The sequence below is a fragment of the Falco peregrinus genome, chromosome 5 (genome assembly GCF_023634155.1).
Source record: "Falco peregrinus isolate bFalPer1 chromosome 5, bFalPer1.pri, whole genome shotgun sequence".
Classification (NCBI taxonomy): domain Eukaryota; kingdom Metazoa; phylum Chordata; class Aves; order Falconiformes; family Falconidae; genus Falco; species Falco peregrinus.
This window is the reverse complement of record NC_073725.1, coordinates 95,257,058-95,545,415: the sequence shown is the minus strand read 5'-3', so window position 1 is coordinate 95,545,415 and position 288,358 is coordinate 95,257,058. Positions and strand designations below refer to the sequence as shown.

The window sequence follows — 288,358 nt, the reverse complement described above, 5'->3', positions numbered from 1 at the left end:
AGGAAAAAAAAAAAAGAAGGTTTGTAAGGAGGACTGGTAGGTTTGGGTCAGAGAGGAGTGGTGAAGGAATCCTTCAGGAATGTATACATTTGCTCCGCTCGGCTCTGCATTTTGTTTTCAGAATTGTTTCTGGCAGAAACCTAAAGAAAAATATGAACCAGATGTACAAGGAAATAGTTTCTTCATCAGAAAGAGAAGAATAGCTCTCTGTCTGCCAAGAGATTTTTAGCCTTTACGTTTTACCAAGGTGATGTTAAAAATACCTTTGTGTGATGGCTTCTCCTTCAGCGGCACCAGGGGCAGCCTGGCCGTGGGGAGAGCATCTCTGGGCACAGGGATGCCTGAGGAGAGCGATCGTCCATGGGGGTGGTCTGCAACACCCAGGTGCCTTCAGGTCTGGAGCAAGCGATGGCAGGCCCCTGCCGCACCGGTGCAGCCCATCTGCCGGCAGCGACCCCCCGATATGGGCGCTGCCGGACGGGCAGCCAGGGCGCCGGGCAGGGTACCTGGCAGGCAGCTGCAGCAGTTGCATTAGGGTTTTTCCAGCCGCTCCCAATGATTTAAAGTGCCAGGGGCTCAATCCTGAGCCACGGCCTCATGGCACTGGGTGCTGCATACAGCCCAGCTTTCCTAAAGGGTTTAGGGACTGACCAGCCGGGGACACCCTGTGGTTCTGGCAGGCAGAGGGACCCCCAGCCCAGTGCTGTCCTGTGCTGCGGCCATGGGTCTGGTGGGGAGAGGGCAGGTGGCTTGGCAAGGGACTACGGCAAGCTGTCCCCTACCTAGGGCAGCCAGGAGGGAAACTGGAAAGAGCAGCTGGGAAGTCTTATCCGAGAGCAGCCCTTGACAGAAGGGAGATGGGGAGAGCCCAGGAGTGCCCTGCCTGCTCCTCTGCAGGAGGGATGGGTGTTTAGCTGATTTCTTTTTCATTGCCCCTCTCTTTCATTTGCCACATGAAGCAAATCCCCTCCAACAAGAGAATGCTGCTCCTTTCTCCTCCGCCCCAGGGCTGCCGGCGCTGCCTGTGCTGGTGTCAGGCAGGGTGACGGCTGCTCCCCCAGCCCTGGCATGGCTCCCCACGGGGAGCTGCCCTGTGCCGCTGGGGCTCCCCGTGCCCACCCCCCCGGGCATCTGCACCACGCGGGGTGGAAACATCTCTGTTGAGAGATCTTCCTCTAGCTATGCTGGAAGACGTGGGGAAGGTCCCAGAAACGGGTCAGCAGCTTCACCACATCATCTTAATAGAGGAATGGGGAGGGGAGGAACTGAAGACCAGGTGATGGGGAGAAGAAATAAAACCAAATTATTCCCTCTGCTCCAAACCACTGACTTCTGACAAAACTAGCGACAGGCAAGAGGGCAAGTACTTCAGAGCTGAAGTGCCTCCCTACCTTACCCCGGGGCCGGGGCTGCCCGAAGCCCTCCTCCCCTCCAAGGCTGGGTGCTGCGTGTCCCTGGGGCGCCGCGGGGTTCTGCTGGGAGAAAGGGGCCCCCCCACACCAGGTGACCTACCTGCAGACACCCTGCGGTCCCACACTGTCACCCGTGGGTGCTGCAGGGGTGCAGCCACCTGTCCAGCACAGCAGGGCTCCCACAGGCATCCCTGGTGCCTCCAGCGAGGTCAGCGGCTTGGGAGGGAAGTTCAAGTGGAAGTTAATTAGGACAAGGAGAGACCAAGAGAGAGTGACTAGGGAACTTTAATCTCATTAAATATACCTCAAGGCTCAAAGTAGCCCTACCTGCTTATTAGTAATTTTGCCAAGAGGAGTCTTTTTCTCTCCTTTAGCCTTCCTCCAGCCTCCCTGCACCAGGATCAGGCTTCGTGGGGGCTTGTCCTCTGCTTCAGGCAGGTCAGAAACCACTCCGATCCCTCCGATGTGCTAGATTTGAAAGGGGGGGGGGAGGGGGGGAAGTATGTCATGAGCACTGATCTAGTGAAACTGTCTTATTTGAGGGGAACCGGAGCAGCCCCAAAGAACAGGCTTTCTGACGAGGATCTCCAGCGGCAGCAGGCGGTGGGTCTTCTGTAGGTGTTTGTTGTTCGGAGCAGATGAATTTCTGTCTCTCAACAGTTTTTAATTCCAGCAAAAAATTTCCCAAGGTTTTGTAATTAAAGGTAAGGAAACCCAAGGCCTCACTACAGTAGTATTATAGGATCTTTGTTTTCTGGCCAGCTCTACTTAAAAGCAAACAAATGCTGCAAGCTCTGAAGTTGGCTCAGCAAATTGGCTTAGTCCTCATAGGCGCTAGCTAATACAAAGAGCAAGAAGTTCAGTTTTCTGCACTGAAAAAGGACAGTTTCATCTGTTTGAAAGCCAGCAAGCATCAGCTTCCTAGGTCTATCACAACTCCCTATAAATTTAAAAAGCTCAGATGTATTTCACAAAGCATCTAAAGCAGCCGAGATTCCACATGGGACACCCAGAAGAGAAGTTTAACAGTGCATGTTTCATGGTGATTGGCAAATTATCAGGTCATTTCTCCAACTTCCACAAACATCATCAGCCAACAGCAATAAAAATACAGGTTTTGGTCTCAGGAGCCTTCAAACTATTTTCCAGAGTTCAACTTCATGACAAGATGCTCACTACGACACTACAGAAGCACTGAGCTGCTTAATTAGAATAACACAGATGCAGTTTAGTTTTTAAGTCAATCAGAACAATAAATATAGAACCACCAGATTTTTGCAAGAATTACACAAACTTTTTGCTTGCTTTGTGTTTTAAATGCAATTTTTCTATCTTTTCAGTAAGAAACCCTGAAGAATCACATTTCTTCTTAGGCAGAGTGGCATAGCTGTAGATGGCCGCTCTTCAGCTTACCGGGGATTTGTCTTATTCAATGGTTTCAGCACTAGGAAAAAGACTCCAGCATCCCCATTTGTTTCGGCTCCCTCATCTGACAGGGGAGCCAGCATACGTACAGGGTGGTTATCTCCAACCTCAACATTTCCCTGAAGACGATATCAAGACAAAAAAAACTCCAGGGGTTTTGTTAATAGAGAAAAACTTCAAACACCCTTTATTCCTGGATTTAAGCAGGCTGTAATCCTGTAGGGTTGATTTTTCTCTCGCTGGTGAGAACAGATACCAACGAGTGGTTTCCTGAAACACTCACAACTGCTACTGATGCTTTTTTTTTCCCCCTTGCTTGAAAAACTTTGAGTTCATCAGAATAACCATGCACCAGGCACTCCCACTCATTTCTCACCCAGCTTTGGGGCGGCTGCTGCCCACACTGGAGGCGATGGGGCACAAACCTGCCCCATGTCCCCTGATCCTGCAGGGGCTGGGGCTCACCCTGCCCCGCCCATCTGCACTCCCCAGTCAGCGATGGACAGTGTTTTGCCCCAAAATGCACAGCTCAGTGCAGCCCACCTGCTAGAGGAGCCTTCAGATTCAAAGCATCCTCCTTTCCGGGCTCAGCGGTTTGTACTCGCGCCTCCGGCTCATGCACTCCTGGCCTGAACCAGGGCTCTGCCCTGCCTGCTCCTGCCCTGCTGCCCACGCTGCCTGGCTCTCCTGGGGCTGAGCAGCACTGCCAAGGCGATACGGGGTTGTGATTAGGTACTGCAATTCCCTGCTCATGTGGGCTGGCAGAAAATTACCGCTCAACCAGAGAGGAAAATAACATCTTATTTACTGTCTCTCCTGGGACTTGTCTGAGGTTTGAGCAAGTGCTGGCTCACAGGCTGCAGAGAGGTGCTGAAATGCAAAATCCAGCTGTGAGCATCCTCACACACTCCTCACCTTGCCTTTGCCAGAGCCCCCCACTGGTACCCACACCCGCATCGGCATCAGCTGTCCATCCTGGCGCTCTCCCAGGGCAGGCTGGCAGAGGAGAGGGATCTCCTGCCTCTGGCCGCTGTAGGCAGATGAAGGCGGTTTGCTGGGGGCAGCGGGTGGCTGCCCCTCCGCAGGCAGCAGGCGTGGGCGCTGGCTGAGCAAACACCCTTGGGGAGCTGGGGTGCGCTGGCCGGGGGCGGCAGGGGCAGGCGATGAGCCTCTGCACGCTTCTGCCCCACAGCACTGCCAAGAGAGCCAGGAGTTTTAGAAAAGGACCCTGCCTTCCCATTTAACTTTCCTGCTGAAAACATCTGGTCTGCTTGGCACCTATGCCGCAGCAAATATAGCAGAGCATCTTGCTCACGGGCACAGTGCCACCGCGACAGATGGGTACGAGCGCAGGCGGCCAAGAGACCTTGTATCAGCATCAAGTGTGTTTGCTAAGGGCAGGATTCGCAGCCAGAAATGTCAAAATGGCTGAGGTTCCATGCCTGTAGATATGAGGGAGGCGAGACTGTGCTGAACCGGCTCTGGGCAGGATTAACTCTGAAATGGGGGGGTAGAGGGGGGAAAAGCTAATTTCTGCGGCTACGGAGCATAAGTTTCTGGTCGCGTGGAGCTGGATTAGCTACTGGCTCGGGAATGTTCCTGCTGCCTCATCCCATTTCCAGGCGAGAGAGCCTACAGATCGTCCTGGAGCGGGTGGGACACCAGCAAGGAGAGAAACCCATGATACCACAGCCAGGAGGGACATGGGCAATTAATTTATCTTTGCAAAATGGGTTAAGAGACCTGCTCTTGATTAATCCCAGGTCAGCTTGGCGGGCACGGGGAGGTGCCAGCACATAGTTTCCACCACAAACACCCTGGCAGCCCCGGGCAGAGCTATGCCTGGCTTCTGTGGGACAACCGCTGCCTTCATTTTTCCATCAGGGAAAGGGCAAAGGACTAATTGCACTAATTAGTATTGCCCTCATTTCACAGCAATTTCAGGGGCTAGGCAGAGCGCTGAGCCCCGTGGTGGTTCAGGAAGCGAGGAGGGAGCGGGGAGGTGCAGCAGAAGAGACACGGGACAGACTCCCCAGCCTTGGCTGCCATCACCCCGGGTGGCACGTGTCCTCGGAGCAGCCACTGGGACCAGGCCCCCGCAATGCCAGCAACAGACGCAATGGGAGCACGGCCAAGCATCCTCCATCCCCGCAGCTGCTGCTGCCTGGGGGTCACCCCACACCACAGGGGCTCAGCTGGGGACACCCCGCCAGCCACCATGACCCATCTTCCACCGGCATTGGGCAAAAGAATGGAGCAGCGCGGGGGCGAAGAAAGAGCGAGCTGCCCGTGCCACGCACCCCACTGCGCACAGCCCGCCCTCCGCCGCCTGGCCCCTTGTCCCTGCTGGCTGTAATGAGCCCTCTCTGACAAGTGATTGACTCGGCCATTATATTCCTGGGTGATCAGAGAAACAAACACACTCCATATAAAAATCTCAGCTTTCTAATCCCAAAGGCGCTTCCTGTGGGAAAATTTGGCTGGTTGCTCAGAGCAGGACAGAGCGGCATGGGATGAGCTATTCAGAGAGGCTGGGCAGAAACGAGGAGTACGGCAGTGATGTGTTTTCTCCCCGCATTGTTGTAGCCTGCCTCGCTCTTCCTTCAGCTGGTACTTTAAGAAAAAAATAATACAACACACACCCTGCATGGCAAAGGAAGGAGAATTGGCAGGAACCAGCATGTCTGCACTTGGTTTAAATTTTTATATTTATTAAAATACTCTTGAAGTCTCTTACATTCCAGCAGCCTTTGGAACAGCACTGAAATAAGTTACATACTGGGAAATGCTTGTTTTCCAGCAGCTCCAGACAAACTCGTCTCCTGAAGAGACCAGCAAGGATGGGCACAGGAGTAAGTTATCCATGCTTAACCCCATCTGTGAAATGTCCATATTCTCCAATTTGAGCCCTTCTTACAGAAGCAGGAGCCAGCCTCAAGCTGGCCTCAAGTCTAACCATGAGGGTGCTGGGACTAGGGTATTTAAAGATCATTTTTTAATTATTTTTAAAAAGATTTAACGTTGAGCACTTGTGCAATGCTGCACTTACACAGATGCCCTTTCCTCCTCTTCCATGAGCTGGGCAAGTTGCATCTTCCCCAGTGTGAGCAGCTTTTCCAGACCCAAACCCCAGTGCCTGTCCCGCGGCAGGAGGGCTTAGGAGGCACGGCTGTGCCAGGCAGGGGGAGGGGAGGGCACTTGGAAGAGGAGGGCTCTGCTGGGCTGCATCCAGACGCCAGTGGAGTCAGTCAGAGTCTTTCCATGTCAGGCCAAATCCAAAGCTCTATTGAAGCTGATGGGAGTCTTTCTGTGGGGTTTTATGGAGTATTTTGGTCCCAGGCAAGCTGTTTCACTAAACTTAAATGAGGCTTGGTACCGGTGCCTATTGCTGCTTTCTGTCAGCCCTCCTAAAACACTTCAGCCTTCACTGCCTCATCATCCTCTGCCTTCACAATCCAGGGCTGGCAGAGTATGGAAAAAAAAAAATATATATATATTACTTTAATGCAGGATATTAAACCTCCAGGTTCTGAGCTTGCAGTGAGAAGGAGGATTTATGGTCTCTTGCAGTCGCCTTCCTAACTCCTAAGACGCAGCTATGTCTGCCAGGGAGACAGCCCTACCTGAAATGCTGGGTACCCAGGACTGCAGTGACCACCCTGCTACTGGACCCCATTTCCAGCCAGGGGCAAGCAGACAGCTAACAGGCACTTGGATCGGCATCCACAAAGCATCCACCACCTCCAGTTGCTCCGACAACCTCCAGCAACCAGTTGATCTCGGAAAGATCATGAAGAAAGTAGTTAAATACTAAAAGACCACCAAAAAGAGAAGAGCTGGCAACTGCTAGCAGTGCCCTTGTACCCTCTCAGCTGGTGCCAAGAAATAGCCCAGACCACAGCAAACCCTGGTGAGGAAGACGAATGCTGCCCAGACAGACCAGTTTTAGAAAAAAAGGGCCACCAGCTTCTAAATCTGCCTATGAGCGGGACACCAGGGAGGCATAGAAGAGATCTTTAACAGATCAGGAGCAAGCGTGTTGCCCAGCACCCATCTTCAGCCACTGTCTCTGATGCTTTAGGGAAAAGCAGAACAAAATCTTTCTAAACTAAAAGCCAAGGGAGGACAAAATGCATCTCTCCTTTCTTCCGGTAAGCCGCAAAGGATGCAAACTCCAGAATGCCAATGCAGTGCAAACCACCAGCCCCGCCCCCATCACATTTCAAGTCCCCCCAAAAGGTGTTTCAGAGCATCCGCTGCCCAAGTGCACTACTACTGGGGACCGTGGCAGGCATCATGCATCTTGCCCCATGCAGGAGGGTACCTGGGGGAGTGCAGCCACATCCAGCGCTGCTGCCAGTGGCACAGTCTTGAGTGGGATTTGCTCACCAGTCACAGCAACCCATATGAGCAAGCGTGGGGTTTTCCTTGGAGAGGAGGTAAGGGGACACACCAGGGATCTTCATTTCATCCCATCCTCCAAAACTTTTCTGTACGCTCACACATTGTTGTTGGCCTTGCACTGAACCCATTTCCAGGTAGAAGGGAGGTCTGGGCATGGTTTTAAAGCTCAACTAAGCATCTCCAGCCCCCAGTGCTGGAAGAGGCAACGGGGCAAGCATTGTACTTCCTCATGCCCCTCTGGGCTGGGTGTGTGGCTGGCTCGTCTCTTGTATGTTCATTGTGGGTACCAAAGGAAAGTCATGGAAGGAGCACAGCTTCCCTAGTCCTTCCCAGAAAATGCAATGACTTCTGTCAGCATCCCTCTTTGGAGGCTGAACTCTGCCTTGGAAAGGGGTAGGGAGCGGAAATCTGCTTGTGTTTTAAATAAAGGAGATTTAGAGTGGGGATTGTAGATGAAAATGAACATTTTAAAAAGAAAAAGTTTCATTAAGGCCTAAATGTTCTTCTCCCTCCTCTTCCCCATATGAAAAGGGCTTGGCTAAAAGTCACCAGCCAGCTCAGGGACTCAAGGACAAGGGACACAAGCACTGGTGACTCCCTCCACCCACTGACGCTTCAGGAGCCCATCCTCCCTGCCAGGGCGCAGGCTGCTCCCTTCATCCCTTGAACTTTCTAGCCTCGAACCTTCAAAATACAGTGATGTTTCCCCCCCAGCAGCTTGGAAACTGCCCAGTGCTGCAGCTGGTGGCACAGATTGCTGCTGGCTGGAGTGGGCAGAGCCAAGGCTGGCACCATCGCCAGAGGAGCTGGCTTTGGCCCCTGCCTGCAGCTGCACAAGGGGCGAGCGGGACCGGCTGGGACATAGAAATATTTCTTTTCAATTATGCTGAATGGGACCGGTGGGTGGCCAAGCACGCGTGAGGAAATCAGCTTGAGATCAAAGCAATGCAACGATGTGAAATCCACTGTGAAAATAACCCCCTCCAAAAAAGAGGTTTGTAGGAGGAAATCCAAAGTGGACCCAAGGGAAGGAGCGAAGGTACATGTGGGAAAAAAAGAAATAAAAGAGCAGAAACTCACTTAGGCAGGCAAGGAGAAGAGAACGGGTGGGGATATGAAGTCTGTGCAAATACTGAATGAGGAAGGACTATTTTACACAGGAACAGGGTAAAATGGTCCATACCTGAGAGATATGGTTGCTCAAGACCTTCTGATTTGCCATAATCAGATTTAAAACAAACATCTGCTATCTGGAATGTAAATCCAATGCTAATTTTTAAAGGACCTGGCAGCTTTAGAGACAAAAGCAAACAAAAGAGCCTGGCTGCAGGTACAGGGGGAAATGCACCTTTCACCTTTCATATCAGGGAAAAAATGCAGGCGTCCAGAGAACTGAATTCCCTAAACACACACAGCTGGTTTATATACACCCTGCAGCTCCAGCTGACTGCCAAAACACACTCTGATTATCATGAAGTGTCATAAAATATAGAAAGCATGTATCCAATAACTCTGTCCTACAATGAGGACACAGACATCCTTTATCCCCCTGCAATTACCTTCACATGGCTCTGTCTTATTCAGCAGCTCTGTACTCTCCAGACTTTGGAGATTTACCTTTTACATTTACTTTTTTCTTTTTATCAGTTGTGAATATTACAGCTTCTGAGATAAAAAGAGGCTGGGAAGAAAGAGAACTCTTTACCTGGGAGGAATGAACAAGAGGAATAAGAGAGCACAAAAAAAGCAGAGTTTCTCTGCATACCTTTTTTGCATCCTCTCTTTTCCTCGAGATGCGATGAAAGTGGGAAACCAAAAAACCCTGGTCCAGGACATACTTCCACACAGCATCAAAAAAAGCCTGTGGTGCTCATAGACCCAGAAAATTAGGAGCATCCAGCAAAGACCTAGAGTTTATTGATGGTTACCAGAATAGACCCAAACATGCTACTGTTAAAAAGCTAAAGAAATAGAGACTTGGAAGGAGCTATAATCCCTCCAGCTCATTGGAGAAGGAATCTAACTCAGCTTCCTTCTGGTGCCAATAATTAGAAGGACTTCTGAGGCCTGAGGGGGAGATTAGGTTGTTTACAGTTTTGCCTTTATCAAATAAATTAAGGTCTATCTGAAGCCAGCGGAGATTTCCCAAGAGGAACTTGCCTCCTGCTGCACAGGTTCTCTGTGCTCTCCGTGGCAGCAAGAGTGCCCCCTAGACGGATACAGAAAACAGCTTTAAAAGGATAAAAAATGGGAAACAGACTGAATTAGCCCGAGTGAAAAGATCAATATCTGTATAACAGCACTGAAAGTCTATACCAAAGCCATGCCTGCAAAAGAGAGGGGGGCTGGAGCATCGTTCCTGCGTCTGCAATGGGACCTTACCATGGATGAAATGATAACGGTGCCCCTGGTCTGCTAACGGCCTTTCCAAGCTGGAAAGAGGGAGGGGTAGAAACAGAATTATCCGTTTCAGTTCTCCCCTCCTGGTTCTGAAGGTCTGTACTGTTTTGTCCTAAATGATGCAATGTGGGGCTTTGATAAGACAGATCTTAGGTGAGCTTTTCCCTGAAGGTGACAATTAATGCCATCTGAAGGGCTGCCCAAAAAGGGTGCTCCTGTCTCCAGCTAACCTCTCCTCCATTTTAGTACTTCAAAATCTGAAATTTTGAAGCCAATTTTCCTTTTACTGGAGCTTTAATGAAAGAAGCAAATTATTTATAATGGCAGTTGTTATTCTGGGAAGAGGCAAACGAAGCTCTTAGGACTTCTGCCCTGGACCTCACGTCACTCTTTTGCACTGCAACAGGCACACGCTCACATTTTTTACTCCAGTGGACAATTTATTCCACGCAAATTAACATAAAACCTCATTACAGACTGGTGGGTCACCTTGGTGAACAGGAGGGTCTTGCACAGCTCCGGATGGTCTGCAAACATCAGGTCTGTGACCTGGCCAAGGGTGGCCCTTGAGAGCAGGCACCCATCAGCCCCAGTCCCATCAGGTTTTGCCTTCTTGTTGTCACCAAGCCCTGCTGTAGCGCTGCCTCATTCCCTGATGCAGGGCACTTCTTCTGGGTGCCAAGCACCATCCTGCTCCATCCAACAGTCCAGGCGCCTAATGCAGCTGGTAGCAGAGTGAGAGCCTTTGCAGCGCTGGACCCCGGGCTGCCCAAAGGGACTCATTTAATCCATTATCAGCTCCTAAAATGAAGGCATTCAGGGACAGGAGCAGCTGAGAGCAGAACACCCATTGCTTGTGCATGGGAAGGTGGCAAATGGTGCTGAGTTCACCCAGGGGAAGGCTCTGAGCCTCTGGAGGTGTACGGTAAGCCTACAAAAGTTTCAGCTACCGTGAAAAGTTGGATTATTATTATTTTTTAAAGTAGCTCTGTTGAAGCACTGCTCAGGTCCCAAGATGGGTGGCCAGGACATAAGCATTCATCTTCTCTCCTGGTAATTACATGCAACAGCATGAGACCCCTAGCAAAAAACAGACAGTAAAGGAACCCAAAATGGTAACATTTTTAACTTCTGACCTTCATAACAAACTGTTTATTTTATAAGCTGAGAACTGACAGTAGGGTAAATATTATTTGGGTTGACTTAAATATATAGGTGAAAAAAAATCCAGTGACGTAGGAGAGGGGGTCTGAGAAGGGAGAGGCGCTGAGGTGGGAAATGACTTACTGCTTTGCAATAAAGCTTTTAAAGAGAAGAGAAAGGCATGGGGGGAGAAGGAAGGGAAAGAAAAGAGCAGCAGGAGGCCATCTAACAAAGCATATTCTGCCCAAATTGCCATTGAGGGGCCCACAAGTCGGGAGGGGGGCTCACGATGAGGGGAGAAAAAAAGCTCCAACAGCCCTAGGGATGTTGTGAGAGCTGGACAAAGCCCTTTGCAAAGCGGGAACAGCCTTCCCTATTGCTGGGGTCCTTTCTTCATTTCCTCAGCTCTGCAAATCACTACCTAGATGTTATTTTGCAAAGGCAGCCCTTGCCTGGTGGGTCAGGCTGCTGCTGTCCCCAGCAGCCAGTGTCATACGGGGTCTGCATCCCCTTCTGCTCTGAAATAACTCCAGGGCAGCTGCACTCCCGGTTGCCCTCCGTGGTTTTCCCGTCAGACCCTGTGATACCAAACAAATCCTCAGGACATAGACAGCATCTTGTCTGAACACCGCATCCTTTTTATGAATAAGACTTTGACGAAGCCAATGAACAAATGCTTCTTGAAAAATCCCACAAGTTGCTCCTCACTCAGTGCAAACCAGCAAGTCGCTTCAAAGCTCGTTCCATAACCTGCTGCATCCTCCGCACTTGCAGCCAGCACGCAGCTATTGCTGCAACAGATCTATTACCCTACAAGTGTGTTAAATAACTTGTCACTTTCTTGAGCAGTGCCTCAATTTACCAGCCAGTCAAAACTGGCAGTAGAAGCTGACCTATAAATTCCCCGTTTCTCACCAGTGGCTGAAAATCACTGCGACTCAATGCTGAGCACTTTGGCACTATCAGAAGCTGCAGCACCCACAAAAGAGAACTCCTGGCCAGGACCAGCCTCTGCGGGGCAGCGCTGCAAGCGGAGACTTTGAAGTCAAGTCCATTCTTCTCTTTCAAGGAGCGATTTATAGCGGCGCTCCCCTCCACGAGATTGATGGACAAAAGGGCTGGATCAGCTACTGTATAGTCAGGAGGTGAAAGCCTGGATCCATCAAGGTCAGTGGCAAAACTTTAATTGACTTCAATGGGGGCAGGATTTTAGCCTTGTTCTGCGCTTCACTGGAAGCACTTTCACAGGAAAACCTCGCCTTGCAGCGAGATGGATGTTAACTTCAGCTTCTCCTTCAGCACGTGTACTAGGGTGACCCACTAAACAAGGTGCTTCAGATCATCTGGGCTTGGAGTCCACATGCAAACACACACCCCCTTTTCCAAAGGATTTTAAATCTTGCAGAGCTGCAGGAAAACACAGTACATGAAAAGAAAGGAGCATAAATTATCCCAGCCTTGGGGCAGCAGTGACTTGCCATCCTGCCAACAAGCTCTGTAGGTTTTATGTGTTAGTTTACTCTGGTGATTAATAAAACATTCGGTACTTAATAGGACTTGTCAACCTCTGTATCCAGGAAAGCACACATCTCTTGGAAAACAGCAGCGATATTCTTAATTATAAGGCTGGTGCCTGAGCAGGCACTCAGGACTTTGTGCAAGGCTCTGTATGCACATTGCCGAAGGAGGATCACCCTCGCACCTTAGGTCATAGGTATGAGACATTGAGAGCACCAGCCACTGATGTGAAGCCAGGCGAGGTTTGAATGTGCTGTGGGTACTAGAAGCACCCTGGTCACAGGACAGATGGCTCAGCCCAGGCTGGCATAGCTGGACGGTGCCTGTCACCCAGCCCTGGGAGACGTCCCCACACCGAGGGCAGAGCAGTGAAATCTCAGTGGGGACTTTGCTGGAGAAGTACCTGCTCGCAATGCTATCTGCCTGTACTTTTTCATTGACCATGTGGTTTCCAGCCACATTTCCCCCGTACAAGCATTCATCAGCCCCACACTTATCTGCATCCTGGCTCGTGCTGACTTGGCATTTTAAAGATGTCAGTGGAAGAAACATCACACACATGTGCTTTACCATCATCGTGTGTCAGAAACTCAAGGTCCACAAATACGTTTCCTCCTCTCTCCTGCATTTTTTATGCATTTCACCAAGTAAGCAGTTTTCCACTTAAATTTTCCTTCACAAACACTTCTCTTTGAGCTAATCTTAACACTTAGGAGAGATGCACAGCAGACAGCACGGGAAAGTGAAATTTTCTACTTCCAGAGGAGATAGCGTGCTCCACACCAGCAGGCATGCTGGTTAGATGCCCCTGTGATAATTGCCGCGGAGAAGCCTCCCAGAGATAGCCTGCAGGGCAGCGAGCAGTTTTTTCTCTCACTGTCCCACTAAGCCCACGCTCAGGGAAGTAATTCTCCTTCACCATTCCCACTCCCTCTGAGCCATCTCTGTGTGGACAGAAACCTCGAGTTCAGGTTTTACAGGATGCCCAGGGCAGCAGCGAGAGCAGCACCAGTGCATGGAAGCAGGTCCAGTTCCTCACCAGTGGGGAGGAAGGCAGGAGGGGGCAAGAAGCCAGTGAAGAAGAAACACACTGGATTTTAAAGACTTTCAGGACTCCCTAGATCCCTCAAGCTGGACCCTGCAGCTGTGCTTTCTGGCTATGCCAAACCAACAGTCCAGTCCCCCTTTTCTGCAAAGCACCCGCAGCCCTTTGGCACCCCAGGAACTGGCCAAGCTGTGCCCACTGGCAGCAAAGCCCTTTTCAGATGGCTTCGGAGGCTTTGAAAATTAATTTACAGGCACTAAGGTCTCTTGGAACCTATTGCAAGACTAAATCAAGCAAGGGGGCTGGATAACATTCACAGGCTATGACTTTTCAAACAGGGCTTCATCAAATGTGCATCCTGTAAAAGGGAAAGGTCTGGGCAGATAGTCTTGGTAGCTCCAGAATAAAGCACACTCCATCCAGATTTGAATTCAAATTGCATTTTCTAATGTACCACCAGAGATTTTTGCTCTGTTGTTACTGTGCAAAAAGATTTGTAATTGAATGGAGATTTAATCTATTATTGATTATTGCATTATTAAAAAAATAAAATTAAGTCTGTCTCTTTGAAGGGAGAGGTAATATACTTTAAAAAACTCTCAAGTTTCATAGTAACTCTTAAAAAAAGTCTTTATTGCTTTTCCTGTTCCCCAATACAGCCAGAGACAAAGTTTTACTTTTGTGCTGTTTTATATCTCATGGTTTTATTCTGTAACTGTCCACTATAGTCCCTATGACCAGTTTGTTTCCAGTACCACCCAGTTTTTCTCCCTTTGTAACCAGACAGCACTCCCTTCCTCTTGCATCTGTCTGGGGCCACATCTTTCCGCTCCTGAAGTATACTCTAACTTCAATTACAACGTGGGGCTCCCTTTACCCACCCACAAAAAAACCCCAACCAACAACAACAAGAAAAACCCCAACAGACACATATAGGAAAAATACACCTGTACTTTGATTATAAACTACCAAATTATAAGCTCTTGTTTGGGGACATTTGCAAATGTTTGGGGAAAGGGCTTTTTGTCCCATACCATGGTGCTACAGGACATGGTTTTAGTGCTTTAGAATTGCAAAATGGTGAAACCAGGAGGTTGGGATACCAAACCAGGCCAACTCTGATGCATCTTTGTAGGCAGGCAGAGGGATGGAAAGGCGGCAGCGGAACAAGATAGCATCTGCCCACAGATACCTGCAGAAGTGAATCTGCACATGGGAAGGAGGGAGCGCCTTGGCTCAGCATGGGAAGGGTCAGGTCCACCACGCGTGGCTATGCAGGACCAGGGATGCTCAGCTCAGCACTGCAGCTGCCAGCCCGGTACTCCCCCCCAGCCAGGTTGTGTGTTGCTCACATTTTATGGAATGCATTTTTACAAGCAACTCAAAATTAAACCCAGGGTTTTTTTGGTAAAACTTAGGTATTCGGGTTCACATCATAAATTACACACAGGATATGCAACACAATCAAGCTAACAGTGCTGGTACTTTACTTTTTGGTATCTTTTGTATTTTATTATTTTAACTGCAAATCTAAGTCTACTCAAAAACCTAAGTGCTACTTTAACAGAGGTTTTATTTTGCATCTTATACAATTAGGCTTCTCAGCAGTGGTTTGGGATAAGAGTGCATTGGAGATCAAAGCCTTGCAGCTACATTTACCTTCATCACCTGGAAGACCACAAACAAAACTATGCAGATGTAGATTAGTTTACAGAAACCTCGTTTAAGGTGAAAAATCCTGTTAGCTATAATCACTAGATTCTTAACAGATGTTGTGCTGGAGCCAGCAGCTCCATGCTATAGCATCTATTGGGGAAGAGCAGTGTTTAGTTAGGAGGCATTTCTTTCATGGCACGCTAAGATGCTGGGAAAAAAATAATTTAATTTGTAATACATTTAAAAACAACCTTGAAGCTGGAGTTGCTAAGAACAGACTTGTCACAAAAGCACCTAACTATAGAGCTGTCAAACCCCTCCCTGCCTCTCCACAGGCCAAGGAACCCAGTCTGGGCTGGGGAAGTGGAGTGGAAACACAGTGAGTCACGGCAGCAGCAGCAGCTCCGTCTGACCACGCGGCCAGAGGGTGTCCGGAGCAGAGCGGGACAGGCAGAAATACGGGCACCGCGCTCAGCGAGCTGCGGCTGGTGCATCCCGGTGTGCCAGCTGCAACCGAGCACTAGCTGCAGCTGCTGCAGCTGCTGGAAGGGAGCAACTGAAATGCCCGTGATTTCAGAGACAAAAGTGGAATGAAGAGGTTGATTGAAAAAAAAAAAATTTGAGCCAGTTTCTAGACAAATTTTAACGTCAATGGTCAGCTTTGAGAATGGACACGTGTCAGCCATTCTGTCAGCTGGGAAAAAATTAAAACACCAGAACCAGGCAGCGCTGCAGGCGCGGGGAGGAGCGGCTGGGAAGGTGCCCGGAGGAAAAGGGCCTGGGGGAGCTGGTGGGCGGCCGGCTGACCGTGAGCCGGCAGTGTGCCCGGGTGGCCAAGGCGGCCAGCGGCACCTGGCTGGTGTCCGAAGCAGCGTGGCCAGCAGGAGAGGGCAGCGCCCGTCCCCCTGCGCTGGGCGCTGGTGCGGCCGCCCCTCGGAGCCGGGGCTCAGGTTTGGGCCCCTCAGCCCCAGCCAGACCCTGAGGGGCTGGAGCGTGTCCAGAGCCGGGCAGGGGCTGGGGCACAAGGCTGAGGGGGGGCGGGGGGAGCTGGGGGGGTTCAGCCTGGAGAGGAGGGGCTGGGGGGGCTGATCGCTCTCTGCAGGTGCCTGACGGGGCGGTGGCGGGGTATCGGTCTCTTCTCCCAGGTGACAAGCGACAGGACAGGAGGGAACGGCCTCAAGTTGCGCTGGGAGGTTTAGGTTGGATATCGGGAAAAATTCCTTCGCGGAAAGGGTGGCCAAGGCCTGGCCCAGGCTGCCCGGGCAGGTGGGGGGGTCACCGTCCCTGGGGGTGTTTAACGGCCACGCAGACGCGGTGCTCAGGGACATGAGTTAGCAGTGGGCTGGGGCAGTCCCAGGTTAACGGTTAGGTTTGATGATCTTAAAGGTCTTTTCCAACCTAAACAATTCTGTGGTTTTGTGATATGCTTTCCCAGTCACTCCAGACACCACAGAGACTTTGGAAATGAGGAAACTCCCAAATGCAGCAGATGGAAAAATAGCCCTAAGGAGCACATCCTCAGCTCCAAAACACAGCGTGCTGGAGCTGAGCACCTGTGCAAATTCTTCCCTTATGGATGCACTGGCAGCAGCAGTGCCACGTGCCATCCATCAGCATTACATCCTTGTTGGCTCCCTCTTGCTCTGTGTGGTCCAGCCCTACAGCGCCCGGATCATCCCCACAGGTGGATTCCCAGGCCACCCTCACCATGGAGCCACACTCCAATACAGAGACACGGGGCCCTTCCTACACTTGCTGGCCGATAAACATCACTCGCTTTTAAGATCTCATAAATCAGTGTCAGGCAGCTTTTACAGTCTAATCGAGCCTGGAGTCCTTTGAGAATAAGCCCTTGCAAAGCAGGGGCAAGTGAGCATTTCATAAACCCCAGCCCAGCAGGGATTTTACCCTTGCTCCCCCCAGGGCACTTCTTGACATCCAGCAAAATAGCAACCCTGGGCCAGCAGTGATTAAGTGTCAGGTAACTACACACAAAGAAAACAGCGCTCACCCATAGTAAGAAATAAGTCACTCAAAGGCCAGAGAGATAAGGCAAATCCTGCTCTGGAGTCCTCTCAGCTCTCACGTGGAGATGAAATGCTACAGCCTGTTAACTCCCCAAAGCTTGGAACAAGACAGGACCTTAGAAAGGGAAGGAAAAGGACTTTCTAAAGAGAGAGATTACAAGACTAGAGCTACCTGATCTGAGTTTGAAGTTCTGCCTTGAGGGTGGTTGGAGTAAGCGACCTTCAGGAGATCTCCACGCTCCGCTCTGGTGTGATTCCATGAGAAGGGGGAGTGGGGGGTGGAAATATCACATTTTCACCTGACCACCCTCACCTGCAGCCAGATACCCATTCCCTGCCAGGCTGGAAGCACAAGCTCAGCAGAGAGATGACCCACCACAACCCTGGGTGCATCAGCCACAGGAAAAATTGCTAACATCCAGGGCAAAATGACCTCATCTTCTCAACCAGGCCCAGCTTCACCTCCCATCCATCAGAAAGCATCCCACTGATCCGGGAGATTACCTTGCTCCCAGACATGCTCATTAACCTCTTTACTTTGATAGATAAGGAAGATTGAACTCCTTCAGTTTTTACAGACTTCAAATCAGTTCTGGTAGTTCTCTACACTATTAAGCATAAGTAACTATTATTTTAAAATCACAGACACTGAAGCTTAACGATCGATAATTGATTGACAGCTGTGACAAAACCCAGCAGCAATAACATCTCAGCACCTTCCAAAGAGATCTCAGTAGATGCTCACCTTGGCAGAGGCAGATCCTAGCACAGAGGCCGCAGTCCTGGATGAGCCTGAATCACTTGCAGGGATCGGGATGGGCGTCACTGTAAATTTAAGGACCCCTTCTAAGGCCCTTCAAGAACTTCTATTTAGAGCAAAAGGAGGTGGGGGGAGAAGACAAGCTGAATGAACGGAGCAATTGTTTGCAAGCATGCAAGGGCTAAAGTAGGTAAGCAATCAGAGGTGCCAGGTTTAAAATGAACCACACCTTTAAATACTCAATCAGTTAATTGTTAACATTTGCTTCAAGCAGTCTGTTAATTACTCCATGAATGGCTTCTTTCATCATTTTTTTTTACAGAATTTCTCAATTCCAGCATCCTAATTATTTGCCTTCATATTGAATCATCTCAGTGAGAGAGAAAAGTCTTTCTTAAGTAGCAAGAGTTTTTCTCTTTTTTTCTTTTGCAGCATGTAGGGTTTTGTCTTTTGTTGCTCCTCGTCCAAGAATGAATACTTACTGGAACAGTGCTGGGAGGTTTAGACACGATTTTAGGAAATTCAGAATTACTGAGACAGTGGTATATAAGTATGGATATATGAAATAGGAAAGGATTTCTTCTATCTTGTGTATATGTGTTTGGAGCTAAATTTCTTTACTATTTGACCATTTGCCCATGAAAATCAGTAGCATTCCTGCAGATGGAGAAGACTGCTGCAAAGATGTACTGAAAGTGGACAGTCCAGAATGCAAGGCCATGGGAATATCATGGACAAATTGGAGAGTGTCACTCATACCCTGATCGTTCTTTCCTTGACATTAACTCAGCAGCAGAAGGCAGCACAAACGTTCAGGCTCTGCAGTTAAATGACTCTCCCTCCTCTTGATGAAATGGCTTACCAGCTGTACCAGGTATGTCAGACTGCCGAGGGCTGAGCTCACCTGCTGCCAGCACCCCAGGATGCTTGACATGGGCTTGTGAGAGACGCCCAAAAAATCAGATCTTTCCATTGACTTCAATGAAGTCAATGTGCAAGAGAAGCCTGCGGCCAAACCTCTCCAAACCCAGCAAGCGCTGGCTGGGAAGGAAAGCTCAAGTCAGCAGATCCGCTCCCATTCCAGGGAGACCAACCTTATACGTTCGTGCACATCGACGAGCGATAACATCGATGCCTCTTCTGAGGCAGATTTAAGGTTGGCGTTGGGCCCAGGGATTTTGAAATTCACTTCTATTCTGCACAAAGTACTGCCTTGAAATACGTTCCCTCAATAGATATCTAAATTTCCTTTTTATTCCAACGTCAGGTACAAACACTTTGCAAGGAATACACCCCCCTCTCTGCTTCCTACCATCCCTCCTCTTTCCTGCCTGCTCGGTCCCCACATTACTCAGAGCCCTGGGTAAAGCTCTTTTCCATGCTAAATATGCATCCAACCACTGTTAATGAGCTTTGGCCAGCTCGCAGGAGTTTTGACAGGCCTGTTGAACCGGTGCCAAGCAGAGATGAATGTTTGGCTTGGACCAGCACAATGCTCTGTTTGTCTCATTGTTGCATTGGAAGTGTTAGCAAACTAATGTGACAGGATGGAGACGTGTACAACTGAAAAATGACTGAAAATGTAATTCCATGTCAGCAGTGACTCCTGAAGGATTATTTGTCTCCAGTGACTTTCAGGGAACTTTTCTTTACGGGCTCAATATAAAGACAGGTCTGTGTGCTCAGGGAAAGCGATCAATTAGTTTTAAACCTTGATGTAAGGAGCTGCACTCTGCTCTCGCTTCCTAAGATTTACTTTTAAATCAACCAGGCACTCTACTGCAATTACTTTTTTTTTTTCTCCTTTCCAAAAAAACATGTATTTGGCTGCTCACACAGCCCTGCAAGAGCCTAGACCCTGCTCTGCTCCCCGGTGTGTGGATGGGCTCCAGCAAAGCCCCTAACGGGGACCCTCCGGGGCTGCAGGCAAAGGAACTGCCGGATGAGAGCAACTGATGCTCAACCCGACCAGTACCAGCACTTCAAGATAGACCATTCACTATGGACCATTACAGAATCAGGCAAAGTATAAGGAGTGAAGAATGATCCTTACCATGAACCTTTTTGTTCTCTGGCACTCTGCTGTGTAGAGAGACCTGTGGAGCTGGAGGCTATCAAACCATCATGTTTAATAGCCCTTTCAGGATGCAGCTCCCTACTCTTTCTTCTGGGGTCTTTTTGCTTGTTCGTTAGTTCTGGATTAGATCTTCATTCTCATCTCTGCAGCATCGTTTTCCCCTTTACATCAAACGAAGAATTTTACCTTTAAAAAAAGCAGAGTTATAGTCAGCCTCATGTTGTTCTTTCCCATTAGGAAGGCAGGGTCACCCAGGAACCCATTTAAACTTACCTTCTGATTTTGGCCTCTCCAGACAGGGAGGAGTGGGCTTCCCAAACAGTTATGGTGCTGGGTTTGTATGTTTATTTGTAGGCTGGTCTGTTGGTTAGAGAATAGACATGGGAGTTCGTTGACCGAGATTCAAACACCTGCTCAGCTGCAGATGTCCTGCAGCTTCACCCACGTACAAGATACTCTTTGGTTTTGGTATACAACAACATTTTCTTACATGCTTATAATAAAAATATTTTCAGAATTATTACCTTAATGGCAGGGACCCACTTACCTGCTTAGAAAACATTTCTCCCATCCTTCAGGCTATCAAGTTTTGGTTTACGCAATAATAGGGCAGGGACGGTTTGTTAGATTTTAAAAAAAGATGCTTAGAATTCTAGAGGTGCAGGTATAATAAGACTTAAAAAAGGTACCTAATTCCTGTTGAAAGTCAAGAGGAGCTGAGAATCTCACTTAGGCTTTTCTGTAAATCCTAATAAATGCTTACCTACCATTTTTGAGCCTTATAAACCTTTGTAAATCTGGACCGTAGGTGATACTGGTCATGTGCCGTAAAGGTGGATACCACTCCCAGCATTATGACTTGTGCATGTACCCACTTACCTAAAGGAATACTCAGTTTCACTGTACATTTTATAGTTTGTTTCTTTCATTTTTATAGCTAGCACTGCACTGATAAATACAGCTGTTTAGCCAAAGTCAATGTACTGGAGGCAGAAAAGAGATAAACCGTGAAATTTTTTTTGGATTCCTGGTGCAATAGTATAAATACTAAAGTTCATTATAAAAATCAAATAAAATACACTGGCTTTGCAAACCCTTCTAATTCTATCTGTATTTTCAACTGCTTGCATGTCAGAAAGAGATGAACTGGTGCTAAACACGTCCAGTTTGTTGGGATTTCATTCAGCTCTTCCTATCACTGAAAGATTTTTCAAGAAGTTGAGTCATCTTATCTGGTCAGGGACTATTATTTTTTTTATTTCCATGACAGTTTACTAGCAACAGAGAGTCTGAATATATATTTCCCTCTCAGGAAAATTGCTAAGATCCCTGTCTAAAGCTCTCAAAGGGACTGACAGGGTCAGCAAGTTGTCATTTGGAGAATTCCGTGTGCAGGTGCTGTTGGCTGTGGGTCTTTGGGGATAATGACTTGGTTGCTGCGCATTTTGCTCATGCAAGGAACCCGCACAAACGGGATCCACTATAACCCCACTAGAAAGGACTACAAACTCGGAAAAAGATTTCATGAAAGTCTTGTTTCCATTTGGTAAACCTCTGGTCCACTTCTGCGGAGCTTTTCCATGCTCTCCTAATGAAAAGTTGTTCCCAGGAGCCACATATTGCTGCTGAAAGCTGGGGCTTTGGTAAGCACAGGAAAAAATTGATATTGCATAAGAAAGATAGTGATGGAAAATTTTAACAACGCTGATTGTTTAGGCTTTCTTCCTCTTTTCAAAATGAAACACTTTTTAAATCAATCTTTTTTTTCACTGAGAGCTTTGTGAGCACGTTTTTTCACCTGGTTCCAATCTAGTCACTGTTGCAACACAAACAAGGAGCAAGAGCATCCAGCGAGGGAGCAGGCTTCCAACACAGCGAGGCTCGCTTTTCCCGAGTTCCCCATCAAATCCTGGGGCTTATCACAAATGAGCACAGAATAAATAAGACTCAATACACGACTTAAAGCCTCCAAGGCACAGAGCAGCTCAGAGGCGTGGTAGCAAAAGGCCTTCTCTCCAGACTGGTCGTTTGGTGACTGGAAAGCACTGAAACCTTTTTGTCCCTGCTGATGGCTTAACAGATTTACACCAAACAAGATGAGGTCCAGTCTTGTTGAAGAAATGACTCCTTCAAAAGCTGCTCAATGAAATATCATCAAAGCATAGGATGGGGGGTGGGGGAGCTCAGGAGGTGTGAAGAGCATCACTGATACCCCTGAACCCCACACCAGGGGATCTGTTGAACTGTGCAGGTGATTCAGCCAGGACTGTGGCACAGGCTGTGGAGAAGAGCAAACAAACCAACCATCCATGGAGCAATGCCACCCACAGGGACAAGGCTGTCCCTGCCCGTCCTGCTGTACCTGCAGGGCTCCGAGCCCCAGCTGCCAGGCGCCCACCCTCACTGCACCCCTTCTGCAGCTCCTCAAAGGAAAAGGGCATGAAAACCAAGCCCAAAAGTCAAATATCCACCCACAGGACAAACCACAAACCCCTCCTGGCACAGCTCATGAGCAGTGGAACCCTGGATCCATGGGGGAAAGCAGCAGAGCGTAGATGAATGAGGTCCCTCCCAGCCGCTCTGAATTCCAGGACTTGGGACCCAAGACACCATTCCCTCGCAGCTCCTCGGTCCCCTCCACTGGCTTATCAAGCTCTGTCTTGAAACAATTTTGGCCTTGAACAGGTTTGTTAAACACTATAATATGAAGATCAAGGAATAAAGATGAGGAAAGGCAAAATTAGATTCACGCTGTAGATAGCATTGAATTTAACTAATGCCAAATAGCCAGAGGGCAACATGTCAACAATTTAATAGGGCCAACTTAAAATAATGTTTTCAAAACAAGCACTTCATTGGATGCTTCCCCTTTGAATCAGATAAAGTGTATCACTACAGAGAGATTGGCTTTGATCTGTTCTGCAGCAGAAGGTCAAGGATGTCTAAAGCAGCTATTCAGAGCTTGTGAGTAATAGAATTAAGCAACTCTGATCCGTTGATACATCTCTGAGCTCTCGGCATCCCCCAGATGTGGGGCTGGCCCCTGGGGGGAGGGGGGAGCAGGGCCCCATGCCCTCAGCTGGCAGCTGGAGCGAGTGCTGGCTGTGAGCCCGGCTGCCCATGCCGCCCCCAGCACTCCCACTGGAGCAGCCTTTGCTGCCCACTGGGGTTGGCAGGGGTCGGCATCGCAGGCACACCTGAGTGGCAGCCCAGGGACACTGTTGTCTGGCACAGAGACCAACCCAGCTCACCTGTACGCTCCCATCAGTTAAAACTAAATAGCAGGAAGGTGTAAAAACCTGTCGTGAGGTCTCTCGGGGCTGGGGAAGGATCTGAAAGTCAAGATTTCTGCACAATTTGAGCAGAAAGCATCACTATTTCCAGGAAGCCAAAGCAGCACCCACTTCCATAAAGGATTTATCCTGCACAAATTAATTCACATTAGCTCTAGGCATAACTAGATATTTATGAAACCTGATCACCGCGAGGATGATTTAACCCCAAAGCAGTTTTCCACCCATGCTGATGGTAACAAGCCCCGGCTCTGCCATGCCTTTTGCTGGGTCTTGCGGACGAGGCAGTCAGGGGGCTGCGCACAGGATTTCACATTCGGTGACCCATCTTTTGGTGGCCAGCAATGAAGACAACACAGCAGTCAGTGCCGGATGGTATAAAGGAGAGATTGCATAGGTGTAAAGGAGGTATAAAGGAGGGTGCAGCCAGGAGCCCTACCTTTGGGTGCAGCACAGACCAGCAGGCAGCGGGTGAGCAGGCAGCACTCCTGTGGGCTCCCCTGGAAAGAGCCAGGCCACAGCAGATCTCCTGTTCATACATACACCCTGGCAGGCAGCACAGGGCCAGGAGCCAGTTTTACCTGTTCTTTTATGCCAGTGGGCGAGAAAAATGCTTGCAGGCACAGTTCTCCTCTCCCCTGCAAAAGGGAAGACAAGGCGGGGGATGGAGGGAAATAATAGGGGGAAAGGTTAAAACAGAGCCTCAGATATATTTCTCATGGCCGCAGTACACAGCACCGCAGCATGCCATGGTATTTTGCTGCCTAACTCTCCTCCCCCGGCTGTGAAATTTAACTAGAGGATTAGCCCATCCAGTGCACACATGGCCAAAGAGATGCCACCTCCAGAAGGTCCAGCCGCAGAAGATGCCAATCTCCCAACCCAGGAGACAATGGCATCGGACTTGCTCTTGGTAGGGATGCTGTGCAGTAGTCTCAGAACCCACCCAAAGCATGAGTAGGGATTTTAAGAGCAAGATCAGATTAAGAGCGCTTGCGAGCACCACCTGTGTGAGCAGGCAGAGCCACACTGCAGTGCTGCGAGAAGCCCTGTGCACCTTGGCCACCCTGCTGCCAGGGCTGCGGCGGCCTCGGGGGGCTGCCCGAGAATGAAGGCAATAATAGGACTCATTTATCTTCAGGATGTCACCCCGATAGCACACTGCTGGCATGGCACCACCATGTGCTGGGTAACTGTCCTGAGCTCGCTGACTGCTGGTACCCAGTGGGAACGGGCAGCTGGCACAGGGTCCTTCTGCACAGCTCCTTGGGGATCAGATGGCTTTTGGAGGATTATAACCTTACCTCATTTCAAAATGTTGGGAGCTTTTTGTTAGTTTATTTTTTATGCTTCTGAAGGGAGAAATAGACTCTATGCAGCCCTGTTAAGGGATGCAGATTCATCAGTTCAGCCAGGCATTTCTTCTTGTTGAGTTTCAATTTACCTCAGGCACAAGTTCACCATTTCTCTTGGGATTCAGGATCACTCTCCCATCACCCACTCATCTTTCCCTCCCAAATCACCTGACGGTTGTCCCAAACTGTCTGCCCGCTTCAGCCAGTGCCCCTGCAGCCCTCCGGTGCCCAACAGAGGCTTCTCCCAGGAGCCAGCCATCCCCCACCTCCCCAGCACCCAGGCACCAAAAAGTCCAGGGCTTTGCCAGGCATATGCCCAAATTCCCTCTTTGCACACAGGAGCACCCAGCCCAGTGAAGCCATGGCTGGAATAAACCTTTGCTCGTTCACGATGCTCTTCCCGGAGCTTCTCAAAGCGACAGGTTTTGCATCTGTTAATCAGCTTCGCTTCCTCTGACAGGCGCTGAGGAGTAGTTTGCTGTCACAGGCTGTCACATCTCAATTAGCTCCGTACCTTTGGGGTGACAACAGGCCACAGGCTCTCCACAGCTTTGTAGCTTTAGCATGGAAAGGTAAATACACCTGCAGCACCCAGCGGTGCTAAGAGCTGCCCCCTCCCTGCAAGGGACTGGCCCTAGACCGGGGACACGGCATGGTGGGTGCCGCAGGGACCCCTAAGATGAAGGCAGGGGCCTCTCCTCATCCCAAACAGAAAGGCAATTCAACAGAGGCAACACTCAGCAGAGACCTGCCTGGACCACATCTAACGACAGTCCTTAACTGCAGCCCTGTTAATGAGATGCTGAAGACAGGCAGGTCTAAACCTTGCGCCGCCACAGATTTTAGTGCTTTCTGCAGAGCTGCCTGACAAAAGAGCCTCTGCCCTGGAGACCAGCATTTAGAAGAAAAGCAGATACCAAGAGGACCTATAAATCCTGCACCTCCCGCTGCTGGAGCAGCCCCAATTGCTCATCCAGCAGCAGCTTGTTCCAGCTCCCAGCTCACCCCTCCTGCAGCCCAGCGACCCCAACCTACCTGCTTCTCATAACGTGAACCCCTCCGTATCTCCCTCTCCAGCACCAGGATAGACCCCTCTCATTACCCCGACAGCTCCCATGGCCCCACAGCTCTGACCCTAAAGCCAGGGGCAGAAAACGGGCAGGCAGAGACAGAGGAAAGCCATGGGCTGCACGCCGCGGGGCGAGCTCAGGGAAGGAGAACAAATTTAGCCCTGACTCATCTGGGACAAATCTGCCATCTTCAGAGTGGGGTTTGTCAGGGGGTGTGCCGGCTGTGCGTAGCTCTGGGTTAACGGGGGTGGCTTGATTGCTGTGCCAGCCTGTGCTCAGCAGCCCTTCATCTCCCGGGAGGGAGCCCCCGAGCGGGGGCTTCACCCACCACCTGCTTCCAACATGGTTCTGCACATTTATTTTTTTTTTCCCTGTGGTTTTCCATGGGGTTTTCAACTGTGGATGCGAGGGGTGGGACTAGGCTGATTGCTAATTACTATAGCTTGTAATTACTGAGAGGCATCACTAAGGTTTCTGTACCCAGAAAGCTCCAACTGGCTGTCCTGACATTTTGATGCCAATTACTGAAATGCCCACGCTAGAAATAGCTATAATTGTTAAGGCAGGCCAGCAAGTGTTACCAAAGCTGAAATTTAGACAAAAATGGAAATGAAAGCTTGTGAAAATGCAAACAATTTTTCCTCTCACTCTAATTGTTGGATACAACTATGTGTTATTTATGGCTGGTTTTTCAGATACAGATGCTGAGGAAGAAATTAATTTCCACTTGGAGGTATGTGCTCTGCAGAGAGGAGCAAACAGGAGCACTGCAGCTTGGGTTTCCCCTCCGCCACAGCAGCTGGGCTGCAGTGAAATGCGTTGCTGGGTCTGCTCGCTGGGACCTCAATGGTTGCTCTTCACATGCTCCTTACCTACTTGCTCCTCATTACAGTAATGCTCAAAAATACTGAAAGGAGGAAGGTAAAAAAAGCCATTCAGAGAAACTTCATCTGAGCTGTACAGCAAAATTCCTGAAGTCCAGATGTAACCTTTTAGCTTCTTACCTCTCCACCTCAATTTCCCCTCTTACACAAGTAAAGCGCAGGTTTTATCCAGCTCCAAATTGGATGCCCCCTTCAACGAGGACACCACCACCCCACCAATAACTTGGGGATAATTTAGTTTTCTGGGTGACAGCCCATCGCTCTTACAGCAGGACAAAGCGACAAGCACAGGGGTATGGAACACTTGTGCTCTCTAGTTGCTAGCTGCTACCTAGCTGTTAATAAGCAAAACCTCTTCCCCCATAGCCTTTCCCTGCCAGCAGCAGGGCAGGCAGAAGGATGCTCGCTCTGCACACGCATCCCTGCATCCTCAGCCGTCGAGGTGGGAAGGACCCCGGGTTAGGGGCGAGCCCTACTGGCACCATTGCTGATTTGCTACTTGTCTTATTTTAAATTATTTATTACAAAAGAGTTGCCAGAGGGCACCTGAGCTTGAAACATTGGAAATAAAGTACCAGGCAGACGTGTACCCACCTGGCCTCGTGGGCTCAGCACAAACCCTGGGGAAGGGGGAGCGCACAAGCCTTGCCAGATCTGCAGCCCCCCTGCAGGACCCTCATGGGGTGAGGCCTGGTGGGACAGATCCCTGCCCACCACCACCTCCTCATCATCCCAGCTAGGACCAGTTCTGGAGCTGCCAGCATGGTCCTTTCCAGAGCTGAGCGTTGTCTCATCCACCTTTAATGAGCCCATCCTGAACAGGTAGGTCCAGCTTTTCCCAGCTGTGCTGGGGCTTTCATAGCTCCCCAGGCTCCAGGCTGGCTTCATACCCTTGTTCTCACTGCCGAGTTTTCCCTGCCCATCTCCTCTTGCCTGCTCTGCACAACATCTATTTGTAATGGTTTAATACAAGATCTCTGAGCGCAGCCCTTGCCCACCCCCCCCAGGAGCAGTTTCCTCTAACAATTCACAGCCAGAGCCATGCAGACCCTGTTTGTTCCAGCATCGGTAAGTCCTTTGAGTCAGTCCCATCTCACGGCTGTTGCGATTCACCCTAAAAGCCAAATGCAGAGAACACAAATGAAGGCAAATAAAGGGCAATGTACTGCCCTTCCCCACCCTCAGCCCTACCCCTGTGTCCCCAGCCAGCTAAAAGGGCATGCATCCTACCGCTCCACGGCATTCCATACATGCGGCGTTGCTTGTAGGGGTTTGAGGAATCGTGTGGTTTTGATGCACAGTGTTTGGTGTAGGTGGTTTGGAAAGGTGGAAGTTGGGTGGCTTGACATGCAGGGTGAGCCCACCAGCAGCCACGAGCTTGGCTTGGCAGCACCGGGCAGGAACCGTCTCCGTTTCAGCAGGAGCCCTTGGCTAGGTGGGATGACGGGGGGTGGGGTGCACCAGGTTGAGCCCGCTTTCTGTGAGGCATTGGCAGAGGTGCCACTTTTTGCATCCCATGTACTGGTCCAGACAAGGGAGGGCAGGACCCAGCCAGTGCCCACAGCCACCCCGAGCATGTGAGGCCAGGCCAGGTCCCATCCCCACCCATCTCACCCTGAGGTGCATGGCGCAAGGGAAAACAGCCAGGGCAGTTTTTTTCCTCCCACAAACCAGCCAAGGAACAGATGGAGAGGAAAATCCCTGCTCTCAATTCCTGCTAGACTAACATTTTACCTGCAAAATTGAGGTAGGAGGCTTTTAAATGACTTGTAGGTGGATCTGGTTCTAGAAGCAGTTCTGTTTTACAACAACTCTTTGCTGTTTGAAGAAGGCGGGTGTAACAGCAAACAAGGAAATGGTTAACTGCAGCCTTGGGTTTGTGCTTGCTTTCCCCAGGCTGCTGAAATGTAGGGATTTGGGGTCACAGTCACAAATTTGCCATGAAAGCAAGAGCCCATTTCATTTGTTTTGAGAGTGGGTTTTCTTTAAAGCTTTCATCCTGGCAGAGATGTTTGAGGAGCTAAAAATAGGCAGCAAAGTCACGTGAAAACCTCCGGATGTGAGAAATCACATAAAAGATACGAGCATGAGTCCCCGTTTCCTTGGAAATAATAGTAGTAGTAGTAATTCTTGAATGCAGCGTTGTAATGGCAAGATCTTAAACTGGCCTGTTGTTCTCAGAAACCCTCGGTGAGCAGCCAGGGCAGGGTAAAACCCGGGTGCCAAGAGAATAAACTGCCCCGGTGCACAGTGCTGTGTGAGGAAAGTCCTCCCTTGCAGAGCTCTGGAGAATGAGCCGGTGCCAGAGGTTTCCACGTGTGCAGGATTGGACCCAGGGCCGCTGGATGGAGGGGATAGGAGAGCTTGGGCAGGGGGGGTGGCACAAAGCTCTCCAGACCTCCAGCGCTAGCTGGTGACATTTGGTGGAACGTTTCAGGTTGGACTGAGCCCAAAAGAAACCCCTCAGTCACTGCACCCTGAGATTCTGCGTGTGGGTCTGATTGAAATTCAGATCTTCAGCTGGTGCTGGATGAGAGGGCTGGCTCCGAGCCTGGGACTTGGATGCCTCTGGAGGGATTTCAGATCGGGAGCGAACTCTGTGGCACGAGCCATCCCTGGTAGGAGTCAGCGAGCTCAATGAAAGCACTAAAGGGCTCTCACCCATCTACACAGAAACTGCGTATATATAAATAAATTTTAACATCCCCAGGCTGAGTGCTCAAAATCACTGAACACACTTAACTCCTGCTGATCGGTGGGGACCTGGGCGATGCTGAGCATCATTACACACAGCGACCAGGGGGATGAGGTGGCCAGTTTCCCGCAGCTGCCGGGGGTGCTGGCACAGAGCTGCCCCCGAGCCCCAGGGGCTGCCACATAGGGCATGGCAGCAGCACTACAGCAAACTGCAGCCCCGGGTCCCACACTCACCCATGCCTCCGCTCTGCTTCCTGTTCCTCCATTGCCAGCTTGAGCTACACACCACCTCCTATAAATCCTTTCTAAATGAGCACCAGCATTTAATTTATTTCAAAAAGACATACTGCTTTGTCTGTGTAGATTCAGCATGGGAAGCAAGGGTGAAGACCGGTATGCAGATCCTGAAGCCAAATGCTTACAGTCAGTAAACACCAGAATTAAGGTTTCATAACCTATCCTATCAAAGCTTTGCATGTAAAGACAGCAGTACTCAAACTTCCCACTACATCAGTTCACAATGCCAGGTTGTTACTGGGCATCACTGTTAGTCACTTATAGACATAAGAGCAGATACAAGTAAAATCCTTTCGCTGCTGTGATTGCAAGAGTCTACTGGCAGTGAAAAACTGCCAAATTTTTCAAATTTTTGAGCTGGAAATTTTGCTCCCCTGGGCTAGAGAAATGTCACTCTTGTCCTCACTCCTCTTTTTTCTTATTGTTGCCGTCACAAACATCATCACATTCTCCCATTCCTTTTACCAGAAAACAAGGATGAAAGAAAGAGGAGCAGGGGAGGGGTTGACCGTGCAAATACTATGGGGTGCATGCAAGGCCCCATAACCACACCACTGCGGATCCATCATTTCTGTGTTTCAGCAAACACCACACCCCCACCCTGCCTCCCCGCCCCCCAGTGACACCCAGGGTTATCCCTTTGAACTCTCCGCTGCAGCCTGGGCATGCGGTACCCAGCACTCGGCAGGGCTTGCAGGGGGATGCTGCAGAGCCCTCTCACCTGAATTTTATACTCAGGCTCATCAGAGAGACCTCAAAAATCAGCCACAAGCATGGGTTTTGCTGAAATAATCACCATGCCTGATGCTCCAGCAGTCCACCACAGCCTGTCCGTCACTGCCAGATGCCTACATGAGGTTTGTTCTGGATGACCAGAAACCGAATTAGGCTGCATCCAAAGAGACGGCGCAATGTTGCTAGGCAATTACGTCTGGCTGAAAGAAGCTGACAGTAGCGAGTTACTGATCTGTGCAGGATGCAGCAATAAGGTTATCTAATTCTGCATATGTGACTTGTGCATGTTCGTGCTAAATGTGACTCCAGCCTCTCAGGTCAAGAAGACTCCAGCTCAACTTTGAAACTGATGGAGCTTGGGAGAGGCGGTGGGATGGTGATGCTGGCGGGACCATCGAGCAGCGTCCACAAGGAGAAAGAAATTGTGGGACAATAGAAGATCCAAAATCAAATCCCACTCCTAAGTTAAAAAAACAACAAAAGAAACCCTTCACCTTTGATGTAAGTTGAATTGCTTCTCTGGCAGGGAAAATGGCTTTTCCTCCCCCTCAAAGTAGTGTTACTTGAACAAAACCTCTGTTCTGCCTGACAGCAGGTACCACCCCCAGCCCGGGATGGGCGGTTGTGATGTCTGTCCCCAGATGGCTGGTTGTCCTCACCTGGCTGCACCAAGTGCTGCATCTCATGGTAGCGTGCAGGACAGCCACTGTCCCTTGTCGCCTGCACTGCTGGCAGGCGCTGGGGGATGCTACAGGTTGATTAGCACTTACTCATTAGGGCTGGTGCCAAAGGCCTTTGTGGGGAACAGCAGGGAAATGAAAGCAGCTGCAGGAGCTGTCAGGGCTGGAAGGGGTGAAGGCAGGAGGGGACCAACCTGGGGGATTTCAGCTGGGATTCAGAGAGCATTCCTTTGAACTCTAATAAAATGATACTCTCCCAAAAATTGAATTTTGAGGCTTTGACAAACATGCTTGCTTCAGATCAGGCTGGCCAGGGACTACACTAAAAAAAACATTTTACCCTTGAAACCAGCTGGTACCAGAGGCAGAAGCCAAGCAGAAGGCAGCTGTTAAGGCAGAGAAGGGGGTAAAGGACATCAAAATGAATTCCTTGGCAAGCTGCGATGCACCAAAGCCTTGAGCACGCGCCCATCTGCAGGCGTGCAAGCTGCCCTGGTCTCAGGGCAGTGCTGGTGTTTCCAATCCCCCCAGGGACTGCGGAGATGTTTCAACAGGTTCCTGGAGGGCTGGGGCAGGCGAGCAGCTGGCGGTGGCTGTGGCTTTGCAGCAGCCTCCGCTCCGAAATCAGCACAGCCAGTTGTGGCAAAGGCAAATCAAGCCTTAATTCATCATGTCTCACCATACAGGGCACATCCAGCTTCCTCATAGACCCCAGCTGAGAGGGCAGGAAGATATATATGTACACATATAATTTTTAAATAACATACCTTATTTCATGCACTTTTGGAGCAGAGAAATTTTGACACCGATGCCTAGGAGGAGAGGATTTCAAGCACTGCCTTAACAGCATCTGAAAAGCTAAAACGTGCTCCTTTGCCAAGGCAGTGTAAGACCAAGCTCTCGAGCATCCCTGACCAGCCGAGGAAGCGTGCCCAGGTGGCGTTCGGGGGAGCTGTGCAGCACCTCGCTTTCTGCTCCAAACCTCAGGCTGAACGACAAGGGCCTCCAACTGCTGAGGAAGCAGGAATGTGCTGCTCCTCGCTGCCTTGCAGGATCTTGGCTTATAATAGCAATTGGCGCAGAGTCATCCTTATCAGCTAGCACATTAATCTTAATTAACAGATCGACAGCAACAGTTCCTCCCTGAAGCTCCCCTGAGCATTCGCAGCCTTTGCTGTGCTGCCACTCCAGCATCAGCACCGTTCCCGCCGCGGGAAAGAAGGCCAAATCCTGCACAGAACTGAAGCGGCTCCGCTGGCTCCAGCCCTCAAATCGCTCTCCCAGGAGGCCCAGCTGTACCCAGCCAAGAGCCCAGAAGCATGTCCCCTTCTAGCTGGAACCAGGACCATCGCCTCCATTCCAGTGCCCCAGGTCCTGGCTTTGGCTGTGATGTAGCATCACCGCCCTGAGCTGCCCCACCACCTTTGTCCAGGGACAGATCCCAGAGAGAAAAGGTTTCCCCATGTTTGCAAGTTACTTAAAAGGGTGATTAAAAAAAAAAAATTAAAAAAAAAAAAAGGGAAAACCAAACCAGATGATCTATGAAAATGTGGTCAGATCTCTCCAAATCAAACCTGAACAGCAGGGCCCCCCTCGCCTTCTGCTCCCTGCTGCTGTCAGGATGGAAAATCGGTGCTGACTGTCCCAGGATCGATTCACACCCTCATGCCCAGAGCTGATGTGCTCATCATGCACGAGTAGCACTAATGGCAGAGGGCTCTGGTAAGCAGGGAGCCAGGCTTGCATGGGACCATAGACACACACACACACACACCCCTGCCACAGGCTGGGTTCAGGGGGCACGTGTGGACCCCTGGTGTGGGGCCACGGGGAGTACAGCTCCAAGCAATCCTAAGTCCAGGTAGGCAAAGGCTCTAACTGGGCGCATATGAGTAAAGAGAAGCAATGAAATGGCTGAGGCTCCATTGCAGGTGAGAAAAGTAACAACCCCTGGCTGCCACAGTGTGAATTTAGTGTGAATTTAGTCATTCATGCCAGGTAATTCAAGGGTATGGGGACGGCATCCATTGCACCTTGTCTGAAGGCTGCCCAGGTCGGATGAAAAGCCAAGACAGCTCAGACCTGGCAGAGCTCAAAGAAGAACAGCATTTTCCTAGGAATAAAAAAACAAACCACAAACAAACAGCAACAAAAAAACCCAGTTCCCTTGTTGAGGTCAGCAAATCCCATCGGCTCTGCCCAGACTGGACCCACACGCACCACAGCTGAAGGAAGTGGTAAAGCAGCACATTTCCCAGAGCAGCAGGAAAAATCACCCCCGTTTTGCAAAGGCTGGGCCTCAGCTGCCTGGGACCGAGCAGCGGCGGCCGCTGGCACGCATGGCCACAGCAGCGACCTTGGAGGACCAATAATCATGACTGTAGCAATCAGCAGACTGAGCCTCCTGGATAAACACCATTAATTCACTAACAAAGTTGTGCCTGGGATAGCATGTGGCCCTTCTGCACCTCTTGCCCCCCTCCCTTTGGATGTCACCACATTAAACCCTTGAGCGCAGCAGCGGCCGGGGTTAGGGATGTGTTGCTTACCGAGGACACCCAGAGGGGCTCGTTTTGCATCCTTGCTTCTTGGCCTGGGGCTGGTGCCAAGCTCGAGGCGTCAGAAGGATGCCACACATAACCAGCCGGGTTTGCTGGCAAGACCAGGGGGTTAGGCAGGGCCGTGGGGACAGGCAGGAGACAGTTTCATTGGAGGGTAACTCAGACCTTGCCATAGTGCTTTCAGCTCCTCATTATTCCCCTTTTTCCTCTTGGCAGCCCAAGGCAGGACTGAGGAACCAGAGCCAGGAGCGAGCTGGAAGAGTTGCTTTATGGCACGTTGCTTCTGCTTGACACTCCAAAGGCAGCCAGAAGGTACAACCCGCCAGCGGAGGCTCCAGCCCTGCAACAGTGTCCCTGCGGGTTAGGAGAGGATGACCCAGGGGGTTTAAACTGGAGGCTTAGACTCAAGATTAAGTTACAGCATCTTAATGACTTGGCGCAAATGAGTGGGGCTGCGGAGCCCCTCTGCCCAGTGCAGACCAGCAGTGATGGGCAGTGATGTGCTCCTGCATCCCAGCATCAGCCAGGGAGCACAGCCCTGACTTCACTCTGCACACAAGTCCTTGAACATGGAAGGTGTTTTAGTTCATCTTACACCAATTATTTAACTAAATAAACATGCATTAACCTTGAAGACAATTTTGGAACTACACAGAAATTTCATTTTCTTAAAGCCATAATGTCCCAGTGCAGCTTAAGACCCAAATATTTTTAAAATATGAACCTGAAGTTCAGCTTCTCCATTTGCAGAGATACTCCTAGAAAAGCAGCCTTGTTTTCAGAAGCTCCTTTTGAGGAGTGCTCAGTGTTTGCAGCAGTTACACCAACCACGTCAGAGCAAAGAGGTTAGCTCCAGGCATGGGCTTCTGAAAGCACTGACCTAAGCAGTTTTCCAACATAGCAGAGGGGGGGAAAAAACCCAACAAAACATCTCAGCTGAAACACCAAGGCTTTAAAAATTAGTTGCTGTTCATGTGCAGTAGCTCTTGTTATTAAAAACATCATAAAAGTTTTACTGTGCTGACTTAGGGTGCACGTAAAGAACCTAGCTTGTCTTGACAGACCATAAAGGAACTTTTATGACCTATTGGGTCAGTGATTTGTGAAGAAGGATTTACTTCACCATCCAGGGCTGGGATGCACTGCTGGAGGAGGAACACACCAAAATGGCATGCAGCCCTGAGAGGTGGACCTGCTATGGTCTGGGCTGGGTAAAGAACATGTATATCCAGGATGACGATGTGTATGAGCATTGCTTGTTATATAGTTTGTGTTAACTCAGAGGGGCACGGGATTACATGCTGAGTGGATTTAACTGATCGACCTTTGTTATTTTGGGGTCACAAGCGAAGCTTAGGAAGAAAAAAACCTTACCCATGCATCAGTTCACTTCTCCCCCAGGACTAAAGCTCTGAAAACCCAGGCTGAAGCCCCAGTGTTGCAATTGCTTTATCTTCTATTGCAAGATGTCAGGAAAACATCAGCTTCACTGGTCCAAGGTTCAGTGCCAACACACTCCTAGAGTAACTCAAGGAAGAGGAGGATCTGACTCAGTGAAATAATATCTTCTTGGAACGATGCTGCCAGGTCTGTTCATGACAGATGAAATGGTGCAGAGCAAACCCTGCCATGCCAGCAGCCTCGTATCGGTGTCAGGGCTCGTTTACCTTTAAAGCACTGGTGCCCATGGACACGCACAAGGGCAGAGCACTGCAGCTGCAAGCAAAGCGCTAGTGAGATCCAAATACGCAGTGCACCTCCAGCCTTAGGGACTGGTGAGAGGGGCCCAGGCCCACCTGGGAGTGACCAAAGCTGCCCTGGAAAAGGGACTAACCCCCAGTGCCACCCTCCTGGAGCAGCACAGCCGGCCACACAGCCACTGCTCTCCTGGCTTGCACAGCTTGGGCCACCCCAGTCCTCCCTGTGGCTTTTGACTGACCCCCAGCCCAGGCTGCCCAAAGCCATTGCTGGGGCTGGAACCATCCCCAGCAATGGGCAGCAACTGGGACAGTAACCCAGAGCACCTGACCCCCTCCCTGCGCTGGGCTGTCCTGCACGGAGGGCACGCTCAGCCCGTGCCAGCAAGCCCCCAGCCTGGCCAAGGAGGGAGCAGGAGGATGCCCGGCAGAGGCAGACCTTCAGGGAGCTGTGCTCCAGAGCCCGCTGCCTGTGGGAGGGAGACGGCAGCCCAGAAAGATCAAACACTTCAAACGTTTCTCTCCTGAGCGCCAGCGTGGGCTGAAAGGAAAAGTAGTAAAGTCTTTTAAGTGCGGGAGGCTAGCGGGATCTTCCAACCAGGCTCTCGCAGCTGGCGGCACTGCTCCCCAGAGCGATGTCTGGAGGGTCTCTGAGGGATGAGGAGCTCCTCGGCTCACCCAGGTGCCCATGCTGCCATGAGGATGCTCTTGCAGGTCAAACAGGTGAAGCAGACCGGGAGCCTTCAAGCCTTCCCGAAGAGCAGCACCCACCCTGCCACTGCCGGCTCCCGGCCCCGTCCACGCAGTCAGCATCACTGGCACCGAGGTGGCTGCACCCTGCAGCCTTCCTTCCCCAGAGCCCTCTTCCTTCAGCCCTCGACATCCAGATGGATCAAACCTGATTCGCTGCACACGTGGCAACCAAATGAAATGGTTTCTTTGGCAACAATAATGAAAGCTCAGAAAAAAAATTTTGCTTTCTATCTCATGCGACTTCAGCAGCCCAGGTAACGCAGGCCGGGAAGCAGGGAAACTGCAAGCATCTGACTTGAATTACTGCCTCTGATAAAAATCAGACATGCACTCCAGCATGTCTGCTGCACGTTTATTTATTTATTTGGGGGCTGATTGATTTAAAGACTCCCTATTGCCCGAGCAGCAGCATGGCACAATAATTCACTCGATCTCTGATTTATATTTCATGTTCAAGTGAAGCAGGATGCTTCTGCCCAGCTCAAGACTAAGCTGTATATGCCAACACCACGCTCGGCAGCTTTGGGGAACCTGGGCATGTACAGAAGTAAAAGCTGAGGCTGCAGAAGGGAGTAAGCACAAGGTAAAAGCCCTGCTAAACATCCAAACCTGCAGGGCCAGGTTCACAAACTGAAATGAGATCTCCCAGATCCCGGTCCCTATTTGCCCCCTTGCAGGATGCTCAGTCCTGGGCTGTGTTTTCCAGCTGGGATCCATCGCGTCTCGCCTTCTGCCCAAACTGCTCCCCTCACCCCACAGCTCCAGCAGCGATCCAGGGGTCAGCGATGCTCAGCCCCGAGCTCTCCGGCCTTTGTGGGATGTTTTGCTGGAAGGCTTCGAGCCTTTTGCAGTCCAGGGCTAAGGCCTCCCCCACGACACACACGTTTGGCCCCGGTGGGCTGTAGATATCCTACGCAGCTCTGGCTGCGGCGGGTGAGGTAATTGCACCTAATTAAGTCCCTCTGCACTTCTGTCTCCCATATGGGGAAAGGATCAAAGCGCTCCCCACCGTGCTGCAAAGGCAAGCAGGGCCCCAGGAAGGGTGAGACAAGAGGGGTCTCCTGGGCTGGGAGGGCGTGTCAGCCAGAACCCCCCACACTTTCCCCCGCCAGCATCACCATTACCCTCAGAGACATCCCTGGGTGCTTGTGGCTCCAAGCAGAGAGGCAGAAGCTCGTGAACCCCACGAGAGAAAGCGCCAGCAGTGACTCCCCTCCATGTCCCACCACCCACAGGGTGCCAGGGGCTGCAGGCACCTCCCACGTGCTTTGCTACCACAGTGGTGGTACCAAAAATAGATATAAGCTATTTCAAACATTCCTCCTTCCTTTTTACAGAAACTGTAACACGGAGCAGAGTTAAGATCTGCTATTCTCTGCTCTGCTTCCCACTTGGAAATACCTTCTAGAATTTAAGGAGGATAAAAATAGTAGCATTCAACGGGAATAGGAGCGAGCTCTTCAGAAGGTACCGTAATCACACAGAGCCGGAGCCCAAGCCCTTAGACACCGTGAATAGCGCTGCCAGTTGATCTCCTTCAAAGTGTTGTTGAATGAGGTCTTAGCCTCATAATTTAAGGGGATGAAGTCCTTCCTAAGGTTGTGAAGATTTGGTCTTTCCAGATCTATTATTTTCTGTTAACTTCTCCTGGACAGCCTAATTGGACGAGGGAGCAAGGGCTGTTCCCTCCTTCCCCCATTATCCAGGGCCCTTTCTCCTCCCACAAGAGATTTTATTTGTGCTGCACGAAAGATTTATCAGCTGCCTTTATAGCCCTCCCTGCACTAAATCACACTCCTAATGGATAGCCTGAGGTAAAAGCACTACTGTTTATTTTATTTTTTTTTTTTTTTAATCCATTGAATAGTGTGGTTACATGCACACGGAGCTGGCAGGCTGAGCTCTGCTTCCCGCTCCTCCCTGGACAGCACAGCACACTTTAAGACTCCCATGTGGCCTTGGTCAAAAATCACAGGGCACGGCTTGTGGAAGCCTCAAGTAGGAGCATCTCAAGGTCCAAACACTCATGACAGCCTGGGGATGGCTGGAGAGGAGAGGCAGTCGCCCCTGCTCACCCTCCGCTTTGGGGGGGAATTCACAGTGGTGTCACCAGCTCCGGGCTCCCCAGTCTGTCCCCCCACAGGAACAGATGGCCTCAGTCTTTGCCGGCGACTTGGAAATCAACCAAACACAGAGGTTAAGTTAAAAAATCCCAACCATTTACCCTAATCCAGATGTTAGGAGTACCGTTAGTGTTGGGACAAAGGTGAGGGGGTAAAAAAAACGCAACGCACACTTAAATCCAGTGATATTTGAGAGGCACTCTGTCATCCCAGCTTTCATGAATGCCACCACCCTTCTGGGAAACCCAACTTGCAGGAGAACCCATTAAACACCAGAAGAGTCATTAACTCACTACAGATAAGCTGTTAATCTGCTGTTGGGAAAACACCTCCCGTTGTCCGGTAGGTCAAGGCGCAGACCCCCTTCTTGCACAGAGACATAACTCCTGGCCATAACTCCTAACCATGTGTAAAATACATTAGTCAACACATCAGCAAGAATAACTCCGGTAACTCATCACAGGCTCCTCCCCAAGACTGGGAGCGATGGTAGTCCAGGTTCTCCTGGTTTCAGCTAGGAGACCAGGGGTCTGACGGCTGGCTGCATGTCCTGCTCCTTCCAGCTCCTGCTCCCCAGCCGGCATATGAATTTGGGGTGGAAAGGGGCTACCAACCTGCAGTCCTTCAGATAATAAAAAAAAAAAATTCTCCACTGGTTACAGCTGTCTGGCTGACAGGCAGAGCACAGTGAGCCCAGCTCAGGGGAATTGCCACCGGTATGAGAACGCATACTGGCTCGTCACTGCTCTTGTCTCAATCCATGCGCTGCTGAGCCAGCCCTGACCCCCCTGCTTCGCACAGGGCAGAGCAGGTACAGCAGCCTGCTCACCCTGCAGCCGCTCCATGGGCAGGGGAATCCTGGGGTCACCTCCCAGTTGTTCTACCTCATCGCCTTTAACTCCATCTTTTGACCAATGAAGACTCTGGCTGTATAAATCTGTGGGATTTATACCTTTGCACAGAAGGAAAACAATGATTGGCATCTCTAATAGGGCTTGCAAGAGGATAGACCCACCTGGGGGGGCCCGAAGCTCCGCTGGTCCTGCTTGGTCAGATAAACTGATGCAGGAAACAAGTGTAAGGGTTGGCAGATCTGTTGGTGAAGGGTGGTCGGTGGGGCCATTCCTGCTCTGCGATTGCTGGAGCAGCACTGCAGTGCAGAGCCGCTGGATTCAGGCTCCTCTCCTGCTGCTTCGAAGCCCCCCTGCCCACACGGCAGAGGCCCAGGGGGACAGCAGACCCCTCGGGAGCGGTGGGCAGGCGGAGGCAGCCAACACAGGCAGCTGCCAAGGCTGAGTCAGAGCCACCAGCATGCACGCAATTCCCAAATCCTGGCATCCTCATCACCCTCGCCGTGCACCCGCCTCTCCTGCCCCCGGCCCAGGCTTCCTGCCCCCCCCCCGAGCGCCGTCACAGTCTGGGAGCGTTTGCAGTCAGGGGAGTTTCCCATCACCCATTTGTCCCAGTGCCATTGTACGCGGTGACTCCCGGTTCGATTGCTGTCAGCTGTCACACACTCATCGCGCCCCGCCCCGCAGTCACAATTCAGCCCCCCAGGAATCACCATATTCCTTTTCCAGGGAGCATTTCCGCAATTCCAGTCCACATTTTCCTTCCTTAGCTTCACACCAGCAAAACTTCGGATGAATAAGGAGAACAATAGGAGCAGCTAAATACATTTCCATCCCCTCGGTCTCCTGGTAGCAAGCACAGATCCTGGGCTTGCAGGGCTGCTGCCAGGCTTTTCACTGGCTCTCTGCTATCAAGCTTGTTAATGCCTGGATGCAGCTCTAGCCCTCAGCCAAAACCTCAGTCTCTTACAGAGGCTGCACAGAAAGATTTGGAGACCACAGAGGATTCTCCATCCAGTCTCCACAAGCCTCTTCCAACATCTCTTCACATCTGGGGCAAAAAATCTGGGTATATAAATAAATTGACCCTCCCAGTGAGTAGCATCAGCCTTCAGCCCTAACCAGGTTCCCTCTGCCACTCCATAATTTTGGCTTTCTTGGATCAGGAATAAATTAGTTTAACGGAGAGATATGTTTTTCTTGCTTCATCTTATTTTTATAAACACCATTGGGAAGTAAAGCATATGAACAGAGAGAGAGACAATGTACTTGCTGCTGAAGTCAATCTGCAGAGCAAGACAGTAACAACCACCTCAAAGGGGCGGGAGGGATCGTTGGCCCTATTCGTACTTGGCTTATGCTGCCAATTCCTCGAGAGAGTCAACAAGAGTCAACCCTTATCAGAGAAAACTTTTGACAAGTCATGCCTCTAAACTTTACCACATCTTTAGCCTGTCACGTAGAACATCTCTAAAACCTACATAAATTCTAACATACTTAAGATTATATATTATACGTATTAGACAAGTATTAATTTCTGGGTGAAGGCAGAATTGCTGTCTCAGTGGCTCTCCTGCTTGCCTACACTGCTCTAAGCTTTAATCCCTAAAATACACATACAAACATGGAAAACTCCTCCTGCCAACTCCACGCCAAACTCCCCAGGCAACGTGAATCATACAGGCCGACAGCACAGCTTGAGGAGGAACAGAAATCGGTGTTATTCATTCCCCTTCTTACCTGGGCGACTATGTGCTGTTTCTGCAGCATGCCAACTTCCTCCTGCTCACGGGGATGTTTCATATCCAAATTCAGCTCCCAAATTTTTTTTTCCCAACACTTGAGAGCAACTTATAGCAGATTAAACATTTCAGACCTCCTCCCTTCAACTCCAGCCAGCTCCAGTAGCTGTGGCCAATTAATACTTCGTAAGAGCTTTTGATGTGCTCTTATCAAGTGTGTATTACACTGGGAATTTCACAGCATTTAAGCGAAGGCCATCAGCCCGACAGGCTTTGAAGGCCTCTGCCTCACCTGCTGGCAGGAGGAAGGGACGATTGCCAGAGCACGGGAGGCAGGGCGAAGGGGATCCTCACACTGTAAGTCCCCAGCAGCTACTGTGCAGTTCTAAGTCCTCCTCCAAATGGTTTTGGAGGAGGCAATGTGCATGCTGGAACGGCCTCTCAAATACGTCACAATGGTTTTGACAACTCCTAATGCTGGAAAAAAAAGTTGGAAAAAATTAGAAATGTTAGAAAGTCATGAAGTCTTTGGGATCCTGGAAATAATAAGTAGTCATGGTGGAGAGGAATTTCTTTTTTTTTCCTTTTTTTTTTTTGTATGGATGACATAAAAGAGAACAAAGAAGTATTTGTTCCTTGACTCCCGATCTAGGAAGCATGACCAGCCTGTGCCTTCCGTGCTTCCTGCGTAGCCAGGGCTGCCAGCTCATTTATTGCTCTGCAAGGAGCGATCCCCATTTGAGGAGCAACAAAGGACTTCAGGCAGGTACTGTGAGGCTGCAGCACAACAAGATCTGGCTGCAAAAAGATGCTATTTTCTAGCTTCAGTATTAATATTAGGTGAAGAGCAGAGTCAGGAACAGAGTGCTCTTTGCTGCTACAGGCTCCTATGCTATGCCATAGGGAAGTTTTGCAAGTGGGGTAATTGCACTGGTGTGGCTTGAAATGCTTTGATTAGGAATTTCCCAAACAGCCTTTTGATGTTACTGGTGACTTCTGCGTGCAGCTTTTTCTTTGCAGAGACATCCAAATAAACAATGAGAGCGCACTGCAGGAGTTTCTGATGTGTTCTGATTAGACGGGTTCAGCATTAGCCTCAACCCTGTCTGGAAAAGGGCTCCGTGCGAATACCGAGCAATCAGCCCTCGTAAGATGGAAAAGAGCAAACAAGCCTCGCTGCACCAGCTGACAGCAAGAGCAAAATGACAAGACTCATGCATGTAAATATTCCAGAAAGAAACAGCTGAGAAAAAGAAAGGCAGAAAGACCTAATGTTTCTTTGCCCTTATTACCACTCCAAAAGCCATGAAAGAATCCGGGTGTTGCAAACTGCAGCCCTTCTCCCTCTTCCTTCCAGATCCTGCTGGTTTTCCACAAGCAATCGGGACATGCTGGCTCCGCTGTGGCTCCCTTTGAAAGGCTTCGAGCCCCGCTCGGGCTCCAAGCTCACGAGCCTGCACAGCCACAGCGTCCGCCCCACAAAACCCAGGCTGCCAGCGAGCACTGCGAGGGGATTTAAGAGAGGAGCAGAGATGCATTAAATGCAACCTGTACCATGCTCGTGTACTTCATTTCCCTTCTGGGGGGTGAAGGGAAAGCAGCACAGGGAAAAAGAAGAAAAAAGGTCTGCAAAACAAGGATCCACGTGAGGAGACCTATACACTTGCGATTTTTTAGGGGGGTTGGTGGGTTTTTTTGGTTTTAGCTTTTCAGTTTGTGAATCAGAAGTGATGTTTCATAGCTCTGCTCTCTTTAAAAAAAATAAATCATAGACTCAGGTTTACCTTTAAACAGCCAAATAAATGAGGCTGCAGCAGTCCATCCAGCCTACTGCAAGGTAACACACTTGCCTGAAGCCAAACCTTTGCACTCTGGAGGAAGCCACACTCAAAACCACAAAAGCAGAGCTGTGCATCGTCTTCACACCCCTCTCCCACAGCAAGTGGCCCCCAGTTTTCCAGCCAGATTTTTGGTGGTTCTACTTTTGGTCATGCAAACAAGGAAAGATGGGCAGCAGCTCTGCGATCACAAATGCAGTTTCTTCTTGAGGGAGCTGCCTCTGAGAGATGGGAAGGAGCCTGCCCACAGCTGGGATCCAACACAAGCCGGGTCCCAGGGCACTTGGCTGCCTCAGCATGGCACTGCACAGTTGCATGCTGGTGGGATGCGGTTGGACTGGCACGGCTGTTCATCACATCTGTAGAGTCTTTTGCAGACAACTTTCTGCTTTGGAAACTCCCATTGGGACCTAAATGCAATAAAATGCAGTTGGACATCCACAGCTAATTACTGCGAGGGCTGCACAGCTGACAGGTAAGGAACAGGCACAGCCCTGCCTGGGTTCCTAAAGCTCCTTCCAAGCTGCGGGGTGTAGCCTCTTCTTGTTTTAATTGCCCCCAAACTGCTGTGCCAAAGAGCTCAGATTTAAATAAAAATAGCTTAAGTCTTAAAACAATTGGCTGTTTGGCCCAGAAATAAATTTGCAAAACCCTAAGGAGCCAAGAACTAGTTTTCCCCATCCAGAGCTCCCCAGCTCCTTCTGTATTCCCTACAGGTAACAAACACGACCCCCCCAACACAACACCCAAGTCCAGCACACACCTTGAAGCAGCCTCAGTGCCCTTATCCCTGCAGCCTCCGCTGACCGCAGCTCCAGCATCGCACACGGTTCTAAGGCAAAGGATTTCCAGCAGACGGATCGACCGAAATCCCAGGGACGTGGTGACTGGGCAGGCTCAGCGGGCACCTTCCATGGAGTTTGTTTGCTGGCTGCATTCAAGCCTCCACCTGGTGATGAGGCAGGTGGATGCCCATCTCCTCCACTCTTGCTGCCGTACCCTGGCAGCGGCTCCCGCACCTTCGGCTGCTGTAGGCTGAGGACAGGGACCGTACGCTCCGAGGCAAGGACTAGTTCCCTACTCACCCGTCCGGCATGCCAAGCAAGTGCTTTTCAGGTCTATAGAACAACCACTACCTTTCCTGTTTCTTCTTATTCTTGGCACAAAGGATTCTGAATCATTTCCAACTGAGGTTAAAAGCCTTTAGGAGTCTGTTTGCACAGTGTTGGGGTTTTTTTTAAACAACCTCTAATTGTAACACATGCTTCTCCCAGCACACACAAAAATATCCAAATAGCTTTTAGTTTAGGCACTGTCCTCATGTTCCTGAAGAAAAGCTCTAGAGTAAGATACTTTTTCTTTTCCCCTATGCATTTCACCTATTGCTTGCTTTTCAAGTTTCAGCTTCATATGTGAACAGTTCAGTCACACATCTCCTGTCTCGGGTGGGTGGGTGGGAAATACAAACTTAAAAAAAAGCATAGTAATTCACATCACCTTGTTTCCTAGGCAGAGGACCAGCATACTGCCTGCAAAATACCAGTATTTTTACACTACAAAAATACAATTAGGCTCTCAATTAAATTTTATTAGTTTTACTCGTGGGAGTTCATTAGCACAAGACAGCTGAAGGAACTCCCAAGGGCTCTCACTGAAACCCTCTGCACTAAGCCTCACCGTTTTCTGCAGCTACAGAAAAGAGAAAAAAGATTTATCAGAACCCAAATTCTGCAGACACATGTGCCACAAACTCTCCATACATCGTCAGTCCCAGCGAACAAACTGGGTTTACTCACTCGACTGAAGTTTTCTGTGTGCACAACCCAGTGTTTGCAGAAGTGGGTGCTCGAGCGGTGGCCCACGGGCAAGACATACAGACTGACAAACTGCTTCAACAAGACTCTCCACTTCTTCTCAGTACTGGCATCTCCCAAAAAAGAGAGCTTTCAGATGTAATTAAATTTTACTATTTTATTTGTGAAAAAACTACAAGCAGAATTCATAAATAGACATTTCTATTTAAAGCAGGAAAATGATAAAGTGGCTTCTAATAACAGTCGTGCACATGCCAGTAACAGGAATATATTAACATCTTTTATTTGCTAGACAAAGAGCAGTGTCCAATATAAATTTCCCAAAAACATTTAAGACCTGTGAATTTCTGACCAGTTCACAAAACCACCATTGACACTTTAGCATGAAGATTAAAACAAACCTAACAGGACTGTCAGCTCTAAAGACTTTACAGAGCGGAAAAACTTTCAAAAGCGTTATACAAGCTGTCTTTCTGGGCAAATGAAAAATATAGCTCGTATAATACATTAACATAAAAATCCACAAGATAAGATTATGTTTTGACATACTTAAACAAGCATTCTATATTTGTCTCCAACAAACAAAGCTAAGGAAATAATGTAACCATCTTTACACAGTAAATTAAGGTTACAAGTCATACACAAGAACAGAACTGCTTGCGCATTAAAAACTGTTCAGCTCCATTGTCATACTCTAAATGTTGGCTCTTAAAACCATTCGGTTACATACAAGCAAAGGTTATTATATAGTCAGCAATTAATAAATTTTCAATAATTTAAGTTTATGGTAGAGCTTAAAAAAGTAGACTGAGAATGATCTTGGTAAGGCAGGTGAAAACATCTCAGTGGAAATAAACTCACGGAAGCTGCTGCCAAATTTTTGATCTGTCCAATTTGAAACAAGCAAAGTGTTCCAATTAAAATAAATAGCTTGGTGGTGTAAAACGCTGTCATTTTTCCTTTGCAGAACTACGTCAAACTGAGCAAGTCAGGCAAGCTGTGTTGGTGTCTCTGTGTGTGTGTGTGTGTCTGTGTGTGTGTCTGTGTCTGTGTAAGAGTTGAAACTTCACAAATGTAACACTGTGCTTTACTTACCTGCTTTCTGTGCCACTGAACACCACGAATCTGGTCCTTCCCCTACACTAGTGTTTTGGTTGGTTTGGCTTTTAAACACGTTCCCCACCAACAGCGGGGTATCCCACAGACACAGCGCGGAGGGAATCCCACCCGTGGACGCGTGCCGTGAGTATGCTAACTTCAGAAATCAAGTGTAAAAGCAAACGTTATCCTTCAAATCCACAACACAACAGCTACGGATGAGGCTGGGGAGGTTCAATGCTTAGCTAGCAATTTCTATTGAATGCAGAATTACAGGTCACTTGCTCCAAAGAAATTTTCCTACTTATTTATAGCAAGCTACTTTATTGAGGAGGCACGCCCAAAAGAGATAGATGTTACTGACTTTACCAGTAGCCATGAGTAGCTGGTTACGGCGTTAAAGCTTTTTCAACTGATCTACAGGTCCATTTTCACTTGAAAAAGAAGCAATTTCCTGGTACACACAATGCTTTTTTTTTTTTTTTTTTTTTGCACAAATTCCCAGATTCAACGAAGAAGGTGAGTGCGCGGTTTGACTTGAAGCACCAGAATTTGCCCTGCTGAAGCCAGAGGGACTCGCCGCTCGCTCACACTCTTCGCTGGATCGCGGCCAAGATGCACGCAAGCCTAATTGATAATGGATCATTTATAAAGCAGTGCAAAATATACAAGTTCAGGGGCATCTTCAAAAAATCTCTCTTAAAAAATTATTCCAATACATTTCAGTAAAATAAATAAATATGGCTGACCAGTTTACCCTCCCTGAGACCCTTAAAGGAATAGTAAAAACTGGAAAAGGAATGTCTTTGCAATATCCCACTAATGTTAAAATGTGGATTGAGAAATTCATAGTATTTAAAACTATGTATAATAAATTGTCTTGATGCTCATAGGAAGCATCTGGTTTCCTTTGGTTCTTTAATAAATACTTTAAAAATGCTTAAAAAGGTAAAGACAGCCTATACTGTGAATATAAGCAGAATTAAGTCGGGGTGCCCATGCTAACGTATCCAGAATAAAACCACTGCTGCAAAGGCACTGCCACTGCATGTACCCTCGAGCAGTTCTAACAGATCCCTTACACGTTTCTGTCAGCAGTGTAAAAGGAACCTATGTCTGCTACTCAAAACCACACAGATTTTAAAAGAAATCTTAAATCAGTTGCCTCCACAAAGAGAAATTACTCTTGCTAAGCAAATAATTCACAATATAACAAGCTGGCACAAAGTTGTCAAAATGTGGCCCTCTTTCCTCACGCCCAGAAGTTATGCATTTGATGTCAAATGAATGCCACAGCCTCTGCGCCTGAAATTACTACAAAGCACCCTGGGGCCACTAAATAAAGATGAAAAGCCAAAGAGGTTTGGGTTTTGTTGTGTGTTTTTTTAAAAAAGAAGTTTGTTTCACCTCTTCAGCCTAGTGTTTTAGCAGGATAATGCATGGAAGGTAAACTGCAAAGCAACACTAACAGGCCAGGAAAAGAAATTACAGTCTGAATAGCTTTAGAGCAAGAATGGAGATGCTGGTCATGAGCATGAGCCACGCATGTCGCTCACTTGCCAGCATAAAAGCTTTTCCCTACTTTTGCTCCCATAGCAGGAGACCCAGAAGCATCCAAATGCTGACAAGCCCAACATCATCCCTGGACGAGATGCTGTTCAGAAATGGAATACAGATGGACTTCAAGAAGAGCCACCCCAACAGCACGGCCGAGACAGACAGAAGGGGGCTGACGACCACCGACCCACATGCCGCTGGCTGGAGTGAGCGCCTGTTCGCTCCCAGTCCTACGGCTCCCTGCTGCCTTCAAACCGCTCCAGTTCTAGTTACCTTGGTTACTGATGCAGGTGGACAAAATTAATTAAATCTAAAACCACCAAATATCTGTGGGACTGGCTATGCACAACATAGCAATGCTCACGTTACCAAAATACATGACTCCGTGGCATGCCAACACCAGTCTGGCTGCGAACGCTTACGCTCCAGCCGGGCACGAACTTGCACATCACCAATCCAAGTTACCCTACTGGAAATACAAGCTACCTGGAGCAAATCTTTTCTCATTTCAGATCCCAAGCTATAAAAATCAAAACTGTGTGTCCAGTACATTTTAGCCATTGCCTAGGGAAGAAACGGGGAAGGAACAATAGAGAGAATGGATCCCCATCCAGGTTCAAACCTTCAGGAACGCTTTTCACCTAAGACCAGTTCCATTTCAGTTTCAGTACTTTCACAGAAGGGGACTGTCCCAGATCTTGAATGGTTCAATTATTTTTTTTTTTCACTTCACAGTGTTTCAAGCACCAGCGTTTCCATGTATTGGTTTCAAATAACCCTTTATATATATTTATTTATATATATATTTATATATAATTTATATCAAAACTGATAGTACACAGTATAACTGGAAGAAGAACTGAACTTAAAAAGGATATGTTGAAAGAGGATGGAGTTTGTGAATGCAATAAATAAAGCTCCCTTCCCTCCCCACCCACTCCCGACCCCAAAACAAAAAGTTGTAATGTTCATGGAAAATTGTGCACAGCAGATATTATAAAAAAGTAGATTCAGGAGCACATCCAATTATAAATGATTGTTAGGAAAATCATATAAAACAATGGAATACATAAAAGTGTCAAGAGTAATTGTTAGGGTGAGAAATTCCTTGGTGGCCAGATGCCCACGGCAAGCAGAAATTATATCCTGGTTGCATCGGTAAGAGGTTGATGTCCAAGAAAGTGTGTGTTCAAGCGCAGAAGAGGCTCTCCAGGATTTGAACAGCATGGGCAGGTGGAGTGTTTGAATTTCATACCCTGATTCATAGTTTCCACAATTCCATGTGCAATTTTCAGAAAGATTCATCGTTGACTGCCGACATGTCCCCCTTTGGCGTGGAGGAACGGGACGAGCCCTTGTCTGTGCTCTCAGAGCCTGAGCTGCTCTGATTCTGTTGTTCTGATCCTGCACTGGAGGTCACTGTAGAAGACGACGTGGAAGAAGAGCGAGTCTTTTCTTTAAAGTCTGTGATAATTACTGTGACATTTCCCACTGTGACTGCCAGCTGCTGCGCGGTACTTCTGTCCACATTTTTCAGTCTGGGTCTAAAACAAATGAGAAAACATTTATAAGAAGGATAAAAACAAACAAGAAAGGAAAAGTTTATTAGAAAAAGCATTTGACAACAAACTCAGTGTGACTCGTCCTCCAGTCGCCTGCACAGATGGCAATAACTGGGAAGAGAACCTAGGCAGCGGCAAGCGCTGCACAGCAGAGGACAAAGGTTTGACCTGCTCCCTGTGACAGCCCGGGCTGCCAGGGCTGCAGCAGCATGCTCAGCCCCAGAGGAAAGACCTGTCTTGCAGAGCTCTGCAAAGGGCATCTGCTGTAGACTTATCCCTAATCCAACTCTGCCAGAAAGGAGGACACTACAGCAGAGCCAAGCGGCCAGGAGCCAGACAGACCGAAGGATCTCCTCCCCAAGCGGCAGATGAAAGAGTTCTCTTATCTAAATTCACCATCTCATCATGTGCCCTGATGTTATGAGACAAGGCTGTGACTCTGCAATACAAAACCACATGAAAGCATTTGACCACAGCTCTTTCATTCCCATATTGGAACTCTGCAGCTGCAAACAACACAGGCACTGGGACAACTTGGCTTCTCTCGCAACTGCTTTGAGCTTATACAAATCAGATGCCCAATCAGCCTATGTATAAAATTGCTTAAAATGTTCCCTCTGGAACCAAGGTTATTGTAAATAAAATCCAGTATGTACAGCAGTATTTCTTGCAGCTAGTGCTTTTGGTTAAAGGAAGGGAGAAAAAGACTAAAAGGGAAAAAAAACCACCAGAAAAGAACACATTGGTATTTATTGCTCAGGATTATCTCAGTAATCTGCATGCTGTGCTATCATTCAATTAGTAATGTAGCTAATAAGGGTCTAGACTCTAGGAAGCCAACATTCATGCACATTTCAGGGGCTGGTCCAAAGCTCTGATACAACAAAACTTGGACACTCCTTCAGCTACCAGCAAATTCCAAGTCATCCACAGCAACTGCTGCAATTCACAGCTTTTACTCCTAATTAAGGGTCAGGCTTAAGCAGCAGAATATTCCCAAAAGGGAAATTAAAAAGGAGAGTCTTTATACATCAGTGAAAAGTAGCTTGCTGAAAACTGCCTTATTCCAAGGGATGGAGGGAAGGTTAGTTTACTTTGGGATCAAGCTCCAGCTTTTAAACCAATCTGCCTTTACTCCTCCTCATCTGCAGCTAGGCTAGTGTGGTCGAAACGAAAAAAAAGAGGAAATTAAGCCAACTTTGTATCGGCCATGCATATTCAGTGGCTTGCAGCGGTAAGTTAAGGGGACAGTCCTTAAGTAGTAGGCATCCAAGTGGTATTCTAGAACTGGACAGAATATAAAAAAGTATTAGGGACAGATGTACGGCTTCAAAAATAGAACAATGGTATTTCTGCAAGACTCCTTACCAAAAATGAAGTTACCACACTGAAAATAGTATTTTCACATCTAACCTAGGAGACTGTTTCAATTTTTAACAAGTACCACAGCAAAGGCATTTCTAATAGATAGAAAATACAACTAAAATACTGCTACACTGGGATAACCATCAGTAAAACCTCCTACTTGAAAAACAGCCCCTTCGTTTAGTGACCAGCCTTTTCAGCCCCATAGCCGTGCTTCGTGAATTCCCGCAGCAGTGTGACACACACCCACGCGTATGTGTTGTACATACGTGCTCACGGGAGTTGGGAAATTCAACACGTAACCCCAGGCTAGGCTAAATGATGTCACCCTGTTTGTGGGCAACAAGAAAGGCCAGCTAGCTCAGCGAGTTTTGGGGTTTCCGTTGGCCTTCAGATAGCATCTCAGCAGACGCAGGCTGCCCCCAAAGCATCGGCAGCAAACACAGCACAAGCGTTCCCGGAAGCGTAGTACGCGTACGTATTTTCCTCCCTAAGCCCCGAGTTCCTCTAGGAAACCCAGTTCTTCCTGTAATTTGCCTGGGTCATTTGTTTTTTCTTGTACTCAGAAACAGCCAAAAAATGCTGGCCCAGATACCGGAACAGACCTTATTGCCTCCACCTTTCTGTAGTGTTGAACACGCACTCCCGCTATTGCTTGTCAAAAGCCAGTGCTGATAGCCATAACGGGGGGGGGGGGGGGGGGGGGGGGGGGGGGGAAGAAAAAAAAGGAAAGAGAGAAAGGAATTGATGTGGCCTAAGCTGCATTACATTCTGCCCAGAACAGCTCCCGCTACCAGCAGCCTTTGAGACAAGCCACGCACTGAGCACCTGAATGAAACTGCCCATGCATCCCTAAATGCCATGACAAAGTAACATGGAAGGACTTGGGGGGAAGCAGAGCTGAGGTGCAGGATTTGTCCACAGTCCTGTTCACAAACACATTCTCAATGTCAGTTTTACAACTGAGCCCTCCAACCATTTCTGCAGGAGGTTTTAGGGGTCTCCCCTGTGCAAAGAGCTGATTAAGCACAGGTGGAGGTCTCCAGACAGTCTCTTCAGCACATGCATGTTTTTTGCTTCCTATAGAAGGCAAAGGGATCGGCCCATTCATGTTATTTTGCAAAATTAAACACTGATGCTTCACATTTATAGCTAAAAAGGTTCATGGCCAAATAAGAAATATGTTTCAAAATCAATCTGAACACATGCACAGGAAGGCATGGAACAAACCAAGATATTTTGTCAGAAATAGGCATAGTATTCAAGAAGCCCAAACCAGATTTCTTAAAAATCTGGAGAACCTTAAAAGACAATTTACAAAAATAACAAACAGTTAAGAAATCTGGGCATGAAAAAAATCTGAACAGATGTGACTCTGTAAAATTCAGATCCTTTAAAAAGACTCTTGACAGTACTCCTGAGGGCAGTGAGTTGCAAGTAAGGTTCCACTAAACTAAATACTTAAAAAGAGTGTTTAGGAACTGAAGGAGATGATGTATCCCTTAAAAATACCCAATCAGACTTGATACTATTAAGGATTAATAAGGAATGACAAAAGCTTGCCACAAAACATGGACTAAAAGACTGCAGTAGACAGAGTGACTCCTTCAAAGGAGTAAAAACAATTATTTTATGTAATCTATCAATTTAATATTATTATATCATTAGTCAAGTGCATCAAGTACCCTGCATCCTAAGTCTCAAAATAAGTCCCATTAAAAAAAAAAAAAAAAAGAAAAAAACCACAACAGGACCAAAAAAACAACATTGCAATAACATTGTATTTCTCTAATCAAATCAGGAATGGCAACTTCAGTATTTGGGGGCTGAGGAAGAGTTAACAGTAGTCCCGGCAAACAGCTCAGTCTTCTAGCACAGCAAGTCTCACACTGCCCTCGCTACATTCAAGCAAGTTCCTGTATAAAGGATATTCACTCTTATCATTAAAGATTTTCATGCCATTACTTAAAAACTACCAAGGTAACAGTTTTCTGTAGAGTCATGTCTTGCCAAACTGAATGCTAACAGCAGTGTTAACCATATTTCCCATGTGCTTTACAAATGTTTGCAGCTAACTAATATTTTTTCAATTCATGTGGCTTCACTGTAAAATACTTACTACAGCCCATTTTAAAGAGATGCAATTCTCATATAGCCCCTATAGGCAAAGCACCCAGTTGAATTCAGCCTCTTGTAGCTCTCTAAGTTCAGTAATATAAAAACTGTTCTTAGATGCTGAATTTTTCATTTTAGAAACAGAGCACAAGACACCGCTTAAAGAAAACAAGCATGCAGTATAGGCAAGGCCAGGAATAAACCTCTCTCCATAGACAGCCACTCATTTGAAACTTGGACAAATAGGAAACCAACCATTCATGCTTTTTGTTGATTGCAATGTTCTAGCAAATTTGTTCATGCAGACTGAATTCCTGTATACTTGGAAAATTATCTTGACAATTACAGTGACTGAACTATGGATATGGAACTGAAAAAGTAATCTTTGTTACTGCTATCAAGTGATGCTAAGAATTTGATGAAGACCACCACAATTGCTGGTTAATGTTTTTCCCCCCACTGTGGCTTTAATGCCCAATTGACAGTACCATTATTTTAGCAGAGAAGCAAAAACTGAGTGGACAACAGACTAATATTTCCAATGCCTGAATCTCTTCTCACCAGCATTGTTTGAGTGCCTGTACATGGAGAAGGCTCATAGCCACTGATGGTCTTGCCATACTGACACTGGCAGACCCTGTGGGTTAGACAGTACTCTGCCTCTGTCCATTTAAAAAGAAAAAAAAAAAAGTCTCTGTTCTTTATCTAGTGCTCAGATACCAACAGCTTTATACTAAAGTTACCTTGAAGTGTGATTTGAGTCGCTGGTCTTTGTTGTAGTATTCCCAGACTGTATACTGTTTGCTTCGCTAGGAGGATCTTTCACAATATCTGACTTTGGTCTGTAAGAATTGGAGGGAAGAAGTAGAGTAAGATGTTAGTTTAACTGCACAATTAATCAATGCACAGTGCTACTGAAATCACATTTAACAGCGCATCCTTCAAACTTACTTAGTCTTCTTGTTAGTGTTCTTCTTTGTAACACTGGGACTGATTTCCTTCTCTTTGTCAGGTTTTTCTTTGTCTTGTTTTTCCACTTTCTCCTTCTTCTCCTTCTTAGGCGGCGGTGGGGTTGCATATTGCTGGGCAACTTGTTGTGCCACCAACTGAGAGTTTATTCTAGGTTTTCTATAATGACAATAAAAAGAGAGATCTATAGTCAATTTTACACAGTAAAAATAACTGCACCAAAAGCAGTATGAAGATTTATTTTAGCAACCAGGGAAGAATACTCCACTTATAAAGAACCAAATGGATGTCCTTATTTAATGCGAAGTACTACTGCTGCTACCAAATGAGATAGAAATCGTAAAATTAAGAAATACTCTAAACTGCGTCAGTTTTTAGCCTTATCTAACGTTCTTAAGTATAATGCTCCCTTTCTTCCATCCATGTCATGAAATTACAGCCAGTTTTGGGGGGACAATAGTGAAAAAGCAGCTTTCAAGAAGTTGCCAGCTATGAACTGTGGCTATACTTTAAGAGAAGGAACAGAGAGAGTGATAAAAATAAGTTTCCTGATAAACATCGGTCTCTTTCCCATCTTTCAATTTAATTTTTCAAATGAGCTTCTGGTTCCCTGAAGCAGCAAAACCTCACACTAACAAAGAACAAGAGAAGGTAACTGAGATGACTTTGTCCCGAGGGCCAGGAACGAAGCTCTCTGGCAGCAGCACAGAAGACAAGCGGGCATTCACGCTTCCACGGGGCAACAGCCGTGCCAGCCTCCGACACACCATCTTCACACCATTGTCTGCAGTCCCCGATGGTGCTCCGGCAAAATACACAAGCAAGCTGTCTTTCAAAGACTATTTCCATTTCAAATTCTGAATGACACAAAAAAGTAGCTTCGCACATAACCAATACCTTGGTTACTGGTCCTCATATATGCTGCAGAGATCTGTACCTCCACCACTTCACACTCCTCATCCAATATCTAACGTCTTCTCAGCTTAACAACTCAAAACTTCTCCCTCCTGGCCCGGCATATCACAGCGCGGTTTATACACTGAATACTCTACCTGTTCATGATCGATTCAACCCCTTCAGCCTGCCAGAAAGATCTATGCTCCCTACGTCCACAGTACTGGGGGGGGGGGCAGGAGAAAACCTGGTTATCAACTCCATTAGTCGTCCGTTATGAGCTTAGTATCAATTGCAATAGTTGCTCAAGCTTGTCTATAGCTATTAGTCATAAATAAGACTCAAATTTTCTACATATATCAGACTATAACAGATTTTCAATGAAAGCAATGCGCAAGTATCATTAAGTCTACAACTGGCACACAGAAACCCAACTGCAGAGCTCTGTACCTGTGCCCAGTTTTTACTACAAACATCTAGAGAGACTTTAAGAAGCTACTCAGTGGTTTCATGTGTTTAAGAAAAAAAAAAAATCTACAAACCACTAATCATTCACATGTAACATCTGTATTTAGCAATGATACACACTATGAAACACCCAGAGAAGTTCTACTCCCTGTCACAGGAAAATCCAAGTATCTACTAAGCCCCTCTTGGCACTGGTTTTCTGCATAATGGTACCAAGATGTTCTTACTGAAGCCAGTTACACCCAAGTATTTAATTTCACTACCACAGCTTATTATAAAGGCTATGCAAAAGGTTGTAATTAGGCCCCTGACCCATCTCAGCACCACTGGCATTTGGATTTTTCACCCAACATAGAAACTACAACTCATTTTATGCTACAACCTGCATACATTTTTGAGTGACAACAGATGACTGGTCTTCAGCCTTAAATAACTATGATGCTGAAACGTTCTGCAGATCAGATCAAGCAGTTACCTGTTCCATAGAACAGCAAAGATATTTAGCATCCTTGCATTTAAAATCCCATATACAGCAATTTCCGTCTGTATGACTAAGAATAAGCACGCAAGAAAAAGTGTTTTGGTTACATGGGATTTTCAGATTGATGCAATGACACTAAAAGCTGACAACAGTAGCTTGTGTCAAGTAACCTGCTAATCACCTACTCAAAAAAGAAAAAAAAAAAATGAGATAAAGCGTCAATACATGTTCAAAGAGAGGGCAGATACCATCTCCATACATGATTATACATGATTAACCTCACTGCTTGAAGTTGCCACTTCTGCCCAGACTTACGGTTATGTGCTGTTTACACTACCAGCTAAGTCAGAAAACTGAGCCATTCATGGAAAATCCCAATTCAGGAATCTGAGTGCACCTTCAAAGTTTTTCCACTTTGCATGAGACCGATGTGCCTGCTTGTGATGTTATTTCCAAGCCTTATGTCCAGCCTCCGCAGCTATCAAGCTGTCGCTCCTGTTGCTGGAGTACTGCACTGCTTGAATGAAGACGCAAATTTTAAAATGGAAACTTCAACTAAACTGAAATAAACCCCGATATAAATAAGTCACATGCATTCCCCTAGAGAAGGTTGGAATCCAAAAGAGACCAGCATTAAAGTGCTCCTGCAGAGACACTTGCCCTGTGCGCTCCCACTCCTTATCTGTGCCTGTGACAGCACACCACATTTATTAAACTTTATCATTTTCTGGCCAGCCACTGACATAACTAGCACAACTTCTTCCAAAGCCACATTTGCATATTTCTTCTTCCCAGCCAGCCACTGCGGCGGGTAAGGGCAAATCCAAAACTGAAAGCGATGAGAGCAGGCAGCAACGTGTGCGGGCAGGGGACCTGCAAGAAGGGGGGCCAGCCCTGCTGATGGGGTTTGTCCTGCCACACCAAGGAAGGGAATGGAAAGCTGCTGAGATTTTGGCCAACACCGAGTATATTTCAAGATCTGCTGTGTTACTAGAACAGATATTATTTTTTTTAAAATAATACAAATAATCCAATTGCTTTCCAATTCCTAATTTTGCCATTTCACTCGCTAGCAGCAAGCTTAGGAAGATTAAAAAACAGGTAAGTTAAGCACCTGGCATGCTAATAGTAATAAACTCCTTCAAATAAGGTCCACGCTGCCAGCACAGCCAGGACACACTGGTTACAAGCCCTGTACAAAGAAGCCAAGCAAAGCAAGCAGAGCAGTGCATTTTTAACCACAGCAAACCATGACCATAGTAACCACAGTCGAATAAAGTAGCTGCAATATCCAAAACTTGCTCCGAGTTTCCCAGCCTACCAAAAATACACTTCAAGGGCTAACACTGATCATCTAGCACCCCAACACAGATCATCCCTCCAGACACTGTTCCTGCCTCTACAGCCATCCGTGCCATATCCTAGTCACGCTGTTTGCCAAAGCAGCCACCCTCCTCATGAGCACTGTGAATTCCTCTCCCGCTGTGGCAGCGGGTAGCTTGCACTGCCTTCTAGAAATAAGGAAAAAAGTAAATTCAATAATGCTTTGCAGTGGATACTAGTCATCGTCCCTTTCAGAATGTGAACAAGGAAGGAGAGAGGAAAAAAAAAAAGTATCAGTGGAGAGATGCAAGCCTTATTCCCACTTGGGCTACAATGATTTAACATGCTCTGGCTTCTACTACAGAATGTAGAGTCATAAGAACAGAGAGATTCTTTTTTCCTTTTTCTGTTTTTGAACATTACAATGTGACTGAGACTCCCTGTCCCTAATTTTGTTCCAACTGGCTTTTTTTTTTTTTTAATTTTTTTTTTATGGGGTTTTTTTTCAGTCTCCAAAGAACATGCTTCAACCCAAAGATGCAGCTATTATGTTAAAATAAGCTATCATTCAGCAGAATCACCTGGACAGAAAGTTGGACCACTTCTAAATTTTTTTGTAAGAATAAACAGACACAAAAACAAGTACTAACTGGTTTTTACCTCCAAATCCACTCATCAGCTTTCTTCCTGTAACGTTAAAATGTTCATACAAACAAAGACTACATCTAAGTGACAAAAATCAAACCCCAACTCAGCCTCTTCCAGGCTGTCCAACCAGCGCTCACATTTAAGGAACAACTGTATCATCATTTACTAGAAGGTTTAAAGTATCAACATTACACCCAAACCACAGCTAACAAGTCTCAACTTCCAAAAAATTATTTGAAAAGATGTAATACTTAATATCATACTTGGTTCTTGAATTCCTAAGCAGGTATCAAATGCTGAGCCACAGCGCTCTGCTGCTTCTTGCAGGCCACTGGGTCTTCCCGACAAGAGGAAGGAGACACATGTTTCCCTTATCTGCTCCCCGGTCCCTGCTGGGACCCCTCCAACAGCAGTGGCACCCAACGTCTCCTATAAAAGAGACTGCTTGGTTCCCCTCCAACCTGTGTCCCTACAAACTGAGATGTGCTGTGACACCTTGGTGGCACCGTTAACTTACGCCTCCTGCACTCAGTATCGGGCGAGTGCTTTCAAACACAGAGAAGCCAGGAGCGTGCAATACACACACCAACTGATAGTGCCAGCAGAGGAACACTGTAAGAACCAGTCTTCAATGCAAGTACCTGAAATCGGGACATTTCCTTCTATCTGAACATTAAGATGAACTTATGCTCTGCTCAGACAATTTCCCCCCTAATTGAAACAACAGCCTGGGTAAAGACTCCACCATCAAGATCCAACACTGATGTGACAAATAAATAAACATTCTCCTCCTCCTTTTTTCAACATGAACAGGATTGTCTTCTCCCACTATAAAACTGACAGAAATTAAACTAAACTGTGCTTTCCGAGTTATGTTCAGCCAAGTAAATTGTTTCACATTACTTAGAGTGTAGTTTACATCACAGGAGCAGATATTTGCGGAACAATGATCTCTGCAGCAAGGACATACCAACATGTAAAAAAGCTGAAACACATTTCTCTATTAGGAGCATGGTTGTGGCACTTAGGTCGTTATCACCAACTATCATAAACAATGTACATAACCACTCTTTACTACCTTTTAGCAACAGGCCTGCACAGAAAGATTATGCCTGCAAATACTATACCCTCAGATTGTCATATGAAGTGACACTGGGATGTTTGGCTCATGGGAAGCTGAATAAGTTCAAGACATTTCCTCAAGGGCTCACTGCCTATACTACTGTGCTCTTGAAATAAAAAAATAAAAGTTTAAAAAAATCCAACGAAAACCAACTGTACTTTTAAGGTTCTGGCAAGCATCTTGCACTATTTCACAGCTTGCGTTTTCTTCTGTATCTCAGCGTTTCCCGTTACAGCTTGTCTCAGGACCAAATCCAGAGCACTGACAACCCAGGAATTCTGCTGCTCTGCTCGCAACCCCTGCAACTGGGCTTAGGAGTAGAGTAGCGCAAATCACCACACATCCAACACATGGTAGTTACTCAGACCTGGATTTCAACAGGGATATAGGCGGATAAGCTGCACCACATTTGTCATGTGACCCTAATTTCTGTATCTGTTTGGGATTTCTTTGGTCCCGGCTGCCTTGGGAAAAGACCAGCCACCTGCCTCCTGCAGACACTGCGGAGTGGAGACAGCGGCTGGCTTTATACCCACAGCAACACAGAGACCTTGAGGGACTCCAGCAATCCCCAGAAATGTGGATCTAATTACAATTGCTCTTACTTCCCTACAACTATGTTATCAGAAGAATGAAAGTGGCATCGAGTGGGATTTCAGAGTCAAAAGCCTCCTGTAACATGAAGTACCGAGGATTTGGATAATTTCATGCTGTTCTGGCTTTGATGCAAGTGGTGATACCAGCAGACCTCTGCACGGCTCACCATTTCTTTGAGAAAATTTGTTTCATACACTGTGCAGTGTGAAGTACATGATTACTGTAATAATCCTAGTCACACATGAATATATCTTTGCTCAAAGAAAACCAAGAAAATAAGACTAAAAGTATTTATATGTTTATAAAGCAGTTAGTGCCAGAACAATAACACAATAAGCATACTTCTTATGTTAAGCAAAAAGTTTAAAGCAAGGTTAGAAACTAACCCATAAAAAAAAAAAATCTCCTTAAAAGAGTTTTACAGAAGAACTACCAAAGCTTTGGAGAAATTAAGCCATAAACATGACAGGATGAGCACTCATTCTTGCATGCATATTTTCCAGCTCATTTGTGATGACCACACAGTCCTTTTTAGCAACAAGAGAAAGGATTAATGGAGAAATTGTCCTTAGTGTACAACTGTAAAGCAGTATGGAAGCAGTATACATTTATCTGGGAAGTTCTCCATGTAATACAAGACCACAAGGCAACTACAAAACAGTAAAAGATGACTTGGATGAACAGCAAGAAATATGTGACCGAGCAGTATTTTGTTGAAAGAGAAGAATCTTCCTTTAACACTGATGCGTTAATGCTGTGTTTTCATTTAGAAGACAGATGTTTAAAAATACGTAAGTTACTCTAAGGAACATCCACTTCTGGGCTACAGGTGTTAGGCACAGCAACATGTTTGAAAGATTCTGAGAGCTAAGTCTGAACATTTTGGAAAAAACATGAAAGAAAGTTAACAGCTTCACACAAACAAAACAATTGTTCACCACAAAATAAACTAAGTACATCTAAAACTGTACAGCCACCTCCAGAAAGCCTCCAACAAACTGTTCAATGTCGTTCTCAACCATCCAGCCCACTGTCTCCTATCTCCTTGGAAGAGCCAAGGATAGGCAACGCAGAGATAAAGGAGCCTCAGCTTCCCAATAACTATTCCTGGCCCTGACAACAAACCTTGAGCTACTCAGATTTCAGAAGAGTATTTTAAACTTTGTGTTTGGCCATCAGAAGTTTTCAGACTTCAGCTTATTTCTCACAGCTTGAACACCTTCCACAGTACTTATGTTTTTAAACTTTAAAAAGTTCTAACATTCACAGTACTTAATATTTAGTGTTCTCACAAATCTGCCAGCTCCCTGCTTTTCTTCAATTCCACCTCCCCCCCCCCCCCCCTTTCTTTTGTAAAGTCAAATTAAGAATGGGAAAGTTATTAAATTAAATGCAAGCTGTCACCCCCATTTACACAACATGACAGGCATTACTGTTTGCTGGAAAGCAGCTGGTCACTGCCTCTGTGCCACTACCGGCTAGCTGAGGCTTTTTGAATGACGCCTATAAAAAGAATACTCAATTCCTATTTGTTACAGAAACCTTAGTATTGCTTACTTTTAATTATTTGGACATATTTACAAATCAAAGTGTATAAATCACTGAGTTTTATTCCCAGAGTTGCCACTCCACAGATTCTGCAGCTCACATTTCTGGGGGTTTTTTTTAGTGAAAATAAAAACTAGTACTAAGAGAGTCCTAGAACCGATCGAGGAAATTGTTTCAGTATGGCTGTTAAAGAGCATAGTGTAATAGGTTTTTCAAAACTTTCATGGTTCTTTTTAAATATACATTATTTCATATAATCCCAATTGCAACACAGTCTGAAGTCAGGCCCTTAAGATGTTTCTGGAAGCAGCCAGACCAGAATTTTTCTATCCCAAAGTTGATTAGTCACATGATTCCTCAAAACACCTGTTCTAACACAGTACAGAACTGAAAACTGCAAATACCATTTGCAGGCACTACCACAAATCCATATGTGAAACCAAGTCAGGACCATTCACCTCCTTTTAAATTAAGGAACATCGTATATGGTGCTCCTTGCACAGCCAGACTTAGGACCTGGTGGGCCACCAGCAGGAAAGGAGCCCCAAGCCAGAGAACGTGGCTATTTGGGAATTTGCTGGAAAACTTTCAGTGAAGCACCACCACTGTTTGTATTTTGCAAGTATAGGGACTTGTACAAAACTTCTCTCTTTTGTTGTTCGGGGTTTTTTTGTTTGTTTCCCCCCCCCCCCCCCCCCAATGGAAACTGATGAATCACAAACTGGACTTTCCACCGAGAAAGTACTGAGACTGAGACTGATCATAAACCTGGGTCTTTTCCACCCAGTCCCACGGGCTCCTTTTCCCTCACTGCCCTGGGTCTTTGTCCTTCTCTACCACACAACCCTATAAAAATAATTCAAAAAGAGATGCCTAACACTGTATGATGCACATGTTTTGGACTACAGGTTTATTCTGATAGGCCTCTGGAGAGTTCATGATACCAAGTGGTGTAAGACAGCAGCAAACAAAAGCTCCTGTACACTATGGAGAACAAAGAGCCATCCCTATAAGGTGTCCTGAAAAACAGCACTTCAAGAGCAACAACTCCTCCTTTTGCTGCTATTTAATTTGAAATCACAGGACAAAAAAAAAAAGGGGGGGGGGGGGAGTTAAACACACATTGTTCTTTAGGCTTCTTTGATACCACAGCATGGACGAAAAATAGCAGTGATGGTGCATAACAATGCAAAGTACCAGTTATTGGAAGAGAGCCTGAGGTTTACTTAACCACTAGTACCGCAAAATTTAACTTACTAGGTCTGCAAGAGGCAAAACAAAAGTCATGTTGAAGGTTTGGAAGAAATACTGCTCTGTTTCTCCTTGTAGAGAAAGAGCGTGCCTGGAAGGTCACACAGTGCTGGCAGTTTGACCCATCCTCTCAACCCTAGCACCTAAGCTGCAACAGCAGATAATTTCATATCTAACCTGCAGCAGCCCACAAGTGCCAACGAAAGCCCCAAGGCTGTCCAGCAGATGCTCACCCTGCAGTTGCTTCCTCCGCCTGGTCTGAATCCCTGGAACAGGCCCGCTCCGATGACAGCGACTGCTCCCAGCTGGTCTCGGCTCCATCCCTGAAGCTACAGGCGGAGGCTGCAGCCCCATGCCTGTCCTTACCAGCTGCGGGGTGCCAACCTGCACAGCTCCCCATCCGCGGGCACTGCAGGAGCTCGTGGGTGGCTGTATGTGGGTATGTGTGTGCATACATATACACACACACGCACACCCCAGCAAGGCTGTGTTGAAGAGCTGTGTAGCCTGAGCAAGGATCGTGCCCGTGTTCATCTGCTGGAATTACTTACAATAGGAACATCTTTTAAGGACTAGAATGGGGAAAAGCCTGATTTAGGCTTTTTCTGCTTTCATTAAAAAAAACCAAAACCCTCACAGCATGTTTCCTTAAATAAGGAGTTCAACACACTTCTAATTAGATGTAAAATTAGTAAAGAACTGGCAAAACACCAAGCTCACAACATTTAAAGCACGTTTTCTCTTGTTTGATGGGGAAGCAGAACTGTCCAATGATCACAGCTTCTTTAAGCTTTACAAATATTATAAAGCTACTTTGGACTCATGACTATATATATAATCTAAGACAAAAGTACATGGCCAGAATTACAGTTTTTCAGATGCTTTCTTGCTCTGCTATTTTATGTAAAAAATAGTTTTCTACTCAAGATTCTTTTAATGGTCCATTTAAAAAAATGATCAGAAATTAAGAAAAAAAACAGCACAACACATCTCTCCTGCTTGAAACAACATTTGCAATATGTAATAGATTAAAATAGCTTCAATTCCCAATTCCAACATCATCCTAAATTCCAGCTGAACAAGAACAACTTTACAGCTGCCCTTTTTGCTCTTTGCCTAAGCATTTGCTTACCACCAGTAGTAGTTAGGTTCACAGCTACGCATACAGAAAAAAACCCACTTCCTATTCATTTATTGCATTTTGTAAGGAAAAAGTTCTTCAGCAGTAGAAAAATTTTGTTAATATATACAAAATCCACAACTGTTTATGAAATGGGATGAAACCATAAATGTAAAAGATCACACCAAGCCCAAACCTGAAAAGATGGCCTTGAGATTACAAAATCATTTTTCTTAGGTGTGTGAATTTCTTTGGTCACCGATAAACTTCAGTCATATGTTACAAGTGCTGCACAAGCTTCATTTCTAGACATTTATTGCAGCCACCCTCATCATGCTATTGACCCACTTGCTGACCCACTCGGAGCTTCATTTTAATCCACCACTGAAAAGTCAGAGCAGTATTTCAGCAGATTGTACATCGAAACAGTGAAATTTGTGGTGCAGCTGCTTCTGGTGTTTTCATCTATGGACGTACCTTACTGCAAAATACCAAATGTTCCATGATTTACAATGACTTACAAAATTATTATGGAAAATTCACTGATCGCAGCACAAAATTTACTCACCTGCTACCACCAGAACGATGATAAAACTAAGGCATTTTACTCGCTTGTCAAAAATAAGCTGCTCTCACTAGCAAAAATTTCAAAACAGTTCATAAAGCTGGCAGCAACCAAGACATGTATAATAAAATACTCAGATTTACAACAAAAACAATTACTTAAATACTTCTTCCTATTTGACTGTTTATTAAGCTATGTATAATCCTGAGGAAAGAGAACAGGCTCAACACTTCCTGTCGAGTAAGAAGAACCTGCAGTTGGCAGCACGAGGGTATAAATGAGCCTGATGAAAATTTAACACATGGATTCTCCAAAGCAACTGCCCATGGTAGCTGTATTATAAATTAAAGCAATGAAAATCTGAAGAAAAGAATAGTTTTAACAACACTAACTAAAGCTAAAAAAATAGGAATGGCAGACTTGGTGTTATAGAAGTGCTCTCTCACTGCTGCTAATATATGTATTTCCATTTCAAACACTGAAATCTTGAGTAGTAATGGAAATTGATATGTCTACACCATCCTTTAATCCAGCTTGAGGTGTCCTGTCCACAAGCATCTGCCTCCAGGTTTGGGGGTAGTTAAGTTTCATGCTTCAAAATCACAGCACAAGAGAGACCGAACTTGGAATACAAGCAGGAAAAAGGAGAGATGCTGAGAAAATGAGCTCCATACCAAAAAAGAGACATCAGTGAAATTCTGAAGTTGATCGCCTCCCCAAAAGCTTGTACTAAAAGTAAAATGCATTTCCAGAAACATCCTTCTTAGAAGTGTGCTATTGAATAAGCACAAAGAAAAACCTGTACTTTTATAGGAAGAGGAGTTGTAACAGCATTTTCTCTTTTACCACACTCAAGCATCTCCACCAAATCGGAGTACGTATCAGCATACAATGCCCAATAATGTGGCATCGGATATATAGTACCATTCCCAAAGAACATGCCAATATTTTTTTTAAAAAGAGAAAATTTAATATGGTCTAATCTATACCTGGGGGGAAAAACCCCCACATTTAAATAATGAGTCTAAAACATCACCTGTTGTACATCTAGAGTTGAATGAGATTTAAGAATTTGAAACTGCACACCAGTATCATTGGTCCAGAATTTGTGTTTTGACCACATATTTCCAACATAAATAACTTCTTTTTATTAGCAAATTGAAGGCAAATTTGAACTTTGAAAAAATGTGAATTTCTATAAACTTGGAGACTGAAAATTTAAAACTTAGTACCTAAGTTTTAAAATCAGCTCTGATTTTAAAATCGGAGTGATCGAGTTTTAGGGGGGCGGGGGGGTTTTTTGTTTTGTTTGGGGTTTTGTTCATTTTTTTTTTCCCCCCTCCAAATACTGTCACAGTCTCCAATGCTGTCCTAAGATCAGTACTGACAGGACTGAAACAGCCTACAAACCTGGGAGCGATAGGCACTAGCAAGAACTACATTAACAGGGTTTCCAGTCATTTAAGCAAAATGCTTAAATGTACCTAACACTTTTTGAGAAAGGCAGATAACCTGAATACCTAACCTGCAGACAGAGAGGCAGGTTAGCTTTGCTTAAAAACAACAAAGAAACTTCTACCAAGTAACTCTTTTGTGGAGTCCCCAGCAATCCAGGGGTGGGCTGGTTTATCAGAGTAAAATTTCACTGTGCTTGCATGACACTGGAACACTGTACACAGGGGGGGGGGGGGGGGGGGGGGGGGGGGGAGAGAGAGAGAGAGACTTCTCTATCATTTATCAACCAGTCTAAATTCACATAGAAGCAAAATGAGAAACTACCAATTGTACAACAGAAGCTGAATAGACTCAATAGCCCCGAAATCTCTAGGGAGACCATTGGGGGGGGGGGGGGGGGGGGGGGGGGAAGCCCAATTGAGTAAGGCAGTAATTTTAATTCTGTCACATCCAACAGTGCAGGCTCTACCTAAACAAGAGAAACCAAGGTTTTTTCCAGCAAGCAAAACCTCCTTTTTATTTTTTTTTTTAAACCTCCTTTTTATTATTTTTTTTTTTTAAATCAGTTATAGGATTTCCTTTCATAAGAAAGCAACATTTCAAGAGTCCTTGAACAACCAGGAACGTAGCTTTCCCGACTGAGTTCCCACCTGCAGCAGCTATGCAATTTAAGAGAGACGTCAGGGCTGTGGCAAGGTGGAGCGGACGCTACCCCCCAGCACCCTGGGAGGCTCGCACAGCACCAGGCAGCCGGCACCCACCGGCACTGGTAAATGGTACCTCACCTAATCCTTCACACCTCTGTCCCAGCACAGCCTGCGGTGAAATTGTCACTGCCAATGGTTTAAGAAGAAGCCTTGCTGTTCAATAAATCAGTTTCTTTTCTAAACACAACAAGAAATAAAAGACACTCTGAAGGATGACAAAGCAGGCAGACATACATTTTTCAAAACATCACCATGTGCTCAGAGGAGCTCTTTTTCCCTGTTGTGTCCTCTGATCACAGTGGTACAAATGACATTTTGGGGTGTCCGGCTCCATCCAGGTGGCACAACACGTGGCAATCCTGCACATGCACAGCTGCCTGGGAAAGCCGGAGAAACCAGGCACTGGGCTGCCATTGATAGCTGCTGTTCAAGCACCGTGGGAACAAGACATCCCGAGAGCACAGAAACTTTTGCTTTCAGAATTAACGCTCCTGGGCATGAGGAACTGACCCAGATGGTTTCAAAATTCACTGGGAAACAACATTACAATACTCAATTCGGAAACCCTTCCTCCCTCTAAGTAGAAAGCCTTAGAAGTAACCTACTTAATAAACTATTGGTTCCCTACTTGGAGAACCAGTGCAAGTTATCTACATGTGCCCAGCATGTTGTAGGATAGGGAAACAAATACTTTTACCAACAAAACTAGCAGAGAGCACTATCCTACATAACAAAAAGCCTGGAATAATTATTTAAAACAAACATTTACGAGTCCTCTGCAAAGCCAATTCTGATCCTCAGATAACAATGATGATTAATTGTCCAGACAAACTATCATTTTTCAAGAAAAGTTCTCAGATAAGGTAATCTTGAACTTAAAATGCTCATTTTATTGTATTCTTGAGTGTCCCTCCCCTGTTACCATCCTGATGACTACTATCTGCGGCTTTGCATACGTTCACATGGCTTGCATTTATTTCTACACCTGCAGACACACACGAAAATACACAACCAAAATCCCGAATCGCCATCATTCTGGTACAAGCCCCAAGGAAGGAAATCAAGCAAATGCAGTTACAAGTTTTGGGGTTGGGTTTGGTTAGGGTTTTTGTTTGTTTGTTTGTTTTGTTTTTGGGGTTTTTTTGGGGGTTTTTTTGGTTTTTTTTTTGGGGGGGGGGGGGTGTTTCTTTTCTCAATTCTTCAGAACAGTTCTGGTGCTCTGGTGCTAAAGAAGTGGTTAGTCTCCCTGAAAACTACCAGTTACACTGTGAACCTGTGCCAGCTGCAAATCACTCCAACTGCCCTGGCACCATCATTTTAAGTCATTTTCCATTTAAAGAGTCTCACATCAGCGCCAGCACAGCCTTTCATTACCCATCCCACTTAATACCCACAATCTCTCCACAGCTCGCTCACTCGGTCTCCACTGACCAAGCAGCACACAGAGACTGATGTGTGGATTATTGGGATTCCTAATGCTTTTTCTCCCTGCTGGCTGAGTGCTTGGCAGCCTGCCTGACCCGCAACACGTGTGGGTTTGTCAGCCTAATGCACTATGTCATCTGGAGAGTCTCTGGATGAAGCAGGACCCAACGGCATCCACATAGCAACGGCTGAGGGCTCCCAAAACTTCCAGCTACTACATTTTCCGGCACTGGTGGAAGAAGAGGTTCAGAAGTGAGTGTCTGGGTGTTTGCCACCGCTTGCTTTCTGAGAGGCGAATGTGCAGAGTAAGAGCAACAGCATTCAGCACGATCCTTTAACCGAAGGCTGGAGAGTCAACACAGGGCTTTCCCGTACAAAACATGCATCCTCGCTTGATTGTTGTCTTGCAATGACTCAGATTCTGCACATCAAGATTCTGGATTTGAGTAACTTTTTTCACGTACCCCACCTTCTCTTAACTAAATAATGACAGTGAAAATTCAGAGATACCGGCTCAAAAATGAGTTGTGACCAAGTCAGCTATCACTCAGTTGCTACTAAACTGTACCTACGCCCAGCATTTAGGCAGGGCAGAAAGAGATGAGGCTTGCACGTTTTTCTATATGAAAAGGCATACCGAGATACTTTCAAGGTGTGAGGCAATACATCAGCCCTGTAAACCCCACTGTAAATTCTTACAGGATAAATACACAAAAAGAAATACCACACAACATGCAAATAGAAAATAAACGCAAATTTAACATTATGGCTCACTAAGAAGTGTAATGAAAGTGAAACTGGTTTGTAGATGAATGAAATACAGAAACTGGTGGAGATCTTACTTGGAAACGGAAGATAAGAATATGCAAAATGCGGCTAAGTTTCACTTCTTCTATGCAACAAAATACGACAAAGCTCAAGCACAGCACATGGCACCTCCTCTCCAACCTCCTCAGACAACACACGCTGTCCATACACACCAAGATTTTCAACTTTATATCTGATGCCAGATTAGAGAGTTTTTTTAATTATCTGAGCAGAGAAAGATAAAGATTACCAACTATATAACTAAATACAGGAATGTTCAGACAACATATTATAAACCTAACATTTTTTGCTAATAACCACATACTAATTATTTTATAATAGCAAACACAGTAACAGAACTAAAGGGAAATCACTGCACTGGGTCTGGTTCCAGTTTAAGCGTATTATCCCGCTCTCAGCATCACAGGCACCGCTGTCTAGGGTGTATTTATCAAGACACCCCTTGGTTTGGTTTATTTCCAGTTAACTATGGTGAAACTGATGAACAACAAGTTGCTTGCTTAAAGATGAGTACAGCAGAGGAAAATAAATGACATTTTCCTGAGCCCCAGAACTATACTACACTGGTGATACACATCTACTAGATTAGAGAAATTACTTGCTCCTAGAGATTTAAAAAAATGACTCCGTGAGATTCTACTATGTTATGTTGCTTCCTCCTCTAATTTCTTCCTGGATTTGTGCAGCTAATTGCTTATCACCAGAATTTCCAAGTTAAAGCAAGCTAAAAACAGAACCTTGTTTTTACTCAAACGCATTGCGGAAAACGGTGTGGACAGAGTTGAGCAACCACTTCCTAAGGAGCTCATATCCTTGCTACGCACCAAAACTGGGGAGTAAAAAGAGCAAAAGCTTTCGGGGCTAGAATAACTTTGTGAGCAATTACACATGTACAAACCACGTAGAGGAAAAACCAGAAAATATTTGCTCCTCAATCTCTTTTCATAATCTCTGGGGTCGCTTGCAGCAGCACCAAGTGCCAGGATTCAAACCAACATAAAACTTCCCCATCCGTCTGCGCTGCCCACATGAGACAGCCCTGCCTCCTCCCACCACCAGCTTCTCAAACCCACCTATTCCCCTTTGCCAGCTCTTGACACAGCCGCAAAGCCAGCCAGGCTGGCACCTGCGCAGGGGCAGCTCCAGAGCTCATGGTGAACAGCAGCGAGGAAGGCTGTGAACACTGAAGCCCCGGCACACGTATTTGCAGCCTGACCTGGAACCCCAAAATTCTATTTTGGAAAAGCACATAGGTTCGCTAACTGAAAATGGTCACTTCTGCTAGAAAATTTGGGGGTACACAAGGCAGGAAAGGTTGAAGCAACCACCTTAATGCTACAGTAACACCACTGCTCAATTTTCAGGTAAAGTTTTCTCAGAAGAAACTGAAAGCAATCAAATAACACAGAAAAACACATGGAAATTATCATTATGGCACAAAAACAAAAGCAGAAAAGCTTTTATGTGCCTCCTTTTAACAAAAGAAAGTGTAATTTTGAAACAGCTGCTTCACTTACTCAAGCCCCCGCCCCGAGGCAGGGGCTAGGTTTGGTTTGTTTCTGTTTATTTCACAGTTTCCCTGTTTATTCAGCTTCTTTCCTCTCCCGGTGGCAGCCAGGGCAGCACAGGGCAAGTGGCTCCATCCAAAACCAACAAGCAGTCCTTGACCCAACAGCCGCTCCATGCTGCTCTTCAAAACACAGGTAGCTATGTCCTTCTGAACTTAGAAGGAGCTTCAAGTCTTTTCTAAAGGAAAAGGCAGCAAACCATCTCAGAGCTTGTTTAAAAAAAAAAAATACTTCTTTTTTCTTCCAAGTAGCATATTAAACTGGAAGAATGTAGTAAAGGTGAAGAGGGAATAGCCAACAAGTTACACAGTCTAAGCTTGATGTAGCTTAAATGCTACTTACATAACTGTTAAAAAACCACCAGCACAAGTTGGAAGAGAAGTCTCTGCTCCTTCCCTGGAGGCTGCAGACATTTCCTGGAGATGCTGGAACGGTCACCAAATGCTTGGGAAGCATCACACTTCTTTGCTTATGGACAAATGCATTTTGGTGGTGTTTCTGACTATCCATCCTACACTGAAATTTAACCTCAGTGATACCGATTCCAACTTCAAGTGAACTACTTTTGCCTTACACAGGCAAAGGACTGACTGACTGGGCAATCAGGGCTGAATGAACGTTTTAAACACACATTTGTAGCAGGAAACCTGGATACCAGACATCCTTTATAAACAAGCACACTCATTTTGAAAACAGTAGAGCTCTTCTACAGGGGTTTCCACAGAAGGCCAGTATTGTCACAGAGCACAAGTCTTGCCTTACTTCCTTTGGGAACAGTGTGCTTGCATTAAGGTGTAAATCCAGGTCTATTGTTCTCCTCATCTCAGGTACACCTAGCCAGCAAAAAAAGGAATTGGACTGCGATGTATATAAAGTACCACACAACTTGTGATACTGTAAGGTGACTAACAGTAGCAGTGCTGGGATCTAACATATCTGGCATCGGGACAGGACTTCAAAGCCCCACACCAACCACAGCAGAAGCTGTGTGAGCGTGTGCTCCCACTGGTGCTAGCAGTGGTGGCCATAGCCAGAACACAGGTGAGCAGTCACACCGGCTGGCTGAGCACATCCAACACGCTCAGCAGGCTGTAGTCCACATTCACCATGGTGTTTTACACAGCAAAATAAAGCGGTATGTGTCACATGGGGAAAAATGAGCTGCAAGGACTTGACGGTCAGGGACGCAGCATAGGCTGGAACAGGAATCACGCTGGCAGAAAGGCACACAGATGCTGTGCTGGTCCACCTACAGCATCATCAGGAACTGTTCTACAGCCGCGTGTGCACTGGCTGTGTGGCCACACCTTCAGCCTGAACACCACCCTTCCATCACCATACCACCACACCAACAGTCCCCCTGTCCTCTTGAGTAAAGGTCTTTACAACAGCAGCTAAAACAAGAGTTTCACCAAAACAGACTCCTATCAAAGTATTCGATAAAAGAAGTCACCAAGAGAAGGTGTTTCACAGAAAAGTGGATTGAAACAGTTGTCTCTTAAAGGCTACCATATCAATGACTGACACGTACTGATATAAAATACCTGATAAGCTTATAGAAAGAACTTTGAATCATCAAGTCTAACGAAGCTGGCCCGTTAATGAGCAACAGACAAAGCACGCCCACGCAGTGCTCACTGCAAAACCAGGACCCAGGCCTTTCACAGATTATTTCTTCACTTCTTCCAAAACAAATAAAACCACCACAGCAGCTTCACAGGCACACTCATCCCCTGCTTTTGTAACAGGTTCCAGCAACAAAATCCTCTGTGGCATTTGTTTTTTTTCACATCAGCAAGAACTTCAGGTCATTCATTCCCCTTTGGTCCATTCACAGGAGAAAGTCATTCAAGTAACACAGTCTAAGGCTTTTTTTTTTCAGAATTTTTCAGAATTTTACAGCAAAATGAAGTTCTCCATGCAGTTTAACTGTTTTAATCTTATATGCACACACCCTCCACGTTGAACACAGGCACACAAACAACTTGCCTGGGTTACAAGTGCTCAGCGATGAGTAAACCTTTTGGATGCTGCAATACCTGTAACTGCATTTTACAGAAAGCAGCAGCAACAGCAGTACTAGGGTCACAATGGTGTGCTGGCTTAAGTTCAGCAATTTCTACAGGAAAATATAAGCTTAGCCTAAACCAACCCCATGACGTTAAAAAGACAGACCCTCAGCCTTGCAAGCCTGCTTTCAGGGCATCCATGCAACACCGGACAAGTTATTCTAAATACTTCATGCATTATTGCAATCACAGCATCTTTAAATTCTTTCAACCTGGATGAGATATTTTTACATCAGCTGGACTGATTTTCGTACTTATTTAAACTCTCCTTTTCACAACTGTAGGGAGCAGCCCGTTACACAGCTCTCAGTGGGTAAGGATCATCCCTGAGGCTACTGGACAGAGGCAATGGCAGAAGACTGGTAGACAAACACTCACTGTCTCTTACTTTTGCAGGGAAGAGGCTGAATAACTAACACCTGCCTACCTGTTGAAGTACACTAATTATGGAGAATAACTGAATGACTGTTTTCCTTACTCAGGTCTTCTCATGCCTTGGATGTGAGTTTAAAGCGCTCTCAGTTGGCAGCAATGCACAGAAAAAAAGCCACCGGCTGTGACAATTAATAGCTTCATTTTAAGTCTCTTTTGTTAAAGTGATGAACTCTTCCACTCAGACACACTACATGAAACAACCCTTTCTCAAGTAAACAGGTATATTCAAGGCACACAGCTAAAACCTGAATGTAAAACCTGTATGGCCGACACTGGGAATCAGCCACACTGTATTTTAACACGGTGGAGTCCAAGCTTTGCCAGTCCTGCATGTGCACACAAAAGGTGTGAAGGGGACAAGGGCTTGCTCCAGTGACCTCCTACAACCCCAGTAATATTACAGTTATCAACTCCTGCTTTTTAAAAACCAAATTCTAGGAAAACTCAAAAACAAGACTATGCACCAGCCTGCAGAGGAAAAGGAGAGATGTCTGCAAAGCGAGGTATTTCAGGACATGCACAGACATGTGAAAACGGACCTAGAACTTAAGAGCGTAAGCAGTAAATCTGTAAATGAGATGTTCTAAAGTAAGGTATGGATAGATTTCACGGAAGTTGTTGTTTACTGGAAATATTCCAGGTAAAATGTATTTCAATTTAATAGACCTATGTTAATTTTATCCACAACACAGTCTGTCCACTCAATCACCATTTTCAGAATCGGATGCATGGTAGAAATTGAATTTCTTTGTGGAAACAGGTGTGAATATTTGTTGGAGCTGCATTCAGTTCTGCCTTACCTCTGTTGTATACAGAATACAACCTTCATTAAACCCTCTCTTCATTAAAACATCTCCACTTGTGGGATTTATTTTGTGCCACTTGCTGCCTGCTTTTAAAAAAAAATTACACCTTTTTTTCTATAATACATTTTACACAGCAGCTGAAAAGAGACTGCTTGCATAACAAGTATTATGCAATTTCCCAAATAAATAATAACCTTGTAGGGGGGAAGATTACAAAGTCCCAAATCTACAGCCTTGAAAATCTTCGGCTCCAAAAGCAAAGAGGCTGTAAAAGCCACATGCCATCCCCAATCTTCCTGATAATTATTGACATCGCATCAGCACCCAAAGATCCCATCAGGAACAGTGCCCTACTGTGTATTAACAAAAGACAACCTGGCATAATACACAATTTTCCACCACAGCGCCATCTCTAAGGAAGGTGAAGAGGTTGACAACAGCCAAAAAAAAGGAAACCAACACTAGAAAGCATGGATGCAGTTATGCTTATAAAGCTGTGCTTTGGTCTGGATAGCTTCTAGTCCTAAGACTGTTTTACTAAATCAGGAAAAACACTCCCAAAAAATACCAAACAACAAGAAATCCCAAAATGCAACTTCACCTTTATTACTCATCTTCAGCACAGAGTACTTTGCCAGCACAAATACAGTAGCAAAGCATCTCATGTGGAAAACCTAATCTAAGAAAAAGCCTACCAAAATACCACGAAACTTCATGATCATCATGGAGATGTTTAAAAAACCAATGGCCCTCGCACTGCAAACAAACATGTTCTTCAGGTCACAAATAGTCCAAGTAACTCATGGAGAAGAAACACAGAAGTAAAAAACAAAGTCCAAGTGGCAGCACAGAGAAAAATAAAAGAGCAAGGGTATTTGGTAAACAGACACTAGTGCCCACCAGTCCCCATCTTCAAATTTTGGCAAAGTCCTTTCACAGGGCTGAAAAAAATTTTGCTTTTCCTTATCTTTTTTTTTTTTTTTTCCTGCTGTTATGTTTTGGCTTTTCCTCTCCATTGCTGTTTCTCTAATCTCCACCCAACCCCTCAGCACACAGAGCTGGCAGCCCCGGCACACTCCACCTCTCAACAGCCAACACTGACACCAACCCCATTCTAGAAGAGGAAAGTCCCTGTGCACCAACCCCTGCTCCAGCCACGAGTCTCACACACACACACACCACGCCAGTGCACAATTGGAGCCTTGTATTTGCATGGGAAATAGGCTGACAGTGAGAAAATGATTCAGTAAGTAAAAGAAGCCCATACTAGCTTAAATTAGTCTTCACTGAAAATTGAAGAGGTCTATTGCAAGCTTCAGATCTTAAGAGTCCTGGGAGATTTTCACCAACAACTTCAACTGGGTATCAGGGAGAAGAAAAGAGGGACACCGAGTTTTGCAAAGGCAGCATCCATCCTTCCAGAAACTACAGACATAAAATTACACTTTTACAACTGAGCTAATCAGCCACTTTCCAAACATAAGCTGCATTTATCTCCCCAGAACAGCAGACTTTTTTCTTAATTATGCAAGGTCAATGGCAGTGAATATTGAGCTAACTGACACTCAAGGAAGCAACGTAGATACAAAACTGGAGGGCAGGCAGCCCTACATTTGCTCAGCAGTAGTATCACATTTTAATATAAAGTTGTTCTTCTTAAACATGAGACTTACTGTCTAATTAATCACCCATACGTCTATTACGGTACCTTTTTAGAAACAGAAATACCAAGTTCTGTACCAGCATAAACCTCCCTTTTTCACATAAGGTTGGAAAAGACCCTTAAGATCATCCGAGTCTAACCATAAACACAACACTACCAAGTCCACCACTAAACCATGTCCCCAAGTGCCACAACTACATGTCAACTAAGAAAAAAAAAATATTGTTAAATATTGGAGTAGAGCGTAAGGGTTTAAGACAGCTGAAGCATCCAGTCAGGCAAGGGAATATTACATTAATTTTTTAATCAAACTCACCCAGAATTATAGCAACACCTCAGAATTTTGATCACCATCTCTGTGCGCTTAAGATATTCACAAAAGTTAATATAAACAACTTGAAAGCATTACACCTCCAGTTCAATACCTACAAGATGGGAGGTCTCAGGCACAGTCTCATCTACTACCTTGCTGAAATACACAGTTTTTCCAGACAGGTTTGAGCCTGTCACAAAACAGCTAATTTGGAAATCTCAATAACTATTTCAGCTTCCCTAAAAGTGGTGAAGGGCCGACAGTTTTACTAGTACTGTATAAGAGATGGGTATTGCATAATTTCCCTGAAATTTCTATTTAAAAATGCAACAACAAAAATGCATGTTATTCTCATGAGCTGAAGAGTTATTTCATGTAGCACCCATAATTACACAGCAATTTAAGATTCCTGCAGAGAATAGCTCCAACAAGCCTAAGGTGAGCAGAATCCTGGCTTTGAGCAGGTCCTGATGAGAAAGACATCAGAGAAAAAGAAGGGAAGGGGAAAGGTGCGGAAAGGTGCAGAAAGGTGCTTCCACACATCTTGTGATGGAACCAACAACAGCAAACCTGCCCTGACTATAAGCAGTTCCAGGAAGAAAAGCATCATCCTTTAACTGCACAGTGGTCCTCAGGCAAAGCAGAGATTGCATGGGGCTGTATTTGTTTCCAAGTTACATTCCAGCTTCCTAAGCCTGTTGGTGACATTATATAACTATTAATTACACCGCTGCTTGGCATGCTTTTAACTGCAATCATTCAAACTGCTTCCAGTAGCTCACTAATCCAAAGTACAATCCTCTTGACAGCAACTGACAGATTCAGAGTATTCAGCTCTAGCTGAAAGGAAGAAAAATCAAACCCCTCATCTGTCCATTGGGAAAGAAAAAAAAAAAAACAAAAAACACACAAAACCAAAAAAACCCCAGCCAATATTCCTGCTGACCAGACTCACAGCTCAGTCTGGGGCTGGGACACACTGCTGATGGAACTCCAAACCTTGTGCTAATGCGCTAAACAGCACTCCCAGCCCAACAAACAGCAGACGAGAAGCAGCCCACACCTACAGAGTGGTAAAACACAGAATGAGGGTGAAATACAGAGAAGAACAGTGTGCCAGGCAAGGCAGCAAGCCATGGGGATTGGCATCCTGATGTGGTGTCACCTTGGGGGTTTTCCACCCTTCCGCCAGCACAGCTGGGCCCTGGCCGGGTGCCCAGTCTGCTACTCTGGAAAGTGACTCCCCCAAAGGCTGGCTGTGCTTGTGCCCCAAAGCCCAGCATCCACCCAGGAGGATTTCTTCCTAAAACGCTGTCTTGAAATTGTAAGAAAAAACCAAAACACAACCACAGAAATTGGGTCTCTCTTGCATCTTCATTATCACATGCACCGAAAGGTTTCAATCCTCAGCTACCGGACCTGGCGGACCCTCTCCTTGGACCTGTGCTCTGCCTTTGCCATTCCCATCCACTCAACCAGCATGAATCTTCCTTGCAAGCTCCAACACAATTCTACATGCATTATTTATCCCTCTTGCTAAGTCATGCAGTGGGATAATTACTTAACTATTGTAATGATATTTTGCAATGGCTGTACTCTATTATTCTAATTGATTTTCATGGCATTGCTTTTGCTGCATGTTTTGAGCAAAAAAGTGTATTTTCCTGGAGTATAAAAAGCTAAGTTTAACATTCATTTTAAGCCTAAGCGCTAGATGTCAAAAGTGAATTTTTAGGAGAATATCAATGTATTCTTAATTAAAACAATGTTGATTTACTGCTCATAATTTTGCCATCTCTGCTAACAACCACTGAAGACATGTTTTTTCATAAGTCTAATGAAATATAAAAATAGTTATTAACTATTTGCAAGTGTAATCACAAAAGCTTTTCTCTCCAATAGGATGTTGTTTTCCATGTAAGACTTCACTTAGCATAATTACTAAACATGTGAAAGGTGAGAGACCTGCAACATTTTTATTTACAAACTAAAAGCTTAAGTCAAAACACATTTGCACGCCTTACTTAACACCACCTTAAATTTACTAAGATAAATGCTCAGCTTGGGACTAAGAGAATTGTTAAAATAAAACACTAAATAAAATCAGCCCTTCCCATGTACTCAATATGATATAAGCTACAGAGCAGAGCAGCCCAATTAAACCATTATTTATGTCTCCCTACCCCCAGGATATTCTTCAGGCTTATGTGTGATTCAAAACATACTTTCAACAGTTTTGTGAAGCGATGAATAGGATTTCAGAAAACACGAGTGTCCCGGTAGTTCAAAACTGGTAAGAAAACTTTTTCTGCCTTGAGCCAGAAATTCTTCCAGGAAGAACCTTCCTTTAAAAGCTGTTAACGATAATACTCTGAACTAGAGCAGGAGGAAAAGCAGCAAGCCACTGATAATCGACTGTCTTACCTACTAATAATAATCTGCCAGCTATATAAGTAAAGGCACGAATACAACTCTATGGAGAAGAAACATAATCTTTTTGATCCAAGTGAGCAACAGGTATACGAGAACTAGCATTATTTGTACGCTAACATCAAAATTAAGATTTTTATATAGCTAGCAGTAAAAAGGCTAAATTTTAGACAAGCCACATTGAGAACTATAGCCCTGCAAAATTTGGTTAATATGTTGCGACCTTCTGGGTGTTTTGTTTCTTTCTGCTTAAAAACAAAAAAAGTTTGGTCATGATCTATGACACTTACTTTGGAAAAAAAAACCAAACCAACCCAAAAAAACAAACAGATCCAAAGTTTTCTCAGTCTCAGGCTTTGTTTAAGCTTCAGAGGCTCCAGGACAACTGAGCAACAAGTGGCCTGAGTAGTCCCCTGCTTACATGGACACACACTAAGTTTCTCCCAAGTCTCATTTAGGTCTTTATACAACTCATTTCTCAATTCTTTTTTATCTATCAATAACATCTCCCTAGAAAAAAAAAGTCTTGGAACAAAGCAAGATCACAAAAGATAACCATGTTAAGTTTCATGTCAACTTATTCCTTTTCTTCTCGATGCATCAGTCTCAGAGGCCTGATCCAACCCTTGCAGCTGACCACCAACTGCTTCACTGACTTCTGCAGCCTCTGGACATGATTCAGAAAAAGCAATGCAAAGAGCAAAAGGTCACATTCTCCACAAGCATCAACTATCTGTCAAGCCAAGAGAGATTTGCAAATGCTAGCACACTCAGAAATAAAGCAACCAACTGTTATTAAACTAATTTCCTAGCACAGCGTCCATATTCCCACACCTGTGACTAAGTAAACCTGTTCCTTACACTATATGCCGGCGGGGGGGGGGGGGGGGGGACGACGGGACGGGACGGACGGGGGACACACGACCACCAAACAAAACCCAAACCACTCATGCTTGTGACAGGCTTTAAAAAACAAGTAAGTGTAGTACACAGCTGTACAATTTCATAGCTTTGAATTCAGAGTGCCAGTGGGAAAGTCAGTCTGGCTTACAACACAAAAAAGAGACAAGAAGAGTAAAACAAAAGAGATGGAAAGAAAACCAAACTACTGCTAAGTGTTATCCTTTACCTTCCCTGCACATTTGGAAAAACCCTGAGAACTGGCACAAAACTGTAACAGGTACCTTATTACGGATCTTTTCCCATTACTGGCTTGACACGCCTGGCCATTGGCAGCAGTAAATGCTTCTTCCAGGTACAAGCGGTGAGACTGTCCTCACGTTTTACATCATAAATACATATGCTGAGCACGAAGGTATGCTCTCCCATGCATTTACAGAGTAGGTATGCAGCAATACAGGCATGATGTTCCACCACCCTGTGCACTGGTGATTTCTGTATCAATAGGTTAATTTGTAATTGGAAAAAAAAGTCATCCTTTTCATACAGACAGGGAAGCTTTTGTTTATGAAAAAGTTTCACTTCTCACTTCTTTGCATGCTGGTTGAATAGTAGTGACTCTCGGCACAGCAGCGTGAATTCCCAGCACACAATTGCACATTCCCAGACAATGCAACCTAGAAGCCTTAATGAACCCTTCGTAGCTCTAAACTTCTGAATGCAAATGTGTGGTCCCAGCTTGCAAAACTGTCACTGTCAACAAGTCATTTAATGAACCTCAAAATTTCACAGTCTGAGCTCTGGTATTACAGACTGTCCCTGTGGATAGTCCCGCAGTCCCATGGACACTAATAACACTTGTCTCGGATGCATTAGATCCTCCTGACCTCAGAAGTTAAGCAACTTACAACTAACTTGAGTCATATCCTGCAATAAGTACTTCTAATTAACGACTCTTAATTGCTGCCAGGGTGCTGTATTCCCACACCCATGATTAAGTATGTTCCTCACTCTGCTAACCCACATGTAAAATAACAATCCCATGTCTTTAGTACCCGTACAGCACACAGCTGTGCCATTCCTCCAAGTGCTTTTAGGAGCAAAGACATCGCTGCACATAATGGTGAAACAAAGTGTACGAAGTCTACCCACCACACCATTCCAGCAGATGTAACATCATTTGCTTTCTTGCTGCCTTTGCTCTTAAGTGATTACCTCTACAGTTCAGAGAAAGGAAGAGAAGCATTGCTTTTTAAGTCTGACTTCACCTGCAGTTTTTGAGAAGACATTTCAGAACTTCAAAGCACCTTCCAAGAATTAACTTTACCTCCTATAAGCCATGTATGGTAGGGACTTCTTACTGCATTTGCTTTACAGACCGGTAACTCGCGCGTAGCTTTACCTAACTGTCCAGAGTCACAGCAAGTTAAAAGGGGGGAAAACAAATCCCTGCAACAAGCAGTGTCCCAGCTCGAGGCCCCCTGCTCGAAGCATAGTCGCCAGGTACACAGAAACACCCAGCAGCCATCCAAGATAATGCTCTTCTGCCAGCATTTACAGTTCCATTGTGTGTCACGTGGGAATTAACCATGTGAGGTTTGCAGCCCTGTATTCCGTAACAGGAGTGCTCCTGCCCACCCCAGGGAAAGCCCCATCTGGTCCCGATGGGACCACCGCTACGCCACCTCTGAGGAGAGGCACCAGCCCGGAACAAAGCAGCCATCGAGGAACAAGTTAACTCACCCTCCCTGGTCAAAGCTGGTGCATACCAAGCTACCTTTAAGCTAACTCATTACCGCTGCCCCACAACAGCACACCACCCAGCCGTCCCTAGGACAAGCCACCCGCCGTGGCTACCACATGCTTTGCCTTTTGCTTTAACAGAAACCCAGTGCTGTCAGATGCTATTAGAGTAACTTCTCCGGCCCACCAAGCTTAACTTTCAACACTTCTCTGATTAAGACACACTGTCCTTCGAATCCCACACTGGCATCGGGCAGCTGCCAGTCTTTCCTACACAAGCCAAGCTACTTGCATGTAAAACCAATAAGACACACATAACTGCCCCCCCCCCCCAATAATTAATCATTTTTATGACAAGCAGTTTTACGTGATACAGGTTTATGAATTGCTAATACTATGCTGAATTGGAAACATTTCCTAGACCTTATTAAATATTTTTGCTAAATTGATCCACACCCATGACTGTTACAGATAACAAATGAAAACGGTTTTGTTTCTCCATAAGGCACCTGTAATAACGGAGCAATAGCAGCAAACAGGCACCAGCCAGAGCTTCCTCACCCTATTAGCATTACAGAGGAAAACCTCCCCTTCTGCTGCTAATGATGTGCTCTACCCTGTATCCCCAGGAGACAAATGACTGTACTGGCTGATTGACTCCATCACAGGGCCATCATCCATCAATGTATTGCCTCTCTTACTGAAATCTCATCTTGGGAAGAGAAAGTGCTCAGTACCACTTCCGAAAAAAACAGTGAAAGCACTTTCAGAATAAGAGTTCCAAGATACATAATTAGAGCCAAATGTTTCAGCAGAAACACACATTTCCAACAACCTGAACATATATGCATGCTTTGTACAACCATGACAAGTAAGATTTATGTCCTTCTGCTAATCTAGGCATTTTTAACAAAGGAATGAAACACCTACCATAGACATAAATTTCTTGATCAAATTAACACAGACACAGCGAATACAATCGTACAGATTTAAAAATGGCAACTTGAGGATATTTAGCTAGCTAAGGGTGAATTCCAGGCTCTTACACAGGCTCAAATCACACTAACATCATACTATCCCCATTTATACCTGCAAACAGAAGTGAAAGAAAACACGTCTTTCCATTTATTTAGTACATAGATAATAAAAGAATTAAAAGTAAGTAAACGAATTAAGAACTACCTTTATAATTTAAAAAATGCTGCACATTTGGGACAGGAGCACAGAGGACAACCCATGGTCAATTACTCATCAGGTAACATTCTAACCCATTTTGTATCACTGAAACTACCAAACCATAGTACTTCCATATCCTCTGTCCAGCTCGCCAGTTGGACCATATTAAATCGCACATGATTTACCTGGACATAGTTCCATGCACACAAAAATAATTTATTCCAGGGAAAAATATTTCAGATTCTTATCAGTATCACGTCTGTCTACTCAACAACATAAATCTAAAGGCGGCAGCTTTATCTCAGGCAAGATACTTTGTCTCACTTAGCACCTCTGCACGCTACAAGCAATCCATCATAACTCTGAAATCCCAAAGAACAATTTCTTGAGAAAACAAATCTAAATATTTATTCCTCATTTAGCCCTAAAACAGAACCCAAAACTGACTTCTTTTGCTTCCACTTTATTTAAAGACAACCAAACTGGTAAGATCCTCAAACTAAAGTTTCCTGAACACAGAAGCACAGAACGGTTTGGGTTGGAAAGGACCATCTAATTCCAACCTCCCGCACTGTGGACAAGGACACCTTCCACCAGCCCAGGTTGCTCCAAGCCCCGTCCAACCTGGCCTTGAACACCTCCAGGGATGGGGCACCCACAGCTGCTCTGGGCAGCCTGTGCCAGCACCTCACCCCCCTCACAGTGAAGAATTCTTCGTAACACCTAATCTAAATCTCGCCTCTTTTAGTTTAAAACCGTCACCCCTTGTCCTGTCACTACAGGCCCTACTAAAAAGTCTGTCCCCATCTTTCTTATAAGCCCCCTTTAAGTACTGAAAGGCCACTATAAGGTCTCCTCGGAGCCTTCTCTTCTCCAGGCTGAACCATCCCAACTCCCTCAGCCTGTCTTCATCGGAGAGGTGCTCCTGCCCTCTGAGCATCTTCATGGCGTCCTCTGGACTCACTCCAACAGGTCCATGTCCTTCTTAGGCTGGGGGGCCCAGAGCTGGATGCAATACTCGGGGGTGGGTGTTGGGGGGGGTGTCTCACAAGAACAGAGTAGAGGGGGAGAATCACCTCCCTCGACTGCTTTTCACACTGCTTTTGATGCGACCCAGGGTACAGTTCACTGTCTGGGCTGCAAGTACACATCAAGCTTCTCATCAACCAACACCCCCAAGTGCTTCTCCTCAGGGCTGCTCTCAATCCATTCTCCGCCCAGCCTCTATTTGTGCTTGGGATTGCTCAGACCCACATGCAGGACCTTGCACTTGGCCTTGTTGAACTTCATGAGGTTCACACAGGCCCACCTCTCCAGCCTGCTAAGGTCCCCCTGGATGGCATCCCTTCCCTCCAGCGCTGCACTGCTTGGTGTCATCAGCAAACGTGCTGAGGGTGCGCTCAATCCCACTGTCCATGTCACCATGTCCATATCCCTATGCAAATTGTAAATATAGTCTCTGGAAATTTGCACCTCCATATGGCAACTGACATAAAGCATACACTGTGCTTACTTAAATATGGAACATTTCAGCTCTCCGCAAATTGCCATAAAATGTATGCTTCAAAATGTTTATCAGTCAGAAGGTTAAAATCAATTTGACTATTACAAGATTTCTGCTTGTGCGGTAAAAAACATAATTACAAATTTTTAGTAATGTCATCCTTGTAGCATAGGAGGTTACTCCACAATCCCAGGCCAGTGTCTCAAATAAGACCACATATGGTTCAACATCAGGTCTCCTGGTTTTACGATCCATACTTTAGATACCTACACAACCCCTTTTTCTCATGCATTCCCAATATTACTTAATAGAAGATTGTCTGTAGGTGCACTTTCAACTTTCAGAAACGCAGGCAGCAATCCAATCATAAAACACTATCGAACAACGACCAGTTTTAGCCAGTTCATTTTGTTTTTTCTAGGAAGCAGTTGAGATTCACCTGACTCTGAAGATACCAAGTTACTGAACAATCAAACAAAACCCACCAGGCCAGCAAGAAGTGATGCAATGCTTTTTCCTCTCATTTATATTTGAGCCAGTCAGACTTTCCCCATGTTTAACAGGCAGTGAATTTGTTGATGAACCAATTAGCACTCTGCTACAAAGAACATGCTCCTAATTAATAGCTGGCTTATGGGAAGAACAATGTTAAAGATTTGGTTGTACCTCCAGATGTACCAGAAAAGCATGAAAGGAGCTCTGGTTGATGTAAAGAAAATCTGTCTGCACAAAGAGACAATCAATGTACTTAGCATATGTCAGCTGTAAAAGGAACTTACATAAATGTAATGGAGGCATTTCCACATTATTTCCGTGGTATCGTGTAATCCTGGACATCTGCTTAGGGTAGCATGTACAGGTTACTCAGTGTTCCTGGTCTGCTTTTTTGCCATGTCCTTAACAAACATGAAGTGGCAATCATGATAACTTGCCCTTACCTGTCTGAAACACGCACATTTACATAAATACTCACAAACCCTCCTGTAAGGCCTCTTCCCTCTGGAAATGTCCAGATTTCTCCTTTTACCTTGTGAAGAAGGCAGCCAGTGCAAGGCGAGACGTAAAGTACAGCTGCAGCCACAGCCAGAGTTTGTATGAATCTTATTTCAGGTCAGAGCTACACGTTATGAAACTCTTAACGCACCTCGTGAGTGACCTACATTGCGGGACTGGAACCCACTAACCTACAGAACCACCCGAAATCCCACAAAATAGGTCAGTGGGTTTCCTCGTAAGAAGAACTACGCAGACAAGGAGAGATACACATATTAAAGGACAAGCAGAGCACATCCTTCACCTAATGCAGGGGCACTCTGCAAGCTGCATCTCCCACCCTGCTGCCATGTTCCTGCACATGGGCAGGACTCCCCAGAAGTGCTGTGAACTTCTGTGTTTCTCACCAAGGGGCCCTGGAAGGACCTGTCTGCACATTCAAGCCCAACAGAGTAGGAAGAAAAGCAGCCACACCGCAGCAAGGAACAGTGACCCTACCAACAGCAAAGCCATTTAATTCACATTGCTAACACAAAGCAAGTCTCATAGCAGCTGGAGTACAAGGGACACCCGATTCATGACCAGCAGCGAAGTAGCCTGGAGTTACGGCAGGCGTGTCCAAGCTACAGCACAAAAGCTGGATATAGCCAGCCAAAACAATGCACCTAGCCCACAGCACATTTCTTGACTTCTTTCACTTCGCATGGGTCTTGGGTCCTGTGCATTTTTTTCAGGGACCAAACAGTTTGGCCAAAACAGAGCCCCACAGCACTACAAGCTGCCGAGGAACACGAAGGTGCAGCACAGGACAGTCAGGCAAGATCCCACAGGAGCTAAGGGTGGCCACAGAGAAGCACGCTTTGCATCCATCACTTCCCTCCTCTCAACTATTATTACTCCAGGCAACACTTCCTTATTTCCAGTTCATGCGAGGTTCCACTTACTAGACAAGCCACATCAGGGTGCAAATACCCATGCCAACTGTGCAGATGCAGCAGCCCCTCTGCAGCCAGCTGATGGAAACATGAAACAATCAGGGCAATTAAGAAAGGCACGCAGAGAAGGTTGCTCCGCATTCCTCTGCCTACCAGTTCCCCACGAGGACCGGCTGAGAGCGATGGGTCAGCATCCCAGTGGCCACGTCGTCTGCTTACAGGAATAAAAAAAGTTGCATGCCCTCTCCTCCTACACACACATACATACTTTGATTTAGATTCTCGTCTCCCAGAAAAGAAGTCCATGGAGGAAGGGAAAAATGAATAATATCCATGCTGCATATTATCAGCAATAGATTAACACGCTCGGTCATAGTTTATCTATCAGATCTTCACAGTCTCCAACAGAAATCAGAGATTGATGCTAAACCCTACCACCCACAATTATTTAACTCAAACGGGTAATCTACATAAAAAAATTATAACACACTTTATCCACATTAAAGATTTTAGTATTTATTTTAACAAAAAGATCTTTTTTTTCCCTAACAAAAAAGCATCAAAACAGGTATAGCTATCATCCCTTAACAGGACCTTCAGGAACAAAAAGTGGTAAAGCAAAGTGAGTCACAGCAGCCACTGCACTACCTACTGGGTTTGTCACCTACAGCATTCCAGGTACCCAAATCTGACAATCATAGCAAAGGCACATTGCATTGGTCCTGCATGTCAATACCGAGGATCCTCCCTGCTGTGAATGATTTCCCAGAAGTGCTGAGACTGGGGAAAATCCTGGGGCGATGGTAATGAGATCGTTAATGCCAAAGACCAGGAAAGAGCTAATCAGGACACAACTCTATTTCTTTCAAACAGCCAAAGTGCAAGACGCATATCTTCTCCCAGGGTTAGCTTGCACCAGGATGATAGATAATAGCTGATCTGAAGCTGAGCAGCTTCATCTGCTTAGATCAAGTCTCACGGTCTATGCTAGTTAAAAAAGTAAGCATAGCACAAATCTGTACCAGTAGTCAGTTTATAACGGATCAATACTCCAAGCCACGTGGCTGAGACACCTGGGGTCCAGCAATATGGGTCATGAAGTCAAACTTAGCGTATCATCAAACCACAACCCCAGAATTCAGGGCTTGCTGCAAACCATCATCATTGACTGCTTGCAAAATGCTAGGTTTGCAAAAGGCTCCTCCTGTCCTTAGCTCCTGGTGGGTTTGCCAGACCTAACAGAAGTACTCCTCATCTACAAATTCAGAAAGTAACAGCTAATTACTTTCAGACAGTGCTGATAAACAAGACAAAAGAGCTCTCAAGAACCCCCTTGCACGTGGGCAAACATTTTGCAAATAGGCATCGTGCATTCCGGTACTCAGAACTACTTAGGCAGAATTACCTGTTCCCATCCATCACCAACAAAGCAGCCCCAGAGGGGACACAACCCTGGATGGCCCCACAGAGCACTGGCACAACTCCAGGCTGGTACCGACCATGCTTTGCTCCACCTGATCCAACTGCCATTTAACTTCAGGGAGAATAGGGATGATTTAACCATACAGCTAAATGGCCAATTAGTAAGATAAATAATCTATAGTAAAGGCACAAACATCCCTTCCACAACAGCTTTTCCCAAACGAGTCACATACTCCATTTTTATACAAAATAACCCACTTGAAGGCCAGCTATGACGCTAAATAAAACCCACCTTAATGCAGGTGAAAGCTATTTAACTTGAAAGAATTTAATGAAACCACTTTGCTTCCAACCTACACCACAGCTACACACCAAAGCAAGTGTTTTTAGAAGAACAGTCCTGCAAATACATGGTGAATAAGCAGGGCATATATTAGTTGTATGGAGGTCATGATCATCAGCCTGATTCCTCATTCCAGGAATAGCAGGACTATCTGGTGTCTATTCTGGTCAGCCCAGCCTGGACGCAGAACAGAACAAGAGAATACTTTTCAATGGTGACATGGACAGTAGTTTACATCCTTCACGGCGCTTGCTTAGATCCCGCAAACATGCAAAGGAATTTTCTGGAGAACTGAATGGGAACAAAGGCCAGTATCTATCCAAGACACCTGTTCCACACAAGAGAAAATTAAAATCATTTTGAACAGTCTCAGCTTGGCCGCCTCTCAAAAATAATGGCAAAAGTGTGAAGCACTACTGACATACACTCCTTGAGCACTCCACAACGAAACACAGGTTCAAACCACTTGATGCAAACTCCAAACCATGCATTTCAGGCACACAAGTACTAGCAACAAATAGAACAAAACCTTATTAAATGTGTGTCTTGCAGAGGACATACACACTACAACTTGTTAATTTTATACTAAATAATCCCATTGTTTTGTTAATTTGCATGTCAGACACCCAGTTGTTGCGCTCTCATCTTCCACTGACTTTTTTTTAGTGCACTTCTCTGTAATCAAGGCACATTCATGATACAGGATGTGAAGTTCGGACAAGAAAGCATTTATCCTAAAGTTAAAGCAAAATTAACACCAGAGAAGCTCCACCACATTGCACTGCTTCCCTATTTATCCAGAAGGAAAGCTTCAGAAAATCAGAGGGAGAGGGTAGATATTCTTCACAGTGATGCGTGAATGCAACCCCATGCAGAAACACTCTGTGTGGTCACACCTGGGAGGAGAAAGGAAGCTACAAGAAGACATGTACACAGGAACACAACATACATAAACCATCAGAGAACTGAAGCGGAAGAGAAGCAAGAACACCATTAAGAAAAAACAAATGGAAACACAGAGCTCCATCACCTACCCTCAAATAGGAACATACAGCTCCCCATAAAGGGAAATACGAGGCCAAATTCTGCCCTCATATTCCTAGGAAATCCAAAGTAAACTTTCATTCCACATTTGAAGAAGCAATGGATACTGGAAGGGAACATGCATCCGTGGAGCAAACTTCCCAGCAGAAGTTTTCATTCGAGCCTTCTCCTGTGTGCTGGAGCTGCTGGGGCTACACCAGAGTAAACCACCAGAAGAGCCGCATGACACAAGTGGAAGCGATGGCCAGCACCAGTTCCCTGTGCCATTACACCAATACAAAAGAAAACAAAAATATATTGTACACCCCAGCAAACACGTTACCATTGCTCACTCCCAAGATAAGCCAGTTAAATCATTGTCTCACTCATCTCAATGTTGTATTGAACATAGCTTATAGCTTTGCCATGATCTTCACAGAAGAAAAAAATGTAGAAAAACTCACCATACTTGCCTAAATAGAGCATAATAAAGTTTAGCCATAAAACAGCAAGATAAAGTTGAGGAAAGGGAGTTAGTGACATACTGTAACAAATCCAGTATTCAACTAAGTACTACAGGTTTAATGTAATCTTTGCACGACAACTCCCAATACTCTTGAGATGGATTTGACCTCATTTTTATTTAAAAGTGCAACTGAAATATTTATAAACAGCCCCTTGAAAAAGTATTCAGGTGCAATTTAACTGTTTAGCATCTACAGCAATTTGGACTTGGCAGGACAGTTCTAAAACTCAGTGTTTGAAGCTCCTTTTATGAGATCCTAGGGAAAAGGGATAGCTGGATCTGAGAAAGTAAAACTTAGAACTGCTGCCAGCCACCCCTCCCACACACCAACAGACTACATTGAGTCTGAAAAAAGTATACACACGGTGAGAATTAGCTAACGTCCTAACTAATTACCAAATCAGAGAATATTTATCAGCCAAAGCAAATTCTACATCAAATTAGTGGCTTAACCGTGCAGGGGGGGGGCGGAAAGTAGGTCATACCAGATCTTAGTAAAAAAGCTGGCCATACTGTAGTTGCACACAATTTGACAAAAACCAGTTGCCTCACCATGTCTATGATGCCTGTCTTTCACTACTTTGCTAAGTCTTTTTAAAAATTGAGTTTGATAAATTTCCGATAAGTGTTACTGAAGTAAGCCTTAAAGAAGGCAAGGCAGCTTTAAATGTGGAAAAGTGTCACCAACTTGTCAAATTGCAACTTTAAAAAGTCAAGCACATCAGACACCTTATATTTCATGCAATACGTTATCAATCATAACTCATTAAGTATCTTTACATCAGTCATTTGTTTTAAAAAATTCTGAGGAATTTCCCCAGCATCAACTCGCACGTCACATACTGTAACACTCAAAAGCAATACCACAACAAAGAACTCTGACCTCCCAGGTCTTATCAACATACACACTCCCTCACAACGTTCAATCACTCCTGCTTTCGGTTATATTTATTCATAAATTATATAAATATGCAAGAAGGCATGATGGTCCATTGAATATTTTAAATACTTTCTCAAATTCTACAAACAAAAGCCATTTTAAAAGCAGCAAAAATGAATAGAAAGCTGATGAATTAAATGAATTAAAATTAGAAGCCATTCATAAGGGTCCATTAAAAGCTAAACAGAAGAACAATGTTCTAGAGCAAGGGATCACATCTGCAAGTAAGGCTACAGCTCTTAACCTGAAATCATCGACTGCTATCCCTCTTAATGGCCCTTTAAAAGACAAAACATCCTACTACCTCAACAGTTTGGAAATCACAATTTTTTTAAAAAATAAAAAGTAAGGGCATGTGAAAGCAAGCTGCTGCTCTCAAAACAAATATCAGCATGGTGGCCAAATGAAAATGATCAAGTCTGATACAAGATACAACTCACGTGGGCTCCTACATTGCATTAAGGCTCTCCTCCTACAAACACCCAAGCACAGGCTTGACGTGACGCTGGGAGAACTTGCTGTGACTGCAAGGCTACGCACTGTAGCAGCACAATTAAAAGGCCAGGCAACTGCAGGATCCAGGTTTCACCTGAGCCCACGGGGAGGCCAAGGAAACAGAAACCCACAAATCAAGCATGCTGTGAAGGTTTAGTTGCATGACAAAATCAGACTGAACAAAACATGAAGGATCAGCTCTAGGTGCATACAGAACACCGCTGTTCGATCTTAATTCAATGCTGTAACTACACTATTTAAATTGAAGTTCAACACCTCCGTTTATTTTGTAAAAAGCGTAGAGATACTTTGTAACCAATGTGCATCACAAAACACACAGTAAAAGCACTACAGCACCCTGTTACTGTAACTCAGTTTCCACGGCCCAAAAGCATGCTCCCCATTAAAAATGTAGGCGCTTCACATCGCCTAAAAGCACAGTGCGAACAATAACCAACCGAACACGCTTTCGCCTCCTTTGTCAATCAAGTCAAGACAGCCAAGTCATGCAAACAGCCTGCTGATGAGAGCATCGCAATACATGGCTTCACTCAAAGGAGGAAAACGATGCCTCTCACAATGGAAATCTTATGGACTACTTCCTTGGCAGGGCAGAGCAATGGAAACTCAAATTTGGAAGGTACAATACGAACAAAATCAGAAGTCAACATGGTAGAACAAATCAGAAAAAGAAAGAAAAAGCAGAGCACCCCACGCCTCCTAGTGCCAACTGATATTTCCAGGACAAACTTTCTGAACCCATGAACCGGGAAAGTGCAAGGTTTTGGGTTGGGGTTTTGGGCTGTTTCTTTTTTAAATTAACTTAATTACTGTACGTCAGCCTCACCATCTCAAAAAGACTTCCACAGTTACTCAGCGCAAGGCAATGAGAGAGACCTGACAGCTAAAGCTTTCAGAAATCCGCATCATTCCCACACCGAGCACAAAGCCGATTCCTTTTGGATGACAACAGACACCGAGAGATCAACATCTCAGGAAGGGGGTGGTTGTTCTCATGGCATCTTTAGTTTCAGCCGTTTCCTTTCTCACTCCCTAATCCACAGCCATTCCTACCCCTGTAGAAAACACACGGTAAATCTCCACCTAAACCACAGAAAACAGTCTGCCCCAAATCAGGGTCAGAACTCTTCTGGCTGGCCACGGATTTCCAGGAGGTCCACTGTACGTCAGTGACAAAAAAGCACAGAACAACAACAAGATTCAGGTCCATGCCACATCCACGAAACATGTCTTCCAGCTCAAATTAAACGCTTGAAAAGAGAATTTTTTAAATCCACAAGCTTTTGAGTGGGGACAGAAGGGACCGCATCGGGGAGAAGGGGGGACGCGACCGGCCAATATCCAGGCAACAGCGGGAAAAAAAAAATCAACAAGTCGGCGCAGCCCAGCGTGGGGCGAAAGCCACGCCGAAAGGTGCGGACGTACCTTGTGGAGGTGCCTTTCCTGACATCGCAGATGCTGCACTTGAAGGCTTCGGCGCTGTTCCTGAAGGTGCAGACGCTACAGTCCCAAAAGCCTTCGTCGGCTGCAGGTTTGGCTTGCCTCTTCGGCCTTGAGGAGGGGGAGGGCGAGGGGAAGCGTGTGTGTACGTGTGTGTTTGGGGAGGAGGAGAGAGGCGGCGGGAGGAGGAGGGAGAGGAGGAGAGAAAGAAAACACACACATGAGAGACCATGTTCCCGAGCCCCCAAGCCCGGCGCCCCGCTCTGCCCGCCGCGCTCCCCCCGCGCCCGGGAACGGCCGACAAACACCTACCGGGGCCGGCACCCGGCGAGGTGCGGCGCCGCGCTCCGCCCCCGGCCCCGCGCCGCGGGAGGGCCCAGCGGGCCGGGCCGGGCCGAACCCAGCCGGGCCGGGCCGGCCGCGTCCCCCGGCGCCCCCCGCACCGCGGCGAGGGCCGCCCCCCGCCCCCGGAGGGAGGGAGGGAGGGTGGGTGGGAGAGTTTGAAGGCTGGGAGGCGCGTTCCCTCCTCCACCTTGTTAAACCTCCCTTTGTCTGGGAGCAGCGAGTGCGCGGAGCGGGAGTGCGAGCGAGCGGAGCCGCCATGGCTGCTCTCTCACCAGACCAGCCCTGGCACCGGCGGCGGGCAGGGAGACACCGGCACTCCTCCTCCTCCTGCCCTTCCACGCTCCCTCCATCTTAGGAGCCTGCCTCCCTGCCTCCCTCCCTCCCTCCCCGCCCGCCCGCAGCCCCCCCCGCCCCGGCCCCCCGCGTACCTGGCGGGGCGGCGCGGGCACGCCGCCCCCCCTCCCCGCGCACTCCCTCCATCTTAGGAGCCCCTCGCCGCCGCGGCCCCCCCTTCCCCCGCGGCGGAGCACACGCACGCAACTACCAGCCAGGGGCCTACCCACCGCCATCCCCTCCCGCCGCGCCAGCGCCGAGCCGGGCCCGCCGCCGCCGGGGCAGAGGGGCAGGGGCGGCCCCCGCCGCGCTCCCTCCATCTTAGGTGCCTCTCCCCGCCCGCCCCCGCGCCCCCCCGCGCCCCCGCTCACCTGGTCGGGCTCTTCTTGTCGCCCATGACCATGGATCGGGGCCGCCCCTGCCCTGCGCACAAAGAAAGAGGCGAGGGGGAGGGGGACGGGGTGCCTCCGTCCAGCAGGCTCCGGCTGCTCCTCACCCCCGCGCCGCCGCTCCTGCCGCTGCCAGGCTCCGCTCCAGACTAGCAGCGCAGCGCAGCCCGGCGCCCTCCCTCCTCCTCCTCCTCCTCCTCCTCCTCCCTCCTCTCCCTCCCCGCGCCGCGCCGCTCCGGCGGGCGGAGCTCTCCGCCGCGCCGCGGCCAATGGGGGCGGCCCCGCCGCCGGCCCTGGCGGGGAGGAGAGCGGGGAGCGCCCCCCGCGCCGCGCCGCCTCCCCGCCGGGCCCCGCCCCCGCCCCCGGCCGGGAGCCCCCGCGGGCCGCCTCCCGCCCCCTCCTCAGCGCCGCGGGCGCTGCCCCCCGCACCGGCACCCCGTCGCGGCGGGAGGGCTGGCTCCTCTCTGCCGGCGGTGGCGGGTGGCCCCTTCCTTTCCCGCCCCTTCCCCCGCGGAGGGCTCGCTCGTCGCCTTGCCCGGCCCCGGGGGAGCGGGGCTGAGGCCGCCGCCGGGCCTGCTGCGGGGCGGGAGCCCGTGAGGGGAGAGCGCGGCCGGGCGGCCCCGTCCTGCCCGCGAGGCGGGAGCGGGCTCCGGGCGGCGGGAGGGGCGGCAGGTACCGGCGGCGGTCAGCGGGGCACGGGGGTGCGGCAGGCCCGCTCCGTGAGGGGAAGGGCGGCCGCAGCCTGCCTCGCCCCGCCGGGCTGCGCTGGAAGTTACCCGGTAGGGCTGGGCAGCCGGCGGCCAACTCCTGCTGCTGCCCGGTCCTGGGGCACGGGCTCCCCGTGCCAGCGCCAGCACCTCGGCTGCCGCCTTTGCCGACATCCTTTCTGCTTTGTGTCTGGCCACTGGCCCGTACGGAGCCAAAGGTGTTTCGACGGCACTGCCACAGTCTTCCCAGAAGCGTCCTCATCGAGCCCTCGGCAATCCATCGACTCCACCAAAAGCACCAGCTGTGGTTCTGCAAAACTCCCGAGGTGCCAAAGAGTGGCATTTCCCAAAAAGCAGCAGGCCTGCCCCGCATTTCGCCCCAGCCCCGTCAGGCCTGCAGAAGCACTGCCATGGCAGGCCAGGCAGCGATGTGCCAAGGGCCAGCCCTTGCCATCTTTGCTGAGCCGCTTTTCACATGGGGCCGGTTCCTCAGCAGCGGCTGCCGGAGGAGATGAAGGCAACGAACAGCCGAGGAAGGGCAGGCTAAATGAGCGATGAGTAAAGACAAAAGTTGATTCAACCACTCCTAGCTGCATGAGCACAAGCCTTGCAGGGCTGACTTTTTTTTCACTGTGCTTTCCCAATTTCTCTGGCGACTAAGCCAAGCTTACAGCTCCCACCACTGAAGAGCAAACTTCGTCCCCAGGCAAGAACCAGCGCAGGCAGGAGGGACATCTGTGAGCTGCAGGGGCTGTGCCTGACAGCGTGGCAAGCAGGGCTGCAGAACGAGGGCAGTCTGAACAAAGTTAACCTATGGCTGAATACAAGGGGGAAAAAAAGAAAAGCGTTACCTAAAAAGCAAGCTAATGTAAGCAGCTTAAGGCAGGATATGCTCCTACCATGGCAGGAGGCAAGCGTAACCATGCCCTGCGCTTTGAAGCGATCTGGACCCAAACGAAAGCCACAGAGGCTTTTTTCCCCTCCACTGATGCCCATTTTAAGTCAAATCATGCTGACAGTCACCTCCCCATATTTAATAGCTGCTGTAATCCACTTACCCTACCCAGCCCCCTCATCCCCACACAGGTAATTTAACCCTTGCTGGCACCTCCACCAACTGCTTTATCTACGATTTGCAGAGACGAAGGCTTCCAATGACTTTTTTTTCTATGCCACACAAGTTTCCGAACAATACAGTGAGAAGCAGACATACTCCGAGGGCAGAGTTAAGGTTGTGCAATTATCACATGTAGGAAGTGTCATTTTCCCATTGCATCTGCTGTTTTCCAAACATTTTTGCTCTTTTAGATTACAGCAATAGCGTTTGCTTCAGGAATCTGTGTGGGAACAGTAACTCAGCAATGCTCATGGGGTCTGGTAAGCGCAGAGTCCTGGTATGCAATCGCTACCAGAACTTCATGGCAATGGTGCTTATGGGGACAACGAGAATGCTGTGTTTGGGGATGAGGTCAGTGGAGAACCTGAGAAGCACAGAAAGGCAGAAGGTGCTGAAATGTTGCCTCAAGAGGAGAGCCAGGCAAGGACTGACTCCCGTTTTCTGCCACAGCTGTTTCCCTTAGCTCCCCATTGCTGCATTAAAGCAGAGCGACAGCCACCACAGGCACAGAGTAAGTTATTGTGGAAACACCAAGGAGCTACGGCTCATTTTTAGAAAGCAACTTATCTCCTTGAAAAAGTTTCAGGGTTGCTGTTTTCACAGCGAAAGTTGTTTTCTTTCCAAAAACCTACTACATCCTTTGTTATCAATTCCCCTGGAAACCTTCCTTCCTCAGCAAATAAAGTTTTCAAAGTTATGTGTTAAAAGCTTGGCAACCCAAGTATAGCATGACTTCATTCAGTCACGTACGTGCAATAGGAGATGATCATTCCCAGTCTGTTAAACACCCTTCAAGCCACAGCTGAGTGTCTCTGCCCTCATGGACAGTTTCTGGAGGAGCACCGTGACCGCTGGTGGGGTCACACGTTGTTCCAGCCAGAGCTTTTGGGATGCTGCAGCCTGCAGGCACCACTTCCCTGTTGACCCGCCCTAGACACCAATGCACCAAGACAAGAACCATTGGCAGGAATCAGGGCTGAAAATACAGTCAAACTAAATGACAAGTGTCTTGGTGGGTTATTTCCTTCACACCATGGTGTGTTCACACCATAACTCATGTGTTAGCACAGTGAGTTATCCTGCAGGCCTCAAAATCCATCGGGGTGGCACAGGCAGTAGACTCCGCTGAGGATCTGGGGATTTTTAATGGAGTCTGGGATCTCATGTGCTCCTAAGGCAGACTTAGGCAAGTCATTCAGCACTTCTTCTCATTAACTCCAGCAGTCTGGATTTGAAAAGTGAAAGGAGTAAATTTCTAGGCTTGCACATGAATCTGTGGCACGAGTTTTCAAACCAAACTCATTCCAGCTAGATGTTTTGGACTCCACGGTGCTGTTCAGCTGGTGGTAAATCTACCTGAAGGAATTCCCACCCTTGCCTACAAAAGATGCCGCTTTCTCATCGATGCGAACTGTGTGCAACTGCTTGCTTGAGAGAACTCTCAAATGCAAGAGGATGCTGTTAACCCACTTCTTTCCACTTCTCCCATTCCCCCACCACATGTATTTTACTGACAAAAAACTTGTCAAGAGACAAGACACTGCTTGCAGAGACTTCCAGGGCATGACAAGAGACCTGGCAGCAGGGCAGACACGGCACAGGGCAGGCATGCTCACAGCAGCTGGGAGAGCAGGCTGCTCTCTTGACTTTTGTCTTGTCTTGCTGCTCCCAAACCTCTCAGGCCAACCAGCCTGTGCTGGGGAGCTCATGCACAAATGGCTTGGCGCAGCAAAGCTTTGCCTTTGCATTAGTGCATCCTTTGCATCAAGTTACAGAGATGTTAGGGTGAGACAGACAGAGCATCCTTACCCTTTTGCACCGGCTCAGCATCCCCATCCCTCTCACCCGACCATCCCTCACACCAGCAGCATCACAGCTGCTCCTGCTTCTTTGCTTCAGCTTGAAAACACATAACAGTCCAAACCCACGGTCTGTACCCTCCACAGAGCAGCTGGCCAGGGATGCTCAGAGGCACACCCTGAACTAAGCACCCTGTTAGCAGCCTGTTCGGTGCAGTAAGATCTCCAAAACCTGGGGTGCTGAAAGCACGGGGATAATTCCATGCACCTAGACCGTCGGTATAAACGAATGTAAAAATAAGCCGGGACGCTACGCATGCAGCCAAAGTCAGTATTTGTGCATAGGGTTCAATGCCAAATATAAATATTAACTTGAGCTTCTCAGCCCCATTGGTCACTGTGGTAAATACACATTTTTGTAATTTTGCATCAATGTGCGTAACTTCTCAGAAGTGACTGCTGCCCTGAACAGCCCAAAGTCTAACCACTAGTAAATTACTTTTCTGTGGATTTAATAAGGAATTTGTTACACAGGAGTTGGAATCAGGCTCAGGACACAGGTCTCTCTATTAGTTCAGCCACAGCTTTAAAAGGATCAGAAGTGATGATGATGCTCTCTGGGGCAGGAAAGTTGTGTATCACCACACGATTAGCACCTTTTCATAGAAGTGGGTGGAAAGGGAAATTAGCAACTGAGGGTAGAAATGGTGAACCAGCTACACTAGAGCACCTTAACAGTCAGCATTCATTTCACTGTCTCCTGCTGAAGGGGATTAAATGTGTTTGGCCTCCCCAGATTTTCAGGATGAAGAGAAGATACAAAGGGGTGGGAGAAAAAGAGGCTGTGTGAAGGCCGGCAGACTTCACACAAAGCAGCATGTTTGCCATGTCATAAAAGCACCCTTGGCAAGGGAAGCAGGAGGAAATACTCAAAAGCCTGGAAGCCTTCACCACAAAACAAAATACCAAACCAGAAAGCATGCGTTGGCCAGACACTGGTGGCCAGCTAACCACACTCTCTCTTGCTTTCAAAGCACAGCATTAACTGCCGTCGGCTTCAGGTGCCGATGCCAGCGAGAAGTCAGGAGGAAACTGCTCTTGGAAGTCGCACTTAGCACTTGACAGCACCTTTGAAAAGATGGCCCAAGCCGAGTTCGTAAGCTTTTGGGGAAATGCATTGTGTTAGGGATTGTGTAAACGCAGAACAGGATGATGGATGGCCCTGGTGCACCACAGAGATTTATGCATGCTCCAGCAAAACATACTGAATTAACAAGCCTCTCAGATTAGTACAGGGACACTAAGAGACTTTGCTGATAATTGTGGGAGAGAAACAAATGGTAAGGAAGAGTTACTACACAGCGTTCCATTTTCCAGACTTCAGTAAAGACTCAGATGCATGGTCAGATGGGGTGTTTTTAGCTGTGCTGGGAGCCCAGTCGTGGCAAAGCAGGCAAGGGATGGAGCAAGGAGAGCCATGGGGCTGAAGGAAGATTGTTGGCAGAGCTCCTCAAAAAAATGCCTGGAGATGAACATTACTTGATATTTTCCTTCATGACGCATTAGGAAAAGGGGGGTGATTGTGCTCATAACCTGAAGATGAGAAGCAGAATGTCATGTTGGAAGAGGAGAAGTTTGAGAGAGAGAGAGAGGGAGGGCAAAATGGAAATGGGATGAAATACAGTGTTACTGACTTAGGCAGCTGGGCGTTTGTACTAAAACTTTCTGACTTAGAGCAGAAGCTCGTTGATATGGCACACAGGAGGGAGAAGACCTGTGTCAGGCGTTTCTGTGCCACCGGTGTGACTTAGCTCCTGAAAAGGGCAATGTCAAGCAGAGGGTATCAGAAGAAGTACCAATGAACAGAGACAGGGAAGCATATAATGGCACTGTCTGGTGCACAGGCAAGATCTTGTTGGAATTACCATTCTCCAGATGAAGAAAAAAATGCATTCAAGCTGGGACAAGCATGGAGAAGAGTTTCTAGGATGGCCAGAGGAATGGCAAGCCTGTTCTGTGACAGAAGTTTCTATAGATTCAACTTGTTCAGCCTAGGGAAACAAAGGCTGGGAGGAGATACGACCACTCTTTAAAATACAGCGGGGAAGGAAGCAGCACATGCAGCGGTAAAAGAGCTAGTAGACAAGAATGAAGAGCACAACTGATCTATGCTGGACATGTAGGCTGGAAACTAGACATCTGATTCTAACCTTCAGAGGAACAAGGAACAGAAACATCTTTGCAATGGGAGGAGCAAAGGCACTCAATGTAAAGATGAATCTTGATCGCTTACAGAAGGAATCATGGAGTGGAGCAGCTCACGCAGTCCCTCCTGCCCCTGTGATCCTGCTGAGGTCAGACCCTACTGCTGTCATCGGAGCCCTGACTCTCCCTCCTCACCCACCCACACTAAACAATCTTATCTGTCTTGTTTCCAGCCAACAGATTTCAGTAGATGCTCCCTCAAGGGAAAGGGAGAAGAAAACTCTTCATCCAGCTTTTGTGCCTAGAGATGGATTTCTCAAGCACCCAGGGATTTCCGACTTGCTTCTAAATTTTCCTCCTGGAAAACTTAAAACTTCCTCTATTCAGTAAAATAAGGGCATTTTTAAAGTTTTCTTTCTTTCTTTTTCTTTTTTTCTTTTTTTTTTTTTTTTAATATAATCTATTTATAGACAGTCTTTCATGGTTTCTTTGGAAAATTGTTTTAGAACTGAATTACCAAGTGATCAAATGCTGACTATCAGGAACTTCAAACAGCAAGCCAAAAAACTTTCTATCAGAAACAGCCTGCTGAAGAACAACGAAGTAGAAAAAGGATCTGAAAGATGAGGAGCAATATGCAAGCAGCAGCCAGTGCCAAGAATCTCCAGGGTCTGCAAACCCTTAAAATGCCAGACAAACAGGAGTAGAAAACTGCCTGAAAAGGTAGAGAGGCATAAAAAACTCTGCTTGCAACAGCGTTAAATATAAAACTCGGCTGAGTAAAAAAGAAAGCCAACAAAAACTAGAGGCTCTAGCTAAGCATCCTGCGTGCTGTATTCTACAGATAGCAAAGGCTGTGCAATTTAAATCTGTAATCCCTTCCCAAGCAAAGAGGCTTTTGCAGTAGCGCAATCTGGATGTCACCAGCATATGAATAGGCATCTTGGGAGTGCTCTGGAGAGCAGAGGTCAAAGTTTAGTGATGTATGTAGTTGTCTCCCTAATGGGTCTTATTGATTATTATCCATAGAAACAAGCAACATCTCCAAATCTGCCTCCCCTTTTATGCTAGATGCTGGCAACCAAGAAAAAGTACCTTGATCTTTTTACTCCACACAGTTTGTAGAACATTGAAGCATGCGACAAGGAAAGACACTAAGTTGCTGCACAGACTAATGAAACTTGGCAAGTGGAAAATGGTAAATAGATCTGTGTAACATCTGTGTAGCAATGGTACATGGGAGCACAGTGTCAAAAAATAATATGTAACAAAATAAAAAAAATATAATTTGGGATAACAAGAGGTGGGAAAAAAGGAAGTCAACATTGCAATTCAATCACCTAAGTAAATTACATGTTGTGGAAGGGGCTGAAAAGCCCCATTACAGATAAAGCCAAATTCACGTTTGTCCAACCGCAGGTATTCCAGCAAGGCATCTTAAATATTGCAGTGCAATTGTCATATCTGTGATACAAAATGGTGGTAATAGGTTGGCATCTTCACAGCACAAGCACAATTCTGGTTTGGCAACTTCAACGGGAGAGCAAAAATAAAAAGAGCATCAGAAGGACTGAACCAGAAGTACCAATACTATGTTTTCCTATTCTAGTGACCACTGCTGTGGCAGCCAGCCAGCATGGCCATGTGAGCAGAGCCACCTCAGGCAGGGCACTGGGAACCCCCTCAGATGGAGACTAAGCTGATAAGCAAGGATAAGGGTGATTATCAGACTTCTTAAAACTTCCTGAGTTTGCAAGATAGAGCCAGAGAAAGCAGGCTCACTCTCAAGTCATTGGTACTTCCACTTTTGGCTGCTGCTAGAAACTGGAAGTAGAAGAAAAAAACCAATCCAACCCTGTCTACAGTATTTCAGAATCTCAGAAGATGTCCCATTTGGGTTCAGGGTTAGGAACCGTCTGAGGCAGCAGGGAGGTCCTGGCTTTCTCTGGAGATGTTTGCCCACCTCCATATGGAGACACAAGGCCATTAAGGCTGGCCCTACTGCTGCGCTGCCTGAGAACCGGCTGTCTGCTCTGTCCATCCTCATCTTCACCTATCTCACAGCTTGCAGGCTGAAAAGGGGCAGAGGAGGTTGGCTGTGCTGCTGGGCTCCCCTGGTCAGCCAGGGACCCAACGCTGGTCAGCAGCAGCCCTTTCCCACTGGTACCAGACACCAGTTCCTGGGCTGTTCTGCACATACACATACCTTGGCACAGAGAAATATGAGATGTGGAAGAGGCTCCCTGCAAGAGCTCCATGCACACACTCCTGCCACCTCATAGCGAGACCTCCGTGCAGGGCAGGGATGAAGCAAGGCTTGCTGCCCAGCAGAGGACCACGTAGATGACTCCTGCTCTTGGCTCCATGGCATGTGCAGCTTGCTAGCAGAGGTTATATAAACCTAGTTATCTACCCGCACATTCTCATATTGAAGACCCATTAGAAAAAGATGGGTCTGCACACCTGAAAAAGAAGACAAGCATGTGAGTATGAAGCAGAGTGTAGACTGTGTCATTGATAGTGAGGCCATAGCACAAACCAGACCAGCAGTAACTGCATTTACTCCAGTGGAATTGTAACAACACGATCCCAGACCCTGCCAGGAATGTTTTTGTTCAATACACATCTAAGTCATAAAACAGCAACAAGCCTACCACACACTCAATTTTCTTACAGGTACAGCAAATCTGGGTTGCTCCGGGCATTTGAAGGGACCAGCTCCAGGCAATCAGAGATGCTGTGCTCTGTGCAGCTGGCATTAGGATCACTGGCATCTGGTAGGAGTGCAGCTACTCAGGACTCACCGAAACAACAACAAAAAAGCCTCTTTTCTCATACAGCTGAATTCCCTTCCTCCCATTCCCTTAACAGATGTCAGAAAAAAGCATGAATGGTGCAGCTCTGTGCTTGACTCACAGCTTTCACACTTGCTGCAGAGCTGGCCTGCTGCTTCTGAACACAGGAAGGCGTTGCTTTTTGGAAAGAAAAAAAGAGAGAAAGAGAAAAAAAATGCCTTAAACACTTAATAGTAAACTCCTTCAAAAGAAAACTTGCTTCAAGCCAGAAAACATTTGCCAAGTTTCAACTCAATGTGAATTTTCATGATGCTGTAATAAACACCTCAATATGGGGGTTTCAAAATGAGAATGCTGAGACAACTTTGCTCCAAGCAGTTCAAAAACTTATATATATAATATATAACTTTAAAAAAAAAAAAAAAGAAAAAAAGAAAAAAAGAAAAATCAAAATACCCCAAGGAGACATTTTACGGTGTTTCAGTTATATAGAGATATTTATAAAACCCTAAAATACAGAGAAAGCAAAATGAAAAGCCATGGATTCATCTGTTGCCCATCATCCCCGTTGTGCAGGAGGATGTAGGCAGGAGCAGGACTCTCTCCCCAGAACCAGATCACAGGTCTGGATGCTATTGCAGCAGATTAACCTGGGAGTACCATAGGAAAGAAGCATTTCCAGGAGAGAGAAGTGGTCTACTGCAGAAATGCTCTTGCAGAACCTACCTGGCCAATTTGCCTCATCTAGACTCCAGCCAGGGTTCCTGTGCTCTCTGCGACACAAGGTGCTGATTTCTGAGCTCACTGCCTCCTTCCCTGAGCATCACACCAAGTGGTGCCTGCCATGGCTGTAGGCATCGGAGGAGCTCCAGTGAGGTTCTCCAGCAATGGATAACAATGGCATGAGCCATCAAACATTCCTAGGACTGGAAGAGTCTAAAGTTTTGACTGCTCAGATGTTGAATAGCTTTTCCTGTGCTTAGGCTGATGCATAAGATGAGATCCCAAGAAAGCAGAGCTCTGAATGCTAAGCGTGAGCACACCTATCTTTCCTCAGGGCCAAGTCTGGCTGCCTGTTTTGCAGACAGCTGCCAATTTGTTTTGGAACATACAAAAATGCCCTTCAATCCAATTTAGGCATTAAGGGGAAAAAAACCCCGCAAGTGCCGTATGGTAGCTTTGCAGCCCCAAAGGCATCTGCAGCTCTGGAGGGGACAGCAGTGCTGCCGTCACCAGTTCAAAACTAGTGTCGTTGTGCTGCCAGCTACAGCATCCCTGCAGAGACGAGCAGTGGGACTCTGCTGCCAGGGGAACCGACAGCCTAAGGCTGGTTTTAATTCTGGCCAGCTCCCTCATGCCATCGCACAAGGATGGATTGGGAAAGCTGCAATGAAAGAAGACGATGTGTTTCTGCAGGGGAAGAGACCACGTTTGGGACTGCAGCCATGAGTTAGCTAAACTTGTCCAAATAGGGGGGGAAAAGAAAGCTACTTATATTGTTTCCCCAGCCTCGGAGCAACATGTTTCCCCAGGATCAATTCATAACAGGTTGCTGTGTTCAGAGCTAAAATTAATCTTACACCAGGAGAATGAATTAAAAAAATAAAGGGCTTCCTGCATTCACTGCTAAAAATTTAATCTTCTGCTGAGAGCTTCCTTTTCTACTTTCCAGTTGGCCACCTTGCTTTCATTCAGGGAAAGCCTCAGTAAAAATGTAAAACCATTTCCAGGTGGTTTTGGTTAAAGCAAACAAAGAGCCATGAATTGTGTCAGAGCCTGGTTTCAGGCATGGCAGAAGGTGGAGGGTTAGCCAGAAAGAGAGAACCCGCCGCTGCAGAGATACAGCCACTGGCCTAATTAGGTGGAATAGCTATTAGCAATTCCACCTAATTAGATAATTAGATTAATTATCTAATTAACTGAGATTGTTGTTAGACAAAGGCAGGTAGAGCTTCAGAGGTGATAAGGAAGATATCAGGGCAAGGTTACTCTGTGATTTATATTGATTTCTTTAACAGTTCAAGAACTCCCCTGGTTCCCACATTTATTTACCCTAGTCTCACTCCTCCAGGGCTTGTTTTAAAGTGATTAAAGCAGGGAGGGGAGGGGGGGGGGAAGGGGAGCTTTTTTAAAAAAAAAAAATAGAGAAAAGGAAAAAAAGGGAAAATTTCACTGCAAGTTCCCTCCACGCTACAGAAAACTCAGGACTCAGTGGAGAGGAAGAAACCAGACTGGGCAGGGGAATGCCCTGCAGGCAAGGACTGCCCGTATCCTCCCATTTCTTGTGCTTGGATTTTGCTGTGCATCTTCCCCGCAGACCTTTTCGGCTACCCAATTTGATTATCTTCGGTGAGAGAGAGGACGTGTGAACTAACAACGCACCAACACCAAATGGTAGCTGTGATACCAGCAGATTTTTCTCCATCGCCTGTTCTTTGCTTGCAGTGCTGGTGGGAACCACAAGCCAATTAAGAAGTCCTCGTTGCGGTAGACGTGGCGTAAAAGTAGCATTAGAGCATTCTGCCCCAGAGACCCAGCAGTCCTAAATACCCAAGGGCTAGCGCAAGGCAGGTTTGCAAGTTTAATAAGCTAAGTCCTCCTCACTCAGGCGTGAAGCTAATATTATGCCAGGCAGGCCCGGGTGGAGGAGGCACAGCCGGAGCCTCTGGCTTCCACAATTTCAGCCACCTGCTTTGAATTTCACCGCGACAAAGTCAGGCTCACAGTGGAGCCCAGATTTCAGGAGGTGCAGGGGGTGCGCAACCAGATCGACACTGTCTTTCCCATCCTACATCTATTGTTAGATGCATCAAGGAATTTGACCCACTTTGGCAGTTTCTGGTGGTTTTTCACATTCCATTTGTCCTTTCTGACTAACGTTTTGCACTCGTGTGTCACAGTCCTGGCTCTGCTCCCTGTTGTGGATGCTCAGATTGCCAGAAAAAGATCCAGCTGCTGTATCCCACTGTGTTTAGTGCTTCTAAGCTCTAAGCAGATCCAGGATGCTACCTACACTGGGGTTTGAGGCATCCTTTCCATATGCCAGCTCCACCTAGCATCCTCCCTTCTCGCCAATCTTCCCTCCTCCAGACAGACGGTTGAATTTGGACCGTACAGGCTTTGCATGCTCACTCACACTGAACACACAAGCTCTGCAGACTATAACACAATTTTTGCAGAGGCCCGTAACAAGTGCAGTCCCAGACAGGCTCTTCCCTGAGTTTCGGAGGTGGTGAGTAGGATGTCCTCAGCACAGGGCTTGCTCAGAATCATAGACTTACAGAATCATTTAGGTTGGGAAAGACTTTCAAGATCATCAAGTCCAACCATTAAACCCAGGACTGCCGGGTCCACCACTGGTGTCTTTTGTTCACCTTGCTATAGGACTCCTCACAAATCAGCCATATGGCAGAAGAAAATATTTTACACACCTTGTCAAGAGCTCAAAAGGTGTTTTATGGTTTATCTTCTCTAGCTTTGGTTGTCCCACAGCTAAACCAGCCCCTTGCTGCTACAGAGGCCTCACCATCACTTCCCCTAACTTCTCCTGTGCACCTCTGAGGTTTCTCTTTCATACGCCCTCATAACACTCGACTTCTTTGTTCAGCCTTAATACCTGTGTATAATAATAGCTTAATAACTTTATAATAGCTTCAGCCTGTCTCCTGGGAGGTACAGAAATAAACCTGTCTTTCCTAGTTGCAGAGACTACGTTAACAGTCTCCTTATTGGTCAAACCCAAATTATTAAAATTCTTAGCACTCATTGCCCCTGCTCCAGTGAGTGTGCCTTGGCATCCTTTTCAGCAAAATGCTCCACCCAGGCCTTAGCAGCATCCTGTGGAAGAGCTGCGGAGTGTAAATGTCACGCTAGTGCCTCAGGTACCAGGGCAGGCTGTGCCCTGCCAGCTGTGGGGTATCAGGCTCCCACTTTCCTGCCTGCACCCCCCATGCCCCAGAGGCTTCAGCCACGATCTCAGGCAGAACTTGCTCTTTCCTAACAAAACATTTATGTCTCCATGGGAGCTAAAGGGTTGCAAGCGCAGACCAGGCACACCGCTGCAAGCAGCCATCCATCTGTTAAGAGTATTGGAGCAAGTGACTTTCAAAGCCAACAGACACTTTTTTCACAGAGTTTTTCCACTGTAGAGAATATCACAAAAACTTCTATTTTGTTGTGTCATAACACTGGTAACTAAGAGAGATTTTTATCACTTTCAACAAACTCTGAAACACATCCAAGGCCTCAAGGAGGGAGCTCTCTTTGACCAGCCACAGGACGTGCTGCCTGGGGAGGGGAAGACCAGTCCCCAACAACCCTGAGAGTAGCCTCGCCTTTGGAAAAACTTCCCCCAATGATTTTGGCCTCCTTGGAAACCTGTCACCAGTGCACTGAAGCTGTCCCCCATTAGCCAGTAGGACAGAGGGAGACCACAGGCTGAGAGGAATAAATTTAAATCATGCCCAGCAGCAGACTTTTAATCCCTATCACAAAATCTGGCTGCTCTGCTACTGTTTGCATCTGGTTCAACAAGTTTGCAGGAATCAGACTGCAAGAAAGCAGGCGACTTAGCTTAAAAGCTAAAGGCTGAACATCCGCAGAATCTAGCGGCCTTAATGTGCTGATCACATTCAGTGCCGAAGGGCCCAGGTGGGCAGTTATTTCATTTTCAGGGCTTGGAAATCAAGCAGCGCATCTCACTGCAGCCCCAGAGTTCAAACCCCAGAGGACAGTAAATCAGGGAACAGCACACAGGCAGTGCATTGACACTCCTCAGCATAAATATCAATTTTCACACTCTGGTCAGGTTCTGTAAGTGTGGGGAATTGGTGTGGCAACGGGATTTTAACAAGGTCTGCTTGCGATTAGTCCCTTTCTAGGCAGTTCCTTTAAATGACTCAATTCCTTACAATCATCTAGTAATTATGAGACTAAAGAAAACTGTAAGGGACCACAACGAACACACGCATGAAAATATCCAAAGCTGGAAAATAAAGGTACTTGCTGGGAATTATTGAAACAGCACAAAACCACAGAACTTACCTGAAATGGAAGGTGTATTGGAATGGGTAAGAAATCTCATATTGCAATTAATGCTTTACAGGACACTACAGCAAGATAGAGCATATCTATGAAAGAGCGCTGCAATACCAGAGCAAAATCCAGAGCCAAGCCTGAGTGCCATGGTACAGCTTGTGCTGGGCTCCTCCCTGCCATGCTGCTTTTTGGAGGGGGGAACCCATCCCGGGCTGGGGGAGGTAGGAAACAGCAGCAGCCCCAACAGGGTGAGATAAAGCAGAAGTCTGTAATAATAATAATAATAATAATAATTTAAAAAAAAAAAACCCTGAAATTTGTCACTCAAGTTCCTGCTCTTACATCATCCATTCTCTTGTTTTTAACCCTGCGGCAGAGAAGATTCCCTGCCCAGAAGGCAGCCCAGCCACTGCCAGAGTACGCTGGGAAAAGGGAGTGAGGGTTTGCTTTGCAGGGGAAGCAAACGACTTCCTCCAGCAGATCTCCATCGCTCTTTATCTGCCCGCAGCTGCTCGCAATCTGGCCCCGCAGATAAGGAAGGCAGTACTCCCCATCCTTCCCGTTCCTCCAGCCGGTGAGGTCTGGCAGCTCGGTGTTTTCTGGAGCTGCGGACAGCAGCACCATACAGCAGATGAGCACGTGGCCAAATCCCACAGCTTTGGCTGGGAGCTGCCATGGTGTGGCAGCTGGCCACAGGGAGAGCAGGCACACAGGCTCAGCACGCATCTGCTCTGACCCTGCAGCTCTCCCCACGCTTCAGGAGGCTGGTCTGCATCCGTCCTAGATCCATCCCTCCTCTCCATCCTTTTTGCCACCCCCTCCCCAGCTGTAGCAGTAACTCAGTGCCTTCCTTTCTTCCAGCTTAGCGGTATGGCTGTCAAGTGCATCCACTGTAAAAGGGCCAAATTCATCCCAGGTGTCCACACAGAGGCTTAACTGGAGGGACACTTGGGATGGATTTAGCCCATTACACAGCGTGTTAATCATATTACTGCAGAAACCTGACACAGCTCCCAAAGCACAAGCTGACGAATCCTCCTGGAGCCCGACGGGCCTTGGAGCCTCGTTCCAGCATGCCAGAGGTTCTTTTATTCATTAATCATATTTGCTTAATAATCTTGTATCTCTCCAGCGGAGGGAACTGCCAGGCTTGCATAAGGTAATTGTGGGATGGCTCTTCTGAAGAGCTGGAGGTACTGGCATTTTCAGCCGTGCATGTGGCACGGCTCCGTGGTAATTTCCTTTCCCATCCTCAGCTGCAAGGGCACAGGGAAGGATGCGAAGCCCTGCGGATAATACATACCCTTCTGACAGTGATTCTCCCTCAATCTGGCAGCAAAGTTTATGACAGTGGATTTATGATGTTCTGGGTCTGAGCTGCCTCTTGACTGACAAGCCCACGTGCAGCAGCAGCATGTTTAGTGCAGGTAATTACTGATGTCAAGGAAAAAATTGCAGAGAAGATCCTGTACGCAGCCTGTTAATTGTACCTGTTCCTCTCGCTAAAAGTTTTGATAGGTGTAATCCATCAAATACGCTTTATGCAACTTTGCAGTGGTTGACTAAAGGCCAGTTTTATTGCTTTAGAAATCAATGGGTGCAGCACTGCTGGAAGCAGAAGATCCTGTTGGTGTTTCCCATCTCCTGTATCAGCACCTAGTGTGCGAGAGGAAGGTGCTGATTCCAGAGCCTGCTTCTCTCTGCCGCTCACTTGCTCTGTGCGATGTCTATGGTCACTGTCCCAGGAGTACTTTTTGCTCTTGTAGTCTATTAAAGCCTCTGAGATTATCACTCGTGTTGTTACAGCATGGGGTCTTACTTTGTAGCTGAGGTTCAGGAACTTCCCTTTGATTAAGCTTGTTGAGAATCAAGCTTTTTAAATACCCTGTGATTACATCACTGAAAATCTGTAACTGGCACATTTTCCAAATACTCTGCTGTTTGTGTGATGTTCATCAATCAGCCCAGGGTTCTCCATCCCCCAGGACACCCATTTCCATACAACACCGCCTGGGTGTCAGTCCCAGAGCCAGGCAGAGTGACACCCTGCTACAATCCCCAGTGTATTTTTTCCCCACTACTGATCAAGGAAGGGATTCCCAGCCGGCAACTACTGTGGCCAGGGCAAGGAAGAAGTGGTGTATTTGGTTGCTCATTGCCATTCAGTATGGTCCATAGTCTACAATTCGGTCTCAGCCCAGCAGATGATGTGCCGTTTCGTGAAGGGCCAGGGGGCTCAGAGGGGCCGGGCAGCGCCTGCGGGGATGCAGGGAGCGTCTGGCAGCTGCTGTTTCCTCTCTTCCTCCTCCCAGGAGAGGAGCAGTTTCGCATCAGCAGCCTCATGGATGCAGTTAAACTGCAGCGTGGGCCAGTTTTAAATCAACCCCAGATGGGCCATCTCCTCCTTCCAGGGGGTCGTAGATCCTCTTCAAGTCCCAGTGACCTCAGAAGGCACTGGGTGAGGCCCCTCAGACTGGCAAGATGCAGCCTTCACCTGGCGTTCTGTGTGCTGCGAGCACTGCAAGCTACTTGTTAATCCTCACGAGATGGACGATGAACTGCATTCATTTCCAGTTTACAGGCGGAAAACAGAGAGAGGATAAGCACCCGGGGATGCTCGGGGAGCACATGTGAGGGGTGCTGCACAGGGCGCAGCGAAACAGTCCTCTGCTCCTTCTCTTTGGCTCATCCCACCGGAGCAGCGCATCCCGCTCCGACACAAAGCAGAATTGCCGCTGATGGAGTACAACGGGAGTGTCAATGGTCTTCCCATTATTGGCACATGGACACCAGGGAAAGCATCTGTGTCTGGAGCTGTGTCACCCTTCTTTCTGAAATGCACTACCCCAATACCTGTTCTGGAAATAGAAAATCAGGGACCTGCTGGCACATATGGATGGAGGGGAAGAACTTAGGAAATTCAATTAAAAAGCTTTTAAAAAGCAAAGGGAAAGCAGACACCCTCCCAAGACAAGGAGAGTAAAAAGTGCCTTGGCTACTGGGAACAGCTATAAATACAGGCAGGCTGGTTCTGGTGGAGTCATGATATTGTTTAATAACATTGCCGGAAGGCTAATTGCAGAGTTTAAAAGGAAACTTAAGAAGTAGTAACTATGAAAATGTTAGTTCTGAAGTTACAGGATTATAAGAAAGCAAACTAGTCTATGTTGTATGTTAATGGCTGAATCAACATATTAGAGCAATAATCTGCACATAGTCTAGCTGTATAAACCTGCTTAATATTTCAGCAGCAAGATATTTTTGCTTTGGTTCTCACAGAGAAAAATACACTCATTTATTTCCCTGAAATACTATATTATGATGGATGCAACTGCCAAGCTATAGCTAATGGATGTAACATGATGGAAAACATCATTATTTAGGTGGGGGAAATTGTTCTTTTAGGAATCCAGTGTCTGTAGCAAACTTGCACTCCTTGAACCTCAATTCCACAACACATTTCAGATGTGGATTTTAAGTGACTGTTTCTAATTAGTGTATCACAGAACCCTGTCAAGATACCTTTTGGTGAATGGCAATAACGTGTGCACAGGATTTTAAATCGCACCTAGAGACTGGCTGTGGAACTTGATGCCTGACAAAGCAGGAAGAAGACAAATGCGGTGACCAGCCCCAGTGCTTGTGGGTGCTGCTTGTCCTGTGGCACTCGTCCCCCTGTGCCCTTTTGCAGTGAAGGCACCTGGGGAGACAGTGCAGCTGGCAGCACAGATCAGGCTGGGATCACTACATCTGCGAGAAGCTGCTCCCAAGGGCTGTGCTTCTCCCAAGGGCTGTGCATCTCCCGTCTGCCGCAGCACGGGTACCCAAGGGCCACGCTGCGGGGTGAGGTGCCTGGCACCGCTAAGAGATGTTCCCAGGTGCACGGGGAAATTGTAAGCTCCCTAGTGACACATGGCACAGGAGGAGGAGGGCTTTCTGTGCTATTTCCCTTAAGAAAACGAAAAGCAGCGATCAAGGCATGTAAGCGCTGCGTACAGCAGTGTGTCCAAGCAGCCCAGCTGTAACAGAGAAAATTCATTCTTGGTTGGGGATTTCCCTTGCTACCCAGACTGATGGAGCTGGCCTGGTGTAATGCCTGCGGGGAGCTGCTCTGCCCACTGGGGCTCAGGAACCAGTCTGTGCTGAGCTTCCTTTGGCCGTTTATTCATGGTCCAGCACTGACTCCCTGTAATGCCCCATCACACCGCGCAGCCCTAGTGACACAGGCCAGAGCCCAGCACCAACACACCCCAGTCCAAACACACTTACTTGAAGCTTACACAGCACTTCCTTGCAGCAGAGAAAACCCCTCTCTGCTCCCCCAGCGAGGGCACAAGTATAAACATTTGCAGCTGGCTCCCATCAGCCGCACAGGGGTGTGTGCTTCAGGTGTTTGATAAATGTTCCTTGCTTTCTATGAACGCTTCTGCTGTGTATCAAAAGAGGCATTAAACCTGCCTCTCCAGCCTTAGCAGGGGCACTCCTGACAGCTTCGGTTGTGCTAGAATAACACGCTTTGCTACTTCAGTGCTCACTTCTGCTCCTGGAGGTGTACAAGCAACTCCCCTTGAATCCGGTCTTTTCAGGGGATGGGTTTCCAAGCACTTTGCCAGTGCCTTAGCCAGTTTTGAGAGGTGCACAGCATCCAAAGGCTGGGTGCTTTGGCATGCTGCCAAATCATCCCTGCACTCACACAGGAGGAAAACTCCAGATGTAGTTATGTGGGCTGAGCCCTTCTGGTCACCCAGGCTTGGCTGGCATCAGTGACCACCACTCTAGGGCACTAGCAACACTCTATCTCATTAGCTGATTGGGAAATTAATGATAATCAACTTGTACAAAATCTCCATCTCTGGCAGTTGTGTGACTGTCACTGTCATGTATAGAGTCCTCTTGCTTCTCCAAATTGCCCCAGAAAGCCTGGTCCGTGCATAGCCTCAATGACCACCATGCAGAGGAAATGAAGCAGCAAATCATTATTATTTTAGAATCCCAATTCTTAGCTCACTATCACTATTTCTAGCACCCACTGTATGTTTTTAAGCTCCTTGGTACAGTCCTAACCTGTTAGAGGAGTATCGATCATGCTGGATCCGACAGCCTGCGAGAGGGGAGGCTGCTGCAGCTCTGTGCCCTCAGCAGGCACACGCGGTGTGCAGTACACACATATAGAGAGATATATAGATATACACACACAGCCGGCCACGCAGATCAGATAGGCACTAGGGCATCCACACAAATGGAGCCAGCACCCATGGCCTCACCCTGTTCCCCTCTCTGGCTGAACAGGGTGGAAGTCCACTGGTGACAATAATTATATAAGATGGGTCACGGACCCCTTTGCCAGCCAGTGGCGAAGCCAGTCCCTGCGCAAGCCTTGCTGGGGAAGCTGCCATGCTGGGAGCTGGCTGAACTGGGAGGCACGGTCAGCTCGCCAGCCACCACGCTCCAGTTATCCCTCATTACAGCTGGTACCTGTTGCAGAGCCAGGCTGGAAGGGGAATTGCATTTAGCTGTTTAACGACGAGAAGCTGCTGGGAGGAGGAGAGCCATGCCATGGCCACCACCACCCATCGAGCTGGGAAAGCCACCCCAATGGCAGCGCTCCCATCCCAGCAGCTGGGAGCCACGGCCACCTCCCGTCGGTGCAGCACCCACATGGAGCCTGCAAACAGCCCTCGTGGGAGGGGGGGGTTCCTGTGCAAATGAAGGGGGACAGCACGTCTGAGCAGTCGGCAGCACACGGGTTGGGGCATTCTTCCTGCTATGCTTTTTGCCAGCTGCTGTGCATGGAGAGGGCTTTCCTGCCTGGGCTGCTGAGCAGCTGCTGCGGCGGGGTTGTGTGGCTTTCTTTTTTTTTTTCTCTGTTTCTTAGCTGGGAGCTTATTGTGCATTTCCAACAGCAACTGGGTGATCCAGGTGATAATTCAGCTGCCACTTGGCCTGGCACCGGCACAACTTGGACACGTTTCAGACACCTGGCATCACACACGGAGAGAAGGAGGCAAAAGGGATTGATACCCTCTGCCCCAAAGGCAAACAAACTGCATCGATTAACTCCAGTGGCTGCAGAGACTTGCAGAAATTATTTGGGTTTCAGCAGGTCTCACAGAGACAAACTCCTCCACGTGTTTCTCTCCTTAGGAAGGTGGTTCAGCATCCCCCTGTGCCTCCCTGCCCAAGGAGAGCTGTGGGGTGAGCCCCGTTTGCTCCATCTCTCAGGTATCTGGGGCCAAACCCTCTAGAAGCACATGTGGGGGCAAGAGGACCCAGAAACCTGCCACCCCCCACAAGATCACTCCCCAGAGGAGACAAACATGAAGTAGAAAACATTTATTTGCCACAACCTACGTATGAACAATGCAGCTACGGGGTTTGGAGGCAGGTGGGCAGAGAGAGAAGCAATCTGTGCCTGTAGCTGCCAGCACTTCAGTTCAGCTCCAAAGCAAAGCTCTGTCTGACGGGGCTGAGCGGCTGCTGGGATGCAGGCACAGCTCCCACGGCCACCGGCCGGGGCTGCAGGCTGGCTCCTGCGTTTGTGGAAACGAGTCTTGGTCTGGGGGTCTTTACACACACGTTCTCCTCCTGGGGTTCAGCCCAGGCTCAGACCTCCCTTCCACTCCACCCTCCCCTTCCCCATGGCCCTCCCAACATTTCCTGCAATTCATGACTCCAAGCTTGAGGGAAGTCAGGATTTAATACTTTAACTTGGTCACTCTGAACTGATTTCCCCTCTAAATTTTAGAGGTGCTGTTGTGTCCCTGGCATGGCTCAGTGGGACCCCCTGGCCAGGCAATGGGCAAAACTCCACAAATCCTGTCTCAGCACTTGCCTGTAAACAGGTCACAGCCCTTTGCAAAGGGGGCACTGCTCTGTAGGACAAAGCCCCGTCCTCACCAGAAACAAAGTGTGCACTGAGCCTGCCAGTGGTATGGCCACATAAAATGATGAGCAGCCCTTATAGAAAAACACCATGCAGGGAAGGCACCGCTCTCTGTGGGCGCACTCCAAAGCAGTGCTGGGCAGGAGGGCTTGGGGGAGAGGGTGGCTGCTTACTGTGGCTCCCAAAGGCCAGATCCGCACCAGTAGTGCTGCTGGCAGCCTGCTGCTGCTGCTCTTGGGAGGTCCCAGGGGCTTTCCCGCAGAGCCATTGTGCTCCGGCTGCCTTTCCTTCTCCTCACCCTTCACCACTACGCTGTTCTTCTGGCTTCCCGGCTTGATACTCAGCCAGCGAGGACATAAGCCACTGATAAAAGGAGAGAGGCTTTTATTTATTATTCAGCCATCTCCAGGGTTTTGGTGCCACAATGCATTATCCTACTTCCCATATACATTATTTATTTCCTGGTTCAACACAGGTAAAGCTAAAGCGAATGTGAAAGATGTTTGAAGTCCATACACAAAAGACTAATCCAGCCCAGCTTCCCCAAGCTGAAATCCCTTCTCTGCTCAAAACCCAGACTAAAGATGAAATCCTGCTCCTGCTGAAGTCAAAGAGAGTTTTTAATAATAGATTTCGAGGGCTCAAAGCCTTAACAGATGTCTGAAGGAGGAATGGTCCTGGATGCAGACGTCCCCTCCCAGGCAGTCCAAAGCGGGTCTGCCCAAGCACCCATCTGTTTTGGGACAGGGCTGCCCTCATCACCTCCAACACAAATGCCTGCGAGCTCTCAGACAGCAGTGACACCAGCCTCGTGAAACCAAAACGTCTTGGGAACTTGCTGCTAATCGTTTTGGTTTTTTTGTTTTGTTTTGTTTAGGGTTTTTTTTTTTGGCATTGAGCATTCAAAGGGAAGCAAATTCAGGAACCGGAGATGTTCCTGAGCCTTTGGGTCACCACCTTGCCACCATCTGCAAAGGAAACAATCAAATTTCACCTCAACCTCGGTGAATCCCAGGCTGGTGCCAGTAGCTGTCCCCGCAGGCTGCCAGCCCTGGCAGGAGGGCAGCGTGTGCCAGGCAGCTGCCGTGCTGTCACCTCCCCACGCTGGCAGCGATGGACACTGGCTCTGGGCCTTGGTGCCAAGTTTCCGTGGACTCCTCTTCTGTAGAGAACAACAGGATTTCTTTGGATAACAATGAGATTTCCTTGGATAAGCTGTGGTTCCAGGAAGGAGGGAGAGGAATTTGATCCTTCACACCTCGGTCCTGAGAGAGGAGTGAAAAAAAGATCAGCTGAGATTATTCAGGCATATAGGTTTTGATGAAAGCCGGCACTCGCCAGGAGTTACCTTGCCGAGGAAACGCTCCTTTTCTTCTCATCCCTGCTGCAAAGGATTGACAAAGTCAGACAGGGTGGGCTTGCAGCACTCAGCCTTCAGCACTGTGCTTTGCCATCCCTGGTCATACATGCAGCAGTGCTGAATGGGAGCTCCTCAGCGCAGGGACACGCTGGCTTCCCTCCTCGCCATCTCCCACCCCTTCCCGCCTGCTGTCCCACCAAGCCCTGGCACTCTGACCGATAATTAGAAGCGCAAGCACTATTGATGTGCAGTGTTTAGAGAATACTTAGCCAGCATTCCCCATCCTCCTCCTCGGAGGTAAATGAGTCCCTTACCTGGGCCTGGGGGCTTGTCCCGTGTGGCGGGAGCTCCCCAGGCAATGTCCCTGCCAGGTTGGGCTCCAGGGACCCCATCTCCCCACGCCACCTCCATGCCTCACTCTGTCCCTGCCCCCTGCCTCCTTGCTCCAGGTCTGGCTTTTCAATTCAGACTTCAGCTTTTTAATCCAGGCTTCATCTTTGCCCAGAGGCAGCAGGATTTGGGGCAATGACCCACAGCTGCTTGCACTGGGCATGAGCATCACGGGGACCCCCAAGTCCCCTCCCACTGGGGCCAGCTCAGAGGAGAGATGGCCCTTACGTGGGCAGGGTGCTGCCGGTGCCTGGCATCAGGCCAGAGTCAGCCACCAGCTCCCAAACCCCATGTCCCCCTCGATGCCTCTGTGGCTGCTCAGCCAGGGCTCGCTGAAGAAGCATGGTGGAGGATGGAGATTTGCTGGGCACCTTCATCCCCACCCTTTCCTTGCTCTGCAAGAGCAGGGTCAGGAGGGGATGCTCCCCCTGTCCCTGCCACCCGCTTCACCTGTGGCAAAGCATCTCCATGCCAAGACCAGTGGCCCTCCCTACAGCCAGTTCCAAGGGGCAAAACTCTCCTCAGATATGCAAGGTTTCCCAGCCGTGAGTGTTGATACAATGATTACCACATTTGTTATGTTAAATACCACTACTTAAACAAGCAGTGCCCTTAAGCATGGTGTTTGGGAGCCCATGTCAATATTAGCTTGTGAGCAGCAGTGAGCAGATAAGCTGGAGCAGCGAGGATGTCCTCTGCCATGTGCCGCGCAAGTAACGCCTTCGCCTTAGCTTCCAAACCTTCTTTGATCACTTCCCACAATTGTCTTGTCATCAGAAAAAGAACGTAGCTCTTCATAAATAACATTTGCTTTGATGTAACATCTCTACGTTTTCTGCTAATAAAATACCCTCAATTCAGCCCAGCCCTCAGTAAAGCCCATAAATATTGCTTTTGTCTTCTTAAGAGCATGTTTAAGTCCCTGCGATAGCAAGGGAAGGTGTGCACATGCTGCGGCACTTTGCCGAACGTGGAGAGGATTCATCACAGGCTGCAATTTAACCATGCACTTAAGTGATTTGCTGAACTCGAGCATTAAATGGGAAGCAGCGATTTCTTTTAACTGCCTATAAATACCATAACTTCTTCTCATAGCTGGAGCTATTTTTTAATGACTGGTGCTTAGCTACATTGAAGTTTAAAACCCCATGGAAAAAAAAAAAAAAGCCCTGCTTCAGCACATGGTTAACACAAAAGCAACATTTCTTGTCCATATGGAGAACATATTGGCTGAACTCAGCTATGAAGCGACCTTTATCTTTGCTCGTGAGATGAGACCAATTAAGTCAGTGGTGGCAATGCTGCCAGTGAGTTATAGCTCTCCTTCCTCAGGCAGATAAAGGTCAGGCGGGAGGCGAGCGATGCAGCACTCGCTGCACGGCGGCTGGCTCTGCTACCTGTTGCCCTGAGACAACTGCAGATGCCCACAGGCTGCTGCTTCTTGCACCTTGAGCAGAATGCTGGGGAGAGGGTCTTCAGATGCATGACAGAGAGAGATACATATGTATACACACACACCCCCCCTGGCACTGTGCATGGCAGAGCACCACACTGAGCAGCCTGAACTGAACCCTTCTGCAGTCCTGGGGGTTTCTCCCGCTGCCGCCAGCCCCGTCCCACTGTGGGACACGGCTGGGGACTGCAGGGCACACAGTGGCCTTCAAGCCATCTATCACCGCAGCTGGGTATCACGGTCAGGGCACAGGGCAGCTGCCTCCCCCAGGGGATGAATTACAGAGCAATAAACCACGCTCATCTCAGCAGGAAGGTTTTATGCTCACCATCAATCAGGAGACACAAACAGCTCCGTTCCCAGCAGGGCTGGCAGAAAGCGAGGCAGAAATGGATGCGCAGGGATGCTGGGGATTTATGGAGGGTCTTGGCCAGGGTGGGAGAGCTAGGCACCTTGGCACCCCTCGACCCCAGCACCCCTGCAGTGTAAAGCACTGCAGCACTGGGGATGCAGTAGCAACTCCCTTATTACCCATCCAGCCCCTCTTGGCACCTGGGAAGGGACCAAGCAGAGACGATGGCTGTGGCCATGCTGTCCCAGCTGTTGAGCTACCATGGGTCTTATTTAAGCTGCTCACATTTAATCTGAAAAACTGCCAACAAGCTCGGTAGTTCCCAGGCTGGGGGCTCCTGGAGCTTCTACCCATGTGCCCAACACCACCCAGTCTAAAAATTCAAATTGCGAAGTAAAAGCACAAACCTGCCCCAAGGAGCCAGGGAGGTTCCAGGCGCCGGGGCTGGGGCAGCCGGGGCAGCGGCTGGCAGCAGCCAGAGGAGTTGCAGGTGCAGTTTTGCCAGCACTTGGCTCCCTACTCGTCCATTTGATCTCTAATTGATAAAAGAGCATCATGTGAAAAAAAAAAAAAACCAAAACCAACAACCCAAAACACCTCCTTGAAGAGATTTTGGAGGAAGGGAATTGAAGATGTGCATTTGGGGCTTGCAAACCCTGCAGCGGTAGTTAGATACATAAGTGCCTTGCTGAATATGGCCCTAAACATCTGCTTTCCCATTATTTACAATTAAGAGAAAGAGTGAAATCCAAGCTAGCTCATCCAAATGACTGCATCCTAAGCACAAACACCTGGACAGGGAGAATATCTCTGACCTGATACCTGCTCTCTGGTGAATCTGCATTTTCATAACAGGCTTGTGTCACCAGCGGAGAGGAGTTGCTTTCCAAAGCATCCTGAGCAGCCCGCTGCCAGCTCTCCAGGGCAGTCAGCTACAGACCAGCCTTCTTGTCAAGACCTTAACCAAGATGACAAGGCAATAAAACTACAGACCCCAGTTCATTCTTCTAGAGAAAAGCTCAGATCTGAGCAGCAGGAAGGCTGCAAACCTGTTTTGCTGTGGCACAAAGGGGAAAACAAGCCATGGCAGTGCAGAGTCACATCTTAACCTTGAAACCCCTCGGGATGTCCTCCCTACATTTCTCTGGGCAGAAAGGCTGCCTCCCACCCGCAGGCAAGCCGCAGACCATCACCTCTCCTGCTGCAGCCCAGTCGGACATTCCAGCCATCCTCCTAGCTGGGGCATTGGCAGCACAAGTCTCCCTCATCTCGGTGGGATCCCAAGGTGCGCTATTTTTTCTGCAGGAGACACTTCAAGGACATGAATAACAAGGGCTAATGACACAACAAAGTGCCATTCATGTATTTATGTACGGTCTTTTCCCTGGCTCCAGTTAGCTTCTCTAAAGCCAGCAGTTTTAATGAGCGTTTTGTTGTTACCCTAAACTCGCAGGATCTCATATCTTTTGCTCTGCTGTGAAAGTTTTCCTTGCTGTTGTATAGATGTTTTTCCAAGCTAAAAATAGGATTATCTTTTTACCAATCAAGTCTGTCTGGGATTATGTATTCAAAGAGTGTGATATAGAGACGTGGAATAAAGGTTTAATGAATCACAAAATTGAATTCTTTAGGGGCTGGCAGCATTTTTCTGAATAAAACAACAACTTAATGTCCTACGTGTTGTACTTTACGAACTGGGACCTAAACTTATCTTGTACAAAGGAAATTACAGAGGCAATCATGGGAGGTCTTTTATTAGTATTTCTTCTCTCCCTGGCACAGAGTAGAATATGAATTGATTGTCAAAGATTTTTTAAGTGCCTTTGATTGAAGAGATGATCTCTGATAAGCTGCTGGAGGAAAATAGAAGCCAACAGCTGCTCCATTTAACATCAGTTAGCCTCCAGTTCTGGCGGTTTGCTAAATAACTATTTTACATTCATAAACACATCTCTGTGTCACAGCCACACTTGCACACACCTCCCCACTTCTGCGGAGCGCTGTGCGATGCCAGCTATTCAGTGGTGCTGCAGGAGAAGTCGTGATGCTGAAAACACGCTCAGGTCCTTCCCCATCTTACCAGCCTGGACATTGGCATTTCGAAACACCCCAGCAGTTTCTGACAGTTCTATATCCATTCTTAAAGTAGGGAAGAGATCACCATTTGTGTTTCAGAGCTGAGGAGAGAAAATAAGCCATTTGTTGTCCAGGACATTGTGTCTAGCAGACAATTAAGACATAAATACTGAATCTTTGCTGTTAATAAATTTTGAGTGGGTTGCTGATCCCTGGATAACCCTGCCAAGCTTTCCCTCACGCATATTCCGTTGCAGCATATTACACCAAACCACGGCCAGACCCATTTCATAACTCTGGTAGCTGCTTGTTGCCATAAACCACCTTTGCCCAACCCCACACGCGTTGTCTTTGTTTTAACACCATCAACTGCCCATTTGCTTCCCAGGCTGCGCGATGGCTCCCAGCCCTGCAGTGCCTGGTCCCAGCGGGAGGGGACTGCCAGCTCTGTGCCCGGCTTGTGGCTGCCCAGCCTGCCAAAGTAGAACAGATGTGGGCACGGGTGGCCCTGACACTGCTGTGGGTGCCAGGGGGAGAGGCAGCCCTGGCCGAGGCTGCTCCCCATGGGGGCATCCCCCAGGCAGACCCTTTCCTGTGGCCACCTCCAGGGCACTGCAGCTATAAAATCATCTAAATGACCTCCAGTTCCTCAAACAGTGCCGCATGCACGGGTGTACACCTGCAATGCCTACCTTGGCATGCCAGAGCAGCCCTACACAAGCCCAGCCACAGGATAAAAAAACCTCTCAGACAGCGCGTCCCGGCAGGCACAGGTGACTCCGCAGCCCAGTCCCATGACATACAGCCTCCTCCCGCACAAGGTCACCCTGCAGATGTGGGAGCAGGACCGGAGCGGTGGCCACGCTCACCCCGTGCCCAGCAGCAAAGCCCGACCTGACGGAGGAATTTATGTCCCACAGCTCCCCTGCGAGCAGCGCCCCACGGCACCAAAAATGAATCCCTCAGTACGGTTTTATTACGCAGTTCAAGGTGCGGATGAAAGATGTTGTCCAACACGGCCGTGCTTTCCTCCTCCTCCCTCCCTCCTTGCAAAGGAGAGGAGGAAAATCAAGTTGCTGGCTGCCATCAGCACCTTCCCTGCCCTGGCCGCTCCCGCACCAGGCTCCGCAGCCCTCCCAGCCTGGCTAATTGGCAGCCTGCATTTGATGCTATCCTGGAAAGGCTCCGAGAAGCTCACAGGCTCTGTGTTTAGCATGAGCAAAGCCTTTTCGAAAGGAAACACTTAAAGGGTTATGCAAGAACAAAGCTAAAAGGACTTGTAATTATTCAGAATTGAGCAGGGGCTAAATTAGCCAAGCAGAGTCATTAACCGCTTCAGATCTTCACTGCAAGGCAGAGAGAGGATGCACATCTCCTCCAGCTACCCAGCCAGTCAATTTGGAGGCTTTATTTAGCCCAGGAAACCTTCAGTCTCCCAAACAAAGAGCAGCTGCAAACCAGCAGCCCAGCGGAGTGGCCACTTCAGGCCTGCTGGAGCAGAGGAGGAGCTGGTGCTGAGCAGCTCGGACTTGCTCAGAGCCGCTCTGCCCTGGCCCGGCCACAGTTTGCAGAGGGTTTCATGCCCTCTGATCCCTCTCGAAGCTGACCGACCTCTGGGACAGACGCAGCAGAGCAACAGACAAACTTCAGGGTGCAGCAGCCCTCAGAGAGACTTTATAGAATCATTTAGGTTGGAAAAGACCTTTGAGATCATCAAGTTTACCAGCTTCAAACTTTGCCGGATCAAACTTTGCCTGCTGCCTCCCTCCTCCTGCCCCAGATTGCTGTGGCTTAAAGAATGAGTGGGAAGAAGTGGCGGCTTTTGTCCATCACTCTTGATGGAGCACTTGCCAAGGCAGAACTTCTTCCTTCTGCTGCAGGGCTCCTTCTGCTGGAAAAAGTCCCTTGGACTATGGTGGGGATGGAGGGAGCAGAGCAGGGTACGCAGAAGTTGTCAGCTTGGGCCTGTGCCAGAGCATCATGACCGGGCATTGCTGGGAGCATCGCTGTCGGGGAGAACCCTCCTGCCCGCGGCAGCAGCACAGGCGGGAGCCTGACCGGATCGCTGAGGGGCCTGAGCAGCAGCAGCCGAGGCAGGGATGGGCAGGGGCTCCCGGCGTGTTCAGGCTGGGCTCAGAGGCAGGGGGAGGCAGGGGTGGGGACACGACTGTCCGCTGAGGCCAGGTCTGCTCTGGCCTTGTCTTCCTAACAGACAGGGAGAGGAGCTGTATTAGTACCATGGGCAAGTGTGAGCTTGTTGGGAAACTGAAGGGGAAACTGAGGCAGCACTCGTTGCAATACAGATGGCTCTCCAGGTGCTGGAGAAGCATCGCCTGCCCAGTCATACATCCCTCTTGGTGATGGCCCTGGGGAACCTGCCCGTAGCTGGAGGCCAGCCCTGTGGCTCAGGGACGCACTGCGCCAGGGCCAGGGGTGCCAGCATGGTGGCTGTGGGACACCCTCCCCGCTCTGCTGTCTGGCAGCCCCACTGCTGGAGATCCACTCTCCTCCTGAGGTCTCTGAAACACCAATACAAACCCAGCAGAATTGGTTTCAAAATACAATTTCACCCTAATTGATATCATAAATATTAAACCAAACAAACCCTTCTGTGCCGTGCCATGCTGGGAGCGCTGCCTGCAAGATGCGCGTGCGGAAGTGCGGGCTGAATTTCTGAGCACTGTAGTTATAGCAACAGGCGCTGTCATTTAGCGGCAGCAGTTATGCAACTCTGGCCTGCACCTTGAAAAGTGCAACTTGCTGCACAGAGCCTCTGAGCAGCAACAGTGACCAAAAACCCACAGGCATGGGCGAGTGCTGCAGCTCTTGGGCACGACACGAGCCCCTTGCTGCAACACACCTGCCTTGGGCACCTGCGGAGCTCCCCAGCCATCTCTGTGCCATCACCCATGAGCACAGACCCCTAAAAAAGCAAGCCCTGTTGCCTCCTTTGCTTGCACAGCCCTCAAAGTGTTCTATCGACATTTCTGAGAAACAACACGGATGCCTGCTGCTGCCTGTGGAAGTAACCATCTCTTTGGTACCCAGCATGTGCGGGGTTAGCAAGGCACGCTGGTGCCTTTAAATGACACTTTGCTAATTTTCTCTTCTTCACAACATGCAGCTAGGCTAAAGAGCAGTTCTCCTGCCTACAACTCAGACGCCCTGCTAGAAAATCAATACTCATTTGGTGATACTCTGGCACTTGGCTCACTGCATTGCAATGCCTTGGGAGGAGCAGCTCCTATTTGCCAGCCTCCAGAGTAAGCAAAACCCAGCAAGGCTCAGACTGGCCTTGGGCAGATACTCTTGAGCCATCTAAGCAGCACAGCCTGATAAATCCATCCAAATCTTCAGGTGCCTCATTTCGTGCCCGTCCAAGGGACTGCCCCAGCCCGGCAGGTGGCAGAGAGCAGGCTGGAAAGGTTCCCCACGTCCCCCCAGCCGGGCAGTACACACCTCACTGCCGCCCGCCTGCCCATCCTAAAAGTCCTGAAAAACAGGGTGCACACCTCAGTCAGCATCACTAGACACCTGACAGGTTTATATGTCAGGTTTATATGAAACACATCGCAGCCTACACCAGCAACAGGTATTGCCAGCTGACCCCAGTGCAGAGCATAGCGTGAGTACTCTGAGCATCTGCGGCAGGAGAGCGAGCAGAGAGGTCCCCAGGGCCGGACCCAGCACACACAGACCTGGCCCAGGCTGCTCCAGAAACACTACAAGGCACAAAGGGTGGGTACCAGCTTCTCCACCTCCGCTCAGCTTCTTTACCTACAGAAACAGAGAGAACGGGAATTACAGAATTCAGTGCTAGAAACAGAATCGCTGCTTCAGAGCTGGGAACTGGCCCTGGATTTCTGAGTCGGCACCAGACCAGGCTAAAGCGATGTGTTTCTGTTCACTGGCTTGCCCAGAGAGCCAGGGATCAATGAAGGTGGGCATGCCAAGCACCGGCTACGGTTTAGAAGAATCAGGAAGTTTAAAATAGATTTGAACAACTTTGAACCACAAAACCAAAAGCTGATGGCATCTTTGTTTAATGAAGAACACAAATTGCTCTTTTCTGCGAATTAAGGAGAGCACCAGCCAGGCTGGATTTCAGCAGGTTTCAAAGGGCAGCAGACATATTATTTTTAAATGACAAATGAAATGTAATAGCCTGACCTCAGGAATACAATCGTCTGCTTTCAGTGCACTCCCGTTTCTTTAATTCTTCTCCATCAGCGCAGATATATGAACTGCCACAAATCCCTGCCACCTCCCCATCTGCGTGCATCACAGCCCAAAGCAGAGGACCTGGGCTGGGTTACAGCCTGGCCGGGAAGCAAATCCCTCCTGGAGAGCAGGAGGGGAAGGACATGACTCTTTCCCCTGGGTGCTGTCTGTGATAAGAGGAGAATTAAGACCTCCAATCTATTTCTAATGGAGAGGTTACGAGAGGGCATTTTGGAAGCAATTGAAAGGTTGGTAAAGGGGCTCGGCCAGGAAATGTATGGAGTCTCATTACCTTTTATCTTCTGAGCACATAAAGTTTGCAGAATCTGTGTTTAGGTTAGCAGGAAACCTCTGCAAGAATTATATATGCTGCCCACATGCTTATCAAGGGAGAAAGCTGTGCTCTATCAGCCAGCTGTGGGGCTCGGCGGAGATAAAGATATCCCCCTGCCCAGCAGTGACTTGGGATAAATCATCCTGTCCTCGCGCTGCCATTACGCCTAACCTCTGCTTGGCCCCTTCCAATCGTTACACAATTTAGCTGCAAGAGCCAGGATGAGGGAGCGTGGCTGGGGCTTAGTCCATAGTCCTCATGCTCTCCCCGCAGCGTGGAAAGAAGGGAGTGCTTAATGAACAGGCCCGCTATAAATGCCCTGTTCCAGGTAGCCTATGGAGACTGTGGCTTGAATACACACCCAGCTGGCCAGCAGCAAAATCAGCATTTGGATCGGTTGGTTTTTAGGCTGGATCCCAAGGCTGAAGTCTGAGAGGTGGCCGGGGACCAGACACCGGCTGGGCAATCCCCCTTTTTTCTGCTGACATCCCTCACCAGCTTCAGGGGTGTCACCATCCCTTTGTGCCTTCAACCCCTGGAAACAGCTGGCTCCACGACAGGACCTCCGACAGCCCCAGACCCTCCGTGGGATGCAGAAAACCAGCTGGGCCGAAGCTCAGGTCTGCCCTGTTGCTATTGCAAAGCGGGTTTGCTGTGGCCCAAAGTGCGTTGGCGTAGCCGCGGGGCCGGCAGCACAGCCTGTGTGGTGCAGCACGCCAGCGGGCCGGCCAGGCTGCCGGCGGAGCAGCCCAGGCTCTGCGTGGGTGACCTCACAGCCAGCACGTGGGGACCAGCACGGCCGTGGAGGCAGCACAGAAATGTCCTCAGGTGCCAGAAGTTGGTGCAAATCTTGTGTTGTGCATAAAGAGAGAGACAGCTGCTGCCTGCAGCGCTCGTATGTCCAGAGCATGGGCAGTGGACAGTACTAAGGGGACTCAGGGCTGTCACAGCCACCCAGGGAAATCTGTCCCTTCCAACTGATTCAGCAATGATTACAAGGCATGCTAGATTCAAGAAACTGCAAATGGAGCTGGCTGGCCATAGATTTATAGCCCAGGGCCTGCAATATTTGCTGTCAGCCAATGCCACCACGTCATGAAAAGTAGTGATGCATATAACCAAAATCCCAGAAGACTCATTGTTTTATGTAAGCACCATATATACACCCAGAAAATAAAACTGCGTGTGTGAAAGAGAACAAATTAAAATTCAATTTCATCTATACCAAATAAATGCTATCATCACTGGGAGGATGTTAGAGATATATTGGTATTCGCATAATTCCTTGGTGAACCTTTATGGGCCAATTGATAAAAAATATTCTCATGAGAGCAATGCACATTATTTCTAGAGCTCCAGTATTTTACCAGCGAGTCAGTGCAGAGATGTGTGATTTACACAATGAACACAGAGGGCTACCTCGACATGGGTAGCACAAGCACGAGTGCTCCGTGGGGAATCCTCTCCTGGAATCAATGCACGACGTCTCTGTTTGGCCTGCAGAGAGATGATGATCTAAGCCAGGATTTATGTGGATCTCTCCTGTTAGAAAAGTAGCAGACACTTTTAACAGTGATGTTCCCAAGCAGGACAAAATCCAGTGGAATGAAAAAAAAATATCCGTAGCACTTCTGCATCTTTTCTTACTATTGTCTTAAACACCTTCAGCAGAGCCGAGAGCAAAGCAATTTCCTCCGGCTCTCCACATGTTCGCAAAACCAAGCATGAAAATTTAAATAAAATATATTCATCTGTGTCTTCTTTCCAGATACGTGGCACCAGGTTGAATCATTGCAGAGAAACAAACCACTCTGGTAAGGCCATCCCTGTTTGCTAACTGATGTCCATCCTCACCCAGCGCAAAGGAACGGCTGGCTGGTCCCTGCCGCATGCCGGCACTGTCACAGTCGAGGCTCCTGACACCTGAGGATCTCAAAGCACTTTCCAAATAGCAGCAAAGTGCCAGCTCCTTGCCCTGAGCTGACTGTAGCTCCCCTGGAGATCAATGGCAAAGGTTTCTCCCCGGACAGAGGATGCTGTTTCAGACCCCCCATAGATCACTGGTCGGGATTTGCTTATGGAAAACAGATGGAATTTGTGCTGTTCCACATGAGAATTACATTCGGTCTTGTGGAGTTCAGGGGTACAGCTGCAGCGGCGAAGGTGCTGGCTGTGGCTGCGGAGCTCACCAGTGCTGCTGCTGCAGCCCAAAGCCGCGGGCGCTGCTGCAGCACCTCCGGCGCACAGGCTGCGTGCACCAAGCCCTCCCTACTCCTGTGCTCCCAAGGGACCAAAAACTGAAATAAAAGAAAACAAACATGGAACATCGGTTTTCTGAGCTCGCTCGCCGGGTGCAGTTTCCGATTTCATTGAATTTACAAGTCCTGTCTGTGTGGAAGAGACCTCCGTAGTTAACTAGTGGCATTTACAGAGAAAAGACCATTCAAAACCAAACATGAAGAGGCACGGCAAATTTATCCTGAAACTCGGAAATCAGGTGCTGAACTGGTAGCAGCTTTGTTGCATTTTACTACACACGTGCCTCCTGCCCCTGCTCTGCTGACTCAGGCAAGTCACGGGGCCCACCACTCCAAGGATGCTTTTCTATGTGATTCAGGGCAGCAGCAGCCGAGCTCAGGCTCTTGACCTCAGGCACAAACAGTTCCACGGGCACAACCTCTCAGCCCTGCGATGACGAAGGAGATAAGTCAGCTCTTTGTGCTCTGAAGGTTGGGGGGAGGGGGCTGTCTCAGGGAATATTTACTGGGGCTCAACCTTCACCTATTGTTTTTTTATTTATTCATGCATCTTTGCATTAACATATCACAGCTCAACCCATTTTGATTTTTTTTGCATAAATGTATAATAAAATAATCTAAGATGGTTAAAAACAAAAACCTGAGGTTTTTATTTCTTCCACCGCAAGAACAGGTAAGTATTTTCCTCAGTCAGGAGTTCCGTGGGCTGCCCGGGGAGGTTAAGACCTCATGTCTAAGCCACGCATGGCAAACGCGCTGCAGATCACCACGGTCACACTCCCATCGGTGCAGCACGGATCCTGACTGTTTGCTCCAGTGGGACAGGGGCACCCAGCCGGCGGTGCCAGGAGAAAAAGGATCAGGATGGGCCTCTAAGGATCAACCTGCTAAATGTAACAACTTCGTTACTTCTAGCTGGCACGGTACTAGACACCGTAATCAACTTTGCCATGTTTTAGCCCATTCAGCAGCTTATCTGTCCCTACTATATTATTAAAATAATAAATCTAGTATTTTATTAAAATCTAGTCCAACTAAACGTACTATTTTATTATTATTTTATTAAAATCTAACCCAACTACAGAACAAAGAAAAATCCAATAGTAACATTGAGGTCTAATTAAAGACAAAAACCTGTTGCCATCTTTCTAGATTAAAGGGTCTTCATTCTACTTCACAGATTTGTACTCATGTAAATCAGCCCATCAGGCTCTTTTAGGCATGTAAACGACTCCAAGGGAGGGATGGCCCCCCCCACCCCCGGGAGACACCCCCAGGGGATACGACCCAAGCACTGCTCCAGCAGGTTCAGGTAAACGAGTATCTGATTTTGCTGATTGCATCTTGGGCTGCACGGACTGCATCTTACTTTCTAAAAGCCGTTTCCCGTGGCTGCAGGCGACCTTACCTTTTTGCTTCATACCGGGCAGCAGGGTTTTCACCAGGAGGGTTGATCCAGCAATGATTTTTGGTATTTCTTGGATGTTTCCAACAGCAGGAAGAGTTGCTGCATCCCTCAGCCAGAGATCCCAAATTTAGCATCCTGTGGGAGGCAGCGCCGGTTATAGCTTGCTGGGGACTGCAGCCTCATGATAGCCCTGGAAGTTTGCAATCCCACACCAACTGGGTCCGTCAAATCACAACAAATTTTGCTGGTCCATGCACAGAGGTCGTACCAGGCAAATCAGACGTAGATTTCCAGGCTGATTGTTAAGTTTGAAATCAGGTGCCATTGCTGTGTCAGCTTTGGCTTTGCTCCACAACGGTGTATTCTCTTCTCCAACCTCCCCATTCCTTTCTTTAAATGGCAAAAGTGGCTTCTTAAGAGTGCCAAAACAAACCTGAACTGTGAGAAGACACAAGGATGCGACCAGACGCTTGGAAAGTGAGCAAGGACCAGAGCCACAGCTCTCCGCAGCGCTCTGGATGGTAACAGCACCCGATGGATGTGTACCCATTGCCTCCAACACGATGTGCCTGCGCTGTCTTGCGGCATTGGGGGGTTTCTCTGGCTTCTCAAACTACACCAAGCACACATAAAAACATGTCCTAGTCAATAATTTATTATACTGAGATGGCAGTATAATTAGGTTACCAGAGGGCTTTGGGCAAATATCTGGTAGCATAAGGTGCTACGTGCTTTTGGCACGAGCTTTATTTAAACACATTGGATCAATTTGAATCAATCTGACATATACACACTTCAGGGCATGGCTAGTTTCAAATCAATTAAACTCCTTATGACTTTATGATTAGAAACCTGAGGTTATAAAACATTAATATAAAATCACAGTTTATAAAATGAAAAATAAAATCTCAGTGTAATGTTTCATGAAGATCACAGGAATCATTATATAAGCTTCATTAAACAAACAAGGTAAGGGTAATTAAGCTGTAAATTGAGTACGGTAGTTAAAAAAAAAGACAAACTATAATTAGGAGGTGATGGCCACTTAACCAAAAATAAGGAAGTATGGATAACTAGTTGCCTTCTGCACTATTTCAAACAAAACCACAATTGATTTCTTCACAAGATGGTGTGTCCAAACAAAACCGCCAGCCATAGAAGTTGGTTGTAGCAAATGGCCACAGGACAAGCGAGGCAAAGAAATTGATTTACAATTTGCCTGGAAAGTAAAAAAACCCATACCAAGCAACCAGGTACATACGGATCTTGTATACAAGAGTGAATAAAATCCTAAACTGCATCATGGCCGCAAGTTGTGCCATACAGCTACAATTCAGCAGAGCACGTGAGCGGCGTTGGCCAGTGGCCCGTTGTGTTTGCTGGCCGGGGCAGGTCTGCAGCAAACCTATTTCAAAGCCAAGCAGCCAGGCAAGCCAAGAGAGCCTCCCAAATCCCGTAACAACATCCTGACAGCTCAGAAAATAAGGTATCGAGACTCCAATGAGACTTGAAATAAAACCCAAATGTGGATCGCTTCAGCCTTGCGCTGCCACTTTGAACTTCTTGGCAACGGGTTCAGAGCCTTTGAAGCTGCATCCCAGTCCCACCTCCCTCCCAGTTCAAACACGGCATGGTCAGCGTGCCTCCATCAGCTGGCCAGCACATTGGCGGCAGCAGGTCACGTGTGGGATGGATGGGCGGCTGCAGCACCCCAGCAGCATCGGTCGGGGCTGCAGTGCCTTCAGCACGGTGCTGTGTCCCCAGGGAGATTCATGGGGAATGCACCAGCTGGGGGGGTTATGGTGGGGAACGAATAAGCAGAAAGCAAGGATGAGCCTTTGCGGTGAGCCATCAGGCCAGAGGATCAGACCCTAAAGTTGAGGTATCTGAGTCAGGCCCCCAACATCATGATCTTGGTTTAGAGCATGAGGAGGTGTAACTCACTGCCCGAGGCTCAGCTGGCGCCCCAGCGGCGTTGGCTCGGTTCTCTAGGGTGTGATGAATCACTTTTCCATGCCTTCCTCCCTGCCCGGAAAGGTGAGAAGCAGCTAAAATCAAGCAGCCCCCCAAACCCCTCAATATTTCCTACGGCTTTGCTGCAGACGCCAGAAACCCTCCAACCCCTGGGGACAGGGCTCCCTGTGTGTGCAAACACAGAGGAGAAAAACTGGTTCTGTCACAAAAGCCATGGGGACACAGTGGCCTGGTGACACCATCCAGCCCTTGCCACCTCCCTGCTGAGCATGGGGGGATGAGTCTCAACTTAGGCTCTGGGGGCTCCCAGGGAACACCCGACCCAGCTGTGGCACCACAGGGGTCTCAAGTGGGGAGGGGGAGGGGGGATGACGACGTAGGGCTTCACAGGCTGGCAGGTGGCAACTGGCCGAGGACGCCTGAGTGCTGGCAGGGAGCCAGCACAACGCTCCTGCATTTATTAGGGGACCTGCTGGCTTACTAGGAAATTACACAACAGTTAAATACTTTATACATTGAACTAGTTTATTAAGGAGCTGCTAGAGAATTTTTTTCATAGAGGGACTGTTCTGGAAATTCTGATGCTGTGAGCAGGAGCTGGCCCTGCCCTGCGGCACAGCTCAGTGGCACGGTGCGTGGCTCGGTGGCACAGTGCCACTGCATCACGGCAGCACAGTATGCAGAAAAAAAAAAGCGCCATAAAACAGGAGCTGTCTCCAAGAAGCCTGCAAGTAAGTGTAGAAGAGCAAATCCCAACAGGCAGGGGCGAGCAGGGCTGCAGCTCTGTCTGCACACCAGCAGCCCCAGCTGTCCCGCAGGCTGGCAGACCCACATGGGTTTTTATTCTGCAAGTGTGGGCACTGCTGGGCAAAATCCATGGCAAGATAAATCCCACAGGGAAAAAAATGCTTGTCCCATGTCTAGGCCAGGCTGCGGAACAGGCACGTCCCCAGCAGGGCTCCCCGTGCTGGCACCCCTGCCCTGCTGCTCCCTTGGGAGATGGGACCAGACCCCAGCGTTGCTTCTCAGGTCGCCTCTAATTTTGCCTGGATGCAAACCCAGCTGTGACTCGGCCTGGCCTCACGCACCAGGCAGGATCTCAAGGCTTCCAGGATGGCAAATGCCAGCACAGCAACTAATGAGGAATAATCCCTGCCAGGTAATGAGTAACTCGGGCGCCTACCCTGGGCTAGCAGGTGCCAAAGCCAACACAGATAAATGACAAACAATGAACCTTGAGACTAGAAATAAAACAATGTGCTGAGTGGAAAGTTCATGATAGGGACTGACCAGAAAAGTCATTGAGGCTGTTGCAGATAAGCAAAGAAAGGGGGGGGGGGGGAGAAAGAAATCCCTACACTTTTTTATGGCAGTGGGAGGCAGTGAAGGAACACTGGGCTCCTGCCTGATGGCCCACCTGCAGTGTGCTGCTACCAGAGGGACTTTGCAGAGGGACACAGCCATGAGCAGGGGGTTGCACACTTGTTCCTACAACCCATCAGCCCCAGGGATCACCCAGCTCTTGTTGGGGGGCCTGAGGCACAGCAGCAAACACCTGCAGGGACAGGGAGGGGAGGGCGACTGCTTCCAGTTAGGCAGGGAAATGGTGCAGCCTGTAACTGCCAGGATGGCTGCAACCTGTGAGCTCCCCGAAGCAGCATGTTACAATTGTCTCTACCAACACAAACCAAACCAAAAAAACAACAAAACCTCCGTGGCAGGAGGGCATGCGGCCGCTATCGGGGTAACGGCAGCCGTTCTGCAGGTCCCAAAGAGGAGCAGCAGCAAATGAGCTCTCCACAGCAGGCATAGCTGTCAACACTGCGTCTGCGCAGCATCCATTACCGCTGGAGAAAACGGGATGGTGAGCGCATCGACCTTTGCAGGGACAGCACCAAGCAGCTGCAGGCTTTGGGCTGCAGAGCAGAAGCGCGCTGCTTGCCTGGCACCGCTGAGCCAAAGGAGGGGTCTCGCCACCCCCTGCCTCCAGGGCACAGGAATCCCAGCCCTCCAGTACCAGCACACCCTTGGCTTTGCCCAGCAAGCACTACCCAGCAGCAAAAAGCCTTCTCCCAGCACGTGGTCTTCCACTCTTTCACTCCTTCACCTTTTGACTTTGAAGGCGAGGTTGTGGAAGATACTCGCGGAGCTCAACAGCGTTCTGCCCTCAGCCACCTCTGATCCCGGACAATCCGGGCACACACAGCCCAGCGAGCAGTAGATCATGTACAACTGCTGGAGTGTCACCAGCGAGGATGTGGCAAACGGCAGCTACAGCCACTCACCCATGAAATGTAAATTTAATGTAACTATTTGCAATGTAAAGTGCATTGCACTTTGAAAAATAAGCTATTATTTGTGCCTTTTATTGGAAAGAGGGGGAAACATATATTCAGAAACAGTCTCTTGTGCATGTTGACTTCTTTCTGCATCCAGAATTATGGAATTTATATTGAAATTTAGCAGCTGTGGGATACACAGACCAACAGTGCCATCACCACTAAATCATCTCTTATTTAGCTAATGCCCTTCATTGCTCGCACTCTCCTGCAAAAGCTACATATAGAATAGAAAATGACCTGCCAGGCTAACAGCACGCTGGTCAAAAAATTCCTTCTTCCTTCAGTTCCTTCAAAACACCCTGTCTATAATACCAACAATGTGTTTATAAATATTTCAGGACTAGCGGGTTTATTCTTAGTCAATAATAACATTTTCCCAAGAGTCTTTTTTGTTTGTTTTCATTCACCTTACCAAAAGTGTCCACCTCAAAACAGTTAAACCAATTGCAAAGGAATATATGTAAATGCATTAAAGAACATCTAATCCACTACTGCCCACTAGGACATTTTATTCTATTTAAAACTATGATAAAGATTTCTTACCTTTCTAGTCTCACACAACTTATTAAGGAGCTGTCTTTTTTTAACTCTACGTCTGTAGATATTAACAAAGCAAGGAAAAAAAAAGGCTCGCAAATAGAAGGATTTCAATTATTTCAAAATAATGTGGGCTTTTTGCCATCTCCTGACTTTCAAATTCATCTGTCTCCCACTTTCAGGTCAACATCGTAAATTAGGAGTTTCACAGCCAAGGAACTGGAGCCACCGATAAGTCAGAAATTAATAGATTGGGGGGGGAAGCAGTTGAGAAACAGTGGTTATTGTTAGAAGTAACGCAAAGAAACTTCTTTATAAATAGCACTCTGTATCCACAGACTCCAAAGGAAACGCCTCCAGTAAATCCCTGCAGAAGACTGTTTAGCAGAGCTCTCGCATAGAACCATAGAATCATTTAGGCTGGAAAAGACCCTTCAGATCCTGGTCCAACCATAAACCTAATGCTGCCAACTCGACCACTAAAGCATGTCCCTAAGCACCATATCTATTTGCTATGGGCTATTAACGCTCATACAATCAATTAGTTGAGTGCAGGAGAGAGGTGATAACTTCTTTGCTCCTCTCAGTCACTCATAAGCCACCTCCCTGGTCTTCAATGACAGGATAAGACTGGAGGCCGGCAGGAGGCAGCTAACCCGCTCTGAAACGCTGACGGACATCCACGGCGGGTGGCAGAGCTTCGGCCAGCACTGGGCACATCCACCCCACCTCAGGCAGGCGACATGACATCCCTCGTTTCTGCTTAGATTTAATAAGTTAACTATTGCAAGCTAGTTACTTCTTATAAATTCCACACCCCACACCCAAAAATATGGTCTTTCATAATTTGGTTTCACTGGCAAAAGCGTGTGACAACCTACAGGCGACGCTTGCTGATATCTTTTCTTTCTTCTGTTCAAAATAAATCAGCTGTTTGTACTGTATTTTTTTAAACTGTAGGTCAAAGACTTGTTTTGCTCCAGAAAACGTGACTGCCTGCCTGGCCAGGCTTAAACTGGTGACGAGTCAATGGAGACGACAACAGCCTCAGGTACTTGATAAGGAATTTGTCCCCCCCCAAACCTTAATCTTTCACTAAAAGTCAGGTGTGTTAAACACTGCAGTGGAGTATCTGGTATCCCAGTATGAAAGCAGATGCACTTCATCTCTGGGTGGCACCGTCATCTCTGGGTGACCCCGCCTGATGAAGGCAGGTGGCTGCGGCCCTGCAGAGCCACCCCACAGCCCCGTCCCTCCCCCGGGTGAGCGGGGGGGGGTCACCTTGACCGCTTGGTACAGAAAGTTGAAGATTGATGATGGTGAGCAAGATTTTCCTCATTCAGTGAGATACCAAGAGGCAGAGATAAACACTTTTGCAGGCTGCAAGGCTGGTAGGAGTGGTCTTACCTCATGGTTCATTAAGTTTGCAGAAAGCTTCATCTGCTGTCATTAAGTGCTGCACTAACAGGACTGGGTGGTTCTCCAGTGACTAGACTCCAGGAGACAGAGCAAAACTTACATCAAGCGCTTTAAGCCACAGCCTTAGTGATGACTAATACAAAAAAAAAAAAAAAAAAAGGAAAAAGGGAGAAATGCAGGTCAATAAAAGCTCTAAGGCCGGTTCTGTCATCCATCTGCAGCACTGCAGACAGCAGGAGGAAGGCAGGTGACGTGGAGCAGGGGCATCCCAAAGTCAACTGCAGGGTCTGCAGTGCTCCCCATGTGGGAAAACAGGCGCGCACAGCACCGTCTGCAGCTCAGTCATCACAAAAGACTTGATCATTTTCTGACTTACATCAGTGTAGAGCAGGAGCACCCATGGAGGCACTAAGGTCAACCTGAAAGTAACAACTAAGTGAGAGAAATGGCCATCCCAGAATGCCAGATTGTGCAGAGCTCACCCCAGGTGTGAGGACACTGGCCCCAGGTCCCCTCCCAGGGCGCAGAGGGGACACATTTGTGCCGGCCAGGAGCTCCGGTAGAGCCAGGGCTGGGGGGTCCCATCACATCCACCATCGCCTTCGCAAGCTGCCGCTTACGCCTGGCCTTCCCTCTCATTTAGCATACGCAGTCAAATGGGTTAAAACCTAAAGCCATTCATAATAATTATTCTGAATGCTGCCTACAGATAATGTAGAAAACACTGGATTTGGGGAAAAAAATCTTTTAGCTTTAATAAAAGCATTTCAAAGCACTAGATGGTTATTTATAGGGTGTGTAAACGTAACTGGAGGGGAGGCAGAGTAAAGGGAGTTCAAAGGGTGTCTGTGAAAAGAAAAAACCCACTCCACTGTGTTATTGACACCACTTCCTGCTTTCTCACACTCAGCAGCCTTCTTAAAACAAACTAGAGGAAACAACAGCAACAAAAAAAAAAAAAAAGAGCACTACTGAGAGTTATTTGAGATTAAATAATACTTTTTGACAGCTGGTAGGAAAAGGACTGGTCCTGCATTCATGCTTACAATAGTATCCTGCTCCATACCCTCACTTGCATTGCAGAAGCATCCAGAGTGAGCAGCGGGCTGGGGCTGGCAGGGGGACAGGGATGGGCCTGGGGGAAGCGCTGAGCCCTGACCTGCGGCACGGACGGGCTGGGGTGACAGCAAGGTGCTCCCTTGCACCATAACCCTCCAGCATCACCTATGGATCACGCACGGGGTATTTTTGTAGGACAAGTGGTTTTCATTCCCTCACACCGAGGTCACCGGTCTCCATCTCACAAGGACCCCAACTATTCTGGAATGCAGCTTTGGCTTCCCCCACAGTCACCGCTACTGGACTTAGGTGGGAGACAGCACCAGCTGCTGGGGGCTGCCCACACACAGTCAGATCAGGATGCGTGGGAGAAGTTTTCCTGGCAGAAACATGGCTTCAGGCAAAAATAAAATCACATAGTGTCTTTGTTTCCTCAGGGCTTTGGAGCATCCGTAGGCTGAACAGGGCTAAGAGGGAGGCTGAGGTCCACCCTGTAGCTCCCAGCTTCTCCAGGGAGCTACAGCATCTTCCAGCTCATGTTTCCTGGCCTCAGGAAAGCTACCCACACCCCCCCACAGTAAACTCTCAGATTTTTCCTTCAGCACGTTCCCCACAGATCCATAATCCATCCATAGCATTCTCCTTGCAGGTTCTTTCCAAACCCAACATCTCACCCCTTTCTTTTGGCCCATCTGGGAAGTGGCCACTGTCTCCCTCACTGGCCCACGTGGATAGTCTTGGGTTTCCCATTCAACCCTCCGTAGCACCCCCACCCCACTGCTCCCTGTAAATATTGGGTGCCTTAGGCATGCAATGATACACACATTCTGACCCACTCATTTCCCCTTGGGAACAATAAGCACAGAATTAAAAACTGCTAAGGCAAGTCACAGACAGCACCTTATAAAAGATGAACTGCTTGCCCTCCCCGCTTCCCCAAAAAACAATGAAGCAGAAATTAAGGACATGCTATTTTGTCATATTAGGTCTGAGATTTTGTGCCTTAAAGAAGCCATCAGCAAACAAGGATGAGAGATGATGAGCACCAGCTGCTTGGAGCAGCAGAAGAAACTGCAGCTTCTGGGGGTCCCTGCACATGCAGAGGAGCCGCTCTGCAGACAGTACCACGGAATGGGGACAGCACTTCTGCATCAGGTCCTCTCCTGTAATTGCAGCTCATCAGATGTGCAAAAAGTCCCAGTGGCCTTTAGTAGCTCAAAAAGGTGATGGAAAAAAACCCCACCAAACCAAACTGACAGGTGGCTTGAAAACTGCTTGAGAGAACCCACACTAGGAAAAGTCTACAAACGTATCAGCATGTTAGAGGTGTGTATCTGGCTGGCAAGAAGCCTACATGGGGTTGTAGAAAATGTTCTCCATTCTAGCAGTAAGAAAAAAAAAATCCTGAAAAGTGATGGAGGAAAAGACAGTTTAATTCCTTGCAAGAACCAGGGCAGGAAGGTGGGCACACTTGGACAAGGGCACAGGATTACATCCCTACCATTCATCCAGCTCAGAGGGAAACAAAGGCCGGTGTCCCTGCTGTATCCTGAGGTCCCACCTGGAAACCTGTACCAGTCCTCCAGAAGCAACCTTCCTGCTTCAGTTTGCACTGAATGTTAATGCAGCCAAGAGGATTTGAAGCATGGGACATGAAAGCTTCACAAACATACACCCTTTAAAATGTCTTCTCTTCATCTTTTGCTATTCCCTTAAAAAAAGTAATATCAAAATACACTACACATTAGATTACTAAATGAACAGAAAGCCTTGGGGCCTGGGAGCCCATATTCCAAATGAGAAAACTGCAGCCACAGAGGCTGGCCAGGACCAGCCCAGTAGCCCCAGGCTTTCCTAATGAGCACTAACAACCCAGCAGCTGAGTTTGGGGAGCGGGATTCCAGCCCCCCCATCTCCCACAGTTTGGGGGAGACACACCTTTGAGCAGTGGGGGAAAAGAGTTTGCAATGCACTTCACTGGGCAGTGTGGTTCAGAGATGGGCAATGCTGGGTGAAAACAACAGGCTACAAAGGCGCTTGTCCTATTTTAAAAAAAATCAGCACACTGCAGGAAAGCCATCGGTTCAGCTGGCTGCTTCCCTTCTGGTTCAGGAGAGTCAGCCAGTGTATCGGATATTCATTCATTTTGGGTTAACTACCTTTTCCATTTCTGAACAGCTTCAATTTTCTTGATGTCTCAGGGAATGGTTTATGAGGAAATAGAGCCTTGAGGGTGGACAGATGGAGAAAAATCTCCCTTCTCACCAAATTGATCACTCTAATCTTTCATCTGCTCAGCGCAGACCCAGGCTGCTGGCATTCAGAGATGCCACAGCCCTACCTGCAGAGCAGCAGTCCGGCTGCACAGAGCCTGCTGCTCCTGCCCCGGACCGAGACCTGGGAGGAGGATGGATGGCAAAATCCCAAACCATTTCATGTGGCAGAAGGAAGAAGAAAGGAGGGGGGTGGGTGAGGTGGGGTGGGTGTCAGATCCAGGGTCCCGCTCCAGTACTGAGCAGCCTCAGGGCCTGCCCACAGAGAGGACTCGCAGGGATTTAATTGCTGCTCTTGCCTCCTCCCTCTGCTACTGCTATTCTGTGGCATAAAGGAGCTGCATATCACTACTGCTGATAATGAGGAAGAGAAACCCACAGCCCTTGTTATGAAGCACTTGTATAACAATACATCCATGCCACAGGCTGTGACTGAAGCTGTAATGGTGCTGACAGTGACACACTGTGAGATCTCCAGTGTCGGCAGAGCTCAAGAATGGGTTAAGTAAACAGCTGCTGGCAATGATTCTGACACAGATCAGCCTGCCTGAAGGCAGGAAAACAGACCTTGCAGGGCCTGTTCCCCTCCCATGTTCCCTGATGCAATGACTTCACAGGTACACTTCTCCCTCCCTGGTCCTGGAAAGTTCTGGGGATGCTGAAAATGTGAGCAGCTCAACCTGGCCACAGGTGCACCGGCGGTAGAAACCATCTTCCCCCGAAGGGCAACCTTTGTTAGCTGGCAAAATGAGTATGTTGAACATTGAGCAAAATAACTATGTAGAAAGGAACATGCCAGGAACAATTGTGACACACAAAATTCGACCAGGTCTACAGGGAAGACCGCTAAGCTTATAGATACCAGCCTACACATGATGCAATTCAAGTGCCTGCACCAAGATACTCAGGGTGGAGTCACAGTGACTCATTTGACCTTTCTCATCCCCAGGCAGTGTCTGAATCCTCCTCCTCCTCCTCCCCAGGGCTCACCTCCTCACTCCCGGGCTGTCCAAGCTGCCCCAGCTGCCCCCAGGAGCAGCCCCAGCGCAGCCAGCTAACCCTCCCAGCTCAGCGGCCAGGGTGGCAGGCCATCTGCCCAGCCACAGGCAGGTTTCTTGCCAGCATCCCCACAGCAAAAGTTACAACAGACCTGGGGGGGAACATATTCGTAGGAGACCTGCCGGGGCAGCACACCATGACACAGCCCGAGCAACCCCCCAGCAAAGCCCCCCTGACAGCTCGCCCCCCCCCATGCCTCTCCTTTGGCTGAAGTCACTCCCGTGACTCTCAATTAACATTTAAGGTTTCACTGAATAGCTGGCTGATTTTATTTCTCAGGCTGGTAATTTATGGAAATCTGTTCCTAAAAAAAAAAAAATCAAACAAAATGCATTTTACTAATAGCTGGACCATTCCCTGACATTTTGCAGAGTAAATGAGCATTTGTGCCCAGTGGCATGTTGTCCCATGACTGAACCCCTATAAAGGGCTTCAAAAACATCTAGAAAAGCTCATTAGTTTAAATACTATCGAAATAGATTATATTTCTCTACACATAGGCCCCAAAGTGAACACTACACTCAGTGGTTCCAGGTCAAACACCCACTTCCTCCAAGGGCTCTGTGCTGAAAATGGAAAGGGTGTTACAATTCGTTCACACAACTGCAGCAGTAAGGAAGAGTCCCCGTACAGGAATGGATCTGCCCCTGCCTCGCTGCTCAGTTTAAAAGCATTAACGTCGATTATGCAGAATTCATGACAGATTTTCTTTTCCATAAGAATCAACTTTAAAGTTTCCTGTGAACATTAACAAGATCTTTACCTTAATTGTACTGCTTTTTAGGTTTATTTATGTATTCATTTAACCTGTTTAGGGACCCATTTTAAGGGAATGCTTTAAGGTGGGTTTACTTTGCTGTAGCACAATTTCTCGTATTTCTGGTTTTGAGGGGGAGTGTGTTGGTTTGTTTTTCCATTGAGCAGGCCAAAAAAATTAAACAAAAGTAGCACCATCTCCATACAAATTGCACAAACTCAATTAGGCTGATTTAAAACGCTCCCCATTACTAGGACTGATTTACTGCCCTCCGCTCAGCCGTTGTGCCGCTGCCGCACAGTAACTCCTCGCACACCGCACACCCCGCTACGCTCCGACACTCCTCTGCCTGCAGCAGCAGCTTTCGCTCAGGGTTTTGCTGCTCATCCCAGCCCTTGCTCCCAGCCAGGATACAGCGATGGGATGGGCTCGCTGGTGACCCACAGAGTACCCTCCTCGCACAACAAAGGGCACAAACAAGGCACACAGGTGTACGGGGATACCCGGGAGTGACAAGCAAAGAACTTGCAACCAGAGCCTGCACAACTGCACTGCCTATCAGAATGCTTATCCCATAAACCGATAATTTTTGAACAGCAGAGATGCAGCCATTCATTTGTCGGCTTTGCTGAGCCTAGGCTGCCAGCAGGGAGCATTTCCTTCTATTCCTTGTCATACCCCACCAATAAAATTGTTTCCAAAACTCTGAACAGTTGCAATTTGTTACAACTGGAAGTTAACAGGACACAGCAGCATCACTAATGGTATAACTGGGGTGCGTGTGGTTGCAAAGAGGTCACATAGCCCTTGCTGTGCTCTACCTGCTACGGGTGATACGAGGGAGGAAAAAAAAAAAATCTAGGGTGGCTCCAACGTCTCTGGGCTGAATTTGCAGAACTAGTAGTTATCGATGAATAATACCGTCAAGGCACAGTGAACATGGCAACCCGCAAAGTGATTTTCACAGCCCTGTCACAGCGGGCTCCTAACAGTCTGAAGCCACGAGGATCTGTGGCCAGGTGCTTGCAATGTCTCGAAAGAAAACCCTCCCAAAATGCCACACCAACTGAAGCAGGCAGTTACACCTCCAGCAGGTACCCACAGAACAGACCCGCAGCTGCTGCAGCTGCAAACAGAAATTAGACAGCGGGCAGCACTGATGCCTGGATCTCAGTCATCTCTGGAGTGAAAAGTACATGTTATTACAAAAGCAATTTGTATGTTGCTATTCTCAAAGCATCACAGGAGTTGTACTTTCCTTGTTAGCAGCACCTCAAGAACATTACTGCCAATGTAACAGGAACGCAGCATTGAGGTCCCCCCGTTAGGGCTATGACAGATTGCGTGGAGAAACAATGCGGTGATTGAGGACCTGGACTAATCACACCAATTGATATAAATTACCATGTCAGCTATACCGTTGCCACAGTCTGCAGGTTTACACCTCATTAAGCTTCCAAGTGCCAAATGAATCAACAGGGTTCAGCAGAACCATTCTTAATTAATTATTGTAGCAATAGGGAAAAAGTAACGGAAAAAAAGAGAATCAGAACTCACAACGAATACGGGTGGGTCTGCACAAACCGAAACTGCTTCTCCAGTTTAGCATTTGAGATTAAAGACACCCACGTACTAATCTCAGCCAGCAAATAACTGCCAGGGGCTGGTTTTGGACTAGGGTGGAGTAAAAATACAGGCTGGTGACTTGGAAAAGTTTTTTCATCAAGTTCTTCAGTTTGTTTTGCCTAGCTCTTCAGGCCTCAACACTTCCTTGCCTATGAAATCTCCAGGTTTCCACCTCCCACCCCTCCCACAGTGGGCAGAGGCCACTGCTGGGCACCTTGGCATCCCTTGGAACCAATGGTATTTGCTTATTTTCAAGTTTAAGCCGAAACGCGTCCATTTTTTCCTGTCTACGTTCCCCAAAGCAAGATGTAAACTTAACAGCGAGGGAGGAGGCCAGGAAAGCTGCGGTCTCACCTCTGGCAGAGCTCCCAGCCTCTTGCTCTATTGCATCTGCCATGCCAGGCCGCTGTAAGGACACGAGGTCGAGCTTGGGGGACAAAGCAGCAGCAGCCACAGCAGAGGTTAAAAAGCAAAGGATTCTCTTGTCCCTCACCTAAGCACAGTGCCCTTGCCCCCACAGGTGGCTCTCCTTCAGCAGACGAGTCTCATCAAAGCTGAAGACCTGGAGCTCAGGGCACACCACAGAGAGCACAAGCACAGCCCACGGGACTGCAGCATCTCCTGCGCTGAGCACACAGCCAGCCTCCAGACACTCTGCTATAACACCTTGTTGTTGCATCTTTAGGATGTATGAAACACAGCCCCCTGGACCCCATCACAGGCAGCAAACCTGCCCCGTGCCTGCTGCCATGCCTGCTCACACAGCTCCGCAGCTGGGGTGCTCACCCAGCACCAGCAATGCCTCCAGAGCAGCGGTCCGGGCTGGCAGCAGGCAAGCGGCTGGCGCTGGGCAGCATCCAGCTCACCACAGCATCATTACACCATCACACTCACGGACCAAATCCAGCCAGGACTCCGGTGTGCACAGCTCATGCTCTCCAGGGGAGTTTTGTGTATCTTCTTCTGCCTTACCTCACGCATCCATTACGCCAGCTTAAAACCTCCCTCGAGTTCACATCTGCTTACCACACAGCTTGTAATTGCTTGTGTAATGTAATGGTCAGTTTAGCGCCCAAACCACATTTCCAGCATTGGATGTCTACAGGTACTTACGCTTCCCGCATCGCTGCCAGTCATCCAGCCCATGCTCCCTACTCTATAAAACATCCATCCACTATTGATGTCGCAGTGGGGCTTCGACAGCCACAGCTTGTAGTCAGCGGCTTTTCCTCCAACATTCAGCCCTAGTTACACTATATCATCCAGTCAAATTACAGATCAATCAATGGTATAGCATAAGGGATTTATAAGTAAAATGTAAGTTTAAGACAAAAATAAGAGTATGAACACACCTCTTTCACGCCTTTAACTGGGGAGCACTGCTGCATGGCAAGGAAGTGTTACTGTTTCCATTTTAAGGGGTGCCAGGAGCACAAGGAAGGTGCCCATGGTCACTCAAGGAAACCGGCAGCAGAGTAATGAGCCAAAATTACCTGTCCCACATCCCACACCCTCCTCCTCCCCAGTCCCGATTTCTTTTGTGCCTGGGGTTGGATCCAGTGGGAAACACCTGGCCAATTTCAGGGAACTTGGGGCTGTATTAAAGCAGCCAGGAAAACCCAGTCCTGCAACTCTAGCCCTTTCTGCAGGGCCTGGCTCGGTCAGAGGCCCCCAAGGAAGGCAGATGTCAATCCCTGAACCGAGGCAACAGACTCACAGCTTGGTGCTCCCAGCACAACGCCTCCTGCATTCCCAGGCACGCGAACATGTGCGTCAGGGTCTGTATCACATTATCAGTGAAAACATCTTCCCATGACTTGCCAAAAATCCAACAGATTCCTTTAAATGACTGGTCTGGGACTTCACCCGCATCCTCAGATTAATTTGAATCATACCTCCTACTGACCTAATACATTGCTATTTTCTTTAGTTTCTTTTTCCCATGTAAAAACTATACTAAATTAATAAAGCTGATGATTTGTTAAGAAAAAGTGATTTTAAATCATATTTCTAAGGCTCAGAATTCCTGTCCTAGTAACTATCAGTATTAAAAAAACTAATTGCAGTATGGTTTTATTGAAGTTGGGGCCAAAAATAACTATTTACAATATACATATTTTGTTCTCATACATTTATTACTGCAATTGGTACAGTAACATTTCCACATTTGTTTTATTTTAAGAGATTTAAGGTGCAAATTGGAGGATTAGCAATCCAAACAGAAAAGTGGGAATAGACACAGGCTTCCAAGCCCATTTATAAGCAGCTAATTGCTGAAGAGCCTCTGTTAACAGCATTCTGCGGTGAGACAAGCAAGGAGCCCGACACTGGAAGGCAGGTTCTTGTGTGGAAAGTCACTTCACACCTCAATTACAGCTTCTGCCAACCACTTCAGATCTGAAGTAGATGTTTTCTCTGGTGAGAGGATACCATTAGCACAAGGAGCAGTTAGCACCGAGGCTACGAACTGAGGAGCACCAGGGGAAATCACCTCACAGGGGGAACTCCTCAGACTTTTGTTTTTAGCCACTTTGAAAAGCAAATCGATTAACAGACACACTTGTGCACACGAACACACGGGCTTCCTTTGCCACCTGTGCTGGATATTCATTGACATCCAGTCAGCTTTACAGTTAGTAAGAACAACATGATGTAGGACTTTTCATTAAGGTCGTTAAGGGTCCACAAGCTTCCTGTTTCAGCAATATAGAACAGGTTCAGGAAAGACATCACTGTAATTATTCATAACTCAAATCCCTCAGTATTTGAGAGCATAATCACGTTAGCATCAGTCTCTTCTTGGAATAAAGATTTTCCCAAATTTTTTAGACAGTACTATTCCACTTTCTCTCACAGACCCTACAGATCCTCCGTGACTGATGTAGTTTGCTGTGGGATATCTGAAGACAAAAGGGAACTTTCTGCTGGCGCCCCTCACCAAATCCTTGCCTAATACTTCAGGCCACGGATGAATGACTGGAGCGCTGCCAGGCACCTCGATTTAGTTTCATAGGTCTCGTAGATGATCCTCACAACTCTGACTGATACAGCCTGGTGCGTCACTGCAGATGAAGCCGTGATCCTTCCCACGTGGTGCCACGGCGAACTCCCAGGAATGCCAACCTTTCTGCTCCTGCACCTCTGCCGTTTCCCAAAGCAGCGGGCACGGCGTTGCTTTGCAGGTCTGCAGGGCACACGGGCCACAGAGTCAGGAAGAAAAGCACATTAAGTGTTGTAACTCACACCAGGACTCAGGAAGAAGCAATTTCAGCTCGCTCTTTTACCCCCAGCTATAGGCACCAGGCACACACAGACCAGTCGCTCAGGGCAGGTGTAAAGCAGCATGGGAAGGATGAACCAAAAATCTCACCTTTCTGTTGCAGGCTTGGTTATGTGTCTGTTCCAGACAATTTAATTCCTAAACTGATGACAGGACTAGCAACTCCTGAGTAATCTGTCAACTATACCAAAGTTAGGAGATAGCACATGGACACAATCAAACCTGCAGGGATGCACACAGTGTGTAGCTCCTCACAGTGCTGTTCCCGAGGTGCAGAAGTGCACAAAAAAGTGCTAAGGCAATTTAAAACATAGAAGGATGCACACCACAACTTTAACCTTAAGAGTCTTCCCCCTTCCAAGTGCATTATTCCCAGGGTGTTACAGTCCCTGTGCATTACTTGTTATAACGGCCCACAGCACATTCTGGCCTTTTTTTATTCCTCAGGTATTTTCCAATCGGACTAACAGACAAACTGATCTGATGAGTTACCTGCTTCCAGTTGTTCGCAGCCTAGCAGAAATCAGCAGGAGAGCGAGCAACACGTTACCCTATTGCCACTATTGATCCATCAGCAATCCTGAGAGCATGAACAGGAAAAGCAGCTGTGGAGGCATTAAACTCCTTGTCCAGGACAGCAAATACTGAAAAGCAATAACAGCTCCTCTCTGTGTGCTGCCTGGTACTACTCCCCACAGTCCTCAGCAACTTCTTCCTAAATCCACAGTATCCCACTTGCTTTTCAGACTATCATCACTGAATCCCAGGCTCAGATGCTTTGACCTTGTCTGCTTTTACACTTCTACATTCAGATCTTTAAACTAATCATCTAATTCCAGGTAACTGCCTTTAAATTCAGCTGAATGGGGCATGAATCTTGCTGAATGAGAAATGCGGGTCTCTATAGTGAAATAGATTAACCACTGCTACACCCCCCATTTTGTTTCAAGACTTCAGTTGCAATTGCCTGCTTTAATTTGAGATGGGAAGTCTCACTATAGGGTAATTAAGCACACAAGGAGCTCAGGAGAGCTGCCTACCAGCACCTGGCAGTGGGATTCCCCTTCCAGAGGCACCTGCACTAAATGGTAATTCCTTCCCTCCATTTCCCACTTCACTCCCCGATGCTTCTCCCAGCAGCTCAGAGGAACAGATGGAGCAATCACCCTCCTCCTCTCCACAGTATGGACCCCTGCTGCTACCCCGCGCCTTATGCGGTTGTTATACACATAATTAGGCAAATCAATGGACAATGCAGCATATTAGAGGAGGAGGAGTTACATCAAAGCAAAACACGAATCCCAATTTATTTACCACAGGAAATGGGATATTTCTGCACAATTGCCAAAACTTGCGGACATGAGACAAGAAGTAATTACAGCCCTGGCAGGTAGGGTGCCACAATCCAGTCACTACCCGGACTATTTGGAGTGCAGCTGAGGGAAGTTTGTTCTCCTCTTGATATGCTGTTGATTTATGCCTTAAACATCTCATTACCATTTATGAGTTATACTCCCAGATCTCTCACACATCCATAATTAGAAAGAACTATGTCTAATGCCATTCACCCTACCACTGACACCAGACCAAAAAGCACAACCGAAGGTTGCAAGCAGCAGCCCTCCCTGACCTTCATGGAAATCCAAAGCTTGCATGGCAGAGGCCAAGCACACACAGCTGCTGTCTCCCAACAAAACTGGCTGCTGAACTTTCTCCTCCTGTTGTTCCCCAGCCACAGTTTAAGATCAACACTGGCTCCATGATCCCTGCCCAGCAGCTTCTCTCCTCTTCTCCTTCACCCCCTGCAGCTCCCACACAGCAAAAGGCAAGGGACAGTGTGGTCTCACCAGATCCAAGTGGCAGAATAGAGGCATGAGAAGCAAAATACATTGACATAAAGAGCAGGCATACTGTGGACAAGTGCCCTGTGAACAGGCAAGGCAACAAGGGGAATAACAGTCAAAGAAGGGACCTCCAAAAGCAGCTCAGCACACAAGCAGGGGGGTTCTGCACTGTAAGCGGGGTCGTGCAGAGAAGAGCGCTGCAAGCAAATCTGCAACAAGAATGAGAGAGGCTATTAAATTTCCACACTCTTCAAAGAGGGTGATGTGTCTGCCAGGAAGAAACACCAGAGAACCGTTTCCAGTGGTAGAAACAGTCTCGTGCATGCACAGTGGGTTTTATACTGGTTTAGTGACTTGAAGCAAGGTTATGCCTGGGGATTGCCCAAGAACAGGACCTTTCCAAAAGATAACCACTGCAATACTGTTCAAGTGGAGATGAGGCCTCACAGATCTTTTGTTATATTTTTAAAGAGGTTCCCAGCATCTAATTTTGGCCAGGTTTGTCTAATTTTCAGTTTAGAGGAGCAGTGACTCCAGCTGGTGTGGGTGAGAACCACAGCTCCCAAAGCACTGACAGCTTTGAGTCAAGACACTCAGATACCGATACATAGAAAGGTACTTAAGAGTACATGAGAAACTAGATTTTAGCCTCTTGCCCTTGCTCAGCATAAGTCAGTAGCAAAGAAAGAAATCTCCACTCTCAGATTTGAGCTTTATTCCTTTTTACTGTATTTCTGTGCTCCCTTTCCAAAGTCTGAAGCTTCCCAAGTTAGGCTTGATACCTCTGTGAAACCTGGAAAACCGATTTGCAAAGTCACTCAGAACATCAACAGCAAAGACGGAGCGGCCACTGAGCTCTTAAGGTCACCGGTTAGTAAGGTTACCGCCTGGCTGACCTTGTTAGTCTACAAACCTGAAACTTGCTATTCTTTTCCATGCTAATCACTAGCCAGCACTACTTGACTAAAGGAAGCTTCTCCCACAGAAATGACCAGCTGTTGGGTCAGAGCTGACCCCCTTCAGAGCTCTGCAAACATTTCAGTCCTCACCTAAGGGACACAGCTTTTGTTCTTGTCCTCAAGCACTCCAAAATGCCAACTACGCTCAATTGGATTGCAGATTTTGATTATGAGAAAATGTTTAATGAAATGCAAACCAACATTACCAAAAGCATTTCAGATATGATCTAAGTCACATCTCCAAATACAGTATCTGTGGAAGCAGTACTGTCACTTCTCCAAAGCCTAAGAATAATAATAAAAAAAATCATACAAGTACCATGACACAATAAATTTGGATCTGTAGTGTCAATGCAAAATCACGCCTCACACATGCCCACGTAACCACAGCCTGCAGCCCGCTTACCACTAAAAACCAGAGAAATAGATCCACGAAAAGCTCAGAAAATACTTCTAAAAATCAGTGACTTCCTAAGACAACTGACACCAATACCATTTGTTTGTATGCTGTAAAGATGTAAATATCTGAAGTACTTAAGAAGAGCTTGCAAGTTCACCTTAGACACTGCCCTGGGTGCTGCACCCTACTCACTGTAGAGATTCCCCAGGTGGGGGTACCTGTATTTGCTCCGTGTGTGAACACCCAAGTACGAACATAGCAATTCCACATTCATTTTATTCTCCCAGCTTATCTACTCAGCTTTGGAGTGCATTCTTCCTTATCTTGGAGACAAATGGCCTCCAAGGAGATCTCTAAACAGCAGAGCTATTTATCTGTTTGACATGTGTTTCCCTGTTTGTTTTCTCCAGCCTTGAGACAGTCAGCTCGGGCTTTGACAATATTCAGCTGTGTCAATGGCGGAGGGTTGTCTGGCCCCTTCACTCCAGTGCTATGAATCTATTTCTTTGCCATAGTTATTATTTACTGTAGTAAATCAAGTTAATTGATGCTCTCTTCTATAGATATAGAGCAAAGTTTTCCCAAACTTTTCAGAAAGTTGTTTGGAATTAAGAAAAGGTGGTGGTGGTGGTGGTGATGAATATTTTATCAATTCAGCACTAACTTTCTCATTGGGGAAAAAATGAAAAGATAGTAAAGCCCTGTGGGTCACACTACCCCCATCAAAACAAAAATGGAGAAAAAACCAAACCAGTTTTGTTTAGTTACTTCTGATTGCTTCCAATATTTCACTTGTTGCTTTTAACACCTTAAAAGCACTACATGAACAAAAGCATGTCCCTAACACAGTGCATCTCCATTCTCTCCAAGCAAGGGCCTCCCTCCCTCCCTCCCTCCGCACACACATCGTGCTGCCGCCTCAGTCCTGCCAAGCAGCAGAGCCAAAGCTTGAGAGCATCAGATTCGCCTTTGTTCTCATTTACCAGGGCTCTGTTACACTTGGGCAGCTCAAGGCAGCAGGGCTGGCACATATACCACCGACAGCACCAACAGGGCCTGCAGATCCGTCTCCTGCTATCCTTGGCAGAAGTAGCACTCCAGGCAGCAGTGAGGATGGAGAACAGACTCCCCTGGGGCCTCAGGCATGAATCCAAGCTGCTGCCATTCACTTACCGAGGGAGAGCAGCTTCCTCCAAGGTCAGCTCATAACCATTGCTGCAAAGATGTGGGTGTGGGAACGAGACCTTGCCCTTACCTGGGTCTGGGTAAAAGCAGAGGCCAGTGCAGTCCCAGCAACAATCTACTGCAGCAGCAAAGTGTTAGGATATTCACTGGAGTCAGCTTCCCATGGCCACCTTAGCTGGAGCTCTGCACCACTGCCACAACATAAGGTCAGGATAAAATGCTCTATTTAGCCTAAATCTCTAATATAAAATTAACTGATTAATAATAAAGACATTAAGTTATAAATCCAACTCCATTTAACCTCTCCCCCAGAGCACTCCATACACATCAGACAACTCACTTTCACCTCCTCCAGCAAAATGCCATAGCTCTTCCCCTGTCAGGCTCAGCTCAAACTTATTTTCAGTAGGAATTTTGTCCAGACACTGCAGTTTATTCCCTTCAGACTGATTATGATGATGAGAATCAAATGCCTTAAAACAAAGTATTGGCTGTGCAACAAATATGCTTGGGTGGATAGGGTGAGGAGGGGCACTAGAAACAAGGAGTATTTAAAAATCATTAGAACCAATTACATACGTATTGAGTTCCTCATCTACCAACCAATTTCCAGCCTGGAAAACCTGCGTAAGAACAATTCCTATGGATTCATCCAAAAAGTTCTTCTACATAAATTCAACTCTGAGTTGACTCACTCCTTTCAGGACCCATAGCAGCTTATGGGATTGAGGGGTCTGGGAGTGGGGGTCTGGGCTTTGAGGTTTTTCGCTCAAGTGTTTGTGGCTCATGGATTCAGCAAGCCTCAGTTTTGGCTAAACAAGGTTACAGAGCTCCACTTATCTTTTAGAAGTATCTCCGAGTTTTCTTTTTGGAGAAGCAAGGCTTCTCTTTCATACAGACATTGCTCACCCTGAGCACTTTGGGTGTGCTGGATAAGAATTTCACATGTGGCTGCATTATCACCCAATAGGGAAAAATTCCCCACCCCACCACAATGGTCACATAAAATTGCTATCTATCAATATGTAACAATCAGCATTCACTATCAGCCCCACAAGCAGTGAACAGCTTTGTAAAAAAGGCAATGATGAACATCAACATTGGACAAAAAGGGGAAGAAACCTGGGAATGGGCCTCAGGGTATAACACACCACAGCATGTTTTGCCAGGTGCCAATGTGCAGAGGAATAGCAGGATAGAAGCAGAAAGTAAGGCAGCACACTATAGACCTGCAGGAAGCAAGCCGGCACTGGAATGTTTTCAGAGGCAGAAACAGAGCTCAACTATGCAGGGTCTCAAAGGTGAAGACATCAATGACATCGAAGTTACCTGGGAGTTAACACCTCTGTGCTGGCCACGTTCTCATCTGGCATTTATTGCAGCATCACATTGTATGGACACTGAAGATATTCAACCCAAACTGGATTCATGCAGACAGATGGAAAAGGCTCACAAACAGCATAAAGAAATCCTGCTTATAGGCACAGAGGAAAACACAAAAAGATTCACTAAAGATGTCCTCTTTAGAAGAGGCAGCCAGGCCCGGCAAGTAATCAGGTCTGCTGGGAAGAGAGGAACATTTCCCTCAACAGCCTGCCACGAAATGGGAGAAGGGAGACACTGAAGGTGAGGGGGAAGAGCACAAGAGCATGCTAAAGACCTGGCATATTAAAAATACCCATCAATTTTCACAGTTTGTATTTCCTAACTTGTACTCATACAGCTTTCTCCAGCTCATGTTCAGCTGAAGGAAGTTTCAGAGTTCATACTTGTAATTTGGGGAGAGTGGGAGAAGGGTTAGGTTTGTGTGCGTTTTTTTGTTTGTTTGGTTTGGTTTAAGTGCATTTTTCCCCCCCTCTCTGACATGTGCTGCGTAGTTGCAGCTACAGTGTAGGTTTTATTGCTAGCATTTAGAAGAGTAAGTGCTTACTGACACACAAGATAGGAAAGGTTCCTCCCCTGGGGAATGGAACAGAGACTGATTAAGCAACGGGTAGGTATTTAAGAACATAAAAAATATTGGCAGATCAGGGTTGCGGTTCTCACCGACCAGGAGTCAGTGCAGGAACAGAGATAGCCTGCTGGTTTCCAGCAGGGTGTAATGTCAGTGAAGAATAAGTCTTTAAGCTCAGGATTTTTATACACTTTTTAATAGTAAACACGTTTAACAGTAATCAACGGCTTGTTCCTCCAGAGGCATGAATTAGGTGTTCCTGTTTTGCCAGACTGCTGAACCAAACCTGGTGGTCCATGTCCCATCTTGTCTCCCTCCCAAATCCTTTGGCAGAGATTGAATAGCAGCAAATAATTTGCAGTAGCCAGCTGGTTTCAAAAATCTATAGGTAACAAATTAGCACAAAACATACCAACTGGATTATTTTAACCTTATAAAGACAAAAAGGAGCAAACGAGTTGGCCAAAGCTATGTCACAGACTAGTAATAAAGCCAGGTCTAGACAGCACAGGTTTGCTTTCAGTCCTATACTCGAGACTGCTGTACCATGTTGTTTCTTCATTTTGGTTAACATTACTGTGGCAACATTAAGAGCCATGGAGAAAGAAATGAGAGTTAATTAGGATTTCTGTTCTTTAAAGAGCAACAGCAGTGTCCACATGTGGAAACATTTCAAAAACAGCACAAAAGAATGAACAACTAAATTACTGAAACTTACATAAGAACTGCAAAATTATATTATAGCCATTCTATCTTCTAGAAATATAAGCTATAACCCTTCCATCTTGTACTGACGACAAAGACATTTCCTTTATTTTGTAAAAAAAAGTAAAAATAATTTGTCAGCACTGTTTAGACTTTTCAAGCTATAACCATTTTTTATAGTAAAGCATTTTGAAATGTGAAAAAACGCAGCAAAATGTCATAAACCAGTTTACACAGACATAATGAGGATATTTTTCAAGTAAATCCCAAGAGCTTAAGGTAACTAAAATAATGCTGTAACTTATTAAGCTTAATGAAAACCGTTTCTAGAAGTTTACTGAAATTACACATTCCCAACATGCAGGGATCAAACCTGAAACTGTCGGATCAGAGAAGAAAAACAAAAATCTAACTATGAAGATGTCTATCATAGTCATTTCAAATCTTTCCAGGATCTCGTCCTCCCAACTGTCAACACACCAAAGAAGAAAAAACATCAACTTCTTTCTGCAGCTCAGGATAGCCTTGGGAACACCTCATTATAGCAATCACCTGTGTTGCTAGTGGGTCACACTATGTTCTAACATAGTCCTTTAGTCTTCATCTTCATTTATGCTATGAAGAAAAAAGTAACGGGTTTGTCTTTGACAATACCGCCAAGAAATCTCCCCAGTAGCATCTCCTGATTATGTGTCACGTTCAGATACACAGTTTTCTCCTTGTTCCTGCAAAATGCAACCTGCATTAGCCAATCCTTCAGGCTGTTCTGAAAGTCTAATTGCAGTGTGCATTTGCTTTTCTAATTCTCCTATCAATTTTCCAGGAAGAGATGTAGATTGCAAAGAAACCTTTGATTTTTCATCACTAACCTCAAACATCGAAGTGTCTGTGCCCTGCCTTAATCCATTACAGTCAATAAGTGGAGCTGTCCTCTCCTCTTGAAGCGTGCCTTGTAAAGAATTTATTTTCCCATCTCCACTGGTTGAGGACTCTTGCTCCTCTGAATCAGAGCCTTCTGTCTCAGATGATGAAGTACTGCTTGATTCTTCAGAGTCACTTGTCTCCCACTCAGAGGAAGGCAGCTGTTGCTTGGAAACTGTGCCAGCAGCTTTTAAAGCATTCTCCTCTTCTTGTACTAGTATTGCTGCTGCTTCCAGCTCTTCCAGTTCAAATCCTATGTGAGACTTAGTGAGTGTGGTTTTCTGCAAGGATTCAGAGAGCATAGCCAACTTTTTTGACCTTCAACAAAAAACAAGACGTATTATTAAACTTTCCAAATAGAACTTTCCCATTTGATAATGCGAACACAAACCTTAAACATTTCCACTATTCACTTTGTTTGCAAACAACTTCTTCAGTTATGACTACAAAAGTGGATGCTACAGGGGGAAAGACACCCACAAATATTCGTAATTACTATTATCTTGGGTAACTTTTCCCACAAGGCTAGACAATAACCCACTGAAACTCTTTGGTGACACTTTCAGAAAAGATACTGCTTCTTTGATGTTTCAGCAGCGCATAGTAAAGGAAAAGGGATTTCAGAACAAACCTTTTCAGGATTGCTGCCTTTAGCAGAGAACTCTGCACTATGTGGCTTGCTAGATTAAGTTTAAATGCAGCAAAATAATTCTGTTTTACTACCCTTCCAGATGTGTGTTAAATGCAGATGAACCAACAGAACATAGCTGATCAGGTCTGTCTCAGTGATACATTCTCCTCCTTTCACAGCTAGCTTGGTGCACCCATGACAGCAGGAGATACTCAATGCCCCATCTGCAGATGTGCTTTACCTTTCACTTGTAAATCAGCTGAAATATAATTCAACAGAAATATCAGGACCATTTAGATAAATGCCTCTAATAAAGCAAGCACAGTATGTCAGCTTCAAATCTTTGGTACAGTCATATCCATTTCCTCAAGCGTTCTGAAGTCAGCACATGCTTTAGCAGAAAAAGTGCATCATGGATTTATAAATAGAGAGAACAGAAAGTAAGAGAGTACCTTAAAATGGAGGTGGGAGGGCAGAGGGGAAAACGGGTATAAAATAACAAACATACATCCTGTTTCTTGTTGTAGAGTTTTGCCTCAGACTATCAATCAACTTTTCACCACTTCCTGCAACAGCAGGTCTACTATAAATCCTGCAGAAACTGACTGGGTTTCATTTCCTCTGCCAAACCTGCTAACCTGCAAGGCATGACACACTGACACTGGAGCAAGTAGCTGATAATGTAATACATGACTCCTGCGAGGCAGAAGTTAAAGTGCTTGTTCTCTCAGTTGAATGATTTTAAAGATCTTTATATTCTATTTCCCAGGGGGCATAATTACTCAGTATAACATAGAAGCTTCCATTTTTTTTTCTCCTAAAGGAATTGTATTTAAAAGTGGGGGAAGGGAAATCCAATGCAGCTTCTTACACATTTTACAGAGACAGCGCAACATTTAAAAGCTGAATTTGGAATAAAACATACTGAACTTCCTTAGTTAACCCATAGACTAAAAATCTAAGAAATAAGAGTTTCCCATAAGTAACTGAAGCAGCAGAGAACAATTTATATTTCCAGGATTTTTAAATCTACAGTGAAGAATTAAATCATGTTATCCTGCCAGCCTCCAATATAAACACAGGTACCAAGTTTTAAAAAGCTGCTTACTTAACACTACCCTTTTTTCCTTTTTGATGATGCATTTCCATTTTATTTTTTGTCAAGAACTTGACTTTTTCTTGTAAAGTTATGGAGAATTTGAGAAATTGCCAACCTAACTGGGAGCAAAGAAAGTATTCTCCAGGTACCATAGGTAAAAAGAAAGAAAAAGAAGCCCAGTGATGTATCGAAAGGTTCACAAAGCTTTGCAGGTAGGTGGTAACAGAAGAACTGGCTTGCAGGGAAATCTGCTTCCCGAACACACTGGCGAGAACCTAGTTTACACCCGAAGCAACAGGAGTTTATATCCCTTTCAGAAAGCATTTTACAGTGGTTTTGAAACAGTCTCCTTCCCTCCTGCTAACAATACATATGCATACGTGTGCACGTACCCCCTCTTCCACTGTGAGAGCTGTTAATAATATGAAGGTACAATACTTTCTCCTGTCCTATTGCCTGACTGTCCACAAGAATATGAGCTCCAAAAGCTAAATGTGCCTTGTGACAGAGAACACTGTTTTGAAGCCATTTTATGTCGGTCCTTCTAATTTCATTGACAGCCATGAGCAACTAACTGTAGGCACAACAACTTCCTCTAGTGATACATCTTCAGCTCCAGCTACCTCAGTCTCACCTACCTGTTTTAATACTGCCACTACAGATAGAAAAATCAATTTTGAAAGTCCTGTTTGTCCTCACACCTCTTCCATCACGTCTGCTACTGTTTCCCAATCTTATATGTATTTTTTTGCTTTTCCTCATTTCTGCTGTTCCAATTTTTCATGCATGTTTATCCTGCTAGATACTCAGTCCTTGAAATCACTCCCTCAAAATCCTCTCCTCCTCTTTCACTCTTCTCTTACAATGCAGTTAACACATTAGATACAGAAACATGTCACATAATCAAGTATTAAGGAGATGTATGGCATCATGTATGTGTTGGCATTAATAAATATTTCACTGTGCTCTAAATCACTTAATGCCAAGTGTTAAGGAAGAAAATACAGTGATATATACTCATTTGACTCAACACACATTATGTTACTAAATTAGATGGGGTTCTACTGACAGATAAAAGAATGGCCTCTCTAAAGCTAGATGTGGTCCTACTGACAGATAAAAGAATGGCCCCTCTAACACAGCAAGTGTTCAATCACTCTATACACAAATGCATTTTTATCAGAGTTCAAAGGGAATGAACGAAAAGGTTGGTGCCTGACAGCTACAAACATCCATCCTACTGGACAACTGTAAAACTGCAAAAGGTATTCTTAATCTGAAATTCAGATCAATGCCTTCCGAGGTATCAAAATACCCTACCAAGTAACAACAATAACAGATTTCATAAAACAACTGTGGCTTCAACTTTCACATGTAGCCCTTCTTCCCCAAAGTTTTGACAGAACTACTGAGACACAACAGGCTTTTTATTGTTACAAAGGATTACAGAAAAAAAGCCATTGAATAGAACAGCCTGCTCTTCCCTTCTAACAGTAATGGCACAAATGGATACTCTGCTTGGATAAGTAAGTGCCTGCAAGAGGCCAAGGATTCCCATCTAGCCTCTTAACCTCTACAACTGCCTGCCTTCGTCTCTCTCACATAGCAGTCCCATGGAGCAGTGTGACTGCCACCACCACACACAGGGACACAGCCCATGAACGTTTTGGCGTGTTTCAGGAAAGGGGAAGGGATACAGTCTTCATGCAGACCTGCACAACCTTCTTTCTCTCTGCCCTACCAATACTCTAAAGGCCCTATTTAGGCCAACCACAACAGGAATCTAATAAATCATTACAGAACTACATTATTTCACTTTTTTTTTTTTAAGCTCTTGGCCACATCAGGTGTTTTATTTAAACAGTGTGGGCAAAGTCTCTTTTCAGTTACTCAGGAGTTCTTAGTAGGCTAAAAGTTTCTTCCTAACTTTCACTCTGGTCATCTAGTCTCTTCCAGAGACTAACAGAACTGCAATTAGCTATCAGTCCATCTTGTTTAAGGCCATTACCCAACTTCAAAGAGAACCAAGTTTCAGGAGCACATTTCACATCAGCCTTAGGAAAAGGTGGCAGCACTCCCTGGACAAGAAAAAAGGCACACACCATAAACCTCAGAGCATGGAAACGCTTTCAACAGGATACCATGGGTCTCTGAGCAAATTATTTCCCAAGCTGAAAAGTAAGAAACAATTCGGGAAACAAAAATGAGACACCAGAAATGAACTATCACGTATTAGAGACTTGCAGTAAACAGGTCCTGCTGTTTCCAAAATCTTTTGAGTACTGTTTTAGAGATTAGACAGCAAATACTTTAATTTTTCAAGTATGATTAATGGAATCACATGATTACTTTAAGACATGCTCATTCAGTATGCACATTTGCAGTAATGATATCTTATTATTATGGTAATAGTGTTCTTACATAAACATGCATAATAAGCTTTAAAGGTGCTACACATGATAATTATTAGTTATCAAGATGTCAGTTGCTTAAGGAAAATGTTTAATTACAGGTTAAACTGATCAGATGCATGTTTTGTTTAATGTATAGCTTTGAGGAACAGATATCAACAGAGGCATCTCAGGGCTTGTCCACATAGTCTAGAATTAAAATTTCAAGACAGAACTACTGTAATCCTTGTCTAGCCACAGGAGTTTCTCCATGTGCTAGAAAAAAGAAAAAACCACTTGTTCCATAGGTCTCAGATTATGAGAGAGTAAAACTGAGGTGAAAGGAAGAAAGAATCAAAGGACATGTAACAAATAGAGATGGATGAAACAAGGAGAGGAGGAGAGGATTATGGCAACAGGAAAAGTTTATAGCAAAGCCCACCTGTGACAGCCTGAAGACAAGCTATTGTGATTGGGAACTGACTGCAGAGCTGACAAGCAGCAGCCAGGGTGAGAGAATAGGACACAACTACTCCAGTTAGACTAATGCTCCTACAAACTCCGGTTCTACCTTATGTTCCAAGGAGTAAGGAGACGACACTAGGATCTGATGAATCAAAATAGCTGTTGCCTCCAGAACACAGAGCTATGAGAAAAAGGTATCACAGAAGGCAGGTGTTAGGGATTTTATTGTTTCCAAGGAAGATTTAACATAAGCTGGAAGGAACAACCAAAGTCGGCATAGCCGCAGAAAGTAAAAAATAAATGCAGGATTTAGGGGATACATCCCGCCACAAAATCATCTAATTCTTCCCCAATGTAAAAAAAAAAATAATTAAGTAATTACACCTCTGTATATTATGCCCATCAGTCAGAAATAGCAGTACAAAAGGAAAAGGTTTAAAGAAAAAGTGTTAGTGGGCCAAGCCTTTCTGTCTGCCTGGTACTTACTTGTCTTGCATCTAATTCCCTTGCTTTAGTAGCTTAGTTATCTTAAAAAAACCCCAAACAACTAACTCTGAATTTGAAAATATGAAAATCAGCATTCTGCTCCTCATTCTGTAGGCTGGGTGACAGCACATACTCCATCACAGCATGGGAGTTACCTATGTAAAACTGCAGAGTACTTGTAAACAAGGGAGTAAATAAATAGCCAAATCGGCAGCACAACCTTTCGAGAACAGGAGTCAGTAATGTTTCACTATGGAAAGAAAAGGGACTTTTCTTGTACAGACACAAGCTCTAGCTTGCTTTAGCTTTCGTAAACAATTGAAGGATTATTTCTACTGCCTCATAAGTTTGGCTTTGCATTTCACAGATGCATACGAACATCCACTTTTCTGAAGTACGCCATGTAAAATGGGTGTAAAACATGGCAAAACGCAACAGAATTTTATCTACCCCTAGCTTCATGACAAGCAAGTCTGTGTACATCGCCCAAATGCTGGCATGGCAGACTGAGCTATTCTTGCCCCAGCACAACACAAAAGCAACAAAGCATGGGAACCCATGTATCAAAAGCATTGACAACAGCTTTAGTTCCCAGCCTTAGGTCTGAAAATGACCTAGCTAGTCTTGGAACCAAGCTGGAACCTAACTAATCTTGGAACCAACTAAAGTCTCATTGTATTACGTTGATCAAGTGTGGTTAGGGCCTGTGCACTGAGTTACAGTGGGAATCAGTCCTCCACACCTAGCAGTAGCTCTACAGGGCTGACAAGCCCTGTTTTAAGTGTAAAACACTTTACATTAATTATCTTTAAGCCTTACAGGCAAGATAAACAAGTCTCAAAGAGAATAGATATTTCAAGTGCAGACGTGCCTTTGCAGTGTTGTAGGTTCCACCAAATATGAAAATGGGCCTGTCTCATTGCCAAGCAGCCATCCCCTGGTAGGCCTACAGTTCCTTGAGATGCATTCAAATACAAACTAGCAGCATGCTCCGCCTGTCAGCAGGGCTGACAAGTATAAAAAGGTCAGTTATTCAGCTTACCTCCACTCAGCTGGAGCTCTACACACATAGAATCCATCTAACAGTAAAGCTGGTGCATTAAGCAAAAGGCTTTCCATCTGCTGGATCACAAGTTATTTCCCAACTGCCTTAATTTTATACATTTATTGTATGAGAAACTACCAAGTTTAAGGAGAAAGCGTCACTCTATATTTAAAGTACCTTTCTCAGCAAGGCCTGGCAAAACTCAGACTTCTGAAAGCTTCATAGACACTCTCTTTCTTAGATAAAACAGACAACAAGCAATACAACCAGCCAAAGTATAACTACTTTAAACGTGCTCCAAGTTACATACCTGGCAGCATTGCTTACAATTTCCCACAATTACTCTTTTAGCCAGAGGAATTTCAAGTATTAAGACAACTCTAGAGTTAGTATGACCTCAGACATCACCAGATATCATCCCAAAGTAAAGCCTCAGCAGTTCAGATACAGAGGATGTGTAAACGTACTATCTGCAAGACATTGAAATGTCAGTTAAACTATAAGGGATAATGACATTGCCCGTCTTGCCACAAGACTGCTTGAGGACAGTCTGCAATAGGATGTAACTGACATTTCAGCATGGTCATCACTGGTGAATCAAGGGGCACCTGCAAAAGAGCCAGATTCTCCAGATCATCCTATTTTTCCCCCTGCCCAGAGTGGTTCTTGCTGGATTCCATATATTGCTGCCTTCCAGCCCAAGCCTTATCTGTCCAGACAGAAGGGGTATGAAGACACACTTTTCAATATTCAGGCCCTCAATAATGCCAACATTTACTTTCCACAAGAACTCTGTCACAATCTTGATGACAGTTAATAACCCTATGGCAGTAAGTCTACTGCTTAAGCTCTCTTGCAATAGAAGGCTCAAGAAGTTACAGCCAAACATAATATCAAAAGGTAAAAAAGTAAGCTCATACAAGACTGACACAGCTGATGAAGCATCCAACTATTCTTAAAGATACTTAAGAAAATAAATTGTTCTTCAATCTAAAATTCAGATGTCAGCTTCTATCTAGTCCTGCACAGCTGCCCGAATAACTGAACTGGTGGCTTTAGGTAAAGTCTCTTGAAACTTATAATGGAACTCACCCTGTTAGCCAACACACCGTAAGTCACTGGAACAGCATATTCTGACACCCAGGGGTAGAGGACAAAGTGAGGGAGACACACATACTCATGAATTACTGTAACAAACTTCAGGGCTTTAAAACAACATAACATGCTTCCTTCAGAAAGGCAACTAACGAAGTCAAACATCCCTTCACACTTGACATACAACTTCATATAGCTAGAAAGAAAATATAATGATTGAATTCTTGCTATACAGAACTGAAAGAATTTGATTTTAATAGAGACATAAAAGTCTCAATTTGATCAACCCCAACTGGTAAAACAGATGCAATAATGGTGATTGTGTTGAATGTAAAAGCAGACTTCATTGATGTAGAAACACCTAAAGTCAGTTTGCACAAAAAAGCATAATGGTCAAACAATAAGCTTAGATAAAAAAAAAAAAGTCTTCCAGTTCAGGAAAAGAATCCTTACAAATGGACATTTAGCTGCAATAAGAAACTCATCACACTAAGCACACCATCCATATGCTGAAAATACTCTTTAAAAGTCATGGGTCACAAAAGAATATGAGCCTCTGAATATGCCTGGAGATAAAAGACTAAGGCTCAGTTACACCTTTTAGCATGCATTTTATACAATAAGCCATATTTCACTATTTCACTTACAAAGTTATTCCTAATGAGTGCTTCAGGTTATACACTAGTCAATAATCTCCAACCGGAGTGAAGTAGTATTGAAAAAGCAAGCTCAGAATCAGTGAACAAAAATACTCCAAATTAAGTTCTGAAAGAAGTTCATAGCAGAAAGGCCGTAGTCTTGATAAAAGTTAACAACTAGTGAAAACCACTTTGGCTATCTGTACACACTGTTTAGTATTACAGACTATGACAATAAACCTAATTTTACACTGGTTTTATTGCAAAGTACCTTACACACGCCTTTACCGTAATTCCCCACAAGCTTGGGAAAACTATACATAGATTTTATTTCATCCAGCTCTGGGAACCCAACTATCCTCCACAGTGAAATATGGCTAACACTTAACAAAGCATTACAATACTGCCGTGAAATTTAAGGCATGAAGTGGGATAGAAAATACACACAGCACCTAAATTACAGGGCAATACTTTCACAGAAAGAAAAGGCACAGAAAATCACAGATAATCTTTGTGCCATACACACAAAATACCATAGGTTTCTAATGAACATAGAAGTCCAAAACCTATTTTACATTTCTTTTCAAAAATGCCACCTCAATGCACAAAATTCCTTACTGCATCAGTTAAGGAGAAAGACGAATATGCAACATTTACTAAATCACTTTTCAGCCTGTATTACCTGTTAGCTCATCATAACCCCACCTAGCTTATGAGATCTGAAAGAATCACAGAATAGATAGTACAATTAACAGCACCATTCAACAGTTTCAGGTGCTTAGTTTAGTATACGTTTTTATAGTAAAAGGCAGAACCAACAAATAACTCCATTAAAATCTCATTAGCTCTGATCAATGATTAAGGAAGATAAGAACAAAGAACAATTTAATGTGTTAGTGAAGGAGAAATGGGTTCATTTTATTCAAGACTCAGATAAAAAGTGGTCTAAACTAATCTTCTACATTATCTGCAGCAAGAAGACAGACAGGTGAGTGCAAACAACAAAAATAGTGCAACATTTATTCACACAATTTAGTCCTAGATTAAACACAGTCTCCATACGAAATAAACAAGCCATCTCCACAACACAGCACTAAAGGCTGTTTAATTTCTACCCTTTCTTATGAAAAGTCAGCTGCTAAAATAAAACGTGCTCAGTCTATTCAAGGTATTTTATGCAATTGTAGCTAAGAACTCATTGCATTTCTCAAGAGGATGGATTCTGATTTTTAGCCTAAATAACTTGGGTTTACACAGTTACACTGTCCATGTCCATACTGCTAATTATTTCAGTTCTAACAACTCCTGGAAACCCCAGGCAGCTTCAATCAAACTGAAGAGCCATTCATGAAAATAAGCAGAAATATAAATAATGACCCTCAAAGCCGACAGAACACAGCTATCATGTATTCTCTTGGTAGAAGGCCACAGCATGCACATATCAACCAGGTTATCAGTGCGAGGACCAGCTACTGCACATGCTGGCTCTTTCTTACCTGGTGGAGGTGTCAAAGGATATGATGAAGACATTAGGGCACAAGGCTTGGGTTTGTAGGAAGATTACAGAATCTTCCCCACCCCCACCCCTTGTGGACAAAGCAGAGACTGGAAAAGCATTCACTGCACACCAAATCTTTATGTTAACTTAAGAAAATCATGCTATAAAAAAAGGGAACACTGGGTTCAAAAAGAACCCTGGAAAACACATCTCCCTGTAAGCAACTTTAAATCAACATGATTAGAAGAGCAGAAATCCAGTGCTAAGAGACTGCTGTTGACATGAGGAACCCACCACTTAACTTCAGGTGACAAAGCAGTCCTGCAGCATAGAACAATGGGTGATGTGGAAGACTCCAATGAGTAAGGAGAACATAAAATGCTTTCATCCTGAAATTCTGGCTTTCAAAGGTCATTACATGACCTGAAACAAAGACAGACATACTTACACTGCAATTCAACTTGTAGTTTTGTAAATATTAATTGCTATCTACATAGCTTCAAGTACTAATGTTTGTTAACCATAAATCAAATATAAAATGTAGCAAGTTTCACTTGAAGTGATTTCTTTTATGTTAATAAGTCTGAGTGTTTCAAGTGACTTTCCCTCCATATTTGTTCTGAAATTCCACGGTGCTTCTTTCATAGTGTATCTAAACACTGCATGAGCTGAACTTCACATTTATAAATTTTTTTTTTAAAAAAAAGCTTCCCAATATAACATCTTACTTTCATTACTTGGTCTTTTTGATAAGTTGGCACCAAACATATAACGGATTATAAAAGAAATCAAGTACAGCTTACTTATGTAGATGATACTATGAAAATATTTGTAAGAGAAAACAGATTATTGGACTATCAAAAGTAACTGAACAGTATTTATGTGTTTTAAGAAGACTTTAGCTGAGCTTAGAAGCAGCTCAGTGTTGCCAAAATAGCTCACTAAGTTGCCACCAGTCCACGCATCTAACAATGGCACAGCTTCCAAAGTTATATATGATTAATACAATGAAAGATGAACAGGTAACACCACAAAACAGATACAAAGAAAGGAACAGATTTTGTGTGACAGGAAGTATCGGCTACACTACAGAAATGGAACACTGACAACTCTTCTACATTAGCCTCATTTCCCTCAAATTTCTTAATTGCCATTACCTAGAACTTGGTTTTCACCATCACTGCTGGTGATCCAGGAGACAGCACTCCTAACACTGCAAATTGTACAATTTGCGTTACAATATGAGAATGAATACAGTGCAGAAGATGTGAATTTTAGTGTCATGATAACGTTAGTGAAGTCATGTATTACAAAAGTAACAAGAACAATGACAACGAACAGGCTTAAAGGCACAATTACAAACACATTACTGCAACCTAATCCTATCCCTTACAAGGTTAAGTCCTAGTGAGGTCCAACAAAATTTTAACTCTGACTGCTCTGTTGCTTCTGACCAACACCCTTAACACTTGGGAGGGAAGCCACCAGCTGGTAGCCTTCCCATTCACAGTCCATTCTCAATTCACACCATCTAAAGATCAAAAGACACACAATATGAGTATATTGTGAATTCCTTGCAGAAAGCAGAATTTTTGCAAGGACCTAAACTCAAGTGCCTACTCCCACCTTCTCCCACACACACCCTGCTGTGTTTGTAGGGCACCTATTATCAAATGCTCTAGAGCACAATCATGCCTCTTATGAATAATAATTAATACCACCATCACATGCAACTGAATTGGCTACAGATCTGGCTCCCTGACCCCGACAAGAAAACTTGCAGGCCATGCATGCAGCATCATGTAGCTGGCCCACACTACCCAGTTCTTGCAAGAAAGAACCCCCAGGGAATAGTGGGGAGTGGGTGTTAGGCCACAGACTAAAGTACCATCTCTCAGTATTACTTTTTTTGTCTCATTCTACCTCTGTTCTGTCTTAAGATTTATGGGGTATCACTGCAAGGGGCAGGGGCAGGTGGAAGAGACCAAGCTAGTTACTGACAAGGCTGGAAACAAAACAGGAAGACATTATCAGCCTGCCGATCAGCTTCCCACTTTGATCACAGCTGCACACTCCACCTGCTTAGAAAGCCAACAACTACACAAGCTCATCCTTCCCCTAGTCAAAACAGAAGACGAGTCGGCTGAGATGTGCTGACTGAAAAGACATGACACAGATCACTGACCCTTCTGTAGGCAGATAGGAACTGCCTCCCAACAAGTTTTGAAAATCAAAGCAGTAGCCTGAAGGGGAAAAAAATGGCTTTCTTCTTTGCCTTCTCTACCCACAGCAAGGTGCATTCAGACACAGCCTGAAGGAATATGAGCTATAGAAGAGTGATGGAATAAATAGAAAAAAACAACAGAGAAAAGGAGAGGAAAAAACAAAGGAAACTGCAGCTAGCAGCTGGGAAGAGAGATTAAATCCCTTGCTAAAAATCCATGTTCTACAAGGCCTGCTAAAACACATATAAAGCAGAATTTCTGGTATTATATCCACCTGTCTATCACCTTTTTCAGCCTTCAGGGCAATGTTTTGCTTTAAGCCTCTTAACTCCATATACTACACTACTCAGGTATTGTTATTTACAAAGTGCTCTATGGACACCTACTGCTTTACAGACAATTGAAGTGACAGCTTAGGCCTTAAATAAGATGCAACATTTAGTGAGAGGCATGGCAGCTCAAGATGACAGTAAACAAAAAGAAATTCTATTAAAAACATGTATCAAAACAGTGAAAGAGGAGACATAATGTGCTTGCAAATTATTAGTTACTATTTTTAAAGCAGAGAACTGTGATCTAAGGATCAAGAGCAGATGACTTGGGGTGAAAAATAAATCTCTGTTCTCTACAGAACTCGGACACCAACAGTCAACATGCTGTTTGATAAATTGGCAAACCCTTATCTAAGTTTTAAGGAAAATTATAGCATAATAAATGGCACAGAATCTCAAATACTTTCTGCACTAGACCCATAACTAGTGTTTGAACCACAAGGTACTTCTTTGAGCTATGCTGTCTTGATGGAAACAAATAAGACAGTACAGAACTACTCAAGAACCTAGAGCAAATGAGCCAACTCAATTACTCTTCACTAGGAAAATGTGAAAACTTAACTGCTGTCAGAATTTTTCCTGTTCCCTGTTCAAACTAGATCAATTTTATTCGCAATTCTTTGTTATACTACACCATGGCTAAAACATGAAATGTCTGTTCCACCATACTTGCAGATAAGTCCAAATCAACCTTTAACTTTCTTACCAATGAACTACTGAGTTTATTCAGTGTCTTGCCATAACATAGGTCCTTAAGACATACACGTTCATGGAACCTTTTTTACCCCTCCTAGTTCTCTCCATTTCTCAACATTTTTGAATAGACACTACAATTAGTCTGTTTTGGCAGTGCCTCACAAATGCATTTAAGGTCATGCCACTTCTTTCTAAATGATACTGCTCTGCTGCTTCAGCTGAAGATTGTACTTACCCTCTTACCTCCTCAGAGATAAATAGGTGCTCAGGTTCAAACTGCTCTCAAACATGACCCAATGAATTTTTCTGGAGCTGCTGCTGCCCTCAATTGTCTTATGTTCTCCAATCTATAACTATGATGTACAATTTTTTATTGTTCATCTGCCGTCTTATACTTGACTGTATGAAGTGCATGTTGTTCAAGTAAGCAAGTACTGCCAATCTGGGTCAGTCTCCACTATTGATTTTCTACCTTTATATAAATAACATGTAATGTCACAAAAGAGTTTTTGTCTAAAAAGACATATAGTGTATTTTCTTACAGATTGTGAAAGATACTGGACCGTACTTAAAACAAACTCTGAAAACAATGGATGATACTAACTTTATAAAGCAATAAAACAACCTCTGTCTTGTCCCAGGTTGATTTCCCACTCCCCACCCTTTTCCAATGTTTCCTAAACCACTCAGATTATTAGTAACTCCTATTGTTAGTGGTATGTAAACCGAGATATGCATAAAACGAACCTCAAAAAGCCTGCAAAGAGACCATTTGAAGTGGCCACTCCCATTATTGGCTAAAGCTTGAACACCAGCTGGGACATCTGAAAGTTAATACACCACTACAGGCCACCAAGAAGTGAATGAGAAGCAAACCTAATGCAGCATGATTACTCAAAGCAGTAAGCAAAAGTAGTTCTGCATGCTGAACTAGCTGCCAACAGTAGTAATGCCAGATTGTAAAGCCTGCTAAGAAGGAATTACAATAATTAGGGATTGTAGTCATGAGCTACTGTCGCAAGTCATCACAGGACACTAAGGGTGAAGCCTATGTAAGCAGGTAAACAACAGCCTTTTTACTCTGTTCATGGAAAAGGTGTGACCACAAGCAGCACCAACATTTTTTCATTTATCCCTTATACCTGTATAGCTCTTACTAAGCCAAACAGCAAACGAAAAAATAGCCTTCAAATTAAGAATCTCAAAAATCAAACAAGTTGTTTTATTTTGCAGAGGGTGAGGGGCAAGTAATTAAGTGGCTTCAGGGTATCCAGAATGACAATACCATTGAAGTAGTATAACAGAGAAAAAAAATAATCCTCTAACTGCAAACTAGATCAAAATATGGGATTTTGTGATAGTGGCAGTGGGGTTGTTACACTACCTGATAAATAATATCATCAGAACATACGCTAAAAGCATATGCTAATGGCAAGGCCACTTTCTAAGCAGCAATGTGAAAGCAATGTGGCTCTTCCATGTAGCACCTACTTGGAGTTTTTATCAAACCTGGAATTACTGCAGCCTTCTCTAAGCTAAGGTTAACATGGGCAGCAATGAAGGTAAAGTAAAACCTAAAGTACTGCCAAAGTAGAGTACAGTTGACCATGAAATGGTAATGCACATAAAATACAGTACTATGAGGTGTATTCTTCCTAAGGTCTTAACTGTATGAAGTGCTTTAAACATGCTCTACAAATCAGTTCAATCTCACAGAGCCAAGAAGCAGGATTTTCATCCAGAATGTACTACTCCTTATGCCTTTGTTCTTCTGAATCATGGCTGCTGAATCCAAGAGGTTAACAGCTGAAAATATTCCTCTAACATTCAAGAATACTTTAAAACACCGATTACTTTTTCTTATTTGTTAATATGCTCCTCCCCCCATTACAAATCAAAAATTTAATGAACTTGTTAGTAGTACACCATCTGAAAACCTTTTAGGATAGTTTTGTTCCCGAATCCTCCTATCTGAACTTGTCGTCTTCACAGTAGAGGTGCAGTCAACAAAAGCTATAGCCCTGAGTTCCAGACATTACAGATGAGGCATTCTTAGGACCATGGCAATGCCACAAGGAGTGAACAGGACTTCGTAAGTATCAACCCTACAAGCAGCATAACAGCAAAGACCAGAAGATCTTTAAAAAGCCTGTTTTTCCTCTAGTCAAGTATTTTCAGATTTACAAAACCCTAAACCGCTAAAGAAAACAAAAAACACCAAGAAGAAACAGCTGCAAGAAATAGCACAATGAAAACAACTTCCACATACTTTGATACACTTTTCTAAGCTTTCCAGATCCTAACAAATAATAACCAGGTCAAATTTCCTAAGTTTGCAGATAGATGATCAGTTTCACAAATAATTTTAACATACAATTGGAATATATGTTAAAATCCTATTTACATTCATCTAAAGATCATAATACTTGACTACAGAAGCTTAAATATGTTTTATGTTAACAAATATTTCCCCAAATCTAGCAAAAGCTTAAAGGTAATTCTTTCAGGAAGGCTGTAATACATGACCTGTTCTCTAATGCTTTTTGCCCTACAAGCAAGCACAGCATAGGATATGGGTGAGCTGGTATGTGTAACAAGATACAAGGAAAATATATGAGATTCTCTATAGAGAAAACACTGTAAATTAGTAACAGATCTATACAGCTAACACAAACACTTGTATGAAGAAAGGCTTTTGATGATTCATTGTAGTGCAGTGTGTTTAAATTGGGCACAACAAACTATCAGCACTATTCTGATTGCCAAATGAAAAAATATCAGTAGCCTGTCCTATATATTTGCAGAAAAGGCTGGGTTTCAATGTAAAGAGATGATAACTTGTAAAATAAAATTTTGAAGTCTGTTAAAGGCAATAAAGAGGGCAGAATGATCATTAAGAAACCTTATCTCTACCAAAATTTAACCAATGCAATGGACGAAACTATGATGCTGAGTTCCCCACTCCCTTGTGCTCTTTATGATCCAATGTGACACAGACAGCAAAAATCCCAAACCTCACAGATCTTATTTTTGGTCTGAAAGATTTGGGCTCCATAATGCCTCTGCAACCGAGTCCTTAACATTTCAGGCCCACATTACACTATATTGATTAGAACAGTAATTCAGAAAACCCAGGGAGAAGAAAAGGGGGACTGAACAATCACAGTCAATCTCATCACCTCAATGACATGCTGTGAATGTAATTAATCCTACATTTATTTAGAGAACTTCACACCCTACACATAAAGCAGCAACTCCCTGCTGGCTTCAGACTAGCTAATTATGTTGTAACAAGGATGAGGTTTTGATTATAACAAAGAGATGAAAAGACAGACCGACCTATGAAGCTAGCCTATCTTTTAGGGTATGTCTTACCTGCAAATGAAGAGAAGCAAATATAACATACTAAGGAATATCTGACTTAGCTTTAATTTCTTTAGTTCCAATAAAGATAGCAGCTTCTACAGAGACTGTGTAAGTGCCACCAGGAATCCTGGTTTTTACTTTAAAGCAAATAGCCCATGCTTGAACTGACACATTACACCTACAGTCACCAAAACTAGTAAGATTACATTTGCCTTACATTGCAGAGCACATACACATGAAGGTACAACTACAGAGCACACATACATTAAAGTGGCCTATATACCAACGTAACAAACCAAGTTGCAGTTCTGGTTCCACAGGACACACTGAGGCAATTTAACAGCTCATCTCTCAACATACAGACCTCCTTTACCGCACCAGTTGAAGCTACTACGATACACAACACAATGATTTTGTAATTTTTTGTAGTAGAACAGATCCTGAATAAAAGCTGAAACAGTAAGTTGAAAATTTTTAAAAAGTAGAATAGTAATAATGAAAAATATAGTAAAAATTATATTTGTATTTGCTTGATCCCTAGCTTATTCTCCTGCATTCCTCACACCCACAAAACTTTGAGAAGTATACAACCACGCAACAGTACATAACTAAGTGTACTAATCCCTGGAAAACTGCCAGGAATACTAACAGCTTCACCTCCAATTCAGGAACACAGAGAATACACATTAACTGATACTAAAGTGGTACATGTTTAAAACTAAACATGTATTTAAATGTTAATTAAAAACACTTTAAATCCATACGGGCTCAATTGTTCCCTTATGCAAGCATACAGAACAGTATGCACTTGTCCAGGCAGGCAGCTAAGGACTCGTAGGAAGCAGTTCAGCCTTCCACCTAGCCACTCATGTTATGGCCAGCAGGCATCATGCAGCCGAGCTACCAGAAGGCACATATGTACAACAGCAGACAATAAAAAGCAACATGAATAGAGACTGGCACAAAGGGGAATACAAAACACTGAAGAAAGACATCAGGCTACACAAAAGAACCTCAGCACAGCAAGAGTCAGTGGGGAGAACTACTCCAACTTCTGTAAAGGACACAACTCCTATGGGGTCACAGACACGTAAATCCCTCCAGCAGAAGGGAAAAAGCTCTCCTGCAACAAACCCACACCTAGATTCCCCTGGTTTCAGTAGCTCATATTGTAGCAACCAGACAATCAGTGGTTTCCCCAAAGCTCCTTCTCCTCTCCCTCATTTCCTTCTGCTCAAAGGCAGGCATGAAAGATGGGAGTAAAGCTTAGACTTAGAATACAAATTCAGCTATAACTTCACCTTGGAGAGGCTGCCATATGTAGCATAGCGGTTTGTAAAAGCTCTGACCTAAAGAAAAAAGCATGCAAACCAGACAAATTAAATTTAATTTTATTATGGAAATGAAAGCAATAACAGAAGTGACAGCAGGGTGGATGATAAGCTCACTTAGCAGGGGGATCAAATGAAGTGATGACATGTCATTATGACCTCAGGGGTTAAAGAGGCAATTTTCCATCTGGCTGCATCTGGCTTTTCAACATAAATATTGACACCACCTGCCGAGATTTACTACAAGCTGCCTCCATAGGTCTTTGTCTAGCTTTTGTTACCCAGGTTAACATTTACTTGTCCCCTCTTTTCTTGAAGTTCTCCCAATCAATGTGCTCCCTTTCTTCAAAACCTCATGAAGAGTTAAAAGGATTTACATACCACTTTATACAATAGATCAAATTATTAATAACAACTTCACAAACAGCTCAAAGAGAGATACTAGATAGCTATAAAGCCGGTAAAGTTAGCTTTAAGACTGCAAACAGGAAGACAAAACTTTAGCTACACTTGTGTCTTGCATTGTCTTAAGACTTCTAGGGATCTACTTTTATCTTACTAATAGGCACCTGAATGAAATCCTTTTTCTGGAAAAAAAAAAATTAAAAATACCTTAGAATTAGAACTAGCTTGTACTCACCATACCCAATGGACCATTAGCCACCTGCATGTGTTTTATTCAGCAGCTTAATTGCTTCCAATTCCAGATACATTGTGCTTAAAATAAATCATCTTTTGCCAGCCCAGTGACACATTTGCTTATTCATCTAATTTAGCCACAGCCAAACTAGGATCTCAAACCAAATCTGGGATCAGCTATTAACGCACTGTTGGCTATAAGGTTTTTGCTTCCTCACTGTACATTTAAAAGGTAGTACCTACCAGTGGTGTTCCTCTCCTGGAGGCTTAACCTAGAATAGGACTGTATGCTTGCTACCACTTAATACAGCTATTACATTTTTGCCTGTGCCAAGCTTTTTTTCTAAACCTATAGCTCCCAGACTTTTCTCTGTCAGTACAGGTGAGCTAAAAAGCTTGCTTCCAGCTGTTTTTGAAGTGCCCAGATTCTTCACTAAAAAGAAACAACAGCCTGTTTCAACTGTTTAAACAACAGGGCCCCAACCTCCACTAAGGCTCTGTTATACCAGCAAAAGAAGGGAAGAAAAACCGTCCACAGATTTTGAGAGCGCCCTGGGACTACAGCTATGAAAAGACAGGAGAACACGGAGACAAAGGAAGTTAATGAAGCTTGCACACAGCAAAGAATAGATACAAAACAAAACAGAGAAAGCATCCAGACTGATCAGACATGCAAATAACTTCACTGAAAGACCACCACAAAAATACTTATGAATACTTCCCCCTCCCAAAACTCTTTCACCACAAAGCCAATTACCAGAGGGATGTCATAACCTTCTTCCCCTGCAATGGAAGTTGTACTACCCTCCTCTCCAAATGCTTTGCTCACCCCTGAGAAGCTGCAAACCCTTGTCTTTTAACAGATAAGTCGCCACTCATTTCTGTACGTTAAGGTATTTTCTGAATGACAAGTGAACTTTGCTGTTCCCTTCCACAGAGGGGAAAAATGAGAAGTGTTCCTGTTCGCTTCGCACATGCTTAACTTCAAGCACATGCTTCGCTGCTAAACTGGAATGACTTAAGCATACACTTAAATGCTTGCCCAATTCAGACCCTAGAAATAGGACTAGTTTCTGCAGTTCCTCTTTCTCCTGTTCTCCTAATGACAGACAACTATTGTGCCATGTCATTATGCCAATAAGATAGCTTAATTGCCCTCTTTCCAGAAGCTGTCAGTTCTGCTTAACTGGTACATAATGTATGCGTCTAGGAGTAAATGTGTTAATATATCAGTCGCTTATACCTACCATACGTTTTCCTCTGCTCTATTTAAAGAAAGCCTTGGTTTTTATGATTGACTTGCTAGACATTATATTCATTGATACGGGCAGCAGTAATATTACTGTCTTATGACTCATTTATTTGTGACAGATGCACAAAATAACTTTCTCCTTCATTTACTGCACCTTTTCAACTGAACTTAAACCTCAACATGAATTCCCCCATACTTTTATTTTAGTTCAGGTGCAGTCAAAAAAGGCCTCCTCAAAAAGACAGTGTAAAATGAACTGGATGTTCCTGTAGCTAATCAGGACTGATGAATCAAAATTTTAGGAAACATCTCTAGTTGCTTTATAATATAATATTTTGGGCATTGTTACAGAGTCACTCAATGCATACAGAAAAAAGTAAGAATCAGCAATACGTACACGACATATGAATGCTGCAGCTCTGAACTGAAGGCCTTTAATTCGCCAAATACTGGGGTAAGATCACACCTAAACATAACGGCCTACGCAAGCTGGCTCAACTCTCCCTCGTATTCCCCTTTCTGATTATGATTATTACCCAGTTCCTTCTATATCGCCTCACTGCTTCTTGCATGTTGTGCACTTAAGAGGTTATTGTTTTGTCCCACAGTCTCTTGTTAAATTGTGAGCTGGAACGCAAAGACTATTTTTAACCACTCTTTTATATGTATGTTGCTGTATTAACACAAAAAATGCTGTTGTCATATTTGTTTATATGAGTAATGCCTTCCTTTTCAGAGAAATATTACTTTCAACTCATTCACATACTTTTGTGGGCCTTCAGAGAAGGCTGTGAAAACATAAAAAGCAAGGGAAGAAAAACACAAAAGCTGTATGAAAGAGTAAATCTGACACCACAATACAAAGCTCAGTAAGCTTTGAACATGCAGCTTGCTTCATTCATTTAATCCATTCCTAACTGTTTTCCTACCAATACTTCTGTTTTTAAAGCATTGAAGCAGGGGTCCTCAAACTACAGCCCACGGGCCAGATAGGGCCCCCCAGGGTCCTCAATCCGGCCCCCTGTATTTACAGAACCCCCCCTGCCCACACCCCACCAGGGGTTGGGGGGGCGGAACCAAGCAGGCCCAGATGACTGCCTGCCACTTCATCTGCATGCCGGCCCCCTGTTTAAAAAGTTTGATGAGCCCTGCATTTAAGCATGCTGCTACTTCTAACCAGTCTGGTTACGAAGCTCCCAAGACTGAAAGTAAGTAAAGCCATGCTGATGCCATTCAAAGAACAAAAATGAGACACAAAAGCACTGAAGGGCAAGAACTTTGCCTGGAAGTGGCAGAGTCACTGTTTCAAGTGAAGTAGAGGCCAGAGTGTATTGCCAAGCAGAGTGAGCTGGCAAGCGCCTACAGGGGCAAGAGTACACAGCACACAGAAATTTGTGGCACTTACTCTGGTGTTAATCATCAACTGGTACAACTGCTACAGTCCCTACATCAACCATTTCACACAAAAGTACATGGTTTGCATGTGCATCTGACCAGATTTGAAGTTGTCAATTCTATCTGAAGTTATAAACTCAGTCCTGAACTAGGAGTTGTTTCCAACCTTTTTCCTATTGTTACACAAGTGCTATATAAACATTTTCTTCCTAAGAAAAATCATAATGAAAATCCCCCAGAACCTGTTTCCCACGCACACAAAAAGTGTATATTACTGAAAATTCACATTTTTCTTTAAAATGCAATTCCTCTCTCCCTTCTCCAATGATGTCACTGCATTAAAAAATGCACCGAATGTCTTCGCTTACATAGTAAAAATAGCTGGATAGCCAAGGTTAATAAATGGAAGAGACTGATCACATTTCCATTTATAGGAAATACCATTTCTTTTGATTTTACCAATACTTGTTTGTAGATGAAGTACACTAAAAACATTACCCACATCAATAACTACTCAAGAACTTACTTGACTTTTTGAATCCAGATGCAATAATCTGTAATGAAGAGATCATTAAGGAGGTAGGCAGGGTCATTCTCCTTAAAAATCTGGTGAACATCCAACAGACACTTCAAAACAGCAGCTTTTCCTGGAAACAAATATTTAGTTTTGTAATTCACTAGAAATTGTAACAGATAACCTTCATCTTCTCACCTTTCAAGCTTTAATAATCAGCTATCTACAACCATCTTGTAACTTCAAGTTGATTCACAGTCTCAGAACAGCAGTAATATGACTATGCCCTTCAGTATCTGCATCTATATGGATGTGGAGCCTCTGAATTCAGTAGGAACCTCTCTGCAAGACTGAAGCCTCAAGGCATAGTAACTCATGCATGTAATTCTGTACAGCTGAAGCAGCCCCCTCCCCCAGCTTCTGCACTTCCCAGAGCTGTGCTAGCCCAAACTTTAGCAGAGTTATGTAGTGCACCAAATAATAATAAAGCAGCAAGCTAAAAATTATCTCGCAAATAACCGAAAGTTATGCCCTATCATTTCTCTGAAGAAATCCTATTTCCCTGTATGCCTACAGAAATACCTGCGTTGGAAAATAATAAGGCTGGGAACACACAGCCCACAGCAGGGTCAAGCAGGCAGGAGCCACAGCCATTGTGTAAGCCAGTATAAGTAATACCATTACCTAACATCTAACCATTGCCTTAAATTAAGCGGAACTTTTCCTGCTTCTGTTAGTTACGGAACCATTTGGCAAACCGAGCCCCAAGAAAGAAAAAAAAAAATAAAAAATCACTTGAGGCTCAAAAAGATGCCCTTTGACACACAGTTGATAAAGGCAGTAAAGATTAAGAACCTGAATGTTTTTTCATACCACAACCAGAAAACTTTCTGTAGTCAGCTTGATTTTCTTCACATGCAGCCATAGTTTCTAAGAGGAAGGCTGATTAATGTAACCCCACCAACTAGCTGGAATACCCTCCCTCAGTTTTCTGATGAAAATTGCTAAAGAGTTAAGTGCTAGAACACTAAAAAATAAATATTCCTGTTCAATGCTGGGGGGGACACCACACCAAAACCCCCAATGCTCAAATAAAAACAGCCACTACTGCAAATGGAATCTAATAACCCTCTCCCAAGAGGCTGGCTCCTCCTAGGCTATGAAACCTGAACATGGATGAAATTACATTTTAAAGATTTAAAAACGAGCACACACACAAAAAAGAGAGAGATCCGAACTCCCCCTGCTGTTCAAGCACGAAATTTGTTTGTTTTTAAGTAATACCTTGCTGAAAAAATGTTGACAGAGAATGAGAGTTAAAGGATGTGGAAGGTGGAAATAAGGAAGGACCTGGAGAGTAAAATGCAATAGAAACAGAAGTGACAATCCCATTGGTTTGGAAAAGATCAACTGAAAAAGGTCAGGAAATAAAATATAGAATCCCAAATATAACTGATGAACTTTTAGACTGTATCACGATCAATGCGTGCCAAGCCAAGCTTGTCAAACTTAACTATTTTGTCTAAAAATAAATGGGCTCTTTTAAAAAAAAGTTATATGTAGAATTAAAAAGAGCAAAATTTTAGGATTCTAGCTGTCAAGCTGCCAACCCAAACCATTTATAACATTCACCACTGTTACTCATCTGCCAAGTAACAATGTAAATTAGCAACTATAATACCAATTCTCAATAAAAAGTAGTCTTTCTTCATAAAGTTTTGGATTATGGTAGCTTAATGGGCTTCTAATCAGAGGTTGCAAATCTAACCAGGCTTTAATTAAACAGGGAACCCTACCTACAAACACATGGAGCATTGCAAATTACTAAACTTTTGCTTTCAGAAAATGCGTCTCATACATGCACCTTATAAACAAGAAGTCCTTATGTGAAACTGCATTTAACATCTTACTACAGGAACAAAAAATAACAGCTTAAAAGCAAACAGTATTTAAGCCTTAATGTAGGATATTCCATACTACACAGATGATTCTTGGCCTATTTCTGTGAAATTCCACACCACAGGTTCTGTCTTTGGATATCTACTCCAGTCTTCAGTAGACATCTGGTCTTAACTTTCAGGCTGTAGTTATGTATTCAATTATTACTTACACTGGCTTAAGTACTCTCTCTTTGTTACACTCCTTAGCCTCCCTCTTTCCCACAGCTCTTTGTGATGTGCCAGTGCAAGTATCTGCGAAACCATACAGTGTACTATATCAGAGAACTGATGAAGCCAAAAGATGAACCGGCTAGAGGCTTTTTTGGCAGCTATGTCAGTCCAACTCACTGAAATGTTGTCTATCAAAGCAAACCTAAAACGTACTAGTTTTAAAAGTCTTCCTTCTTTTGTAGCCCTAGAATGATCATTTTTTGAAATTCACTGTATACTGGAGTTAAGAAAGCCATGGAATAGAAGATGAAGACATGCCAAGGGCAACTATTTCATTTTCTTTACATAGCTTAAAGAGGCAAGCACTTTTAAGTTCAAGGGTGAAGAAGAAAAACTGTCTATTTAGAAAAACAGCAGTAAATGTTCAAGAGCTGGTACAAGAAACTTTGATAATATCAGGCAAATTAATTATGTATTTTTAAACCCATTTTTGCATTATCTTCTGTGTAAAGTTAGAGGTCTGCACTACACCGATCAATAAACACACTGCTTTTTACATACAGATACTATTTCCTGATTACACAAAAAAACCCCACTAGTTATATTTAAAAAGATTCCAACTTCTGTAATAGAATCAAAACTGTTTGATAATCTTCTAAGCCATTAAATTTTAAAGATGTGGAACTTAAAAGTATATGACTTAAAACAGACTCCAACATCCTCTATTTTTTTGGCTTGAAGATCTGTGTTAGAGGTAAAGGAGGATAATATCCCATTTTGCAGTATATATGGATTTCAAGTTGGTTATCAAGCCTATGTACTAACCCATTGTTTTTCTGGGAAAAATGTGAATTTCTTTTCCTGCCATTAAAAAATGATTACACTGCTGTTGGGGAGAGGATGAGTTGTAACTTCAGAGGAAAAGCAGCAGAGAAACCAAGCAAAGAAGGCAAATATCACAGAAGAGTAATACGTATGTCCACAGAACATTGGATTCTTCTGGAGTTCATTGCTATGACAGCTGGTAGAGAAGAGCCTGCAACTTCAATTCCAGTTTCACACAGCCAGTCCTCCTCCTACAGATTAGTTCAAACAAACATGTAATTTGACCCCAGTTCTGGATCTGCCATTTGATAGAAGAACCTACTGATACACCATCATGAAATTCTACCAGCTTTCATACTGAGTATTTGGAAGCAAAGGAAATTAACAGTCCGATCATTTTATTTCACATGAAGTTATTTTTCCTGCAGACTTCAGCACGTTCTTCCACGTTTTCAAGAAGGAGGAACATTCAACTAAAAAGACAAACTGAACTTTACTGTCCCATTAAAAAAAAATAAAAAGAAAAAAGTAGCATTCTTAAAAACAAGAAAAGAGCTCTTGCGGACTTTTAAATGAAAACACCCTGGTAACAACTTACACAGCTAGGCAACAGTACTATCTGGTTTTAATGGGTAATATAATCCTAAATCTGTTACTGTTAACTTCTGTATGGAAAGAAGCAAAGTATGTTTTATGTTGCAGCAAAGAGCACAAATAAATTCTCTTTATTATTAGCTCATAGACAGTAACTTTCAAATCAGTATTACGCAAAGGTAAAACAGTTTTGAGTAAATACTGACAGAACCAGCCCACACCACTGGCATATTACGGTCTACTGAAAAGAAAAAGGGCTACACGTTTTCACATAAACACACCTCAGATATTTGTTAGTCAACTGTCACATGCAGTATACACATTATGTTGGAGATAGCATTGTAGCTGGATGCACCAACGCATTTTATTCCCTTTTTTAATCCTATCCAAGAACAGATAAATACAGCAGATAAAATAGTTCACAATTCAGCATAGTTAAGTATTATAGATCACTAAAACAGCATCAGAAAAAAAGTATCTGCTGAGGACCTCAACATTAATCAGCTTAATGCATCTGTTTTACAATTAATGCTTTGGCAGGAAATCTTAATTCAAAATAAAAAGTGTTTAAATCACATGCAAGGATCCTTAATAGCTTAAGAATGCACTATCCTCTACCTTGGAAATGATCCACCAACATAACACTAGTATTTTAAAAGTCAAGTCACACAGCCTGAGGCATAACATCTCAGTCCCATCAGAATTCTTTTCTATTTTTAAATAATTTACTTAGCTTATTATTATTATCAAAACTTTGTATTATACTATGTCCCAGCTTCCTCTACCAGCATCCTGAAAGAAACCTCAAGTCAGGATAAGGTCAACTCAAACTGATCCCTTAAGTTAAACACCATTCCTGTTGCGTCTACCTGAAAAGGAAGTTGTGTTACTACTTAATTGAATTATTGTATGTTACTTCAGTCATTTTTACCTATGTTCATCACACATATCACAATACAGTGCCAAATTGGTGAGGCATCATTTCCAGAAAACAAAGAGGGTAACAGTATTTAATGCTATCTATAACTGCTAGCTTTGCACATTGAATAGTTTGCTAAGTATTCTGTAAAAAAAAATTCCTCAAAAGCATGGCTCAACTTCCATTGAAGTTTGAAGGAGGAAACATTTTGACTGAACAGGTGTGCCTTGGCAGTACAAAGATTATCTAAGAAATCTAAAAATTACTTCTTTTAAGACTATATATACACACACACTTCCCCCCACCCACTTCTGATTATAAACAGCCAATACATCCACTCTGTATCTTAGTTCTTTGGTAGTTGGCTACTTAAAAAGCTTAAAATTTTTCACACTATACATGCACCATAATAGTAAATACTAGTTTGATACACAAACCCCAGAACTTTCAGAAGTTAATCACAGTTACTTTTATCACCAAACTACTAACTTGCGAAGTCCCTCCCAACATATTTATAACCACATGAAGGAAGCAGCGCACTTGTGTCTGCTTCCCAGGCAGCACTTGGAGAATGTCACAGCTCATACTCAGGATAGTGTTGTCTTCTCCACTATCAGTTGAAATGGGCACACATTCTCTTTTCTTGAGGCTTGCTTGTGCTTTTTCAGCATCTTGCTGATCCACGGCCAGCTCTGTGGACGCAGCCAGTCACCCCATACTGCACCGTTTCCCAGGCAACCAGCACAGCACAGACATGCACAGAATGAAGCCAGGCCTGCTGCATTTCTTAGCTAGAATGGTTTAGAAGCAGCCACAGAAGTTATCAACTAAATTAAGTTGAATTTATTTTAAAGCTTATGGCAGTAATTTTTATGCAAAGCACTGAGGTCAGAAAATACAAGCCTAGCATGTCTCCTGGTCCAGTAGAGAATGAGTTAACATACCCAAACTACTCCTCCAGAGATGACAGGGACTTTGCTGTTGAAGCAAGACCATCGTGGGTAACGTAGGGAGACCACAATGGTAAGCCCTACTGGGGCCATTGTGTTCTAGAACCAGAGGGACATGTGGCTGCTGTTGCCTCTTACCAACACAGGAGGATGGAGCAAGAAATCTGGCACACAGTTATTGTAGATGTCACTTCCCTTACCAAACTATAATAATAAGAATGTCACTGCTGAAAGAATAATGCACAAGCATTAAGATAATGACAGCTCCACGCCTGAAAATGAAACAAAAAAGCTGCAAGTATGTAGTGCGTAGTCCGTTTTTTCTTCAGTTGTAAAAGAAAGTATTTTTTAAATTGTCATTTATTTTTTGACAAAATAGTTTTAATGATATTCACTGCTTGGTTTTTTATGAACAGCCTTACTTGGCTGTTATTTAGGACTACCTTACTTCCTAATAGCAAGCAGAGAACTAAGATAACATACACGAGTCAGAGATTTCGGCCTCTGCTCCCAAGAGAGAAAAATTATATAGGAAGTACTAAAAGAACAATGATGCAAAACAAGTTTTAAAGCTGACACAAATTCAGAATTTCTGTTCTTCCCAGACTACCACTGGACTTACCGAAGAGTCATCTCAACCATTTTGCCTTAATCCTATGGAGAACTGTAACACTGACTATGAAACACAAAACCCTCCTTGTCCTCAAATTTGTGATTCTGTATGGCAATACCAAACTGGCACATACAATGAGACAGTTTACAAATTAAAATGGCTAGATATCAAATAGTTATTTTGAACAAGAAAACAAAATTAATGGACTGGCTCAGTTACAAAGCCGAAAACCAACAAAAAAAAATCTAATCCTAGAAAATAAAACTGTCAAGGAGAACAGGACTTGAACATTAGGATACATTTCCTTTCTGTCAAAATCCTATCATCACTGACAAGGGCTGAATTAAAACAGTAATTCTTCCAAACAGTAGAACATGCATGAAGGCTGTCCAGATTTGCAACTTCAAAACCATGATGAGCAGAACTTAAACCGTTGGAACAACTGCAGACAACGATGCTTTAAAAACTTCCCTTAGGTACAGACAAATTGGAAGGATTTTTGACAACTTCCATGATCTTTTTTTCACAGGGTTTCAGTCAGGTTGTTAAAGAACACAAAGAATAACAGAAAACAACAGGACTGTTCTTATACAATAAGAAACTCTGCTTTGAAATAAAAACTTAAGACACCTTAAGAATAGGGTCTGAAAAAATCATAGTATATAACCTACTTTAACATAAGCTTCATTAAAATGTTCTTGTCCAACAGAAAAATCTCTTTACAGTTTAACAACAGTATAGAGAAAAATACTTTAAAGACTTTTTCCCTAAAGCTTTACACATCGTGGCTGGACTATCCTGATTTATCCAGAAACAAGATCTGATCAAAGACTTTTCTAAGAATGAGTCATTCAAAACATTTCTTCTGAGTAGATTTTCTGTTGTGAATAATACAGCTGAATTTACACCACAACTGTTGCCTAATAAATGAGCTGCTTCAGGGGCTTTTTCCTGCTGAGGAGACTAATTTTGTTCTTGTCTCTCCCCAGCCCCATTTTCAGATCTATCAAGTTTTGGTGAAACTGGCTAAAGGATTCAAAATTTATTAAAAAAAACAAAACACAGACACACAGACAATGTGGCTATATAGGCATTACTTCCTACCCCCAAAAAACTTACCTAGTTGCAGTATCATGACTGTATCATTGAAGGCACGTGTCACTAATCCAAAATGTCTGTATAGGGGATAGCACAGCACTCTTCTTCCAAAAGATACCAGGACATCATGAACACTAGTGAAACTCTGTGCATACCAGTGAAAAATCTGAATTAGTCTGTATGATTTTGGATACTAGGAATTATTTTTTGTTTTCCTTTTATGAAAAAAATCATATAATAGTTTACATGGCAGGATAACAGAAGTCCTATACATTTTATTGGTTTTGAATTAAAACTAAAGAACATAGAGAACATTAGAATAAAATAACTCAAGGCTTTGCCATCCTTTAGATTAAAGCAGTAAGTTACATCTGTCCCACATAGTTACATATATTAAGGGGAAGCTATCAAAAGCCTTTTAAGAATAAAGAAAATGTAAAACCACATATTAACAAAATACATGTGTACATAGAAGATCTCTAAAAATGATCCATGACTGCCTTTCATGAAAGTTAGATATTCAAGACAGGGATAAATATATCTGCCTAGGGAAAGCAGGTCATCGACCTCCTTTACAAGTGAGAAAGACCTCTAATTTACTTAGGCCAGAGGCATTAATGACTTATTAAAGACTTTACGACAGTGATTTCCTTTCCAGCTTTCACTTTTCAAGACAAAAAATTCCATTTATGAATCCAAAAAGAAATACCTATTCCATCTTGAACTCTCAATTTATTAAAATTAATAAAAATGCTTTGCTGACAGCCAGCACTTTTTTGCATTATGTGACTACCTCAACCTATTTTTCATTTTAATGGATCGACATTAAGCATTTAAATAATTTATGTTTTGTTATTTAATATTTAGAGTCTAAGGTGTGTACATGTCATGCACAGCAAAATGGCAGTCAGTTCAAACAAACCATAGCTGAGGCGATTTTGTTTACAGATTGATGAAAACACCCGCCTCTACATGGTTTGTAGAACAGATATAGTTATTAACAGCTTGGTGCCAGGAGACTGAATTTTCTGGGTGTGAAATATACTGTTGGCACAGGCTGCACCAGGATCTGCTATATTATAGGATAAGCACACACAGAAAACCCCTTCACTACGTTAGGACATGGATCTGAAAAAAATTTGAGACAAGGCAATCACTGAATTGTAACTTCACTCCTTTGTAACTTGCTACTGCAGAACATTCAATTGGACACAAAACTGACAGGTCTAGAAAACCAGTTGTCATAACATAAGTTCTTACTGAACAGAAGATTCACCACTACTAGAAATCTTTGAAGGACTGAACCCAAAAATCCCGTCAAATATCATTTTCGATCCTGTAAACAGAGACTTGGCTCAGTAATTTTGGGAATGAGGACAAATAGTCCTTTCTAGCTTACTGCAATCATAAGAAATCATGGATTACAGGCCAGATTAAGTCCCTTCCCACTTGAAGCTCTGTAGCAACTGAATTACATACACAGGCCTGTGTGCTTTCAGTAAACCATCTGGAAGTGGAAAGAATAGAAGTTAAGTTTCCTTCCTCTATCTATGTTGGTTTCAAAGGGCTAGCAGCAACTAAACAAATAGGGATGTGGCAATAACACTGAAAAGCAGCGAGTGGGCAAAGCAACACATGTACTCTAACCCTCCATAAAGCCTGAAACAAAAGTATTCAGCCTATGTCTGAAATGTCACACAACACATGACAGCCTTAATGAGACAACAGTTCTACAACTACTTAACTGAGGTCTTTTTGCTACAAGAACATGGAATTCGACTTTTCCATGATCGAGGGGGGATATGGGGACAGACAACGCCACACAAAACCAAACCACCTTTTGATTGAGTTCTAAGAGCTTTTCCTATCATTGGGTTTGCATTTACTTCTGGGCTTCCCAGTTCCACTCTCCAATGCATTCTGAAGCCACACAGCAGAATGGAGGAGAAGCCAGAAGCCACTTGATTTGCAGCCTAGAAAAAGAGCAAGCTAGAAGTGCATTCATGAACTACGAAGGCTGAAGAAAGGCTCAGCAATCAAAACCCCCAGAAGTGAGCAATAAGCTTCCATCTTCTTAAGTTAATATATATCCAAGGTAGGACTTAAAGGACACAAGAAGACTAAGAAATTACATTCCCTACTTTTTATGCTCTTCTTATTTTGATATACTTCAGCCAGTTAAATGGGAAGGTATCTATGACTTCTGATCAAGGAGCCAGAAGGCTGCATTTTCTTGCCCTAAGCATGGAGCTGCACACACACACTGTGGATAGATGTAAGGAACAATTACAGTTACTTCCTAGATAAACGTCATTGACTTGAGAATCAAACCCAGGAGAGCTAGGAACAATGTGTAGACAAGCAGCTTTTTTCATAGTGCCTATCCTCAGCTTTTCCAGAATGAGCTAGAAGGCCTGGCACCCAGACAGATAAAAGGTCATACTCCAGCCTCTTGAAGCTACTAGTAGCTGGGAGCCCAGAAGTCACAATCAATTTCTTATAACTATTAAACAGAGGACATGCACTTAATGTATCTTCTGAAGCGCAAGCTTTCCACAAAAGCAACGCACAACACCAAAACCAAATAATACAGCAAACACATGATGCAAAACTTAAGTTTTAACTTACCTCCAGCCAGCACAGTGTTGCACTCAGCTTCCTGACATTCCAAGCCGATTCAACCTGGTTTTAAGAGAAGACCGTAAAACAAGTATTATGTAATTCAACATTCAAGACTGCCAGCAAACTATTTAAGATAACATTCTGGCAGTAATTTAAGAACCTTTGTGAATATGAAGCAGTAATTATATTATGTGCATAGAAATGGGCACAGGACAGGATTAAAAATTATATTGCAATGCAGATGTTAAATAACTGAATTGTTTTCCATATTGGGATTATGTAGCCCATGCACAGAGGCTTCAAAATACAACAGCAATCACAGAAAACCAGTATCTTAGTGGAATTCTGTCCCTTTTCACCAAGCAACAGAAACTTGAATCAACAAAGCTCAAGCTAAAATGCTTTGTTTTGTGAAAATGGCTCAAGACTTTTGGCTTTCAGAGAGGGTCCTAAAGCCAGCGGTACATGTGAAATATCATTGTTTTTAACATGTGACAGATTCAGACTATTTGTGTGGTAGTGTGGTCTAGTGAGGTGATTAGGGTTAAAAGCCAGGAAGCCTTGATATATAATCCTGGCTCTCGTAAAGATCTGCATGGCCTGAAAATCTTGGTCTTTCTATTAAAAAGGAGAAAAAACCTAGTGTGTTTTCCACATGTACCATCTGGTTATTGTGAATATCAGTAACAAACTGTACAACTGTGTTCATCACCTATTTGCAATTTTGTGCAACACTAACTCATGATACAACAACCATCCTAGATGATTCTGTCAAATAAGTGGGTCTCGAAATTTCTGCCTACCATTCTAAAACCCATGCCCTCATTTTAGTCTATGGTCAGAATGGTTTCAATTATGTGATCCAATAGTTTGATTAAAAGCCTTGAGAGAACATCTAATTGGTTAACACCAGCCAAGGAGATGCTAGGCACAGAGCTGTATCTGGGAAGCATGTCTATTTCAAAACAGCAACCTAACCACAGAACAACATGGCATCCATTCTAAACTTCTGCTATTTTCTTAATTCTTTATATCCTGTGAAAAAACTAGGATACAGAACACAAAATCAAGGTAGCTGCTGCTTGTGTAAGACATGGACAAACACCAGAATCTTGAAAACTGACACTTGCCTTCCTACTTCCATTCAGTGACTGACTACTAGAGAAACCTCTGCATTAGGATTTTTTTTGGTTTTACATACGTATTACTTGTTAAAATTTTAAATGCCTCACTTTAGGTTCTAGCATGCTTCAGAAAACACCTTCCATTCACTTTAGGTTCTAGCATGCTTCAGAATACACCTTCCATACTCAGTGCATAAGCTTAAAACCACCCTAAAACCCAAGAAAAACACCCAAAAACCCAAATCCACAACAAAACCCCCAAAAATCAGTTTTTTAAAAAGCATGTAATGGTAGCCTATATAAAACACTACAGTTTCAGTCCTACAGACTAAATTATTTCCCATGCTTTCTCAGAATCCAAAAAAGTAGTGGTATTATCATAGTCAAACATGGTGGTTTTGTACAGTTCCATCAACATAAAATAATAATTATTTGTGAATTCTGCATTTACAAGAATCAAGACACATCACAACACAGAACAAATCACAAACAGACAGAATTGTCTGGAGTCTCTTGCAACTCCACTTCTCACCTACAGCTAAAAAGCTGCTCCAGAAGAGCAGCAATACTTAGAAGTCTTATTAATTCCCACATGCATCCTAACAGCTCAATCTAGACATATAAAGCCTTTAATTTTAAATGACTCAATTATGTATTTTTAATGCACAGAAGCAAGTTCATTTTAAAAGGTAAGTTTGCTAAATGACAGTACAGGGTCCAACACTAGGTCCCTAAAACATACAGCTTTTTTTTAAACTTACATTCTTTTCTCCTTCATTGACATAGACTTCATAGCAATACGCCAGAAGGATATCGATTAAACCAAGATATACAAGGTAACGACTTCTTTTATCCAGAAGATAAGATTTATTTGTGAATCTTCTCAGCTGCTCTCTCTCTTCCTCAGACAAGACAACTATAAAAAGTAAAAGAATAATTGATAACAAACTTAAAGCTGGCACATTCATTTTAATAGGTGGCAATACTACTGCAATAGTCGCTTTAAAACGAAGCATGTAACTAATCATGTATCACTCACTCAAGAAAAAGCCTAAATCATTCTTACTTTCATTTTTGACTTTAACTAAACTCTTATTAAACTCTTGATTTCAAATTCAAATTCCAGCCGTGCAGTGTACTACACGTACATACTAGCAATTCTGAACTGCTCTGAACGTGCCAAGGATTTCTGTGGATGCCCGAGTATCTTAAAGATAAATGCACAATCAGGATCTGAGTAAACTGAAGTTTAAGTCCACATTGTATGAGACAAAACTAAAAACAGGATAACAAAAAAATATTTTCTCATTGTAGAAAAGGGTAAGAACTAAAGAAATAGGGAAGGAAAAAAAAAAAGATACAGTTCTGTATTTCCAAGCTTCACCAGTTTCAACTCATGACCTAGGTGTGATTTAGGAGCTTTTCTTGTGCTGTCTGATAACAGCCTTCCAGTGTTTGAGGAAGATCAAACATCAAAACCTTACCCCACCAACGCTGGTATGAAAACTGCATCTCCTTCCAAAGAGCTATGGTATCTACCATCAGTGCCTGTCATATTTCGCTCTTTATATCTTCAGTGTACCTCATTTAGTTAAGAATGGTTACACTGAGCCAACCCCAAGAATCTTCTTACCCAGTACTTTCTCTTTGGGATGCATAATGAAGACAACAACACTGCAGGCATACTGTGACAATCCATCAAAGTATTTCTCAAAGAAACAGTGATACAGACATGGATAGCTAAGACTGAATATTGAATAGTAATCCTTCTGAAGGGCACTTAAAACATTTCAGAAAGCATGGCAGAATTGCCTTGAAGTAACAGTAGAGATTAAGAAGATGGCTTCTTGATTTACTTTTGAACTTGTTCAGAGATGGCTTCTAGTTGGCTATTTAGTACAATTAAAACAGCCAGAAACCAGAGCTAAGAGACTTTCATCCAGGCTGCCCAGAGCACAGGCATTTCATGTCAACAGGCTCCAGTTTACTGAATAGGATAGATGTAGCGCGCACATTTTGGTCACACCACAGAAGGAAATACTACTACCTTGACAGCTAATGCTTTGCTACGCTGAGGAAGTCCAACCCCATGATTTGTTCAAGCACCAATTACACTGGAACCAAGTTTAAAATACCACTCATTGAAAGAGATTTCTCTGAGGACAGGAACAAGCCTAATGCAGCACTCTTGTTACTCTTTCAAAATAAACCCTAAGTGCCAGGGTAGATACACGATGTACCCCTTAACTCATTGAATTTCAATTATTTTTTTGTAGGGGAAGGGGAGGGGGAACAAAACCCGAAATGCTACAAATAAAAGAATAAATGATGAGAGATTCTGCTATCACCCCATTTTCGAGTCACTATGTTCTGGCATACTTACCTGGGGGCAGAGAAAAGCTGTAGGCAAGATTAACAAACTTTAAAATGTAAAACAGTTAACACTAAGATGAGGATGTGATACTGGTTAAGCGTTACTATGTTCATAACCCCTGACTGAGTACCCAAAGAGTCCTTGCTGTCCGACAGGCAGCTGTAGAGTCAGCCTTTGTAGCTCCCCGACACAGATCCTTGAATATTGCTCTGAAGTCAAGCAAGTCTCCCTTTATTTACAAGCTCTCACAAAAAGAAACTCCTGCTTTTTTAACCTCTGGAGAAAGCAAGTGTCTTCCACTTGCTATGATCTCATAACAAAGTGACAATTTAGCCAGACCAAGGCAGCTTAACTCTGGTTTTCTGTTAATACAATGCAGTTTAGCATCACCCCTTAAATCACAAATACAGATGATGTATCTACAGTATACAGCAAATTTCTTTACGAAGCTCTTAAATTGCATTGATTCTTCAGCGAGTCACCTCTATCATTAATATTAAAATTAACCAGAAACCCATACATGCAACCTTGTAGCACATTTGAAAGAAACAGCTTCTGAAAAACATAAAACCACTTTGTAAGTTGCTACAGTAGGGTGGGTTTAATGAGGTATCACAACAGGGTGTTTACAGTTAGACGGTCCAACTGGAAATAAAAAAGGCATTTCCAATTTCAGCTAGCTTCTACTAGAAAACCCTCTCCTGGAGTACAATACAATTTATTATAAAGTAATACACAAATAGCAGCTTCACCCTGAAGAGCAGCACAAAACAGTAGAGCTGAAACTAAAGCTAAAGATGGAAAAGCAATTCTGAACAGCAAACAGCCAAAAGTTTGTTAGCGAAGACCACTACAGCAGATCACATTTATAAATGTTAAGATCACTTCTGATGATTACAGTAATAAAGATTTATTAAAAAGAGGCAAAATAATTCCTTCAAAGCACATGAGACTATCACAGACAGAATACCTGTTAAATAGTTATGCCAGCACTCTTGTATTTCTAAGCCTACCTCAATGTGCTTGCTACAGTTCGCAGTCAAGATGCACATGCATCAAGAATGCAACTGCCCTCCTTCAGAAACTCAGTATATTCAGTACTGGGCCCACCTCTGAGAATGCACTCTTCTTAATCAGCAACCACAACCTGAAGTTTGCTTCTGCCTCATAGCTGATCAAAATTAAATGACTTTCTTCAGAGAGAAGATGCAGTCCAACACAGAACAAAAAATTCACTTTATAGTTTTACTAGCAAGTATTTGTTAGATTCTCTAAAATCCACATTCCAGAGGAATATGTAAATGTGAGCCATACTTCTAAGCAGCAAGCAAAGAAACACTTGATGAAGTTCATGAAATCCAAGAGATAGTTTTCTTCTGCTAAAATTCAAACTTTCTGAAGCATCATAACACATACAACTGGACCATAAACACAGAAACTGCAAGTCTACTAGACAACAGCAAACAAGACAGACCAGATAGTTCACAAAGCTAAGTGTTACAAGATGTTCATTAACTCACCGCGAAGTACCAGGTGTTCTAAATAAAATTTCTCCCTCTGGAGAGAATACTTCAATTTTACAAATAAAAATCTACGCATTCCTTAAAGTTCTTGATTAATAAATGATCCAGGCCTGAAACTCATTATTAACGTGTCAAAACCACCACCTACTTTGTTTTTCCAATTCAAAAGTACATAGTATAAGATTAACAGAACAAGTGAAATTGTAATTACATTTTCTGTTATATTGCCAGTACACTTTTGCACCATTGCGTTACCAGTGTTCCATCTAAAAATCTGTACAACAATTAACCTAATGCAATGCAATATCTGCTACTTATCAAGTATTAACTTCGCAATTTTTCCTGAAGTTTGATTTTAAAATGTTTTCTATATTTGTTAGCGCCAAAATCATGTTTCTTCTAGCCACAGTATTAACTGTGTATTAACATATGTCTAAAGGAACCAGAGAAACTAACCACATACAAAATTACTGATAGATGAGACTACAAAGGCTACCCTTACTTGTTAATCACGTTAAAATGCTTATTTCAAATTGCCTTCAGTCAATGAAGTACAGCTTAACCTCTAAAGGGGAGAGTGAAGTCTGACAGCTAGAGAGTGTTTTGTTATGGTCTTACTGATATTTTATGCTGCTGACCATATCACTTAAATCAAGCCAGTGTAAGATCTCTATCTCAAGACTACTATGACACTTACAATTCTACGTGTTTTAGAACTTAGATAAACCATGCTATCTAGATAGATCCCTGACTCAGTGGTCAGACTCAGAAAATTACAGAAAGTATAGGTCAGGAAGGGCCTCTAATAATGAGATAGTCTGGCCTTCCAGTGAAAGCAGAGCCTTGGCTTATGGTCCATCAAGCCAAGTCTTTCCTTCGAGATGGCTGTGGAATTAAAGTAACTGAGCAGAACTGATCCCCCTGCCTGTCCGCCCCCCACCACCCCACCCCCCTTTTTAAATGTTAACTAAAATATCCTGCTACAATACCAAGTTTTTAAATGTGTCATTCTGTCCCTGTAAATTAAGGAATTGGCAACACCAGATAAAGGAGGACATCAGCCAGCAGAGAGTAATTTGAAGTAGAATAAAAATGAATTTTTAATTAAGTTGAATGTGATTGTTACAAAATACAAAACCTTTTGTCTGGAATCTGCAGAAGCAAGACTCTAATGTAAACTTCAGCAGCAGCAACCGAGCTTTCCAAAAGTTTTATTCCCTCATGGGAAAGTCTGTGTAATTAGTTAGGCTTCACGGAGTATTACTTGACTTCCATTAGATATTTTAAGTGTGAACAAAAACTGGGCCTTTCAGCTTTAGAAAATGACCACTCCAAAAATGGTATTTTGATACAAACATGACAGTGAAACCTGCTCTCTAGTATTTCTTCTGTTCCTCAGCCATACTGCAAAAGCAATCATCTTAGCTGCCTGGTGATTGACCAGCCTATGAAGAAAATAAACAAAAAACCCCACAAAGGGCAAGAAGAGACAATACACAGTGAAATACTCTCCTTCCCACATGGTAACTTGAGGAGTCAGTTCCCAGTGACATTCCCGATTCCACAGACACCATGTAGGTGGGAACTTCCCTAACAAGAGCAGTAACAGAGCACAAAATACAGGGACTCTAAAGGTACCAGGTGTCAAATTCTAGTGCCGACACTCCAATACTGTGGTAGCCTGTACTGTAAGGTACCATCAGCTTTAACATTACTATTCCTACCTTCTTGTCTTACCAGTCATCTACCTTCCATAAACAACCCTCTAAAAGGATACACCATGTCATGTTTGAGGGTAGCAGACTTCTCCAGTACGAGCTGCTGCACATTGGACATCTTGCAACTTCCATTCCGTCTCTCTGTTTCTATGTTCTTGTGTAACAGCTTTGGACAGCACAGGTTTGATCAAGAATATCACTTTTCTTCAAACAGGACAGACAAGTGTTTCTGCAAACTGGTCATGGCAGTCCACCTACCACTAGTTGTACACATTTTAGACACCCCAATATTTGAAGTCTCTTTACAAGCTGTATACTTGGAAGTTCTCATCATGGAAGATTATGGAAATGACCTTATTTCTGATGCTTTCCTTAGCACAAGACATGAATTTCTAACTCAGGAAGAGTACAAAATCTGGGTACTGTTTTATGCCTTTTTTCCCTAAGCAATGAAAAGAAACTGCATGAAGGTTTCAACCCCTCCTATATACCCTTAAACAGGTTCAAAAGTGCACAGGGGAAATTTGTATCTGATTTTTATAATGAAATGGTTTGAGTTTACACCTACCTGCAGCAGGATACATGCACACACAGGCTCAAAGAATCACTGCACATCACTTCATAAAACACCCCGAAACATACTGCAACACATGTAACTTTTGTGCCCCTAAAGCTTCTGTGCTCAAGTACACTTTGGCTTTTTATAGCTAAGCACTAGTGTTCAAAGGCTTTTTACTACAAGCACACTCTAGTACCAACAACAGCCTACTTACCCTTCTAGCCGTATAGCACACCTTGGCTTAACGCAGTCAGAACTCTACCCAGTTCTAGTGAAAATAACATAAAAATTCTCAAGTAGTAAAGAAGGTCCTTCACCTAGCACAGTCCATCTTTCTTTAATGTGCCTTTTCTATGTCACTTTGATTTACTAAGCGTGCATACTGGAATATATATTAAAGCAGATAATGCAGTCAAATTGCATTCAGCTTGTAAAAATTCCTCAATCTGTAACTGAGATTAGCTGCACCATCCCCTTTGATTGAATAAGGCACAAAACCAATGGAAAACCACAGGGAACTCATCCTACTGATGATCAGATTCCAAGTCCAACAGCCTGGACCCATCTCCTGCCCTTTTGCACTTCCATTCATAAAAGATCTTCAAGTAGAACCTGTACTCCCTCTCATGGTGGTTTCTTTCACCACAACTCACACAGGTTAAAGAACCTCCAATGGTTTCAGATCTTCAGCCACTTGCCATCCCCAGTCCCTGTTGCCAGTCAAACAGCACTAACAATGCTACCAGAACAATGGCCTTTCTTGGGGAAAGGGGGAGGCGTTGTCATTAACTTCACCCAAACACCGTTCGCCCTCTTACATTACTTATTTCCTCACGATCGAGAAAACTACATGAGCCTCCTCACTCAGCCATATGAAGGTCAGGCTGAATTTTTTGCTCATTCTTATTAAATATATGTTTTATAACAAATGATTTGGAAAAAATCATTTACGTAGCCCCACTTTCTGCACAACTTGGTTTGCAGCAGGCCTGTCAGGCTTTCAAGGAGTTTGTCTGTTGTTGTTGTTGCCCCTAAAACCCACCAATATATTTGGGTTTTCTTCAGAAATTCAATTTAGAGTAAAAACATACTTTTATCAAATGAAATCATCCAGCAGCTATTCATTTTCATTATATTCCTTAACACAGGCAAACATTAGCTTGTTTCATTTACTAAGGAGTGAATGGATAAAAATGAACAAAGGAACCCTTCATTATTCTATTTTCAAGCCTCTTGCACCTTTGTCCAATGCTTTTTAAATCAAATGCTTATGATAGATGTAATTAACAATTTCTGACTTCAGAGGCTGAAAAGAAACCAATAATGAAGATCAGATTATATTCACAGTAAAATATGCAACATTTACCCTAATTCCATTGTTCTCCTGTAGGAGATGTGAAAGTGCAGGTATTATGAGTGGACTAGTATTTGTTAAGGACCTCTGGTGAAGGGATTATCATTACCTATTTTAGTAATATTGGATTTTCATACTATGTAGAAATGAACAAAAAACAATAAAAGAATATACATAATAGTAACTTGTAATGCTCTCTGCAACCACTGCGTACAGATCTGTGTACAGCAAGTTCTCTCTTACCAATACTATTACAAAGTCATCTACTCAACCTAAAACCATCCCTTTTACTTTCTAAAAGGACACAAAGATTTTCCTTTGAAAGAAGTCCAAGACCCATAAAAGTAACAGTAGAGTAATAAATACTATGAAATTCTGTGGTACTGTGTAAATGAAATAAAACATCCTGCAGAAGACATGCTCATCAGAAATAGCACAATCTTCCACAGCTGATCCTTGGAAAAGCTGCTGTGAATTGTCAGCACCATATTTGGAAGTGGGCACAACAAACAGTTTTAACTATTTTTTCCATTGAAAGTACAACTAGGAAAGGGAGAACAGTTACTCAAAAAATCTGGAGGGGAGAAAAAGAAAAAAAAAAAGATGCAAAGGACCCCTTTTCTAGCTACTACAACCAATGCACGAAGATAAGTTTGATTTGATTTCAGATGCCATGACTTACTGACACTAGCAGCTCCTTTGAAATCCTAAAGATTACAACATGTCCTTGAAAGTAAACTTTTTCTTCATTGATACCCGAGTTTCTAGAATGGCCTTGATGACCAGTTAACTCCAAAATTTGTTATGCAGATGAAAAAAATATTAAGAAATCACACACTACACTACATAATTGACAGAAATGCTTAAGATTAAATGACCACTTTACAATATACTGTCAACTGCTCCACACAACTGCCTCAAAGATTTCAGTATATAACCGTCCCTCAGAAAAAAAACCCCAACTTTGCAGACAGGAGATGTAACAGAATATTCCTCTATTAAGAATGGTTAAGACTGCAGATTGTAGGATAAAACCATCCTTATTCCTGTAAGAACAGCCACCTAGAACGTAACAGGCATCACGACAAGTACCATTCAAGCAACAAGTGGTTTTGTGTGTGTATATATATATAAATATATGTATGTTCTCACCAAATTTATCAGTGTTATGCTCCTGATGACTTTCTCCCTGCAAGGCTGTCATTTTTTTATGAGCATCAACCCACCATGGTTTGTACTTTAAAACATGCTGAATAGCTTCATCTTCAAACAAATCAGCTCTGGGAAAAAAAAAAAAAAATCATGTGCTATTTATTTCAGTTTATAGTGTATGTGGGTATATTTTAAGCCATACATTTAGTATACACGACCTAGCTCCAGGACATTTTCCATACATTAGAAATAAGTTCTTTGACTTAAAACCAGAAATAATAAAAGCATAAACAATATTCTCTTATCTTACAGTACCCCTTCCTTTATTTTTCCAGCTTTCCTGAGCTGGATAAGAAGCCTAGGAAATTACTGACCTTGCAGCATAACATGAAGGTGAAGAAACCTGAATTGTTGTGGATATATCTGAAAGAAACCATTCCAAAGAGAAGACTTCTCATACAATATCACTAGCAGCAAACTTGGTTTTACTGAGAACTTCTCCCACTTTAAGTCTGTATACTTTGGGAAGGAAGGGAATGTAGCTAAAAGACAACAATGAAATAGGCATGGGGGTTGACTTTTAGGTAAACAAGGGCATGCTGTAGCAAGGTGGAAAAATGAGGAGTTGTACATAAATTCTGGAAGAGAAATTACCTCCATCTCAGCACATCTCAGCCGCTGTGGTAAAAATCTCAATATAGTAATTCTGGGAGGATTTATACTAAAGGATTCGATTTCTAAGCCTCCTCTTACCATTTCAGCTTTTTCTTCACACCGAACAATAGTGTAAATAGTGAGAATTGAGAAAAACCACAGAAATGTAATACATTCTTAATCACGATAAAAAAACTGCCAAATCTACTGAACACAATGTAATTTGCTTTACTCACACTGACAGATTTTTTGTTGCCTTCCTTCAGTGTCTTTATCAAGTAACTTACATATCAGCCAGCATACATTTCTCTCAAAAGCAACAGAACACTTGTTTGCCACCATTTCCCCCAGAGATGTCCTTACCAGGGTACACAGGAAAACAATCTTTGTTGAAGAAAGGTTGGTATCATCTGTTCTGAAGCAACTGAAACAGCCATTAAACTAAACTGTTTGTAGCTCACCTACCAGGCCAGAATACAGGGTCTAAGATGGAAACTTACAATTACCATCATTTGCATCACATTATAGGTTAGGAACTACCTCAATTCTAGTGATATGTGCTTCCAACTGAAGTTTCAAGAAAGTGTTTCTAATTTTTATGTGCTACAGAAAGACATACAGCTGCCTCTGAAACACCTGCCTGGGGAAAAAGGCCAAGTTTGCAAAGATATCTTCTGAAACAACTCAAAATGGGTTAAGCCTACCTCTCCCTGAACAAAACATACCACAAGTACTAATTGTCCCTACTAGGGACTAGACTCTTGTCCCACCAAATCAATCTTGCAGCAATCACCGTATAATTAACAGATCTCATGGCTTCAATTTACTTTATTGAAGTTTCTGAACCTAACTTGACCTGAAATACTCCGCAACTTGAAAGGTACAAAGAATCATTTACACCTTCATTACATAGAATGTAGAAGGCACAAATAAACACAAAGTCTTGGTTTGAAACTTTTCCTTGTTCTGCTGTAAAACAGGTTTCACATGATGGGAGGCAAAAACCATGGTGGCCTAGACAAAGTCTTCATAACTTCAAAACTCAAGTTTTTCTTCCTCAGACCAGGCCATTTCAGTAATCTTTGTTTCACAGAGCAAAACAACGTCCTGACATCTACAAGCCAATACGCTGGCAGAGACTGGCTACTCAGCTGCTGAACAGACAAACTACAAAACAACGTTCAACAGTTCATCGCAGCCCCTGCTTGAACACAGCCTTAAGCAGTAATTAAACAGTCGAGTTACCCCCAAACAGATGAGCAGTATGTTGTGTCAGTGTCACACTTAAGAATACCCTTTTATGGCCTGCTGTGATGAGACAAAGAAACAGGCAAATAAAGTAAAGCTATTACTTCTGAAAGCGATCTTAAAACCAATCATTATGAAAAGAAAAAGTGAATGTATTCAATACTCACAAGTAATGATCAGAGTCAAACTTGGCAGCCTCAGCTGCCAGGCGTTTCTTCCTGCGTTCATCTACAGGAGTCTGGTCTGGATGCTTAATGTCAACAACATCACTGAATTCATCCTGTAAATGCAACGAAAATTATAGGACCCAGCCACAGGTATAACAAGCAACATTTATTAAATAAGAGTTTAGGAAGAAAGCTCATCAGCATTACACTGAAATCCCTAGATGCTCTTCAGTCTCCCTTTTAAATCTTCCAAATTCAGGCTCCATTGTACAAATACAGCATAAGAATTCCAAGGAAATTCAATTATTTGAAGCTCCTTAGAATTCCATGATATTATGAAGTCTATTCAGGTTGTTTTATCATAAGACAAGCCCATTATTTTGCATTATGCTAAAATTTGCAGTCTTTAACAAAAGCAAGCAACCACAACAATGACAAGGTAAAAATCATAGCTATGGTTCTTGTGTCTTGAGATTCTCACACTCTGAAGTGGCCATACATTCATTAATGGGCAACTGCATTGTCATTTTATGCATCATTAAGCGGCAGTACGTTAATGCTGATGGGAAACTTCATTAATTTCATAGTAATAAAACAGTGTATATACCCTAACAGAATGTAAATACTTTCTCCTGAATAGCAACCCTTCTGCTCCAAACTCCAAAAACACAATTCATGCAATTATGAGTTACAGAGTTACATAATTGCTTTTAACAGCTACATCTTCAATTGCTCTAAGAACACCACAAAAAATTAAGTTACCATCTGCAATTAGAAGTTGTGTATACTATTACTGCAAACTGCAGCATGCTAGGTAGTACAGATAAGCTTCAATCTATTTGTGAATTAAAGAAGCTGCTGAACGCACAAAAACGAAGTAACTTCATTTTAAAGCTCCTATCCTACCAAGTAATCCACAGAAGCAATTTCAGCACATCAGCATAACCCTAGTAAATCTCACAGATAACAGGTGAGCAGACATCTTGAAAAGTACACACTTCAAAAGTTACTGCCTTGCGAGAAAAATCAAGTCTAAAATAAAAAGTACAATCATATAGTTACCATGAATTTCACAGTGAAAAAAAATGTAGTGCCACAACAATAACAGGACCTATAGATTAGCCAGCTTTATGTGTTTTTTTAATTGTGTAATTTCTTTGTAATTCAAAAGTATATTGAAATATACTCTACACCAATGTTAAGTATGTTTGAAGTCTGAATAGAAGACAATAACAAATATAAAGCAGAAGTGTTAACAGCACACTGTTAACAGCCTGTAGACTGTTTGCAGCTTGCCAGAACTATTCACCTGGCACGTGGCCTACTTCATACAGGCCTTTTCCTCCGTGTCTTCACAGGCTAGCTGAACCATGTTGGTGACAGCAGCCCACTTCCTGAGGCCATTTGTACTAAGGACCCCACTCAACCCTTTCCTCCAACACCGCAATCACTGCAGAAACAGATCAGCCTGTTGACTCTGCTACAAGATGAACTCTGTCTCAACTACCTGCTACCTCTGCAAGAACAAGGATTTGTCTTGACTACCACAGGCAAAAGCAGAATATTCTCAGTCACAGAACGCGCTAATGGAAAAGTTACCTAATGATCCTCTCTCGACTATGAAGTGAGCCAGGAAGCCCACCTAATGAGAAAGTTATCCAGAACTTTTATGATAGGACAAATATGCATCTACCTGCAGACGCTGGAACACCCCTGACCGCATATTCCCAAATCCGTAACAGTACTGTACTAGTAGAGTGTTTTCTGTGCTTGCTTTGTAAGGTGTCTGCTCTATTTCCCAGTCAAATTCTTCTTCCTCCTCTTCCTCCTCAGACAACTCGGCAGAGGCACCTTAATAAAATCACACAGTCAGAGAAAGATAATGACATAGAAAATATATATGATCTAATAGAAAGGAAAACACTGATAACACAATAAGCCTTTCTCATTTTAGTTTATCTTTTAAGAAGTCTTAGACAACACTGGGTCATACAGGCAAATGCTTCCATCAGTAATTCATCGGTCCTGCTCCCAGTTCTCCTGCTTTCAAAAATGAAGACCAGGAACACTAAATTTTTTAAGTATACTCCCTCAAAGACTGAGGTAATTGTTCCACTGATTTCAACAAGATCACCATTTCTACTAAGAGAACCCTGACAGGAGTAAAGTGACATTATCAATTATTTAAGACAGATATTAAAAAATTTAATACAGGTAGTCAAACATTTTTGTCTGTTAAATACTGATGTTAAGCAAGTCATCCACTGGAACCTGCGGTTTTAATCAGCTTCTACCATTCGAGCTGAAAGTCCAGTTTTACTAGCTTGTAGAAAGCACAAGAGTCAAATGTGTGTGCATTATGCAGCCACTAGAGGGGCACAGAGATCTACAGAGGATTAGCATCTTGGGCACATTTCTGAAAATGTAAACATAACTATGCCTAGAAAGATGATGCGTATATAACATACAACACATTAGTTCTCTGCTCATCCGTATTTTCAGATTCATTCACACCATTCCTGTACCTTGGACTAGACAATAACCGAAGTAATGTATTTTTTCACATCTCACTATGAAGTTCTATAATTATTTCACTATGTACATGTACCACTAGGTTAGACAAGATTTATTTTGTCATACCTATCTCTTCCACTAAATGTTTTGCTGTTCTTAATTTCTTTGGTGCTAAAAGAGATGTCAGCATGTCCAGTCCCTCAAAATATTGACCAGGAATCTCCTTAGGTAACCGAAGTGTAAAAATTCCTTAAAGGAAAATAAAAATACAATTATTACATTAAAATATCCCAGAAAAAAACGTGCATTTTCCCTCTGATGAAAAGCTCACAGAAACTGGGTCACATGCAGGTAGCATGTTGTTAAGCATCAATCTCTGTGCATGTTTTTAACCTTACTTCACAAACTTCTCAGAAATAAAAGATTCTGATAATAGAGCATTAAAGAAAATATTTAACCAGCTGTAGTCTCTTGACTCACATGGCATAAACACAAACCAACAAAATACAAGCTTTATTTCATTTCTAATCCTTCCACCAATCAGGCAATCAACAGAAGTTCATAGAAACCTAACTACATTCAACAATCTGATTGTCTTAAGTCAAGCACATAATAAAGGCTTTGCAAGTACCAATTATAGGTTTATCATTGTGTTATTTTATAAATAATACATTAATTCCAGAAGGTATATATTTTATTCCAGACATATCTTCCACGAAGGTGCTGAGAAAGGCTAATGTCTTCTCTCCTAAGAGGTATCCAAGAGACTGCCTTAGAATTCTCTGATTTCTACTCAGCCCTACCTGACTTCTTTGTAGATTTACTAGACTAACAATCTTGGTACAGTAACACATCTAGCCCCCACAGGGCTCAAAGAGGACTTGTACTTGTTGTTTTCATTATTAGGACAGCTCTGAACACATCCTTGGTGCTTAAGGATGGCCTAAGTACATACAATAAATCCTGTGCAAGATATTTTTTTTTATACTACATAACATAGGAGAAACTTGACATTTATGGTATCATACACTTCACTGAAGTTCTATGCAATTCCAGTGCAGCAAAGAAAAATGCTACTAACTTTCCAGTAATTTATAAATTATACACATACTAATAACATTAACTAATACCTTTGTCTGTATTGTAAGATGCTTTTTCTCTGCCATCTTCTACAACTCTTCCAGGAAGTGTCAATCTGTGGGTAAAAAATGAGGCACCTCATTGAATGTCTGACTAATTCCATAACTTTACATTTCAGCCTATAAAAACATATGGCACATTCCAAGAGCAGCACAAAGGACTTAACCACATGACTCCTTCCAATAGTAATGGGAGACATGCAGCTGATTTCCCATGTACTTCAAAATCTTTTTCCCTAACTTGGCAGAAGAGATCAGCACCCGAAGTTGTGACTCCTGGTTTCCCAGGTTGGATGAGGTCACAGCCACCACAGACGTGACACTCTCGGCACTACATGCAACACCGAAAATGCTGCAATTTAAGAACTGTAAGATAACCCACAGTGACAGAATATGAGAAGTCATCCAAAGTTCTTTTATTTCTTATTCAGAACACCTAGGTCACTGCATTCTATCAGTCCACTAAAACCCCTTGCAGCTGGTCTACTAATGCATATTATGGAACCATGTGCAAGAATACAGGGAACAAAAAATAATGAAGGTTAATAGCTTGTCAGCTCTTGCACACCTTAGGTTCCCTTAACACTTTTAACACCGAGATTGTCTCTTCCTTTTCTACAGAGTAGTAGGAAACTTGCTATCTAGAAAAAATATACAGCACAGAACCTCACTTCCTACTGCCTCCACCCACATGACTTTGCTCCCTTTATATTATTACAAGTTTATCAAAATCCATTCTTTACCAAATATACTGTATCTGGCTCTCAACAAGGAAGAGGCACACATATATCCAGAGAATTGTCTTGCCATTTTACAATTAACAATCTATTCTAAATTTATAAAATTTTCTTTAAACTCCCTTAAATGTGATTTAATGACTAGAAACAAAGAGGCCAGATCCATAAAAACAACTCTTTGCATGAAACAGGCTGTCTGCAGAACACAGTGTAAAAGCTGCAGATGAGGAGCGTTCTGAAGAGACCAAAATGAAGTTCATTCTCTACGGACTTATTTTAAGTTATTTTTTTTAACTCTTCCACTACTTACCTGAGAAAGTATGGTTTAACATGAAATTTAAAATCTTCCCCTTCAACATACACATCAAACTCTGAAGGTCTGGCATAAGGTACTTTGATTATTATTGTAAGAAAATCCGGATCCTGGGTAAGTTCAAAAGCTGGAGTTATCATGATGAATCCAGCAGAAGCAACCACTGGCTGTGTGGCCCTATCAAAACAGGAAAACAAGAGAAGATTATTGTAGTTTCTGATGTATGACAGCAAATAGAGGCTCTTCAAAATTCTTTAAGAACAACGTATCAGATTCTCACGGAATTATCTTCCACATGCTCAAGAAGAACACTCACGACAACAGCAATTAAACAAACAAAAAAGCGTTATCATTAATTTGAAGGTACCACCTCTCTGCACCTTAATGAAACAGTTGAACATGCATCAAGGCAAAACATTTGGAGCACAGGAAAGTGCCTATTCAATTCCGTACAAACAACACACTAAATTCAGTCCTAGAACGCAGCACCTTTTTGCAACTGTTGTTTACAGTTTCATACATAGTGGATGTTAGATCTTTACAGTTCATTACTGACCTGATCACAAACCACTACTAAAAATTACTGAAAAACAGTAACATTTCAAAAAAATTAAGAGCTGTATTTTATAATTCACACACATATTAGTCCTAACACAAGCAATAGATTCAGTACACCCTAGATTATTAAATTTGAAGAGCAGTATGCTTAGTGTGTATGCTCAGATACACAAGCCACCGGAATAGTACATGCACAGTAAGAGAAAGATGCTCCTTTGTGGTGGGCTTGTGACACAAGAGCCATCTGAACCGTTTAAACATGAGCAGCTGACACATTCAGGATGTCCAATGCAAACATGCTTACTGTTTTGATCAGTTTGCAGGCTTTTCACAAATCTTGAAGTATCCTAAAAACCTCACATTCCTTCTGAGGATTCAGTCAGAGAAAACATAACTAATACAGTAGTTGTAACTGAACTAAATTACCTAGAGGATTAGAGCATATCTGGCATCTCCTTCACCAGGTGTTTTTAAGGGCAATTTAGATAAACATCCATCAGAACCATATGTACATGGGCATGTGTATATATTTAGCATGAGAGAAGGAATTTATACAGTACCATTCACCTTATATATAAATTGTCGGACTCTTCAATAGCTTCTAAATGCAAGATAATTCCTCAAGTTTAACTTAGAATACAGTTGGGGGGGGGGGGGGGTCGTGCAGGTAGGAAGGATCACACTCTTTTAAAATTATCTTTTTAAGATAAAAATATTTTTATCAAAACCTGCAAAACAGAGCTATTATCTGGAAAAGAGCTACTTTTGACTTTCGCAGTTATCTTTATTAAGCTTATACCCATTCTGACAATTTCATGAACACACACAGGAAATCAACCATAGAGGTGACTTAGCAGTCCTGAGTTAACAGTTGCCCTTTATCTCTTCGTCTTGAAAGTCTTTTCCAACCTAAATATTTCTGCGACAAACCAATTACCCTTTTTTTAAAATACAGATCTACCTCATTCAACAGGTATGAAAAAAATTTAAACTCCCCATTTCACCGCATCACTTGATTCCAGGGCAACATTCCCATCCATTCCAAGCTGAGAACCTGCCACGTGTTTATTGAGTTCTAACTAGATAGGAAATACCTGGCTTAAAGAACACCTGCACAGTGATTTACATTGCTGCGGGCTTTCTCCATTTAAGCACCACACGCTGTGCAACAACACAGGATAGAAGGTAACAAAAACCCACTAGCTCATTTAGACCCTTCAAAACAATATGCCAACCTGTATTTTTATCCTCTCAAATCAGAGGTCTGTTTTTGTTTTGGTTTTTTTTTTTTTTATTATTTTAACAGTAGCCCCAAAGCCAGGCCCAGCTGTTCCTGCTCTGAGCTTCTCAGCGCTGCTGCACTTGTGGAAGCCGTAACACAAATAACCCCAAAACAACCTGGAAGCTCGCACACAAATCCCTGTTATTTCCCAGACCACAATCTCAGAACCACCGAGTTCCAATCCCCAGCAGCGCCTGCCACAAGCTAAAGTCAGGTACTCCAAAATAATTAAGCTTCCCTGCGTTTTCTGTAAAAGAGACAGCTATGCACCACAGAAAACAAAACATCAAAATTAAAGAACCACACACACACACACACAAAACCCAAACAGCAAGTAGAACTGAACCGTTTCCCTTGCAGCAGGAGCTGGCAGGAAAAGGGACGTCGAACGCTTTGCCCTGCTTTCCCTCAGAGTCAGTACAGTAGGGCACAATTCCCCCCCCCGCTGCCCGTTAAACCGGCTCAAACCGGACTCTCAAGCCGCGCCGCGGGGCACACAAGAGGGAAGCCCCTCGGCCGTACTCCCGTCGGCCCCGGGACAGGCGGAGAAGCCGCTAAGACAGCGGGGACGCAAGGAAGGAAGGCAGGCAGGCACGCGCGGACTCCCCGCAACAGACCCGCACCCTGGCTGAGGGCCGCGAACCGCCGCCGCCCGCCCCAAGACCTGCTGAGGTGACGGAGCCCTCCGAAGTTGCGGCTGCCGGCGGGGACAGGACAGCGCCGCGCCGCTGCCCTCAGGCCAGGCCCACCCGCCGCCGCTCCGCCGCCGCCGCCACTCACCGCGCCCGGGCGGCTCCCGCCGCTGCCCGCCCTCACCGCGCGCGCGTGGCTTTGCGACAGGGAACGCGCATGCGTCAGGCGGCTCCGGAGCGCGGGAAACGGCGCCGCCCCGCCGGGCTGCCCCGCCCCGGTCCTCCCGCCTCCCTGAGGGGCCGCCCTTCTCGCCGCTCCCCGCCTTTGGAAGAAAACAAAAATGGAAGGGACGGGGTAGAGTGGCGGCGATAAGTGAGCGATGTAAGGCCTGGGGAGGGTCCCCTACCACACACCAGGCCTGGCCTTCCCTTACGCTCCCTCACGGGTCTCACCGTCGTCGGGGGCGCCAGCGAACAGGGCCGTTCCCGGCAGGCTTTACGTTAAAGCAAAAGTGATGATTTGGTGGGCCTGATGTCCTGGTTTAAGGGAGGTCTAAGGGTCTCCAGAGAGAAAAGCAGTATTTGAGCAGATCCTAACCCTCAAATTACTGTCATTCTGATACATCTATGGAATGCTAGTCAGAGACCGGGCTGCTGCAGTGTGAGGATTGCCTGCCTAACCTCAGCTCTTCTCTCCTTCATGATAGCTGCAGCCATACCTAAAACTGGTTTCTAACGTGGTCAGATACTGCTGAAAGTAAATTGTCTCACAACTAAGTATATAAGAAATACCTGTATGTGTGTAAGTAAAGCGTGCAGTGAGAACAAATACCTCTGGAGAGGACAGAATGAAGTTAAGAACTGAGTAAATAGGAATAGAAGGTTTGGACCTAATGTAAGGTGAGGTGGTAAGGATAAAATGATTTCAAGAACCAAAATGCATCAAAGTGGAGGACTGCAGAAATAAATGGAAGAGTGACCTCGCCAGCACATCAGAATAGGAATTCCCAGTTACATAAGTCTGTTCTAAGACAGCGGATAAATGCAAACAAGACAGACAATGTAAATGAAAGTCAATCCTGATGAATCAAAAGAAATACAGCATCAAGGAGAAAATACAACAGGCAGCTCAAAAAATTGCTAAAAGCAGAAAAATTGGTTTAAAAGCCATAATTTACTTATCTTTAAATATAGCACCTAATGTAGGATTAATCTGATTTTTCTGTCATTAGACCATGAAAGGTATTCTGGTTCCAGATAATCTTCTACATTTTTAAATTCCTCTGACTCTTCCTCTCCCGGCCTCCTCTGAAATGCATTCAAACATTTTTCCTGACGGGAAAAAAACATAATTATGTAACCTCTGCTAATGAAGGTTTTTTATTAAAAAAAAAGACAAACAATCTTTCAAGCTAATAAAGATTGATTCTTCTTGGGGGAAATCCACTGAATATACCATCTTTTCACGAGAAAACATCTTCACTCTTGTAAAGAACTGAACCAGCAGTTTAAATACTGCACAAAAATTAAATAGTTGCTTCAAAATAGATCATTCTCCCCATTGATCTAAAATTGATGGATGTTTTTAATATTCAGCCTAAATTTTCTTATGTCCCAGTTTTTTACATGCAGAAATTGAAGATGCATGGCATATAAAATGCATTTTTTTATATTAAGATGTTAATGACATCTAATTTCAGATGCTGGTTTGACTTGGACCAAGGCCTTGATCAAGTCCTCAGAAACTTTTGACGCATTTCCAGAGAACAGCGCTATTTAACCTCTGGACCTTGCCAATGCAATCTATAGTAAGAATATTGGACAGGAAGCTGAGTTATGAACCAGTAGGCGCCATCTACTCTGGGTATATTTAAATTTGCATGACAAGTCTATGAAAGATAAAGATGATGTTTCATCAGAGAGTTTATTCTTGCCTAACTGACACTTTTCAAGACTGCCTCAGAATTATATTTTTAGAGTCTAAGAACTCCCAGCCTTTTTTGTCTGATAATACTTTCCTTGTAAGAGGAATATTTATATGCTGATTTCAGTGACAAAGCTGGTGCATCAGCGACCCGGCTTTTCCATCCCAAATTAAGTATGAAGAAGCATCTCTAAGAAATTTACATTGCTTTCTTCCATAGAAAGCATACTGAGTTTTTTAGAACTATAATGAAAAAGCCTTATCTAGAAATGTAAAAAGACTACCTCTTCCGGCGCATCTTTCTAATGAAGTGAATTTGGCTGCTATATATTTAATGGAACACTGAAGAATGAAAATGCCAGTATCTACAATTACCTACAATGTCTTGGGCAAGTAGTTAGCAAGACTTGCTATCCCTTTGAAAAAAAGAAACATGAAGCTTTGCAATTTACAAGCGCGATTGACTCTACATGGCTAATAATAACAAGTAAATCTCGCATAATCCCACAGACACAATACATGCTATATTCTAGATATATAATTGGCATGTACATAAAAATGGTAATCAGATACAAAATGTGCGTTTAGTTTAACATGTAAAAAGAGGAATAAAAGTGTTTCTCTACCCAGGAAACAAATGGAAATGCAGTAGGTGTATGTTTCAATCAGAAATATATTCCTCCATGAAATACATTATAAAATACAATATAATACATAACTATTTCCATTGTCTGAATTGCCAGTGCTATAATTGTTATAAACAACTAGAAGTAGTTCTTTAATTGTCAGACTTACACTTGGCAAAAAATCAGTGTAGATGAACAATGTAAATTATAATTGAGGGCCTTTCCCGAGATGGAAATAGAAAATATAATTGTACACTTGAGTAAAATGCATATTATTCTTCCCTTTAATTTGAAAAGAAGTGAAAAACAAGTATTTTGGCTTCTTTTGTCTAAGTGGACTGAAGCATTCCTCCAAATCTAACGCATTTTAATCTGAGTTTTCTTTCCCCATAGATTTGATTTTCCAGGAGTTTATAATCCTTAGCAATTTCACTTACAGAAGTACTGTGTTCATAATACAATGTTATCTTCATAGTTTTATTGTCCCTCTTTCCTCTTGCAGTCTCCATTCTACAAAGATAATGAAGCTTCTCATTTTATTTCTCCAGAGGAGGTAAGGATCCTAGATCATGAAGACCTTCTGTCCTTTTTCAGATGAGGATAACAGCATGGGTCTCTAGAGGCAGGATGGTGGTCTTTATAAATTCAGGATCAAACTTGCAATAGTCTTTACAAGAATAAGATTGTAACAGGCAGGGATGTAAATACGTAATGTGTTTCTTGGTGTTACCTTTTGTGGTGTTACCTGCTTGGCAGATGTCCAACTTGCTTTGCAGGAGGTATATGTAAAACTTGCATGGGAGAGATCAATTCACAGTTTAGCTTCTTAGTGACTGAAGGACATTGAGTGTAATATCAGTACCTAAGAGCCTGACCTGCCACTGCTAAGCAGGAGAGTTCTTAGATCAGTGGCCCATGGAGTAGTCCAGAGGCAGGCACATTGCATATGGCTCTATGTGTGGCAAACGTGGGTTTTTTTGTGCTGAAGCTGCTTTCAGGTTTTGAACAGCTTCCTAGGGATCTGCTGGGGTTAAGAGCCCTTGGAGTTGTTCAATTTACACTCCAGAAGTAGCATATAAAAACCTTCATCTGGGTTTTTAGATCAGCTGTAGGACAGTGAATTTTTAAAATTTATTACTCACTAGATAGCATGCGTATAATTTTCTTACTGTGTCTAATCTGTAGAGAGTGTACTTCCATTACAGCCCTGTTCCCAGGAACCTGGCTCTTTTAATGCTTGAATCTTTGGCTGCTGCAGAAAATAGCACCTCTGACACAACCTTAGAAATTGTCATAAAAAAAATTACTAAGAAAGCTTCATTTTTAAGATTTTCTCAAAATACAACTATACTTTAAATTAGTTCCTTACAGAGTTACATTATAGTACAGGCCTCTGAATGATTTGCCTTTTGATACAAACAACAATGCCACATTACTGTGTTTGCAATACAAAATATGCCAAACACACTTGATATTGATAAATTTAAGTCTAAAATATGTGAAGTTTTACTTAAGCTGGTTGTCACTATTGTTTTAGATCTAAGCCACGAGTTTAACTGAATATCTCCGTAGCCACTATCAACGTATAGACACTGACATCGTGGCCAGTCCACACCTTTGCTGCCAAAGTTGAACAGTGTATTCAGCAATGCTGGTCTGAAGCTGTGCAATGGAATTCTGTTTCAGTCCAGCAGTGGAACTGATTCTGGGTGAGTGTGCATGCTGGTGGCATGGAAGAGTGGATATTTGCACAACTCAGTTTGAAAGAAAATGGCGCAAGGAGGCAGGTAAGCAGTATACTACAGCATGTCACAGAAACAAGGGGAAAAGTCTGTAAAAATCTCTTAGAATGTTTTTCAGATTTCATAATGTTTACCTTAGTATTTTTATGCAGACACTGCTGACACATCTCCTGCATATGAAATAGGTTTTATTGACAGTATAAAATCACACATTTGTACAGGTTGAGGATTTTAGGAGGTTGCTACTGGTACTCTTTTTTTTAATGTTTGGTAGGGTTTTATTGTAGTATGTATATTCTCAGAAAAGAGCATATGTTCATGCATTGTGGTTTTTCTGTAGTTTCTCATTTGGTATTGCTATTTTCTCATACCATGAAGTAATTTATATTTTGCATCTGCTCAGAATCTGAGTTGGATGAAATCCTGAAACAGTAATCATTCATTGCATTTTCACTGATACTAAGGCAAAGGACTTTTTGGGACACCACTAGTGAAGGCATGTGGTGACAGCAGCATAAAATGGCCAGGCTGCATAGTTTCACTGCCAAGTGAATGCCATTTAAGTAGCAAAGGACCAGCTCTAGGAAGATTTATCCTAAAAGTAAACCTGCCCTTACAGAGTAAGCTGTGCAGCTGGAGGTTCACCCCTTTTGCAGGACATCCATCATTTACAGTATTGATATAGTGAAAAACCTAGAACTCTGCTGCAGACTGAAGCTACATAGATAACAGAAACATTAACACCCGAGAAAGAGCGAAGCTTAGCACTTCGCATTTCGAGAAGGGACAATTAGTACCGATGTAGATGAGCTCAACAAGAATGTCAATAAGGAGCCTTCTGACAAGGACGTGCTAACTGCTAAAAGAAAATAAAACAAGGTAAAATAATGGAGGTAGTAGGAGATCAGCAACTTCCTACTCAAAAGGCCCCCACCCCAATGAAGATGGATCCCCCCGCCTGGGGATCATGCTGATACAGATAAAAAACAGCCCAGTGGGCATGTATTAGCTTGACTGTTTAGAGTGGACAATAAGGAAGGACTAATCGTTAGTTAGCAGATGTTTTAAGATAACAGAAACTAAATAACAAAGACTGCTAATGTGTGCAAAGATAAAAACTTCAGGTAACTGTCCAAGGAGATGAAAAGTACATCTTGTAGAGGCGTCAGACGGAGGACGGAGGAGATGCTGACTGTTCGGAAACCTTATGTATATGCATGAGTTTGTGTAATAAATATCGGACTGCTTGTTGAAACGGTGTGCAAGTTAGGAGGAGCGATCCCCCTTGCACGCGGCGCCGTAATAAACAAACATACCCACATTATGACTCTCCTCGAGTTGTAGAGTTCGATTCCACACGTCAGTATGTCGATCTCTTGTTCAGGAGACTTTGTCCTCGCAGCCTGTGTAGTTACTTGTCTGAAATGTAACACTTTCTCTCAGCACTGTGACTTCAGCCTTCACAGGACAGTTGTAGAACTGAGCATTTATTTGTTTAAAACAGATGAAATAGCCCTGCGGAGAGCACACTTCCACAGAGGTGAGGGACATGCTGAGAGCTACGCTGGGCATCTCAGCTCCATGGCCTTTCTCCAGTGTGGGTCAGCAGTGTGAGGTCACCGCTCTGCAGGGCAGTCCTTGGGGCTGAGACCGCCACGCAGTCTAGCTCGCTTCCAGTACTGACACCATGAGGGACCTGGGGGGCTCTGCTTTCCCAGTTCCCAGGTTGGTGTCTCCATTCTTCTCACCGTTTCTGCTCCAGCTCCATGGAGCAGCAATATGGCTTGTATTTCTGTCATGCTGTACGTTTAAAGGTCATAAATCAGGTTATGGATCTAAGCAGGACTTATTTCTGTGAAATTCACAGCGTTGCAGTCTCTGTTGATGAGGCACAGAAGACAGGCTAAGGCCAGTCATTTGAGGACAAGTTCAAAGCCCCCCAGGGTAAGTGAGCGGCTCTGTTCCCTCACTGCTCTTACAAGTGATGCTCTTTACCGCGGTGCAGTAGCAGGTGTGACCGGGCTGGTGTGTAGGCAGGTGATGGCCAGAGGCTGCGCGGTGGGGGGATGCACAGCCGTGTGCCTGTGGCACCGTCAGGTGAAACACGCTGCGGAGACCAGCCTCTTGGCTCACCGCTCCCTGAGCACCCCTCCGCACACACTCGCGCTCTCCCAGCCCCGCACATCGCATCAGGCCGGGGTCTCCGCGGGGCGCGGAAAGGGAGGGTACCCGTGAGTCGCGCAGCCTGCCGGCAGCGTTCCTTCCTGCAACGCGGAAACGCTGTTTGACCGGCGTTATTTAGCAGCGAGACTCGTTCTGAGCCTCCGCGGCCCCGTAACCTCTGCCTGCGGGCCGTCTCCCAGAGGTTCTGCGGCCAGCGGGCGAGCGCTGCGGCGAGCTGGGCGTCCCGGCGCGGCGCCCCGGGCCCGTGCGGCGGCAGGCTGGCCCCCCCTGGCGGGGGGCCGCTAGTCCAGAGAGTACGGTAGGGCGCGCCCCGCCCCCGCTGCCGGGAGCCGGGCCGGGGCTCGGCGGCCACGTCCCCGCGCCGGGCCGCGGGCGATGTCGGCGGCGGGCGGGCTGAGCGGCGGGCGGGCGGCGCGCCCCGCGCCCTGACCTCCCGCACTATGCGGCTCTCCTGCAAGGTGGCGGCGGCGCTGCTGTGCCTCGGCAGCCTGCTGCTGCTCTATCTGCTGGCGGGCAGCGCCGCCGCGCCCCCGCGCCCGCCGCCCGCGCCCTCCGCGCCCGCCCGCCCCGCCGCGCCGCTCGCCCGCCGCCAGCCGCGGCCCAGCCGCAGCCCGCCGCGGAGGAGCCCTGCCCGGGGGAAACTCGCCAGCGCCAGGTAACGGTGCCGGCTGCGGGACGCGGAAGTTCGCCCGGCCCACGCGTGACCGGCCGGCGCCCCACGCGCGACCGCCCCCCCGGTCTTTGCCCTCGGCGGGGGAGCCCGACGGGTCCCTCCTGCCAACCTCCGGCCCGGCCGCTGGAGCCTGCCCGCTGTCAGGCGTGCCTCAGCCCCACGCGTGCCCGGGCTCTCCCGCCCCGTGGGTCCCCTCGGCTGTGGCCGCTCCCCGGTGTCCCTTTGCCACCTCGTCCTTCCCTTTCCCAGATCTCCTTCCCCTCGTCTCCGCGTGTGGCTGGTGATCAGAAACCCTCGTGCAAACTGCTCTGGCTTGAGAAGGACAAACTTTCCTGTGTGTTTTCACTTGGAGCATGGTTGCCAGAGATGCCATGAAAGTGCGTGGAGGTCTTACCTCCGCTTCTGGTCCCCACGTCCGAGCAGGATGATACCTCCTCTGCGTGCCTGTGTGAGGGCGGCCTCTGAAATAGCTGCATTTCCATTAGTTTTGGCCTTGTTTTGGAGGCTGACGTGGGGAGTGTGGTACTCGCTGGCTGGAGTCCGTGAGGAGCTGCTGTCAGCCTCGGAAGCTGTGCTTCAGCGAATTTTTCGTTAATGTTGCAGGGAAGGTGCCTGGCTATTTCTGTGCGGAACTACCATGTTCCGAACTGCAAGGCACCAGTGGATTTAAAGCTCTTGATCTTTTTGTTTTGAATGCTTTTTATATGTAAATTAATTTAGCAGAACTTTAAAAAAAGAGTTTAAAATCGTGGTGTGGTGTGTTTCCTCTTTCAGTGCCTTACGGGCAGAATATTTTTTGAAAACTAATTGCTTCAGAAAAAGATAGGGCAGGGTGCTTTTGGTGGGTGGAGGGCTGTTTTCCCCTTTGCATTCCAACTATATTATGGTCAGTGTGACCTCATATATCTAATTAACTTGGTATGTCTTTGTGCCTTTGGTTCATGATTTCACAGAGATGTTCTGAATGAAAGACTATTCCTGGGTTTTGAGCTCTTATTCCTTAACTTATTAAAGCAGTTGGTTTCTTATGAGCATTGTTACCCTACTGAATGCAAGAGATGTTTACTGTGGCTGAGAATGGATCATGGACAGAATTCAAATGCATGTATTAAAGCAGGATTATTTCCACTAGCAACTGTACCTCCTGAAGTCATTTTTCTTTAAGGCATATCTCTGCGATTATCATGGAAATCAAGAAGAACACTGAAGGAAGGAGCCCAGAAAGTATGAAATTGCTAGAGAGTGTAAACAACTGTTCCATTTCAATGAGCATCTTCATGTTCCAAAATTTGACGTTATCTAACTTTTCTATTATTTGTTGACTTTGCAAGTACTTTTTACAAGGTCTACAACACAACAACAACAACAACAAAAAACCCAAAAGAGAGGAATGCTGTATTTAAACCATGCCTTTTCTTCAATTTTTTTTTGTTTGTTTTTGTGAGGTTTGGTGGTTGGTTTTTTTTCCCCCCCTCACATCTGCTGGCACGGCATGATCCCACACTGTTGGCACTAGCAGGAGTTTGTATAACTGAGAAGCACGATTCTGTGGATCCAGTTCTGTCCCTTGCTGAAAGATTCTAGTAAAATAAAATTTATGTAGGTGAGGGCATCCATAAAAAAAAACTGGGGGGGAGTGGGGGGGTGGCAGTGTGACATAATGTGGTCAAAGTCAAGCAGATGCCAGTCTTCTTGGAAGGGCAGAAATACCCACCAACGTGTGCCATTCTGGAATGAATTGCATCCACACTCGCACAGTGAAGGCATCAGGTGGTGGAATCTGCTTAAAAAGCCTAATCCAAGATACACTGAAAGCAGTGTGAGGCTGTTTCTGTGGGGCTGGAATCTGGAGTGGAAGAAACAATGATTTAACAAGTTATTAACTCAAGGAGTGAGTGTTCCCATTGATTTGATAGGCTTTGTGTATGCATATGCTCACAGTAAAGCACATCCAATGTGTAACATGCTGAATCAGGGTTGTTACTGTCTATTCATTCCTATAATACAAATAATGATTATTTTAGTTACTCCTCATGAGCAAAGGAAGATTATTTTCTTTATTTGATGTGAGAGATCATATATGATCTCTTCATATTCCTTCAGGATAATAAAAAATCTGATTATGACTGTGTAAGAACTTCTGAACTGATCGTGGTATATGTACTTATATGTAGACTGCACAATTGATTCAGATAACCTCAGTAAAGTTTTCTCTATGTGAATGTAAAAAGTTTTCAGTTTTGCCAAGTTGATTTGTGTAGTTTTGTCAGAAGGATGCAGACTTTGGGCTGAACTCAGAAGTAATCAGAAGCATTATCTAGGATATGTATTCGCTTTATAAGAATTAGTCATGTTGGAGGCAAGGTGAATGGTATTTTAAGTGGGATTTTGCAATACCACTTTTTGTAGTCACATGATAATGATAGAAGACATTAGTTTTTAAGTTTTAAGAAGTGCAGGTTTCTTTTAATGTGAGTATTAATACATGATAAAACCTTAATTTAGTTGCAATTCAGCTGGCTGGTACCTAGCAATTATTAGTAAATACATTCATGTGTCCTGCTTTGGTCATTAGATAATTTTGACAAACATAGATGAGCATTGCATTTGAGTTTCTGGTTAGCAGTGAAAACTGATTTTTGACGGTGGTTTTACTGATCCTTCCTCTTGGAAGTGGCGAGTCCTATGCCTTCAGTAAGATTTTTTTAATATGAAGAATTCTAAGTACATGCCGAACCAATGTGTACAGAGTATCAAAAAGCAAAAGGGTTATTTTACATTTGAAGGGCAGATGTGGCCACACTTTCTATTAAACCAGCGTGGCAAGGCTCGGGAAGTGAACCATTGCCAGCACATTTAGTTCCCTGGAAGTAACTTTTCCAAAGCAAAACATGTCTTATATGGCAACCTGTCAAGATACTTCTTTCTTTGCAGCCTGTGTGCACATGAGTTTGGATTGAGTTTGATGGCCTATAATAACATGCTGAAGGCCTGAAGAGCTCATAACTTGTCTAACAAAGAACTCACTTGATAAAAGGAAAAGATAGAAACATTCATTCTAGTTTTCAGTGGTTTTCTCCCCTTTCACTGAGCAGTAGAAGGAGGCTGAAACTTCAAGTTTTTGATGGTCAGCAGCCACAGTCAGTTTTGTGCAACTGCATTGAAGTGAGAAAACTTTGTTTAGAAACATGTAATTTATATTTTAAAGTGTGTGAGATAATGTGTTTCATATAATTGAGTGACTGTTGGGACATTGACTCAGTGTTGACTGTCGGGAAAGGAGTCTATTTAGTGAATCACCAGTTCTGATACAATGTCTAAATCTAACCTTGTTTAGGCTGCAAGAGTAAATGAGATCATAATATGAAGAAGGTTTTAAAAACTAACAACTATATTGCATTTTGTAAGAATCTGCATGCATTACCTTTCTCTCAGGAATAAATTTGAACACTTGAATAGATTAGCAGGCTCTGTAATGAGATGGGAATGCATTATTTTGAATGGATCCAGATTGATGTAGACAGGTTTTGGGTTAATTACGTTTGAGACACTTTGGCTGTGACTAATAAGAAAATTGCATGTAATCTAAACTTTAAGACCTAGAAATGTACACTATTGTGCTTGAGCAATCAGGCTTCTTCTGCTGTGTCAATACCCATGCCTGTCAGGAAAAAAGCGTATGGAGTAAACAAAATACCACTGGGCAACTGGGTGGGAGTTGGTCTGTATTGTTGGAAGGCCTTTGCTATAAACATTTTAATGTGCTACGTATTATCAAGTCTGCCTTCAGCTGTTTCATAAGGATGTATTCTGCAAGGATTTCCTGATGCTTTCTGTAGCTCTTAATCTTAGGCAACAGTGCTTAATTTTAAAGACACATAATAATAGAACAACAGCAGGTAAGGGACAGCAGGAAGCAATTTTCTCTGAACAAATAGGTAAAACAGGGAACAGAGCACAGAGTTGGACATGTTATGTAAGATAGGTGTATAATATACCAACAAGCTACATTTCTGTACTGAAATTAGAAGACGGATAACAAGGCAACAAAGACCTTGTGTATATAGTTTCTTTATTTGTTCTTGTCAAACACATTAAACTTTAAAGCCCAGGTCACTATTGTTTTACATGCATTTGAACATTTAATTTAGGTTATGAAATCCAATTATAGACTCGATCCATAACCAATAAGTTGAACTATAAATGAATGCATGCACATATGAATGTTAGCAAGAACAGGTTACTATTAATGATTGTAGTACACTGTGTGGACCTATGTACTTTTTAATGTGCTTGGAAGTCTCTTGAGGTAGGTAACTATTACTACTGTAACAGCTGTTTCCATTTTACAGGTAGGACAACTAAAGCATAAAGAATTACTGACTCACCCAAAGCTTTTCAGGGGCTGACTTGCTGAAATAGAGCCAAAAATGGTGCTCACCCGCCTTTCAACTACTGCCTGAAATCTTTTCTATGTCAAAAGCCTATCGATATCTTAGGTTGATAACCTAGCAGTATGTTCTTTCTTGCTTGCCAGCTGTTTTTTATTCTATGTTACAAATTGTATCCTTTGTACAGTTTACCAGTTATTAATGTACTCCAGCCTTTAAAACAAAGTATGAACCTTTAAAAACCAAGTACACACCTTTCATCTTCCTTTTGTATTGTCTAGGAACATCTGAGCAGGCAGTGTTTCAGAGAAGTCCTAGTTTCCCAGTATGCTTGCTCAGCCACTGGTAACTGCAGGATAAACAAACGTTTACTATTAGAGGAGATACATTGTATCGATGCATAGTTCAGTGTGTACCTTAACTTTATCTGAAACCTCAGGTTAAAGAAGGCCTTTCATTAAGCTGCAAGTTTGTTTGAATGAGAAGGGTCCTGGTGCCCAGCCCGACCTACTCCAGTAGAAATGAAGTAGCTGCTTCACAGGTATAAGCCAAGTTCTAACCTCCACTTTGTCTCTGATGACACGTGGTGGAGGCCCTCTTATTTTCAAGAGGGGATCCAGATAAGCCAGCATAGCCATGTATTCTGTGTGAGGGTGAAGCATCCTAGATGGTGTTGGTCAAATTGGAACTGTTTTGGTTGGATGCTGCAGATCTTTAAGGAATAACCTTTCATCCCAATGTTATTTCTCCCAGTCCCTTCCTTTCTTCTTTGCACTGTATGTACCAGCATGTATTAGCAGAGGAGGGAAGGGGAATTGTGATGTTCTTTGCTGTAATCTGCTCGTTTGCCTTCCTAGCAGTTTGCCGTTGCCTTTACACCTACCACTTTTCAGACTTCTGGATAATAGTAGTGATCTTGTAAAAGCTAACTGAAATAGCTGTGAAATGTATCCTGCTGTGGCACACTTTTATCTCCCTTTCCAGCTTGCCTTTGTTTTCACAGCCCTTTAGTTTTCCTACTTAAAAAAAAATGCCAAATATTGTGTCCCAACATTCTTCTGTACCTCGTTGCTGCTTCCCTCACTAACTTGCCTTCAGTGTCCTGGACTACTACTGAGGTAGTTCAAATACACCTCATGCTCCTTTCCTCAGAATTTCTTATTCCTACTTAGGGCATTGCAGGCTCCTGAACTCGTTTCAGCCTAGGCCTTCACAACTCATAATTCTTTATCTCCAAGGCTCAGCTTTCTCCTCCACACTCTGGGGCTGGGGGTGTGTGTGTCTGTGTTGGCAGACAGCATGTCTCTTGTTCATCTGTAGCTGTCATGGGCTTGCAGGGCATTCTGCTTTCATGGACAGTTGCTTCCGCTAAGGCTGTTCGTTGGTAGTGGTTGTCTGCATATACTGGATTTTTCACTACAAAATAGCTGCATAATGGAGAGTTCACTGTAGCTAAAATTGCAAAGAAAAGCTTAGTGCTTTGGTGTTGAGTTTTGAAGTGTTTCAATAAAAGCTTAGAGTTTAGTCCCTCTCCCAGTGAATTCCATTGCCACAAGCTGTATCAAAGCAGTTCTCATCCTGCATATGGCTTGATTTAGAGACTCAATTAAGAGGAAACATTAAACAGATAGGGAGAAGGGGGGAAAGGGGATCTGTGTGAGCAGCTAATTATTCACTTCAATAATTCAGTGGTTTTTACACTAATAGGTTGGAAAGTAAATACCATTTCACATAGATGTAGTATTCCATTATTTATACACCGATGAAATTGGAGTTTAATTAAGGCTAAAGCCTAAGACTTTAAACCCTTAATGAAACATGTTGCATTTTATAGTTAGTAAAGTATCATTGGCTGGTATTCCTTAATACAGAGGTGGGTTACTCCGTAGTATAGAATGCTGCTGTTACACAGAGCAGCATTTTAATGTCTGGAAAAAAGATGGCAGCTTTATAACTCATTTTTCTCTCTATTTAGAACTTTTGTTTCTAGTATTAACTTTACTGAGTAATTGTATGTGTGTAATTGTGTGCACTGTGAATTGAGAAGAGGCAAGGATTGATGTCCTCTGTTCAGTGACATGTCAAGAACCGGTAGTGATCTATGATTAGCCCTTTGAACTCTCCAATACTGATTATGATGCTTGTACTTTTAGTTGCTTTGACAGCACACATCCATGTAATGGAGTAGAAATGTTATTTGTGTTGGAATGTCAATGCAATACGGAGGAAGCATTCCTGGAGGTTGTGATTTTTACCCCCATACTGATGGGGACACACACACAAACCCAAAAGGCCATATTTTCAAAATGTTTTCAACTCCCCAAGAGAACCCTGATTTTTCTGGCAAGCAAGTAGCTTCAGTGTGCCTTTTACATGCAGATTCCCTTGTAGTCTAGCTGGAATTTATTTAAAGCCCGCACAGATGGGTGCTAAGTGAAAAAGTTATAGTTTATATTCCACAAGCAGACAAGGGCCAGTCTGATCCGTCTGGGACATGTGAATATGTTTGGTTTTAAAAATCTCTGTTTTAGGAAAATCTCAGGGATTCCATCAAGTGAAATGGAGAGCAGTCCTTTGAAACTATGCCAACACCTTCAGGCCAGGATTAAGGCATGCACTTTTAATAGCAAAATTAATTAACTGTTAGAATAATTTACATATGGATGGAATAGATATTTTTTTTAAGGTATGGATGTCTTCTTCCCGCCTAACCATTAGGAGCCTAGTAATGAAGTTACTGGATGTAGTTCTGTGATCTGCATTGTGTTAGAAAGTTGGCTAGGTTGTAATAAGTCCGTTCTGGCTTCATAACCTCTAAGCTGGAAAAAAAAGCTTGTCATTTGCACAGAGAAAGCTGCTGTCTGGTTTGAGGTGCTTTTGAATTAGTTTCATCTGTGTATGTAGTGCAGTGGTTTATGCAAATCCAAAAACATAGGAGTAACCAGAAAACTTCTGAAAATGGCATATTTCATTGTGTTGTAATTTTAACGCTCCTGATTTGTATCATTGACAAAAATTGGCATGCCACTTGCATGTTCTGTGGATACCTAGTCAGAAAAAAACTTTTGAACCCTTAGAAAATGAAGGGGAAGAAAAAAGCCATGGAATCTGCTAATGCAGGATTCTCTTAATGTCTACCTCAGTATTTTTTATATGCCTGTTGATGAATTTTCAGGAAGCCTGGAGACCAGAAACATTCAAAAGAGCCTTCATCTTTGCAATGCATGCATCTGGCAGTGGTGGCATGTGGGGACCGGCTGGAAGAGACGCTAATCATGCTGAAATCAGCAGTTCTCTTTAGCAACAGGAGGCTCTGTTTTCACATTTTTTCTGAGGACTCCCTTAAGCCTGAATTTGAGAAGAAGGTGAGTTTCATTGTCATTTGCTAAATGAATGAGTTGTAAGTCACAAATCTCTGAGAAAAATTACATTGATGTCAACAAGTAGCAACTTAAGCACTTTTTCTGCTGCACATTGTTTGTAAATTCCTTATGCATGTTTTTTTTCCCTAGAAAAAGCTATATAACATGTAGTGTCTAATTCCTTCCCCCATGTCTTTCAGTTAAAGGAATGGCCTTCCTCATATACAAAGAAGTTTCAACACAACATTTACCCAATAACCTTCTCTGTAGGAAATGCTCAGGAATGGAAAAAGTTATTCAAACCATGTGCTGCCCAGCGCCTTTTTCTTCCGGTAAGGCACCTGGATTTCTGAGTACGTTGCTTCAAGAAAAGGTTAATTCCACAGAAAGGAAACTTTACTGGTATAACATTAAAACTATTTTCAGGCTGAAACATCTGCTTAAAGATAATTTAGTCTGTGCTTTAGCCACTTAAAAAAAACCCAACCAAACAAAACCAGAAATCCAGCCTTGCTTTTTTCTCCTGCTAACAAAGGATGTGTGTTTCTTATTTGTCTCTAGTTCCATTAGCCTCTTGGACTCCTAAGAGTCGGTGCGAGAACTCTTTTCAGGGTAGATGCTGCATGCCTTCCATAAATAACATTCCTCTCGGTGTGCAGTCATCATATTGTCTGTACCTGGTATCTCCCTTTCCATATGTTAGCCCTTAGACTGATGCTTTCAGCAGTCCCTTTTCCTTGAGTTTTATTTCTTTCTCCAACACTGTCAGATTTGCCCTTAAGGTGAGAATTCCAATGTGCTCCAAGTCAGATTTCATACAAGAGCCCCGTGTGTGATGGGATCTTCAGATTCACTGAAAAGTTGTATTCTTTGCTGTATAATACTTAGTGTCATAAACTTGGAAGATATTTAAGGTTGCTGGAGAGAAGGAAGGTGTTGATAACAATGTTGCATATGCAGAAATATCAGAAATTGAATGAACTTTTGCATAAAGCGATTTCTGTGGAATTGAGATCATCTATCAAAAATATCTTGTGTGTTGCTGTTGATTGGGGGTGGCTCCAATAAAGTGACATGCTCTTCACATGATCCAGATTTCTTCATTGCTGTCTTATGAGAAATGGGGGGACACACAAAGAAATCTTTACTTTCTCAGATGGAAACAATCAGGAGACAGCTGCACATCCAGATACGTAGACTATGAATACATATGTGAGAAAATATGTGCTGTCAGCAGTTCTGTTTATCTGCCTTTTAGGGTTAGACTATCAAATGCACAGAGGCCAGATGGGCTGAAAGTAACTCCAGCTTCAGCAGGGATCCTCTCTTCCCTGAGTAAATATTTGTATCACCTGGAAAATAATCTCTAAGCATTAGCTTGTTCAGTACAGATTGTTTGTAAGTATGTACTCAGATGGGCTTGTTTTCACTGGGTAAACACAATTCTCTGTTCGTATTTCGGTAGTATTTTTTGTCATTTTGGTAGACTGTCATTCACAGAAACAGTTTCACTTTTATTTGTCAGCACCCTTCTGATGACAGAAAATGGTTATGTATTCATGCTGATTCCTTTAGGCTGGGCAGTGCTTTTTTGCTTCCTTTTTTGTCACTTGCACGTTGCCATGACAGTTCTCCAGTTACTTCTTGTAAAGAATATTAGACTGCTGCATGTTGTCTTAGCAAAACTAGGAGGCAGCCTGAACTGTAAATGTTTGTTTCTCTTGGGGCAGTTGCAAAATGTTGTGTGTGGTCAGGCTGAGGTTTATGGCTTCGAGTAGGAGTGGTTGTCTGAGAGTAGTTGCAGCTGACACTAATGTGATGTGGATAAGTAAACAAGTTGTAGTAATGGCTGAAGTGGCAAGTGTCCAGTTGGACTTTGGTACTCAAGTTTGAAGGCTGACAGAACCATGGGCTGTTTCTGGGTGATTTCAGCCACCATTATTTTTCTCAGTGCTTAATAACTAGGATTTGATATCCCATTTCAACGAGACAATGCTGTAGAAATCTGGTCCACACACAGTGGGAGCAGAGGATTTCTAGTGTTAACTGTTTAGAGAACTATTTTGACTTTTATTTTAAATAAATACCAGCAGGATATCTATCCTTTTTTTCTTATCCTTCCCTGTACTAAGCATTTTCCCTTACCGTGGCATAAAGTGTGACTGGATATGGGGAGGACCCCAGGAGAGCAGTAGTTGAGTTTATCAGCTGTTTAGCTCTCAGTTGTGCAAATTGTCTTGCTCCTGATAATGCTAAGCCTGAGTGGAATGCGAGTCTTTGATTCACAAGTGCCTCTCCTGCCAAAGAAATCTGTCTTCTGCAGCACCAGCAGGCATGTGAAAGTGGACAGGAGGGTATGAGGAATGTGTTAAGGGAAAATTGAAGAATCTTTTGATGGTTTTACTCACTGATAAAGCTTAGCTCTGGGATGTGATCCTGCAGCTTGTAGTAGGGTTCTGTTTTGTCCTGGGTAACAGGTTGATGTACACATTCCCAGTTTGATCAATCTATTTGGGTTGCTAAAATATTAAGGACAGATCATGTGGCATCCTGCATTTTGTAGAGGCATTCAGTGACATCTGATCGTGTTTGCCACTTATATGCAGGGAAAGTACATTGAGCCTCCATGTAATCTCACAAGTCTAAACCTCTTGCTGCAGTCTACTATGATAAAACCATCAATGGGATTTGCAAAGACATAATAAGAGAGATGTGGATCTCAACATGAGCACAAAATGAAACTTTAAAAATAAAGTAGGAAGGTAATGCTCTCAGCAATCCCTTGAAACTGTTCTGTAACACTAACATGGTTGTTAAGACACCAGGTGAAAAACTCTTCTGTTCTCACGAATGTTGCATACCAGAGAGCTGGCTTGCAGCTGTCTCTATATTGCTGTTTTGGAGCTATATGAAATGCTTAAGGGATTTTTGGATTATTTTAGTTCTAATAGTAACTAACATATAGAGCCCTTCTCAAAACACTTAATCTACTGAAGAGCTTTTAAGGTAGATTAGCAATATCCCTGTATTATAGCTGTCCTCTGGAGTACACTGAAGTATCCAACCCAGTGGATCAGTGGCAGCACTGGGAATAGATGCCAGGACCTTATCTAGATAAAAGTCTCCATCTCTGTTGTAAATTGAGTTAATTGCTTGCTACAATTGACTTTAGTAATTTGACTTCTTGGTACTGCTACGTTAGCATCAAGATTTGTGATTTGTCACTGATTTTGGATAAAGCTCTGATAAACTGCCACACTAGCCGTTACAAACCATTAGGTAGCACAGCTTCACAATACACCAATATGTGTTTACACAATAGTGTGTTATTACTTGCCAACCTTGCTAACACAGGGAGAATCTATGGAGACAGAAGTTGTGAAATCAAATTATAGATAATTGAGTATTTAAGTGAAGTGTCAGGCTAAATATAGTCAGTTCTGTGCAGAACTTTTTGACAGATTTGCTAAGAATACTTTATGTAGCTGCAAAAAAAAGATCACACTTCTAGCTGTAAGCGCCTGTCGAGGGAGGAGGAACACAAGTACAGACAAGCCATATTCCTGACCATTCTTTTCAAAAATCACAGTCTGTCAGGTATGTCTACATGGTTTGTGCTAGTAAGCATGAACTCGGACTACCAGACACAGTCTTGCATTGCTTATGCTCCAGGTCAGATGCATGTCATTTTTAACCTGCAGTCATGTCCCTATGGTTAGCCCTGCTGGCGGGCTCGGTGCACTCCCAGAATGAGCTGTGCAGCATCTGGTTCAGGCAGAGCAAGCTGGAGCAAGGTCCCTTGGACCACAAGCTTGCCTTGCGCCCATGCTCACCTGGTTTTGACATTGAAAATCAGCAGAGTCAAAAATTCATTGTCTCTTCTTGTATGCTTTTGAATAAGTAAAAGCTAAATATTGTTTTAAGGGCTGCGTAAAGTCAAATGTATTATTTTGAAAACTTTTATTTAGTTTAGGAACAGAGCTACCTGAAAGCTATGGGACACTGGGAATGCCGGAGTTATTTAAATGAAGTTTATCCCCAGTGTGTAACTCCATTGAAATCCTGGGAGTTATGCACAGAACTCTTGCAGACACAGTTTCTGAAATTAAATTCTCCTACCCAAGGTGAAGTTAAATGCATTGCCAGAAGGGGATGTGATCAATTCAAACTGGCCTGTGTAGGCTTAAAATAAGTCTTAACTCTTCACATGTGAAAGAGGAAAGTGTGAAAGGGCTTAAAGCAAGTACCACAGCTTTTCTTTTAGCCTGTTAAGTGTCACTGTGGGGCAACACCTCAGACACAGGAGAGGGGAGAATCTTACGACAAACGACAAACGAGAAAGGAAGAGCATGTGAAGCCTGAGTGGAGGAATACAAGATGGAAAGCGTGGGGTCAAATGCTGGTAGGCACCCACTTCACAAAGAACTGAAATACCTGCCTGAATCCTGTTATATATAGGGAAATTATTACAGTCCATTGTAAGTGGATTACAATTAAAATAAAAATGCAAAAATAACGTTACAGTAAATTGTGTATATTTAAGTTTGCTGAAAGAACAGTTTTCTGCTGGAAGAAGCAGTGCCCAGGCTGTCACTTACGCTTGGGAGGAGTGCCTGTATGAGCCCATTAAACCTCCCCCTTAACTCTCTATTGGCAAACGCCTGAACAGGGCAGCCTTAGAAAAAATATTACGTGGTGTACAGTGTGCTGTGGATGCCTCGGGCAAAGTCTAGCAGCTTCTGCTCTCTTTGTAGTCATGTGTCATCTCCTGTCTCCAACTAAATTTTGGGGTGAATATTTTCTCCCTCCCAATATATTTTGATTTTATATGATGTCATATAGTAGGCCTGTATGAATTAGGGCTCCTAGGTGCTGCAGAATAATATACAATATCCAGGATATCCTTAAGCTGAAAGCCCCTTTCTTCTTTTCAGCTCTCTGTCTTCTGCTGTTTTACTCTTAAAGTAGCTGTCTTTTTTACTTGGTTGTGTTTTTTTTGTGGTTGGTTTGTTGTTTGTTTGTTTTTAAGTAGTGGACTCTAGGATATCTAATATGTGCAAATATTTACCTCTGAGCTCTTTATGTGTTATTGAATTATTTGTATCACTGATTTATTGATATCTCCACATGCTGTTTTGTACTTTTTGTGGAAAAATGAGGTATTGTTATAACCTTCCATCCAGCAGCGTGATCTGGATTGTGTTGGACTTGTTTACTTAGTTTCTTGTAAACAGAACTTTTGTTTAAAATATAGAGGCACTTGCCTTCTCCTGCTTGTATTGCTGTTAGGAAGAACATGTAATTATCATGTCAGAAATATAGCTCAGGGATTTGTTAAACTTGGTTAAATGTCAGTCTGAATCCCAAAGTGTTCATTCAGGTGAAAAATCTCATTTAGGTCAGTACTCATGGGTTTAGCATCTCTGTGTTGCCTGTTGAACGTGCTTAAATGTAATTTCACTACCACCACCTTGTTCAAAATCTTAATGTTGTTCAATCTATTTCATAGGTAATCTTCAGTCACAATACATTTCAATTTATGTAAAATTCAAGTTCTTTATTGAAATTTGTTGTTACCCGCATAAATAGGAGAGTTTGTCATTAGTATCATTGCAAATGGATAACAGAGTGATTGTTCTGTTCTGTAACATGGTGAAAATCAGTAGCCTTTTGGATTTGCTTTTCAGAGAAAGGAGAGAAATAGGGCTTTTGGCTGAGACCAAAGTAAGAAAATTCTAGTCCATCAGGAATTTTTGGACAGTTCTAGGAAATAATGAAGAGCAGCAATAAAACCACAGTTGAAACTGATGGTCAGCTTTAGCTAATGATATTTATTCCTTAAAAAACAGCCTTAGAAATAGCTGGTGCAAACATCAAGGGAGTTTTCTTGGACTGTTGATAAAATATATATGATTTGCCGTACAAAAATTAATGAATGAGCATGTAAGGATTTGGATAGCCACAAGGGGGAACATTGTCCACAAGAACAGATTAAATATCTTGGATCTAACTTACAGTTTACACCCTTCTGACTTGACTAGCTTTACTGTGGTTATTCTTGATACAGAGTCTGATAGCAGAGATCAGAATCTGACCTGATAAGTTTTAATATGACATTTGTATTTACCAAGTAAATTTTGGTCTTCAGCAGGATGCATATACGTTTTTGTGATCAATAGTTTTCTTAATTAATGTGAAATATTTGTATATATTAATACTGAATATAAGTCTCCTAGGACCACAAGGTTGTAGTAGGAAAAACAGTCATTAGAAACTTATAAGGAAACATGATACTAAATGGAGATGAAAAGTATTCTGTTATACTAACTTACGCTTGCTGACTATGGAAGAAGCTATATGTTTCACCACTTAGGCATCTTGAAAAGAACTGACAAAGCTATGTAAATATATATTCTTTGCATTCTATTTCTGAACTGATACTGAATAGTCCTTGCAGGTATTTTTGAGAGCTCAGTGGATTACTGTTGTATGAAGTTTAGAATCCAGCTTCTGTAATTTGGTAGCTGTTTTGCTGTGTAGTTTGGAAAAAACCCAAACAATAACCAAACAACAACAACAAACCAACCCAAACAAAACAAACAACAAGCCAATAACCTGATAACTGTTGTTCTTATGTGTAATTACATTTAGCTGATAAATCAATAACCTCTTTCAATCTATCAGTTTAAAATTTTGCCAATAATCTTCCTGTTTGTTATTTCTTTTTCATCTCTTTCTTTTCTTACTGTGCAAACCCAAAAGGTCATTTTAAAGGATGTGGATTCTCTCCTTTATGTGGACACTGATGTTCTCTTTCTGAGGCCCATCGATGACATCTGGCACATCCTGAAAGAGTTCAACTCAACACAGCTAGCTGCTATGGCCCCAGAACACGAAATACCAAAGATTGGCTGGTATAGTCGATTTGCGCGTCACCCTTATTATGGGACAACAGGAGTCAATTCTGGAGTGATGCTAATGAATTTAACACGGATACGCAACACTCAGTTCAAGGTGAGAAGAAATACAGCTGTTGTAGAAACTAATGTTTTATGTGTTTTTCACATCTTAGCATAAAATTACATAAAGTTTGTAATATAAAGAATATGAAAAATTTAAGATGTATGTAATTGGGTACTAAATGCAATTACAGTGAAAATTATTATTAAAACAAGTAAAACTTCCTCAGGAGGCTGGAGGACTGAGAACTTGCCAGATGAAGCAGTCTGTTAGCAGTAATGAAAATGGCTTTTTCCACATTTCATCTTCCCTTGAAAGATACATGAAAGAATAAACTCGGGGATCTTCGGTGCAGTCACTGTGTTGTTTTTAAAACTGGAAAGCTTGATTTAATTAACTAGAGAAATTTGTATCCTGCTGCAGATCAAGTGATTCCATGAATTGATATAAATCAGAAGGAAACATTTTCATTGACATCTGACATCTCCCCTCTTTTGTGAAAGGCATGACTTGTAAAATCTTTATTTGTTTCATTAAGCACATATTCTCTAATCTCTTTAAAAACTTCATTTACCCCAAGTGGTCTTGTTTCTTAGTCAAGGCCAGGGGTTTCCTATATTGCTATAGGAATGATTTGAGTAACAAAAGCCCTTGCTCTTAATATCATAATTCACACGGAAGGTAATTTTTAGTCTGCTTTTTTCCTCACTTCTGTATCTCAGTTTTCACCTTGTCACTGCATTTTTCCACTTTACCAGTTTTTCTCCCTCCTGTTGCTCAGAATAGGAAGATTGTGAATAGCAGGAGCTGACATCAGAGCTAGACCCAGGAGACCGTCCTTTCCTGTTTAGATAAACAGGAGCACAGTCAGCTCTGCTGTTCCAGCCCTGTCCAGGTCTAACATTTCCTGGAAGTTTTTCATTTTTCACTTAGGTATCTGACATAGCTTAGCAGACTTCCTAATATGTGGGTGTCGCACTCTGAGTCTTTTATGACATCACTGTTCACAGTATTAACCCATTGCTTCTGTTTTTCTGCTCTGCAGAACAGCATGATACCAAGTGGTTTGACTTGGGAGGAAATGTTATATCCATTATATCAAAAGTACAAAAACTATATTACATGGGGAGACCAGGATTTACTAAATATAATTTTTTACTTTAACCCAGGTAAGTAATGATTCTTGAGTCATGATTATCTGTGTTAAGAAAATCTCTTGAACTTGAAATTTTTTAAAAGTGCTATTTGTTATTTATAATATGCATAATCTACTCTGGCATGATATTAATGTAAGTACACCTAGGATTCACAACCTATGAAAATACTTCTGAAAATGGTGCAGGTAGTGGAACTCAGACTTGGTTCCATGGAATAAGTAAATCTTTTTTCTGGAGATTCTTAGAAAATAAGGCAGTATAACATCAATGATGAAATGCAGGAATGAAGTTTAAGGTGTGTGCGTGCTTAAGAGTGCCACTGCACCACGGCCTAGCTGAAAAAATGTTTTTGTTTCAGGTATTTATAGGAATGTGAAATTGGAAAACTTTCTGAAAAGCTGTGCTCTATTTTTCGGAAATCCAGCTGAATTGATGCAAATGAGTAACAAAGCTAATATAAACAGAAAATAGACATAGCCATTGGAATCTCTCTGCTAAAACTGTTTCCCTTCCTACTTTTTCTCCTTTACTCAATGTTACTTTTTGAGAAGGATGCATCCAGCCTCTCAGCTGAACGATCCAGCCTCTCAGCTGAATGATCCAGCCTCAGCAGGCAATAGGATAATGTCATCTATTCTGCTGCTTAGATTTGTGTGTTTTCTACTCTTCTGTATTCTGTGTGAGGAGCTGTGGAGGACTTCAAGTCTCTCAAAACCTTGTTCTCAAGGAAGAGATGGCATAACCCACCCATCCTAGTGTGGACCAGGTTATGACCAATGTTGTACGTCCTTGTCAGCCCAGCAAAACGTCGTATTTGATTCTTGTCTATCACTCTTGCACAATGTCTCTGTAAACAACGTGTAATATTCCTGACTTGTCCTTTGTTTCCTCTTGAATTGGAGTTGTATTCACATAAGTGTGTGCTTCCAAGGAACTGGCAAGTTTAGGTATCTTTATTTTAGAAGGGTGTGCCTTTTTCCACAAGTGCTGAGACAGTTTCTGGAAATTCAGCCCCTTGTAAGTATTTTGCACTGATCACACAGAAATGACTTCAGGCACTTCTGAAAACAGTAACATCTGAGAAATGTGAGGATTTCAAAGTTGTAGCATAGTATGTGCTTCCCAAAGAAGTTGAGAACCTTATTCGTGCTTCTAAATGGATGTTAAGTATTCATTCTTATTTGCTTTACTTTGTTTCCTATGTGACCTTGTATTCCCTCAAGTGATCTTAATGGAATAAGTTTAGATTTATCTTTATTTATTCTGTTCCCTTTTCTTTTTCTCTAAGGAGTCATAGGGTATGTAATTGGATATACCCACATCCAGGCAAATGAAAGGAGAGAGCAAAAGCAAAGCAATAAGCTAACATCTGTTTACTGCAGACAGATGTCAGACATCAGTGTCCCTGGTACACCATGTATTGCCCTCGAGCCTAGGGAAAATAAAGTGGAAGAAATCTTCATTATGAAATGATAAATTAATTTCCAAAACAAAATTAATATTATGGGAATAGGGTCTACCAAAGGAAGAAAATGATGAAATCAGATCAGTTGTGAAGTCAAACTCAAGCTGCTAACTTCAGTGCAGAGGAAAAAACCCAAAGATTGCAAAAATAGTTTAATTCTGTGATGAGAGTATTCTCTCTGAAATCCACATGTTGAGACTTTCTTTCTGCACCATAGTCTGTCTCTTGCTTGTAACTGGTAAATAATTGTTTACAAATTAAGTAACATCAGACTGCACAAGAAAAGGCAACAAAAGAACTGGATACAATTAAAACACAAAACTAGTCTTTCCCGAGGTTTTAAACTGCTGGGTTGTTGAGACTGGCCTGGGAAGGAATCAGTCAAGACTGCTGCAGGTGGCTTTTTATAGATGCAGTGTGTTGGCTTAAAAATACATGGAACTGTGTTACCTGGGGCCTCAAGAGAGGCCCCCTTTCCTCCCATCTCCGAAGACTGTTCTGATGATTAATGGATCTGAAGGCTCACAGAGCAGCTAGGGTTTGACTCCAGCTGTGACAGCAAAAATGCACAGAAACATCACAGTGGGGAGACAACCAAGAATACTCAGGTGACATGTATGAAACCCAGTAAGCACCTGATGACATCCTCGCCCCACAGTGACCTGCTGATGAGCTGTACTTGCAAACATCTATTCAGGGTTACTGAAAGGATCCTCATTAACTGTAACAGGTTTGGATCAGGCATTACTGTTCTTCCTGTCGTTTTAGCAACACTGGGGAGCAATTCCAGGTGTGTGACAGGTCAGACTGAATGGAAACCCCTTAAAATCTACCCTTTCTGGAGAAGTCTCCTGATAGAGAGGCCTTAAGGGAGGAAACATTTCAGAAACTTTTTCTCCTACTTCTTCAAGAACCACACAGGACCAGCTGCAGACTTCCTGGGAAGCTAGGAAAGGCCAAGTGAAGAATTCAATCTTCAGTGCTCCTGATGTGACCTGCCAGCACCGTGCAATGATACACTGTACTCCATTTCTGAAGCAAAAAGGTCACAGGGACTGGCATGATTTATTTTAAGCATATTGCAAATGCTGTGGGTGCACAGAGAAAGTTTAAAAAAAAATATCAGTAGGAGACAGGAAGTTACAAGCCCATTTGAGAAATTAGGCTCATCTTTAAATAACGTAGACCTGTGAAATTAATGGATGACAACCCTTAGAAGGACTGTGGATAAAATACACAACCTCTTATGCTCTGCTGTCAGTATAACAGATTATCATAACCTCAGTGAAAGCTCCAGCAGCAAGCACTGTGTATGCTTTGCAAATTTTCCCATGCTGTCTCCAGCAGGATTCAGGATTTTGCATAACCCTCACCGCTATGTGTGCTTCCCTTCTCATTTCTGTAGCTCCAGAAACTTCTTGCTAGGGCAGAGGACCCTAGATAGTGCCACCTGGTGCATACTCTCTGGGTTTAATTCTGGCATTTTTAGCTTTGTAAAATCCTTGCTTGGTTTATGTTTGAACCCAGTTGTGTTGCCCTCTCTTTCTGTTAGTTCAGGTCAGTGCCGAGCTTTGTATAGTCATCCTCTGAGGAAAAGAAGTTTCTCCATCTAGCTGGGATATTTGCAAAAGAAGTAACTGAATTGTTTCTGATCATCAGTCCCAGCTTTTTTATAGAAACACAGTTTAATTTGTTGTAACTCTTGTTTGATGTGTCTTTTTTTTCTCTCCCCTGACTGACATTGTCAGAGTGTCTCTATGTGTTCCCATGTCAGTGGAACTACCGGCCTGATCACTGTATGTACGGAAGCAACTGTAAAGGTGCAGAAGAAGAAGGTGTCTCTATTCTGCATGGCAATAGAGGTGTCTACCACGATGACAAACAGCCTACATTCAAGGCACTCTATGAAGTGATACGTGATGTAAGTCTTCTAGCTCAACAGAGGCAATTGTTTTATTTCAATGTAGATTACCACTTTAACTGGGTCACTCAGATTGCTCTTCCAGCAGATCAGGCTGAGCATAGTTGCGCTTTATGTATATCCATCAGACACAAAATGACAAGGTTGCTTTCACCTCTCCTGTTTGACTGCATGCGTGTATTTGAGGTAGTTTAAATGATCTTCCTTCACTTTATAGTAAACTTCTAATCAAAAAGGCTGATAAATTGCTTTTCTGTGGTACTGGAGGCAGAAGAAAAGTGTCTGAATGGAGTTCTTCCTGGTGGTACTGCAACTCTGGTCCATAAATACCCAATGAAAGCTTGTCCTCCCTGAGCACCTGGAGCCTCTGGGCATGTGGAAGGCAGAAGCCTGTGTACAGGCACAATCCATATATCCACTTTGAATGTTGTACGTGTACAAGTCCACGCTCTAATAATATCCGTTTCATAACAGTACCCCTGTGTTAGTAAACTTTCTTTAAATACAGACTCTAGAAGTACGGTTTCTGAGAGGTTGGCTGTTTTGGGTAATACACTCTGACACACTTTTCTGAAAGCAAGCACTGTCAAGCAGACCAGTGTTTTAAGTTGATAGGCTTTGATGATGCTTTGGGAAGGTGAGGGCCAAGTCATTGCCAACCTATATAAGGTTTTATCTTACAGAAACTTTTGAAATGCCATTTTATAGCTAGTGAAAACTAATCTTTTTTTTTTCTTTTCTTTAGTTCCCATTTGAAGACAATCTCTTCCAGTCTTTGTACTACCCTCTGCAGTCTAAATTTCTGGATACAGTGCACACTTTATGTGGGAGAATTCCACAAGTATTTTTGAAGCAAATTGAGAAAACTATGAAGAAGGTGTATGAAAATCGTGTCATTGTCTACTTGGGGGCCAACCACAGATACTAAATGTAGCTATATTTTTACAGAGTTTTTAATTCTTGCATCCCATCTTGTGAAGCATATAAAGGAAGAGTATGAACTTCTTTACTGAAACTCAGAATTAAAGTATTTTCCTTATCTGATTTCCTAATAACCCCTGAAATTACCAAACCAGAGGAAATTCTCAAAGTCTACCTGAACTGTCCTTTATTAGGTCTTCTGTTCTCTTCCTGTGTTTGTTTACTCTTAGTTGCAGCAGGGAGAGGTGATGAGTCTCACTTTATTTGATGAGTTTAGTTTATTTGTTTAAGTACAGCTGTATTCACTGTAACTATTTTTGAAGTTCTGCAAAAGCTTGTACTGACCTTAGGCTTGACAGAGAAGTTACGGTTTGAGCTACGTAATGTAGGGTATGTAACTTGAGATGGTAGGGCATAAATTCTTGACTACCATGAGAATACTGAATTACAGAAAAGATCACTCACGATAGGATGAGTTAAAATCTACTACAGTAAAGGGAAAGGACTTCCTTAAACTTGCACTTCTGTCTGAAGGTTTATTTCCTGCTATTCTTCACATGTAGGACCGAAGATTTCTCTTACTTAAAAAGATTAGGGGATTAGAAGTGCCTCTTCACTTTGTATTTTACAGCACTTTCTGCCTAGTGACTGTCATTTTTCCCGTTTGCTCCTCAGTAGTTTTATGAGGGCTTCTCATGCAGGAATTAGAAGGAAAACAATTACAGCATAAATAGCAAAACTATGTACGAGTAATGGGAGGGGGATGCAGTGGAAGCTGTGGCACCTGCACAGCTAATGGAGCAAGAGGCTCCTTTCTTCCGTGGAATACAGTTGTGGTCTTCCCCTCCAGTCTCTTACAGTTTTAAGAAAGTATTCCCTATCTTGGTAATGCTAATTACATCAGACACAGTCCAAGAAGGTTGTGAATGAAGAGTACGAAAACAGGTACTGTTGATCTGTTTTCCTCTTTAATTAAGTCTCTTTAATTGCTATTTACACCACAGTAACAGTGATATGCCACTGACAACCATTCTTCCATCCCTGCGTTGGGAGACTGCAAATGCTGCCTCTGACTCCTCTTTTCTGCTTCACCAGAAGCTGGCGGCACAGAAATCTATTTCTGCCTGGCTCTTTTGTTCCTGGAAGCTGAGTTTTATGCTAGGATCATAATGAATAACCTCAAAGTGAAAGAGGATACAAGATGGCTTTGATGTTTATTTAAAATACTTCATTTAGTTTAGATTTCGCAAGTATGATGATCATCTTATGATATGCACAGACAAGAGCTTATTAAAACTTGCAGAAGCTGAAAGGTCTTGGGACAAGTCACTGGGGAACTGAAGGTGAGGACCCTCTTAAAGAGCAGTGATACCTGAGCGGACTCCCAGAGGGCATTTTCTAAGTGTGAGCCTGAGGGGTGTGTGTAGGTAAGCACTTGAAGAAAACAGCAGAGAGAATGATCTTGCATTTCAAGTCTGTTCAGCAAAAAAAATCAGCCATTACTTGGAACTAATCACTTTTACATTTAATAGGCAAAGTAGGAGAGGGGTGGGAAGGGTGAGATACATGATTAATGGAAGGAAAACCGATACAGATCATATATCCTGTACATTTATGAGAGAGAAATATTTGGGGTGTGTGGATGAGGGAAAGCATGTATTTCCTAAGTTAAAAAGTAGGATATCTGAAGAATTGCAGTTTTGGGGGTTTCTACCCTCTCCAGTCAGGACCGGTACGCAGCTTCATAAGAAAACAGACTCCAAAAGGAAGTCCTTTTAGCTTGAACTTTCCTCTCTCCTTGTGTGGCAGCTCATGAGAGGAGGGAAAACGCAGGTCTTGCTGGCGTCTCAGGCTGCCAGATAAACAGCCTGTACACAGGATGAGGTGCTGACAAACTTTTCCCAAACACTGAAGTGTGAAAATGTCTGTGACACATCCGTAAGCGTGCTGGGTGAACGACACAGCATGGCAAACAGCATTGCTACAGAGTCATCTGAGCAGAGGAGGTGTGAAGAGATAGAGGCTTGGAACACAGGCCATGTCATCCTGGTCCTAGCAACTTCACTGCTGGTCTGTGCTAGTCCTCACAGGCAGGACAGACAGAAATGTCTGTTGTTTGCGCCTCTGCGTGCTGCAAATTCTAATTCGTTCGTGTTTGTGACTCAGCTCGGTTATCTGACAGTGTTTGCCACATAAGCATAAATTGACATGCAAAGGACAGAGGCAGCTCTGTGTTTATTTTGATTGAAAGCCCAAGACCCAGAAAGGCATTTAAACTTCAGTGTAGATCTTGCTGCCTCTCCAACTTGCCTAAGTATTTTCTATTTCAGCTGAAGTTTTAGTTGCCACTTAAAAAGAACAGTATGCTTCTAGCTACAGAGAAAAGTTTGAAAATGTAACCCAAATGAACATTGAAGACTTCAGAAGGCAATGAAGGAAAATTAAGCATGTTCTTTTAAAAAGATTAAGATAATGTAAGCCTAACATGTGATAGGTAGACCTTTTAGACTAGCAATGCTGAGAACTTAGAAAAAATATTAGCTTGCTTTTGGTCTGTATTTTCAAATATCAGGGTGAAGCTTGATTGTAGGTCAAATGAGGCTCAATGAGATGCATGCTGGGCACTCAAATTCCTCATTTCTGTGGTATCTACAAGCCACACAGAGTTGCAGAGCAAAAGTCTTGTTGCCCAGACAGTTGCAACTCTGCAACTCTGCTGAGTCTCTGAAGTTTAGGAGGCTGCGATTGTGTAAGCTATGATTCAGCAGAACCCTGCAACTATGGGCACATTAAAATGAAGGAATGGAATTCATTAGAAAACAAAGGCATTACTGCATATAAAATGATTAGAGATTAAAACAGTGCTTTTTATGTTTACAGGAGGTGCTAAATTATGCTTAGAAAGAACTGTGTTATGTTCTCAACAGCTGTTAAAATATATGAAGTATATGCTTTAACATGAACATTTTTGTTAACGTAATATCAACTTGCAGGAAGAATGGGGGAGGTTCCCCCCTGCTGTGCTTTTTTTTCTGAGGAAAAAAGCTATAATGTAAGTACTCCAAAGTGTTTTAAAACAATTATGTAACTTCTTTTTTTTGTTGTTGCTGTTAGAATTATTAATTTATATTCCAGCTTCTAAAACCATGTTATATTTTGGTTTTAACAGTAGTTGATTCTAATATTAGTCTTATTTAGGAATCAGTTTTAATTCATTTTGTATTTTATACTTGTGGCTAATTCCTTGCTAATTAGCCTTCATTTATTTTAATAATGGGATGTGTAAATATTTATATAGACTTTATACCCTCATTTCCCCTTCCTGTCATGTATTTTAGTTACTTCCAATGGTATTATGTAACCAAAACACCTTTGCTAATGTAACACCTTGAGCAGCAGCAGCACAACACAGGGGGGAAACGAAAATAGTTTTCTTTAAATGAACAGAAGCTCCAGCATGCGGAATGTATGGATAACAAAGGGAAAGAATCACCTTTCACACTGAGAAAGGAACAGCAGGGTATGGCCCAGACAACTGCGTGGGGGTTGTCTGAACACAAGCCCTAACCCAGCAAACGTTTGATACTCTGAATTTTGCCTGTGTAGTCAGTAAGCTTCTATGCAATGCATAAAGTTCAGCATGTAACCAAGTCCTTGCTGTATCAGCGTCAAATATTCGGGTTTTAAATTTGCTACATTATACTTGAACTTGCTGAAGATAGATAAATAGGGGCTTTATATTAAGAGCTGCTGAGCACCTCCATTTAGCCCAAAGCCATTTAATAAAGTGTCAGGCTACCAGTGCGCGTTGTACAACAAAGAACTGCCCGAGTGGGAAGCATTTTGTTGCATCATTTATATAATGTGAGAGTTTTTCTAGGCTATTTGCCTGCCTATTACAAAGCAGGCTTAGATAGCCCTGCTATCATTTCGCTTACAGGTGGAAACTGGAAACTGCTCTGTGCGTCTGTGTGTGTGTGTGTACACAACATGAGCGCGTGTGTGTAAAGAATTCTGTACCTTTTCTCAGTCATTTAATTGCTTGTGTATTTTTACTTGACAAGTGCACCAATTGTTTATAGCTCCCAAGGAGGCCTAGCAGTGCATTTCTGTGTTAAGATCCTTTGGCTTACAGTACAAATAAATGAAGTTTTAAGCACGCTCTGTGTTATGATAGATTTCTTTTAAATACAAGATTCTGTGTGTGTGTACTGGATCTGGCTGGGATGGAGTTTTGTGTTAGTGATGTTACAGTGTATGTATACATGTATCTCTGCATCAAGCAGAGAAAAATGTCCCTCTTTAACAATTTTACGTGCACCGTAGTGAGACAGTATTATATGGGATATGTTTCTGAAAGGGACAAATACATGTATTTAACTTTACTCAAAGTGCTCCCATGTTATGGAGCAACCCCAGCTGTGTTACAGTGACCATAGATCAGAACCTGTCAACTAAGGAAACTGAACTTCTACTCTTACTTGTGTTTCTCCGTTATCTTTTGCTCCTTAGAGGATTTGGTCACTTAGCATAATTTCCTTTTCCTTCTTGTATTTAATTTTATTTTATTGACACTCTTGTACAGTTGCTGCTGCAACATCCTTGGTTGTGCTGTGACATCCCTGTGTGACAGAAGCTTGTGAGTCGTCTGTTCAGCCAAACCAGTTGTCTGCCTGGTGATGAAATTGTTTTCTCGCTTGCTCAACTGTATGGTATGTTGGGCTCAGTCACGCTCTCTTTGAAGTCAAGAATAAAACTCCCATTGATATTCATGAGAAAAAGTATGGCCAGTTGTAAAACAATAGTGCTCTGTACGGCGCTGCTTCAGCTCTGGCCTGTGTGGTGTTCGGTTACGTGCTCCATAATCAAACTGGTTGGCAATGTCCTGATCCAAGATTTTTCACTCCCAAACGCGGCTTTGGTCAGTATTGCTGTGGGGAGAAGACACTGTTTTTCCCAAGGTGCAGGGTAGGCAGAGGTAATGCGGGCACAATAGCAGATGGAACGGGCACTGGTGGGCATTTACCACTTGCTGGTGAATCACAGGAAGGGACTTGATCTTCATTTCCCATGTCCCTGCTGCTGGACCCGTGACATCTGTCTGAGTCTCAGCTGCAGCTCTCCTGTTTGGGAAAAATAAACTGTCGGTTGACTGAAGCGAGGCCTTGGCACTCGGTTACCCGCAGCTGAGGGGCCGGGGTACTGCAGTGGCCTCGCGCTCCCCTGCCCTCCCCGCTGCGCGCACATCGGTACCCAGGGCTCGGGCTGCGGGGGCTGTCGTGGAGCACTGTCTCACTGGAGCTCAGCTATCGTTTCTCTCTCATCCTCATACGTACGCTCCTAGTAGAGCCAACTTCTCTGCCTGTTCTGTGACATCTAGAGCTGGGAATTAAGAACAACTAATTGAAAAGAAAAAAGTGACACTAATACCAGGATAAATCTTGACACATTATCAACTTTAGCACGAACTGTTGATGATTAACCAGTACCTAAAGGGGGCACAAGAAGGCTGGAGGGGGACTTTTTATGAGGGCAGATAGTGACAGGACAAGGGGGAATGGCTTTATACTGGAAGAGGGTGGACTTAGATTGGAGACTAGGAAGAAATTCCCTGTGAGGGCGGTGAGGCGCTGTCCCAGGCTGCCCGGAGCAGCTGTGGGTGCCCCATCCCCGGCAGTGTCCAAGGCCAGGTTGGACGGGGCTGGGAGCAGTCTGGGCTGGTGGAAGGTGTCCCTGCCCACGGCAGGGGGATGGAACTAGAGGATTTTGAAGGTTCTTTCCAACCCACATGATTCTTGGATTCTGTGATTTAACTTCAAATTATTTCCTTCCCACTGCTTCAAGAAGAGATTCCTCTCCTAAAAATCAGGTACCTGTAACCATAAAGGGGCCACCTTTCAGAGAATGTTTTGCTCCATCAGATATAGTCAAATATGATGCTACTAAAGAGACACTAAGTACCCACCCAGAGAGGGGATGGCACAGGTACGTGGGTTGTCTCCCACAGAGGCTGGACACATGCCCCCACTGTGCTCTCAAGGCAAGGGCTATCGACGCCAGGATCCATGCAGGCTGCAGCCTCCTGCTGGCATGAGATAAGGAGTTGCTATTTGTGCTTCAAAAGGAATAGCAACATTTGGAAATTTTGCTTTCATTTTAGATCAAAATTAAAAACAACCTGTCAACACTTCCTTTGAAATGAAAATTGAGACAAAACACCAAAATGAGTATCGGCATTTAAGAATAACAAAGCGCTTTGTTAATGTTTTCTTTTAAGGTAAAATATTTTGGTTTGACTTTTCCATTTCTATAAATGTGCCATAACTGCTCATGTCATTTTGCAAAAACTACAGTATAGCCCCAAAAAGTATAACAGTGTCTTAGAACTAAAACATTTTCGTCACACTGAAATAATGATGCTGAAATGACATGCCTCTTATTTTAAAGAAAAAAGTGGCATCAGTTGACCTGTTCTGGCAGAAACGTCTTTCCTGAATCCTTCTGAAACCGGTTATTCCCTGCTGTGGTGATCAGAACTGTGCAAAGCAGGTGCCTTCTCAGGGCACACACCTTTGCAGAAATGTCTCCTTCTTCTTTTGCTCAGTGCTTCTAAAGGGCAACTTGTTTTGAATACTGCCTTCCTCACACCTGAGGCTCCGGGTGAAAAACAAGTCTGGTTTTAATCTGAATGATTTTGTAGTTTGTAGGGCAGTCTACAAGAAGCTTTCTGTCCTAGGAATATACCGGGAGGAAGGTGTGAGAAAGCAGCTTGGAAAGAAAACTGCACCGGCACTGGTTTGCCGTGGGCTCTTGGGTTAATATGAGAAAATATGTGGGGATGTGATGTGTGTCAGAGTAGGGGTTAGTGGCTAACCTAGGTAAAGCCTAGAATATTTATCACATCTAAGCATTCTTCTTTTTTTTTTTTTTTAAAATCTCAGTGTGAGTACTTTTTCAAAATAAAAACCAACTCCCATCTTTCTGTTTTCAAGCCTTTTCTGGATTTAAGGCACCACACGAGAGCTATTCTGATCTTTTGTTATGCCCAAGTCTCCCAGATCTATTAAAAGCCTATTAAAGATTTTTAGTCATTCTCTCAGAGGAGGGAGAGAATTTGTGTCCAAGTGGCTATGACATGCTTCAAAGAAAAAACAAAAACCTTCCTTTCCGAACGGTTCAGGGACACACATTTTTAGCTTTGTTTTATTGTACCATACTTGAGTTTCTGCAGCAATAAACTAAAAAACAAACCACACACAGAAAAGCCCTAACCTCCTTTTGTAAATCCTTCCATGTGTATCGATGTACAATATTATATGAAGACCTAAGTGGGTCTTGAAACACAGGATTGTTCTTATTTTCTTATTGTTCTCACTATTCAGATTCTGCTGCATCTCTCTTCTCTTGCTTGATATTGTAGATTCTTTCAAAGCACGCTAATCAATTTTGGTTCAAACTGAATTGCTGTCACACATCAATGAATGAAATTAAGTCAGGTTAGGTCAGGGATCTCTACATACCTAATCTAAGCTTCATTACTGAAAGCTGCTCCTAGGCCCTACATCGTTTTAATCAGCATTGGGCCTATTGATCCGTGCCCGGGTGTTGGGCAGTCTATAATTCTGCAGAAACTTCCACAAGTCTTACGGTCCTAAACCTCGAGAATCAGGTTTGGTAGTTTGTTGTGGAGTTAAAGACCTCCCAGGGCAGTGAGGTTAACTCGCCCAGCTGAGCCCCCGCCGCTGGCTGAGACGGGCACCCTCTGTTCCTCTGCTTTCCCCATGTGCTGCTGCTTTTTGCCTGGCATTAGCTGTCCTGGCCGTGCTGTCGCAGGAGAGCCACTGATGGTGTTGAGAACTACCTTTACAAAAATAATAGCCAGGAAACGCAGAACTGCATTTTTTGGGATAGCGCACATCAATCTCTTAAAGAGCCATCAGAATCAGCAATGTATTTTCTGCCCTCTTTTTTGGTTTGTTTTGTGGGGTTTTTTTTGCGAAGAATGTGACATGATTACGGTGCTGTCACTTGGTTTCTAGTTTGTTCTAATTTCTGTTGGTATTTCAGGAACAGGAGAATGTGGAAGTACATAATTATGCCATGCAACCTAGATGTTACTTCTGTATCTTCCTTCAGTACTGACGAATGTGAGCCTAAGTCTTATCCAAACAGTGCTTGATCTGAGTTCCTCAAGTATAAGATCAAGTAAGAAAATAGAGATTTGTCCAATTGCATCATGCCGAACTGGACTCAGATTGTAGGCAGGACCTGGTTTGCTCTCTTTGGAAACTCAAAAAATATGATTTGCAGAAGCCTAAAAGAAACCTAAAATGCCAATCTGAACAAAGCTTTGTGTAAGTTTAGTGCAAGAAACAAACAACCTGGATTGTAAAACAATTTCTCATAATTCCTTAGTTAAATTTTTGAAACCACCACGTCTCCTTTCCTAACAAGGTGATTTTTTTTCATTGTTGATTCTCGGTAAATACTCTACAAGCAGCATTGGGAAATGACACAAAATGAAATCATACTCACTCTGTATGTTCGTATTACAAGGTGTGCCAAACACCTTACAAAGAAGACTAATTATGATTTGTTTCATTAATGAAGAAACGCAGGTATGACAGCCTAACTCATTTGCTTGGCATCGCACAACAAATCAATGATGAAACTGCCTACAGGCTTTTTTGTATTCTAGGCTTATATTTAAATGTTTCTTCTTTGAAAATGAAAGGAAAATAGAATTTGCTGTGAATTGAAATATTTTTCAGTTAGTTGAGGGGATGTGGGTTTCAAAATATGCAAACCTCCCCAACACTGAGCTTCATCCTAAAGGTAGATTTGAAATAATCTTTGTTACCACACAAACATACAAGTCATTTGTGCACTTTCTTTGCTTTATTTCCATAGAAATAATTGTGGTTTTTATTTTATTCCTGTTCCAGGGCATATGGTTCTAGTTGCCTCAGAAACAGGTAGATATTATTTGCATATCTTTAAACATTCTCCCTTAAACAAACCAAACCAAACGAAACCAAAACACAACATGAGTTTTCATTACACCTACATGTCATTGAATTTCCAGGACCTCTTGATGTTCAATGTTTGTGTGTCCCCCCGCCCCACTAATTCAATTTAAAATATCTTTCCTGTAGAAACCCAAAAGGTTTTGGGAGTACATTAGTTGAAAGTCTGGTCTTTTTTCCTCTTACAGGGGGAGGGAGAGAGAGGTGGGGGCTGAAAAATGGGAAGCGTTTTCTCTTACCACTCCTCCTGTGGTAGGAGGGCAGGAGGAGGAGGAAAGAGAGGGAATGTGACTTTATTATTTATTTCTTGTAAGCTGGGGGATGACATCTTGAAAAATTAAAGATTTCTGTCTCTCTGAAAGACTTTTTCAGTGCACATAGAGAGTTTTTATAGTTGGGCTGGTAGATTTATGTACACATTCTTTATCAATGAACGGTATCAAAAAAAGGACTTCAAGAAAGAGAAAGAAGTTAGACAATTTCAGGTGTGGCAGGGCATGCCGGGATTTGAAGACACACCAAACTGTAACACTGAAACTTCTCCATGAATTAGATGTGAGTTTTTCCAGATCATAAGCATCCACAGTCTACTACCGTCTTCAAAACAGAGTCATATTGTCTTGTTTTCTATGATTGTCTGTATTTTGTCATTTGAATTAAAACCTCTTTCAGTGCAAAGATATTTGTACCCAGCATTCTGTCTCATTCTGAAAACATTCTGTCTCTCTTCCCAACATTTTGGCTTTGTCTGGCTAAGGATAGGGAAGCAGGCATGAGCCCACCAAGGGCAGTGACCCCATTAGGCTCACTGGATGCCTTACTGGCTAAGTGGCAGACTTAACACCTTTGTGCTGTTTGTCATGCACCACCTATATACCTGTGTAAACTACACAGTGCTGTCATTTTTTAGATTTAGAACAGAATTGCCATCTAGTCTGACCAAATGGAAAGAATTAGAAAAGCTGTTCAACAGTCAAAATTCAATGTTAACATACAGCTGGTTCACTTGTGGATTCTACAATATGAAACAAAGATCTTCCTTCAGTGTCATCCCCAACGTGCTGCAGGTATGTGATAAATGCTACACTTCAGAAAATAAAATACCACCTTTTTTCAAAATAAGAAAGACAAGGATCAGTATGAAACCAGAGGCTGTTTTCCCTATCAGGTAAATCCTGCAGAAACTATCCTCTTAGCTTGTATCACACTTTTAGAGGCAAGACATGAAAGCAGCGGCCCCAGTGGCTTCACCCATCCTCAGAGCAGGGTCTGTGTTACTGAGCAGTGCCAAAGAAACTTGTAACTTGCAAATAGCAAAGGGGCAGAAGGTTGCAGGGCTGCAGGCTCACCAACTGCATCATGCAGCATTGCAATCAAACCTCACCTGTTGCTTTCTGAGTGCAAAGAAGTGGTGTTAAAGTGCTTAATAAAATGGCTGAATTTGTTTTAGTCTACAACAAACTGCTAGTTTATATTTCGGTACAGAATCTAGTCCAAGAATTTACAAAAAACAATTTTTTTTCCTGCAACTTGCTTTTTTAGTGAAGAAAAGCTCTGTTCTCCCAGTTTTGAATAGTAATTCTAGGTATTTTAAGAATAACTTTTTTTTTTTTTTCAGTTTTAAAAGAACAGGTTAGCATCTCAGCTTTTCAAATCAGCAATTATGGGCTTTATTTTGCTGGGTTTGGTGATACCTGTAAAGGGAACGGGATGTTAAGATGATTGAATTTGCCCTCCTAGGGTTTTTAAAGTAGGTCGTGTAGCTGCGCTAGACTTCAATATGCATGTTTAGACCTTCTAGGCTTGTTTTGGCTGGTGGGATTCTTTAAGAGCAATCATGCTGGGAAATGCTGAAATCCTCAGGAAAAGCTGAAAATTGAGAGCATCTGACCAGCTCTGAGAATTACTACAAAGAGCAAGCTGTGCTGGGGATGTGAGCTAATGGGGTATCTGGAGGGGAAACGCAATCATCTGGGGTATAGAAGTTAAAGAGAAGCTATGCTCTAGGTAAGGTCTGGTCTCCACTTCCCTGTTTTGCTGAAGGTAAGTTAGTATTTTTGTAACTTTAACTGGACTTTGATACCTCTTTTGAAATCATAAAGTGACCCTTGAAGAAAAGGACGTAGGTTAGTCTGTAGTCTGAATTGTGTTGCCCTTTTCTATTATTGGTGAGTCTGCGTGCAGGCTTTGCTGGGGCTGGCTTCAGCCCAGCAGCCACCGCTTGCTTTGAGACTTTCCCCTGTCCTCTGCCAACTCTTTTCACAACACAGTTCTTCCTGTGTTGCAGAGATTCTTCACTTGCTCCCTGTGTGGAGTTCCCACTGATGTTTTGGGGGAGGATATCATGAATGCTGTAGAAAGTGTGTTATTGTCTAATTATAAAAGCAAACTAACAGTTTCAGTTGATAGAGATGTCTAGTGCTAGGAAGGTGCACGTGCTACAGGGGTCTTCAGGCAGGGAGGGTTGTGGCAGCAGAGCTGCAAGGGCAAGATGGCCAGTAATGAAAATTGTTAGCGGTGTTCCTGTCTTCATGATGAACAAAGTGGTCAGAAGAAAATGAAGAGGTAAATTCACCATGGCTTTAATGCAATCTCATGCATTGGGGTTTGTTGGGTTTGATTTATTTATTTATTTTTTCCTTAGAGGTTTGGGCAAGCTCTGTTTTGTCTCTCTGGTCATTTGTTTGGTTAATGATGTTGGCTGGCTGCAAGGGAACATGTAATGCAGGAGACATGTAAAGAAGTGCCCAGTCCTAGGTATTGTTGAGATTTTTTGTGTAACTGATATCCAGTGGGGAATACCATTTTCCTTTTAAGAAGCTGAGAATCAGTTGGTGGCACAAAACTCAGACAATTCTCCTGTAAAACACTCAGAAGCAGCAGCACTTTAAAGCTGCACTTAAGAAAGCTTCCAGCTACTCTTATTTGGTCAGCAAGAGTCCCAAAATATTAAATCTTGAGGTATCTTTACCTGCTCTAAACCATTTTTGCAGTTTGTAAGAGATTCTTTTCCCAAGCTCCCTGTCATGCCATGGCATAGGAGTGCAGCAGCTCCGCTCTCCTAATGCTCATAGCCACAACCACGGCTCAGCTCTCCGCGCAGGCTAGCGAGGTGACTCAGCCCCCCCCATCCCACATGCGAGTTGCAGGATTCCGACCGTTAAAATCGGTGTTTGGCACTGCCAGGTGCCTTGAACAGCAAGGCCTGTCCCGTAAGGTCAGTTTGTTAAGTCATGCTGCCACTTTTTCTTCCTTCTGTTGACTAGGTGGAGAGGCTCACAGAGGTTCATTAGCTCCCCTCTGCCTGACCACAGCCTTCACAAAAACCCAGAAATTTCTCAGGTCTGCTTAGTGAAACAAGGATTTCGTACGCCACACCTGTAAGTGTGAAACTTTGAATATCCCTACTAGTATCGTGTAGTCCTCCAACAGAGAAAGGCTTGAAAGGCTTTTGACTTTATAAGCCATTTATTTATTTTTTTAAATAAAAGTTGGGGTTTCTGTATGATGCAGTTGCTAGCAGAGACCATTATTTGTACACCCTGTGGATCGTTTCCTGCATGAGAAAATCAACACAAGGGGTCAGAGAAGGCAGCTTGCAGCATGGGAACGCTTGCTGTGGGTGCCAAGTTCATCTCTTAGCTGTTTGTGATGGTCCACAAAACGTGTCACTTTGCTGTGACATCAAGCAGCATTTCTAAGAAATGTAGCCATGCCAGAGACTTTTTTTGTTGTCAGGCTGGCATCTGGGAGAGTGGATAAGCTAGGACAGCCACTGGCATTACGTTCTATTTAGGGACTCCAAAATGGTACTGCAGAGTCTGTGTTTCCTCTGTAGACAGCTGATCAGTTACTTGCCATCAGCCTCGTGCTGTGCCGGGCCAGCCCTGGCCATGAGAGCAGCCAGGGATGGGCTGGCAGGGGAGGATGGACACCTCTGGGCACATAGCTGCCCACAAGTACAGGCCTCAGGAGGAGACTGGGATGTGATCCAGGTCTGTATCAGGATTTTACCTAATAGTAAACAACTGCAGATGTGCCACTCTGGCCTAGAATAACAGTCGACATCAATCTTTAAATGCTTTATTTACAACTTGTGTGTGTGTGAAATTAGCATTTGACTTCCAGGAACAGCCACTGCATGTCCCTCAGTCCTACTGAGGTGTTGGGGCGGGTGAGCTTGTACGTGCTGGCTGTGGGGCTGGAGCCCCAGCCTCTGCTCCGGGCTCACCTGCCCTGTGCCAGGCTCCGCTCCCACCGCACCCAGGGACTTTGTCCGGGAAGGAGTGACGAGGGGCTGCCTGCACTTCACCTCCTCTTGTCAGAGCTGCAGCCACAGCGCAGGGTGGGAGCAAAGGCATCATCCCCAGGAAGGCAGGGAGTGTCTGCTGCGTGCGGGGGTAAGGGCCACCGTTGGGCACGAAGGCCCACACAGGAGAGTGTGAGAGGTGGACAGAGTGCAAAAGGGAGACAAGACAGCTCCTTCTGGAGAATAAAAAGGAGAGAAGATAGCATCTTCTCGAGAATAAAAGGGAGACGGGCGTATCTCCGCAGGCACAGCTATCAGGCTGAGGGCGGGGGACGAGCAGCGGCCTCAGCCTAAGGGAGGAAGGCGCACAGGCCCCCTGCGGGGCGGGCAGGCCCCGCCAGTCAGGCGGGAGTTCGGCGTTCCCACCTCTGATCTTATAGGTCTTTTCCGACCTGGACGATCCTGTGAGCCGCCCGCTTCCCTCCCCCGAGGCTCTGCGTGGCGAGGACGGCGGCAGCGCCCGGCCCGGCCCGGCCCGAGGGGAGCGGGGAGCGCCCCTCACAGCCCTGCCCGCCGCCCCTCGCCGCCCCGCCCGCCGCCTCCCTCAGGGCTGCGCCGCCCCGCCCCCCGCGCGCCACCGCCCCCCGGCGGGAGGGGGGAGGAGGAGGAGGGCGGGCTGTCGGGGCCGCGCACGGGGACGGCCCGGGCGCCATGTTGGAGGGTTGCTGAGCCCGGGGTCTCCGTGTGTGCGCGGCGGCTGCAGCCCGTTTCCTGCGCGGGGCGGGGGGGCTGGAGGAGGGGAGCAGCGCGGAGCGGGGGGGGGGGGCGACGCCCAGGCGGATCATGGATGTCGAGAGGCTGCAGGAGGCTCTGAAAGGTGGTGCCGGGGCTTGCGGCGGGGAGCGGTGGGGTGGGGGCAGCCGTGTCCCCGCGCTGAGGGGGAGACAGGGGTGTCCCCCGCAGCCGAGACCCTCCCGAGGGGGGGGGAGCGTCCTTGGCTGAGGGCAGCGGCTCCCTCCGCCGGGGACGAGGGTCGGGGGGGCCGCGCTGCGGGGACGGGGCTGCCCGCGTGGGTGGGGAGGGGGGTCCCGCCGAGGGGGCAGAGGCCCGGGGGCTCCCCACGGGGCAGGGGGAGCCTCGAGTCCCCGCCGCCCCGGCCACCCCCGGCTGGCGGCGAGCAGCGTGAGGCGGAGCGGGGGGGGGGGGCGGGGGGGAAGGCTGGTGCCCCCCCCCGGCTCCCCTTCTCCCGCAGGCCGGGGCTCCCCGCGCCCCCTGCCCCCGGCCCGGCCCGCCGCGGTGCTGCCCTGCCTGGCCGGCCGCAGCCCAGAGATCTGCCGCCGCCTCTGCTGTAGCAGCTGCTCAGAAGAAGTTGCAAATCAACTTTTGTTACTCGGATGCGTGTAGTTTCTCCGCACGAAAATATTAAGTGTTTTACAGGGCTGGGAAGCTGGTGGAGCTCTTGGGAACAGCTGAAGCATTGTGGAAGCGTGAATATGTTTTTGTGGGAGCTGTGCTGATCGTTAAAGCAAACAGATAGCTAATTATTATGAATTTTTGTTCTGTCCTATCTTCTTTTACCATTTTTTCTGTGTCATTCTCGTACCAACAGATTTTGAGAAGAGAGGGAAGAAGGAAGTGTGTCCAATACTGGATCAGTTTCTTTGTCATGTTGCTAAGACTGGAGAGACGATGTAAGTGGGACTTTTTTGGTGATCTGCAGTTGTGGCTTAAGACACTTCTGCATTTTAAGTTAATGAGGTGCTACCTGGCTCTATCTTTCTCTGTAGATTGCTTCTGTGAGCTAAATAAGCTTCCCTTGCCTCCCATTTAATTTTGGATGCGTTAAGTTTTGTTTGTTGCTCATTAGTTTTATCTAACGGGGAGACTTCTTAGATAGGGTTTGCTCAGGGCTATCTGTCGGGTCTCGCTGTTCCTGCTCAGTACAGTAAACCTGTTGCTCTTTCTACATTTCCCGTGACATTCATTTTTGTTAAATGGAAAGTTTAGCTCACTGTTGTAATGTCTGTTGTATAGTGCTGTAGTGTCTGTTGTACACAGTATCTGATAGTATTATTCACATAAAGAGATGAATGGCTCAGAGGGGTTTTTTTCTAGGCTTTGTATACGGTGCTGTGTGCTGATTGCGGCTAAGTGCTTTTGATGGAGAGGGGAGAATCGGTAGGTGCTTTCTGCAGAGGAGACGTATGGGAACAGTAGGTGCTTTCTGCAGAGGAGACGTATGGGAGCTACTCTGAATTTCTGTAGTCGCTTGTTTTTCAGCTCGCGCAGGAGTTTCGCTTTTCCTGGGCTCCCTTCCACAGCTCCCCGTCGCGGGTCTCCATCCGAACGGGGGATGTAGCTGGAAGGAGCCGAGCTACGCGCTCCTCGTCAAGGATGAGCGCTGGTGCTGTGCTGGGTGACTTCCTTGCTGGATCACTATTTGGCAGGAAGGGGAAAGGCTTCCCTGGGTGCGTTGCTATAGACTTGCTCACTTTCTGGCTCCCGGGCTGTCTCCTTGTTTTTGAGGCCTAGTGCCAGACTACAGGCTTCAGCAAGAGATAGGTCCTTTTACCAGTGTTTTGTCAGCAAGCAGTGATCGCAGGGGCTTTGTTAGGATTTTTAGAATCCCTCTGACTTGTAAAGGGTTTGGAGGTTTTCATGTTTGTGTGTTTTGTTCGGGTTTTTCTTTTTTTGGTAGCTTGCTAGTACTGCTTGAATTAATCATTTTGAAAGAAAAAAAAGTTCTGAAATGTAATTTGCTCCTTGAATAGGAGGCTTTGGCTTAGCAGAAATATACAGCTGTAGCGATATGTTTAAAATATTTTCCCTGTTATGAAATATTTCTTCAGGCTGTTTTTATTGTTTCTGACACTATTATATATATTCCAAAGTAACTTTAAAGAGTGATTGTATAGGGGCAAACTCTTGGGAAAATTCTTTCCTATCTGAAACTTGGCGAATGAATAAACTCCTGACTTTTATTTCCATTTGGGAATTCTAGATTTTTTTTAAATTATTACTCGATTATTACAAACTATTGCTTAAATCTATCATCTGGAACTTCATGCAGCCTTTTATTTTTCCAGGGTTTTCTCAGGCTTTTTTGGATCTGTAGCTCTCTTCAGCATTCTTGAACCTTTCTGTTGCATTACTTTTTCTTTTTTTTTTTTTTTTTAAACTTCTGATGTGAACATCTGAGATATCTAATACAATCTGGAGACAGACATAAAAATACTGTTCCATAATGTCTAATTTGCTTCCCATTATCTACTGAAGTCTGTATTTCTTCATCGGGTATACTTCTATTTTTACTGATGTGTTATATATTAAAGTAAAGGGAAGAAATAGCAAAAATTAAAATCTCATGGTAAACATTCTTGTAAAGATTGGTAATATGCATTATAAGAACTTAATGTATTTTTAAGCTAGCACAGCTTTACCACTGTAAAAGTGTTTTGGAATACACAAACCTACCAAATACATGTTAATTCAAAGTGAGCTGAATCTTCTCTTATTTCCAGTTACACACAAGTAGCTTTATTTAATAGAAATCCAAAGCAGTAATAAATAGATTGCCTGGGAATGAGATGATGAAATCTAAAATAATAGCTTGTAGTGACATTTATTAAGTTTTTTTTTTAAGTTTGGAAGCTCAGTTCAAAAAATAAAATGGTTAAGTCAGGGTAATCACACAAATGGTTTGCAGACAATTATTGAAAAACAATGGATCTTACTCAGTCACAGCCTGTTCCTAAAGTAACAAACAAGAAGTAACCATGTAAGTGAGGACCAAGGCAAATAAGGATAAGTGAAATGTGAAGTATCTTTGCCTTCAGTTATTGCTGTTTGTAGGAGCGTTATATAGTGTTCATGGGGATTCTCTCAGCTTTTTAACTTACTCTGTGATGAATGCTGATTTTTCAGATGATACACTGCAGTCTACATCCTGGGTTAAATGTAGGGTGTTCTCACTGGCCACACCCAATACCTCTTCAGGACATGGTTGCAGCAGATCTTGTAACCAATTAGTAAACTTAGTTTGAAAGGGTGCTAATGCAGTAAGTTTAAAATGACTTTTAAGGTTCTCATCAAAGCCTGGTGGTGTCATCCATAGCTTGCTTAACAGATTGAAAACATGGGCTTATGTAAGGCTGTCGGGTATCTCCCTGCCCCTGTTTGTTTCAATGTGCTTGTTCATCTGGGTGAATTATGAACAGGTAGGTGCAGGTTTATGTTAGGCTGTAATTTTACTACTATTTCTCTTGGCAGTAACCTGGGCTAACGCAGCCCTCATGGTACTGTTTCACTTGTGCTTGTTCAACTGTTTACGTAGCTGCATGGTATCCTAGAGCAGAAAACTGCTCGCAGTTGTAACTACCTTTCTTTTTGGGAGCATTGTTTCTAACAAGGTTCAGTTTGTTGATCCAGGTTTTGTCCCTGTTAACTGGTATGTCAAATTCCAGTACAACTGCAGAGGTGGTGGTAGGGGGAGGAACAAAGGGTGAGAGTTGTATAAGCCAGCAGTGCAACTATGATAAGGCTCCTCAGAGTGTGTCTTTACTGTAATTCAGCGCCTTTTTTATTTACATGGAAGGTCTGGAATAAAAATGTTGCTAAATTTGGTTGTGTTACTAGCTTAGAATGTAGTTGTGTTATCAGTACCTTGCAGTAAAAGCCTGATAATGCAATCATGTGTGTTAACTTCATCTATTTGAAGTTTAAGCTATCTTCTTGTGCAAAGTTAACCATTCACTTCGTTGTTTGCAAGATTATGGCGTGCATTTACAAAAGCCAGTCTAAACTTCCTTTATTATAGGTGAACAGAAGCAAGTTTGTTTGGCTACTTTGAAATATTTTTGTTTTGTAATGGTTGCTATGGTAAGACTTATCCTTATGTGAAATAGGAAGTTTATGGTTCAACCTTTCTTTATCTTGTGTTGAGTCTTAGGACTCTCCCCAGCCTCAGCCACTCACCCCACCCCCCATTTTTCCAGAGGAGTGATGTACTCCTTATTGACTTGACTTTTTACTAAGTCAGTAATGTGGGATTTACTTAGTGAGACCAAGTATAGTCAGGAAAGATAATTATAACCTCCTCTTCTAGTTTGTGAACATGGAGTAAAGTGAAGAGATACAATAAAGTATAAGATAAATTTTTTATCTGAAAGACCTCATTAAAAACAGGTTATGTTTTTGTGCTTGTCTTTTGCTTAAATAATCCACTTGCCTATTTTTCCTGAAGTAGAAATGGCTTTAAGAGATGGTACAAAAATCACAGCACTGCAATATTAGAAGTTAAATGGTTTTTGTCTCCTGAAGGATTCTTTGAGAGTAGATAGAAAGATCATTTATCAATTGTGATCTTGTGTCTTGTATTTAAAACATGTTTTCTCTTACTACTTAGGAAATTTGCTTGGATTTAAAAATCACTCTGCCCCTTCAATAGCAAAAATGTTTCTAAACCATTTATTTAGGTACTTCAACAAGAAAATCCCAATTTGTCAGACTGGAAAGGAAAACTAGAGGCTTTTTTTGTTCTAAAGGGTGAAGTAAAACATAAAAAAACAAAAGCAGTCAAAAACTTCATGTCAGTTTTCTCTGCATTTCCCCTGATCTGCCCTGGGGCAAGCACCTATAAAGTGCAGTTTTAATGGCTTACTATAGTGGAAAGTATAATACAGATGTTTACTGACTATGAAGGAATCCAGAAATAAGTAGTGAAGTACCAAAATCCAGAGAAATACGGTATTTAGGCAGAAGTGATTAACTGTAAAATAGTTCTAGGCTTAAGCAGAGAACACTGGCTTGGCCAGGATGTAATGTAGTTATACCAGTTCTTGCCCTGAATGCAGTATAAACAGCCATTAAAATATGTTCTGTTTTTCTTTCTTTGTGTAGTCATGTTCTTTCCTTAGAGTTTCCCTGCAAGATCTGAAATAGTAATTTGCACCTCATCTAAGCCTGAAGACAGAACCTCTTCCCCACCGCACCACCACCACCCCCCGTACCTTGAGGACCAACAAAAATGCTTTTCTGCAAAGTTTCTCAAGTCAAGTTTAAAACCTATGGTTGTAGAGCAAATAGGAGCATCTGTAGTATCATCATAGCATAGCCTAAGTTGGAAGGGACTTCTGGAGGTCATCCAGTCAGATCCTGTACTCAAAGGGAGCTAATTCCAAAAATAGTTTAGGTTGCGTAGGGCATTGTGCAGCATTTCTGAAAGTCTCCGGTGATGGCAATTCCACAGCCTCTGTCTCCATTTCACTGCTTAACCATGTGCACTGGGGAGAATGTTCCCCTTGCAGCAACTTGGAGTTACCCATGGAACAACCTGGGACCTCTGACTTGCCCCTCATTTGTGCACCCCTGAAGGGAATCTGTTTCTGTCTTGCTACGCCTTCTGTGGTGAAAGGCAGCACTTGGATTCTGCCACCATAGCTGTCTTTTTTTTTTTTTTTTTTTTTTTCCGGAAGATACGCTGCCCTAGCTGCCTGCCTAGGTTGTGCGCTGCAGCTCTTTAACCAGCTTGGTAGCCTTCTGGTCATCTCGCACTCTCTGCTCTCTTCAGTCTAGCATGTCCCCAAACAGGACACAGTATTGTGGTTGTGGAGTCACAAGTGCCAGGGAGAGGGGTGTAATCACTTTCTGTGATATTGCCGATATAACCCAGTTTGCAGTCAGCCTTTGCCACAGCAAGGGCAGGCTGGCAGGCGTTCAGCTCCGTCTACTAGCACAGGTATTAGTGCCAGTATTGACTGAGCAACATCATTTGTAACTGGTTGCGGATAGACTTTGGACCCTGTTAATCACAACCACTAACTGGGTAGGCCTGATGGTCCGCTGAGTCTGTAGCTATCCGGCTTAGCCACAGAGGTGCTGTGGGAGACTGCTGTGAGTCTTGCTGAGGCTGAATTAACAGTGCCCGCTGATCATCCCTCATTGACGGTCAGGTAGCGCAGAGATGATGTGCTGTTGGTAAATTACATAACTGTAAATGTAAGTTACATAACTGTAATTCTACCAAAGATAATGACAAAAAGTATTTTTGACCCTTTGATACTGTTTTGTGTTTTCTGTGTAGCAGGAAGCTTTTTTCTTAATATGTTTTTCAAACACTTTTTTGGAGCACTTTAGCTTTTATATTATTTTGTTACAGCAATAAAACAGTTTGTCAGCTGTAGAAAAGATGTGAGTGGAGATACAGTAGCAGTGAACATGTCTAAGAGTAAGTTCCCCTTCCCAGTTTCAGTGTTTTAATGATGTATTCTGAACTCTTGTATAGTAATTACTTATGTTACAGATATGTATATTTTTGTAGCCATATGTCCTTTATATTATTTCACATGCTTAAATTTAAGTCTACCTCTTTCTATAAAGTGTGTTCTCTGGTTTTATTCAACTAGGAGTTTTGCTGCTTGACAGCTGTATGCTAGTATTTTTTGACTAGCTTGAAAATTTTGTTCTGATTTGGAGGCGAATATTTATCTGAATATCTTGAGAATTATTGGGGGAATGTAATTTATTTAATTAAATAATCATAAAACAATTCTCAAGTTGCTGCCATGATAAATAGAAAAATACTTTCTGGAAGAAGTGTGTGCGCGTGTTTTTTTGTATAGGCCTCTTCCATTTCCATGCTCATAGTGAAGCAAGAGATGTGAGTAAACTTCCTTGCGTTGTTTCCTACTATTATTCTTCACTAACTCCATTCCAGTTAAGTGGCTGGAATTATTCCCCACTAATTCCCATTCCACTGACGCTGTTTTCTGTCTCGTAATCCCTGCACGCCTCCGAAGGATGGGAATCTTGGTTGAAAAGCCTGCTGATTTATTTTTGTCAAAGATAGTTTAGCTTCCTTGGTCTTTTACCTGTATTATAAAAAATTATGTATGTATTAGATGAAGAACTACAACTGTACATTTGTATCACAGTTGATTCCTCTGAAATTACTTGCTCCTGCAGGAATTGCATGCTTTTGTAGTATGTTAGTTTAAATGGTGCCACTTAGTATCTGTTGGGAGTGGGATTTATGGTGTAAAGGTCAAACTTTTAACTGCCATTATAAAATGTGCATGAGGAACTGATCCTAATAAACTTGAGTCTCCTACAATACGCATGTAAGGGAAGACAAAGTCAAGCTCCTCATAGTCATGCTAATTTGTCAGTAATTGGACTATTTTAACTGCAAATGTAACTGTGTGTGGACTTTGATCTGTAAGTGCATTTTTCTTCCCTGTTGCTGTATACAGTCTGTTCTTGTAAGCACGCTCCCTGATAGTCGTCATGTAGACAGGTCATTTACTTTCCCCAGACAACCACCTGACTATTTATTCTGTAGCAGTTGATACAGTTGTGGGTGCTTCTGATGATCACCTTCAGCAGTAATCTGTTGGCATCCTTCTACTCTCTGAGCTCCCTTCTCCTGCACTGTTTAATGGGATTTGTTCTCATCTTCAGCTTCTATCAGTTCTTACCTTTACCTCTTAGTAATGTTTCTTCATGACTGCAGTGGCTGCCTCAGTATTACTTCTTATCTTTTCCAGTGGATGTTAAGTCTCCTGTTCTGTGGTGGCCTCTTGATTGTTACTATTTCATTTGAAGTACTTTCCCAGACATTTGGGTGTTGTTCTGCTCAATATTACACTTCACAGTAGCAAGGATGTTTTTCTGTTTTGACCTAGTAATTGGTGAGCCTCGCTCCTTTTTTGTGCCCACAGGTTTTGGGAAGGTTCATGCTTGATGACACATGTTTTGGGGGGAAGGAACAAGGCAGTGGTGCATGTGGAAGGGAGGTTACAAAGCAGTCTGGTTGTCTTGGGGAGCAGTGGTTTATCCAGTTTGTGAATAAACCAGATGCTGCTGCTTTTCTGCCAAGCTGTATGTCTCTGCCAGGTCTCAGTTATGGAAATCATACTACTTGAAGACAGTTACAATACTTCCGTGATGGCTGCATCTGATGAGGCTTTGCTCAGAAACTGCGATGACACTGGAGCACCTAATGCCTGTGTATTAGGTTGCTGAGGCAGGGTACACCTTGTCAGCCCAAGCTTAGTGTATGTCAGCTTAACTGCCTTGTGTAGAAGCCAACTGGGTGGCTTTTGTTTCTGGTTTTGGAAGGAGTTAGTAATAGAGGTGTGATTTACCTGACCCTAGTAGTACTGCTTTCAGACCTGAGTGCAGCCTGTGTGTTTGTGGGATAATGCATGAATCCTGGCAAGCGTGACAGTACAGTGCAAAGTAAATGCAGATCCAGAAGTACTTGCACAGGGTGCATTTTCCTTAATCTGGTTTCCCAGCTTTATTGCTTAATATAGTAAAGTTTTAATAGTATTATCTCAGTATGGTCTGCTGCTCTTCTGAGGTAACTAGTGGGTATCTGTGCACTTGTCATTTAACAGTGATAACTCCACTTACCAGGTAAGTTACATAATTTCTTTTGTTTATTTAGTTATTCTGTGCAAACTGGTGATAATTGAAACTACTTCAGTGTCCTGTATTAATAGATAGGTGTAATTTAGTTTGCATATGGAAGTGATGTATTTATATATGCAATTATCTAAACATTAGTTTTATATCAGAGTGATTTTTCTATAGGTAGTTACTATAGAGATAGTAATTTTAACTTCCTGCAAGTTCAGGAAGACTTTTGAATGGTGTAATGTTTTTCTTAAATTTTGACTCCTGGGCTTCTGCTATACAGGATCATTGAGAAAGTGTCATCTCTTTGATGTTTCTGTATTCTGCCTGCATCAGCTCGAGAGTACTATAGAATTATTATTTTTCTGTGCAGTATCTACTGAATGGGATGCACTCTGAATTGTGCTATGAAATTCCTGCAGAATCTCTGTAACAAGGGTGCACAGTAGCACTCTTGAAACGTGCCCTAGTGAACGCTGATCTGTTCAGTCAGATTTGTATCTGCATTGGAAATAAGTAAAATCTAAGAATAATCCACAGGATTCTTAGAGTTGAAGTTAACATGGCTGTCTAAATTTCAGCAAAATGTCCAATCATGTTGAAGGCACATCTGAACTGTGTAAGTGGTTTTTGGGAGGTATTTTGACAAGATAATGCCTGTCTACTATTGATCTGTGTGGCTAGTTCAAATGCAGCTGCATTTATCTTTGGGAGAGCAGACTAATGTAAATGTTCCTAGGGCTGGCGTGATTGTAACTTGTGAGAGAAGTCTGATACCTTCCTCGCTCCTGAACTTTGTGTGCTAGTTACTTAAGTGATACTGTTTATAATTCTGAGGTTAATGGGAATGTCTTTTAACTGATGTTTAAAGACTAAAAATGAAATTTAAAGAATATAGTCACTGAAATTGTGCCTCTTTCAAATAATTATTCCCAGTATAGTTTGATGTAGTAATAACTGGATCAAAGTTTTGCATTAAGCATTGTAGAAATGTGTAGTAATCTACTCCTTGTCTTGAAAATATGTTCTACAGAGATGAGGCAAATGTGGGCTGAGAAAACAGTTGCTGTACACAAAGTGGTTACTGAGAGTTCTGAACAATTCTGTGTGTTTATAATTAAGTTATGCAGGAAATACAGATTGTCAATCAGATTAAAAAGTGCACAAAACTCAAGTGATTTTAAGATAATCTAGTAAAAAGGGTGCTAACTTTTTAATGAAGGTAAATTAATAATTACACAGAACATTGTTAAAAAAAATAATCCGTAACTAGAGAAATAAGTATCCCGTATAATATGACAGCAGGAGGATACTAGGTCTGCATACATTGTAGCATAAGTTTAGTGTGGTTCCCTGAACTAGTGATTTTTCTGCATAGGAATAACGATAAAAGAAAGGTAACTAAACTGTAAACAAGTATAGTTGATATTGCTCAGATGGGTGGGCTTAGTTGATATTTGATGCATATCTAAGAGTGTTGTTAAGGCTTGGAGACCATTGTAGTTGGTGTGCACTTTACAGGAAAGTCAGTATCTTGTGTGATCGTTCTACTTGTAATAAAGCTTGAAATTTATAGGAGATGTTATTTGAATATGTGGATAAATGAAATTATGTGAAGAATAAGAAATCAGAGTAAGGTAAGAATTTATGTATTGGCACACCGTGTAGAAGAAGCACAGTAAGTGGAATAGTTCGGTGAATACACCAGTTTACTTTTTATCAGCCAAAGGGAATTTCAGGTGAATTTTCAAGGGGGATAGGGAAATTCAATAAAAATACCATCTACTTTTACTTCTGCCTTTGTAGATAAGCCACTGCTGGTAGTTTGTGGAAGTTTTGAAGGCTTTCAGTTACTTTGTGCGTATTGCTTTTCACTTTGTTGTAAGGAATTTAATTCTTGGATGAAGAACCTGTTGTAATCTTCTACTTTTTTTTTTTTGTCTGTGGTCATTTTTTGCCTTTAAAAGAAAAATAAATGTACTTGAGTTTTTTAGATAGCTGTATTAAAAAATGGACTTTCTTGAAAAGTTCTGAGTCCTAGTACAGATTTTTTTTTTTTCTGTTCCACAGAACAGCTGTATTCTGTTGGGGTCAGCTGTGTATTTATCAGCAGAGATCAGAATTAGTCCCTTGATGATTACAGATACTACTTTAATGTCTTCATCAGCTGTCTGTTTCTATAACTAAGCCTTAATCTTTGTTGTTCCTGGCAACAGCAGCAGTAATTTGCAAGTAGTAGAGAGGTGAACACTTCTACTACTAAAGTAGATTTACTTCTAATGTATTACAGTTTCTGTGGTTCTGGAATGAGCTCCTCACGCTCACAAGAAGGCGGGCAAAGACTTAATTTAGGCTGACAAGAATCAGCGAGTGAAAATGGAAAAATACCTTCTGTGCTTGTGGGAAATACCAGTTTCTCCTCTTTTGAGCTCTTCAATATATTTTTAATTAAAGTGAAAGGTAACATGAGGTCAAATCCTACTGAAGATAAAATGTGAGAGCTTTTTAATTTTACATGAGTTATCAGGTGAAAGTGAACAGGATGCTCCCCCAGGAAGAGCACTTGCCAGCATGTTTTCCTAACAGGAGTATACAGCAAAACACACCGTTCCAGTAAATTTGCTGTGCTGTGTTGCCTAAAGTTTAAAATTTATTGCTCATTCAGAAACACCGATAAAGAATCTAGCACTTGCTTATGGTTTTAATTTAATGTGAAGTTGAAGGGTTTGTCTGCTTGCCAGAAGCATTTAAGAAACTAGTCTGCTTTGATGCATGGGGGATTTTACTGTGTAAATGTTGTCATTGTTTGAAATTTCCCTTTGTAATCTGCAGCGCGTGGATGTTGTAAGTAACAAGTGTGCAAAATGAGGACACTAATTGCATTGAAAATAGTGAGTATTAAAATAAAGCACAGGAAGTAGAAATAGGCTTAAAATTTCAAGAATATTTGAAGCAAGGGTGGAATGAAGTAAGGTGTGTTCTTTTTTCTGGTACAGAACACAGCTGCTTAAAGGGATGGCTCTGCTTTCTACTAGTCACATCATACATCTTATTCTTCCTTATCTGGAGCATTAATTTTGTGGTTATATTAGTTATCTGCTTCACCTCCCTGTGTGTGGGATCACAGGGATGTGTGGGAGCAGCAGAGCAGGCTTGCCTCTTTTGGTGTAGACCAGGTACAAGGTGAAGCACCTGGTGGGACAGCACCCTCCTCCTCTGCACTGTGATGAAATCCCTGCTGAGCTACAGCATAGCTCATCTCCCCGTTAATGAGAGTTCAGTGTTGCCAGCATTCAGCCCCAGACTTTCTCAGAAAAAAACGAAAGCCATTTCTCTACCATTGAGCACTCCTCATTAGGAAGCAGTCTTTATTATTTGTATAATAAATAACGAAATGGTGAGTCCTGTACAAAACCGAAAATGTCAAATGGCAATGGGTTTGGTTTTTTTTTGTACAGAAATGCTGTTGACTGTTTTACAGGTGGTTCTTAACAAGTTTTTTACCTTGTACAACCCCTTTTATGTGACTGTACTGCCAGGTATCCTTGTTTATGCCCAATCAATGCGTCTGAAATTGGAATGCGCTAAGTAGGGTGAAGATTAAAAAAAAAAAACCAAAACCAAACAACAACCAAAAAAATTTTGTAGACTCTATTTACTGCCTTTCCATCCCAAAGCACAGAGATAACTGTGGAAGGAGATGAGTGAGAAGAAAAGGGTGGCCTTGCGCTCTTTCCCTCCAGAGGACTGCAATCCATCTATTCCTCTGCACAGCCTTAGCTGTCGATTCTGCTGGAGAGGACCTCTTCGATGCATGCTCTGGTTGCTGTGCTGCTGTCGCAGTGGGGCCCTCAGTCCTGGGCAGGCTTCTGACACAGGCTCCCAGGTGCTGCCCTTTCCGTAGCCTGGGGGAATGGAACTGCCCTGGGGCTTCTTGTACCTAGGGACAAGTGCTGTGCATTCTGGTGGCAGAGGTGGGCCTTTGGTTTGAGAAGTGGCGTGTTCTGTCTAGTCCACAATATGCCTGTTTGGGTGTGCATCTCGCATCAAGGCTGCAGAAGAGCATGATGGAAAGTTTGCCGCCTTGCACGGGGCTTTGAATTGGGCATTTGATTGCTGGGCACACTTCGGTTTCTGTGCCTTTTGACTTTTCAGGTAGTTCTGGGGATCCCATTGATAGACCAGAATAGAAAAGGAATTAACTTGTTATGAATGAATCCATGTTGCTTCTGACAGCCTGGGGAAATTACTGTGTCTAAGAGTGTATCTCCACGAGTGTTAGAGCAAGGCATAAAAGAGAAGAAATGGTTATTAAAGTTGGCAACTTGTTTCACTTTAAAACACCTGTTCCCTACTAGGAAGTCTCTGTGGGAGTGTAATCTAAGCCAACAATAATTGGGGGAAAGGGGGAGCTAATATAAGTGACTCTGTCTCTTGTTACACCTTAATCGAATCCCTCGGAGATTGTCCTCTGGTTCTGTACTCCTGTGTTCTGAGGACTTTGCCCTAAAATTGGTTTAGCGGAATGTTAAGTGCTTGCATCCTAAACATGCTATTTTGTACTTTTTTTTTTTTGTTTGTTTCTGCTTGTCAGAGTAGAGAAGAGTGGAGAGGGAAGCGGTCCGTTTTTTTCACCAAGTTCTGATGCTTCTTTTATGGCCTGTTCAGTGAACTGAATCAATAGATCTACTCTGTTTTCCTTTTCATTTTATGTTCTCTGTGGTATAGAGCATCTCTCCAAAACAGATGGCATCCTCTTAAAATTTAAACCAAGTAATTTTGTAATGAACTTAAACACTGTGAAATCTGAAGACAGACATCCCGCTAGGACTCCTGTGACTCTTCATGTTTTAAGTACATAGCTAGGTCTTGAGAAGCTTAACATCCCTGCAATATAATGTTTTTCTTAATTAAACCTGTAATCTGTGAAGCAATTCCAGAAAGATTTAAGAAATAATTGCAGTACCTTAATTTCAGGAGGTAGCCTTATTTTGGGCACTCTGAATACTTTCTCTTGTTCTTCAGTTAATTTTAGGTTTTGTCCTGCTTACCTTCCATGTGTTTTATTGAAGTTTGAGACTTAAAATCCTGTAGAGTTTGTCTAAACTGTATAGTTAAGTGTTAAGTTTCATATTTTAATACAGTTGCTAAAAAGGAGCTAGGTAACTTGCCCTAATTAATTGTCTTTTTCACCTGTGGAGACTTGTGGTCCAGTTGACATTTGATGTCCAGGTCGGGTAGTAATAATGTTGGGGATCCCTGTGTTGTAGTAAAAGCTTCCAGGGTAGTACTAAATATGTGAGAGAGAATTGTATCACATATTCAACATGGATCATTTTTCTTAAAAATAGTAGGGGAAGCACGGTGTGTGTATGAAGGAGGTCGGAATATTGGTATTACAAATTTTCTCCTTGCCTTGTTCTAGTTCTCTGACAGTTAATGTTTTTCTGTTCTCCAGATTGCAAGACTTCCCTCTTCATTTCAGGTTCTTGAGTTGCCTTTCATTATTCTGTTACTTTTAATTCTGTTTTTTAATGTTTGTCAAATCTTGCCCAAACAACTTTGTTAAACGTTTCTAGCGTTTCTCTTTTTTTTTTTTGGTGAAATTTTGGGTCTCCCAAAGTGAATATACCGGGTGGCAAAAGACTCTATACAAAACCTTGTCCAGTGGTTGGAAGAAAATGCCAGTTAGTTCTCTGACATTCAGAAACCATCTCGATAGTGCAAGCTATTGACAGAAGGTTCTCTCTTACAATAAGCAGTGTGGTAAGGGAGAAAGTTGCTTTCTCACATTTGTCAGTACAAACATTGAGTAAGCAGGAGGTAAGGGAATGGGGGGAAGTCTTTTGTACTCTGGGAGTGATAGGATTAGATTGTTTCCATATAGAATGCAATTTTGTTTTTGATGTGCGTGTTGGGAAAGATGAGTTCTGTGCCAATTGTATTAGGAGAGAAGCAGTCGTAGCTTGCAAGCAACTTTGTGGTAGTAATTATTTTAAATCAAAGCGTAGCATCAGATTACTTGAACTGCTTTCTAAGGTGACCTCTGTCCTGTGTTGAAGAGTGCTGTTTATCAACTAGAATTGGTGGATTGCTAAACTTGGTTAATGTTGCTTGGCAAACTTTGATCTGTAGTAACGGATTAGTTCCAACAGAAAATCATGTAGTTCAAGTACAGGTGTGAATTAGTTTACTTCTGTTAGAGAACAAAGTTACTGAAGATTGTGTTCTTCCTTGTTTCAGCTCTGGTAATGCTAGGTTATGTCCCTTGTCTCAATTAATCTTTAATTCTTCCTTCCCCGTGCAATGGAGATTTTTGCTGCCTCATCAACTTTGAGTGAATAAGTACATTGTTGTAGTACTGTTGTGACTGTAGAGTTTTCTTGCTCGCCTTTGTATCTTTCTTCATAGGGCTTTCTTGTTTTCACTTAGTAATTCTGACCCTGTCCTGGGGTTTTGTGTATTTGTATGGGGGATTAATTTTTTTTATTGGTGTTTTCTTGCTTAGCCTGTTACTTAGTCTCTGCTTGCTCATTCTGTGTCTTATGTCTTCCCCCACCTTTTTTTTTTTTTTAGCCTTTTCTCATGCTGCCTATCTAATTAGATGTAAATATTCTCAAAACTTGCTTACATTTCTCATGTTACTGGCTGTTCGGTCAGGTGCTGTCTGCTTTTCTGTTTAACTCTGTAAAACACAACTGAGTATTTTCAAACACTGAGGTCTCTTCCATGTTTCTCTGTTACGTTTCTAATTCAAGGTCAGGGACAGCATTCTGGTACAATATTATGCTGTTAAACATCTTTCTATACCTTAAAGCACAATTATCAGCATACATTAAATCTAGGATATAAGTACATGATACGAAGTAATGTACAAAGACTGAACTGTTTGACCCTGTTGGCTTCCATGCTTTCATCTGTCAAAGGTTTTTTTAAAGTAAATTGTTAAACTGTTAACATACACATTGGTACTGGGAGAGGTTGAGGTGTGTGGTTCTGCTATGACATATGTATCTTTACAAGCTGTAGTGCTGAAGCATGCTATGGTTGCTCCTTTTTAGCCAGTCATTACTGCCTCTGGTGAGTTTTCCCTTGCTGGCTGCTTTCCCCTGCCCCTAAATCAGTTTCTTTGTCTAATTTTCTGTATATTAGAGCAAAACCTTTTAGGTTGATATAATTGAAACATGGTGGATGAGCTGGTGGAAGTAGAGGGAAAAAAGGCCAGCTGATGATGGTTTGGAGTATCTGTTAAACTACAGGCTCATTAGCCCAGGGGAGCTGTCTCTCTACAGGTATATTTACACAGGTTGACCCGGATACTGTAGTGAGACATGCTTTAGATATATATAAAATGTATATAATTTTGGAGTTGTCATTCTCTAGAACAAAAAGTACGCTGAACCAAAACATTTTAGGATTAGCTAATGTTTTGAAGTACTCTTTTTGAAGATATTTTTATAGATTGTACTATGTTTGCAGGAATTTTTTTTCTTTGAGTGGCTATTAAAGAGCGCTCAAAGTTGCTGGTACAAATTCACAAGTTAGTGTAGCGGCCAGGAAAAGCATGTTTGGAGGACATAACATGCATTTAGAAAAGGCTGATCATGTACAATGTGGAGTGGGAAGAGCAAGTATTTATAAACAGGCCTGCTCAGAAGAAAGCATGAATAGTATTTTCTCCATGGAATTTCTTCAATTTAGTTTCTTTGCAGAGCTTAAAGTGTTTGTCAGTTATTATCTAGTGTGTAAAAACTTAATGAGCTTGTACATAAAGCTGTGTAGAAGAGTTTTCTTTTGCTTCATTTAGGCTCTTGGCTTAACTACAGAAGGTATTGACTAAACTTCGCTCTTTTTCACTATCTCCCATTTTGTAACTAAGCAGCTAATAAAGGGCTTGCATCCTAATGCTAGTTTGTTCTTGGGGAGCTTGTGATACATGTAGATACATGTTTTCATTTCTGGAAAACAGGTATTTGCCATTTGTTTATCTCTTCTCACTACTACTGTTTGGCTTTTGAAGTGACTATTCTTTCAGTGCATGTTGGTAACTTAAAATTTCTGAAGGGTGGATATTGTTTGCTTTGATAATTAGGAGAAAATGCCATTTTTAATCTGTTTATGAACTAATTGGTTTTCTCTATAGATTTGCAAGTGAGTTTGAAGCTGATACAGACTTCTTTCTACATGTCATTTTCATAGACTGGTAAAACAGGAAAGGTAACTTTCCTCTTTTGACACTCACTTTTGATCACTTCCACTGAAGTTAATGAAAACTAAGAAAATCTTACTGTCCTTGCAGGAAATAATTTTTTTTTTTTTTTTTGGCAGAAGTGAGTTCATTATATTAATGATTTCTTCTTTGAAATACACAGCCAGATTATTTTCAGTTTTGTAGATTGCTTTGAGTGCAATCTTTTATAAACAGTTTAAAAAGTGTTCAGAATTTGCAGTATATTTTCACACATGTAGAGAAGTTTCTCTAACAAATACACATAATTAAGGTTGCTAGAAGTAAAATTATTTTTATATAAATCCTTTATTAGTCCACCTTGTGTATTATTTTTGGTTTCAGAGGACTTGTTCAGAAGTAGCTTAAACTGGAGGCGTGGTACACAGCTGGCTAGGAGGTAGACTGTCAGCGTCTGATTACAGGGTGGTGGATGCTGCTGCTGAAGAGACTGGCTTTGAGGGACAAGGAGGCAACTGCAGTTCTGGATGAAAGCAGAAAGAGCAGAAACTAGCATTCCAGAGCTCTCCCCCTTGCTTTTGAAGCATTTTCCTTCTCCTATAGGAATAGTGTGTAGGTCTGCTCCCTTCCTAGCATCCTGGTAGGCACAGGATGTAAGTAGATGAAGTAAGAAAGAGGGGAAGAGGGACTGCTGCTTACGAGGTTGGTAGGAAGAGCAGGAAGAAGGTAACTGAAGGATGGATGGTCTGCAGAAGCTAGAATTCTTCATCTTGGGGTAATGATAGAAGCGTCGGGCCTAAAAGAAACAAGTGATGTGAGTTGTAGCTGCCAGAAACCTTCCTCCTCCTTCCTGCCTTCCAGGAATCCACTGTGGTGCTACTGCAGGACTGAATTTTGCTTACACAGTTGAAGAGTTGGGAACTGACTCAGTCTTTTGTGGTGCAAAAAAAAAAAATATTTGCTGTTGTGGCTGGAGTTCCCATGTAACTTACTGGTAGCAGGATAAAACTGTTTATCAGAAACCAGTTACATAGATTGCAAGTGCTTAAAGACCATTGTCTAAATGGTAGCATGTTTTGATGTTTAAATTACAACACTGAGATCAGGAGATAATGTTCGAGAGGCACAAGACATCTCTGACTTCGAAGCAGTTGTTTACGGTAGATACTGCAGTTACATCTAGTTGCAGAAGCAAAGTTGTTTTTAACTTGCTTTCAACCTGTTAGCTTTCATGCTGCTAGTACTGCAGCCACAGCAGCAGAGAATTTTGCAATGTTGAAAAAAACCTACTTGAGAAACAGAAAAAATGCCTAAATGGCAAGCCTGTCCTGAGCTCCTGCTGCTGTGGTTACACTGCTTTTAGCAACAGTTTGTTTAGTTTATTTGGTGCTGGTGTTGCTGTATCTGTGTTATCTGTAGTCAGGCTTGTGTTTACCCTTAAACTCTGCTTCTGTTTGTAGGCTGGACTGTGTCACCTGCTTGGCAGTCATTTATCAAGTGTTTTGAAATACAGGGTGAAAGATGCTTTTTATGTCAGTAGTGCAGTGTATTGCAGATGCAAGTTCCTAGCCTTTTTATAACAGAAGAAATACTAATGAAAAATAATATGGTTTAAGTGTCAGTTTTCTGGACTTCTATATAGGGGCCAAATGTTACATTGTTTTCTGTAGCTTCAGCATTGTAAAGAGGAGCTGGTAGGTACTGCTTTCAGGCAGTATATTGCCATTTTAAACTTTGTATGTTGCTTTATTTCAGCAACACAGCACTGGTTTAATAGTCTACGAAAAGATAAGTGTTAATATTTAGCAAGAAGTAAATAACAATGAAAACAAAAGAACAGCTCAAGTTCTAAAGTGTGGAAAATATTAAATGGGGTTGTCAAAGAACGTTTAGAATAATAGTGGAATCCCCTGTCATGAGGCAAGGAAAGCTCTTGGGATGCTCTGTAGGGAGTAATCCTTTTCTGGCATGGGGCTATTTACTGGGTCTTTTCTGTTTGTGTCTTGTGATGTGCTTATGTGTTAAATCTGTGACCTGTTCTGAAAGCTTTGGTCTCATGGTGGTAGCGCTGCAGAGTTGGATAGCTTTTTAATTTAACTTTTATAGTAGTAATGCCTAACATTGTACATTTGAAACATTATAGTATACTGCTTTGGCTGTATAATGCTAATTGGAGCAATAATCCAGTGAAGACTCAATGACACTGTTCAGTCTATCTATGCCATTCCCTTTTGGAACCTTGTTTCTTCTTTCTTTCTATTTTTGTTTCTGGTTTTGTTATTATTATTCACAAAGTCCTGCATTCTGCTCTGTTGTGAGGAGCCTAATGCTTTCCTGTGAAGGAAAAGGGAGGTTTGCTTTCCTCTTTGGATTTCCCCCCATTCTTGCCAATTTATCACTCCTAATAAGATGGGTTTTTGTATTTGAATTTCTATAAATAAGCTTGAGCTGGTTTTCCCCTTTTACATCTTGTAATTATTTTCTTAACACCAAGGACAAAACTAAGGCAAAGATAACATGGCACTGTGTTTCTGGTGGAAGCGGGCTCATATGGCTTCGTTGGCTTGTGGTTTCATATTTGGTAGTATTGGTGCTCAAGAATAGCATGTGGGATACAAACGTCATCTGGGGAGTCACTGCAGGTAGCTCACAGCAGCAGGAGTTGTATCAGCCTGACAGAAGGTCAGGTGTTACATGGGGTTGAAAATAGTCAGGGGCTGTTCAAACTAGCACTGCTACCAAGCACAGCCTGCAGAAATACAACCTGTGGCTAAATAGCATTTCATTCAGCAGGAGCTGAAGGGCTGTCCAGGGGTTTCGATTTTATGTTTGTTTGATTTGAGCCCGTTAATTCCAGATTACCTATGTTATAGATAAATGTCAAAGATAATTTTCTCTATTGCTGGTTTGTTATTCTTCCTGTTTCTTCTTTTTATTTGCTAGCATCTCCATCTTGTAGCTGTGAAAGCTCCTGTGCCAACGTTAATAGAATAAAATTGATAGTAACTGAACTAAATCGATTGCTTTCAAGTGGCTCCTTATTCTGCTAAGAAATGCACTAGCCAGGGGAGGCGCAGAGCTACTACTGTGACTGCTGCCTGGGGTGATTGGTGTAAAAGGGCTTTCTCAGCAGTTTCCCACCTTGTCTGTTGTATGCAGTGAAAGACCTGTTTTCTTGAAAGCATCAGTATGAAGAATTCCATAAATGATAAAGCTTTTAAGTTGTAAGGCAAGAAGGTTGTTTGAAAAGATCTTAACACATTACTGTTGTGGGAATATTTTTCAGGAGTCAAAGTTGTTTTGCTCAAATACTCATCATTGGGTTTTATCAGTGATACAAAATGTATTTGTTTTTCTGAGAAAAAGAGGTATTACTAAATGCTTTTAAGGTGTGTGGATACTGAGCAGCTAGTTTCAAAGTCTTACTGAAATGCTTTTTGTAATGGAAACAGGTAATGCTGTGTACAATTGCTGTATGATTTCCAGACTTGAAACACATTTTCTTCTTTTATTTTTTCCCTGCTTCTCTTGTGAGCTCAGTGAAAAGTTCAGGTGGTGTGTAGGCTCCCTGGTAAATTGTATAGAATGCGTGCATGTTTCGCATTTAGGTTAGAATTGTAATTAAGGAAATGGCTTACCCTGTTGTTAATGGCAATTGACTTGTGTAATACTGTTTTACTGTAATTTTTTAAATTATTGCCATGTTTTAAGTTCAGGAAGAAAAAATACTGCATTACTTGCCTCATTTATCTTAGGGCTGGCAAGCCAGCATGAATGTTGTTTCGCAAACACGAAGTTATGCTGTTTTTCTATGGTTTTAGGGCTGACTTGCATATGTCTTCATTCTTGTGTTTTATGCAGGGTTCAGTGGTCTCAGTTTAAAGGCTATTTTATTTTCAAACTGGAGAAAGTAATGGATGATTTCAGAACCTCAGCTCCTGAACCAAGGGGGCCCCCCAATCCAAATGTGGAATATATTCCCTTTGAAGAGATGAAAGAAAGAATCCTGAAAATTGTCACTGGATTTAATGGGTATGTATTGTTTTTTCTCTGAAATCAGGATAACAAAAATACTTTCTCAAATTTTAACTTAGTATTTTGTCCTCTCTATCTGTGACGGTTCATTTTGCTTCCTGAAATAGAAAAGCAGAAGCAAATGCATACCTTGGAAATACTCTCTACAGTAGTTTCAGAACTTTAACTTCATTATTCTGTCTTTGAATGAGAATTATGACATCCTGTGACATGTCAGGCACTTCAGTTTTTTCAATATGTATTTAGTTTTTAAGTAATACAGTGCAATGAAGCATGGCATTACAATCTGCATTTAGCAGGTGAAATAGTAAAGTCAGATTTCTTTTGATGTATTTTGAAATGCCTAACTGAAAGAAGTCTTTTGGTGTTTAGTTCTTAATTGCTTTGGGGGCAGTTCAGTAGCTTTTTGGGAAGTAATGCCGTGATAAACATGGTGTGACTAGGAGGCAAGGTGTTCCTGGGTTTGAATTGTTAAATTGGGCCGCATTCAAGTTCATAGTTCCAGTGTTAATTACTAATTGAGACTTGGGGTATTCGATCTGTTGCTGACAGTGTCTTAGACTAAAGTGTATGCCCTTTGCTGGATTTGTAATTGTGGAAGTTTTGTTTCCTTTAAAATAAAGCTCCTGACACTTTTGTTGGTCTTCCGTTGGGTGTGCCTTTCTTATTAGCTCATATAGTATTTTTCTTGTTTTTAAACTAGATTACATACCGTAAGCTGAGTCATCCTGCCTGTGGGTCTCAATGCTTGCTTGAGAGACTTTCAGCATTTTTCTCAGTTTGTCAATAAATGGGCATACTGCAAAGCTTACCTCCTTGTTTTTTTCAGATTTACAGGTGCTACTAACACATTCTTAGTATCATATTTTGAAGCTAGATTAATAATTTTTATTGTCATTGTTCCATACTGCTTAATCTATTTGCAGTTTAAATCTCTCTCATAAGTCAGGTTTCACTTCCTCCCCCACTCGCCACAATTCCTCTTATGTAGGATACTTCTAAGAATGTGAAATTCAGCTTGTTCTCAGCTTCCCAGTATTTATATTGGGCTACTTCACTAAGGGAACTTAAAAACAAACCTATCCTTTATGCCCAAGTCTGCCTGTCTCCTGCCTCCCCCAGCTTTTTGTTAATGCTTCACTGCCCACAAAATTTGTAACTTGCTCACACAGAGACAGCTCATGAATGGGCTGCTGTTACCTTCTGTTGTACCGAAGTGTACCGAACAAACCCATGGGTGACCCAAGTTGGGAGGTTACTCTGTGGCCAGGCTATTTTCATCTATTGCTGTAACACTTCAGAGTGCTCAACTTCCTCATACTTCCAAGTGAACCACCCAGTTTTTGAGGAAGCAAACTGCATGCGTTAGTTACCTTAAAGTAATACATCAGGATGTTTCAGAATCTAGGACTGTAGAAGAGTTTATTTAATACATCCTACAATCCCTACAGAGATGATACGGTTGTGAAAGCTGAAACGTGTGGAGGTGGTCCAAAAAGTAACAACAGCAGGTTTTATTTCGTGCGATTGGGTATATTAAGGCTTCTTATTTAGAGTTGTAGATGTCAGTGTGACTTCATTAATAGGATGTTTTTACTGGTGTTTGCTCAAAAGAGTGAGGGAAAGAGTTCATGAAAACTAGCTCATTTTTTTTAAACTTAAAAGTCAAAGTAACGAATTAAGAATGACCTCTGTTCTGGGATCTGTATAGATGATGTGCCTTTTAATGAAAGCACAAACTGGCTGTTTTAATGTTATTGTATCTTACTTCACGTTGCAGAGCCAGATTCTCATGCTGTACTTTAGAATTGCTTTGGAGTAGGGACTTTCTAAAAGACTTTCTATTTTCTTTATACTTTGCTAGTGAAGCAGAAAGTTCCAAGGTAAGTTACTGGGAATGTCTGATGACAGGAGTCTTGACAGCATGAATAAACTAAACATAATCATCATCCAGATTTCCATTCATGCGTATTGTTTTGCCATAATTTAATAAAGCTTTTATATGCAACTTTCCCATATCCTTCTTGAATCCTGTCCATATGATGAATTTTTAGTTTGTAATTCTTTCTGAACTGTAGTGCTAGGAAGTGCAGTTTTGAGTGTGTTTGTATAGAATTTTAAGTGGTTAGGTTAAGTAGGCAGATTAGGACTATTCATGCAGCTCATGTACTGAACTAATTAAATTTCTAAGCATATAAGATCTATTCTCATACTGCTCACAAAGTTTTACATTGGTGTTCATGTATAGATTTACACCAATTCAAAGTACTTCGATTTTAAAATCGCATTGTTAGACTATTTTAAAATAATAGTTTTATGGAAAGGAATTTGTAGGGTGCAGTGAACTTCGGGTTTTGTCAAGTAAAAACACTTGCAAATGTTGAACGGATTACATGCAAAGGGTGATAGTGTGACACTTGGTGCCATCTGCTGCTCAGTAAATGAAGTTTACTGTGGAAAATTTTGGAGGGAAATGGGCTAGGTTTGCTTTTTGTTTGAGCCTCATAGCTGAAAGTCAAATAGGAAGACAGCTTGTACTTCTGGAGCTAGTTGCAGGCTACACACTTTGAGTGTACTGATTTCCCAAGTACCTAGAACAGTGTTGATGTTCACAAAGTACTTCATGTATTAGTATTCCAGGTGTGCAGTTAGGTACAGCTGAATACAAAGTAGCCAGACAGTGATTCTCCAGCACGTTTTACAGATCTGGCTGATGAAAAATAATTTACATTCTGCCTGTTTTTGTTTCTGAGAAATAAATTGGTTTTGAATGTACAGTCTATTAAAAAATTACAAAGTCTCTTTAATTATGCACTTTTCAACCCAAAACCAAAATGGCCATCAATGGGGGAAACAGCAGGTACAATTAGTACTGTACCTATGTGGAAAAGTTAATGGGTCAAGTAAATTCTTTGTGAGTTAGGGCTGGAAATCTCATTAAAAGAGGGCACTACACAGGAGCTGAACATCATGAAGAATTTGGGTGTCATGAAAGATTACGGATTGACCAAAACCTGCTGAATAGCAGCACTATGTGATTGATATGAAGGAAGCTTTAGGGAAATTAAGCTGGACAGTGGTGCCATCATTATTAAGACTCTATGTGTAATAAAAAGAATTTTAAGGAAAACTTGTTCCTGGTTTGTGCTGGTTTGTACTTAGCAAATTTTGGGGATGGGGGAGGAGATGCTTCTGGGTCAAAATAGGGAGGTGAAATGTATTTTGCCTGGATACTGAGTCACTCTCTCCCTGCCGTTTTACTTGCTTTTGAGCAATAACATGTGAAAACAAATCTCTTAGAAATACCATCATCTTAAAGTGTTACTTTTTGCAAGTGTTTAATATATTAAATACTTCATCAGCTGTATTATAACTCTGCACAGCTGATTGATGGAGATCAACTTCACAATCTTTTTGTTCTTAGAAGTCAAGTAAATATAAGTTGGAGTGGTGTAATTCAGGGTGAATAGCAAGGGAAGGCATTAACTAGCAGGGTAAATGTGATAAATCTGTGTGTAGTTTTTTTTTTTTTATAAGGTAGCTGTGTTGGAACTAGGGCCAAGGGTGGCTGCATTGTGGCCTACCTCTGTGCAGTTCTCCAGTTGAGGATTATAACTTCCTCTATAACATAATATACAGTCAGTTCTGAAAAATGTAATTAAATTGTTTCTGCTTGGTCACTCTTTCTGATTACTGCTTGCTTTTACTTGAAGTGTCATATAGTATGAGTCATCATAGCTATGCTGACCTGCGCACTGAAACAGTGGCAGATCTGTGCATCTTTAAGATGTGGCTTTTTAGCAATGAACTGAGCTTGAGATAGATACTGTATTAACTGCTGAAATAGGCTGATGATACTGTGTACAGAGTTCCTCAGAAAATAATAGAAGTTGAATTTTTATCAAGATTTACAGTATAGGCATATGGGCACACACACATGCATGTAAGTGTGTATTGATGTCGCTGTGGAAGATCCCTTTCAGCCCAAGCCATTCTATGATTTTATGATATGATTTTGGTTTATCAGTTGTATTTCCAGTCAAGAAATGGCCTTAAGTATTGTATCAAATACTTTTCTTGGATGAATTTTTGATGTGTTTATGTGGTTTCAACTTCAAATAGTTAACTTTAAAAATGCATGATTCTTTATTACCTTTTTGAAGTGACTTTTACAGTATTTTACTGTTTTGTCAGAAGTTTGTTAAAATGTGTCACTGAATTTGCAACGAAAGTGTGACATCTCAGGTAACTGGTAAATGTATGTAAAGCATTGCTTGTCTGAAAGGTCAGTTTCTCATTTAAGCAGGGATGAAACTGAGTGTAGAATTGTCAGAAAACAATGTGTGAATGTGGTGCTTATGGATTCATGTATCTTCCTCTGAATTTTAATTATTTTTACTGAGCTGTTCCTTGATAGCTAAGTATACTGTCCAGTTGTGGCAAAATAGAGTATTTGTAACACCTGAAATGTAATGGCTCTACTATTTCCAACATTTAATGCTTTTTCTGTAAATGTATTTTGTAAAATGGGAAATAAACCGCAAGTTGAATTTTTTTTAGCTGTAGTGTGTATGACTCAGACTTGCTCTAAATCACTTACCATCTCTGTTCTATGTTATTTGAATAATAAATACATTACTAAACTATTTTGCTGTTGATCTGATTTCCTATTTATTGTTTTAATTGTTTGAGTTGTGAGATGATGTATTTAGGATTCTACTTCAAGTATTTTGTGGCGGTGAGCACAAAAGACAGTGATTTTGTTACTTCAGTGTATGAGATGTGGGGGAAAATAAGGGCTTGAGTTACTACCCTATATTGCTGACGATAACAAATTTCAGTACTGTTTTCTTTCTGCCTTCTTGATAAGGGGGAGAAACCAATAAAGTTGTTGCTTCCTAACAGTCATACCAATTAAAATAAAATTAAATTGTCATATATCTATTTCATTGCAGCATCCCCTTCACTATTCAGCGACTCTGTGAGTTGCTGACAGATCCTAGGAGGAATTACACAGGAACAGACAAATTTCTAAGAGGTGTGGAAAAGGTATGTATTTTTCCGAGCGAGAACATGGCTAAACAGTCACAACTACCACTTAAATAACCTCTGAATTACTCCCAGAGGTCTGATGGTTTCGTTGTGGCTCATAGCCATAGTATAGCTAATAGCTACTCTAAGCATATGAATTTGTTTCATGCCTTTTAATATCAAAAAGCAGTTTTAAAATAACCTAAGACACAAGAATAAATCTCAGGGCTGTAACTGTTGTGTTTCCTAATTACTGTGCAGTACTGAAACTGTAGTTTGTGGAGGGTCTAATGTCACTATGTAGATTGAATCCAAGCTAGAAGTAAATAATCAGTTGAAATAATTTGATTTTTTTTAGCCAGGTATGTCATTCCATGTTTGGCTTCAGATAAGATCCCGTAGGTGAAGGGAGGGCCCTTCCCCCGGCCCCACCCCCCCCACCCCTGCCAGTGTCTTTTATTTCAGTATTTGAATAATTTTGGGTAGAGGACTGTGCTTTTGTAAAAGCATACAAATGTCATTTAATGATATTTTACAGCTTATGTCAGAATATGGGATCTTTCAAAAACAGATAAGACTATCAAGATGTAGTTCCACGTAGGATTTTCTTGATGGCAAAATTGGCTGGAGGTTCCTATTTAGACAGTTTGGTGGAAGAAAGGTTAACTTGTAAACGGATTGGTTTTCACTGCTGTAGCAGATGCAGTCAGGTGTATTCTTGCAAATTAAGGTAGGAATAAAATGGACAGAGGGATTTCACAATGCCATTTCTTAGCCAACAATGAGACTTGTGAAACCACAGCTCAGGTTTTATGGAGAGCCCTCCCTCAAGTTCATCTGGGTTAATTGAGCTGGCACTCTGTTAAAAGCCCCCCTGTATAATTGGGCTGAGTATTGATTTGAAGAGAGAAACTGAATTTTTAAGCTAGGTTTCTAGTTGTTAAAACTGATGTAGTTTGCTATGGGATTGAAGAGGGAGAGGTAGCTAAGCAAAATGTGCTGAATTAATTAATGTTTCTGCCCCTTGTTCATGTGGGGCAAAAATAATTTAATATTTGAAATACAGCTGTGCCAAAAATGTTTAATAATGCTTGTACACTTTCAGTTGCAGGGCTCGTGTACAAATAGAGCTTTCTTAAGCATTTGAGAAGTTTTTCAGCATTTCTGAGTACTTTGCTTTCCAGAGATATTTTGGTTAGAAATCAGAAACATTTGGGCCTGAGGCTTAATGTGCTGGTCTTGTCATGACAGTAACCCACTTAAGAAAATACTGATATTTTGTTATAATTAATGGCCTGACTTTGTAAAGAGGGAGCAGAGATACTTCTTCTCTATCTGTCATGCGTTTGTAGTGTTCCACCCAATTTTCTGTAGAGATACTTTAACAGATACAACCACAATCCTGTAATTCTAATTTTTGGGGTTTTGTCAAGAGCTGAAGCTTCTGTTTCTGAGCTCTTAATATGTTGTTTATTACAGAATGTCATGGTTGTCAGCTGTGTATATCCATCTTCAGAGTAAGTATCACCTTTGTTTTCTTGAAACTTCACATTTCTGTTAGTAGAGGGGAGACTGTGTGCGTGTGTGTCTGTTATTCCTGCAGAGTTCAGGTTTCCCTTATCAATAGCTAGGTCAATACTAGTGGTAGTCTGCAAGTGTTACAGGTAACAGTTTGGAAACGAACACACTGCTTTGGAATCAGATATATGGTACAGTTGAGTATTATCTCTGAACGCTAAGCCGTTACTTTGTACCATAGCTGCTGGTGGAAAAAAATGGATACCCCTCGATAACAGGTGTGCTGTAAATTCATATTGTAGCCTGTTTCCCTAGTGTAATATATGTCACTCCTCGAGGACAGGCACTGGGGGCCTATTTAAGTTGCGGGGAGGGATTCTGTGTAAACAAGCTTACAGTAAGTTCCTTTATTCATAACATTGTTTTTTTGTTAGGAAAAATAATTCCAATAGTTTAAATCGGATGAATGGTGTTATGTTCCCAGGAAATTCACCAGGGTACTCTGACAGGTAAGTTGAGTTTCGGGAGTTAGCTTTTTCTGGATAAAAGCAAGGTAGCTCTGAAAATAGCTGCTTCAGATCGTGTATCATTACCTATTCTGGTACTAAATGGGTAGCCTTAAAAATGGTGTGTGACATGGGATATTGGGGAAGGAAGGTAGAGGAGGCACAAATATATGCACTATGTACTCTGGGGTTTTTTGATCTTTTTGTAACCTCATTGTTCAGGATTTTTTTAATTCAGGTTTTTATCATAGTTTGCATGCTACAAACATGTAGGCAAGGATTTTTTTATTCAATATGAAACAGCAAATTACCTGATCTTCTTGTTCTGTTACCTTGTAGAACAAGGTTGTAGCCTTTTTCTGCCTATTAGTAACAAATTGCTTTACTAAAACGGTGGGTTAACTTTTTATTGTTATTTTTAAAGATCTAATGTAAATGGTCCTGGAACTCCCAGATCAGTAAATCGACCGAAGGTTTCTTTGTCAACTCCTATGACAACAAACGGTTTGCCAGACAGCACGGAACATAAAGAATCAAGCTTGCAGCAAACAGAAGACAAAAAACACAGGTTTGTGAGGAGTGATGTATTTTGAGGTTTTATTATTCTCAGTTTTTTCACTTTACAGATATTTTTAAAACATAATGACTAAGGTGTGCAAAATTAAGTCTTAACGTACGAATATCTGCAGCAGGATTTGATAGGTGTATTTACTACTGTTTGGGCTGTCTAGCTAACTTCTTAGCTCAAGTTTCCACAGTTGCAGTAACACATCTTGTAAGCGTAGGGGATGTACAGTAAAAATGAAGAGCCAGCAAAGGAGTTCAGAAATCCACAGTTGCCATATTTGTGTCAGGATGTTAAGCTATAACCAGATACGATATTTCATAAACATTTGCCACCACTTCTGACAGTAGGACCTGTCTGTAATTTGGACCCACCAGAGTAGCCTGACCATGTTGTTTTCACTGACAATCAGGAGTGATGGCTTTGATGTTTTGTTATGTAATAAGTGAGTTCTACTGTTACATCTCATCTCGTAGAGCATTTAACTTCAAGTAGCTGCTACTTTAAGTGTGTCAAGATACAGAATGTTTTTCTTCAATAAAAACTACAGCTGCTTTTGTTGTTTATAGTGAATCACCAGCATCTGAATCGGAAGGTGCTCAGAGCAGCCCAGTAAAAAATAAGCATTCTGAAGATGATCCTGCAGAGGCAGAAGGACATGAGGTAAAAAGACTTAAATTTGACAAGGAAGGGGAAGCCAGAGATGCATCTAACCAAACTGCCTCCAGTGAAGTTTCTTTAGGCATGGGGGAAGAGTCAGAAACATCCTCTGCACCTCAGGATAAAGAAAAAGATGCTACTTGTGCCAGACAGCACTGTACAGAGGAAGAGGAGGAAGGTATTTCAGATTTTACTGTCTTTGCTCTGTGCCTTTTCCAAGGAGTTAAGATTTACTTTGCCGGAGGCCAATGCTGTTGGGATTATTGAATGTCTCCAGTTGTACTTAAAGATGAGCTGCTTGTTCATACTTGGGTTTTGCGTAATTTAGCAATTCTGTTATTGCTTCCTTCTTTTTAGTCCTACATTGCTATTCAAAAAAACATAAACTGGTACTTAAATTCTTCCTAGACTGTAAATTATGCAGGGGTGGTAATGATGTATCAAGAGTTTGAGAATCCCAGCTTTAGGGTATCACCAGATGTTCTTGTCTCTTTTCCAGAAGGTGGATATGTCATATCTACATTTGACTGTCTTTGTTAATAATATAAATTACTGAAATGTGGATATAGTTATGTTCTTCCACTGAGGCTGAACAACAGTCTCTCTAGATCCTATTAGAACAGTGAAAATTGCCTCTCTCCAAGGCAGGCCCTGTACCTAATTAAAAAAAAAAAATAGATCAGTCTCTTAACTGCAGTTATTTTTTACGTATTCTCCAAAGTTGCCTTTTAATACCAATTTTTTAGTGGCTTGGGTATTTGTAAAATGTTCCTCCAGATGATGGTGGATGTATACTTGAAACAGTAATGTTTGCAACATTTCCAAAAGACTGGTCCTGAAGGCAAATGAAGGCATGTGAGGAAGCAAGGAAAAGTTACTTTTTAGACTGTGTCTTTATCCACTGAAGCTTAATTAAGTGAAGCTACCTATTTAATAAAAATACTGGACTTTATGGTATATTAGGGTAGTTTGGCTGTCCTGATGGAGCTGGCTAATAAATGATTTATGAGTTGGGCCATCTTCTAATAAAATCGAGGGTTGTCAGTTTTTCCTGTTTTTGGCTGTGTTGGGAAGTATGGCTCAGCAGAGCTGGGAATTGATAGCAGGATTAAGATATGTTTAAAAAAGTCTTAGTAATACTGTGCTTTCACTGTTTCTAGAGTCCTTCATGTCTCCCAGAAATGTTGGTCCAGACAGAAAAGATCAAGAAAAAGACACTGAATCCTCAACTGTGAATGAAGAGACCTCTGAGGAGAACAATCAGATGGAGGAGTCTGATCAGTCACAAGCAGAGAAGGATTTACACTCGGATGACAGTGAAATTAGTGGATCTGCCAGTAGTGGAGCTGACTGCAGTGAAACTGAAGAGTTAGGGTCCTATGCTAGTGAAACTCCAGAAATTTCATCAGAGACCCCTATGGAAAACAGTGACGAAGCCACAGAAGTTGCAGATGAACCTATGGAGCAAGACTAATTTAAATACTTAGATGCAGTATTTTCCATAAGGCTCTGGTTTTACACTGTATAAATAATTTTATGTAATAAAGTGGACCTTTAGTTTTACAAAAAGAAGCAGGTTGTAAAATAAACTTCTCCATGGATTGAACCTTGAAAGAGTTGTACATGATAAGAACTGTGAATACCAGCTCCTTCAGGTCCTGCTTACCGCTGAACTTTCGTTTGGTCAAATCAGTGGTTTGTGTATAGTTTTTTTTATTTAGAATAAAAGTTTTTAAACTGGAAGGTAATTATAATTTTGACAACTTTTTTGGAGATTACCACACCTAGTTGTATGTAAGCAAGAAAGCTTTTTGTCTTGTCTTTTTCTGACGGCTTATAGCAGTTACTTCATATTTTGGTTACAGTTTCAACATTTGACATGTGAAATAATGGGGTTTCATGCTGTTTTCCAGATTTTTATTTGAATACACACTATGAAACCTTATGTTGTGTGTTTAAAATGTGTTACATTTCACACACACATATATGTACGCATGCACACGTATGTGTACCCTCATGTTCTAAGGGGGAAATGGTAAATTTTTCTGTTTCTATAAAAGACAAATGCAGCAAATACTTTTTTCTATAGGAAAAGACTGAGTTCACCTCTCAAGGCACTTTGTTTTGGAAAACAAAGCAAATGAAATCTGGCCCATATGAAACCCTGGAAATAGTAACATTGTTGAAAACACCAGAGTAAACACATTCCAAGAGAACTGTTCGGATTACAACTCTTTTGTATACCTCTGAGGTGCCTGAGTGAAAGGATTTCATTTATTTATGAGAAAATGTGCTTTATGTTGAGAACGTTGTAATCAAAACATTAGCTTAAACTTTTGTAGAGGAAATGTTTGAAAATGAGATAAGAAAATATCTTGGAAGAAATGAGCAGGTACTTTGCCTTTTTGAGTGCTTCTTGGAGCATTGTGAATATTGTAGAGAAGTCTCAAATTTATTCTAAGGTATGCAGATGGCATCGGTATGATCACACCACTGTATTGGAAGAATTACTACATGACCGTAGTTATGTACCCGAGCTAAACACCTGAAAGGTTTAGGGGTGCATAGAAATCACCATGATTTGTATAACATTTTGGAAGTGAACTAAATATTTTTGAACATGCTACTTTGACAGCCAGTGTTACATTTTTTCAAACCAGCTCAAAGCACAAACTACTGCTTTAAACTCTTGATATTTTCCAGTTCCCATATTTAAAGACATGCAAGCTGCAACCTCCCAGTCACAATTACTGGCTGCCAAATTTATACCTGTTTCTTCAACTGTACCTTTTTGATATTTAGAGTTTTTAAATTTCTGTAAAGTAGATTTTTGTAGATTGTAATGAGTGCTCACTGCCATTGTGAAACGGTATATAATTGTATAATTTCTGTGTGTAAACTGAATGCTTGGGCTTTCAATACAGTATTCATATAAAGCAATAAATATTAATATTATGAAATATCGGAGTACATTTTTATCAGAATTGTCCCTCTTCGGTTTTAAGTTCTCATACCTGAAGTACAAAACTGACCTCTAAAATGCATGCTAATAGTTTCTCGTACTACATGGTATGCTTCATATTGTTTTGGGGAAATCTAGGTTTTGATTAATACCAGAATAATTTGGCTCAGTTGGAGTATTTATAAAGTTACTACTTGCTCATGTTACTTACCAAGTTCTAAGCAGACAGGATTCAGGGAGATGCTTGCCAAAAAAAATAATCTTATTGATAGAGATCCCCTTGCAGAAGGAAAATTGTACCTTGACTCATTTTCATTGTGCTTGAGGGTTGGATATGTATTATGAAATTAAAGAACTGAAGCAAAATGTTGAAATTAGGAAAGCTTAAAAATATAGTGACATCTTAACACTTCTTGGGTTTTTTTAAAATGTTTTGCCAATGAGAAAATTTTAAAATTTCTAAGTTTAGAGATTTCTGAAATTTTCTTTAGACTGTTTATTTGTGAAGATATTGTCAATAAACTTGTTCTTTAAGCACCTGTGACCTTTGGATATGTTTGTTTTGGCAGCGGTAGTGCTACTGTTGCAAGGACTTGCAGAAGAACTTTGAGGTATGGATTCATTTATATATCTGCACTATTTTTTTTTTGAAATGGCTAATGGAAATTGAAATCATGCTTTAACGTCACAGTGAGTGTCATAATACTAAACGTGCCTACATTTAAAGATTGCATTTACTTTAAATGAGAGAAGATCCCCCATCCTGTGTTTTTTTTTAAGGTGAATTAAAAAGAGCAAACCCAAAGTACTGCATTTCTAAGCAGCTGTGTCCTGTTGGTGGCCCTGCACACCCCCAGAGACACAGGCAGCTGCTTTTCTGAGTGCCTGGAGGTGTAGTGTTGAATCTGTCCTCGTACTTTTCTAAATCTGGATGCTTGAAATTCTGTGACACCCCAGAGCACATTTCTGCATACAGCCGCTCAGACAGAATCGGTTGTTTTGCTTGGATCCACGAAGGAAGGGGGTGGTTAAACCCCGGGAAACCTGCAGCACGTGCTTTGTAGTGCTCTTGGGTGTATTTCCTATTAAAAAATGCTGTTAACGTGGGGCCAGAATATAAATAGAAAATGTAATGGCATTCACCTTCCAGAGCACAAGGTGAAGGTCAGCCCTTAATTGTGCTCTTGGTACTTGAAAAAATAGTTAGAAAAGTTGCTTCCCTTGTAGGACCTGAGATGCTTTGTCAGCCTTGATTTTTTTTTTTTTTTTTTTTTTTTTTAAACCTTTGGAACTACTTTAATGCTTGCTGCAGGGGTGCCCTTCCAGCATGGCGTGTACTTGGGGTTATGGAGGCTTTGGCTGGGTGCTGCCCAGTGACCGCGGAGGAGCTTTGGCTGAGCTCCCAGTGCAAGGGGCACACTGTAGGAAAGGTGTGCGTCCCCTTGTCTCGCAAACGGAGCTCAGAACGAGCAAAAGCCACCTCCCTGTAACACCTCCTCTCCTTTGTGCCCTTGCTACAGTTGTCTGAGACTGCATGAAGTTCTGGGCCAAGGATCATCACTTCTTTTTTTATTGCTAAACAGGTCCAGAACAAACTGATTTCTTTTAAAAAATCCTCTTGGATCTATTACAGGCTTGAACAAAGTAAACTTTATTTTTTTTAAATCATCTTCTGAGGGTTTTCATGGCTAAGGCACCTCTGGCTGCAGCACTGAGTATTGCTTTTTTTTTTTTTTAAAAAAAAAAAATTCAGCAGGAAATACTCGTGCCTGGAGAAGTAAATTGGAATTGCATTTCAGTTTATGCTTAGCCTAGGGGATGGAGACATGGGCTGAAAAATACTTTTGCTGCTGCTTCAGTCTGTGAGAAATTTTGTATGTGTCTTGTTCTTTACTCCAGTTCACTGAAAAGCTGTATCACGACTCCAGCAAGATTGTCCTGAGTCTGGTACAAAAGAATTAAGCTTTTATTTTTAGCTTCTTTGTTAATTGCATGTGGGAGAAAAAAACCAACAGAGCTGAAGCCTGATAGAATCTTAGTTATATGAGTTTTCCGTTGTAATCATTAAATGGCAACTCAGTGATCAATTAAAAACTTTTTTTTTTCCCTCAAATGAATGCCTTCTATTGACTACAATTGTATAAAGCACCCTTCTGCAATCCGTTGGCATTTTTTTATTCATATAGTGCATTTCTAGGAAGAGTTTAAAGGTTACTTGCATCTCAATGTGTCTGAGGTTGATGTTTTTCAGTCAGACAAGTGTGTAAGAGGTCAGGGTTACCAGAGGCATCCCAGTTATAGCCCTGCCATTTCCAATGAGAGACACACTCTCCTGTAACTAGTAAGCTGTAAATCAGAGCAAGTCTTCATCCTCGTTTGCCTCAAGGACATTCACATCAGCAAATTCTTTGTGTATAATATTCTTTTAGTCTCTGCATGGTTTAATTGAAAGGGGTTAGCTCTGAAATTTGCATATATAGGCTGTACCACATGCCCATGGATTTGTGCTCTGTGCCTCTGTACAGTGAATCATTCTGCCGCTGGGCCTCTCCCACAGACTGATGGTTATCACGAGTTTATGGTGTATTTGTCTTGGTTGCTGTATTTGTAAACAGCTTCTGGGACACATGGCACCTTATTTCCAGCATTCCTGGAGCCTGTCAAAAAATATTCATGCCAACAACTGATCTCCTGCAGACTTAAAATTTTAGGTTAAGAAATAATCCTGTTTTTTAGCTGGAAGGGAACGTTCTGTTTTCTGTGGAGAGAAATGGCAATTATGTTTAGGTTCTGAATGATCTTTTGATGCCTGTAAAAAAGGCACTTGCAGTCATTCCCCAAATTTCGGGATGTTATTTACCAACTCATCTGCAAGGTTTGCTGCAAGCTGTTGCATCCTTTCATTTGTAAGTTGATCCTCTGTCCTCGTGGTCACTCGGGAAAGCTGATTTCCTCCATCCACGTTTATTGCGATAAACCATAGACAGACTGTGAACTACTTCTGGCCTTTGGAAATTGTTACCGTGAGTAAGCGACTCCCGACTGGCTTGTCTCGTTCTGTGGTCCAGTTTGTAATTGCTGGATCGTGTCACCATGTGAAGAGATGAGAAATTTTGCGGGGTTCTGAACACCGCAAATGTAAGAGCTGCTCGGGCGAGCAGTACTTGATGCAGGGGATGTCCGCGTTTTCGGCCGCGGCGGTACAACAGGGAACTTCGCGTGTTTAATGGCCCTTAACCCGCGTTCCCGCCGGCGGCTCGCTGCAGCTTGCCAGAGAAGCAGCGTAAACACCGGCCGCCTCTTCAGCCCCGCTGCGGAGCGATCGGTGCCCCCGGTAACGGGGCCGCGTCCCGGCAGTGCCCGCTCGGCTCGGCTGCGGCGCGGGGCTGCGCCCGCCGGCACCATGGCGCCACCTGGCGGCCGGCAGCGGCACCTGCGGGAGGGCGCCCCGAGCCCCCGTGCGGGGCCGTGCCCGAGCCCCGCGGGTGGGAAACGAGGAGTTCACCGAGGGAGAGAACGGGGGGAGGCGGCGGGGGGGTCCCCGCGGGGAGGCTGGGCCGCGGGAGGAGCGCTGCCTGCCCTCACCCACTGGCTCTGGGGACACGCTCCTACCGACAGGCCCCCTGCAGCCCCGCAGGGAGACCACGGCTGGGACAGACTACAGGTCAGTGAGGGTGTCACCAAATATTTAAGATTAATCATCTTAGCAGCAAATTAAGCTGCCATTCCTCATCTTGACCTTCTCCCCTTCCATCCTATCAAGAACGTGCCTGGTGACTGACTTCCCACTAGCAATGCTCTAGTGCGTTGGAAACCCAGTTTGTTTCTCCTGCCACTCCAGTTTTCTGCCTGCAAAACTTAATAAACCCCGTTCTCCCAACCTTCCCCAACAGCGTGTGTTGCTCTGAGCCATCACTCTGCTCCCGTTTGTGTCCCTCACCCCCAAATTGCTGTATCCAAATCAGGACTCGGCATGCCAGCTGGGGCCTCCTGAACAGGGTGAGTAATGCCTCCCCTGTGCTGTGTGTGTGTCTCAAAGTGATGTTTGACTGCATCCAATTTGTGGTCCACCGTAATCTCCAAGTCGTTTTCTGCCCAAGTTGTTTCTGAACCATGATGTCCTGTGGCATATATTTAATTTTGCCTGAAGTGTACTGCTCCACTCTTGTCTCCTTCCAGCTATGTCGCACAAGCTTTTGTACCCATACTGGGTTTTTTTCTTTAGATTTCTTTGAATGTTCATCTTGTTTCATAAGGCCTTTAAAAGCGCTTCTCCCTTTGCTGTGCTCTGCCGGTACTCTCAGGGGCACTTTATGTTGCAGTGCTGTCTTGTTAATAACAGTCTGGAACAGAACCGGACCCAGAGCAGATACTTGTGGGGTTTAAGCTGATCTTAAACTGTGCTGGGGACGAGGACAGTGAGCTGGGCCAGTGAAAGCAGAAGGCCCAATCTTTAAGACAATGCAGTTCTAGCTTTGCTTTGTTAGTTTGTATTTACTCAAAAAGTGCAATAGCCGTGTGTTAGGGCCTTCAGCGAGGGATGTTGGTACCAGTGTAACAGAAACAGCTCGTCGTTGTGGGTTTCTCGTGACACGTAGCAGGCAACAGCTCCAAACCGCAGCTGCTCAGCTCCTGCTGCTGAGCCTGCTCCCATCCCTCCCTGTGATACTCGTGTTCTCAGACAGGTTCAGCACCATTCACCTCTCACTGTCACTACAGTCTCTTGCAATAATCCGGTAGACGGACGCCCTAGGCTGTCTTGCAGGAGCTCTGTGAACGCCTGTGAAACCGGCCTTCGCAATGCACCGGTGACAGAGCTGGGAAATGAACTGGGAAAGCCGCCCGGCTCTCAGTAGCTGCCTGTCTTGCCGTGGGCTCCATGGCTGTCCCAAAGGGTCTTCCTGGTCCACTCCCCAGCGTTCGTACCCCTCTGAACAGGTCACAGGCGGACGGAGGCAGCGGAGCTCCCCAGCAGGACAGGGCACAGGCCTTTCCCTGAGCGTTTGTTTCTTGACTGTCTGCTCCGGCGCAGCTGAGCAACTCACTTTCTGCTGCGGGCTGGCAGGCTGCCCTTCTGCAAGCTGCTTTATAATCTGGTGGGAAGCAAAATCAGGTGCATAGAGGCGGGCTGAGGGGCGAGCGGGTCTCCGCCAGGCGCCGGGGGGCCGCCTGCGCTGGGGACCCCGGCCCAGCCTGCACCGCCTCCCACCTCACCCCGGCCCCGCTTCGGCTCGGCGGCGGGGGGACGGGGTCCTGCCACGGGAGAGAGAGAGCACTCGGTGCGGGCTGGTTCCCACAGGGAGAAACCTGCGGGCGGCGGAGCTGGAACACGGGGCGAAGCCCCGGGCAGAGTGTGGCCCTCGGCAGGCGCTGGGCAGGCGGCTCGGCACCCGGCAGCAGCGCACCCCGGCCGGCCAGCTGCGGGGGTGCCAGTGGCGGCGGCAGCGCCCCCCGCGCAGTGCCGGGGGCCTGGCGGGCGCTCCGCGCTCCTCCCGAGCGGCACGGCCACAGCGAGGAGCGAGCCCGGGAGTCCCCGGCGGGCGTTCCCGGCGCGGAGGGGGCCGTGGGTGTGGGTGTGCGTGGGTGGGTGGGTGGGTGCTGCGCCCCGCGGGCCGCCGGGCCGGGCCCTGCCCCGCCGGGGGGAACGGGCCGCTCCCGCGCGGCGGCGAGAACGGGGGCGGGCGCGAGGCGCGGGCGGCAGGGGGCGCTCCAGCCTCGGTAACGCGCGGCGACAGCGCCGGCGCCATTTTGAGGGCGGGCGGAGGCGGTGGGTGCGCGGGCGCCCGGGTGGGGCAGCGGCGGTCGGCAGCTCCGCCCCGTGAGGAGGAGGAGGAGGAGGAGAGGAAGGAGGAGAAGGAGAGTACCCCCTCGGTGGGGGGCTGGCCGGCGGGGAGCCAGCGGGGCACCGCTGCGGACGCGCTGAGGTGCGCTGTGAAGCGCCGGTGGTGGGAAGGTCAAAGCCGTGAAAAGGCGAGATGAGTTACAGGGGGGAAAACTGTCCTAATTGCGTTTCTGTATTTGCATGGGAAGTAGCCCTAAATCTTCACTTCAGTGGGCTTTGATGAGACATTAAACAGAGGTGCTGCAGCAACCCCGTCAAAAACCCTGCTTTTCAGTACTGAGACATTAAATTGGCTTCCCTTAGATCAGGAGATGACCTTCCACATTAAAGCATATTTCTTTTTTTAAACTAACAAATCAGGGACGTTTTAATAATTTTAAATCTTGCCCCTTTAAGATTCACATGTTTGCAAACTTTCCTCTTAACTTGCACCCGTATTTCAAGTGAAAGCCGGGTCCTTTCTGTGTCAGTTTCATGGCTCCAGGAGATGGAGCTTTAGAACAAACAATTGCTACAATACAGTAAAACGGGCTCGGGAGATGCCCTAAGAGTATTAGCCTAAGAGATGAGTCTTGCAAAAATTATTGCTCCTTCCCTGTCCAGAGTTGGAAAGTACAATAACAAAGTTATGGTATCGGCAGGTTACAACAGGCTGAAAGTCAAATACCTGTTCCCTTGAGCAGGACTGTTCCTGTCACAGATTCCATGGCAAGTGTGCTGCTAGCCCAGCTTGTCAGGGAGTGGAGGGGAGGGATGCAGGGCACCACACTGCCTGATTTCCCAGGCTCTAACCCCACCGTGATCTTCCTCGCTGCAGTCCCCCAGATCTCACAAACCATTGCAGCAAGGCGGTGGAAGTGGAAGAGATCTCATGAAATCAGTGTGAGTAACAGAAAGCTTTCTGGCACTAGGTGCTGTGCTGAGGAGAGGCATGACTGTTCTCTTCGCTCGTAGTGCTTAGGAAAAGGAGTCATGGATTTAGATGACCATTGGGAAAGAGGCCAGGTGTTGGGGTAGCTGTAGAGGTAAGCGATGCACTGGAATAGCTCACCCGGCTTTCTCAAAGCCCTCCTCCCCACCTTCTTCCCTCTGATGGAGCCCAGCCCTATGGCTTGGGGTGGACTAGATGACTTCTTCAGACAATTTCTGCCTCTAATCTCATCCCTTCCTCCTTATAATTCAACATTTCTGGAAGGTTCCTGTTTTATTGGGCTAAAGTTTCACTGAACCGTTTCAGTCCCATTGGTGGCAGAAAAGTGTGCAATTATCCATTTGCCCTGCCCTTGGAAACAAAATACATCAAATTCAGAACCTCAGATCTGAGGCTCAGATGCAGTATCTGGGAAGCCGAGGATGCTGCCTGCAAGGAATTACATGGCAAATGAGAGAGATTAATTGGTATTCTCTTTCCTTCTCCAGGTAGTTTCTTTTTTATTTCTTATTTTCAGTACCTAAAGACTTTTACAGTCTAGTTTCAGAAAAGATGTGACAAAGCTTAGTTGCCTAAGGTGTTGAAGATAATTCTACTCTCCAGTGCACTTGCTTTTCAGGATTGTTTTTTTTTTTTTCCCTGATATTCCTCATACACTTTCTTTATTCCATCCCCTTTCCCCAAGATATACTTAAAAGATATCCTAATTCTTCTATCATACATTTAGTTTTGAGTGCCAAGCCTTTCCCTTTGGGGCCACTCCTCTGGAGCATTTCATATTTAGTCTTTATCTTTACCTACAAATGAGTCCCTGTGACTTCAGGTGCTCCTTTCTGAACTCCTGGGCCTGTGTGGCATTTTATTAACAACTTGTAAAGAAGCTAAGGAGACATGCTGGGTTGTCCATCAGGTAAAGACTGTTTACATGTGAGATAAAGAGAGACTTTTACTTTCCATTGGCATCACTTACCTCTCTGGGAATCTTAGCAAGGAGTGACTGTCCCTGTTTACTCAGGCCTCTCTCCATGCAGTTATTGCACCCAGGATCTTGCCTTTGGACGTTAGGATGCTGGGACATCCTTATACAACAGTCTCTGGTCAATGACTGTCTGCACTCCACATTTTATTGGGGGAGGGATTAATGTAAATTCCTGAACAGCCCTGGGGGCAGGATGTTGACACATGCTTTTCCATGCCCAGGTGACTGTTCTGATTACTGAGCTATCAGGTGATGCCCAAACTTGCTCTGTTTTTGTGGTGTTTTTTTCCTCTGGACCCATACAACTTTGACTCTTCTCTTGTACAAGGGATAAATCAAAGTCACAGGCACAATAAAAAACTTCTGTTATTATGAGGCACTTCTTTCTATGTAAAAGTGTAATTTAGAACAAAATCTACTTTAAACAACAAAATAAATGGCTGGTTTTCTTCATGCTCTAGGAATATCAGAATAGGTGCCTGCCTCTTGGAGTCATACCAGCTTCTTTCTGCTTTGGTTCTTTTGATTATTTATTCCTTTCTGCATTCTCTTTGACTTTCAACTCAGTCACAGAGCTGTGCTCCATGCACCAAAGGCCTTCCTCTTCAGATCTCTCTTTCTGACTGCAGGTCTTGACTATCTCGTTTAAATATAAGTTTTCAAAGGGGCCTGTGTGTGGCAAAGACTAGAACTAGGTGCAGAGCCACTGGTGAGAGATCTGGCAGTACTGCTGCTAAATACTCCACAGGATACAGAAGTCTTGATTGTATCATCTTAAAGGGGGTTGTTCTCTGAACACAGGATACCAAGGCATTGTTGCAGAACTCTGTTGGTTCACAGAACACTTAGGCAGGCTTTCTCAGTCAGGGTGAATAATCTCTATAGGCACATATCTTGTATATGAACATGGAGAGGTACGATCTTTTAGAGCCAAGTTACTCTGCAGTTGCTAAATAGCCATCTGTTAAACATAAATATTTTCTTCCCAACCATTTAAAATGTTTGTAGTGGGAATTTCACCTGTATATATCCTTAAATAATTTTTAAATAATAAAGTAAATTTCCTGTTTAGGAACTTAATGAAAAACGTTAACCAAATCTTTGCATTTTTGTAAGAAATCTTCATAAGAGTGTCAGAATAGCAATAAACTCTCAGATATTTATAAAATAGCCTAGTCATAGTTTTCTATAGTAACAAATAAAATTCAAAGCTGGAAAACAGCTCCTCAATGAAAAATTGAGGACTTAGAAAACAGTGTTTCACATGAGTATGCCAGAGGGATCTTTGCTATTAACATCTAATTTATTTCAGCCGGCAGTATGTCTGTCAGCTGGTAGCAATACAAACTCATCAGTCTAACAGTAGCAGGGTAGGTTAAAAAGGGGCTGGGCTTCTTGCAGGTTTGGTTGGTGGGTGCTAGTTCTTTTGTTGTTTTTCTGCAGGTAAGGATGGTGATGGCTGATAACTTTGACTGTATCTTTCATAGTAGAATTGAAGCAACTGGTTTTCATTCAATGAAGTTTGTTTTAACCAGAAGGAAAGCTATGTAATGTGGTGAGATCTGATGTGTTAATAAAATGGCTGGAGCACCGACCCATCACATGAAAGATGTAGCGTTGGAAGGAAAGAGGCTTTTTTTTGTGTGTGTGTCTGTGTGCATGCAGGTACTTTTAACCTAGGTCACCTGTCTTTGGCATTGTGGTGCCCTGGGGGAATGGAAGTGCTGTGTAACAAAGAGCGTTCACTCCGTGGTGGTGGAGGAAGTGTATCCTTTAAAGGGGAAGGAGGTAGGAAGTTCAGCTCCAAAATGAATCCAGCTAAATTTGAGTTAAGTAATTCTGGGCTGATCAGAGGCTGACCACACTCCCCTGCCCTGTGGTGTCTGTTGTGCATTAGCTGTTTGGACTGAAGTCCTTATCTTTTAGAAAGCTGTAGTAGCTTATAGAGTACAGTATCTTCAGGGATCAGTATGGCTTTGATCATCTTTTGTTGATGAGCAAAGCAACTAATAATACGCTCTTCTTCCAACAGAAGTATCTTTTTCTCATGAGACACTAGCAAGCAGTTTTGTAGTGGTTTCTCAGGTCTAACACAGAACTGTGCTGTTAATTAGGTGATCTTGTTGAGGAGGTGAAGCACAAAAAAAAAAAAAAGTATAAACCATATGGCTACCACAGAGTGTAAAAAAGTCCCTCCAAAATTTGATTTTGTGCAGGTGAACTAAAAGTCATAGGTGGGATGGACAGATGAGTTCTTTTCCAGGCCATCTGACCTATCTGTGCTTTCCAAACCAGCAGTGCAAGGAATAACGGAGCTTGCTGTAAGTGAACTAGGACAGCTGCATGGTGAGGGGGAACAAGCCTCACAGCTATCAGCTGTGATGGTGCAGGCTACCCTGTGAGCCCAGGGACCTCTCTTGCTTCGTGGTTTTCTGGCCAGGGAAAGTGGTGTATTCATTCTTACTTTTTAATGTGGTATCTGGCTTTGATTTCTTTTGAGTGCTCTTTTTAACTGCAACTCTGGTCAGTTCCTAGCCTGCAGGAATAAATGACCAGATTTTGATCTTTCCAACCGAGCTGTAGAAAAAGTTCATCTGGGGTGGTAGTAGCTTCAACTTGTGTGTGCACCCTGACAAAGTGGATTTGATCTATGAACCGTAAAAGGGTCTTAGATGGGAGTGCTGAATTCTTATGCATGGGGTTAATTAAAAAGTCTGAGAAAAGTCAGCCAACCTCCCATGGCTAAAACAATTTCCCTATGTAGCACCTTCTGCAGGGATAAATCTCTGTTGCAGCTGTGTCGTTCTTCTGCAATTAGTGGCTGCGGTGTCTGGCACTCCTCTTCTGTGCGTGCTCTCAGTCTGAGAATGGAGCTGAACCGTGTGATCTGATAATGCAAAGCCTTGTCTGTTTTCATGTGGTAGGTATTTGCACTTGTGGATGCCTAATGTTTCTCTGGAAACTTGCAGTCTGACTCCAAACACTACTTGGCTGCGCTTTGGCTGTAGTAGTCTCTGCCTGGGACTTACAATGGTACAGATAGGTTGGTGAATTTATCGTCTTCCATCAGACTGCCTGATACGGTGTGTGCTTTATATGTGAGTCTGTGGGAGAATGTTCTCCCTCTTTCCTACCCGTGCCTGGAACAGTTTAGGACAGACTAAACTGAAGAGAGTATGACAGCTAGCGCTGGACAGATGTGTGGAGCATCTGGTAGTAAACTAGCACTTTGAAACATCTGTGGACAAAATCTGAGGGGTCAACTGTAAGATCTTTGATCAGGCAAACTTGTCAGGAATACAGAATTGCGGAATTAAGCCTGACAATAACAGTAGTTTATAAAACTTTCTATTCCTAGCAAGTTTCTTTAATGGGGAGTTCCAAATCTTGGCATGTTTTATGATTGTGATTTCGTCCATAAGAAATACAGAGTAAAGGTTTTATACATCTGCATTTAAAAAAGAAGTGTAATTTTATGTTGGAGTTTTCTGTTTTTACAAATGGAAGTATGTATTCGATGGTAAACTTGTCGGATTGCGGCTGCACATCCTTCCTTTGGCTGCCTGGTTGTTATAAGTGGCCACTCCAGAGCCAGCGGTTGCACTCTAGATAGATTTGTATGCATATGGTGGCACTTAAGTTTGTGGGAAGACTGGGCAGCTATTTTTTTTCAAACAGCATTATTTAAACTGAGACAATCTTTTTTTTGTAATTTAATTGTAATGCAGGAGAGGGGTGCGACAAGGGAAAGGAGAAACTGAAGATGGGGGAGAAAAGGTATAGGTAGATCAGAGTGTGGCAGAGTGGGAATCCAGACCTCTCCTGAGTAAGGAAGGCTTTGCTTCTAACTCAAAGCATGAAATGCTGCTGTAACATTACCCTGTCCTTGGCTGTCAACTGGCGTGAAGGCTGTTCAGAGGATCTGAATGTGTCTGTGTGGTGTTTGCTAATCTAAATCTACTGCAAATGGATGGAGGAGCTGGTTAACTTCTTGTGTGAAAGGTTATTCTGTAGCTGAACTTGCTTTGGGTGGCTCAGTTGTATTTTGTCAATAAAATGTGCCATCAGTGGAGGAACTGGCACTAAAGTAGCTTCTGTGTGCTTGTAAATGGGAAGTACATTTGAAGGGCAGCAATAGAGTATGTGGTAGATGAGTCAGCAGTTGTATCATTATGAAGTCTGTTTTCTGGGATTTAGAATTTGAATGTGTTTAATTGCAATGGGTTGATACGATTTATAGCTTGGATGCGATTCTTTCATCTGTTTTTGGCTGCTATAAAGTGAACTGTGTGATGCGTATGTGTTGTGATGCTAGAGAGTTCAGTGAAGGGAATTAAACAGTGTGTTCCTAACATTTTTTTTTAATGTATGTGTTGGGAATATACCCTGTAGCATCTCTGTAAAAGTGTTATGAATGTTTGTGGTGGCATGGTCTCTCGGCATGCTGCTGGTATTGAGTCTTTTCCATTCTAGGCCGATGAGATGGAAGGAAGGATCTTGTCAAATGGTGAACTTCTCATAAACTTCACTAAGTTCTAGTGTTGATTTCTGGCCTCACCTTAAGCACATGGGTCAGGTTGATCCTTGGTGTAGCTCTACTTCCTGAAAGGACAAGTAGAATAACTCTTGATAGTAATGCTGTAGGCCGATGCCTTGTGCTTTTTTAAGGTTTTGTTTTGATGTTTGTGTCTGTTTATTTTTGTGTGTGGTTTGTTTGGGGTTTTTTTTAGTGAAAAAGCATGGTCTTGAAGGTGAGATGCTGGGAATCAAGAGAGCTATGTGTGCTTCTTGGTTCTGATGCAGACTTTCTACGTGACCTGGGGCAAGCTGGTTTGTTTGGCGTGGGTTTGTTTTTTTTTTTTTCATTTGCCCACTTCCTGCTTGTCCTGTTTGTTTAGACTGGGACCTACTGGCTTTTTCTGCATGGTGTGGCTCACACAATAACACCTTGACTTTGTGTTCTTTGGATATTGTAGAACAAGTGATCCTGTACAGTCTTTCAACAGGTCTTATCTGTACATATGAAGCGGAATCCGATTTGTAAAAGACCTTTTCCAAAAGTTAAGAGCAGCATGTTCTGGGGTGTGTGTAGCAAAATACTGTCACTTAATACTTCCAGCTTGTCTTGATCAGCTGTCTCATGTTGTCTATTTCAATCCAGTAAGGGCTGTCTTGCCCATATTTGCAAATTGGCCTTTCAGATGGTACTGTACCACTAATTCTTCACCAGTGTTCATGAGATTATGTCAATAGTTGATAGAAATATGAAATACACTGTAGCTGGGCCACGTGAAAGATTCTGAGTTGGTTCAACAATACGTGTATGTCTTGTACAAAGTAATTCACGGTCATTCTTGGATGCCATTTTAATCACTCTGCAAAGGGTTCTGTGCGCCAGCATCCCAGGGTGTTGGCCTGCAGGAAAATGACTTTGTTTGCAGCTTGTTACCATTTCAAGGCAAGTTCAAGAATGAGCTGAGGCTGCTGCCTTGCTGAGCTGCCACAGGGCGAAGAGCTAAGATGATCTTGATAGTCCTTTTCCACTGGAATACAGATGTGGCCAGGCTTTGTTGTGACTGTAGTTTGGTTGATGGCTTCTCTCTGTTTTAAGATAGTGATGGGAGGGGACTGGCTTTGTTTGATTGAAATGAATGTATTGGTGGGTGGGGATGCTGTTGCCACCTCTGGCTTCAACTGTTCTTCCTGCTAATCTCTGCCCTGAGTAGCAGCAACTCGGGTAATCTGTGATAGATAATTTGTTGATTTAGCCTTTTTTTAAAATATTTTTTTAATTTTTTTTTAGATTTAGCTCTTCATTGAAGAGTCCTGAACAACAGGCATGCTCTGGGGTATGTCATCCAAGCAAGGTGGCTGTTCTCAGTTTGACATGTCGGTGAGTGCTGTCCTGCCTGAAGATAAAAAGAGGATTATTGAACAGCTGTGTTCCCTCACCCCAGGGAGGGGAGCAAGGGGTTGTTTTGTGAGAACTGCTGGTGGATCAAGTATCTGTTTAATACCAAGTGACTGAAAATACAAATGATATGTATTTAGACTAGGGAACTGATTCAAGGAATATGGAAATAATAAAAAAGTTTCAAATTATATTTTTAGATGAACTGCAGGAAGTAAACAGATTTGGCTTTGTAGTTTACATATGTAGTAAGACACTTTTTTTTTTTTTAATACAAGCTTTTCATGATTTTTCTTGTTGCAGTAGAGTGTAGCCTAGGTAGCTTAAGGACCAAAAGGATTAATATATTCAGTCTATATTCATGAAGTACCTAGCAGCTTCAGCCAGAGATCAAGACTCTTTCATATAAGATATTATGCAGGTTTCTAAAAGAATAGTAAAAAGCCCTTCTACCACATTATGCAGTTTATCAGTTTCTAACAGCTTAAGACCCAGACTGCATCTGAGTGTGTGTGTTCAATGAAGGTTTAAATCAAATGTGAGTGATATTATGTAGGAATTTCAAATGAAAAACTAGTTTGATGTCAGCAGTTTTGACCAGCATAGAATCATTTTTAGCTTTTGTACAAAAGCAGCAGCTGGTTTAGTACTCCGGTGACTACTTGGAAAAAAAGAACATGCTCTGTAAAGGTGGGGAGGAGGAGAGCTATTTACTCACTTGCAAGGCAAGATATTTAAGAAACATAATGTTTGAAATATAATGTATGAAACATAAAATAGGTGGGGTGTAGGAAGAAGCATTGGCATGCTAACATGGTGGAGCTGTTGATGAAGCACTTACTGATCTACTGGAGGATTGTGTCTGGGTATGGCTGGAGAGCCAAGCACGTTGAATTAGGCTGAATGTGGTGGCCCCTGCAGCACCCTGTTGTGACATAACCCACATGGAGGCCAGGGAGTCTATGGTACCCCTCTTCCCTAGGTCTTGCACTCAGGAAGGAGAAAGCATCCTCTACCACTTGGTGTTGGTGGCCTAGCATCTTACTCCAAGGTGGGCACCTTGTTCCTCTTTGTTGTCAAATATCTTATAGCACGGTGCAGTGGAAGGAGGGAGATCTTTAATGTGACTCTGTAATGGGAGAAGGAAAGAGTGAAAATGATGGTTCTATCCAGGAGGTGGAAGAACTGGGTATGGGCTTCCTCTGCCTGACTGGATCAAAAGCAAAGCCTCCCCCTTTCTAGGGAGGGTGTTTCTCATGTGAGACTTGAGCTATTCTAATGGTTAGATTAATTAAGATGTCCAGAAAGTAGAAGAAAAATTCTCTTCTCAGCTGTAAAGGTGTCCAAACACTGGTCTTAATGCTAGTGAAAGACTTGAGCACTGGTTGGAGGCCTTTCTCTGTGATAGTCTTGAATGCTTTTTTCCAGTGTGTTTTAAGTGGCAGGCTCAAGTGTTTCTTGCCAGAGGGAGCTTGACT

The 288,358-nt window shown here is 43.9% G+C and overlaps 4 protein-coding genes across 6 annotated transcripts; 2 read left to right on the top strand and 2 right to left on the bottom strand.

Annotated features, from left to right (window-relative positions):
- Positions 1–44,399: 44,399 nt before the first annotated feature.
- On the bottom strand, positions 44,400–91,362 carry RYBP (RING1 and YY1 binding protein). Its single transcript, XM_055806039.1, has 5 exons — positions 91,151–91,362; positions 90,087–90,212; positions 52,906–53,082; positions 52,698–52,796; positions 44,400–48,456 (listed from the first exon to the last, which is right to left on the bottom strand). Exons 1-5 carry the CDS (start codon positions 91,180–91,182, stop codon positions 48,204–48,206), a joined length of 687 nt encoding a protein of 228 aa, XP_055662014.1. The 5' UTR covers positions 91,183–91,362; the 3' UTR covers positions 44,400–48,203.
- A 57,049-nt stretch (positions 91,363–148,411) lies between these two features.
- Positions 148,412–199,965, bottom strand: SHQ1 (SHQ1, H/ACA ribonucleoprotein assembly factor). Of its 3 annotated transcripts, none has more exons than XM_055805885.1 (12): positions 199,883–199,965; positions 197,260–197,439; positions 196,204–196,268; positions 195,200–195,322; positions 194,253–194,410; positions 192,560–192,672; positions 190,491–190,618; positions 182,572–182,726; positions 180,693–180,746; positions 178,086–178,209; positions 170,967–171,087; positions 148,412–150,175 (listed from the first exon to the last, which is right to left on the bottom strand). In XM_055805885.1, exons 2-12 carry the CDS (start codon positions 197,400–197,402, stop codon positions 149,623–149,625), a joined length of 1,737 nt encoding a protein of 578 aa, XP_055661860.1. In that variant the 5' UTR covers positions 197,403–197,439; positions 199,883–199,965; the 3' UTR covers positions 148,412–149,622. The 3 variants fall into 3 exon arrangements, with proteins under 3 accessions (XP_055661860.1, XP_055661859.1, XP_027637397.1); XM_055805884.1 differs by lacking the exon at positions 199,883–199,965 and adding an exon at positions 198,620–199,607; XM_027781596.2 differs by lacking the exons at positions 148,412–150,175; positions 170,967–171,087; positions 199,883–199,965 and adding exons at positions 173,882–176,095; positions 198,620–199,653.
- Positions 199,966–206,379: 6,414 nt separating this feature from the next.
- GXYLT2 (glucoside xylosyltransferase 2) lies at positions 206,380–231,219 on the top strand. The gene is made up of 7 exons (XM_055805708.1): positions 206,380–206,865; positions 214,450–214,639; positions 214,837–214,968; positions 221,399–221,650; positions 222,642–222,765; positions 225,967–226,139; positions 226,885–231,219. The coding sequence occupies exons 1-7, from the start codon at positions 206,651–206,653 to the stop codon at positions 227,065–227,067; spliced, it is 1,269 nt and encodes a 422-aa protein (XP_055661683.1). The 5' UTR covers positions 206,380–206,650; the 3' UTR covers positions 227,068–231,219.
- A 9,814-nt stretch (positions 231,220–241,033) lies between these two features.
- Positions 241,034–273,756, top strand: PPP4R2 (protein phosphatase 4 regulatory subunit 2). The gene is made up of 9 exons (XM_055805319.1): positions 241,034–241,212; positions 241,945–242,026; positions 261,802–261,972; positions 266,931–267,024; positions 268,486–268,523; positions 268,959–269,033; positions 269,455–269,598; positions 270,165–270,433; positions 271,416–273,756. The coding sequence occupies exons 1-9, from the start codon at positions 241,179–241,181 to the stop codon at positions 271,727–271,729; spliced, it is 1,221 nt and encodes a 406-aa protein (XP_055661294.1). The 5' UTR covers positions 241,034–241,178; the 3' UTR covers positions 271,730–273,756.
- The last annotated feature ends 14,602 nt before the right edge of the window (positions 273,757–288,358 follow it).

Coding starts and splice junctions, on each gene's coding strand:
- RYBP (XM_055806039.1), bottom strand. CDS start 91,182: ATGGTCATGGGCGACAAGAAGAGCCCGACCAG. Junction 90,213..91,150: donor GACAAGAAGAGCCCGACCAG/GTGAGCGGGGGC, acceptor CCCCTCCTCAAG/GCCGAAGAGGCAAGCCAAAC. Junction 48,457..52,697: donor GACTCAAATCACACTTCAAG/GTAACTTTAGTA, acceptor CATTTGTTTTAG/ACCCAGACTGAAAAATGTGG.
- SHQ1 (XM_055805885.1), bottom strand. CDS start 197,402: ATGATAACTCCAGCTTTTGAACTTACCCAGGATCCGGATTTTCTTACA. Junction 190,619..192,559: donor TTTGACTCTGATCATTACTT/GTGAGTATTGAA, acceptor TTTTTTTCCCAG/AGCTGATTTGTTTGAAGATG. Junction 182,727..190,490: donor GCATAACACTGATAAATTTG/GTGAGAACATAC, acceptor TACTTTTTATAG/TTGTCTTGTCTGAGGAAGAG.
- GXYLT2 (XM_055805708.1), top strand. CDS start 206,651: ATGCGGCTCTCCTGCAAGGTGGCGGCGGCGCTGCTGTGCCTCGGCAGC. Junction 206,866..214,449: donor GGGAAACTCGCCAGCGCCAG/GTAACGGTGCCG, acceptor ATGAATTTTCAG/GAAGCCTGGAGACCAGAAAC. Junction 226,140..226,884: donor TCTATGAAGTGATACGTGAT/GTAAGTCTTCTA, acceptor TCTTTTCTTTAG/TTCCCATTTGAAGACAATCT.
- PPP4R2 (XM_055805319.1), top strand. CDS start 241,179: ATGGATGTCGAGAGGCTGCAGGAGGCTCTGAAAG. Junction 242,027..261,801: donor GCTAAGACTGGAGAGACGAT/GTAAGTGGGACT, acceptor TGTTTTATGCAG/GGTTCAGTGGTCTCAGTTTA. Junction 267,025..268,485: donor TTCTAAGAGGTGTGGAAAAG/GTATGTATTTTT, acceptor TGTTTATTACAG/AATGTCATGGTTGTCAGCTG.